We start from the raw sequence: 288,358 nt of genomic DNA on the forward strand, positions 1-288,358 counted from the left end.
AATGCACACATATACTCAGATATCTATGGATTGAAAACATTGCAAGAAATGCCATAAAACAATTTGTAAAACTGCAATACAGAACAACGTGGTTATTGCGCTGACTTTATAATCAAAGTTTAAGTAAGTCTGTATCACATTTGTACTTTTTTTTTCTTTTTGTAAATACCTTTTGTCATTTGCACTGGCTACTGGCAAATTATATAACACGATCAGTATCAATCCCATTTGGGTTAACAACAGAGCTGTATTGTGTTTAGCTTAGCTTAGCATAAAGATTGAAGAATGGGGGGAAACAGCTGCCCTGGCTCTTCATAAAGTTCAAAGAGAAGCCTACATACAGTCTTAAAGGATAGGTTCACAATTTTTCAAGTCTGTCCTAAAACAATAGTCAGGTGCCAAAATGAATATTGACACATGTTGTTCTTACTGTAATCGTTCCTCCTGTTCACACTTGCCATTAAGAGATCACTTCATAATGCACTTTCAATGTAAGTGATGGGGGACTGTGCAAAAAGTATTTCAAAGCTAATTTAAAGCTAATATTGGGCCTCAGACAGATTAGTCACTGTTTTTTTAGTGCCAAATTCCCTCTTTTTGTTACAATCTTTCCGCTGCAGCTGAACAGGAAAACATTGTCCGCTGAGACCCAAAAGGGGATTTTTTTTTACTAAAAATACTGTAACTGTGGAAGATATCCACTTTATCTAACTAACCCAGACTGCTGAAGCCTCATATTATCTTCAGATAAACTTTTAAACACATTTTGGCTAAAAACAAGGATGACAAGACTATGGGAGGCTGCACGCAGTCACTGCACCTGGCTGCCGCTAAAACCACAAATTGACATGTTTACATATCTGTTTATGTATGGGTTATACAAGCAAGATTCAACGTGTTAATAAGTCAGCGTTAGAGTTATTGGTGGTGTTTGAACAGAGCTACCTGTTTCCCTGTGCGCCCAGTCTTTATGCTAAGCTAGGCTAAACATATCCTTACTCTAGCTTCGTAATAAACACATAGACATGAGATTGATATCATTTTTCTCATCTCACCTTCCGAACGAGAGTAAATAAGCATATTTCCCAGACTTTTCTTTTCAAAGGACATGAGAAGATTTACATCTTCTTACCAGTGTAAGTGGGGAAGTTGCTGTGTTTCTCCATCAATGTTGAGTGTGGTTTGTTAAGTCGTTTCATCAGCTCTATAGTCCTCGGAGGATGTGCTTCGCTAATAACCCGTGAGTAAAATGGGTCAGCCATAAAACATCAGCTGAAACTGTTGCTAACTCCTCGTGTCAGAGAGCTCGTTTCAAAGTGGAACTCCACCACCCCATTGCAACCTCCTGCAGTAATAAAACATAAGAGAACCTATAATGCACATAGCCAGAAGGCAGCTGGGCCTCAGTCGTCTTTGCGACTTAGTGTTGAGCCCTCGCCAACACTAAGGAGGCCATCCATAATTAACCCTGCACTGTCAAGTTTAGGCAGCAGTCATAACATGTCCTCACATGTCATTCTAACCTTTTTCCCTGCATCGTTTTCCCCACTGTCAACTCATCACCCACATCTATCGTTCCCTGCATAAGGACTGCTGTGAGAGAGGGCGAGAGAAAAGGCTTTGATCTGCTGTGTTTCCTTCACAGTGTCTTTCTCAAAGGCTCTGGGCAGCAAATGAACACAGGGAGAAAATGTGTTTCTCATTTGCTTTTGTTGAGGGTAATTTTGTGATTTATTCCGTGTTAGTAAGGAGTGATTGAGCTATTTGGCTATGGGATAATCATAGCTATCAACATCTGTTGTTCTCAGCAAAGACCAAAATTTATAGTTTTGCTCTCTTCTTCCATTTCTGTATTTGCATTCCCCTTCTTGCCTTTCTAAATCTTAATAAATCTTTGTATGAGTAAAGATTTCATTAATTCCGGAGATGGAGAAATGGGCAATTAAAATGTGTGAATCAAAGCAGAGAAAGGGGAGAGGTATAGGGAGTGCAATTGACTGAGTCAAAGGGTCAGAGAGGGTAAGTCAGATAGAAAGAAGGAACAAGAAAAAGAGCAAGAGACAGTGATTAAAAAGTGAAAGACGGAGATTGATTTGCATGTCTTTGACTAGAAACTGAAATAAGGGCCAATCAAATGTGTGAGCGAAAGTAAAGTGAGAGAAATGTAAGAGCAAGATATTGAGAGTCAAATAAGAGACAGGAGCCGTATGGAAATCGAAAGAGTGAGAGCGAGAGAATGAGATTTACAGACTGATTTGCCTTAAACAGAAAACTGCAATATGGAGAAACAAAGTAGAAGTGAGAGGGGAAAAAAAGAATCACAAGGACGAAATTAAAAAGAGAATTTACGGTGTAAGCCACGCTGACAGCACGGCTCCGGGGATGGCAATGTCAGTCAGTCAGTCAGTTCACCACTTAAACTGAAATATCACAACAATGAGATGGATTTCTATGTAATTTTGTTCATTTATTTATTAATAGCTTCCAGACGATGAATCCTACTGACTTTAGTGATCCCTGATTTTCCATCTAGCGCCACCATGGGGTTCATTTTGTTTTAAGCAAAATGTCTCAACAGCTATTGATGGATTACAATGAAATTTGGTTAATACATTAATATTCCCCTCAAGATGAATTGTAACAACTTTGGTGATCCCTGAGTTTTTACAGTGATTATTAAAATTATAACGGCATGAATTATTATTACTGTGTTACATATATTTACATATATGCAATATCAAGATCAGCTAGGTATGTAGCTTTGGCATAATTCACACACTTAACCAGATATTAATCATAATTTATTGTTGCAATGTAATTTATATATTTAGTGCTGAGGAGCAACAGAAAATTAATCTGCAACTATTTTGTTAATCAAATAATCAGTTGATTCATTTTTCAAGCAACAGTGTCAAATATTTTCTGGTTCCAACTTGTCCAGGTTGAGATTTGCTGTTTTTCTATCTAACAAATATTTGGGGGTTTTGCTGCTACTTGGACAAAACAAGATTCCAACCTGTCACCTTGAGCTCTGGGAAACTGCGACAGGCATTTTAAGCTATTTTCTGTCACCTTATAGATCAAACAATTAATTGATTAATCAAGAAAATAATCTGCAGATTAATCAGTAATGAAAATAATCAATAGTTGCAGCCCTGCATACAGATTAGATGGCTATATTTGGGCTAAATGTGGACAGACATCCATCTCAGACAAAGTTTCACCAGATTCAATCTTTATTCATTCAGGTCTCATTGAGATTGACATCTCATTTTCAAGAGAGATCTGATAACAGAGACCTGTATAAGAGACCTGTATAACTGTGTCATACACAGCACACAATCAGCAAACAGAAACCACCAGCCAAACAGTCACAGTCAACAAAGAATTAATAAAAACAGCTACAAGAGTCATAAAAAAAACATCAGATAATAAAGCTTTAAAATCTCCAGAGGGCATGAAATGCTCTAGTTTAAGGGCAGTTTGCTTTTCATTCCATTTAATTTGCCAAGATTAGTAGTTACAAGATTTAAATGAGAGAAGAGATGTGAGGTAGTTTGGAAGCTTCAACAGTAGAGCTTTATAGATGAATATCATGAGATGATTATTTCTTCTCGTCTGTAAGGAAGTCCATCCAACCTTGTGATACAGAGAACAACGATGAGTACAAAATGTGTCATTAGTGATTAAGCGTAATGCACTATGATAAGAATAACTTTACAATTTGAAAAAGATTGGTCTTCTTCTTCAAGTATAAGAGTTTTCAACTTCTCTTTTCGGGCTAAATAACTTCACAACTGACCTGATTTAGCCCAAATAACAACGTCATGGTGGGATGGGTGGGTTGACCTTTAATCTACCGCCATCATCAGGTCAAACTTTCGGTTTGTCCAACACTTTGACGTTTATGACCTGCAAAACTAACGACGTTCCCATCAGCCTCAGCAACTGTTAGCATGCTAACATGGTAAACTAAGATGCTGAATATGACAAACAGTGTACCTGCTAAACCTCTGCGTGTTAGCATACTGATGTGAGCAATTAGCTCAGAGCACAGCCTCAGAGTCGACTCACAGTCGCAGGTACAAGAACAAAACTGGTAGTGTCCGACTATCTCATTGTCCTCATGCCAATAAATCTTTCTGCAATGCCAAATACCCAGCAGCCCACAGAACAGACATGGCGAGGACAGAGGTTGGTACAGTGAAAACTGGGTTAGAGTTCAAAGGGCCGAAGAGAGCAAGCACTGCTCTGATCTTTGGCAGGGGGAGTTAAAACATTAACATTCACCATGCACAGACGCGCTTTACCCCTGCATCTTCTCAAAGACAGGGACGAGGTTATACAGTATGCAGAGAGGAGATGTGCTGTGTGAATATACTGTATGTAAATATGTATGTGTGTATGTGCGTCTAAAGTGAGAGCTGTTTATATGCGACAACATGTATATATGGAGTAAATGATGGTAGGATAGAAAACATACCATATATAGTGTATATGGTCTCATTTACACGCTCACTAGCTCTATCAGTGGGATTACTTGAGTCCATTTATCATTCCATATGAGTACGGCTTGCATGGGTAATTGTAAATTAAGTGGATTACTGTGCAGTATAGTCCCTGAGGGAACCAGAGAATCTCTGAATGGATGCAAAATCCTATCATACTGTAGCCAGCAGGTCCCACAGCAGCATCAGCACTTTCTGAAGCAATGATATCAGCATGAGCTCCTTTGAATGATACTGATTTAATATCAGCACAGTAGATTTAATGATACTGACACTCATTATATTTCAGCTCCCAAGTGGGGCCGATGTTTCGAGTGATTGGCACATTCTGCAGCAAGTGTGCTTAAGAAGGTGTTTCATGGGATGTACAGACCCTTTCATGAAGAGGAATACAGTCATTCTGTTCAGAGAAAAGACAAATGTTTTGTGTTTAATCATAAAGTTGGAAAGCAAGTGAGTATAAAGTGTATGTAAAGTTGTTCTTTCAGGGCTTTACGTAAGACAAAACTACAACATGCATTCTTTTTCTCCTGGCTTCAGTGGCCTTATACCATCCAAATCCCCCAAATCAAAATCCACCTCGAATGAATTGCGGTGGAATACAAATGAGGAAGCAGTGGCAGGGATTTCAGTTTTAATGAGGACAAAAACCTATCACCACATCTAACCTGCAACGCTTCATTTGCTGCTGCCTGCCAGCCGGCACTTCCCAGAAGAATTCTGGGGTTAAAATTGTAGAGTTTCAGCGCAGTTCGCTTAGGGCCCTGGCAACAAACGATGGCCTCCCTCCCACACCCCCGAACATTTAAACCCAGCTCAGTTTGCCCAAAGCAATCTCAGCTCGGGAGTCGAAAGGTCACTTTAAATAAATAAAGAATGGGGAGATCACTAAGCATCCCACACACGGAGTGAGCAGCACTTTGAAATGATAGCCAAGGCTACACCATTTAGCATTCAGTAGCCTGAAGCTATCCATTAGGCTGGCAGTCTGAGAACAGAAAGTCCAAGTCCAGATTGACTCCCACTCACTTGCCACGGCTACATCAGTCATGTTGCTCTTTTAGCAGAACTTCTAGCCTGTTTGTCATTGCACTGTTTGCTATTGTCACCCATTAGAAGAGACGACATCGTGGAATTAATTTTTTGCCTCAGGTTGAGAGACCTGGACAGTGTTTTGACCAGCATTTCATTATAATATGTTTATATTTTCTATCTCTCTCAACTTTTACCCTCTCAAAGTTTGCAGGGATAAAAACTGGGGAATAACAACACACAGGTGACAAGACAAAAGATTGGACATGAATACTTGAAAACCTTTGTGTTATTTTCTGAATCTTCCGAATAAAAGCGGTGTTGTTGCGATGGAAGAGCACACTCCCTTTGAGACCATGTAGGCAAGGTTACACACTGCATCAGTGGAACTCTATTCTCAGGTTTTAGGAGGGACTTCACAAGCCTTTAAAGAGTAAACTCAATTGGATTTGCGACTTGTTATTCACACCCCATCCACACATACACACACAGTAAGATACAGTATAGTCTCAAGTGCATACACAAGCCAGGTGTATGGAACCAAACACACGCCACATCCGTGCGATACAGTATTTTTGGCCACGAGTGCCTGTGCACACCTCTGTGCACACATACACACATGCCCTTTGTCAGCTTTGTTGTTCCAGGAGCCCAGCTTGTTACATCATCCAGGGGGGAGTTTATCAGCAACTGATCAGCAGCAGCCAGAAGACTCTCAAAGGCTGTTTTGTCTTCCTCTTGCTTGAAACTCCATGAACCCACAGATTACCTTCCAGCCGTGCGGATTTGTTTACCGCGGCCTGAATTTGCAAGTCTTTATCATGGTTGCCCGCCGTCACTGAGAGGAAGTGCTTTACACACAGTTTATCAGTGCCAGGAGAACCACAGGTAATCCAGGTCTCTGCTTAACCATCTTTTTATTTGTTGTTTATTCACTCAGGGCATGTAACTACTAAAATTATTCTGTTATCAGATACTACTGATTGTAAAATAATGAAAATAAGTCAGGCTCAACATATACAGTGTAGAAGCTGCACAAAGCTCCCTCATCCATTTGCCAAATATACAAAATCGACTATCTCACAATGTTTCAATTGAGGCAAAAGAAGCCTTACAGCAGTATCTCGTGGACCTTTTTGTACTTTCTGGAACCTCTGAATGACTCAATCTGCAGAAACCATTTTCATCAATAATAACTCACAGACAAAACAAGGCCTCTTCTACATTGAAAACCAGGGCACAAAATGTGAAAGAAAGGGAACATCCTTGCCACTTTTGAGTTCATATGAAGGGCAGAAACAAATCTAAACAAAAAGCAAGTGACACAAAATAACTTAAGGAATGGTGTATTATACTGTATATACTACAAACTGTACTGTGTGTAAATATGACATAATACTAATTTAGGTGATGTTGGTACAGTAGTTCTTTTGCGATTCAATTTTAATTTGACACGGTGATGCCAGGAGATATTTGTTCAAAAACTTTGAAATTCAAAACTGTAGGTACTACAAATCACGTAGCATGAATTTAATGACTTGTTCATTACATACTGATGTGTACCATCCCAACCAGTCTGTAATAGCTTCATATCAAAAGAAACCAATGATTTAACACCTGTGAGCATTTTCTATTTCCCTTTATGTTAAATTTGTCACTACCTCTATTTTCTTTCATCCACTAGTGGGCCAAGATTTCCTGCCTGTTGCAATACTAACACCAGGGTTTCATTTGGGCAAAAAGGGAGAATCTACCGCATAATGATGCTGGTGTCTATTTCAAAGCCACTGTTTGATTTTAACCGATTGAATGTATTTTATGAGGTTTCACCGCCGGCCGTGCTTACTCATCCTCTCATATCTCAGACTTGCTGCAGTCCCTCAAAAGGAGAGAGACCAAAGTGTGATTGAAGAGGGTAATTTTTCTGGGCTGGAAATATTAGAAGTGTACACAAGGAAGGAAGAAGGAGCGGATTGAGGCGAAGCTCACTGGAATGACTCCCAGTGCTCACCACTGTCATCCAGAAACCCCACAACTCAAAAATATTCCAAAACAGTTGGGATTTAGGGATAAACTGGGGGGTATATGGTGCCTTTTGTGGTGCAGTGGTTAACATTGCAGCCTCTGTTCAAGCTACTGTGTCCCTCTTTCTCACCTGTGACTAAAAGAAATGCATAATGACAACCCACGATACATTAAAAAGACACAACATGTCTATTCAGATTTACACCATCTTCTCTGGTTTACACAATCTTGGTGTCATTTAGCAACCAGACATTATTCCCATTAGAGTTGCAAGCAATTAAGAGAAAAGCCCCCCAGGCGTCAACAAAAGCTAAATTATCAAAAGAACGTAAAGAGGCACTTGTGGTAAGTTTACGAGTTGTGTGGCTTTTCTATCAGAGTGCAGAGTAAAGATTCATGTAAGAAGCAACTCTCTGAGCAAATATAAAGCTACTCAAATAGTCCAACATGAGGCACAAAACAGCCCATAGACAGGTAAGTCAGTGTTCACATATTCCTTTAGCCAGTCAACAAAACTTTCCTGTACGGACTGCTTAACATTGAATTAAACAGGACGACCACTAAGACAGGAGCAGCCCTCTGGAACAGCACCCGGGCCTCTTCATCACCGGCATATTTCCGACGATGAGTGCTGGCCAACCGCAGGATCCTGGCCTGTCTCCCAGCCAGCCCTGCTAATTAGTCCCCCTCTTCTGAGCTAATTGGCCGATAAAAAATGAGGATGGCCTCTTCACCCAGCCCGAGTGTTGTGCCACCAAATGGCAGTGAGGAGGATTATGCTGGCTTATGAGGCATGGTGACACTCAGCGAGAGCCACTCCTCTGCTATTAATTTCCTTGTCAAGCAGGTCGCCTCTGCTGTGTCACTTTGGGGTTTTTTTTAGTGGATATGAGAAAACTTAAGTCCAGGGTTGACTTCCGACAAATGTATTCTTATTAAAACACCTTCATATCTTAACTATTTTAACGTGTTTGTTTCTGGTACAAATTAACAACGAGCTCATTCTCTTGAACAGATGCTGAGTTGTGCAGGTGATATCAGTGTTACAACATGTTTCAGGCAAATTGCTCAGGGCTTATCTTTCTTTAGTGGCTTTTGATTTTCTTTGCACCGTCTGGGCTGTGGGTTACTGATGCTGTGTTTCCATGACACCTGTCTGACAACAGACCGTGACTCAAATCAGCAGGGCCAACTTAGACGGGGCATCCGGGTGTCTGGTGGTTGATGCCATGGCAATGTAAGGTCCTTCAGTTTGAGTCCAGCCAGGGCATGCTGTACTCGCCTGTCTCACCATGTTTCCTGTCTGCTAATGGAAATTAGTAGATGGAAATTAGCTAATAGCTAAATTTGGCATAAATCATCTCTTCTCATTTTGAGATTAATGTTTTTTTGTGCATAGTCCTGGTTTAATAAAGACTAATAATTATCATTATTTAAAAAAATAAACTCTGTAAAACACCAGAGAGCACAAAACAACCTTCAGCACTTTCTCAGACTGTCAAAGAAAGATGATAAAAAATGATCTAAATTCATTTTTAAAATAAATAATACTTTATGGTATTGTTCTACCTGCGAGCTAAACATGAAAAGAAATTAACTTAAACTCTTATCAGAATTAATTAATTTAAAATTATTTATTAATTAATGTATAATATGTGCACTACCTGATGTGCACATCCACAGTATGTGCTGAATATGAAAAATTGTTAACATATCCTGTGCCTTTTTTATACTTTTCGGGGGCATTTTTTTCAATATTTATGGCCACAAGATGTAAATTGGACACATTTAGGTTAGATTAGTGTCATGTTAGTGTTAGGTTAAAGAACAGTAGATGTAAATATCCTACTCATAAGCAAATAGTCAAATCATGTCAGTTTATAGAGCACATAAAGACAACAAATATTGACCAAAGTACTTTAAATTAAACTGACAATTAAGTCCAGGCTTATTTCCAAGTAGATTTTTTTCTGATGAATCCTACATACTGTAGATGATACTTTTGCAATTTTAACTTTTTTGATTATTTTTTATTTTCTTTTGCTTCCTTTGTTGTCTGTATCTTGACAATGTTGGTTTTGTTTGTATGGTCTACCTTTCCAGAGTTATTTCACTCATTTTCTGATCTCTTAGGTTTGACTTGTTTTTCTGTTTTCTTGTTTTATTGATTAGTGTGATTTTTAAATCACTGCATGTTTTGTTGCTGCTGTTGTTGTGTTGGACCCCGGGAGAACTAGTGACCCCTTTGTGAAAGCTGATGTGGATCTAAATAATGAATAAAAGTGTAACACACACACACACATTAAAATCAACCATATGGATGCATTAATAATGCCCATAAATGATGAGGCAGAGTATGAAATAGGAAACCAGAATGAGGGCAAACACGTGACTCTGTCTGAATAGCATCAGAATGAAACGTCTCGGTGTCAGTCTCTCTTTCTCGGAGGCTGCTTTGCTCTCTGGCTCAACTCCAGACAACTTCCACAGGTTTTACAATTAGATAATTTGCACATGCGGAGGACTCCGGTTATGAATGGGTGCATTCCCCGAAGTCCCGCCTCTTCCGCTCACACAGACGGACCAATCAGAGGCGCCGGTGCGCTTGGATGGGACGTCACGTCAGCTGCCGTCGTGTCGGGATTGGAATGTTACCGACTAACAATCGGAACAACTGAGCACTCGGTAATTGGACACTAGGATCAAGGAATCCCGTCTTTTTGAACATTTTCTCAGCTACTCACCCGGTGTGAGGTCAGCGTTTGCTGCTGCTCGTGTCGACCGGATAACTTCGCCTGCTGCGCGGCTCCCCGCCGATGAGGTTTTTATTTTATATCAGCGCGTCTGAGGCTGTGTGGGGAGGTTGTAATAAATAAGAAGAGAAATGCAGGGATTCGTCAGGTTACAGTTGTACCGCTGAGCTGCCCCTGCGCTACGACGCTTTCCCCGGTTTTTTCTTGCTTCTCCTCACCCGAGACTATGGAGTGATAAAAAAGAGGGGAATAGGACGAAATCACCCCGAGGCGTTTGGATCTGAGCGCGGCGGCCACACCGACGGGCTTTTTTACACTCCCGGTGAATGTGTTATACCGAGTTTAACATCTAAACCGGGGTATACCTTTTCCGTCTGGGAGAGCCTCGGGGACCCCTGCCGCTATTCATCCGGAGGGAGAGAGTTCCCAGACGGCTGTCGGACAGTTTTCCATTTGAATAGCCCCGCACAGCCAGTCTGAATGAGGGTGAGAAGAAGCGCAGGGGAAGAGAGTCGCGTATGATTGTGTCCGAGACTGAGTCCGGGCACCACTCATCTTTCTAGGTGCACCCAAGCCTTCGCTGTAGGCGCTGTGCGATATGCTGAAACTCTACAGAAGAGGGAGAGAGGGACAATACTTTTAAAATCGCCCACATGCACTGGATCAATTGCTGGATTTGGGAACCGAATACGCAGAAGGGGGGTTGGGGATCCTTGGAGGCTGCCGGAGGATGGAGCGGTGTAGCCGGGGTTGGTGAGAGCCTAACTTCGGGCCACTTTACATTTCTTATTCCTAAACAACTCGCCCCTGTTCCCAGGACACATGCAGGCCAAAAAACGCTACCTGATCCTGCTCTCCGCCGGTGCATGTCTAGTGCTTCTCTTCTACCTCGGAGGGGTTCAACTTCCAGCGGCGAGCAGGAGCCGGCATGACCGCAGCCGGAATGGGTACCGGCCCGACCAGCCCTGGCCTCACTTCTCGGACCCTTTACAACCTTTCCTGCCCTGGGATCACACGGACACCGAGGAGTACAACCTGCACACATCTCCGATGCAGAAGAGGGACGTCAACACGAGTGTTTACAAAGGCAAACGGTGCCGCATGGATTCATGCTTTGATTTCTCTCTGTGTAAAAAGAACGGATTCAAAGTTTATGTTTACCCGCAGCAGAAGGGGGAGAAGATCTCAGAGAGTTACCAGAATATTTTATCGACCATAGAGGGGTCTAGGTTTTACACCTCAGACCCTGGACAGGCGTGTCTGTTCGTCCTGAGTTTGGACACGCTGGACCGGGACCAGCTGTCCCCGCAATACGTCCACAACCTGAAGACCAAGGTTCAGAACCTGCCCCTGTGGAACGACGGCAGGAACCATCTCATATTTAACTTGTACTCGGGGACGTGGCCGGACTATACGGAAGACTTGGGCTTTGACATCGGTCAGGCCATGTTGGCCAAAGCCAGCATCAGCACCGATAACTTCAGGCCCAACTTCGACGTGTCCATCCCCCTCTTCTCCAAGGAGCACCCGAGGACCGGCGGAGAGAGGGGGTACCTCAAGTACAACTCCATCCCGCCTTTCAGAAAATACATGCTGGTGTTCAAGGGGAAGCGCTACCTGACAGGTATCGGCTCGGACACCAGGAATGCCTTATATCACGTCCACAACGCCGAGGATGTGGTGTTGCTCACCACCTGCAAGCATGGCAAAGACTGGCAGAAGCACAAGGACGCACGCTGTGACAAGGACAACGCGGAGTATGACAAGTAAGTTGGAAGCTACTGAGGAAGTTGGTTAATTGAAGAGTTGAAACGTTGCTTGTTTAATGCTGTTTGCTGTAATCTCAGGCTTTTTTAACGCACAAAATCCGTGCGCAACGAGCTTTCATCCACATCCAAAACAGCTCCAGGCGCAGCCGTCAGGGATCTCACGCTGTGGCGCACAGTGTGTGTGTGTATGTGTGTGTGTGTGTTTGTGGAGTCATCCATATTGACTTAAATAGTATAATTCCTAACTGAAAATGGGTATTTTTCAGTAATGCAGAACAACAGAAGTCCACTTCTTTTTCTAATTGTTGCCAGCTGAATAGAGTTGATCACATTTTAAAGCTTGGAATTAAAATCTAGACTTATAAATCACACAAATAGATGTCAAAATTCTGCAAATTTAAGAGAGTAAATTAATAATTGTGGGCTTTATGATTATCAATTTCTTCTGGTCATAATCTACCAACTCTTTTCTTTACCACTACATGACTGGGTTATCCCCCCCCACTCCACCTCCTTGCTCTCTTTCAAGCATGTAGTAAAATATCTCCAGCCAGTCTATTAGCTCCCTGGACACCCCCCCCCCCCCCCTCCTCCTCTTCCCTTCCTCTCTTCCTATGAAGGAATTCACCCCCCCCCCCCCAACACCTTCCAACCTAAAATAATGGGAGCTGTGCAGCCTTTACCAGGATATGCACGGACACGTTTGATTTGCACCCTGTACTTTGTGCAAATTAAGTGAAAGTTGTCAGTGGGAGCTCTTGCTCTTAAATTAGTATCAGTGTTACTGTGACCTTGTCCTGGCAAAATGCTGCCTCTCACTTAAAGGTGTGGTGTGTAACAGCCTTGTTTAATTATGAAGCTATTTAGAGCAAGTAAATCTGTCATAATGGGTTAATTATCACCTTGATTTCATTATCACTTTGATTTCTGAGAGTTAGTGCCATCGTCTCCACTTAGTACCAGGGACAGTTGATTACCTCTAATTCTGGAGGTCTCACTTTTGTCAAGGTGGTAATTAATGATTCCCCTTGGGATCAGCAGCTGTACTTGAATGCTCGGTATGTTTTAACATACATAGCCGGATTACACGAGGGGCTCCACTGTCAAGTTTGCTTGCCTGAGTGACATCGGTTTGATCTGCATTTAACAGCCTGTGGATCCTTCGCTTTTCTAAAGCCTGGATAAACTCAGGCATGTGATAACAGCACTTGTCGACATTGTACCTTGTGGATATGTGCGTACCTGTACACACACACACACACGTTGCATCAAGGTTACGGGAAAGGACAGATGGGGGACATATAGAAAGTTAGCCTACGCATATTTCCATTCAATCAATCAGAGAGACAGAGAAAGCAGTAGGAGCTGTCGGTAAAGATAAGAGAGTTTTTGAACCAAACCAGTGTTGGGCTGAGTAACAGGAAGCGATTGTCTTTGAACTTGAAATGAACTTTAAAAACTCCTCACAGACAAACTGGTAATGCAAAAAAAAAAAAAAAAAAAAAGGAGCTCTAACAAAACTTCACAAGCATGCACTTGTCTGTCCATTTGTCATCCTCCGCCCCCCCCCCCTCTCTCTCTCTCTCTAAGACACACGCATTCTCTCTCCCTCTCCGTCTCCCCCGGATGCCTTGGGCTCGGTGTCACCTGGAGAGATATGTCATCCATTATCTGACATTCCAGTCGTCTCTGGACAGCCCACCTCTGCTCCGTTCTGCTCACGGCTGTGCTTCCCAAAGGTTCAGGCCTCGTTTTCCCAACGGTGCCCCTCCGTCTCTGGAACATCTCGGTTACCATAATCAGCTGATTGACAGGGCTGATTGCAGTGGCTTAGGGAACCCTGAGCTTTCACTGCCCACTCTTTCCACGGTGGTGTGTTTCACGGTTGATTTATTTTGATCAATACTGCTGCCTGTTAGTCATTTCATTTCCAGCGTCCTTACTGCATTTGATTTCTGTCCCCACTAAAACTCGATGAATCCAATTTTGCTTTTATAGTGTTTACCACGCGGTTTGCTTTGAGCCGTCATACTGCACATCTCAGTGATTTTCACAGCTTTTGTGAGTTCTTGTGAGTTGATTTTTGCTGGTTATAACCAGTGTTCTGATTGGTAGCCTACTTTGGCCTTTTGGCAACATGGTGCAACCAATAAATTTTAACGCATTTCCTCCCTGTTATGATTAAGCAACCTGTTTGAATTTAATCAAACTGATGCCTTTCATTTTAATCTAATTTAAACCCCCTTTTAGTGCTAGCCCACGCTTTGCAAAAACCCTGACGTAGCCCTCTCAGGTAAATGGATCTATATGCAGCGGGGCAGCCTTTGCTGGCACTCCATTTCCTCAGGCTGAGGGCGGACAGGCGATGCCTTGTGGGGACGCTGTGGTGCAGACTCAGGAATGCACACACGTGTCAGAGCAGCTGTTAGCGGTTGAGGAGGGAGTGCTGCCAAGGCAGGCCGACTGGCTGCGCTCTATATGTATATACCTGGATGCTCTTTGAATGTAGCTTGACATATATTGTGCTTTGAACACAGAGGAGTTGAGGTGAAACACATACCGTAGTCCTCATTCAATATTCATCCACCTGCCGAGCACAAACACCCACCCACACACACACACACACACAGAAGATATCTGCGCTGCGTCTAGGCTCATCTTTGCCTCCTGACCTTTGACCCTGTTGCTTTCCAAAGGAATGCCACTCTCCGAAGGAATGCAGTAGGAGGACAGACTGGAAGCCGGTGTAGGTATCCGAACCGGCTCCCGCACACACACACACACACACCGTGCACGGACGCCACGCTCTGCACATTTATTCAATTGATTTTCTTAGCTGCAATAGCTTTCAATTGGAGTCACTCTGGTCCACTTCCATGGCCAAGCGCTGATGAAAGGGCCCATTCACTGTTACATTATCCACTGAGTTTTAAGGGCTGCTGACAATGATCCGGGGAGAGGACAGTGAAAGGCTATTACGGGCTCGCCAATTGAAAAATGTCACTTTGGCAGTAATGCTATGCCTTGTGGTGACTAAACCACCTTTATTGGCACACTTCTGACTGGAAATTTGATCTTTTCTGTTTCTTTTGAATTCATGTTGCGGGAACTCAAGTTCTCGTTCCTTTGAAATGGGAAGTTGCTTTTTTGCAGCTTACTCACTCTCTTTTCCTGTTATGAATCATGTCAGACATGAAAATGTCATTATGTGTCACCTAAAGAGGGCAAAACAGTCATTCTTATGTATATACATTCTTTTCTGTCTGCTTACTTCATATGTGTTGCCAAACATTACACCCAGTAAGTACTGTAAACGTTACCTACTCCACAGGTAAGCCTGCAAAAATCAAAAGTACAGTCTAATCTAACATCACAAGTCAATTGCTTGGAGCACATCATTATTACTGTTGAGTGTTCCATTAAAGTCTGACTGCACATATTCCTTTTATTTGCTCTTTGTTAAGCCTTTCTCTGGCTAACAGCAGCGTCATCATCCCCTCATTTAATACTTAACCAGCTTTGTTGGCTCGTATTGACTTTGTACTTTAGCTACTCCACTGGCAGCTGCCGCTCAAGGTCACCCGGGGGACTTGAAAACAGAGCGAGAGAGGGAGAGTAATGAAGAGAAGTAGTGATAGAGAGGTTTTAGAGAATGAGAAAGTCAAGAAGAGATACAGAAAATGTTGTAAAACAATGTGGAAGAAGAAGAAGAAGAAGAAGAGGAGCAAGTGTGTGTGAGATTGAGTGATAATAGCGCATGAGCATGTCTGAGTGTGGCGCGTGAGTTGGGATGGAAGAAATGGAGAGTCCAGAAAATTGCGCATGCCGGTGGATTTTTCCCATTAGGAGCCAATGACAGTAACATCAACCAAGCGCTGCGGCGTTTTCATTTTCACAACTGTGTCATCAGCAGAAATTTTCCCACTTGAGAAAATCCTCTCAAAAGCGTGCGAGGAGCTTCTCTTTTTGCATTTTCCTCTCTTTCCTCTGTTTACTTTCCTTCCGCCTCCCTCCCTCCCCCCCTCGCTATCAGAACGACATGGAAACACTGATATGATTTGGCTCGTGATGGCTCCCTGCCACATTTCCATTTCCCTCATTTCTTTTTATGACGTTGTGATGGTTGACATTTTGTTGACACAGTGCCACAGAAAGAGTGGCAGTTGCCGATCCGGGCCAAGTGAAGAAAACCAACAACGCTTCCTCTCCACCTTTATCGCAGTAAAAGAAGTGTGATGAGTGGGAATACCAGCATTCACCTGAATGTCAGCACAGCAGCTTCTTCGCCTGATAGTGGACTCCTGTTGGAGTGCCGAGCAAGTAGCAAACACAGTCAGGTTGCTAGCTCTCTGTTTGGCAGGAGAGGGTGTCACACTCCCTGGGTTGCCATTGTTTGTTTTTCTGTAGTCAGATTAATAAATCATGAATATTTCATTATTGCCTGCTCTCTCTTAGATAAAGTACCAGCTCGTGATGGAGAATGTTAATGATGTGGAGGATAATTAGTTTGAATGCAGCGCAGCTTAATTAGGACGCTTTGATATTTTGGTGTGTGCGTGTGTGTAAAAGACAGATTTTAAGCCTATAACTACACAAAACCTCTGTTTGTTATTTCATCTTATCAGACCGTCTATCCATCTTTCACATCTCTGCCAACTTCCTCCGTCTCTGTCTTTTTTTTTTTTTTTTTTTTGTCATATTAACTCGTTCGTTGAGCGCTTGAGTTGTTTCAGCCTCATTTGGTATTATCTGTGTCACCGTTACATGAGAGAAGTCAACATGGCTGCGTCAGAGTATTTCTGTTGCGGCTCCTGTCTGGCAGCGCACGTCTGTGTCTCTTTCATAGTTGGCATTTTCTCAACAGTTGTCGCCTCTGGTGATAAACTTTAGTTGCAAGTGCTTTACTGTGCGGCGTTCTTGAAAGTCAGTCCAAATGCCAAAGATATTTAATTTACAGTGATACAAAACAGAGAAAAGCAGCAAGTCTTCACATTCACGAAGCTAGAACCAGCAAGTGTTTGACAGTTTTTGCTTGTTAAATCAGTCATGACCAAAATTGTTGTTGATTTGTTGTTTATTGAATAACTGAATCATTGATTCCTTACTTTCACCCGTTGGGTTTTAATCATTTAAGGTGTATTTTTTTCATGACACTGTTTCCTGTGTTGTGCTGTAAACTCAAGGTGACATCTTGAAATGTCTTGTTTTGTCTGACCAACACTCCAAAACCCGAAAATACTCACATTTGTGAAGATGAAACCAGTGAATTTTTGGTATAAAATTTCTCAAAACAATTCATCGATACACAAAACTATTCAATTAATTTTCTTTCAAACAACTAATCAATGAATCCTCTAATGATTACAGCTCTAGTAATCTCAGATTGGTTCAAACGTATTCCAAGTTCCTGTTGCTACTTGTTTTCGCCGTTTTGGCCCATGTGTGTGGCTGCTCATCCATCCATGTCAGTGTGTGTCTGCGTGTGTGCGCATCCCTGTGTTTTGCATCTTTGTCTTCGTACATGGGCGTGTGAACGTGTGTGTGTGTGTGTGTGTGTGTGTGCGCGCGCACGCCAGTGTACGCAGGATGACTAGGGTCATGACCCCGCTGTCTGTCCCCTTGCTGAGTGACGAAGGCAAAGCCCCGCTCACTGACCCACATTCATTGAGGGATTACCGGGGAGTGGGGTGGGGGGGGGAGGATTTGGGCAAGAGAGGGAAAGAATTGGGGGGTTGGACATGAACTCACACACACATCAGATCAGACAGTGAAGCCCACTAGCCTTTTTTCCATTGGAAAGAGCAAACCATGCCGCGTTTATTTGAGTTTCCATTACCGGTTTAAATGCGCAGAGTCACGCCTGAGATGGACCGGTGACGTCAGATGGACTTTGTCATCACTCAGGGATGAGCCCGCTAACTTCTGATTTAGCCCTCCGCTAACTTGAATGGAATAAAGTCAATCATGATGTGCCTTTTGTAGACTTTCCAAATGTTATCGGACCTATTGGATCAAATTCTGTCATTTCGCGGGGGTTGTTCCACTCAAAAAAATGTATCCACTGTTTTACAGCCGCTCCATTGACCACTAGTCCCACCTTGGTGCACTTCCTGGGGGCTTGAATAAACAGCGTTAAAGAGGACGCTGCTTTTAAACGCCATCAACTCAAGACAAGCGCATCATCAGTTAAAGACATACCTTCAATCAGGTATCCTCTTGTAATGGAAATGCAGGTCCCTGTCGCGCTGGGCTGACGCGTCAAGTCAAACCGAGTCAAGCCAAGCCAGCACATGTGTATAGAAAACCCCCACATGTGAATCATCTTCACGCTGCATCTCCACCCAGGCCAGCTGCCGGCTAGTTGGAGAGAGATTGATCAGCTGGGAGGGTTCCCCCCAAAATAAAAATCGATGGAGTATTAGCACAGCAGTGGGCCAGCCCCTGGAATCATTTCCTTTTATTAAACGCTGCACACTTCCACTCTAGAGGAAAAAAAAATTGGTCCGAAGGCTCGTGTCGCTCGTGGTAATTGAAAGGGTGAGGAATAACAAGGCTTCAAAACGAAAACGTCTCCCCTTCCTAGGACTGTCAGGAAACGCATAAGAGTAATGAATTAATAAGTAGACGAAGGCACAGTAGTAAAAGTTGTAAAACCCCCCCCCCCCCCTTCTCCATTTCTCTACCTCTTTCTTTCTGTCACTCTTGAAGCTCTCTCATCCTTAACTAGTGCTGATACAGTGATGTAGAAAGTTTGCAGGCAGACAGGTAAGTGAGGAGCTGCGCAGTTTTTGGAAGGCTCTGACAGTGCGGAACAGAGAGAGGATGAGACCGATAGAAAGAAGGTGATTGGGTCCTTGTGAATTCAATTAAACCAGACAGGTATGCGACTGGCTGAGAGGTAAAGCGATGATCAGGACAGACACGTGATTGGCTTCCCATTAAAGTCTCTGCTGAGGAGGGATGAAAGGAAGATATGGATTCTGTCTGCAGGTTTTCGAGAGCACAATGAGTTCTGGGTTCTGACATCTGCCTTTTTTTTTTTGTTTGTTTTTGCAGCGAGACGTAGCATTTAAAAAAAAAAAAAAAAAAAAAAAAAATCTCATGTCTCGGCTTTCTCTGTGTGGCACAGGGCATGCTGAGACGGGGCAACAATGCTCAGAGCACACATTCCCTTTATCATCATTCCCACATTCCCACATTCAGCTGCTGCAGAGATTTGCCATCGGCCCCTTTGTTTTTTTTTTTTGTTGCTTTTTTGATTTATCAGTCTGAGAACCAACACGTTTTTGTCTGTTTTCTCACTGTATTTAAAACCAACAATTCCTCACATTATAAATATGAGGTCACTCATTTAGCCATGGTGAAAAAATTTGAGGGAAAATATCTATGGCTCATACAGACAAACCCACAAAGAATTACTACTCCTAGCTCTACAGAGTAGGGATTTCTGGCACAACTTCACCTACTTGCATGGAGAAGGGAAGAAGTCTGAAGGGGTCAAGACTCCAATAACACTTGTAGTATAAAGAACAAATCTATTATGAGAGGAGTGCCTTTCGGCTTATGGCCCTAATCAGGGTCAGTACATAACACACTACATATTTGCATTTGTTCTTTGCACAAGTTATTTATACTACAAGTGTTTTTTTTCATGCCCTCTCAGCAGTTTCCAGCCAAAAAACTCTGATCAACCAACTGTACGCTACCTGTTGAGCACATAGTGGAACATTTAGCAGCTAAAGAGTCAGATATTCCCTTCAGGAGTTGGTGGAGAGCAAAACAGAGCTAAAAGGAGCGTGAATATTGGACTTGCATTTATCAGATGGATACAGACATGCAGCCGAATGAATACTAATGTTGCTCCACATCTGCCTGATGTGTAAAAAGGAACTAACACATTTGTCATATCAACTTTCTTGGGTGATGATACTGTATGTGAATGAATGTTGTGTTTACAGCTTGTTCCAGTGCCCTAAAGTGGGCAAAAAAATATCACATAGTGCAAGTTCAAAGTAGTGTCAACTGCATCAATACAGGTCGTATTGATGGTCTACACAGTATTAGTTTGCTCCAAGCACGTGGTGAACCAAATCCAATAGAGAGATGCAGTTACATGTTGTTGAGGTCACATAGAAGTTTCAACTTCTAAGTAAACTTTGGTGGTTTACAATAGAAAAACAAATGACCATGAATGAATTGAAACTATCATTCAGCCCCATGCGAGGAACTATTTCCTGATGTCACAACGCATTTGTGCTCCCGCTCATCCCTCCCATTTGCTCATGTGAGTCTAGTAGATACATGTTTCACTGTTGTGAGTGAATTAGTCTGTAGTTTTATGCCTGTTATCTTTTCCTCGCTAAACTGTGGGGCTGACTGCGTGAGAGGTCAGGGTGTGTGTGTGTGTGTGTGTGTAGACAGGGAGGGGAGGTGGGGGGGAGGCGGTTGCCTCTGGCCCCAGTGCTCCCAGGGATTTGTCCCTCTTCCTGAATGACTCTGTGGTCCCCGGGCTATGGAGCACCTGACCAGAGTTATCTCATCAAAGAGGGGCACTGGGCATAAACTTTGGCCTATATCTGCTGTTCCTCCTGTGGACGCACACAGAGTAAACACACACAGACACACACACAGAACTCATTGTAAAAGCATGAATAATTCCTTGAAAATAGGAAACCAAATAGAAATAGATTAGAGCCAAGTCCATATGTATTGTAAGCAGTCGTTACTGATCTCGCCTCCTGTGAGCTCCGCGTCTCCCTCGGGGCGTTGCAGCAGCTCCATTGGGGATAAGGGGGGGTGTGGGGGGGGTAGCTAGTTTTTATTGCCCTGCAGAATGGCAGCTTTTATGGCCCCGAGAGGCCGTTCAGCAAACACCTACCGACGGCACATCAATGGGACGGCAGATCGTTGACGTCAGCTTGCACGCTGACCTCCCTCCTTCACTTCTCACCACCACGAGAGCGAAAACAAACACTTAACCCCTCTGCTGGTATTCACATTCAAATAGTAATTGGCAAAAGGGGGAAATCTGAGTAAGGGCAAAGAGGAGGAGGAGGAGGTGATGGGGGGGGGGAGTTGAAGAGAGCAATAGCTTAAAAAAGCATTATGTCACTGAAGAATGTGTGCGCGGCTCAATGTGTAAGGGGCCAAGGCTTCGAGGAGAGAAAGAGGGTTTTGTTGGAACAGATCTGGCTGCCTGGCAGGCTGATGGAAGGGCTCTTTTCCCCGTCTGGTTCATCATGCTTTATGGCTTGGTTTGACTTCCACTCTTGGGGTGTAAAAGTTGAGGCTGCCCCCAGGCACTCCAAAGGGGTCCCATTGTGCTAAAGTTTGCTCTCTTTCCAGAGGAAACACTTGTGTCTTGTTGACATCGCAGCCTCCCCATATGGTCCCCTTTGACTCCCTCATGTTTCACCCCTCTCCATCCCCTCTCTCTTACTCTTGCGGCCTCTCGCTCTCCTGCGTCCCTTCCTTTTGCTTCTGAAGCCAGCAGCGACAACCGGCAACAATGGCGGCACACAGCGCCAGCCACCAACAACCAAGCTCTGGTTTGGCAGATTCCTTGACACTTCACGGATCAGCTGCAAAGCCAAAACTATCGGGGGAGGAGGAGGAGGAGGAGGTGGAGACGAAGGAAGAAGGCATCTGGTCTCACCAGAGAGAGTCTCAGTATGGCCGGAGCGTGGGTGTATGATTGACCGGAGAGAGGACGGAGAGGAAGAATCATTTTGGTTTATTGCTGTTTTTTCCCAGTTTCCTTGGCAGTTTGTTCAGTGGTGCTGTTGCGTGGTGTTTATTCATGAGCTTGACGGGGCCTCCTTTTCAGATAAAGTAGGAGTGCAAGCTTGTTTTTTAGGAGGCAATGTAGGACAAAGTGCAGCTGCTGGTGGTAATACTGGATATTTTAAATAAATGCCCACTCGCCTCTTCTTCAATCTTCTTCACTCTTATGTAGTCATTCCTTCTGTCTTCCACTCCCACAGCCTGAAAACCCCCCCCCCACACACACACACAACTGTTTAATTTTGCATACATGTGAAAAGTCTCAAAAGCTTGCCAGCGGGTTTTTTTTTTATGACCCTGGCCTGCTATATCAAAAAGCGTCTGTATGAACTCATTACATCATGATGGAAACATTTTACAGTAGGGACATTTCTTGGTGTTTTAGTCATTTCCACAGGGATTTGATGATTCAGTGGCATCTCACACTGGTTAGTCCATATTCTTGTTAGCTGATATTCTGCTGCTTTTATTCCCACTTGTTTCTGTCTGTGGCACTGTCGCAGAACCATCGGATGCTTTTTCTTTCTTGGTGGCTTAATTTTTACCCAGCAGCATCCTGACTGGTGGTGTCTACCACCCAACCGCATCCCTGCCATCAAAGCAAACCAAGAGAACAAGGGAGAGAAAGAGCTCGAGTGGGGGAAGGAGGGAATGATCTCACTAAGGATCTGAGGCTGTTAGGTAAAGGGAAAGGAGGAAAGTAGAAAGACGGGTGGGGGAGAAAAAGAGGAAGGGAAGATGTGTTGCAGAAAGAGCAGCAGCGCATCTTGCTTTGTTTAGCAGCCCGACAGGGTGTGTTTTCTTTGTGGGGGGTGAATTGAAGTGTTTATCTCCCCAGAAAATTGTGACACGACAGCACTTTGTTTTCAAAGCGTCTGCATCTTGTTTGCCTTTGCAGCTCACTCGCTAGACGACGCAGGCTCGTTTTCTGAAGTGCGACAGGTGAGAGGAGCGAGGAGGAGGTTTAGATGCTTCAGCATAAGCAATGTGTGGATCCTGTGGTGAGGCACGTCGATGGAGATATATTGAGGATGTGTGCTATCGTGTCCCCAGCTAACCTCATGACAGAGATGTTGAGCCGGTAGCAGTTGCACAAATGTTTGGTAAATGGACTTCAGAGAAATCTTGGCTCTAAGTGGCAAATCTGTATTGATACTATACAGTCATACTCATCATTTAAGTCATTTTCTATGCAACTTTTCTCTGTTTCATATCATTGTACACTGAATATCTTTGGGGTTTGGACCTTTGACCTCCAGGAAAAATGTGATGGACATGTTTCAAAGCTTCTCTGGCAATTTATGGACCAAACAATTAATCATAGTTGTTAATTGCAGCCCTACACAGGTGCAGTTGGCACATGCACACCTTCCAGATATGGAGAGATGGCAAAATTCACATGCTGCAAACACACAGAGTACAGTTTGAGCTCCGGCCAGCTTTTGCCTGCACTAAGGCACAGTCTTTCACTGGCTTCCCACCTACAAAAACACCACTAATTGCATTTTTCAAAGCACTCGCTACTTGGATTTGACCCCAGGTGTCCACAGAGATGAACGAGTGTTCTTCCTCTGCACCACCTGGATGCCCAAACTTCCATATGTCAGCCCAGGGTATAGTAATGTGATAAAATGTGCGAAACTGACTTTCAATTTTGATGAGAAACCAGGGTTGATAATTCATTTTCAGGCTTGGACTGTGCCTTAAATGAGTGCCTGTGGCATAAATGATTTGAGATCAACTTAGAGTCCAAAAGGCCTGTTTTCCTCATTATGAGTCTGCATGTTTGTGGGAGTGTATGCATTTCAAGGACTCTTAATTCCTCCCCTCAGACATGTGTGACATCTGTAGTAGACATCCAAAGATTTTGGTGCACATTTAATCACTGGCAGCAATCCCTGTGTGACAAGTGTTTTCAATATCTTTGCCTCTATATTGAGGTGATAGGTCAAATTCTCCTGAGGTTCTTCAGACACAGATGCGCGTCCGTGTGTGTAAAAGGAAGCGCTTGTATTTGCTAGTGGAGTTTCTGGAGTATCTGGTGACTTGGGAGTATTTGCTCACAGCTACATAGCTTACTATCTATAAACACACACTTATATTCTACTGGGATTGCTGGTTTTTCAGGAGCGTAAGGAAAGCATAATAATGTCTGGAAAGATATACATGCTATTTCATGTGTGTTTGTCAGACTTCACCTTTCTGTTTTAGTTTTGGAGTGTGTGTATTTGATGTGGACAGTGGAAGATTGCTCTTCTGTCTGAGTATCTGCAAAGTGTTTGCACTGTAGCCGGTGAGGGGACAGACAGAGATCCAGACAAGTATGTGTTACGTTTACACTGCAGTCTGAGCTGTGTGTGTATGTGTGTGTGCGTGTGTGTTAAATTGCGCGTCTGCGTATGCATACTGTATGTGCATGGCGGTGCGTGTGTTCCCTTTAGCAAAGTAGTGCTGATTCAGTAGTGTGTCCTTCCATTCCAACTTTTTCCCTACTTTTCTTCAGTGAATCTTCTTTTTAAGCCTTCAGGCTACCTTCCCGCCGAGCCTCATCTTCCCTGTCCACACACAGAAACATGCACACACATCCACACACCCCCCTCCCTCCAGCATACTCAGCAGCATCTTGTTTGGCCGAAACCCGGCGCTAGCTCTAACTGTGGCCACTCATGTGGAACCCCCAGAAGCTACATAACATGAATAATGTATCAGCAAGAGGAATTTTTATTCATGTATTTTTTTTTTTGCTTTCCATATTAAGTATGTTAAGAATGTCCACACACACCCGTGCAGTCAGTACAGTACTGCACGGTTTCCTCATCCTCCTCGTAGGGGTAGCATAAAAGGCAGCTGGTGGATTTCACCTAATTTTTATTAAGCACCATGAAGGCATCTGACTTCCTGTACTCCTCTCTTTGACGTGGAGTAAATTTCATTCGAATTTCATCCGGGATCAGAGAGTGACCTTAAAGGCCTGTTTTTGGGGCGAACGTTGAGTGAATTTACTGAGTTCACACAGTCTGAGAAGCAGAGGAGATTCATTATTCAATAAATTGCATTTAATGTGGAGTATGAAGTGAGACCAAACGAGCCTCAAAGCCGGCGGCATCACTGGATGCTGATAAGCTTTTTAGAGGATGACACAGGGGAGGTTTTTGGGAAAGGGAACAGACGGACTGCATCTCCAAAAAATAGATGCGTTGCTTTGCATTTCCCAGCTGCCGTATCTACTGGGACGGCTCAGGCGAGGAGATCTGAGAGCTCTGTCATTACTAAGTTTGCTGTAGCTTCATCATTTCTTTCAGATCTGCCGTGCATTTTCCATTTAAAATCTCCCTAAATAAATTAGAAAATCTCCAGCTACAGAAATATCTTCAGAATCTCCTTTTCCTATTATATCTAATCTGATCTGTAATGCCTACATGTTCTAAATTTCTCCATGGTTGTATCAAAGTCTCTTTTCCCCTTGTTGATATTAATGATACATACATGTCCCCTCCAGCAGCTATTGTTTCATAGTGTTTCTTTTACACGTTTTTCAGGCATCTATAATGTAACCGTAATTATGAACAGGCGCTGGCAGAGACATTAAGCATCCCGTCGGACTTGTCTAGAACATGTGACATGCATATTCCCTTTTTATAGGATTACTTGTGTTGTGTACAGATACCTTACAAACAGCTCTGAGCTGCTGTGAGCAGCTGTGATCAGAGTCCATGCTCTGGGCACGCTGCCCTCAGTACATCCATAGACCCTCAGTATATCCATAAAAAGGCTGAAGAAGGGAAAAGGCCACAATCATCTGTATTACATGTTGGAAGTTTGAGGCTTGCCCACACTATAAAAAGCCTCTGCACTGCGCTTTCTCATTTATTCGCTTCAGTCATGTGTGAAGTCATTTTTTTTTACTTCTTGTGACCCACAGACTAAAACATGGCTCCTCCATAATGTTTCTTTTTACTCCAAATGTTTTTTTGGAGATAAAGATTTCACTTCTGTCCTCACTGTTTCCTTATTTTCTCTCTTTAATTGTGCTTTTTCAAAGATGTAATAAAGTCTTTGTTCAGTTTTTCAATTTTGCATTTTGTATTGACAAAAATAGCATGTTACATTAGCTACATTACGTTAGCTTGTTAGCATTGACAACACTCTAATATGACTTCACAGTGAAATGCATTGATTTGACTTGAGTTAATATTAACAGTAACTAAACATTGCAGCAATTAAATGGAGCAATGATACCCTATTATGACACCGAGTGACAGGGTGACTGCTGGCAAATAGTGATTAATAAGGTAATACGACACACATGCTATAATTCTGTGTAGCTGAAAATGCAGATGTGGCTAGCTGCTTTGACTGAATATAGCAGAAAAACTGGGTCAAATGTTGCTTGTTCATTGATGAAATACGGCCAAATCACTGTGGACAGTATTTCCTCGTCCATGTGTCCTTTCATTATTGGTTCACAGAGAGCTAGTAGAGCCAAGTTAGCATTAGCTTCTCACTCAAAGCTAATCAGAGTGCAAGGGTGGGATTAGCATCTGCTATAGTCTTGTTATCCGCTAATCTCTTCAAAGCTGTCCACATTACTTCAGTCTTCTTCGGAGGTGGCGCATAATACACTTTCTCACTTCACTCAAGAAACTATGGCTGAGTTATGTTTCTCTGAATATTTTATAGGCTGCACATAAAGATGATTTGACCTTTTTTTTGGACATGTTGTGTATATGTGTTTCTAATTATGCTTGTGGTATTAAATTGGTAAAGCTCCTCTTCACTGAGGTTCTTTGTTTTACAGCTTCTTTCAGCTTTCTTTTTTTTTTGCGAGGAGTCTAAACAAAGTAAAATTTGGATGATTTGAACAGTATTGAAAGCAGATATTTACAAGATTTCAGTCATTTGGCACAAATTATAAGTTTGGAAACATATTTTCACATTCAAAAATATTGTACTCATTTGCTGGTGAGTGAGTCGGGTACACTCCTCAGGGCAATATCCAATATAACCATGAAAAAATCATTTTTCACAGGTTTTGTATTTTTTATTCTTTATTCAACCTCATAAATTTACTGTGCTTTCACTTTTGCTTCGTCGTGCTCTTTGTCACATCCCGATCACACCGTCTTTAGGTCAGACTCATTGCAGTAACTGTGCCGTTTAGTTAATGATTGTCAGATAACATTACCCAACATAACCTTATCAAGGCCATATGTGTCAGGTTGTCACTGCTTATCAGTGTGTTACTACATGGATGGGTGCACATGTGCATACAACACAAAATAAACACGGGCACAGAGACTGGAAACCTTGGCTGCAAAGGAATAAGCCTGTCCGTTGAAGCCAAGCACAGCTGGACATTGTTTTTACTGATCGAATACAGGCAGCCACCCACGCCAGTTTGGAGGTGTGTTGTCTTTATAGCTTCTCATTGGATGATTCCCCTCTCCTCCTTAATCCTCTCTTCTCTTCTCCTCTATCTCAGTCATAGTGACATTTCTCATTACACATGCTCTTATTTACTGCCATGATGATGTGAAGGTCTTTAGTGACAAAATGCAGCGGGGATCTATGAGCCTGCATGCCAAATCGCTTGTCTCCTCGCAGTGTTCGGTGTGTTTGTGTCTGTGTGTTCGCTCACTGAACCATGTGAATGTGAATGAGCCTCTTAACTGTATGTGAGACCTTCTGTCTGTTTAGAGTAAAGAGCAAATCATATTTAGTCCCCTGTTGTTATGAAGCGCCTCCCATGTCATCGGAAAAGCATTCCCCATTTCTGAGAAAGTAGAGTCAAGGCAAGAATAGCATAGAGTCAGGGTAAATCCTGTCTTCAATAACTAAATAACCTGTCCTTGCAACTTAAAAAAAGCCACAATATCCCATCTAAAAATAGAGCCCAACTTCAGAAACCCATATCTTTCAATTTTTTTTGTGAGCAGGCTGCAAGCTATGTGACACTGGCAGTTATACAGTCTTTTCCAGCCACAGCAATATGGGTGCGGTACAAGTTGAATGAATGGGTTTGCAGGGATGGGAATGGAAAGTGCGAAGTGGTCGCGGTCCTTGCAAACAATAGGTGTTGTGGCTGCTGGCCGGAAGATGAACTTGTTTTAAATCATAGGGTAATAATAGAGTGACAAGGTAAAATGTCAAAGGAGAGGTAGCTGTGGCTCCACTCTTCTAAACCAACTGCTTACTGTTTGTTGCACTTTCTCACAGAAAATCCTTGGGTCAGTGCAGGAAAACTGAAGCGTTAACCAGATCAATTTCTGGTCATTGCAAGACCCCAGCCTGCAGCTTAAGCTCTACACATATAGATTAACCATAGAAGTATAGCAGATCTTGTATAAATAGGCATTAAAAAGAGTTGATGCCATTCAGTTCATTAAAAGTATGTTAAGATTCTTCTTTTGCAACCAAAAATAAATGACTAATATGTTAATTTTCTTAATCGATTTGTTTTTTGGTTCATAAAATGTCCATCAGCGTTTCCCAAAGCCCAAGACAACGTCCTCAAATGTCTTATTTTGTCCCGACCAACAGTCCACAACCCAATGATATTCAGTTTACTGTCATAGAAGACTAAAGAAACCAGTAAATATTCACATCTGAGAAGCTTGAATCAAAGAATTTGGATGTTTTATTAATTAATGGATTATCAAAGCTGTTGGCAATTAATTTAATATCATTGCAGCTCTACTTGCAAGAAGAAACTGACCTGGAGAGACAGCGAGTATACTGGTGTTTGCTTGCAGCACCCTAGTCACAATCATTCAGATAAAACACACAACTTTGTTTTCATTTGGGGTAAACCACCAGACTAACTCCCCCCATTCTCTACCTATCAACCTCATCCCACCTTTAACTGGAGCTTGACTTGTTGGACGGAGTTGGTCAAGATGCAATTATGTAACGGAAAAGGAAAGCACATCAGGGCTTGAGATAGCTGAATAGCTCTGATGGTCTTGCCGCGGCCTGATGGAAGAACATTTGTGGCAGTAATTTAGCACTTGGGTGCTTCCACTGCAGGGGTTATTGTATCCGTCACGCTCGGCTGCGACCACACCGACCCCCGCTTGTGTTTTCAGGCCGACCGGCTCCCCGTAAACTCACTAGCTCCCAACAATAGACCGCAAAATGAGACGCACCAGACAGAGTTGGTAGGCAAACAGAGAGAGAGAGAGAGAGAAGGGGAGATTGTGGAAAGGAGAGATTAACAGGGTGAGAAAGTGAACGGAGGCAAGAGAGAGAGTGATAAATTGAGGCAAGAGGGTCGGACTCGATGCACAGAAAAACTACATTTCACGAAGCAATGACCTGGATACAGCCAAACCTCTCTCTGCGGCTGCGACCCAAACATAAACAGGACACAACTTAAGAGTAGAATCGATATATATATATTGAAGCTCAGAGAGAATGAAAGTTGAGAGGGACAGCTAAGGAAACGTTTTGGACGGAGAGAAAAAAGTTGGAGTCGGAGAGAATGGGTGTGCTGGGATGGCAGATTGTGTCAGGCCGGAGCAAGGCGGACCACAGGAGGCCTGTGAGCACAACATAAACAGAGAGCATGTGTGTTACTGAACCCTGCCTGACCGCAGAGACTCGGTCTGCTCCTGACCAAAACAGAGGAACAAGCAGGCTCTGTGTGTGTGTGTGTGTGTGTGTGTGTGTATAAATATGTATGTATACGTACACGCGTGTGACAGTGTTTGTTTAAAACCACAACATAGCACAGGCAAACAGCTGTTGTAGCCAGTGCGGTCAGCTCTAACCTCCAGACTTCATTTAACATCATATTTTCAGTCTCTGGGGTGTTTTTGACTTGAACCAGGCACCTCTACTCTGCCCATATTAATTAAGGATTTCTCTGAAGAGTACTGTTGATGTAAAGGATGTGATATATGAGCTATGTTTGCGAGGTGATGAAGAACTGCGGTGCTGTCTTCAGCGAGGATGGGGCTTCACAAACGGGGGCAAAAATCTATGTGGGTGATCAAGGAGGCTATAAGGAACACGAGCGCCAAGATCAAGTGCTGTTGGCTGTAATTGTTGGCGTAATAACCCATCTGCATCATCTTAAAATGTCACCCTTGCGTCATGGCCTCGAGAGGTGACATATGTCTGTCATTTAACATTTTCCAAAGGCGGTTTTGTTAAGACGAGAAGCTCAGCTGTGTAAGCTTATATTTTGTGTCTGCTTTTCCACAAGCAGCTCAAGAACTCCAGCGATTAGACTGATACTGGCTTAAAAAGCTCGGTTTGTATGTATGTATTTTTTTTGCACGTGCAGAGGTGGAAAAAGAGATCGAAAATGTCAAAGAGACAAGATGCCCGTCTCTATAGCGACGATCTTCAGAGTGGTTTGTGTGGTTGCTTTACCTATATCTTGAGTGCAACCACATTGAGGGAATTAGCAAATATCATTGAGTTTCAGTTTTGTTTATCTCACTCGCTATATCTCTGTCGCCCACTTTTTGTCCTTATCTCGCTTGTTTCCTGACTAGTCAGGAAGTCTGTCACATAACCGTCAGTTAAATATCAATAACGTTAACCATCATTACAGAATTAAGTTCTTGCAGTCTGAATGAACACTACATAGATTTTCAGACGAATCTGCCTCAGTTGTCGATAGATCTCAGGGCCAGGAACTTTTTGTGGTACAGGAACCAAATTTGGAACTAGGTACCTGTGGTCAAAACGATTCCTGAGCTCCTGCAGTCAACAAGTGCTGGTTGGGAATAGACGTTTCCCAGTTGAAAAGGGGGGTTGTGGATGTGATCTGCCTGAAATTACCAAGGAGATTGCTGTATGATCAGACAACCCAAGGAGTAGAAGACGAGAGTGTGAATCACCACAAGAATAGAACAACCCCATATAAGTCATCGCATCAGCAAAAATATGGTGAAAATGTTGACAACTATAGCAAAAGCGTAGCCCAACTGACGATCCTGATTATTTTTTTACTAGATGATAATGGAAATTTGAACAGAATGCATTAAACCCCATTATAACGCAACTTAGAAACATACAAAACATACAATAATATGCAAGCCAGCTGTAGTTGTACCAGAGAGAGTCAACAGTCTGATATCAGAGAATATAAAGAAACCTATAAGTGGAAAATACAGAGTTTTTCTTCAGGCACAAGATGTTCATGTGCAAATTAATTGCGTCGTCTAATTGCGGTGAGGATAAATGAGTCCTTGATAATTGAAAGCAAATGTTTTAGTTATGCCAAGCTGCCAGTCTTTTACTATTAATCATGATGGAAAACAAAGTCACACTATTTTTTTTTTTAACTGCCCTAATCTGCGGGCTGGAGCCACTTTTCAGGCTGTTATCCCCCCCATCAACACAAGCTTCCTGGGAGGGAGGCGGATGGCATGATTGAACCAAACAGTGCCAAGGAAAAATTAGTTCGGCGTCTCGAGGGGAAAGCCGAGGTGTGGACTTTGGCCTGATTGTTTAGCATTTCAAAGGATGTCCGCTGAGAAAGGAAATGAAGGGTGTGGAGGGATGGAGGGACCGGAGAGCAAGAGTGGAACAGGCTGGTAGAGACAGGGCACGCTACATCAAGAGCCTGACCCCTGTTCCCAAGTTAGAGCTTTCTCATATTGATTAGTTATGCCATGTCACCACCATTGTTCCCCCACATGTCCGGGAATCTCTCTCCTCCCATCTCTGGTACAGTGCTTCCTGCGAAAGCCTGCAGAGACGACAGACAAGTCTTAGCCCTTCACATCCCCTCTGTCTCTCATTGAGAAAAGCCTTTTAGCTCGCAGTTGCCAAGAAAGAAATGACTTAGAGGGTGGGGGGTGAAAGAAAGGAGTTGAAAAATGAGAAATGTGTGGTGCCATTTCACCCCCCCCCCCCCCCCCCACCCCCTCCCCTCCACCCCTGTTCTTCTCCCGCCCTCACTTACACACACAATCCTTTTTGCCTTAGTAACCACCCGGCTTTTCCCACTACCAACCCTTTTCGCTGCGCCGTCACTCACTGTGCCGGAAAATCCGACTTTCTCTTCAGTCAGGGATCAAAGCTCAAAGCTCAGCCCAGCCGACGTATGATAAGTCACATTCTTGGGCTTTTGGCTGATCCGCGGGGACCTGCCTCGCAACCCGGCAGCAGAAAAATGCTGCGGTCGCTGCTGTTGCATCCCTTCTGTCCGGGAGAAAACCCCGTCCCTGCGTATTCTCTTATTCCCCAGCCCCCATGTGAGGTATCTGTGTAAATCATGAGTCATGCACACACACCGGCACACCTTGGTGGTTTCAAGTGAATGCAGAGCCTGGTTTGTGTGTGTGTGTGTGTGTGTGTGTGAGTCTATTGAGGGATTACCTCCCATAGGATCACACTTGGGGAGGGTACGGATGAACTGAACTTACCTTGACCTTTTTGGCAAGAGAGGAAGGGGAACTTGGTGGCCTGTAGAAAGAGCAATATAGAAAAAAAAAAAAAAAAGGAAGCGGAATATCTCGGTCAGGAGTGATCTAATGGGAGAAATGATGAATACTGAGCGTTTGTTATGATCCATGAGGGAGGGGATGACTCCTCTTTTCTTGTTCCATAGCCTCTGTTCAGTCCAAAGTAGAGGACATTTATCAGAGGGAGGACAGCTGGAGTTGGGTTTCCAAGGTTAAAAACAAGAAACGGGAACAAAGAATGAGAGGGGAAAAAAAAAAAAAGAATTCATGTTGGAAGTGAGGAAGCCAACAAATTCTCACATCTGCTTTTTTTTTTTTTTTTTTTTTTCTCAAAATTACTGCCTCAATAACGAATCTCTATGAAGGGTTTTGCTGCTTCAAGAAGTGCTCTTTTAGAGGCTTTTGTGTTTTTGAATGATTGACCGGTGAACTTTCTTTTTTTTTTTTTCTCCTTAAATTGCCAAAAATTTTTATCCTGCAATTCTCTAAAAATGCACCTCTTGTGTGCTGCCCTTTTTTATTCCCTGATGACTCACCGTGTTTCCATCAAACTGTCAAGCGAGTTTCAAGCAAACTTTTAAATGTCACAAAAAAAAAAAAAAAAAAAGGCAAAAAAAAAAAATGAAAATCAGACGTGCTCCCATCGGCTTAGTTGAAAAGAATAAATTGTCTTCTTGAATACAGAACGCTCTTCCTCTACATCCCTCCTCTTGCTGTTTCTCGTTTTCTGCTGACAAAAAGTGTGAAAACTTTCCTGCCGTTTCCATTCAGGCTTTCAAACCGGCTGCATCACAAAGCGGGAATAATTGGATGGCTAAAAAGTTTTGGATGATTAGAGAGGGATGGGAGAAGTGGGAGAATGATTACTAAAAGAGAGAGAGAGAGAGAGAGAGAGAGAGCCTGGTTAAACCGCTCGGTATGAAACAGAAAAAAAATAAAGCTCACAGGGTTTCATTTTCAAACGCATATCTGCTTGTGTCTGCGGCCTTTATCCATTTAAAGCTCCATTTCAAAAATCAATTTGTTAAATGGTTATCAGGTTCAGTTATTGATCGGACTGCGAGCAGCTGTGGGCTCACTATAATGCAGTCAGTGGCTTCCTGACATCGAGTGTGGGAGATGAGGAATGGTTATGTTTTTTTTTTTTAGTTCTTTTTAATGCGGGCGTGTGTTTTGTGTGCACGTGTAGGCAGGCCATGCATGTTTATGCCGCCTTGGTGACAGACTATCCTTTTTGCTGAGTATCATTTTTTTTTTTTTTTTTTTTTTGAATAAAACGGTTTAAGTTTCCTAGATCCTTAAGCCGCAGGGAAATATCTCCTTTTCTCTCTCTCTCTCTCTCTCTCTCTCTCTCTCTCTCTTTCCGTTTTTAATCTTATTTTTCTCTTCCACGGCATGACATCCAGAAATAGACCTGGACAAAACAGTCTACTCGCTAACTGCATGACTCAGAAACAGAGAGGGAAGGGGAAGCAAGACGGAAAAGAGAGACGGGAGAGTAGGAAGGATGGAGGGAGAGATAGAGAGAGAGAGAGAGAGAGATAGAGATGGGGAGAGGCAGCATGAGAACATGAGGAAAAGGGCAAGCAAAAACCGAGCGAATCTGACCCATCACGATGCACTCAATATCCTCAACAACCGCCTGTTAAGCCCATCAGCCTCAGACCTTTACCGCACTAAAAAAGAAAAATCACAATATTCTCTACTCTCCATCAAGGTAGAGTTTATTATCCAATTACGGGCATATTGCTGGAAAGAGAGCAGCTAAACATCTTTACCATTCAATTGAGAAGCAGCTGAGCCAATATTTTCTCATTAAACTCTTCACCAGCAGCAGCAGCAGCAAGTCATCCCATGGTCGGGCTGTGTGTGGTCCTCTGCCAGGTTTTGTCATTAATATAGCGACACTGATTCACCCTTGGATATAGAGTTTGGTCTAACTCGTGAATGCGTCCTGCTCTCAGCTGGTTGTTAACATGTGTTTTACTGATCCACAATCTAGTTGTCCTTTGTATACAACCTTGGATTCATGTGGTGTCAGATTTATTGGTATGCTTCAAACAAAGTGCCTGTTGGATGTCCACCTCATGCAGGAAGTGTTGGCAGGGTTTGAACTTCTCTCTCAGGCTCTCTTTTTTACATTTAATTACCCCAAATATTTCTATATGTGTGTACAACCAAGTGCAACACCAGGAAAGACTGTCAGAAAATGTGCGTTATCCTCCTCCTTAAACCATATTTGAGTTTGGAACCGCTTTTGCCTTCCGCCGCGGTTGGATGACACGTCCGAACTAGTCTGGTTGAGCATACTTGCGCTTTACGTGCAAGTGGTGCAGTGAGCACCATTGGTTGTGGTTAGTTTCATTAGTCATATGGAGGGATATAAAAAGGAAAGCTGTACTGGTATTGCATTTCATTTGGCAGAGAAGGTAATTGGTGCACCGCTCCATGTTCACTGTCAAAAGTACCATAAAAGTCCACCGTAGTTTAACTCTGAATTGATGACTCTGTCAAATTGAACGGTATAATGGTTTAAGCTGGTTTCCTACTGAGAAGTGCGACATGAGCAACATTACGTGTCAAGTGTGAGAAATCTGGATTTTATATGCAGCACAAATTTGCTGAGTAGTGACGTTAGCGTGCCTGTCGACACGGAGGAAAGAGAGCGGGAAGTGAATCGTGGCCGTATGTGAACTACAGCTACAAACTGAAAACACAAAGACATTCAACTACTATAGAGCACTGGAGGTTTCAGTTCCTGTGATATTTGTACTCTTGTGAAATAACTGACTGATTGCTTGCTAAAGCCAGTTGAAAGCTGTGGCCAAGTGATTGTCTGTATTCCAAATTTCCAATCATAAACACATTTTGAAATACATTCATGATTGGGTAAACAATAAACTAATATTACTTTTACTTAAAAGATATTAATGAGCAAGTATAATGTGGCAGCGCATTCATAAAAGGCTGCAAGCTGTAGCACAACACACTTAAATATGGCAAACCTGCACACCTTGAACACAGCCTTAGGAAATGCTCAGGGTACTTAGCCACTAAATAAATCAACCAAGCATTATGTTTCCCACTTCCACTAAGCTACTTTTTAAACAGGAAAAAGATAAGTGACTTAAATTAGCAGAAAATTGACAAGGGAATTTCCACTAGTGACGGATTTAGGCCCATCGTGGACCCTTAATTTGTCCTGTCTCCTAACCCTCGTTCAAATGTGTGCTTGTGTGTGTGTGTACGTCATTGTGTGCCTGCATATGTTCATCACCCTGTGTGCGCATGTGCATACCAGCTTGAAGAACACGCGCATGATCGCTTGCTTGCTTGCCTGTGTGTATTTGTGTGTGTGTGTGTGTGTGTGAATGCCAGGGCATCGAGGCCATATGGTACGCGCAGCAGACAATCCATTCCAGCAGCTCCTCAGAAACAACATAAAGCGAAACAGGTCCGCGGATGCTTCACTGCTGGAGGAAAGGCAGAGAGGGAGAGAGAGAGAGAGAGAGAGAGAGAGAGGTGAGAAAATATACAGAGGTGAGGTGGTAATGATAGGTAGTTAGGAAGATAGTGGCGCCTTGTGGGGCCCCCGCTATTCGTTGACACACATGGTTGGGTGTTGATTAGTGCAGAAATCATGCTGCGGTCGGTGTGGTTTATGTTGCATACACACACACGTGGATATTATGTTTTCAAGTTCTGTATTATAATTGGGGAGAGCAGGGCACTTACACTGCTGCAGTTAGTGGTACAATTCCTGCTAATTTGGCATAACCAGACCTCGGGCTCTTTAAGCTCGCCGGGGGTTGGGAGAAAGGTTAGTGTTCTTCTCAAATAAATACAACCTTCTGATCCATCCTCCGACCCACTGAGACCCGTGTTTGTATTCAGAAGTGTGATAACAGTCGGCCGTGTTGCTGCTTTTAATATTTGTAGTTAAATTTCTTCACACCTCCGAGGACTTCAGAAGACTATGCAAGATTTATTTCCCACTAGTTCCACTGATACTGTGAATTCATTCCACCTCAGGTGCTTTAAGACAACTTTGATAGAAATTTCCAAGAAACAGCCGCTAAAACTTCATTTGGCCCACATAATGTTAAAAAAAAACAATGAAACTCTTTATATCTCCATCCTTAGTCACAAGTGCTAGATGAGGGGAAATGAAGCAAATCAGGAAAAAATTGGAGCAATTGGCACGTTGCAGTTGTTTGTTAGTAAGTCGCCTAGTTACACAACAAACAAAACAGGAAAACCTTCTCTGGGGGGGATTTGTAATGAGCCACTGACTTCCTCTATGGCCTTGTTAACTGATATCTGCCTGTATGAAATATGATATATGCATTTTAAACTCTGCCTGGCAGGAAAAAGTTCATTTAAAGTGAATGTGAATGAGGAAGGTAATCACCACAGTCCATGCTGACTCCTGATTCACTCATTCACTACATGCTAGAAACTCAAAATATTACTCTATAGCGAGCAGTAAATTGAGATCTCTGACACATAGTAATCATCATCATTTTGCACCATAACTGACAGGTGTAGAGTCGCACAACTGTAATTTTCTCACCTGTAAAATGCGGCTCTTTGCGCTACGGGAGTGTTGGCAGAAAGTATTGTACATGGCTTGAACATTTTTTTTTTTTTTTTGTTCCATTGTGGGGAATTTTTTGGACACTCAAATAAAATGGAGGGCAGAAAATATGGTAAACAGGGCTCCAGCATAGCCTCAACCAGCCCACTTTGACTTTTGTATATGTAGTAGGATTTAGGAGAGGAGATTGTTTGTGTGTGAGGATAACAGAGAAACCAGAGGAAGCTGCAGAGAAGCATTCACCTTTAATGTTATGAGAGACTGAATTTCAACTGCTGCTGCTGCTGCTGCTCTTAGCTATTCCTCCCAGACCAGAACAGCATGAGGCTCGATGCCTTATATGTTTGTCTGTGTGTGTGTGTAAGTGTGTGTGTGTGCTGTATGTTTCTCAGTGTGCGGTTGTATGTGTGTTGTGTGTGTGTGTGTGTGTGAAAGAGAAGGACCCAACCACACTTCTACAAAGCAGGGAGGGGGAAGCTCTTTGCCTTGCAACCCAATGCCAACCCCTACACACACACACACACACGCACGCACGCACACACGCATACAGAGACTAATCCTCCAGAGGAAAAGTGGCCAGCGAGGCGCAGTCGGGGGAAACATGCGGTCAGTATCCTGGAAGGACAAATCTTGCTCTCTGCTTTCTCCATCTCCTTCTCTGTTCTGTATGTCTCTAGCTCTCTCTCTCTCTCTCTCTCTCTCTCTTTCTCAGAAACAAGGTGAAGGCATATTCATGCTTCCCATGGAGGTCATTCGTCAGAAGAAAAAAACGCCACAGTTCACTCAATCCAGCTGCTCACTTACTTTTTTTTTTTTTTTTTGCCCTCCATATACGCGTGAGGAAGGAGTATGAAAGATAAACAACCTGGGCAATCACTTATTTGTCCAGTCAACGGGAATCAGCCACAGTACAAGAATAGAATCGGCCTCCTCTCTCCGCATGGCTGAATAGACCGTCTTCTTGCATAGACGTGAATGGAAGGTGTGAGACTGACAATCACTGCAAAACAATAGGTGATGTTTTTGCCAGGAGGAAGAAGACAAAAAGCTCAGTGCATGAGAGCAGCCCAAACAGAAATGAAAACAGGTGCTAGCTGCTCTTGTGGCTCTAGCAAAACTGCTTTAAATTACTTCAATCTGGAGTCTTTGCGATATATGTTCTCGGAGAGATTGAAAATGTCAGGTTTCAGATTGATTGTGTGGGTGAGAAAGTGAAGCAGAGGATGCAACGCATAAAAAGGAAAGCAATGTTTTCTGTTATCTTGTGAAGACCTTTTGTTTCATTTAAGTTTGAGTGATTTTTTTTTTTTTTTAATGATTTTACTTCACTCGAATGATGAAAGAATGGAAAAATTCCTCCACCGCTAAGCCATTGACCTGCTTTCAAAAACATTAGTGGCCATGCAAGATTCATTTTTTTTTCAACCTTGGCTCCAAAATAATATGTTTATATACTAATTAGCTTGGCCAAATACACAATTGCTGCCTGGAATATGTTCAGGGAGTGTCACGTCCTCGTACTGGGTGGAGGTCGGCGTGCAAGGATGAGTGTACAAAGCGCTCTAAACATCAGAGAGACCAGAGTTTGTTTCCAACATCCTGCAAATTATTAGGTTTAAACTAATAAAACAGCTCTTAAAGGTTAGGGAGGGATCGTGGTTTTGGTTGAAAATTTCAAAAGCCATTAGATTTCAATATTTAAGAGCACAATCTTTCCTTTGCTTTAGCTGTTATATATATATATAAAGCTTGTTATATTGCTAATAAAAAAAGGTAGTCCATGCGGCGTTACGTTTCCTACAAAATGTACAAAACATCTGCTAATACGAATTAAATGTATTTTTTTTAGGAGATAGAGATGCAGTCTGACACCTTGAACATAAATAAAGACAAGTAATCAAGATTCTGTCAATGGCTTCGTGACAGCAGCTGGCAATAATAATCCAACGTGCTACTTCTCTGCTGCAGCCACAGCAACTGATTTTTATTATGTGTTCATGTCACCTGTCTTCCAGCTACAAGGAGACCACTAAAAGAGATTTTTTTTTTTTTACACTTTTACTGTAAAATAGGCCACCACAGTTTAGGAATAACTTGACGCCTTATTAAAACCTTGTGTAACTCAGAAAAAGGTGCTAACGCTGCCACAGACGGGGACGAGATTCCCACTGGGGCCACCCGTGCTAAAAAAAAAAAAAAAGTATTGTACTGTCAAGCACTTCCAGATCTAGATTACTTTATTGTCCATTAAATTTACATAAAATGGAAATTCTTCTTTGGCACTTGCATATGAGACAATGCACACACAATACACAACCATGAAATGCGGATAAAAGCACCCTAAATGTGGTATATGGGACTTAAAACAGGAAGAGGTGTTGAAGAAAAGTGGATACAGCAGAGGGTTGGATATAAATTAGACAAAGAAAGAAAGAGGGAGAGATTTCCTCCGAAGCTAGTGTGTTGATTACATTTATTTTAGTATTCTAATATGTGATAATGATGTGTTTTTCCTTGTCTTCCTCTTTGTGTACACTCTCAGGAGTGTGTGTGTGTACAGCGGCAAAGCTTTGCATGTAAACCAGTCCCTGCGTCACATTTGTTCTCATGCCTGCTGACAGCCACCAGCTCTCTAACAGTCCAACAAGGGATTGACTCTGAAATACCCCTTTGATCTCCCCATGTTCCCCCTCTGAACTCTCTCCCTCTGTGTCTCCCTCCATCCTTTTCTTTCCTTGAATCCGTGGAGCCTTGCCCTTTCAACACATCGATATTTAAAGCCATGGTCCTTTGCTGGCTGTCGCTGTCTGTTTTTTTTTTTTTTTTATAAGTGTGCGTGACATGTACATGAGTTATTGTTTGTGCACATGTGTGCGCATGTGTACCTGACAGGTGCTGTTGGCAACTCTGAACGTGTTGCCATGCTCGGGTGTCTAACGCGGAGGCTGACAGCTCAGTGACACTAGAGGCACCTTTTGTGTGAGTGTGTCTGAATTTCACAAGATTTTTTTTATTAACTTAAACTCAGTTTGACACCTTCTTGTGTGTTTTTTTTTGCTTTTTTTTTCTCTTGTTCTGTGCTTCCATGACCACCAGTCTGCCTTCCAAGACAATCATAAAGTGGTCTTAAAGTGAAATGTTGCTTTTTTTATTTCACCTGCCAAGTCTCTGAAGCACCGTTTTTAAAGCCCTAGTCTCCAGTCAGAGTAGTGTACATTATCAGAATTGACACCATGCAGACTCAACCATGAATCTATCAACCTTATCACCAGACAGAGCATTGGCATTAAATGTTTTACAGCCAATACCAATGTTACAACTTTGGCAACTACAGTACGGTAAGGTTAGGGAAAAGTCCTTCTAGAGAGTTTCATGAAGTCAAACCCGGTACTATTTATGTTCAACATTTTTTTCTATATACAGAAGTATTTTACATTATTAGTCTGCTATTTCTGTGCTGGATTCATATTGCCTTCACAGGAACAAGCGTTTCACAGGAAATGATTCAGCATGTAATCAGGCTCTAGTGTTTTGTCATTTTATCTCTTTGATATCAGCCTCACTGTTGACTGATCACTGGACCGCAGCTGCATTAAGTTACCGCTAATGCAAACCCAACATTTCCTCCTGCTGCAGGTCAACTGGAGAAACAAAGGGCGGCTTTTTTTTTTTGTGAAACAGTCAGAGGAAACACGGCTATTAGTCACAGAGATTAGTGCTGATAGTGATTGTTCATCAAATATGTGTCTACAAAAACAAGACAGTGGTCATTTTTTATTTTTTTTTATTTATTTTTGACTGCTGATCAGTTTTAAATGTTGCAGGGAGTGATGGAACGAGACGATACAGCCTCAGTGAGCTGTTAGATGAAGAGTTGCAGGCGACAGACTGTGCACCTCCAACCCGGCAGTAAGATAACCAGCTCCTGTCACTTTGCACTGCTGTTGTGTAGAGAACTACTTGTGCTCTGTGCAGCATTGATTTAGATGGTGATTGCTCATGGAACGATGGAAAACGGCCAGTTATTAATTTCTTTACACAACACAAGTTTATTTGGCTGCGCTGTAAACACATACACCGGTTTCTCCTTCCTTTGTTGTATTTTAAAAACCACACTCGGTGTTGCCACGGTAACCATGAATGTCAGCAAATAAACCAGGACATCTTTATGGTATTGTTAGGGAAGGATTGTGGTCGTAGATAAAAAAGTAAACGTTAATTTCATAAACATAAAGGGCAACCAACCCCGCTTCCTGCACTGACACTTGCATTGGGTGTAAATCGGTGAGATGTGGAAGCAGGACACCGGTCTGATGGACCAGATTTGACATTTAAACACCTCATCTCGAATGAAACATTGGAACAACCCACAAAAACATTTAAGCTCTGATTATACTGGCAAATTAAATCAAGCGCACCTTAAGCAGTTCACCCCATTTCCGAGCACATCTTTTATTTCCTGCTTGCTCTTCGTCTGTGTGGCTGTGGTCTGACCTTGTTTGAAAGCCTGTGACTCACTGTGGGCCATTGTCAGTCTAATCCCAGCCAGCTTTATTTGTGGGAGCATGTGTATGGCCTCCGTCTAGGCTTAACGTGACTTAATGCTGCTGAGAGCCAAGCCACTTCTCTGCCTTTGATCCGCGGTGGGAGCCACTGCACGGTTAAGACACTCAAAAAGACCACACCGTCATCTTCGGGAAGTCGCACACTCCTCCCTCATAGTCGTCTCTCTTTCCGACAACGCTCGCATGCTTTAATTCACCGGTTAGCGAAAACCCTTGCGCTTTCTTTTTTGATTTTGGTTTATTTGTTTCCGCTTTCCTTTTTTCTTTTTTTTCTCTCTCTCTCTCCGCACAGTGACGTATCCGCACAAAAACTTTCACATGCTGCTAATGTCATGTCTCAATGTCTGAGTGCGCCCGACCGTCTCAGCTAATGCTATGTGGTCGGCCGGTTTTCATGACATAAGCAGACAGTGACAGAGAGATCTATAATTTTCTCCCTCTCACACTCTTTTTTGAGACTTCCTCTCTGTTTCCATTCCGTCGACAGAAACGGGAGCCAGGGGCAATGAGGGAATACCCTGTGTTTATCCCCTGCTTTCTCAAAGATGGTGCTGCTGTATATATATATACCAGCGTGCGTATATATGTGCACTTATGTGTATGTTTCTCTTGAGAGCTGAATCCACAGCTTTTTCTTCTTCTTCTTCTTCTTTTCCAATCAGCCAAACCACAGCCTTTTTCTCGATACAGGAGATATTCTTCATGACGGATCTGCGCGGCTGAAAGCTGCTGCTCAATTCCCCTTTCCACTCCAGACACATGCAACCATACATTCGCTCAGACTGTTGCCTATATTTACTGAGTCTAACATTACAGCCAGGGCCCTTTGCTCTGTGTGTCTCTGATGGAAAATGCCAGAACTAGAGTTAGCAAAGGAGGCACCGTCATCATCTCAAATTACCCCTCAACTCTCTCTCTCTCTCTCTCTATACTCGGCACCCTAACACGCTTTCTCTATTTTCATCTGCATTCCTCTTTAATTTCATCTCCCCATCTCTCATCTTGCCTTTCACTCCGTCTCTCTCCACTGCTGTCCCTCCTGCTTGTGTATATATATATATATATATACCAATCTTTTCACTGGTATTAATATCTAAATATATATTTGTCTTACCTCATTGCTTTCTCTGTTTTCCCTCCCCCTCTCTCATACTCCCACTCACATATACATGTTGTATCTCTCGCTGTTTACCACAAACTGTCTGTATCTGCTTTCCTCTGATTCTTGACACTTCATGTCACACATGTTCTATTTCTCCATTTCCTAGCACACCTTCCTCTTCTCTTTTCCCGCACTCACCCATATTCCTCTCTTTATTCGTCCCCCTTTGCATATATATCTCCTCAGACTTGGCCCGCCTCGCCATAAAGACCCTTTTCAGTCTGATTGCTTCGGCCGTGCTCCAGAGTTTGTTATTTTTTCCCCCCCTCTCTTGGTCATGCTGCCCAGCTTAACCCTCCACACCAATTAGTCATCCAGTGTTTTACCCCTCCACGTTTATTTTTAAAATGCTTCCAAGTTCCCTTTACATTGGCCTACTCTTGGCCGTTCCCCGCTCCATGCCAAGCGGCTGAGGTTAGCGCAGGCCAGATGATGTAATGATGCAGATTTTTTTTTTTTTTTTCCAGCGTTCCTACCTCACGAGTCAGTCACATGGATACGGGTTATGGATAGATGTGGAAGAAAATACACACATACACACAGAGGCCCGCCGACACGCTTCCAAGTTTCACATTAACGCGGGCTGATGGGGTAATGATGTTATGTATAGCTACCAGATGAAGGCTGTAAATGTCTTCTGGATGAGTAACACACATTAAGTCACATATACATACAGTATGAGGCTTGTTTTACGATGCTTTTAGCCACTGAGAGTTAGTCAGGGTGCCGGTCGTCTGAGTGCGTGTGTGTTTGTGTGTTTATGCCCTCACTGGAACAGGCAGCTCAGTGTGTGTTGACATGTGCAGTCAGCCTTCAGCTTTTGTGTGTTTACCCTCGACCACAGAGCGTGACTCTGTCCATACGCTGCCGTGCACGTGTTTGCGGCCAGAGTTGGATGCGGGAGGACAATAAGTTTGAGAGTTTGTGAGCTTGTGTATGTGTGTGTGTGTGTGTGTGTGTGTGTGTGTGTGTGTGTGTGTGTGTGTGTGTGTGTGTGTGTGTGTGTGTGTGTAGGTGACTGTTGGTGTTCTGGGAGAGGAGGTCATTAGATCAGAGGGAGAGCAGGTGGTCGCCGCCTACTTTAGCCTCGTTCCACCCCCTCCTCTGACTTTCTACATACAGCCTAGGCTGCCTCTGTCGCAGCAGGGGCAGGGGTCAAAGGTCGGGCCAGGAAACATTCCAGCATTCCTCTGCAGTCTAAATTGGAGCCAAGATGGCCTCTCCCTGGAGATCAATGAGCCGCAATGTTATTTAAATACAAGGTGACCACATGGGAGGAGGGGTTGGTCACAACAGCGGCAATGCAGACAGAAAAAAAAAAAAAAAAAAACCCTCAAGTCTTTTTCATCCCTCCCCAGATGAGCGTCCTCATCATGAAGTCTTTCTCTGCTCGGCTTTCAGTTTGACAAGTTGTTAAATGATTCACATCCTCACAAAATACTGAGATTTTAAAAGGTCCCCCTGTCCCAGAATATTTTAAATATCCTTCTGTCCCAACTGGGTTTTAAAGGGAGTTGATGAAATATTCACTGTGATCCACTTGTCTCCCTATACAGTCCCAATCAGGGACAACGACTAACCGCTAATTTCTTTCCCCGTGTATATTTTGTCATGACTAACAGCGGAGTTGACCTTTGACCCAGCTGCACTGTCTGATTTTCGGCTCTTTAACTGGGTTTGTTAAAAATGACTCGAGACCTTCATGCTATCAAAAATTGAGGATGACAGATTTTTATGTGAGAAACTGGATACAGTTAACATAAACACCATTGTGGTACCTCTAGTGGTTCAAGTGAAAAATCCATCAGGTCAAGAGTGAGCACTGAAGATATAAGGAAAGCAAGGAATAGAAGGAAGGAAAAGATGCAAAAGCATGCTGGGACAGTCAGCAAATGGGATTTCAGGGAGCTCATAAGCTTGTAATTCATACTGTAAGTGATAGCTCCAGCGCTGCTCTCAGTTACAAGGTATTATGTAGTAAGTGCGTGCCAACTTCCACGTTGCTCATTTGTGGTCCTTGTTGTGGTTTATTTGTGTAACACCTCCCGTGACTTTTGTTTTCATGTGCGGAACCTTCTATAGTTTTTGTTCTGTTTTCTGTTCTCTTATTTCTTTGACCACAGTGACCATCGCTGCTCATAGTAACTACCCAGTTCTCCTTTCAAATTGCAGCTGCTGCTGAAACTTTAATGCACATCACTTGATGTGCACCAGGGGATTTTTATTACAGGAAATATTTAATGGGCATGCAATTTAGAACAAGTAAAAGCTTTCACAAACTAGGTATGGGTTGATCTAACTATTATGATTAGAGCTGGGACTAATTATTTTCATTATCTATTAATCTGTCTTATTCTCTCGGTTTAGCTAATTGATCAGTTAGCTAAATTGTGAAAAATGTCGATCAGTTTCCCAAAGACCAAGGTGATGTTTTCAAATGTCAAAAGAGTTTGCTGTCATAGATAAATGGTCAATTAATCAACCAGCCAATCATTGTAACTGTGATTGTGATGCATCAGTTGGGAAAGAAAGAAAAACTAGAGTCTAGAAAAACTGACATTTTTTAAATAAATATGGATCATTCCTTTTAAATTGCGATATCATTCCTCATAGACCATCTCCTGATTGTGCCTGTGTCATGTAGCCTGTGTTGCTACTCCACAGGACGGGCTATTTGAGGTCCCATACCTAAAAAAAGGAGAACATTTGAAAGATTTAGCTCCTGTTTCAGCTTAATCTTGTTCTTGTGCACGTGGTTACATAAACTCTTGAGCACTGCGGGAGAAAGGGGGGGGGGAGTAAGCCCAGGACCAAGGTGTGTGTGTGTGTGTGTGTGTGTGTGTGTGTATTTGTATTTGTGTGAGTCCATAGTGCGCGTGTGTTTGTGCGTAGAAGGCAGAGCAGGAGAACTGAATGATTTATAAAGATTGATGGCTCGCTGCGCCTGGCTAAAGCAGCAGTGCGTCAGTGCCGGAGAATGTCACTCGGTCCAGGAAGACCAGAGCTCTACTGCGTTTTCGTATAATTCTCATTTTGCTGATACAAGATCAACAAACAAACGTTTAGCATGATGAAACGTATACATGAGTGTGATGTTCATTTTCCGAAATTCATATCAGCGCTTGTAGAGAAGTGCAGTAACATGAAAGTTATCTCAGTGTAGATTTCATTTTTCTTGCTGACTTCAAAACCAGAAATAGTGTTTCCTGTATCAGATTGTTTAACTGATAAGCTTTTACGAGAAAGTATCTCTTGACTGGAAGCTATTAGTCGTTGTTTTATTAGTCATCAGTAGGGCTGTATGGGACCTCAATATGTAGGCCTATGCGATACCATCCAACATGCCTCTGTACCTCAGGGTATTTAAAATGCTCTGTTTCCTTATTTCTCATCAGATATTTACTGATTTATATGACAATTTAGCTAATTTTAGACTGCTGATGAAGATCATTTGACATGATTGAAAGCTCCAGAAGAGCTACTGAATAGATCTTAATGCAAACAGTTTTGTCAGCTGCAGTTTTTAAGGTCCAGAATGAACTCGGAGCCTCAAATGTTTAACTTAATTTTAACAGTTTGGCTCAATCAACATAAAATTAATCTGCAACTGTTTTGATAATTCATAGTTTAGGTCATGTCTCAAGTAAAAAAGCTTCTCAAATGTAAAGATTTGGTTGCTTTTTTGTTTTTTTTATGCGAGTAAACTGAATATCTCTTGGTTTTGGACTGTTGGTTGGACTAAACAAGACATCTGAAGATGTCACCATGAGCTTTAAAATAATTGGTCAATTAATCAATAATGAAAAGAATTGTTAATGGCAGTCCTGGATTCTGGTATTGATTCTTAGTCACTGAACTCTGATACTGAAGCATTTCAAACCAGCCTCACACACAAACTGAGATCCTCTCTGAAACATTCGATAAGTACGGAGGGAGAAGTTAAACCCAACCAACCAAGACAGACCATATGTTTATCCTGCAGTCCTGCCCTGTGCATTCACTCGTTCAACAATTTTTTCTTTTGGATGAGTTGAACTGTGAATTAAGACAACATGACACAGCAGTCACCAACAATTAATCCTAAAATTTCACAAGTTTTTCCATTTTTAACAGAGAAGTGTACTGTACAATCAAAAAAAACCAAACATCAACAGCTTGTTTAGTTCATATGATTGCGCCTCCAAAGAGAATCCTTTTTTGTTGTAGTTGTGATCATTAATATTAATCATCACAATTACTCATCATAATTGAAAAGAGCTGCACTGTTGCATCAGATATGAGGAGGATGATTATTTTTGACCTACAGCTGGAAACTTGATATTTCACTCGTAGTGATACATTAATATTCTACAGTTTGTAAAAGTGTAAACTTGTCATGATTAGACACAATTAATTTCGCAGCCTTAGGCAAGCGCTGAGACTGATGCTGTTGGATGAGAGGGTAAAAAAAAAAAAAAAAAAAAATGGATGAGAAGTGGCGAGTTTCTAGCCAGACAGTGGGAAGAAAAGCTAGTGATGTATGCCTTGGTTCCTGTCCATTTGATTTTGTTGCTGCTGGCAGGCGTTTGCTTGTGTGTCTTTTTTTTTATTATTTTTTTTTTTTTTTTTGCGGGTCTGTGTATCTTTTGGCAACGTGAAGTTTCGCCTAATTCTGAATCCGATGGCGCTCATGTGGTCTGCGAGGTCGAGAGAGCCGATGGCTCGGCGAGGCGTTTCACGTCAGAGGGAGTTAATGTACAGGCGTACGAGAGGAATGAATTAAGTTCGACGGACAGCATCTTGCAAAACCAGGCGTGTAGAACGTCTAATTTCATCGTGGGAGGGAAGAGAGAGGGGAGGGATGTTAAAGGAGAGAGAAGTAGGGAGTCAAGAGTGAAGGTCATCACGCGGGCAGACGCTCCCAAACAATTGAGCCTTTTTCTGAATCTCACGTCCTCCAATCTCTCCAGCTCGGTCTTTCTCTCAACACACATGCGGCACAACACATACACGAGCGCTGGCACCTTGGGGAAATGAAGATGGATGATGACCACCTTGTTAAGCAAGGCTGCGAGAAGCTTAGGGAGATAATATGGGCGCACACATCCAACAACGACAACATTTACAGCCAGTTACTTAGTTTATACACGTCGTGTGAGGCGCAGACCCATTTCACAAACCTCTCCTTTTCTCACTTATCATGTAAAATAGATGCGTTTAGTTGCGTATCGCTGTTTTCGTGGTTGCATTAAACCATCTGACTCATTACAGCCGCAAGTTTTAAGTGCTGTGGCGTCCTGTAGGGAAAGACAACACTGATATAAAGCTTATTAGACAGCAGCAGAGTGGCTGCCAGAGTACAGTGCTGTAAACAGGAAGAGCTCATGTGCTCTTCTGGTTAACGTTGGGCTTTTCCATAAGCCCCCGTAAGTGCACACACACATGCTAACACACAGAGAAAGCATGCACATAAGGATTAGAGCCTGTCAGGTATTAGATTGTTTGAGGCTGATATCAATATTTCAGTTAAAAAATCAAATAATGACACATTGGCTGATATAAAGGTGTAACATTTTTGATAAAGATCCTCTCAATATAAGTTCATTTTTAGCTGTAAACATCACTGGAAATAAGATTAGTGCCATTAACAACGATAAACAACAAAGCACCAATCCGAGAGGTGATACTGAGCTTATTAGGCGGACCAGGCATTTCTTGAATAGATTTCCGTTACCGGTTACATTCATTAAGTCACTGCTGACTTTTTAGCTCCACAACAATCTCTTACCTCATGTCACCTTGCATCAAAATGATCCCAATAAAGTCTGATGTACTGATTTTAAATTATGGCACCGGTATGGGATCAGGGATACCCTGAGTTGGAGAAAACGTTGGTGGAACGGTGCGCCCCCCCAAAGGAAATTTCAAATATCTAAATTATAATAAGCTACACCGTACATTAATTAAACACAAAAATTAAGTAGAGTTCGGTGTGGGCAAATCCATCAATGCGATCATAAAAGCTAATATCAGCCAATAATATCGGCTCGGCCAGTGTATCGGTTGGGGCTCTAATTAGCACGCCCAAAACACAAACTTGCATCATATGCTGCACGTACACTCACAAATACACACACGCACACACACACACACAAGGGAGGCAAGGCAGTTATTAATCACGTCAGGGGCTTGTTGTACTGACGGAGCTCCGCAGAGAGAAATGCTTCATTAATATCAGCCATCAAGCCCCTTAGGCAGCAGGATTACACACAAACATACACACATGCATATACACACTCAAGCAACCTACACTGTACAGACAATACAGCACATACAGTATGTGTAGGCTCAAAGACGTTATACATTGGAAAGGGAACACACACACACACACACATGCAGCACACCGCTGCATCTTTACCTCATATGCACATCGATCTTGACCTGGCAAGCATACTCCCACTCGTTCATGCATAAAAAATGTCTGCATCGATAATCATCACACACACACACACACACACACGCAGAGAGGTGTGAGGTGCTGAGTGACTTATTTATTTATTCACCCGCTGCCTCTATCCAGGTCAGGTCATCTCCAACAGCTTAACGCACACACAGCTCTCCTCTGAAAACGTCAGCCAACCTCTCCCTCTCTGGGTGTCTGACAGTTAAACAGCAAACACACACACACACACACACACACACACACATACACACAATCAGGTGTGCGGCAGGGTTACTCTTGGATGCTTTGATTTCCTCTGATTCTTGTCTCATTGGGGTGGAAGTGCTCGTCTCTCCCATGACGTCGACTGTTGATGTTTTTATATCTTCTCTCCCCATTGAACTCGCTACCCCCGCAGGATGCCAGCAGCACTCACACACACACACACAGACACACACATATACACACACATATACAGACATAAAAGGAAGCAAAAAGGAAGTGTCTGATTGGATAAACCCACAGGAAGTGCCCAGCTTAGTTTCCTGTTTGCATGGACTATTGTTCTCTGAAGTGGTGGAGAGACACAGTGACGACACACACACTCACACACACACACACACACACACACACACACCAGACCTGGCGAGATAAAGATCAGTCTCTCTCTGCCAAGCTCCTTCTCGCAAGTAAATACATGTAAAGTACACAATAATTGTCAGACTTTGATACTGCGTTCAAAAGACCTTGGCCCAATTTGCAATTTTAAGCAGACTTAGATGCCGGCTCTGTTTCCTTCCAGCCAGTGGCAGCGTTCTTTTCTAATGGTAATTGGCCATCTGAGCGTTTCTTTGTTGCGTGGACAGAATTTCTCGTAGAAAAAAAAAGTTTCTGTGCAGTTCGTCAGGGTCTTCTCAGGGCGATCCTTGAAGCGCACATACAGTCCATACCTTAAGTAATTTAGACAGTTTCACATTCTTAATTCCCCAGGCTCTTTGCTTCGGCACATTCAATTTGAAATTAAATTAATGGATACTAAATGAAAAGTGCCAAGTCTCAGCTTTAATTTGAGTAGGTTTACATCAATATAGAAAGAACCGTGTGGGAGATATAACCCTTTTTAACACACATTGCCCAAATTCATTGGACAGCTACCCGTCAAATCAAAAGAAATCATCATGTTTAATATTTTGTGGAAAATCCTTTGCAAAGCATGTCAATGACATCAGCAGATGCTTTGTATCTTCCCCCTGGTGACGCCTGGTGATGTTTTCCTGTGCGTAGCTGCTTTTTTTAGAATGTACCCAACTGTTGATTTTGGCTCAAGTTACAGCCGAGAGTTGGCACTTTGATATAGTATCCATTACTTTAATTCAAAATGAATGTGCTGAAGGACAGAGCCTTAAAGAAGAGAAAATGTTAAACTGTCCGAATACTTAACTGTCTGGACTGTAGCTGCAGGCACACAAGTAAGGGATAATGTACAGCGAGAGGGTCATTATTGTGAAATCAACCCCGTCAGGGTGATGCAGGACCCTGACGCGAAGCTGGCAGACGTGTGCGACCTCTCCATCAAAGAAAAGTGGTATAATATTGAACTCTGCCATAATGTTTTTTAGCTGAACATGCAGGCTTCCAGATCGACATGTCTATTTATTAATCATGATATCAGTCTTGTCTTACACCTCTAGAGCAGGAAGAAGCTGACTTGTGGTGTGTTATAACTTCCCCACAAGTGCTACAGTATCTCACAGTGGAGGAAGCTGCGGTTTTTAAAGACCACGTGACACACCTTCAATGATCTATAGCTCTGCAGCTGCTCCTGTGCAGAAGAAAGGCAGTTTAAAGGGCAGAGGTCAAGTGACTGGAAGCTGGATGTGTGGTACAACATCTCTGGAACCAATTAAGCGCTGTGGTACTAGAAGAAAAGCAGCTTTAACTTCACCCTAGCCTAACCGTTTAGACGTAATGGGAGGTAAATCTGCCCCCAAAATCTTTAGGGCTAACAGGGAGGTGAAGTGGAAGACTAGTTAATTGGCGGCCTCGTTATCCACGCCGGCGCAGATCTCCGCAGATGTCACAGTGCAAGTCTTTTGTACGAGCGAACAACAAAATAAACAGTGCTCAAAACACAAGGCTGTGATTCATTAAGAAACCATTAAGGTTGTAAAGCTTCAAAAGAAATTAGAGCATTATAGTGTTCAAACGGGGGGCCTGAGAGAGTAACTTGGACCTCCCGCATTAAAAGCCCCCGAATGTTGATCCGCAGCCCGCAGCAGTCTATTATCGTTTGCTGTCCGACAACTGATTTGGTTTTCTAGTGCTTCACTGGCTCACGGAGGCCTTAAAGCCAAAATGCAAGGGAAGCAATAATGGACGTACGTTATTTGACATTTCTTTGATGAGCTTCAAGCGAGAAATTGTTGGCGTCAGCAGCACTCTGAGTCTGACTGCTATACATATAACTGTTTGATGTCTTTTTATGTGAATGACATCAAATATGTTTCATGGTTAGTTTGTGAAGGCCTGTTTGTAGACTAAGTAAGTTATGTTCTTACATATGCAAGCTGTATTATTATTGGCTTTTAGAAGATTAGGTGTTTTTTCTTACCTACAAACAACAAATGCTGGGTGTTGAGGCTCTACTTTTTTTGCTTCTTACTGAAATGAGTCATCATATGGAGTATCAAAAACGATCAGGTATGGAAGATATCTGCCTGCATTTGATTAAAATTAGAATCTTTTTAACATGTTATTTTTGGCAAAGTTGTTGCGTAATGTTTGCATGACTACATTTAACACTCGAGAACTACTTCTTTTGTGAAAATGAATAACAGGGTTTTGAAGAGAGGCTTTTTTTTTTTAAAGGGGTACTCCAAGGATTTTTACACAGTAAAGTTCAGTTTTACTCATCAAGAGGAATGCAGCTGTGTTCTGTGAAAACAGAGTAATGTCTTTTGTGACTCAAGAGGAGCTTTCTATGTTTGAAAAAGTATTCCCGATGATGCCATCAAGGTTATTTCTGCTTTGATTTGAGACTTGAGTATTTTAACAGAAAGTCTGTATTACAAACCGAGGGTGTTGGGTTTGAATGAAGTAGGTATTTTTGAGGCAGGGGATGTCTTGGCACATATTTTTGACCCTCTTTTTTTAAAAAAATGTCTCTTATGAGTCCTTCAACTTTATATAGGTACCACAATCAAGTTATTGAATCAGCAGTAACATTAAAACATTTCAAATGCCAACCTCTGTTTGAAAGAGGTAAATGCAATCTTGTGTGTTAAGCCACTGAAAAGATAAAACACTCTTATAAAAAAAAGGTGCATTTGTTTCGTCAGTGTGCCTTGAGCCAGAGTGACATCTGCTACTCACATATTGTGACCTGCTGGGTGAGAGGGCGCAGAGATGCTTCGCTACATAAAGAGATGCAATGTCTGTCAAAGGGTAATTTGGTAGGTGAACTGAATCGGTACTTTCCGGGTTCCAGCTCATTAACATTCTGTGGTTCCGATCATTTCATGCTGTTTTGCAGTCATAGAGGAACATAATCCAGTTAATGTGAGTCTAATCTAATTATGTCGTATCTCAGTGACAAAAGGGAAATATTAGTCTGATCTGGTTGATAATTCTGTATGTTTTAGTGCGGTAATTAATTGAGAATACGAAAAAAAATTCTCTCAGCATCTGTTCTCATTAACGGATGCCCTACAGCAGGTCCAGTAGTCTTTGTGTTTGTTCTTCTTCTTTGGCTGTATGGATGCATTTCTCTGGTCTGAGTTGGAAAACTAACTGGTTCGTTGAGGATGATTTCCTCTCTATCTTTTCTCTCTCTCTCTCTCTCTCACACGCTCTGTCTGTAGCCCACGCAGACTTTCCTCTGCAGTTTGACACCTGAGTGTGTGTGTGTGTGTGTGTGTGTGTGTGTGTGTGTGTGTGTGTGTGTGTGTGTGCAGGTTTCATGTGTTACATTATCTAAAGAAAGTGGTGGGTGGAAGGAAGCAGTGCAGCACATCAGTTCTTGAACAGGCGCACATGAAGATAGACACACATACACACACACACACACGCAGGCGGGCACACGCACACACTCATTTCATGCCGAGAAGAAGACAAAATGTCAGGGCTGGTTCTGGGAGACAACTGCTGGTGCTGCTGTCGGCATGGAGACCGCTGTGGTGTAGGATTGCAGCCGAAGACCGCCGCGCTTAAATTCACTTAAAATGTCAAAACACCTGAGGGGGGTGAAGGCTGTGCCTGGACCTGACAACTATCAACCTTTCTCTGCCTCACACACTCTGACAAAAAGTGGTTGGAAACCTCAGTGATAACTGTGTAACCTTTTCAGTTAAGCACTTTGCCCTTTATTTGTTTTCAAATCATATTCTTTTCTGTTTTGCTTTACACCAACATGAGTTTAGGCGGTACATATTCCCCCCTTGGGCCACTTTTAGGTGGTTTGCTGGTGAATAGTGTGACTAGTGTACCTCTTTACCTCCATCCAGCACTGCACTTACCACCAAAGAACCTAATAAACACGACGCGTGCATATTTCAAAAGAGCAAGACTATTAAGGGTCCCATTAAAGCTCCTTTAGGCTTTGTTCCATCTAATATATGCCCCGCATGTTAATTGACAGAACCTAGCTTGATATTTAGTGGCTATGAATTTCCCACAATGCGCCTTTACACTCGATGGCGTGGCATTTAACAAAGCCTTATAGGAGGGAGAGTGCCGCTCGTCGGTCAACGCTCGGCGCGGCCGTTCCCGACACCGCAAAGATTTATGGGAGGCGTGATCCAGGAGAGTGCGACGCCCTGTGTAATTTAGACACAGTGGAAATAATGCGTGATTTGTTTCAAGATTTTGCTGTTGTCGGGAGACGCCTGCAGGTGCGGGATTGTGAGATAGCGGCCTTCCTTTTATACAAAGATTTTGGATCAACTGAGCTGAAAATTCATCTTAAAGATCCAAAATATTGGCCACCATTAGAGCTGCTACTATTATATTCATTATAGCAGAGATGAAATAATCAGTTAATTATTTGATAGAAAACGTATCGGCAAATGGGTTGATTTTTTTTGACACTTAATGGACACAAAAATGAATCAATTATTTGAGAAAACAAAGCGCAGATTAATCAATAATGAAAATATTTGTTAGTTCCAGCCCTGACACCGTAGAATGATAACTGATTAAAGAGTTACTTAATGCCAGACTGAACAGCCAGCAGTTTCTCACCGCCCTCGCTGGTTGAAAGTGTTGCTGGTTGAAAGTGTTGCACCTCTGACCACACCCACTAGTGATGTCACAGTGTACCGACATGTGCTGCGGTACACTTCTACATCACAATATTTTCAGCTTTCAGAAAAGAGTGAGAGTTCAAGAGATGATCAACGATTTTCAGTTGTAAAGCACATTTAAGAAGCTGGAACCACCAAATATTGTCCATTTTTTGCTTGATGAAATAGTTAAAAGATTATCTGATCATGAGAACTGTCAATCAGCTAATTAATCGATCACCTAACCAGCCCTCACTTTCTTCTTTTGAAGTGCTGTTTGCTTGCTCACCTCACCACAGTACACACACACACACACATCCGCCATGTATCAGACACCAAAATCTTACATCTTCTCGTCCTGTTTACTTCATGTCATCTGATGGATTTACTGTAAGCCGCATGAGGTCACGTTAGCCTCCTCGGCAAGCTGACTCTCTATTCTGTCTTCCTGTTTTAACCGCAGGAAATTTTCCCCGTCGCCGCAGGCTCTCTGAACGGCTGACTGAATGTCTCACTGAGCGGCTGCCTGGCTGACTTAAAAGGGACTTTCAGACCTTAGGCTTCTGTTAAGTGTCCTCAACTTACAGTAATTGGTAGGCTTAGGACTCTTCAAAAAAAGAAAAAGTTGTCCTTGCCAACACCGTCTCCCAAAAAGTCATTTAGGAATATTTACAGTAAGAAATTATTGGTGTCTGGAAAGACTGCTGAGAGTTTGGGACAGTATCTGTGTCAGAGAAAGAGAAAGAAAGATAGAGAGGGAACCCTAACATGTCCCTGAAGAGGTTTCAGTGTTAAAGATGCTTTATAAAATCTATAAAACATTACCATAATTATCATCATAATTGCTGTAAACAAAGGAGACTCACACTGCGAAGAACGGCTGCGTCAGTGAGTTTCTGCTCTGCGTTTTTACGTCGTTACCGGATCCAGTTTCACAGGAAATCTTATAGCACAAAACAGCATTTTTTTTTTTCTGCTGTTCTAGATTTAGGTAATACTGAAGTTATACACTGTTTGAATACTGCTGCTGCACCCTGACTCCTCATCTGTTTACCTTGTTGGAATGCATGTCATCAAAAGCTGTAATAATCTTTTATCACATAATGAGCATGTGCTTATTTAGTCTGATCGCTCTAAAACAACAGTTTACATTAGCTTGGTTTCAAATCAGATTGTTTCCCCATCTGTATGCTGTTATTCACATACTTTGAAGTGTGTTTAAATGAACTTTTATGAGGAATCTCGTTAGTCATGTGCAGCATGTTTGGACTGAAAGGCAAAGGTGCTACTATAAGCATTAGGGCTGTCGTATTTTCATTTAATCCAATGTGAACGAAGAAGAACAAACGTGTAATTCATTGGGATTTAACACGCCTTGCGTAATAGTAAAAATTGTAACTAACTGATTCCAAAATACTTCTCTACTGTTGATTTATGATTATCTGTTCAGCATGGCTCACCACTTTCCTTCATTTTGTGTCAACAGACGATAATAAATGCCTGGTTTACTGACATCAGCAGGGCTTTGAGTAAAAAGCACAACCTGTTGCTCTTATATACTGAATCTTGAATTTGGTCAGATTATTAAAGGTTGAATTATTAATTCTTTCCCATTTTCAAAAAGTAGTTTAATTTTCAAATAAGAAGTAAGCACCAATATGCAACCATTGCACTACTTCTTGTGTCCTTAAGAGTCTTTTCCATCCACATGCTTTAAAAAAGAAACCAGATGTAGTGTGTGGCCAATAATCAGGCTTCTCTAGAAGAAATCTATCTGTGTTGACAAGGTTTTTCTTAATCTCTTAATCTGTTAAAGGAAAACCAGGCATCCCACTTACACGTTTCTGAAATCAGGTTACTGCTGAAAGCAGAGAATAATGAGATTGCTATAGTGCATTTAACCACACTTAGTGATGCTCTGGGCGTCTTCTTTTTTTTTTTCCAACAGGAAGGAGCCGGCTTTATGCGAAATGTCAATTTAATTCTAAAAAAGTACAAAACTTAGCACATTTTATTTCCTTCTGGTCAACATCTGAGGAGTTTTAGCTTATCTGTTCAGCTCATGCTCTGCTTTCCATCCAGCCTACTCTCTATCCACCCTCGTATTTGACCCACGCCTCCGGGGTTTTTTTTTGAAGTACGTTCCCCACGAGGGGAAGCGAGAGAAGGAGTAACATGCACCTTGGAAGGCTGCAGACAAGAGTGGGAGGAAATAAAATGATACAAAGGTATAGTGAGGGGTCACGGCTGTCGTGTGGAGCGGTTGCAAGAGGGCCCACCTGCTGTGTTTCACTGTTTCTAATTGGGGTTTTCACCACTTCCTGGCTTCCCACAGGGGGTGTTCTGTCTGTTTGGTACAAGCGGTAAGGGAGCAGAAAATAGGAGGCTGGAGGTCATGAAGAGAAGAGGGGTTAAAAGTGGAGAAGTCCAGTAGGAGATTAGAGGAGAAAATAAGAGGGGAAAATGGCTGCAGGGGGAAATAGAGGGTAAGAGTGAAGGAAAGAGGAGGAGAGAATATCAAAACGAAAAGGACAGCATGGAGAGAATCAGAAGCGAAGAGCTGAATGTGATCTTTTATCTGTCAAGAAGGGGGAATCTGGGAACGGAAGAGGAGTGCTGTGGAGTAAAAATGGAGGAGAGCGTTTTATCCAGAAGAGTGCATGGTGGATTTGTTAAGGCATACTCCCGGCATCAACCTTTTAGAGCCGAACAAGAGAGAGCAGCTTAACTCGCCGTAGGAGAGGTTACAAGTGCTGAACTCACACACTAATCAAGCTTTCTCCTTGTGTTTTCTCCCTCCCTCCCCCCTTCTCCCTGCCTCCTCGTCATCCGCGCTGATCCTCGCCATCTAGGTAAGAAAACTTTTTCCTCTTCTTCTTGTGATGTGTCGGAGGTTGGGTGGGGCGTGAGAACTGGCACACTGGCAGAGCAAACATGCCCGGCATTTCAATGCCCAAATACACACACACACAAACACACACACACACACACATACATGTGTAAATAAAAGGCAGGGTTCCTGTCAAAGGGCCACCGTTATGCCTTTCACGGCCTTCTTTCAGATGACTGAATAAAGAGACACTTTGGTAAGTCTTTTACTGTGTGCCAAAAAGAGAGATTATCTGCTCAGACGTAGAAGAAGAAAAGAACAGAGAAAGGAAAGGAAACTGGATCGAAGGGTAACTTTGTGTCTGTTGTAGTTGTGCTCTCAACTCCTTAAAGAAAATCACTGTCTTTGCTTCTTTTTTTTTCCTCTCCTCCTTTTCACACACGGCTCATATTTAAGTCGCATCTTCGATATAACCTGTTGAAATCCTCTCGACTCTCTCCTGCGAGTCTGTCTTGTCATTCCTCAACCTGTACGGTAGCTGAGAGTCAACCGTCTGTGCCGGCAGCAGGTTCACCGGGTCATTTTTAGTGCTGCGGGCGAATTAATAACATAACATTAAAGCTTTCCCCTTTGTTTTGGGGTCTTTGTTGTGAGCTGTAAATTGATTGCTTCTGAAAACATGTCAGGCTGCGGCGACGCTCCGGAGATTCACGGGGAAATCCCAAACCTGAGTACATGCCGGAGAAAAAAAAAAAGCCTTGTGTGTGTGTTTGTATCTGTGCCAGGTAGCTACACATCATCGGTGTCTGTAGACGTGTGTATTTGTATGCACGTACCGTGTTCTGCCTGCAAATGAACAACCTTCATAGCTCACAGAGGAAATGACAGGCTCTTCAATTAACATACATATTTGCTTACATGCCCACACAATGGTAATAATATATACTGTATCATTGCACATTACGCTCATGCATGGTTAACTTGCTCCCACTTGTTTGGGCGCAGCAGCCCAGACAGACATTTGCATATAAACTGAATGCAAAGGGCAATAGTTTTCTTGCCTGGAGTTATTATATTTGAGACGTGTCGCCATAAGTGGTCTAAAGATCAAAACATTCCCTTCATCCACCCTGTCCTTCATTCTAAATACTACCTGCACTCTTTTCTCTCTGCTCCTTCTCTTCTCTCTCTTGTGTGTGGGGTCTGTTGGTTGTTTATAGCAGCTGGTGGGAGGGTGTTTGGTCTGCTCCCTTCGGACTGTTTGCAGACAAACAAAAGCTTTGAAGGCCGCCTCACTCTCTCCCACGCCGGTTGCTGGAAACGATGTGGTCACGGCGTCGGCTGTTTTGACTAGAGCAGGGCGTCTTGACCCTGCTGTACTGTACAAGTATGTTTTAGCTGTTGGTAAGGGCTCATTTTCAATGTTATTACCATCTTGGTAGACATTCAGCAACCTCCACGGATAGTTTTTCGCTGGGAGACTCTGGACATGCAGCTGCAACTTCTAAGACGAGGGGTCACGTGACCGAAGGAGACGGCCTTGTAGAAGAGTTTAAAAAGTGAAGAGGCACACAACAGAAAAAATATTGAAACAGCAAAGGGAGAAACTCTGTAAAGTTTGCTAATTGATTAACTATGATACAAACACTGCAAAAAATTTTAGATTATGAGGGCATGAGAAGCAAACTAAAGCCGACACCCCTCCAAAATATGACATCATATCCATTATGAAGATGGGTGCAAACATAAATTCTAGTTAGATTTTGAAAACCAAATTTAAAAGTTACCCTTTTTTATGAGTGGGTCCCTGTCTTCGCCCCATTTCCGACGGTTAGTATTCAAATTTCAATTAGCATTAAAACCATGTTTGCTTACTGTGCTTTGAAAAACTCATAGTAAATACTGTCAAGCATCAACCAAGGTTAGCAACAGTCTCCCAGACGCGAGGGCAGCATGTAACGTGGGTTTGTTACGCTTCAATGAAAACATGGCGGAAGGCAGTGACGCATCCGTGGACAGATGTCGTTCTATCCGTGCTTTTTCCGGAGGTCCGCGAATACAGACAAGTTCCACATGTGCGTACTATTAAAACAGGGTTGCAGTGTGATAACTTTCCAGAGTTGTAAAATCTAGTCTGTGAGTATTACAAACTGCTGTGCTGTTTGCTGTTTTTCTGATCAGCCTTTAAATGCAATTATCTGTAACTCCAACTGGACTCGCTGGATCGTATTTCATCGTCTCACTGGCGCTTTAAACAACACGCCCACACCAACACAGCCCCATATTATTGTTTTACACCGGGCTGTTTTCAGTCTGAATGCAGCTGAGGAGTTCCTGTATGTTGCTGAACAACAAGAAAAAGTTGAAAAAAGAAAAACATAATGAGAACAGTGCATACGTAGAGGAGAGGAGACAGGTGTTCCTGTTTGCTGCAGTGCAAAGTGCATCTTTAATGTCAATGCACATTTGATATGTTACACACGGTATTGGCTATGTTATTATTTTAAAGTTTATGCAAACAAAAAGTGCATAGTGCTGCTAATTTTATTTGTGGCTTTCAACATAAAACTTGGTGAAATGATGTCAGTGTGTGTATCAGTACTGTCTGAACATTTTGAGCACATTCTAACAATACCACACTAATACTGATAATTTTGATCACTATAATCGTGATATGAAATTTTCATACTATTTCTGCTGGCGTATGCGCATGCGGTCGATGAAATACGTTGCTCTGCACTCTTTCACTGACCGACAAGAAGAAGAAGGAAGAAGCTGGTTATAAAAAATCCTTTTTAAAAATCAGCTTTGCAAACGTGAAATGCATTCATCATGCTTGATGGCCCTCAAGGATACACACAATGCATTTTGGTTTGTAACGCTGAACTTTGTTAACAAGAAAACACCATAGAGCACCTTTTTAAGAATGCTCTTAATATAAAATTCCCCGTTACAATTCTATTATCACAGCGGGCAAAGGTCAACACTATTAAAATAAATAGATACCAAACTCTCTTTTTCCCCCCGCTGATGTGTCCATTTCGGTAGATTTTTGTCTGAACTAGTGAAATATTTTTTGCTCAAAACTCATAAAACAACATTGTTAAAGACAGTGTGGGCTGTTAGATAACATTGTAATATCAGCTCGCACTGCATGGGCTACATTTATAAAAGCCCTAGCACTTTTATCTAAAGCACTTTACAGTATCGCCTCTCATTCACACACTCACACACTGATAACAGAGCGCTACTATTGCAAGGTGCCGGCCTAACCAGCAGGGAGCAAGGTCACTTAGACAACCCTGAAGTTAGCGGACGACCCACGGGACAGCTGTCAGTCAAGTTGAAGGGGTGGGTCCGGTCCTGTGGGCTGTCATCCTTCCACCTGACTCACACAAGCAAGACCGCAGCTCCCGAAACAATATTTTGGCTTCACTTTTGCATAGCGGCAAGAAGTGGAGAGGCGTCGTCCATCTTTGTATACAGTCTATGGCAGGTCACAGCGGTCCGTCGAGTCTCCCTTTCTTCACCTGATCCCCCACCCCCTCCTCCCCCCCGCCACTTCTTTCCTTCCTTCCTTTCCTTCTCGCTCTTTCACTGCGGTGAATAATGAACTTTTCTCCCATTCTTTATCTCCCTCTCACACTCTTTCTCCCACTTCCCTTCATCTCCCCCTCCACCCCCTTTTTTTGCCTCAGTCCCTCCTTCCCTGTTCAATAAACTCCGACTTCATTTGCCAGTGTTGCAGCAGGCTGTTTGGCAGACCTGCGGGCCTGTCGCACAGCGCTGATGGTTGAATGCAGCGCAACGAGCACACTGGCTGCATTGTGCTTTTGATGAGGCCCTACATCTTAGTCACTCGAGAGCCTGTGTGTATGTGTGTGTGTGTGTGTGTGTGTATGCCTAGCTGATTGCGAGGCTATGCCTGTGTGCCCACATCGCTTTAGACTTTAGTGTACACGCAGATGCAACACACCATATTGTATGCACTCCAGCACCTTGGCAGTTGCATTTTCCTCCCAGCGGCCGACACAAGTGGGGGGGGGGGAGGGTGGAGATATTTATTAGTGCCCTTCATGATAACGTGTTGAATGATAAACAGGAAGGGTCAGGGTCTGATCGATACCCTGGCACCACGCAGAAACGCATCTGTTACCGGCTGAGGCGGATCTCTCTCCATCTCCGTCTTCCCCCCCTCCCCCCCCCCCCTTCGCTCTCCGTCTCTTTCACTGTAAAGCCTTAAATCTTTGGCCACTCTCCACCCGTTCTGCCTGCCAAAAGTCTCTGCGGAATAACTCTTCTTGCCCCGTTTAATGGTTTAACTACTTTAAAGAAAAGGGCAAGGCTTTTTATTGTCTCTCACTCTTCAATCATATTAAGTGCCGGGCAGGAACGACAGCTTCATTTTTTGATGCGCACTAAAACAAGCTTCATATCTCAAGTACTCAAGTGCCCACTCATCATCTTGCATCCTCTCATAGAGTAGACGCTCAATTCACGGGCCAGTTTTGCATGCGATTTCACGCACATATATACGAGCACGCCTTCTCTCGCACGCACGGCCGTGTCGTACATTGTCTGGTTTCACTTTGTATTTCTTTCTTTTTCTCTCTCACACACACACCCTTCTTCCCACCTGATTGCTTTCCCATTTTTCTTCCAGAGAGATTTATGGTTAGGGGAATGTTGGAGACAGGCTATTACCATGTCCTGTTTGAACTCATCAGTCAGACAAAGTGGTTGAGGTGGTAGCGGCGACATTCACAGGCCTTTACTGCAACACACTCTCCTCCTACACGCCTCCCCTGCTCTCGCCCATGTTAACCCTGCTCCAGTAGCTGCTCGGTCTCCCACACTGCCTTGTTTTTCATCAGCATTAGGCAGCCGCGTCGTTCTCCCCATTTGACTGGAGGCTGGTTGTGAAGCACTGCCTGGCCCCCGGAGGGAATCAGATGTTTACTCCACAAATCAGAGTCACTTTAGCCACACCGCAAGTGTGCTGTGTAACAGGAATTTGCTTGGTGACCTTGATAGAGAGACATTTTGCTTAGTTGCGAAGACGTCGCACAAGATTTAAAGCGGGAATTTAGCGTCTTTAGTTAACTTTTTCAGCTTGTCAGTGTTCGAACCATTACTTTCTTTCTATTTGTGCTTCCCTAGTAACTTCAGAATGGAGTTTTCGACTGAAATACCTTCATGTACAATTAGTGCATGTTTTATTTTTGGTCTATGTAGAGCAGGCAAACACAATAGCAGGACACCTGCATAATTTAATGAAGCCTAAATTCTATCCTTTGCGAGGGTTAGATTGCTTAATTTATGTTGAGGCTCTCATCTGTTTTTAGAAACATAAATGAGTTAGGTTTGTCTTCCCTCCGTGACATTTCCGTCCTTCATTTTCCTCATCATCCTTACACCTTTTCACACGCAGCTTTACGTAAAACACCTTTTTTTCACAGTTTTGCCCCTCATCCTCCTGTTCTGTAACTCTATAAATAAGCAAATGATGCTTAATTTGTTGCTGCCTCTGGAGTGCAACTCACAGAGATGTAATGTAAACCTACAACGCCACTTCCTGAAGCAGTAACAGTGAACGAAATAAGCTAGAGTTCATAGCCCTGCTTTTTATGGCTTGTTATTGTATGGGAAGGAAGGCGGTCCCCCTTTTGCCCCTAAGTGTGTCTGAACTTCCTCAGTGGACTCTATCGCTGTGGGATAAGGGCTGTCAGGTCCTTTCAGTAGTGTGTTGATCTCTCTTCCTTCCACTGTACCACACACACACTCTCTTACTATGTACTGTCAAGCCACACTGTCTCGTTCCTATAAATTTAATTAGAAGTGACTGGGCTTTGATTTGAGATGTATAGAGAGGAGACAGCAGTCAGCAGCGCTCGCTGCATTGTGTTCAGTAGCTGGGGGATATCTCACTAGTGACGGCTCAGCCAACACGGGTAATGAAGCCCACACAGCTCACTGGATCATCCTGACATTGTTAGAGCCCATATATTTCTTTTTGGCCCGTGCAGTTCACAATAGGTTTCTGGTTTTCTGCCCGTCTTGTCATAAGAATGTTAATATTGTTTTATAAGCTTCCACGGTCGGCCCATGCTGGCAGGCTTCAGTCTTGGCCAGCGGTCGGTTATCAGTGCAGGTCCGCCTGAGCCGAAGCCGCAGCATCCGTTTCACCTCGGCACGGCTGCCACCAAGCCTGAATTCCACACTTATCTACAGGCAGCAGAATGGGTCTCAAGGGACAGGAGAGAGTGAGGAATTTATTCCCCGACGCTCATAAGCCGACCCCCCCCTTCTCCCGTCCCACACACAGATGTGTTCAAGGAGTACAGCATTAGCCGGTGGAGTAGCCATGTATGTTCTTGAGTACATATCAAAGCCTTCCAGAGAGGCTCTTTTGCTGCCTCGTCCTCTTTCTCGCTCCCTCGTCTTCTCTCTTCCTCTGACACTCCTCAGCTCTCAGTGCGTTGGAGCAAGGCTGTTGATAGGGGTGTGTGCCCACTGATAAGTAAACACTCTCGAGGGGCTTATGGAGAAAACGCCGCTGAATATTCCCCCCATTGTGCTGCGGAGCTAACTCCAGCATAACCGGCTGTCAGCTGGTCGACGTAAACAGATAACCGAACCAATCCAGAAGCCACATTGACTGTTAAGCAAGCGTGGCGAGCGGATATTAGGGTGTCCTGTTTAGCAACCGTGGCACAGCTGAAGGCTTGTTTTGCTTCAGTCAACACAAGTGCCATTTGTCATCCCTCAGGAGGGCTCATCTAAGAATCAGGGCTGTCTGATAAGTCACATTGAGTGAGATAGTGGAAGAAGGGTGGTGAGCGATGCCAGATTGGCTTTCCACTGCTGCTCCAAAAAGCTAGATAAAAATACCATGCAGGGATAGAGTGCCTGTTCACAGCAGTGTTACAGGTGTCATTCATTGGTGTTTTCTCTCAGAATAGCTTTCCAACACAGTGTCATACCTCTAATCCAGTGTTGCTTTGTGTGATAAATGACCAAGCTTCTGATCAGGGACCTTTTTCTAACCTTTAAATGCCTGTTAGATCTCCAAACTGGTTTCACCTATGCACAACAATAAGGAACACATCCGTTTTACATTTAACACATATATTATATTTTGGATTTTAGACTTGCTTTTTAGGGTGTTTTTCACATCTAACCTGTTTGTTGAATGTATGCATTCAAAAGCTAAACAACAATCAAACTGACACAATTTGATCATCAAGGGACCAGTCATGAATATGCTAAGATAATTTGGTAACCATGCTAATAAGTATGTGCATCAGTGTGTGTTTTGTTGAAGAAAAGGGGTTAAAACAGGGATGTGTTGTGCTTGTGTGCTTATGTGAAATGTAGCAGCCACACAACGATGCACCACCATATTATTACCTACAAGATCTCTTGATTTCATTGTTTCTAGCTGTTTTATTATTTATTTGATAATTGAGGTCCTGTTACAGTGTTGACCTATAATGCTAATAGCAGGGATAAATCAGTTATCTACCAGTCTACATGGCTTAATCATAGGGTGCTTTCAAACCTAGTTTGTTTGCTCTGGTCCGAATCAGTGGATGTAAAATCAACATGCATCGTTACTGTTGGTCAGATGTGTCTGGAGCAGGAGCAAGACATAAACACATGGTGAAACTCTTGAAGAAACTCCTTTTTGCCAAAAACAACGATCTTGGTCGGACCTCAGTTCATTCTCTGGCTAGTTGCTCATCCGCATCCCCCCAAAAGCACACCACGCTACGGGAGCATTTAGCTTAAACTTGCACAATATGCCTTGTTTTTGGTCAGATTAAGGTTGGATCATGTTCCCATCACAAACGAACCATTCAAGAATTTGTCTGGGACTGGACCAACACCACATCCTCAAAGGAGCTTGATAGGGGTGTTTTAAATGAACCAGATTCTGATTCAACTGGACTAAAAATACAGGTCTAAAAACGCCTTTTGGTGTGAACATGAAATGGACCAGAACTAAAAGGCAACAATTAATTTCTTTTTTTTTTATTTGGCCCATACAGTGAACCGAACTACAGGTGTGAAAGGCGACCATGGCGGCAGGATACAATCTGCAAGTGTTCATTCTAGCTAGCTCTCTTTTTCCATTGATAAACAGGTCACAAATCCTGAGGTGTGTTTTGTTTTGTTTTTTTCCTGAATACCAATTGCATAGCTGCAGCTTTTAATCACATCACGGCTCCCACTGTGAGCTCCATCACCCTTCTGGAGGAAAGGGAATGCATTGAGATACGTGGCACAAATGTCTATAGGACGCATTGAACAAATGTCGAATAGGTCCCCACAGGACCCCCTATCGAGCTTGTGTCTCGCTGCCTGAAACTTGGTGTGTGTGTGTGTGTGTTAATACGCCTCCCCTCCCCAAACACCCCCCCCTGTTTATTTCCTCTCTCTCTGTCTGTCTCGTTGACCGCCATGCCCCGCTCTTCCCTCCACAAAAGCGCTCATTCGTCCGTCTCACCCGTTTCCCAGCGGAGGTCCGTGGGCTGAGGAATCCCCTTCAGATTGGGCCCTTATCTGGAGCTGTGCCAGCGGTAGGAGAGGCCTGATTTAAAAAGGACCCTCTGTAGACCCGCTGTCAAGCACAGAGAGAGGCAGACCTGATGGATATCTGAGCTTCTCAGAGAGGCTGGCACAGAGAGGCCCAGACCAGGCAACAAAAAACCTGCCGGCATCTATCGCATTCTCCCACTCTTGTTCATTCATTTCCGCTCTCGCTCTGTCTGATTCCATCTCTCAGTCATCTGTTTCCTGTGTTGTCTTCCTCGCGGTGTGTCAGGACCCTGAATTAACCTGCATATTTATTTTGAATACACAAGCAGATCACTTTTATACACTCCCTTTTTACTTGTATAGATTGACAGATTTTTTTTTTTAAGGTTTACAAGGTTGAGTTAGATAAGAAGACTGAATAAAAGCACTTTTTTGATCATGAGGGTTTTTCATTTTGAATTGTGGTCAGCAATGTTACTCGCAGAATTTCATTCAATGAGTTGAAGGTTATATGAACTCAAGTGTCTTGGGTTTTTTTCTTTTCATACAGCAGATAGGGAATATTTTCCACTGGGGATGCTTTAGTATGCTGTAGCTGTGGTTAAAACATGAGCAATATAGCAATCTCCTTGATGAGTACAATATTCTTATTCTGCTCTGGTTTTGCTTTGACCCAGATTCACTGTTTCCTTGTTTAAAATCATGAAAGACACCTCTAGAAAACAACAACATTCTCTTCTATTTTGTTTTTTGCCGTTTCAAGCGCTGGAAAAATGACAGGAGTCCCGTCTATTTTGAGGGTGCATCGAGTGAGTGTCGGCTGAGTGATGAGCCAATTAAGCTTAGCTGCAGAGGTAGTCTGATTACTGGAGCTTACCGCAAGGATACGGCCTAATTCGGCTGTAATGAGCATAGCTGAGGAGGCTGGCATTACTCACTTTAAAACCCTCCTTCAAAGATGAGCTCATTCTGTGTGCTGTTTTAGGAGGACCTGGGGTTTTCAGATATCCGCCAAGTCCATACAAAGTCATTGTTCATCCCCAAAAGTCGGTGTTATTGTCATAACACGGTGAATCATGAATCAGGCGGCACCCACTGCGTCATGTTGAAAGTACGTCTGGAAAATCTGACTGGGAGCTTTGTTAAAAGCAGAGATGGCGCACGCAGGGAATCAGACATGTGCACGTAAGAATGGGTGTTGTCTGCGCACATGCATAAACATGCATTGTTTCACGCTGAGCTTTGTCTGATACGTTAAACAAATGATAAGAAATGAGCTAATTGTTGGGAGCTGTTGGTGAATTAGGTGGCTATAAACCTTTTACATAAAGGGACGCACTGATAAATGAGCTCCATGGTCATATTCTTAATACTGTCTTGCCTAAATTTAGCAAAAAATATAGCGACTGGTAAAATCCAGAGAGCAGAATAGCTGTATAATCATTTAATAATCCTTCAGGGACTTTCTTAATAGAAAATTTATGTTGATTTTATGGAGTTACTGGTAGTTTTTAACCCCTGAAGTATCACGGATATTGCGTCTTCTCATTACATTTAAGCTGTATATAAATTGATTAGTGAGTTAATGTCTGAGTGGAATAACCATGTAATGGAATTACCATGTAATCTACTTTATAAACTGGAATATGCTATAATTACGTCCCTTGATGCTTTGTTACTTCCTGTGAACTATATTTTAACTGCTCCAGCTGTCTGTTATAGAATAATAGATGTACTATATTAAAAAATAATAAAAAAGACTACATTGTGCTATTGCTGCATTTTTTTAAATTCTGTTTGTTATTCATTATATTCAGCATGGACTCCAGGCTGTCTGTAAAAAAAATCTTCTCATTTCACATTTTTTATGCCATGGTGGTTTGTAATAAACTTGAGGCTGAACTACCCCAAATCAGCATTGGCCAATATCCTCTACAGCTCCTCAGGTATCTATATACAACAGCACACAACAGCGTACAAATATTGAAACACAGATTAATTTCCTCTGCCATTCTGTGTACTCACACTCCACCCTATGGTGCCAGAAAGATGATAACCTCCCTGCTTGTCAGTGGAGAATCTGCCATACTATAAAAGACAGCCGACAGATGGTGCTTTTGACAAGGTTAGCGCTCCACCAGCATCCCATGACTGATATCAACTGATGCGTTGCCTTGCCCGAGGAGCTTGGGAGGTGGAATACCTTCTTTTGACTTATTAAAGGTGAATCAGCGCAGCTCAATCACAGGTTAAAAGTTTGATCTTCAGCAGAGGAGAGGCCCACTAGCGAGTCTTAAACATTAATCACAGTCTGTCTACAAGGCCTTTACAGGAGAGATAGGGGAGAGGACGCCTAAGCCTCTCGAAGCAGGGGAGGCGAGCGAGGCCTTGTGAGCACCTTCGGGTGTTTTCATGCACCCTAATTAGTCCTATATTTGCCTGAAATGTTCCCTGGCTTTCTCTTCAGCCTAGTCCCTGTGGTGTTAGTCTCATTCTCCTTCTCCATATTTACCATATATTTTCCCCTCTCTTTTAAGTATCACAGTGTGCCCAAGGGAGTTAGATTTCCAGCACAAATAGTCATAAAGAAGACTGATGAGATCTCAGCTTCCACAGCAAGCAAAAAGACATTAACACCAGGCAATGCCATCAGCAAATAGCTAATGTTAGTGTACCTACAGCTAAACAAGGCTTTAATGTCAGTTATCAGCTTCTAAGCTAATATTACCCCTAGCACCAAGGAAAGGGTGATATTACATCAAAGATGGATGATTTAGAAAATTAAGCATTCAGTAGTAGCGACTGGCCAAGAGAAACTGAGTGTTAATTCTGCTTTAATGAATAAACTCTAGATGTTTTTAATGTGGAACTGTCAAAGTTGAACATAACTTACAGCTGACGGATAAAACCACCCTCTCTTCACTCACTCTTCTTCTTTCTTCTTGCTGACAGTTAGATGAGAAGATTGACACCACTCTCGTGTCTGTACGCTAAATATGGAGCTACAGCCAGGAGATGTTAGCCTAGGAAATAGGGGAAAATAGAAAGTAGCCTGGCTCTGTCCAAAGGTAACAAAATTCACCTACCAGCAACTCAAAAGCTCACTAATAATAACACTTTGTATCTTATTTGTTTAATCTGTTTCAAAAGTGAAGCATCATTTTGTCATTACTGCCATTTTTGCGCTAAGTTAAGCTAACGGCTGCTGGCGTTAGCGTCGTATTTGCCATGAGCTTGGTAGCAACTTTCTTCTCAAACTGTCGAAGAAAACCAATAAATGTATTTCCCAAAATTTCAAATTTAAACTTTAACAACAAATTATTAGGGTTATTTTTTGTGATGATGTACTTTGTGGTGTTCTTGTGTTTTTCTGTTTCGCTAACGCTAACACATCAACTACGATAAGTAAAAAGAGAATGAGACCTCAGTGTGGGTTACATCAAAATTAGGATAGAGAGTTTCTATCCTCTTAGCATTTAAAGCTAACATGTGTTGAGCTCACCAGAGTGTACCTTTTGCTGATGTCAGACTGCTTACAAAAACAAAACTAGCAGCCATTAACCGTACATTGGGCTGCCATTAACGCTACATTAATTTGGTTCTTCATTGCAAGCCATTGTTAGCTTCTGGGTGCACACGAGAGTGGAGAAGCATATTTCTCCCTGCGGCATCTAAATATAAATCTGTGTGACCTTTTTATTTCCCCAGATGTTCCACTGCAAAGTAGATTGCATCAGCTTTCAAAAGGAGCACCACAGCTTTATTTTCTCTCATCTTGTCTAGTAAATTGCTCTTTTCTCATTTCAACACCAAGTGAGGGTGATTTGTTTCACTACACTGGTTTTCTGGCAAAGGCAAAAAAACATGGATTTTCTGTTTTCTTTGTTTTTTGGGTTTTTTTTTTCCGTTTTGTTTTGTTTCTTTCTGATTTGAAGATGCTAGAGGAGGAACAATTTTGTTTTTGTTCTAGATTTCCTGTTTTTGTCTTGATTACCCTTAGGAGAAAATCTGCTGTTCCACCAAGAACCTCCACTAATTATCATGTAGTATGCTGTTTATTGGTGGATTTCTTTCCATTACAAGGTCTGGGTGTCTTTCTATCTTGCTCCATGTGTTGGTAATGCTTTATTTGACAAGTCTGTAATTTACTAATAATCTCTTGAGGACATTTCCTGGAAAGAACTATGTTATTTGGTGCTAATTATAGGGAAAAGAGGATTTTCCTTGAATGAACCGCTCAGTTTAAAACCACTTAAATATTAATCCATTTTTCACTTAGTCGTTTCAAACTTATTGTACGCTTACCTGTAGACTGCTGTACACTCGTTACACAAGCACTTAATTGAACTAAATTAATTTGGAGTACAGCCATATTTTTCCCTATAATTAGTACCAAATTACATGTTTAACTTCTTGAAATGTAATTAGAAATTATTAAAAAATTACAACCCAGAAAAATAAAGCCATGTTTTTCCCCAAAACTCTCTCATCCACACGAAATCACGAAAGACCGCCATATGTTGTTTCTCTGAGCTGTTTTTAAGCATTTTATTATTTTTTTTTTCCTTTTTATGGCAGATGTTTCACTCCTTCTTAGTGGAGATTTCTGTTCCCTGTTTTACCACATACTCCCACCTGTTTGGAGACTGCACGCTCATTACCATTAAAGGCTATAACCTGCTGTATTGTGCTCTCCTGTACCTACAAGGACCTCTGTAGTCTGCAGCGCTGTACTGTACAGCGCTGTTGTTCATTAGCGGGCAGCCGGGCACCCCAGGGCTGCATGTCTTTGAATATTCACTGAAAGCATATTGCATGGGCCTCTCCAGATAACTGCTCACTTTCACTGTCAAAAACATGAAAGACCACCATGCGTTTGTGTATATATTGACACCCTCGACCCTCGCTGTGTAAAATATGTTGCCGTATCTTGTGCGGCAGAAACTTGACAGAGGCAGCACGTTTCAGCGTGAGTGGTTCTGTGTAATATAAGGAATAAAGAAAGAAAGGCCTTAAGCTTGGAGAAAAGATAGTGCTTCTCACACAAGCTGATACACTCGGTTCTGTGTGTGTGTGTGTGTGTGTGTGTGTAGGTTTGTTTTCAGTGTTACAAGACCTTGGCCGAGACCAGTGTAATTATCAAGCCTGAGGAAAGTGTGTGATGTGCGCCCATGTGAAATATGACATCATCTACTACTGTACCATCTCAACTTGTAGAGCAAACAGCCCCTCACACACACACATACACATACACACACACACACACACGCTGCACGAGCTGGTTGGTCCAGGGGGCTCGTCTCTTAAGCTGCCAGTAGGAGGGGGCGTGTAGATCCTGTGAGCGCTAATTAAATGTGTTTAACCTAAGGTCATTCACAGAGCCGAGTGAAAGAAACAGACGAGACTCGGAGAGAAGTACAGACTCATAAGAGCATAGAGAGAATCATGGGAGAGAGACTGAGTGAGAAGGGAAGATACAAAACAAGCCAAAGAAGCAGATTGAGAGTGAAGGAGGGGGAGAAAAAGGCTTAACCACGTTGTAAATGTTTTATTGGGCTCCTTTGAACTACTCCAACTGAACGCACGTGTCTGTGTGTGTGTGTGCATGTGTGTGTGTGTGTGTATGTACACAGTATGTGAGTGCAAATCTCAGGAGAGACCCATGCCTTTCCCACAGATGACCCAGTTAACATTGACGATGGGGAGGCGAGCCAGAGAAATCAAGCACGATAGATGACCAGACAATTACTTCCTTAGATTGTGCTGCTGGGTTCTTTTTTTTTTTTTTTTTTTTTTAATACTGTCAGAGGATCAACAATTTTCATCCATTTTCATTCATTTTTCTTCCAAATAGCCAAAGGTAATTTTTTTCAGGATATTACAAAGTCAGAATCAATCAATATTCTCCCTATTACTAATCCACTACTAATCATTCCTGTCTATAGTGTTTTTATTCAGTCGCATTCGGGACTTGGAAATTAGGTTCTGTGACAAAATTAAGTGCAGCTGAAAGATTAGACGATAAACAGGATTCAGATGCCAAAAAATGCACTGGTTCCAGTTTCTGAAATGTGAATATTGGCGTAGACTTATATGATAATAAACAGGAATCTTTCCTGGTTTTGGAAGATTAGTCGGGACGAAAACAAGCAATTTGGAAATTGTGTTGTTGTAGAAAACAGTCGTTAGTTGCAGACCCAAAATAAATCCATTAGATTAGGACATTAGCCTCTTAAAAGTAAGTTTATATTATTTTTGTAAGTTTGAATGTGTATATGTGTGAATATGTCATCACATCACTCTAGACTTTATATGAAGCTGTAATCCTGTAAAGATTTCAGCCCTGGTTAATTGGTTGGCTCTTGTTGTAACAGCAAGTTAACAGCAATTTGTTTACGGCTTTAATAAACATTAAACGTTGCAGCTAATCAGTAATCTGCTGGTTATTTTCTTGACTAATCGATTAATCGTTTGGTCTATAAAATGCCTGAAAACTGTGAGAAATGTCACAGTTAATGTGTTCTTATCAAAATGTTTCTGTTGGTTCTACTAATCAGTCCATTGACTAATCATTGCAGCTTTAGTCTTCTACATTACACACTAGCTTTTGTCTTCCACGTCATGTCCAGTATGTGCATGTGTTGTTTCCTGTGTATCTCTCGGGATGTACGTACGTAAACAACCTGAAAGGAGTAACCAGGAAATGCACTCTGTAGAGAGGCAATGAAAAAAACGGTGTCCATAACTAGTGAGGGATAGTCGAGCATTGTGTTTTTTAGAGAGAAAGTGATGAGTAGAGAGGCGGGAGATGTTGTGATAACGGATTAAATCAGCAGGTGCCTCCGGGTTTATGTGTTTAGTTGTAATTGTGCTGCGCTGTTGTCGGCGTAAACCAAGCACCGTGTCCTAGCTAGTAGTTTTAAACCATGATGCTATTGTTATGATTAGCACTACCATTAGCATTTATAGCTCTAGTAATTGGACTCACAGTCGGAGGTAAATCCATTACTGTGGGATTAAATGGTGTCCCAGCTTTTAAATTTTTTTTTTTTCCTCGTATGTGTGTATTGGACAGGGACATGTGTGTATGTGTGTGTGTGTAATAGAGTGTGTATTCATGCAATTATTTTCTGAATGAGTATACAATGTTTTAAACTAAGACAAGCAATCCCATATGTTCCATATGTGTCTGTGCATATTAACAGAAATTGTTGCCTGAGCTGAGTGAGTATAACATGTATCAAACTGTGTGTGTGTTTGTTTGTGTGTGTGTGTGTGTACGCTTCTGACTCGTTTGCCAGACGGCGGTCCATTTGTCGCGGATGGTTAATGCAGCAGCAGTGGTGGGATTGTTATGACTTTCAGGAAGTAGAAAGTGTGCCATCGCCAGAGCGGGTAACTAACAACACAAAGCTGCTGCCCCGGCGTCCCATTGGAGAGAATTACATGCTCGGAGTGGAGATGACATTCTCTCACTGAGTCAGATCAAAGCGGCGAGATTATTCTCCTCCACTCCCTTTGCCGAGGGGAAAAGACGACCATTGTTGAATTTAAGTGAAGGGATGCCTCTGAATGTGTGTGTGTGTGTGTGAATAATAAAAAAAAAAAAAAGTGTCCTTGTTTGCCACGCTGCTCTTTGCTTATCTGCTAAACACGAGAGTCGAGAAAGTCACGCTGTAATTGCCGCTAATATTTCCTCCTCCTTTCTCCTCTCCCCTCCTTTCTGCACCTTGTTATTTTGTACCTATTTGTTCTCCCCCCCCCAGCCAGCCCACCCGCCCGCCTCACCTTACCCTTTAACGTTTCTGTCTTTTGAAATGAAGAGAGAGGAATGCTCGGTAACTAAAGTCATGGTTCTGTGGCAACAATATTCCTCTGTTACAGGTACAAGGGGAGAGGGGCTGGCTCTCTGCTCCGCTGCACTGCAGAAATGCCTGAGACCTTCTCAGTGGAAAAGAGTATCAGGGGGAAAAAAGAAAGAGACCAAGGCCCCCCCCCTTTTACACCTCACATTAACAGATTGTATCCAGATAAGATTAATTCGGTATTCCATTTATGCCTGGTGTTAAAAATGACTCCACACTCGCGAGACACTTGTGAATGCCACGTGTAAACTGAGATAGGAGTGAGAATGGTGGTTTTTCCTTTTTCTTTCTGAGATCTTTGCGGGTTTTTTGAACACAGCACCACCCTATTCATTGCTGTCAAGAAGTTTTTTATCTTTTTTTTTTTTTTTTTTGTTACTGTTCACCTCTCTTGTCCTCAACGGATGCCTGAGAGACTGTCAGACAGATGTAAAGGCAGCCACGGAGGAAAATACTTCCACTGAAATAGACAGATACAGAGGAGACGGAGCGATGTAGAAAAATGCAGATAGAAAGATCATTCGGAGAAGTCAGAGACCTGAGAGATGAGGGAGGAATGCAGTGTTTTTCCCTAGGTTGACTGCTTTGGTGTATGTGTGTGTGTGTGTGTAAGAGGGGGGGGGGGTGTTCAGCAGCCGCCAGACATTTCTCCGTTAGCAGCAGCTGAGATTTTCACTAAAATGAGAAAAGCTGGTCCATCTTAAGCGAGCCTAGTCAGGTTAGACTAACCCATTGTCGCTAACTTTGGGGCTAACCCCCTTCACTTTAATCAGCAGGTGGCAAGCAAGACTTGGTTCAGGTGTTGAGGAGCATATTCACTGACAAATAGCCTAAACTGTACACACACCACTTTGCTACATTCACAGCTAACTTCATACTCTCTGCACACGCACTCTCTTTCTCTCTTGACTGCACACTCGCTACTTTCCACCTTAATGGAAGACTAATATTCGCTATTTGGGCCTGAATTTCAGAGGGCGGGCTGCTGCTCCTCCGAGGCGATGGTAGGGGAAACACTGGAATGTGAAGGAATGTCCCACAGCTCCGACGTACTCTGGCATGTATCGTTAGGTGTTGAGCCAGTGATCCTCACCAAGAACTGTTTTCTTCATGTTCATTCTTGCTTTATTCGTATTAGAAAAGAGAGCTTTGATAATAATGCTGCTTTTGTTTTAAGGACATGAACTTTCTGTCTATATTGTTTTACAAGAGCAAGAACAGGTTACGCACCGCATAACCTGTCGCACCAGCATTTATTTTGGACATGAGAATCAGTCACAGTCAGTGGATTTATTTATAAGTCTGAGCTTTCACAAAGATCTAAACTTCCGTGAACTTTGACATACAAATTTGACAGTTACAAACTCACTATTCCTGGTCTTTGAGGAAACAAAGAGATGCTGCTAGATGCTGTTTGCTTCGGTTCGAGGTAGCGGGGCGTGTCTCCAGAGCATGGAAGATGAAAGATCCTGGCTCCAAACAGGAAAGATGGTGCTGACCATAAGCAGCAACTCTGGGCCTCAAACCGGCTCCAGTTCAAACCAATAGGTGACATCACACCTTGCTAGACCCATCTTATAAATACTATGGTTGCAACCATCACCACAAAAGAGATGTGGCATGTTGCAGGTTTCCTTTTAACCAACCACTTATATTAACTGTTATCTTTCTGTCTGAGAGCAGAAGTAGGTCACAAAGCTTATAACACTTCCTATTTCATGAGCATACGTGAGTGAATTTTGTGTCACCACTTCCTTACGTGTTCAGGCACTTAGACTGATAAAAAAAAACAGGTTAAGTTGTACAAAGAGCCGTGGTTTTGTCATTGCACCTGCTTATTTAAAACTCAATTGCAATTCATGTCTCCTAACAGTTAATTTCCTGTTGTCATTTTTTTTGCATAGACTCCCTGGAAATTCTGTGAGGCTGCATTAAAAATGTAGCTGAAATTTGTAGACACCCCCGGCACAGTCAGTCCATAGAAATCCCCTTGTAGTGCTGGTGCAGACAACAGACATGTCACGGCTTTGACGGCGCATACAGATATGAGATAGTAAAAGGATAACAGCCACTGCATGTCCTTCATTCTCTTTAGAGGTCTGAATAAAGCCTGTCTGGGTGATGCTTTAAGTCTAAAAATGACCTGTTCACTTCTTCTTTTTTTTTTTTTTTTTTTTTTGTATGTGTGTTGTTCCAAGTGACCCTCAACAAGTATATATCCGTACTGAACATGTGTGACTATCAGGGTTTATCAGTTACAGGAAATCACCCCTCTGATACATCCGTGCATGTTGCTAGGATACTATTCGGTGGTTGTATTGAATCTAACCCCTCCAACTCACACTTGAGCACTGCAAGCACAACAGTAACTCAATCTCACACTTATATCTCGGTATGCTATATACATATTAATAAAGGAGAAGGTGCACACACACACACACATATACACACACTACACAAGTAGCTACTTTGCTGCCTCACATACATTTATCTGTTACATTCACACAGTTCAAACAGTTCACTTAATACAAGCGCTCAGAGTCAAACTACTCACCACAAAGGTCACCTCTAACATTCATATCTGAGAGCTCATCTCCTCTCCTCTCCTCTCCTTTTTTTCCTTTCTTCTCCACCTTCATTTCTTTCTGTTTCTTTAAAGCCCGCTCACAAACGCAGCTCCTGCTTTTAATCTTTGCAGACTTGTAATGATTTTAGGTTCAGTTGCCTCACAAATGGTATTCGGTAGTGTTTAATTGAGGCTTACAAGTGAGTGGATGAGAGCGTTTTCAGAGAGGATTTTAAGTAGCACCTTGAACAATTCTGTCTTTTTTTTTTTTGGTTTTTGTTTTAAATGTTTTCCACAAAAGCCATTGGCTTTTGGCCTAGTTCCATCTCTTGTTCTATTCCCTAGTATGCTCCTATAATGTAGGCTGCAAATATTATTCTTCTTGCAGATATTATTCTTTTGCCGAATCTGTCAGGCAGAAGGGATTTACTGTTGGGTTTCAGCATAGATGAGGCTTTTTTTTTTTTCTTCTTTTTTTTTTTTTTTGTTCTTGGTAATGGTGTACAACAGCTCCAATAGTTTTTCTTGGTGCCTCGGAGAGATGAGCCCATTTCTCTCCCGTTGCACGAGGCTTATTAGTTTTCACTGTCAGCCCCTTTTCTATGCCACTAGTTTCTCTCTGTTGGAGCAGGGCCTCTGCTCTCAACCCCAGCTCATGATTGTCTGTGCAAAACTATAAAGTGATTTCTCAGGCTTATCAAATTATGTGCTGTCCTGAAATAAGCATTATCTCCAGCAGTGGGTCTTTATTCGAGTTACTCTGAAATCTTGGCCAGCGGGCTGATTCTCTTCCAGGGAAGTCAAGTTGTTTATGAGCTTATAGCCGTGATTAATTTTTTTTAAACATAAGGGCTTTATTCAGGATGTCAAGTGGCTGTCGGTGATGGGTCTGGATCGGGCCAGTTGGAAAAGAGCCCTCAGTGTACGTGCTTCTCGTCCCATGTCTCTCTGGGATGACCTCTAGGCCAAAACATGCTGTGGTCCACGTCGCCTGCTGGTCTCTGTGGCTTTGGCTGCTGCGGAGGACATCTCCTTTTCCTGTGTCTTTTCCTCCCTACTCTCTCTCATCTTGTGTCTGCTCGTTTTTTTTTTCCCTCTGCAGCTTCATTTGGCCATGTCATCTTGTCTCAGCTTGTAAATTTAGCTTTTCCGGTTGAATCTCCTCTCTTCTGCTCTCCTCTCCTCTCCACTCCTCTCCTCTCCTCTCGTCTCCTCTCCTCTCCCACGTTGTTCAAGCCACAGTTCCCACAAGCCCCGGGGCCACAGCTGTAGCTCGTCCGTGTCTCCCCCTGACCTCCCCATGTAGCACTGGAGAACAGCTGTTCCCTGTACACACACACACACTCACACACACACACACACACACACACACACACGCACTAACCAGCCAAGTGCAGCGCTCGGGGGGAGGCCTGCAGAAGGGGCAGTAGGTTTGCACTTTGGGTTCATCATCACAGTTACCAAACACACAAACACACACACAGACATATGTGGTCTGACATGAACATGAAATCTCACCACTTTGCAGTCAGAGAGTAAGCTGTCTTGCATGTACGTCGTTACATGTAGCTCATGAAGTGTATGCACACACAGTTGCGCTGCCTTTTTGTATGCACTTAAAGGAACAACAACACACATCACCCAGACAGACACACACACACACACACACACACAGCAAGACTCCCCCCAGTCAACCCAAATCTAAGCCCCCAAGCCCCTCAATGAAAGGCTTAGTCCTTTCTTTTGTTCCTCTGGGTGGGGACCGGCGTGACCTTCGACCCACGCGCCGTGACCCCACCCAGCTTTGGAGCCTAAGTTCAGTCATATGAGACCAGGTTCGCCCATCAGAGGTGTGTCATATGACTAAGATGCAGCGGTTGTAGCCAAAGGGGTCATCCGCTGTGGTGACATAATGGAGATACAAAGGAATGTAGACAGACAACACAGAAACATCACTCGCACACAGAGGATCATGTGTTGTTATCAGTAATTCTGTATTGAAGCTGCTAATAATCTATAAGTTTTGTGTTGCATATTTGTAATTAATTTCATATTTTTTATATTTAGATTTTTTGAAATTATTTTATCCTTTAGTGATGGGTAAACAAGAGAGAAAAAAGAAAATTAATAGGGATTAATTAAAGCAGGGTATCAAATCTCAACACTGATCAAAACATGTTGTAGTGTAGCGTTGAAATTAATTGATTTACATACATCCCGGGGCTTTATGAATTTAGCTTACTTCATAAACGTATAGAGACAAGAGGTGAAAAGGAGTCTGGAAGGAAATAACAGAAAGAACCAAAGTCTCTGGTGAGTTCTGGGTTCAGTTAAAAGCTTAACTGAACTGAACACAAACACACAGGCAAACTCCACAGACACGCTAGCTAGCTTACAGCTACAGCTAGCTTGTATTTTGACTATTTGGGGCAAATAAACACAAACAGTTCAGCGGTCAAACTTGCATTAATGACCCAAGGCAAAAATTTGCTTTGCGTTCTGTCTGAACACACCATGAGTCTCCAGATATCAAATATTTCCTCAGTCAAATCATAATTTTGCTAATTTTAGACTATATTATTCAGCTAATGTTCTTTTTTTTTTCTTTTTTGATCGCTTTGTGTTGAGTTTGGCTTATTTTGAGGCTTTGGTTTTGCTGTTGATATAGAAACTCAGGTTTGCACCTGTATTGAAACAAGAGAAAGAGCCTACAGTCATGTTTACCATATTAAATTAGCCTGTTAGCATGCTAACATGAAAAAAGATGTAAAAAGTCAGAATGTCTTTACAAAATTTCATGACAATCCCAATAATCACTGTCACCGTTTCCCACTATATTAAACCATATTAATCACCATAATAAACTGCTCGACACAGCAGCCATACCTTCACTGACCCTGCACACGCTTCAAAAATGACAGGTCAAAGGTCAGCACTGACAACAGCTACATGGCAGCTCACGTACAGATAAGCAGACAAATATGGAAACACACAGAGATACACACAGATACGTAGCGTAGCCTTTGCTCATATGCAGGCTCGGGAGCGTTGGCTGAATTTGAATGTAGACCTCCAGATGACATCTATCCATGATTAATGAGAGAGTCCGGGTTAAGTTTTGGCTCCTTAATGAATCCAGTTTGAGAAGTTGAAGAGCCTATCAATATTTGACATGTCTCTTGAATATGTTTGCATAATTGATGCGGGAATCTAAATTGAATCATAATTGCATCATTGTGGACGTTTCGTCCTCTCTTTCTCTCATTATTTTTCTTGTCCTTTGTGTCCCACGCCCCATGATATTTCTCTCAGGTCCAAATATGCCCCCTTCACTATCATTTTCTCACACACATGCGTTACACTCAGACGGGTGCCGACAGACAATCAATGTGATCTCGGGGTATGACTGACACATAGTACTGATGAACCCACTGGGTAGCGTATCGCTTTGCTTGCCTCTCTGCTTGTGATTGACAGCTGTACCTCCTTTCTCTCTCTCTCTCTCTCACTCACACACACACTCTCACACACACACACACACACACACACACACACCCTGGGAGCCCTGACTGTCTCCAACATCATGCTGCTCTCCAGTGTCGTGCGGTGCTGACATACTCTGCGTTTGATGCTGATGTCAAACTCACTCTCAAATGATTGTGTGTGTGTGTGTGTGTGTGTGTGCTAGAGAGAGGGCGAGAGCGGATCCATTTCGAATACACAAGGATGAAACACAGTAACTATACAGTACATTTTAGTATAAAAAAAGGCAAATGAAACTGTACAGTTTAGGTTTTTTTATTATACTGGTCATCATACACACATACATACTGGTGAGTGCTTCTTATTTCAACAAAGTACACTGGTTTTCCTCACCAGGCTGTAGCTCCCACTGAGGACAGAGATCACAACTCTCCTGTGAATTTAGCATTTTTGTAATATATGTGGAGTTTACATGCTACTTTTTTAAAAATATACACATGATGGGTATTTTATAGACTGATTCCAGCATTTTTAGACTGTGAATATTTACATCCTGCCAGTGTGATGAAGGCTTTCAGATTTTCAATTTGGGATATATTATTTAAAGGGAATAAAACTTGCATCTTGTCTGAATTAAAAATCCAAATAATTAAAAAAGTCATAGGGTGGAGGTGCATTTGGGGGAACTTGGACTCACTATTTCTAAAATCCCGGCAATGCAGCTCATTGTTAGTTGAGGTCACGTACCTCTGTTAGCTTCAAAACTGCTAGTAATTATCAAGATAATAATGTATGCTGAGATAGTGTTGGCCAGGACATCACACTGAAATTGTGATTAATTCCATCTGACTCTCCAAACTAGGAATCTTGTAAGTGGCAACCAAAACAGAAACAGATGCGAATTATAGGCTGAAGTCAGAGAAAAACTTCACAACTCCAGTAATGTGATGTTTTGTTTTGTTTTTTTAAAGAAAGTGGAGGTTTACATCATCTCTATGGAGGTCGCTAAAGTCTCTTGACCCCAGAAGGCTCTGAAGCCTTTTTTTCAAAAAACGTCGGTCGAAATCCAACAATGAAAAGAAGGCTGTTTCTCCAAATTCCTGCAAAGCCGGCGTTTCAAAGGGGGCAATTTTGACTGATGACAGTACATCTCTCCATCTGACACTATGGCCCAGCCGTCCATTTGCTGTGATAGTTATGGCACCGCATGCTCTGGGTGGGCTCTTCACTGATTGGTGAGGGACCCAGGTGGCTCCGGGATCAGGTTTATTTTTTGATTTAGAAAGAGTCTTCAGAGGGAATACATTAGAATGTATTTGCAGAAAAGGAATTAGACATGATTAAGTTCCTACTAACCAATTGGTGGAGAGCTGAGCCAGTCTTTGCCAGCAGATGGGACCCCGATAATGGTCGGCAGGGCTTTGTAAATGCGGTGAGGTTAGTGCGTGTGCATTATATGCATATTAACGTGGATGCGAGAGCGAGTGTGTTTCGATGTACGTGTGTTTCCGGCGATGTTGCTGTGCCGAAGTGTGTTTTCGAGTATGAGAGAGTGTGCGATATTTAGACTCTTCAAGATTTTGGAGAATGATTCGTCATGAAAGAGCCTGCAGCGACCGTAATGTGGATGGAACGAATTGATGCATTCCTCCCCCAATCGAGTGTGTCTATATCTGTGTGTGTGTGTGTGTGTGTGTGAGTCAGATGAAAGAACATCTCAGTTAGGGGTAATGCCGGCCTCCTCTGGGCTCCTCGTTTCAGTGGCTCTGATGACAAAATGTGTCAATGTTTAAAAAGAGGCCGTCACAGAGCATGTGCTGACATGTCTAAATCTGAGACTGTCTCACACATATGGATGTACACACACACACACACACACACACACACACACGAACACACAAACTAACATGCACAGCGAGACGTCCCGAGGGCCATCTGGAAGTGCCGAGCAAGGCACAGCTGGTCTCCAGTGAACATCCACGGTGTCTGGACCCCTCATCTGCAAGATCACACACAGCCAGGCGCCAATCACCGACTGAAGTGTGTTTTGCATGTGTACACGCATGATTGTTGGTGTAGAGGCGCGGTTATCTAGCTGCCCATGAAAATAAATCCTCCAAATATTCCTTGATACGTGTTCGGGATAGGTGCAGTTTGTAATCGGCCTCGCCTCCATCCTCTGGAGAGGTGTGTGTGTGTGCGTGTGTGTGTATATGTGTGTGTGTGCAGTTGGGGACTCTGACTACGGCGCAGACACTAAATGTAACTGAAAAATTGCCTCCATCTGTTGGCAGTGGAAAAAATCCGAGAGGACAAATTGAAAAGATTGCAAGGATAAAGCCGTCATAGTGAATTAGTATCGCGGCAGGAAGACTTCTTGTTACCGGGGTATTTGTAAAATATTCAGGCTTACACGTGTGAGGGAGGGTGGGGGGGGGGGTATCAGGGACTATAGCTGGAGGGAAAGAACAGGCTGCTGACTTGAACGGATTCAGAAGTTTGTGCAAGCGTATGAGTCTGCATGTATATCAGCCCTATCTATATGAGTATGGGTGGGTTTTTTTTTTTTTTTTGTTGTTTTTTTTTATTTAGGCTTATATGGCTCACTCCCACCACCTGCAGCTATACTTACTGCCCAGCTCTCATTTGAATAGTAATAAGGATCCAGCGCAGCTATGCAAACTACCGTGACATCTTAGAAATTCCTGAAACCTGCTCACTTTTGAATTCATGCCGCAACACGGAGTTACCGGGACTTTCCGGGCAAAATCTGACAAGTATAGTTCATTTATTGGCAGTGAGAAGAGACTTAATATATGTTAGGTGTGAAGGCTGCAGGTCATCGGTGTAGAGAAGGCCGATATCTACTTGTACAAACATTTTATCAATGTAACAGGGCTTTTGATTCCTAGTTTTGGAACTGAAAGGGGGAATTTTATGTTTATGAAATTGTTCCAGTGGCTGTTATTTCACTGCGGTTGCTCTGTATTCACACAGGATGAGGGTGGAAGTGAAAGAGAGAGAGAGAGAGAGAGGGGGAGAAAAAAGGAATAACAGAGATAGTACCATGGACCTATCAGTCAGCGTTTCCCCTCAAGAAATTGTTCTTGACGGGGCAGAAAGACCTGTCATATTAAACCCTTGTTCAGATCGTATACCCAGATATATCCGTGTTCCGTGGAAATCCAGTGGAGATGGACTTAAAAGTTCACACCTGGTATCAGAACGCCTCACGTATGCGTCTTGAGTGAGCGAGCTCGCCTGTCATTTCTGCTTATCCGACTTGTTATGCAAATAACCGTGTACACCAAATCTGTTTCTGTAGTCCAGAGCACGCGGCGATAGTGGAAACATCTGTCATCATTTCGTCTAGCAGCACTCCGGAGCAACTTTCTTACTGTTGGCACTCAAAGACGGCGGTCGATTGTTGTTGTTGCTAATTGTTTCAGCACTTTGAACGATGAAATGGATGAAACGGCTGAAGTGTGCGTGAACACACACTTCAGCTTGTGATGACGATGCAGACCGACATCAAGGTGTGATCCCGCTGCATCCTCGGGTTGTCTTGGTTGCACCTGTGACAACAGGTGCGGCACACATCTGGCTAATAATGTTATGGGATATGTTACAATCTGGATGCGTGTCTCTTATTTAGATGATTATTTTAGAATACTTTCAGGTTGATGATGACTTGGCTTGTTTTTAGGTTAATATGATGAATATTAATATGATTCTTATTGGTGATTGGTGATTTAGTGATATATATTTTGTGTTATTTTGTGTTTTATCTGTACACTCAGTGTTATTATGGCCTGTCTTGGCCAGCCTGGACACTCTTGTAATCTAACTTATCTGAGGCCAGTCAAATTGAGTTTAAGAATAAGCTAGATAACCCATTTACTAGTTTAGTTCATAGTGTAAGCCAGAAATTAAGCCTAGAGGTATTTCATTTATTTATTTAATGTTCATTTGTACAGCATTTATTATTGCCTAAGCTAGTTTGCAATATCTGTCCCTACATGGACTTTTAAAATACATAAATCTCAACAACAATATACATATGGCGTTTCAAAAAAAAACTCAATACATCAATTGATCCATTAAAGCACAAAACTCAACAAGAAAATACATCCAAAGTAGCACAAGACACAATGGTGCAATAAAAGTCATCATAAAGCCACAAGCACCAGATCACTTGTGATTGCATGACTACATGATTGCTCTTTAAAAACTGTTTCAGTTTGATTTTAAAATGATCCCAGTCATGAGTTTTGTGAGTAAGGAGTTCCACATGTTGATCCCCACCGAACAGAAAAAGCCCTAGGTAAGTCTAAAATTATCTGTAAAGCCTGACATTTCTCTGTCGAAGCAAATATATAATTTGAGTGAAAAAAAAAAAAAGCGCTTCACAACCCACACATCCACTGGAATCACTGTCATCTGTGATAGTTCAGGCAATGACAGTAACATGAAAATATACCATTTCTGGACATTTTCATCCGCTACATTTTACAGCTTCATGAGTCTCGGCATTTATCATATAGTCGGCCTCGGTGGGCTCGTAACCGCTGTGCTGTGCTTTTTCTGGTGCAACGTATTCTTACTACCAGTCAAACCAGCCACCGTGACATCATTTCTTCACATGCACTCGGCTGTGTTTTATATGATGAACTTACCCACAGAGCTATATGAGACTGACAGTCTTTTAGGGCTGGGTAGGGGAAGCGGGTTTGTAATGTGGGCGTAATCTGATTGTCCTCACGTGTGGACAGACCTCAGGGTCGTCATGGGTTTGACCACAGAATGCCTATTTGTTTGGCCGGGCGGACCTCTGGGTCATTCCATGCTAGAATGCTAATTGGAACTAGCATAAGCTGGCTAATGAGCGCTAATTAGGCTAATGAATTAGTTGCAGAGCGTACAGCAGGCGTTACGGCAGAGAGGGAGGGAAGGAGATGGGACCAACTGGACGGGCACACATCTGGATACACTCATACAAATTCTGACACACACACACACACACACAGACATACACTTCCATATAGCTGTTGGGGGGAAATAGGTGGAAAAGTCAAGGGGGCAAACAAACATATTCCAGTCACACACTTCTCCTCTCAAGCTCATATTTGTCACTACGCATGTGCACACACATTATCGTCCTCAAACACACACACACGCGCGCGCGCATACACGTGGATGCAGTCCCCCCCCCTCTTTCACCAAACACACTCTATCTCAGTTAGTCAGGAGCCAAAGATTCCCCCTTTTTATCCACAAGCCCACTTAGCCCGCACATCTGTCGTAGTCTCGTGGGAACACACACAACAATATGCTTCAACTTAGACACTTGTGTTTATGGCGAGTACGAGGCTCCTATTCAATTACTGCTGGAATCTGTTCGGGAGTTATTTACTAGACAAATGAGCACATCTGTGGCGCGACATCCACAATGACAAATAACTTTTAGAGTCTTTGATGCACAAACACTTAATATCGAGCTTCCTTTCCGCTGCTAATATGCAGAAGGACACAGCAAAAACAAAATTGGTTTCTTTCATCGTTAATTAATAATTTGATGAGTCAAAGTCCTTATTAGATTGTTGGTTTTTTTTTAGCACACACAAACCCCACTACAATAGAATACAAAAAACACTTCCCTGGATTTCGTTCCAGCCATCACCAGACCTCCAGACACCCATTCTTTCATCCACACTCACAGACTCGCACTCACACTCTGAAAGACAAAGAAATTAGCAAGAGAGAGAGTCGGGAGGCAGACAGGAGAGTGGTCCGGGAGGCTAATGTAACAACAGTCTCAATAAGCGGTAAATTGGATCGCTGTCTCTCCGCTCCCTGGAAGACACTCAAGCTGGTTGTGGTTTTTGTGTTTTCATCACCCTGAAGCTTCATGTCCAAGGGACGGGCGGTCACTAGACGTCTGCTGGGTATCCATGGAGTACCAGAAAGACCAGGAAGCAGCCCTTCTGAGCTCACCCCTTCGAGAATCTGGGCTGCTTTAACATTTACTCGAATACTGACCTGAAGTACTCTCTCACTCTCTCACTTTTATGCTACTTTTTACACATTTCTCGTACTATTTACTCCAGGACACACGACTTTTACTTGTAATTGACTGTTTTTGCTAAACCACCAGCGATTGTCCAGTCATATCTTAGCAACTGTAATGAGGCACAGCAGGCCTGTCAATCTTTGCATTTGAAGCGGTGTTAACGGCGCTCTAATGAGAACAATAATCTGTATTTCTGTTAGGAGGATGATGTCATTTTTCTCTATCGCCTTTCCAACACCAAACCTCAAGAGCAAAATTGTAAGGATTGGAATAAACATTGTGTTTATCTTGTCTAATGTAAGCTGCAAATGTTAGCATGCACGGCTAACCTGTTTATTTTACAATAGAAACCTAGCATTACTTCCCAAGGCAAGGAGCATATTTTTTTTAACCTGACTACATTATTATGTAGAGTCACAGGTTAGAAAACGCCCAGTTCAAGACCAACACATCGACTGTGTGGAGCCAAGCTTGTCCTGCTCTTTATTTGTTTTTTTGAAAGTTTACACCAGCATCCCCAGCCGAACCTGTTACCCAAGTTGTAATTATGTTTCCCAGACTCGCTGTTTAGTCTATCCTCAAAACCTTTTCACTTGTTGTAAGTTAAACATGTTGTTTGAAAATTCAAACAGTAAAGCAAAAGTTTTTACCTGTCCAAGTATAGTCTTCTGTAGCATCCTATCAGGGTTATGTTGGAACAAAATTTAAGTTTTAAGGTTTAGTCATCCTGCAATACAAGAACAATACTGTTCATTTATTTATTCGAGTCTTCCACATGTATCATCGACTGTTGATGACGTTGACTTTTGCCTGGTAGGTTACTTGTAGTTGTAGCCTCAGTCCTTTTGTATGTATTTAGCCATCATGTTCATATTTAAGACCCTTTGCCATTGTTAAAAAGTGAACTAAAAACAGTTAATTAGCCTAGTTAGCTACTGTAGCTACAGTTGATAAAATCTGTTAGCGTCATTTCAGCCAACAAAACTGAGAGTTGTCAGCTTCAAATGAGAAGCCTGTGTTTGTGTTCCTTTTTGTGATATCAAAGACCGATTATTTCTGGAAAACTACAAATTCCTATTGGTAATTCACTGTACTGTAATACAAAGGAGCTGAGTAGTCTTCCTGATGCAATCAGGCTGGTTGATGGTGGCGTGAGCAGGCTCGGTGTCTCATTGGTCAAAAGTTCTTCCAACTACCAACAAGATTAGCCGGATGGTGTGTTTATTAAAACATACTGTTTCCATCCCTCTACTCTATCACCCCCTTTACCCCCTGTCTGTGTGGATGGAGAGCAGATCCCATGTAATTAAGTTGCGGCAAATGAAGGCACTTAATGACAGGTTGCCATGGCAATAATGTAGGACGTTGCCATCGGGGCTGGCAGAGAAGTGTTTCTTAACTGCTTCACAGTTGTTGGACATGCTGACATGTGCACTCAAACACACTCTCACGCTCTCGTGTGAATACAAAGCAACCTTGTTTTCTGTCTGCTTCATATTTTCACCGCTTGTTCATATTTTCTGTTTTTTACTCCGAACGTGACACGAGTGAGTCTTTCCAGCAGGGTACCACTTCACCTTTGTCGAGCGCTCGCTCTGTTGTCCTTTTTTTTAACTCTGTTTTCATTCACACTCACATACACACACATCATACGTGGAGCAGAAATGCTCTCTCTCTCTCACGGGGATGGTTTTCCGCTCACAGATACTGCTCCTATCACGTGCACACGCCTGGATTTTATGTGCGGGGGGTGGGGTTTTGAGACTAATTAATCGCCATACGTTCATATACACAATGGAAGAGTGACACACAAGTGCAAGAAAAATCTAAATACACACGATCACAGCCTGCTGGCTCAGAGCTCAGCGGTGGTTTTTCCTCCACCAGCTCAAGGTCACAAGGACAAAACGAAGAGAGAGAGAGCTGTTAGACCGAACAGGAAAAAAAGAGGTAGAGAGGATGAAAAAGACAGCGAAAGCAAGATGAGGCCTCTGACCCGTGCTTTAAGTTCAAACCAGCGGGAGGTTTGAGGAAAGGAAGAGGAGGGAGGAAAGGAATAGGGAAGGAAGGGACTCGCGCAACCTCATCACCTCATTCAAATCTCTGAACCACTAACACTCCCTCCATAAAAAGAAAATGATCTCTGCTGGGGACAATCCCAGTCATCATAAGGTTGAGGTGCACAGCAGGTGCATCAGGTGGGAGGGATGCAACTGGCAGCAGTCACCTCGTAGCATGAATTTGCATCCTGTAAACCAGCAATTTGCTCGTGAGACGTGGTTGAAACTTCCTTAGGGGGGAAAAAAAATGAGTTGAAAAGTGGAAAAAGTTCTTCCCGTGACAGCGCGAGTCAAATAGAAACACACAGAGAACATTTGCATCGTATTAAACGTGACGGAGACAGAAGATTTGACACACATGCATGAAAGTGCAGTGGTGAGATAAAACATGTTACAGGGCTGTTGCGTGTTAAATCCCCACATTGATATTCACTGCCATCAGATCTGGTCTGTTTTGTGGGCTGTAACTCTCTCACACACACACACACACACACACACACACACACACACATGCAAAAACACCGTCCAGGCAGACAGCTGGTGTGGAAATATGGGCTAAGATAGCTTCTTCGTCTCCATCGACAGGTGACAGAACGTCAATTCGAGGGCGTGCAGCTGTCGCCTGTTCACGCAACTTTGTCTGTGTGCGTGTGTGTGTTTGTGTGTGTGTGTGTGTGTGTGTGTGTGTGTGTATGCACGTGTGTATGTGCTGCACAGAATGTTATGCATGTAGGTGTGAAATGAGGGTGGGATTTTATCACAGGCTGTCATGTCCCCACACTTCATTAGAGCTCAGCTAAAGAAGAGACAAGTTAGCATCTCACAGGCAACATCAGCAATCATCATCAAGTGTGTGTGTGTCTGTGTGTGTGAGTGTGTGTGTTTGCGTATGTGTGTGTGTGTGTAAACGGTTTGCTTAGCTTCCAGCTTTTGCCCTGTCAGCTCAGTCCAGATTCACATGCACACGCCCTCGCAGAAGGCAGCATCAGCAATCAGTGTCACACTTCTGTAGGAGCTACAGTACATCCACAGTATCGTCGATAGAGCAGAGTGTCTGTGCATGTAGAGCGTGTGTGTGTGTGTGTGCATGTAGAGAGTATGTGTGTGTGTCCTTCAACCTTCACCTTGTATAGACAATGGCTAAATGAGAAATGATTTTCTGCCTCACCACTCTCTTAACCCCCAACCTAAACAACCTTTAGGGCTAATTATTTATTTTTTCCCACAGGAATAAAAAAATAACTGTTGGTGTTTATATTGATTGGTTAAAAACTGATAAAAAAACCTCTTTAGATATTAATAATAAAGACAGCTGTATGAAAACAGATCTTATGAAATCACATTGGCAGCACAAACGCTCGCTTCCCCCCTGCCCCCACTTTCTTATAAACCCTTGCGCATCATTAGCAGCTCATTTATTTGTGCTTTCTCCCCATTTTTCTTCCTCTTCCTTCACAGTGAAGCATATTTTCTGAGCTGTCGATGTCTCAAGATGATCTAGTTTACTGGTAATTGCTGTGATCAGTGTCCTCCTACAGCAGCAGGAAAAATAACAACTTTTGTGTTCATGGGGACAGAATATTTGGGTGAAAATAAGCCCTAAACAGACCCGCTCCTTGTAAAAAAAAAAATGAGGCTGTTTATCGGTGGAAATTGATTAAAAGAGAAAATGATGAGCCTTAATAATGCTGCTTCTCCCTCAGACCTGAATTTGCATGTTAGCTTTTAGGTGATTTTTTATTACCTCTGTGTGTGTGTGTGTGTGTGTGCATGTATGAGAGGCAGCCAGGGGGTAAAGAAGACATCTCTGTGTCCGTGTTTGGGGAAAAAGCAAGAAAGAGAGAAGAAATAAAGACGGAGGAGGACATGAGAGCCAAACAAAACTGTGATTGAGGGTGAAATCTGGCATGCAGTGACATAATAGAGGTTGACACTATGAAGGAGAATGTAAATGACCATCTCAAACATCTTCATATCTCTTTTACAACACTACACACACATACACGCCACCATTGCTGCACCCATACACAACTGCCAGACCACAAGGCTGCAACTAAAGATTCTCTTTCATCATAGATTAATCTGTCAATCCTCAATTAATTGATTAGTTGTTTGACCTAGAAAATGGTGAAAAATGTCGATCACTGATTCCCAAACGTCTTGTTTTTGTTCGGACCAACAGTCCACAACACAGAGATATTCAGTTTACTGTCATAGAGGACTAAAAATGCCAGAAAAGAAGCTGGAACCATTTTTTCTTTTAAAAAATGACTCAAATCGATAATCAAAATAGTTGATAGGAATAGCTCTACTGTCAAAACACATAGTAAAGCACCATGCATGCAAATTTGAACACAGAGGGATGCACAGATTCACACTTTCTTTCTATTTCTGTCTTTTGCTGTCTCACACACACACACAAACACCCACACACACACACACACACACACACACACATGCACTCACATTCATAGACACTGAGCCAGCTGTGTGGTGGAAGCAGGTGTCACTCTCAGCTCATTACCCCTGGCAGAGTTGATCACCCTGTTTGGAGAGCAATAAGACACACCTCGCTGGAGAGATAGAGGGATGAGGGGGCATGAGGAGGGAGAGCGTGTTGGCCTCCTGCTTTAAGAGATAGAGGGATTGAGAAAGGTGGTGAGAAGAGGAGGCGGAGAGTGCAAGGGAGCATGTGGTGTGTGAGATAGGAGAGTGGGGGGGGGAGGCAGGGGGGGATAGGAGAGTTGTGGGGATGGAGAAAAAGAGAGAGGAAAGTGGGAGTTGAACGAAGGAGGGAGAGATAAACAGGTGGAGAGGCTGAGAAGGGATAAAGTGGAGAAAAAAGATAGTATTGGAAGGGGGTAGTACATAATTAAATGGGAATTACAAGTCATTACAAATTGGACCTTTTAGCCATCCTTAATTTAATTGCTAGTATCTGGAAAAGCAACAAGTTCTTTAAGAAGTAGTCCTACAGCGCATATGGGTTTTAAACATACCGTCACATTAGCCAAACATAAGGAAAATAATTACCCCAAAGTGTCAAACAACATATCAGAGCTTACAGACCAACTTCCTGTTTCAACTTTGACCTACCATACTTGCCATAGTTGTGCGGGAACACAGCGATTCTCTAGATTAAGGGATAATAACGCGGATAAACTGTTGGCGTCTAAAACCCGAGTTGTAATAAACCATAATTTTGCCCCAAAAATGTACGACAGATGCTGTGAAGTTTTCACAGTAACCAGAGCTGAAACCACTGGAATGGGCGTTTCTCTTGACATTTCCCAGGAGGAATTTCTTCTCCCTCTTCTGTTTGGGTTTATGTCATAAAACGTGCGGTAAATGTGTTTGTGATGATAACTGTGTGTAGACGTAGCGCACAAGCCGTGTTTAACATCAATATTTGTTGAACTTTGCAATATTCAGTCATTCATCTAAAATCGTCAGTTGTAAAATAGAAAACCGTGGTGCATGTAGAGAGTGTTTTCCTCCGATTACAGAGGCTTTTTTTTTTTTTTTTTTTTTTCTCAGCGTTTTGTTGTAAATATCATGTCCTTGTTTACGTCCCTGAACTCATCGCGCATGCATCTGTGTTGTGTCTCTGTAGGTATGACTACAAGGAGATGCTCCACAACTCCACCTTCTGTTTGGTGCCCCGCGGCAGACGACTGGGCTCCTTTCGCTTCCTCGAGGCGCTGCAGGTAAACAGGCAACAAACACACACACACACACACATACACACACACACACTCCTTTATGAGAAAGCAGTGCATGTGCTGTAAATTCATGCCCATCAGCGATATTACTGGGAAGAAAAAAAAGAAGCACTACCTACACTCAACCTCCCACTTTGTAGCACCATTGAAGCCATTTCATTAAGCATTAAAGGATCACTAAATCATTGCTACTTTCATTTTGAGTTTCATAGTGTAATTAATACAAACAAACAAGACCTTTACTGAAAGGATTAGCTGCCTCCTCCTGCCTCTTAAATACGTTTTATGTTGCAACACTGGAGGACAGTTTTGAAGATTAACTGTTAAATTGTTGCTGCCTTTGTGGAAATATTTGACAGTGAAATGATTGGACTGGTGATGGAAGAATAGAAATCTATTAGAAAAGTCCTGGTTTTATCTGTAGTTTAACAATAATTTTGATCAGGCATTGGATAAAAAAAAAAAAAACTGTCATTGCCTTGATAATAGCTTACACAAAATAAAATGGTCACTGTTGAACCCTTGTGATTACAGTCATGATCCTGGTCTCTTCTGAAAGGTAACACTTTGGATTTTTCCATTAAATTATACGAATAAAGGCCTGTTCAAACCTTTGAAAATGGCAAAACATCATGGCAAAATCGATGAATTTCAATGGAATAGCTGCAATCAGCGGAGTTGCTCACGGGGGCGAAATAAATCACTGCAAATTACTTGTTTCAAATGCAACTTTGGTGACGATTTAGAGGGAACAGAGAGTCTCGGATGGCTAATACAGCTTATTAGCTACTGTAGCTATAAATTGAACCACAAAAGAGAAATAGTTTGCAATCATCTTTTGAATAAACTGTGAACTTGTGACTAGCTTGGAGAGGTTTTTTTGTCTCTCTTCAGTAACTCTTTATTGAATGAAGTGATCTACAATCCTAAGAACAATAGAAAGAAGTTTAACTAGCTATTGCGAGTGACTAGCGTTAGCATATTCTTGGCCGGCCAGCGTGTTAGCCCTGCAAGTTGCTACATCACCAAGCTATTTTGTGAAGACGGGCGGATGAATTTTACTGTAACACTTTCTGCTGTGACTAAGCCTTTAGCTAAAGTGATAATGATCCAAATTTACAGGAACAAAAATGATAAAAATCTCATCTTTGCTGGTTTGTTTTGTCTGCATTCCAGTGACACAATAAGCAACTGTTATCACAATGATATCGGGATCTTAACATGGTTTACACAGATCCATGAGACTATGTATAGTTGAGGTCGAGTGAGGATTTAACCCGATTAGGAGTCAACAGCACTACATGTACTGCGCTGTAGTACCTCGCCATATGACCATAATATCCACCTATTCCACCTCTCTAGAATGATTTCCTAATATTGGATCTACTCCTGCCTGTTGAAATCGGCACACTTTAGCTCTCTTCATTTCCCCGCTCATCCATTTCTGTAACTGCACTGCACTCTCCTGCATTACTACTGCACTGTCCTTTACCTCTCCTTACCGTACACCGCCACAGAGTGCACCCTCATAAGTGTGCTTATCTCACTATCAGCTGCCACGCACACATCACAGCGCACTTTACTCAGGAGGGAAATACGCCTTCTCTCCTCTCTCCTATCCTTCCCTATACTCCCATCTTTTCTCTCCTCTTCCTTCTCCATTTGTCTGACTCACTCCATCCATCAACTCACACCGTTCCAGAGGAAGACGCAGGGAGAGTATTTACAGGCTTTGGTCTTAGTGCATGAGAAAGCAATTCCTAATAGAGGTCAACTCTGTGTGTGTGTGTGTGTGTGTGTGTGTATATCTGTATGCATGGGATCGTGTGCTTTATTGTGTGTTTGTTGAAGAAACCACAGCAGAGCCCGAGGGCCAGTTCTGGTTGAGCTGACACCTTTATGACCTGGGAGTGACAAGGCCGTCATTACATCAAACTCCCACCACGAACACACACACGCACGCATATGTACACACAAGCACACACACACCAGCTGTTGCCTCTATTTCTCTACCTCTCATCCCTCCATCCCTCTGCCACTCCTTTGCCAAAGGTCACATTCAGCTTCATTACCTTCCCCTCCTTTCATCTTTTTTTATATCTATTTATTCACTTTGTTCTGCCTTTTGATCTTTTTTAATTCCCTCCCTCTCCTCTTTTTATCATTCCTCCCGCTCGCCTCCTCAGAGTAATTAACTCTCCTGCACCTGAAGTTACCGTTTTAATATTGATGTGTCAATAGGTGCAGCTTTAAAACAACAACAATAAAAAAAAAACACAAATGGCCATTCGGCGGCGAGCGCGTTCACTCGAGATCGAATCAACACAATCTGAGCAGACACAGTGTTGTTTTCTTTGATTATTCAGGCTTATAAATGCCATAAATATTTTTTAGAAATCAAATAAAAACAAAGAGAATCGGGAACAGATCTATTAAGCATGTAATTAAGAAATTCTTTTTGTGCGTGTTTGAGTTCTTGTGGTTCGCAAATGTTGCAGCACAATGAATAAATGTTTTTTTTTGGGGTTTAGATAAATCCAAGCTGCCTGTTTGCATGTCTGGAGCTTAGTCACAACTTTAAACTATTATTGTCAGTACAAAATGTTTGTGATCTAATTTCCCAAGAATGGATGCTAATTTCTACCATATCCATGTATTTATATTAGGCCTGCAACTAATGATTATTTTCTTTGTTGATTAATCTGCCAAATATTTTTTTGATTAATCAATTTACCGTTTTGGTCTATTAAATGTCAGAAAATTGTGAAATGTGAATACTTTCCCACAGGCCGAGTTGGTGTCCGACCAGCAGCCCAAAACCCAAAGACATTCAGTCTACCATCAAAAAGAAAATCATAAAAACCTGACATTTGAGAAATTAGAACCAGAAAATGTTTTTGCTTTTAAAAAATTACTAAAACGATAATTTGATCATCAAAATGCTTGCCTTTCTGTCGAATGACTAATAATCAACAAATCATTACAGCTCTAATTTTTTACCAGTCATCATTGTGCTGCATTCCTTTCTATGTGACTATACGCTGCCGGCCTGCTTATCTCGATTGTACTGCATGTTTATTTTTGTGTATCTGAGCACTAACCTGTGCAAAGCTCATATTGTATCACAAACAACATATATGCATACAGTGTTTAGGTTATATCCAAGCTCATAATTGTGTACTGTTAAGTATGCATACTACAGCTGCACTTTAAAAAAAAAAAAACATTAAAGCTGCACTAGTCAATATTTTTATATTAACAAAGGGTCACATGACTATGTGTAATGTGAAGGGAGTCTCTCGTAGTGATGACTCCACAGATAATTTTTAACCTGACGTCATAGTTCCCCTCAGCTCTATGGAGCGTTTTAGCATCTTTCAGCTCATTGTTTTGGTTTTACAGCCTGCAACTTTAATGTTTGCTTGAATCTCACCTCACTCTCATTAAGCAGGCAGCTGTTTTCTTTTAAAAAGTTTTGATAAGCCCCCTGTACGCTACCTGCTGACACCAAACAACAGACAATGTTAAGATAATTATAATAGTTAGCAACTAAAGAGCCAGATATTTCCCTCAGGAAGAAGTGGAGCCCAAAACAGAATTAACAGGAGAGAATGTAATGACCGTTAAAGTTTGACCTGTTTCTGCTGGTTGTATAAATAAGCAGCTGTTAAGACATTTGGTAGGTGAAAGTATGTCAATGTTGTGTTTACAGCTCGTTCCGCTGCCCATAAATGGCCTAAAAAATCTACTAAGAGAGCTCTTAGCACATTATGTAACTTTGCCATTTCCTTTAATAGTCTTTAGTTTCTGTCATTTAAAAATGTGTTAGGACACAATCTAGCATACAGTTCAATAAGTTCAGTGTTTCTCGTGTACTTTAGATAGATTTAAATCTGCGCAATTACCATTTTTAGCCTCCTATTGTGTCCTAGTCCCTGCTTTTCCCTCTCGGTTTTTAAAGTTCAGCTGTTTGATGAGCTTTCTGCTCTGAAACAGCATCTTGTCTGTAGCTGATTAAGTTGGCATCTATAAAGCCATGAGTTATAAAAAGAAGCTGCTATTATGGACTTTGTGCTGCATATATATATAGTTTTGACTACCCTACTTGGCTGCTACAAGCCTCACCACTGATTTTATTTTTCTATTGTGCGGTATGTCCAAATCACGCCAAAGAAGCTCGACAATAAAAAAAAAAAGAATCCAATTTCTGCTAAATGAGAGATTTAGGTATGAACACACAGGGTCACGGACAGACGCAGACGGATCAATTATAATAGTGAATTTATATGAAAAGAGACGCTTTAATAATCGGGATCAATATGTAGTATAGCGGTCATGATTTAGCCGGAGCAATGATTGTGTTTGTAAAGGATCATGTCCAAGCTTCCCTCTCTGTCTCTGTCTGTGTGTGTGTGTGTGTGTGTCTCTGTGTGTGTGTGTGCGTCTCTCTCAGGCTGCATGTGTGCCGGTGATGCTGAGTAACGGCTGGGAGCTGCCTTTCTCCGAGATCATCGACTGGAACACAGCTGCAGTCATCGGCGACGAGAGGCTCCTGCTGCAGGTAACGGCCCATAGACGCACTCGCACAAAACCACATGATCTGTATATGACCTGAAAACCACAGTATACCAGATAAGAGAAACAGCAGCGATCCCACGCCCCGAAATGAAAACCCATATCTCTTTAAAAAAATATTCAAAATCCTGTTTTGTTTTCCGTCGGAGTCGCTTTCATCTGAGCAAAATTCCAGGCTGCATACCAAGTCCTTGAGTGCATGAAAATGTCACTCAAAGTCTCATATAGTTATATCAGAGGGCAAGTAAATAGAACGAGCAAAATGTATTTTGGCTGGAATTGCTCGAACTTCATGGGAGGAAAAGTAATTATATGCCCATTAAATCTTAATTTGAATGAAGTGTATAATAATATTGTTTGACATTGAGTTTTATAACGTAGGAGGAGCTCCATCTCAGCTCACTCTGTGTAGCAGCATCAAGCCATCCCAGATCTATCTGTGGATCTGTGTGACTGGCTGAGGTGCATCCAACATGATGGACAACATACAGTATAGTATGTGTGTGTATATATGTGGAATAACTGTAGTTAGGAAATATACTTTTGAAAAATACTGCACTTCTTCAATAAAAATGGAAATACACTATTTACTAAAGAGTTGATTTAAAAAAAAAAGTGTTTTTTTGCCTTCACCTTCACAAATAAACTCACACAAGCACTAAAGTGCAGAACTCTTTGAAGGAAAGTATAAAAGCATCCAACAAATGGCTGCTACAGCATTTTTAGCCTCTCTTCCTTCACGCTCTTTGATGACTGTTAGTTTCTGTTGCCTTTATTTTCTGTAAATCCCTTCTGTTGTTTGCTTCATTCCCTTTGACGTTCTTTTGTCTACTGTAAATGCTACACAGCAATATTTTTTTTTTTTTACTCTCGGATCCCACGTTTCCAAACGGTCAGCACTCATAAACCTGAAAGAATTGATTTGCAGTTTTGACTTTCCCTCAAGGATTTGAGACTTGATTTAAGCTTAGCTTTGGCAAGATTCGAACCCCTACTTGTGTTTATTGACTCAACTTGACTTGGACTTGCCATAAAAGACTTAAAAATATCTCTACTGTCGGGGCTACCCCCACAAACCTGCAATATCTTTTTCAGCTTACAGTCTACAAGGCTGCTGCACCTTCATGTGCTTTTAGTGTATCTTTGGGACCAGTTTTCTTCCTGTCATCACATTTTATGTCTCAGTTCAGTATTTAAAAAAAGCAGCTTTAGGACTGAGCGCTGATTGACTCGCTCTTTGTTGTTTGCAGATTCCAACCACGGTTCACTCCATCCACCAGGATAAGATCCTGTCCCTCAGACAGCAGACTCAGTTCCTGTGGGAGGCGTACTTCTCCTCCGTGGAAAAGATAGTGCTGACCACACTGGAGGTGAGGATTCAAGACACAAACACCTGCCCCTTCGGCTTCTCTGGCTTTCCTCCGCCTCTCTCCTACTCGTCCATCATCAATCTCTCTCTCAGAGGTCTGCCTCGTCACAGCAGACGCTCTACGATCTTCCGCTTTATTCTCAGGTCTCTCTTCTCTTCGGTGCAAGGCTGTAAGCAAAGCAGTCTTTTACAGAGAGCAGAAAAATTTAATTTCACCACATTTTCACAGAGAGCAGCTCTAGCCTCCACTAAGTTCCTCTCTGACACTGGAATCTCTACTCAGACTATGTCAATACAAATTCTATAATAGTGGAGTCAATGGAAAAAGTAGTAGTTGAACTGGTAGTAAAGCTAGTGGAGTTACAGTAGTAGTAGTCTTGTTAGTTGAATTGGTTGTAGCAGCAGAGACAATACTAGTGGTAGCAGGTTTAGAAACATGGAAGCTGCAATGAACACAGCACTCAGCTGTTACAGCTTTCATGGAGCAATTTGTTTAGAGAGAGTAGAGATTTAATCCCACCAGGTAGTTATTTTGGTGGGGATTCAAGCCAGTGACCTTTTCAGGAGTATTCCACCCAAAATAATTAATTAGGAAAACCTTGTTGTTTGTGAATAACTGTCTAACTGTCTGTTAAACTGTTTGAAACTGCCTGTAAGTGTGGCCATTAGGAACATCTATAAACACTCGCCGTCAGATGTTTTTCTGATGACACATCGAGTTAATTTCAAGCGTCCTCCAGCCTTTAAGCTAAACACTTTGTGAGCTAGGCTGAAGGTATTCTGACCGACGGAAGATCAAGAGGCCGACATGCATAAACTCGACTGGGTCGTACACGATGATTAAGATGGAGGCAATGTGTTAAGCCATATTCTGGCAAAAATATTAGTGTTTTCTAAGGAAAGGTTGATCCTTTTTTCCCACCATGAAAAACAGGTCACCGTTGGGATCCGTTCAATCCAAACTGACTACAGCTGCTGTTTTGGTGAAGGACAAAAAAATAAAAAATAAAACCTTTTCACAGCAGCTTTTCAAGCCTACAAGAGCTGTGTTCTTCATACTCAAAAGCCTTTTGGGTGGAGTATCACTCTGAGTTCAGAAGCCTTCCTCTTTCCACTGACCTCATATTGTCATGCGTAACCACTTTGTTAACAATAACCCAGTTTAGGGAATATGTGCCTGGAAAAAACAATTTATCCACCCAATCCCCGTCCCTCATTATTCAGTTTAAACAAGTTGTTTATAGATGCAGGGATAACACCTGGGCTTACTGCTAGCTTTATGCTGTGGTTACAAATGTCTCCTCCTTCCTGCCTCTTCTCTCATCGAAGTATCCTATCACGCATTTAATTTCCTCTCTTACTGCGTAGCTAAAGCCTCGGAGCAAGATTCCCTTCAATGCAACAATTGTATTTACTGTATAACCTCCCGAATCTTACATCTGAATTTGACTTTTACGCACTCACACACACACACACACACACACACACACACACACACAAGCACTTAAACACACTCTCAATACACAGCGCACGTAATCTTTCCCGGCTTCAGTATCTAGAGTCTGCCTGATTTTAGCTAGTGCTACATCTGTGGTCTGTTTGTTATCTAGTCTGTCTCACTGTGAGCTATTACACACACACACACACACACACACACACACACACACACACACACACACACACACACACACACACACACACACACACACACACACACACACACACACACACACACACACGCACGCGCGCAGAGTCAGAGACACATCTCCATATGTCAAGGTATGTCAGCCCAGATACACATGGCACCACCCAGGCATAACCTTGCTGACACGCTGTCACCCTGCACTAAAGAGCAAGGTGACACGGCAAAAGCCTGTGATTCAGTGTGTGTTTGTGTGTGTGTGTGTGTGTGTGTGTGCATTCACATGGAATCCAACGAGGGCTAAACGCTTAATCCTGACTGACTGTCCTGTAAAAAGAGCGACAGAAGAGAGGTGAGTGGAGGAAGAGAGGGTGAAGAGGAGAAGGGGGTGACATGTAAATGGCGTTGCCGTGGCAGCCCCCTGAGATAACGAGCGACATGGTTTATTCATCCTGTCGAGCATGCCCACCCCCGCCTCCCCCCGCACACCCCACTCCTCACTACAGATCTTGTGATGAAACACACACACACTCTCAAAACACACACTCACTCCCGATATCTTGACAGATTGAATCTCCTCGTACACATTCACAAACACATTTGCCGCTTCTTTATTGACTTCGCACATCCACTTTAAACTCTGTGCGCGCGCGCGCGTGCGTGTGTGTGTGTGTGTGTGTGTGTGTAGAAATGGCAAGCTGGCAGGAAACATGAGTTCATCCCATCATACGGTGTTTCCTGTCAGGAAGCGGACACGTTTCGACCAATCACAAGGTCAATATAGCCGGAACTGTGCTGCTGGTACACCTATTAAACTCACCTATTAAAGCCAAACTCACAGTGCGCTCCGGGAGAGCCAGGATTTATCTATCATGCTCTAATTGGTTGATTGTGGCTGTTCGGAGGTGAGATTGAGTCGTCCATCATGTCCCGACTGAGGGCTGCCGACGGAGGAGGAGCTGCAGCCAAGCGAGCAAAATTGCCCCTCATAAGGTGTAAGGGCCCCGGGTTTTTAAGGTGGCAGGCAGTGTTTTTATAGAGAAGTTAACGGATTCCGAGTTAATCTGTTCAGCTGAGGCAAATGGTTATCGACTGCCCTCGGGGACAAGGCTTGGGAGAGTTTAAAAAAAAAAAAAACTCAGTGGCTTTTTTTTCTTTCTCTTTCTTCACCCCCCCCGCCTCCCTATGATGAATTTTTATGTTGCTTTGTCAATATTATTACAGCGAGGCACCTCCAGCTATATTAACTTCTTACAATTCGAACAGCTATCAGCTGCTCACTCATCTCCCACTGCTGCAAATCACTTGACCACCTGACTCTCTTTACCTCCTTCTTTAAATAAATATATGTATACAGTATATATACAATGTATATATATATATATATATCCCCGTCTTTTGAGTCACCAAGCCAACAGCCGTCACCTCCCGATTCAATAGCGGCCATAAAACACGGCCACAAACCTGTGTCTGTTTTTACTGAGGCAATTTAGCATGGCTCAAGGGCACAGCAGCAATATCTCTTTTCTCTGCCTGCCCGTTCAGCAGAGGCCGACGGCGAGCTGCAGCTGGGGAAAATAGTGGCCATTCTCATGTCTGACTGTTTGACTGACTGCTCTATTTGGGCACAGAAAGGATCGGGGTAGGCCTGACTGACTGCTGCTTAGATACAGCAGATGACTTTGTCTGTGTTTTGCTCTTTTTTTTGTGTGTGTGTGACTGACCGACACAGATGCCTTTTGACTCGCTGATCTGTTTAAGGCGTCTGAGCGGTATTAAAAAAAAAAAAAAAAGAGCTGCGGAGGAAATATTACACAGTAACATAGATTTCTTTCAGGTTTTGCTTTGTGCCGCGGCGTTTCACTCTTGACACGATCAATAGCTGCTATTGAGGTGATACAAAGCAGATATTTGGGAAGCGTAGCCGGCTTCTAAACTTTCATCTCACGCCCGCAGACTCACTTCTCAAACAGTTTTGCACCTTCTCTAAGTCGCTGACTTAGGTTTTGAATACTCCTCTGAATATAACTCTGGATTCTGAAATGGGGTTATTGTAAGCGAGAGCATTAGCTGTGTTGATATTCATTCACATTTATGACTATCTGCTTCTTGGCGTTTTTGTGTGAAATCTCATTTTGGTAGTGTGAAATGTTTTATAGGTGTGATTACGAGGATCATTGATCAAATCCTTAATATTTCACCCATAATAATCTGAAAGGCAAAAGTTTGCTCCTTTATGGGCGCAAATATTTCAGATTTTTATGATTCCTCTGAGATCTGAAGGGAATATTATTAATTGTCCTAAAAAGGGAAAGTCTTACAAATCAGCTGGGATGGCAGGTCGGCCTGTGCATTACAGAGACTGTGCTGTAATTAAAAGCGCACAGGTTTGATCCTGCCAACATCGTGTGTCTGTCAAAGTAACTCAGATCTCGGTGCATTCATTTCGACGTCCCCGTTGAACAGCTTCAAAGTTCAAAAGATCAAACTTTTTTCAGTATCAGTATAATCTGTAACTTCTTGATGTTAAATTGTCGGAAAAATAAATATTGTAGATGTTCTGTCGACTGTTTTATACGCACTTCTTTATAATTCAGCATGAAATATTTGGTATTTTTAGGAACTTTTGCATAATGCAATAAAGCTTTTAATTGAATGAATTTTAAATTAAGCCGTGTGCCTAATAATTGTCCACACATCATGAATTTATGATAACGATTGTGCCAAAATATGCATTTTGGTCAAAAAGGTTAATAATAGAGGATTGAGGAGATTGAAGAAGAGTGTACAATATTCAACACCCCGATATCTGTAAAATCTCTGTTCAGATAAGGAAAAAAACTCCACAAAAACTATTTCACAGGGGGAAAAAAAGGAAGAAAAGCAACAGAGGAGGATGGACTGACATGTAATAAAAGCCACATGTAGCCTAGAGAGTAGACAAAAGGATTGGTGAGTAAAACTATGAAAAAAGAAAGAACAGTTAGATTTATTAAAAGACATGAGAGTTTGATTGACTTGACTTTCATTTCTCCTATAATTAATATTCTTCTTAGCAAAGACAACCATTCTCAGTCAACAAAAACAACAACATTTAATTGAAAAAATGGTTTAAACTCAACATATAAATGTGACATGCACTTGACACTTTATGTAGATTCAAGAAAAACAATCAACAAGATCTTATTTGTAGTTTATTTGTAGTTTTAATGTTTGTTTCTTGCTGTTTCTGTGTGCAGATCATCCAGGACCGCGTGCTGGAACACGGCTCCAGGAGCAGCCTGATGTGGAACAGTCACCCCGGAGGACTCTTCGCCCTGCCGCAGTACTCCGGCTACCTGGGAGACTTCCCCTTCTACTACGCCACGCTGGGTCAGTAACACACACGCAAACATAACGCTTCTACACACCTGTGCAGCTATGAACTGATCCTCATCCTCATCATCCATCACCCCAACCTCCAAATGTTTGTCCTAATTTTTGTACAAGAGAAGACTTTATCGTAGATTTCTATCTGGCTGCGGCTGAGAATTTAAACCTTGTCCGAACCGCAGAAATATGGCCTTCACCCCCTGATCTACTGCCCTCCTCCAATGGCTGTGTCTAGCAGCAAGTGGAGTGGAGGAATGAGCCTTTGACGGATGTTTGTATTAGTCCTGCTGACACACCAGCCCGTCCATCATTGCTTTTGAGTCAGCATTGCTACTGCTGCCGCCGCTGCAGCGAGGCCAATTCCTCCCGCTACGGTTCAGCAGCGCCGAGTTTTCCCATGCCACATATCTGTGACCCGGGAGCCTCTCCATCCCTCACTTCTTCACTCCATCATCATCCAGCGCTTGCGAACATCCACACACACACACACACATTCGTACAAGCACAGACGACGATAGTACAAACACATGCACAAATTCATTTGATGGAGCACCCGAGGTGGAGAGCTGCTATTAAAATGGATGGGCACGGTGACAAGCATGGATTACAACGGCGGCAAGTTTATTTGTTTGTCAAAGAGGAAGCAATTAAACACAGATGGGTTCTTAGGAGACAAGGTGGCTTGTCGCTGATGGGTAATGAAACAAATGCCACATAACCGCAACATCCCTGGTTCGATTCCAGCCGGTGACCTTTGTTGCACGTCGTAACCGTCTCTCTCTCCCCTTGTTTCCTATCTGCCGCTTCACAATCCTCTAATCCAATAAAGGCAAAAAAAAAAAAAAAGCCAAAAAAATTAATCTTTTACTGAGTATAATCAGAGAAGAGAGAGTTTGTTTCCAAGTGACACTTCCTCTTGTTCTCTAAGAGCCAATAACGAGACACACACACACTCACACTCTCATCATGCAAATTAACACTCAACATACACACACGACCCAGAGTAGAATTTGTTTTTGTTGCTTTAGTGAAACATTTGATTTAGAGCCTGAACAACACTGGCTTTTTGAGGCTGATAACAATACGTATACTTCAAAATAATAAAACCTTTTTTTACATAAACAAAGATGTACAAGAGTAAAGATGTTTTTCAGTCGAACAATATAATTTTATCACCAACGATAGCGGTACGTTTTAAATAACTAATGCCGTTGTAATATTAATCAATTTAAATTATAATTACAAAACTAAAACTGTGTTTAAACTTGAATTGAGAAAAATTGAAGCCAACACTAATGAGACATTTATTACTGCAAATTACTGCTCTGCAATGTCTGCCAACGTGCCTATCCTGATATACAATACATGGCCAAAAGTATGAGGACACCAGAACATTATCACCATATGTGATTTGTTGAGTCTTATTTTGCTTTTCTGCTATTCTTGAAAGTCTTTCTATGAGATTTTGGTCCTGATGTTGGGTGATGAGACCAGTTTCGCAGTTAGCATCCCAAATTTATCCCAGAGGTTGTTGAGGTCAGAGTCTTCAAAAACTCCGTGCCGAACTCAGAAAACCATTTCTTTTTGAACCTGGTTTTGTGCACGGGAGCATTGTCATGTTGAAACAGGAAAAGACCTTCCCCGAAGCTTCAAGCACACTATTTGAGGCAAACTTTATAAAACCGAGATTGGGGTCTCAAGATAAATCTGAGGGGTCGTGAGATGAATAATAGGATTGGAAAAATAAAAGACAAAGTTCTGTGTTTTTCATTTGGCCTTTATTCGTAACTGTTTTAGTGGTGCTCACTAGAGCTGCAACCATTAGTCAATTATGTTTGATGTTTTTCTTGGTCTTACATGACAGAAAATTGAATATTTTGGGGTTTTTTGGACTGTTTATCGAACAAAACAAGACATTTAAAGGTGCAGTGTGCAGAATTTAATGGCATCTAGCAGGCAGACTTGGCAGAAATGGAATATAATATTCATTAGTATGTTTTAATTAGTGTATAATCACTTGAAAATAAGAATCGTTGTGTTTTCGTCACCTTAGAATGAGCCCTTTATATCTACAGAGCGAGCGGGTCCGGTCCACGGATGCACTGCCATGTTTCTACCGTAGCCCAGAATGGACAAACCAAACACTGGCACTAGGGAGGGACTTTCACATTTTTGCAAAGTTTCACAGCCACCATAGTTTTTCCTACATGCTTGGAAGGGAGGGGTATTCAGTTGGTTGCGATCCGCTAGATGCCACAAAATCTTACACACTGGTCGTTTGGTAATCACTGGTCTAAAATATGTCGAAGCAGCATTAATCAGAGCTAAGGTGCTTTGCCCAAACCATAAAAAAACTGCCTCATTCCAAAGCACACAAAACAGGGGTATAGTGTATCTTTGAGTAACCAGTGTCTGTGTGTGTTGCTGTAATCATTTAGCTGGTGAGATGTGTAATGTGCTGATACAGGATGTGATAAAAAGCCACTGAGAATCGTGTGCTAAAGGCAGAAAACAGCATGCACATCGAAAATTCAAAATATGCCGCACGACAGTAACTCCGCTCCAGGTTTTGTTCAATGTTTCATGAAAGTCTGTTTATGAGCTTGTTAGAAATTTACATCCCAGGTGTTTAAAAAAACTCTGCAGACTCTTTACTTTCTCATTACAAATCACAAGGATAGTTTACCAAGTTTTAAGAGTATGCGTAGAGTCATCAAAAAAAGTTGCTCAGTGGCGGAAAGGAGACTCGTGTAATGCCATCTCCTCTGCGCTATGCTTTGTTGGTTTGAGTTAGATTAGATTTAAATTAGGAAAAGTTGAACATCCTCTATGATCCGTCTTGCTCAATATCTTATTTCCTGCTCATTTTCAGCCTTGATTACTCTATTTCAACATCAAGTCATACTGAATTTAAAGTCACATCAGCGGTTAGTCGTCTGTTCACTGGGCTCCTGATACAGCTGAAGAGTTTCCAAAATGAAATATTCAGTGATCAAGAGATTTGGCATTTTCAAAACACATTAGCGTTGTTGAATATTTTAAGACTGGCTCGAGAACGCACATCCCTGACAGTTAGATCATCTATATTTTTTAACTGCTGACAGTCTCATTTCAAGTAACATCTTTCACTGAAAATAGATATGAAGTGTTTGGAAATGAGAGACTTCAGTTCTCATCAGGCTTTATTCTCTTTAAAGAGGCTGAAATTACACTGATGGTTGACAGTCGGCTTGCCGTGTTCCAGCCGGTGTTGTTGTCTGGATTTGTCGAACTGCATTAACAATGTTTTGTTTTGTTTGTGTTTCAGGTATCAAACCGTATCCCAAGTTCACAGCCGTCATCCACGCCGTCTCCCCTCTGGTGTCCCAGTCGCAGCCCATACTCAAGCTCCTGGTGGCTGTGGCCAAGTCCCAGTACTGTGCACAGGTAAAGGATTTGCTGGTGTGTGTGTGTGTGTGTGTTTGTGTCTCTGCACTGCAGCATCCCCAGAGATCCTCCACTGATCTCCACCTTGTGACTCCCCCAAATTGTACTGCATTATGTGGCTGCTTTGTGATGGCATTTTCCAAACCAGAGCAACAACAGTGCTCATCTCCCATCCCTGCATGTGTGTGTGTATGTGTGTGTGTGTGTGTGTTAACTCTGGAGGATTGAATTAGAGCGGCAGTTTGTAGCGGTGCTACATCTGTCTCCATGGCAGCGAAACCCCCTTCAGCACAGCTGGAGACGGCATCTATTGATTCCCCTGCTTACTCCTTACCAGCTCAGGAAATGAAATGGAATTTGCTCCCCGATGGCTGGTTTTATATGTGTGTGTTTGTGTGTGGGTGTGTATGTGTGTGTCTTTGTTTATTTGTTTGGCCAGCAGAGTGTATGAGTAAGCGAGATTGTATTTTGTGTAGGAGGGATGTGTTTTTCTCTGCGAGCGTTGTGCATAAATGTGCAATTCCGTGATTGTGTGTTGGTACAGGAGGGTGAGTTACAAGAATGAGTGTTATTGTTCGGGCAGAAGAATATAGAGTAATGATGTGTGTGTTTATGTAGGCGGGATGCTTGCACATGTGTACTTTGTGTTTATGCTTAAGCGTTTGCAAGTGTACATGTCTGTGTGAACATGTTACTATCAAACATATCCCATATCAGTTACCAAAAGCAAAACATATTTATATAAGTAAATATATTTGACTTATATAAATATGAATAACATGTTGAGTATAAACAACAGAAGAACCCACCCACCACATATTAAATGTTGTGTAAAGCCAAGCAGCCGTACAAGAACCGCCCGGAAAATAAAAATGCAATATGAACCTGGCAAAATGATCATTTTAAAGCTGCACACGTGTGTATCTTTAATGTAAGAATGCATCAAATACATAATGTGAATGTGTGAGATCGCTAATGTTGACTACTTCACCGAGAATTACCATACAACTTTTCAGTCCCCCTCAGCTCTACAAAGTGTTTTAGAGTCTTTCGGCTAATTGTTTTGGTTTTATGACCCGCAAACTCCACTTTCATCAACCTCGTGTCCCGGCACAGCTGGAAAAAGCTCTGATAACCCAGCTGTACACTACCCGCCCAGCACCAGATAGCAGATAAAGTGAACGTTTAGCCGGTGAATATAGCAGGACATTTAGCAGCTAAAGAGATATTTTATATTATATTAAGTTGATGGAAGCTAAAGCAGAGTGTAAAGGAGGGTGAATGTTGGACTCCAAATGAATGCTAATATTCTGTGTCTGTTTTAATGGTAAATACAGCAACATTTCAGCCATAACAACTTTACATGGTGACAATATGTCATTGTTGTATTTTCAGCATGTTCTGCTGCCTCCCAAGCGGCCAAAAATTGAGTTAATGCAACTTTAGATATAAAACTATCAAAGAATAAGTCAATTGGAGACACTAACTGCTTTGGACACATTTTCAGTTAGTAGCAAAAAAGTATTACGGTTGGATACCTAGCTCTACTTTTGTGTGCTAAACTGCTTTTCACAGTTAGGGTTGCAACTATCAATCATTTTCATTATTGATTAGTTATATTCTTGATTCATTGATTGTTGTTTTGTCTATAAAATGTCAGTTACTGTTTCCGAAATGTCCAAAACAGTCCACAACCCGAAGATACTCAGTTTACTGTCATAGAGGTCGAAAGAAACCAGAAAATATTCACGTTTAAGAGGCTGGAACCAGATGATTTGGTCATTTTTTCTTTAAAAAATTACTCAAAATAGTTCATTTTCTGTCGACTAACTAATCGATTTATCGACCAATCGTCGCAGCTCTAGTTGCAATATCGTCACACTTTCAGCCAAGTGTTTTCAGAAACGTTCTCTCATATTAAAAGGCAGAATGAGTAAACTCTGTCTTATTCTTTTTTTTTTATGGGAGAGGCTTTTGTGTTTGCCTTCTTAAGGCTGTGTGGAGAGCCAGGTACACAACCGGGGTGTTTTCTTGCACTCTCAGCACACAGAAACGAGGAGAGAGAGAAAGGGGGTTGCTGCTAGGCTACGAAAGGATGAGGAAAGGGATATAAATAAATGAATGGCAGGGAGAGAATGAAAGAACACAGAGGGTGGAGGAGGCTAAATTTGACGCAGAAAAGCTTTTGAGAAAGTTCCGGCGATTTCTGACACAGCGGGCCTCCTGCTGAGCGCGCGCGTGCTCGTGTGTGTGTGTGTGTGTGTGCGCGCACGCGAATTTTAAGAGAATCGTTTCCTCCACTCGCGCCGCTGATACACCGACAGTTTCTTCAGCGTTCTCCTCCAGTCATAGGCAAACACATACCACCATCAGCACCCTGAGAGGGCTGGTGAGCTGACAGAGACACCATCTGTCTTTCTAATCAAACAGGAATAGAACCCTGTGAGAGTGGATTAACGTGTTTCTCAACCGTGAATATGTGTGCAAGGAGGCACAGTGAGATTCAGGATGTGTACCTGTTGTCATCTCAGAATGACAAACACATTCTTGCCCGGATTCAGCCTCATGAATATTGCTTGTTTTGTTTTTTTTAATCTGTGTGCGCTTATCGTTAGGAGATAATTTTGCGTTTCATCAAACAGCTGTATGTCATGTTTTACTTAGACATCACTCCACTGACACACACACACACACACACGCTGCTTCAGTTACATCGGGAACACCTCGACAAACACAGACACCCAAATGGCTCCCAGCTCATAATTAGGCAGGTCCAGTCAGGGTGCAGAGTCCCTGAGGAAAACTGCTGCATGTGACGTAGTTAATGTCAGAAATAATGTGAAACTTTATTGATCCCTGCAGGGAAATTCTTCTGGTCGGCTTCCATCAGGGTACGTCTGAGCGCGGTGTCAGCCACAGCTCTGCACGGTGGAACCGGATTCATTTACTGACTCGTTCAAGGACGTTTCAGCAGCAACTGTACACTACAGACTGGATGCTGATGATGTTTCCTCCATCACTTTACTTACTATTTGTCAAATGGTAAATGGGCTGCATTTATATAGCGCCTTTCTAGTCTTCCGACCATTCAAAGGGCTTCACGCTACACGCCGGCATTCACACACATACACACAGCCTTCAGGAGTAAGGAGCTGGTGATTGAACCACCAGTCTCTCCATTGGTGGACGACCTGCTCTACCTCCTGAGCCACAGCCGCCACTCAATTGGGAGAATTGGGTATTAATGCCAATTTAATATTGATATTTAATGAAAAACATAATTTTTCGAGGACAAAAATATGTTAATATTGTTTCTTGTTTGCCTTTATGTCTAAATATCCTTTATTTCATGAGAGAAATGATTATACCCTAAATGATATTAATATCCTATACAATAAACTACATTAATATACTATATATTATTCTGTGTTGTAGTATGAAAATAACATTATGTCGAATATCCCACAATGCAGTATACAATGGAAATGGAGGCAAAGCTCAGAAAACAGCAAACTCATATCCGTAGAAATACATTTTCACACGCTATTTGTACTGATTTTCTACATTAGTACATAATGTGCACTTTACAGCATTATTGAATGGAGACATACTGGTGTATTATGTAGAACCGCAAATGTGATTTTAAAATATGTAAAATTTTTAAGCGGGAGATCCTACACCTGTAAAGCTTTCCATTCTCATACATAAGCAGTTTATAATGATAAGTGTGGCAGATTCCCACTGTAATTTTTTTTCAAACAATGAGTCTTTGGTTTCAGACAGAAGTAGACTATAGCAGCTTCTCGTTTCTAGCCAACGACGGTCAATATTTATAACCGTCTCTGCCAGATTATATCGCCTGTGGCTGACAAACTAAACAAGCTAATTGAATCGGTTGTCTCTGTCTGACTTTTTCATGTTTCCAGCTGACTCGCTTTAAAAGGAGAATCTTGTATGCGCTTGATTAAACGCATGACATCATGTTAAAGGGCTGAGGTTCAATTGCACGTCCCAGACAAAAAAGTCAGGATTCCTATCATGTAGAAGACATGGAAATAAAGAGACGGGATTGTTGTTGTTTTGCAGCGTAGGGCTAGTTAGTCCTAGTATTATAATAGTGGTGTCATAGGGAAAAATGTTCAAGACTTAGTTTGGCTACTTAGCTTACATTGTTCATATTTTCAGACAGTTAGTTTAACGTTAGAAGATGAAAGGCCTTCATGATGAGGACTAAGTGATGTGTGTGAATGTGTGTGTGAATGGGTGAATGAGCAGCAGAAAAATTGTGAAGTGTTTTGCATAAAAGTGCCATATGCAGTCATTTACCAAGTAAAGGTCTCACTGCAGCCTTACACACGCTGCTTCAACATGTAGAGAAATCTGAAGCTGGACAGACCTGCAGACAGACACCTTGTCGCTGTTCTGAGCAGGTTTCGGAAACGGTCAATTTATGACATCAAATTTAAAATGCATGAGAAGAACGGGCTGACATATGAGACTGTAACTCTGTGTGTGTGTGTGTGTGTTTATGTGTAAATGTGTGTTAAGTCAGACAGGAAACATGTCATGTGTGTGTTTCTCATCAAACATTAATGATCTCTGCTGTTATAGCGCAGCGGACGGGGAATTGCGTGGCGACATCCCCGTGTCGGCTGACCCGCGGGTCGCAGAACAGCCGTCTTAAGTTGTAGAAAACATGATTTGACTGGCTGGAAAACACGAGTCCTTCATGTAAAACATCATCACATTGGAGGTGAAGCGTGAGACGGTACGGGCAGGAGAATGTGTTCAGCGACACGTCTCGGTGAAAGTCCTGTCTGACAATGTGATGTGATTGGTTCAGGATTGAATTGTACAAACCACTCTGGACCCATAATTGGAAATATTTTATCACTTCAGTTGCCCTTCTCGCTCTTTAACATTCAATCAGACCATAATAAGGTGACATTTGCTGGCCGCAGGGCACGTAAATGTCACACGTTCAGCAGACTGATTCAGCAACAAGTTGGATTTTGTCAGGAGGAGAAAATGATTTGAATCAAATTGGATACAATTCAGTTACGGTGCAAGTAATAGGACTTTTCTTTTTTTCTTCTTCTTCTTCCTCTTTCTTTCTTTCAGATTATTGTTCTCTGGAACTGTGACAAGCCTCTCCCCGCCAAACACCGCTGGCCTGCCACCTCAGTGCCCGTCATCGTCATCGAGGGAGAAAATAAGGTGAGCCTGAACACACACACACACACACAGACGCTTCCTCTCCGTTACCTCAAAGGTAATCAATATCATTTCCAATTACGTGTCTCATCTTTTGTATATTCTCACACTGTAAAGCTACTGTATCTTTGCACATTTTATTCAGTCAGAGAGTTTCTGGGAGCTAATGAGTTTCGATTTGTGCTGCACTGATTCCATTAAAGGGCTGTTTGTGTGGTTTTAATTAAAGCTCAGTAACGGGAATAATATACACTGGGATGAAAAAAAAATGTTGCTGAAAGGCTAATGCATATTGTTAAGAGAGATAAGAACCTAATAATGGGTAAGTGCATGTGCCTTTATTTATGTTTAATGTATTTTTCTTTGCTTTAATCATAAGTAAATATCTAATTAAATCAGGAAAGTGACAACATCTCTAAAGAAATAAGTTATATTTGAGTTTTAATGTACAGTATAAGTAGACACAATAAATTCATGCATTGATTTGCTTCAGGTTGGGTTTTTCCTTTATGTGTTTAATAACTCATGACCTCGCATCCATGCAGAAGTTCTATATGTGAATTTATGTTTTTATCAATTCTGTAAAGGTTAAACATTTGCAAAATCTTCTCACAAAATATCTTCATGCACAGAGCAAAAACAATAAAAAAAGATTTAAATGTGTCTCTGAGCATTCAAAGAACTGTAATATGCATAAAAACAGTGTTTTACCAGTGGGTGTCAATTTTCTCTGCATGTCAGTTGAGGGATATCTTGTTTTTTTCCCTCTTTGTTCTCATGACTGACACTGTCATAATTGAAACATCCATTTTTTTTTTTTTTTTGTAAGTTAACCCTCCAGCCAGACAGAACCCAAAGCTCATGACAACCTTATTATGGAGGCTTTTACACTGAAGCTTCAGCCCTGTGGAAGGGGATTGCCGTGTTTATCTTGACTTCCCCGTGACCTCCTTTTGTCATGTCAAAGGTCAGACATAGACACACACACACACACACGGTGGGATTTGCTCCCTAAACGCTGATCTGAGCTCGGTTTTTTGCGATTTCCACGCTCCACGCTCGGGCTTTTGTTTTAGAGCGAAAGGGGAAATCCGTTCCTCATCCGTACGCCGAGACATCATCTACTGTTGTCCTCTCCCTTTTCTGCTCGCGAGGACTTCACTTCACCTGCCAATCACAGGAAGTGGTTTTCACATCAGTGTCAGTCACCCGGCGGTAGGCTGGGTTTATGGTTTACCTCTCCCCGTGGCTCTGAGTGGTTTCTCCCAAGCTGTCAATCACAGCGGGACGACTGTGTGTGTGTGTGTGTGTGTGTGTGTCCGTGAAAAGTCAGCAGAAAAGGCTTAGTGTACTGGCATTGTGTGTGTGTGTGTGTGTGTGTGTGTGTGTGTGCCAGGCAGCCTGTGGTTTGTTGTGGTTGTGGCGGGTTCTGTGTTTACCGTGGCGAGCCAAGCTGTGTTCCTCCACCCCACAGAGGGAGAAAGAGAGAGAGAACGCTTTTCATCTCTTTTGCCTTTTTTCCTGCTCCTTTCATGCTTATCCTCCCCCCCCCCCCTCCTCTCTCTCTTTCATCCTCTTTCTCACTCACAGATCCTCTTTTTTCCCCCCCCATATTTATCATTTCTTTCTGTCATCTTCTTTCTTCTTTTCTCTATCGCTGCATCATTCTCTCCTTTATGCCCTGCTTTTCTTTTCTTTTTTTTTTTTTGCAGTCTGTTGTCAGGGCCTTGCCAGGTTTTTAGAAATACTGAGTGTAAGTCCCCCACCCCCAACCCCACCCCAATGTACCGCCTACAAACTATTAATTTTTTTATATTTTGGGCTTTTCATTCACAGTACAATTATACTTCCTGTAAATTTTATGTCCCGGCATGAAGATTTAAACGCTGATTCAAATAGTTTTTTATTAATTCACCTAAAATCAGTCCAATTTAAATCAATTCTAAGTCTAATTATACTGGAATCTGCCTGTAAAATATGAGCCATGTGTATGTTTTTTAACTGTAGCATGTCAACTCCCACCAAGTTTCATAAAATGTGTCCTGTTGCAACAGGAAACATAACTTTCGGGCGCGCGGTGACATAAAATCGCTTTAAAAAGATCCACTGCCTACAAAAACGCACATTCGTGTCCGGCTGTGGGTTCGCTGTGTGCTACTGGAGAATTAGTAGCAAAGAAGAAGATGAAGATGTTGTGTTCCTACAAGTTTCCTGACTGCAGGAACAAAATGACATGACTGCATATTGTGCAGTTTTTAGCGACTGCCGCTACATCTTTATAGTGAACAATGGAGAATAAGTATAAAAATGCCAGAATGTTCCTTTTAATAAAGCTTCATACCTCATTCAGCATTGTTGTATAGCATGTTAAAGTCTAAGTCGGGTGTTATTCTGTATTTTTCTTATTGTCAACAAATCCTATGACTGAATATTTTCCTCTATCGAGTGCTGCTGCCTGTGTAGCCAAAGCCTGACACAGCTTATTCCTCTGCGTCATAAACCTCCATTGTTGCCCAAAAACTATTAAAAACACATCGGTTAGTCACACTGTTGCAACGGGTGACATCTTATTTTAGATATTTTATTTCGTGGCAGTCCCACATGCACCGCTTTGTTTCCGTGAGTACCCGCTGGAGCGCCGACGCGTATGTATCCGCAGCTGAAAATAGTCCCCAATAAATGCACTGTTTACTCCTGTCTGTGTGCTGTTTGCTAAAAAAACTACAGTGCCCAGCTGTTTTAGAAAATAGCTGTGTTTATTTGTGTTTTTTTAAAGATTTACATCTTCAGTAGGAACAAATGTGGCTTTTCACCACAGTAAAAATCAGACTAATATATAATTGGTTTTGGTCTTTTCAAGAAAAATACAACACCAATCTTATCCTTTAACTACATTCCCTTTTTTCCCCTCCCTCTGTCTTTCCCCCTCTGTCGTCCGCTCGGCACGGTGGCCAAAAAGCTGGTTTATGACTGTTGGTTTAAGCCGTGTGAGAAGCCCAGCAGTGCTTAATATGGTTAACACACACTGGTGGTCCTCCTCTCTCCCTCTCTGCCTCTCTCCTCTGCTGCTGCTGCTGCTGCTGCTGTCCGTTGGGAAGGAGGTGAAATGCTGGAGGCAGATTCCTGCTGTAAGAGCTCACATTCCTGGAGAGCTCCAGGAAGCCCCAGGCTAATATGTCGCACGTCTAACATTACAAACCATCTGGGGTTTGGAAACACCGCGGTCTCTTATCCTTTCTCTTTTCTCTTTGTCTCTTTCTTTTTCCATCTCTTTACATTTTTCGCCGTCGCTCTTGTCATAACTCTTTGTCTCGCTGTCACTTTCTCCGCTTCCTGTTTCTCTCTCTGCCTCTTCTTCGCTGGTATTCTCTCTCTGTCACGTTCTGGTTGGAAAACAAGTGGAAAACACGGAGCGTAGAGAGACAGGGTTGTTTTGTTTCTCTTTTTTCTGCCCGTAGGAGATTACAGCAGTAATGATGACACAAGGAGGCCTCGCTAAAAATGAGAGGGAGGCTTCTTCTCTTTCCTCTCCTCTCTCTCATCCCCCCCTCCTTCTCCTCATCTCATTCTCTCTCCGTCTGAAAACACAACTGTCACTCACACACCTCTGCACTCTCACCCTGTTAGAATATGAGCAGCAGGCGAAGCTTTCAGCCGCTGTTGTTGCCTCTGGAGTGTTTTTGAAGAAAGGAAAAGTAGACGGCACTTGACCGCGGTGTCACCGATGTCAGCCTCAATAGCGCTGTCAGTTCTCTGTATGATGCAATACAATACAGAAGTCCTCTTAAACTTAACATCTTTAACTCTATAAACTGATATTCTGTGTCAGAGAGCTTGCTGCTTCAATTTTCTGACCCCTCTCTGCTGTCGGCGTGTGAGGTAGGAGCGAAAAAGAGGGAGATGAACGCAATGTTGAGTTCAAAAATGACCTTTTTTGCTGCAGAGACAGTGTACTGACTATTTGTAAGCCCCTAAATTGTATGAAAATGTCTTAAAATTGTCTGTTTTCCCCAATAACTCCCAATTTTTCTTTGTTGCCTGTGTGCATTCAGCCTTTTATTCTTCATTTACATTATTAAAAGTAAAAAGTACAGGAAAAATTCCATCTTTAATGTCGATCAGGACTCTTAAAAGCAAAGATGCACCAAGTAATGAAAATGTTTCCACCATGAATTGGAAGAGATTTGTGCTGAAATGATTATTTGATCAACAGAAAATTAAAATTGAAAAATGCTGATGTTTTTCTATGAATCCCTTCAGGCAAAAAAATGTCAAAACACTTTTCAAATGTAAAGATTTTCTCTCGTTTTTATCGTTATGAGCTTCGAACTATGTTGTCGTCTGATACAATATTAAACAACGGCATCTTTTTTTTTTACCAGAGCTGCAGTCTGCAACAACCAATCAAAAGGAGATTCAAATCACAGACACAGCAGACGATTACAGCATCAATACGTTAAAGGATGTTTTCTCAGTCATCGGTGTTTGTGATTGATGTGATTTGAATCCCCTTGATTAGTTGCTGCAGACTGTGGCTCCGGTATTATGTGGTTTCATATTGTGAACTCGATGACTCACAAAAGGAATTCAACACTTTATTTAAAGATCCGATCCAGACATGTTGTAAGACATATCAAAAATACTCAGCTATGAGTAATAATTAGTGTCTAACGTGGTTTTTGACATCTACAAATCTGCAAATATATTTTTTTTCATTTCAAAAGTTTAAACTGCTGGACACAAGATGTCTCCTGCTTTCACTGAAAAGTCTGTTCTCAGTGTTTGTGCACCTGCAGGCTTCACATTTTCCAAATCCTGCTCACAAGTTCACCCCTTTAAACTCAGATTTAAGGTGAGCACAGAGAAACTTTTCCCCCTTCAGCAGATAAATCTGAAAAACAGCCTTCTAGTGTCACATATATCATTCTGCAACTCAAACAGTCAGATGAAAGAAAAACAAGAAGAAAAACACATTTTTTTGACTAGTTTGGGGCTTTAACGTGATTGTAAATTGAAAATCTTTGAGTTTTGGACTGTCGGTCAGATAAAAAAAGCGATATGAAGACGTCAACTTGGTCTCTGTGAAATTATGACGGACATTCTTCTCTATTTTCTGACATTTTGTAGACTAAATAATGAAAACAATAGCTGCAGCACCGGAATTGATAACAGTCTTCGCGCAGCTTGACAGTAAAGGCATGTATTCTCGCATTTCTCCTGGTGTTTTGTTGCTGCCCTCGGCCGTAGAAGTGATGAAGACCTATTGAGAGTGAGGTCACTTAGCTGGAGCACAGCAGGCAAACAGAGCCAGGTGTTTATAGAGAAAAGAGGTCAACCGACTCTCCTTAAATGTAAATGTAATAGCTATTCAGTGCAGGTGGTGTTTTAAAAGAACAAGTGTTCTTACAGAGACCTGACCTTCAGACCTCAACTGAATAACTGAATATCAGCAACGCTCTCCAGGCTGTTAGTGTCAGTGTGTGCGTGTATAATACTGTGTTGAAGTGTCCACATCCATTAAAGCTTTCTTGTTTGTGTGGGAGGTTGTTTGAGTTGGAGCACACATCCATTTGACAATACACACACACACACAATCTCTCTCAACAAGAAGCTGCTGTGTTCTCATCCGAGCCGCCTTTCATCAGAGCAATAGACCAAAGACTTCCCGGCTAAATATCCTCAAGATGTTGATCTTTCCATCCACCCACCAGGCCCACCATCACTCTCTCCGCTTCCAGTAAATATTCAAGGACCGTCATGTATTACACAGCTTGGTTTCATCCGCTGTTAAATATATTCATTTTTCAACATTGGAAAGGGAGGAAAAGTAAATTTTCACCAAATGTGGAACACATAACTTGTATTTGTCTGGCTGTATTTATGTGTTTATCGGTTTTAAAAGAGAAAGATGACCCCGCAACCATAATGGAAACTTTTATCGGCACTCTATCACCGCTGAAAACGACGGGGAGCAGCAATGCAGTAAAGCATAGGATATTGGCTTTTCTCTCTGTTGATATCATGGCTTGTTGTCTCCCACGAATCCCATGAGTTTGTAAGGGATCATTAAAAATTCATACAGTAGATATTGGAAGCGAAAAGAATATTCTGAAATTTATCTCAAGGCAAAACTGTAGATTTCCTAGTGGAGCTACTGTCCAGACCTCGCTTATAGTCGTGAGCTTTGGGGAGTGACCGAAAAGTCTAAAAATTGTAGATACAAGTGTCTGAAATTCACAGAGTGTCTGAGCTCAGATTGGGTGAGAAGCACAGACATCCGGAAGGAGTTCAGAGGAGTAAGATTAGGATGCTTTGTGGATGCTTCCTCTGGAGGTTTTTCGGGCATGTCCAACTAATAGAAGGGCAGACCCAGAACACTCTGGAGGGATTAAAATATGCCATCTTGCCTGGGAACATCTTGTGATCTCCCAGGCAAAGCTAGAAAATGTAGCCAAGGAAAAAGACTTCAGGGCCAGCTTGCTTAGTCTGCTTCAACCAAACCCTGGACCTGGATAAGTGGTGGAAAATGGATGGATTGATTTAAAAGGGAGGTATCATGCACATTTCCAGGTCTATATTTATAATCTGGGGCTCTACTGGAATATCTTTGCATGATTTACAGTTCAAAAAATGTGTCTTATACTGGCTCTTTATGCAGCTGCTCGGTTCAGCCTCTGTCTGAAACAAGCTGTTTTAGCTTCTGTCTCTTTAAGGCCCAACAGTAGGATTTCACTTCTTTTTCTCATCCTTTACTCAAAAAATGGAGACTTCTCAAATACATCCATACATGTTTTAGCCTGAATCCAATCTGAAATATGCAAGTGGACAATGCAAACAACCTTAGCAACAAAGGCTACAGAACAGACGGCTATTTGTGGGTGTGCATGTACAATATGACATCATCAGGAACAGGAAGTAGAGGTTGAAGCCCTGGTTTTTGACTGGCAAGAAGCATCTCTACACACATTCACCTAAAGTTTTGGATCTTTTACCATTTATTAATATAGATATCTGACATCATAACGGTATAAAACTAACAGAAAATCACAAAAAGCATGATATGTCCCCTTTAACAATGATATCCCTTTTACTGAAATTTAGTTTCCTGTATGCTTTTTTAAAACACAAATGATTTTAATGTCATAAATGCAACCGTTCCCAGATCTCATATTTGGAATAAAACTCTCAAAACAACCAGGTATTATTTAGGATGTCATGGGAGCTATTAGTGTTTCCATGGAAACAATCGTATCAGAAGTTCAATGGAAGCTGTCATGTGTTTGAATAAACACCTCCACACTGTGAGTCTGCAAAAAAAAACATGCACAAGATTCCAGTCCTCCAACCATGAGGGGTTTAAATCTGGTTTTTTTTTTTGTTTTTTTTTTCAGATTTTTTTTCCCTTCAGCCAATTTCATCCGTTTTCCATCCAACCAAATAATCATGCATGCAGGGAAAGTCCAACTGTTGTAATTGTAATGATATGGTTTTAACCCTCAATGCTCCGTGTCCCCCCCGCAGGTGATGAGCAGCCGCTTCTTGCCCTACGAGACCATCATGACCGACGCTGTCCTCAGCCTGGATGAAGACACAGTGTTGTCCACCACAGAGGTATGTTGTAATAAAATATAATATAATGAAAAATATATATATATATATATATATTTTTATCTCCTTTCTGTCTCTTTCTCTTGATATGCTGGTACTCGTGAGACAAAACAAAGTTGCAAACTCTCTCTCCGTGTCCCAAATGCAACTCTCTGATTGGGTTTCTCTCTATTTTTTTTTTTTTATCTCTTTCTGTTTGTCCCTCGTGTTTCCAAGTTATCGCTCTGCAGCTTGATTTTTAAATTGCTTAAACTACTCTCTCCTAGCGACTTACTTTTTTCCCTCTTTCTCATCTGTCTCTGTCTTTCTTTCTCACACCCCCTCCCTCCCTCCCTCCCACCACCCCCATCTTCTAACTCATGTGTTTGGCATTTGTACTCATGCTGTACCTCTAAAATTCCCTACTCAAGAACAGTGCTGTTCTGGGCATTTTTGTTCCACATGCTGTCGGGACTGTTCTTGTTTTTTCCCGGGGACATGTTTTGGCGCAGCACCATGGGAAGCCAGATGCTGCTTTGAACAGTGCAGAATTAAATCTCATAAAGGCTGTTTGTGCCGAGGATCAAGATGGCAAAGGCAGAGCTGGCACTGAAAGGAAAATCCGGCCGGTGTTTCTCCCATAAAGACAGTTGGATCATGAACACACAGTTCCCAAAGTCGTAGAACCTGGGGAACATCAGTGCCAGTGCAAGAAATTAAAAAAGAAATTCAACCAGAAATACCATCACAGATCTCTGAGTAGTTCGCCCTTCAAAGCATATAAAACCAGCTCAAGTGCGCAGCTTGAAAATGTGACATTTTTGGCCTCGAACTCTCAAGAAACAACATTTTGTCTTTCTTCTTCTTCTTCAGCCCTCTTCACCCTGAACTGAAGAGGGGGTGAAAAGGAGAGATATTCATCATAATAAAACACAAACTGGCATCCAGTTCTTTTGAATTATGTTGGTTTATAATGGTCGAACTTTTCAAGCAATGCCTCCTTTAAATATGACTCACGCCGACATCCTGATTCAACTGGAAAGTATGTTGAATTATAAAGGCAAGACGCCATCGAAATGCTATTTCCTTGTGACTTTAATTATCCTTCAGCTACCTTTTTTCTTGCATTGCAAGCAAAAGCAACTCAGAGCTCTTCTTTTCCTCTGGGGCCTCGTATTCACAAATTCAGGCAGGAACAGAAGATAAAAACTGACGTGCATTGTGTTTTATGGTGGATTTTTGACTTTTTATTCATTAGTATAAGCACTCTTTTGGTGTAGTGTTGTGTGGTAATACGCGGTGTGATGCAGAGCGGGCTGTTTGCGGAGCCGCCGAGGCCTTTTTGATGTTTTCGTCTAATTATTTGATTGAACGCTTTGATCGCCGCCACAGAAGTTGGCTACAGGCAGCTGCTTAAGAAACTGCTTTGTGTTTGATGAGGTTTTGCTTCTGTGGTATTTTCACTGAAGTGTTGTTTGAGCTTGCAGTTCCTTTGTTAGTTCTCCTTGTTGTCTTTTCTTTATTGCAGAAAATATGTTGTAAATAGATGTACTTAACTAAAATGAGAAAAATACATTTAACTACTCAACATTTTTCATGATTCTCTGTCTGCGTGTTCTCATTTTTCCAAATTGTGCACGTCTCAGCTAATAAACATTATAAACTGTGGATCTTTCTTTCTTTCTTTCTGTGCAGGTGGACTTCGCCTTCACCGTGTGGCAGAGTTTTCCCGAGCGAATCGTAGGTTACCCTGCACGCAGCCACTTCTGGGACAGCAACAAGGAGCGTTGGGGCTACACATCCAAATGGACCAACGATTATTCGATGGTGCTGACCGGAGCAGCCATCTACCACAGGTACATGCTTACCATTATACACTTCATCTAGTCTTTTTTTATTTTATGATGTCTAAAACTTGCTTCCAGTACAGCTGTTTACCTCCAAGTGAAGCCGTTCTCGCTGTTTTGCTCTGCTCTGCTCTTTTTCTTTCATGCTCCTTACTTCTGTTCTGTTCCCCCCCTTCTGCTACACGGGGATCACAGCGTTGCTCTGCTCCGCTCTCCAGTGTTCAGTCGTCTTTCTTTTGATACAACACTTTGATGCGGTGATCTGTAGATTATGAAAGTAGGTGTGATGTTCAGTGCAGCACAGCCTCGGGAAAAGCAGTGTTTTTGACACTGGGTATGTTTTATCCAAAAAATGTCGATTTGTCTGCTACACAGCGTTTCATAGTTATTGCATTTAGTCATACGGCAGCGCTGTCAGCTTTAATATGGCTTCACTCAGCTGTGATGGGAGCAGTCCATTAAGCTTAAGTCAGCCAATCACCGCAGCCAGACGCTTAATCACTTTCAATAAGTCAGTCGTTCAATCCATCCACGAACTTGAAACTATCAGTCAGTCGCACCATGAAACAGAATCCAGAGTTACGTAACCTGGAACGTAAAGGAGTCTTTGAAATGAGTTGTCCACACAGGCCTTTGTAACACTCATCTTCACATATTCTCAGGCAGTCTTCTATAAGTCTGTGCTGATACTGAAGTGCAATGCAAAGTGCAATGTTGGTAACAAAATACCCTTTAATGTGTGTACTGGAAGAGTCAGTGGTGGAAGAAGTACTCCGAGTACAGTAAAGTAAACGTAGCAATACCACAATGTAAAAATACTCCATTACAAGTGAAAGTCCTGTATTTAAAATCCTACTTAATTAAAAGTACAGAAGTATTATCAGCTAAATTTACTAAAGTATGAAAAGTACAAATACTAAGCCACTGTGACTGATTAAAGTACATTGTTAATACTGACGCATCAGTGTGTAAGCAGCATGTTACTGTTGTAGCTGCTGGAGGTGGAGCTAGTTTAAACTACGTCACCCCTCCTCCCCAAGGATGGGAACCACCAAAGGGTCACATGATACATCCGAGGGGTCGTGAGATGATTAATGGGAGAAAAAAGAAAGAGAAAAAGTTCTGCCACATAAATTTGGATTCATTTTTCAGAATTTTTCTCAAATGTTTGCTTCTTCTATGAAATATTGAAGAGTTTTCAGTTATTTAACTGCTGGTTTAATCTTTAAGAATGTAGTGAATTCATGAGCTCGTCATATGTCAATTCATGTGCAATTTTAATCTTAAAAGTAATTATTAAGTATAGCTGTAAAATACATGTAGTGAAGTAAAAAGTACAATAATTGCCTCTGAATTGTAGTGGAGTAGAAGTATTAGCATAAATAGCATAAAATGGAAATACTCAAGTAAAGTACAAATACCTCAAAATTGTACTTTCCACCACTGGGAACAGTGTAAAGTAAATAAATGAAGAGGGAACCCTTAAATTGAATAAGATCAAATTAGACTTCATCATAGAAGCAGGTTTTAATTAGAGGCTTTACAACGAATGGGAGATCAACAAACCTTTTATTGTTTAGTATACATAGTTTCACATTATGACCTGTTTCTAGAGACACGTCAGTATAAACCTCTCAATGCTGGTTGAAGAAGAGCTTAAACATGTCGCAATCCAGAGTAGCTGCTGATCTAAGTCTTTTCTGTGTTCTTCAAGCCAGTTAGTGCCTGCATTCACGCACATATTGAGCACATTAAACTCTATCACTTCAGTAAGAGTATTTTCACTGACCCGCATGGGAAGACTTTTTCCACTGTTTTTTTCCACTTTTGGATTCCTGGATCAACAATCCTCACCTGCAAATCCTTCAGTCTGCTTTATTTCCTCTTTCAGTGCTTTAACCTTTTGGTTTTTAGCTCTACTTTTGTGTTAAGTTTTAATAAACGAGGTATTTTTTGACCTTCTGGGCCACATATACACAAAAAAATGTATTTAAAATCTTGGATCTGTCAGCATTTCTGAACCCTTCTTGTATCCCTATGCAAAGACATTTACATGTATTTTTTGCAGCATGTTTTAGCCCTCTGAGATAAATTATTTAAAAGGGCTAAAACATGCTGTGGCTCAGGAAATAGAGCATTAATCATCCGTTAATCACAGAGTTAGTGGTTCAATCCCCAGCTCCTCTAGTCCACATGTTGGAAGTGTCCTTGAGCAGGACACCGAACCATGAAACCATGTGCAGCAGACAATTTGTAAAGCGCTTTTTAGTTAGAAAAGCTCCATTTACCATTTAATCATCTTGCTGGAGGATACACGTCTGCAGATGGGAATAAAAGCTCCCTGTCCTTATTCTGCCTCCTCTCTGTCCTCTCTTCCAGGTATTACCACTACCTGTACACCAACTACTTGCCCACTAGTCTAAAGAGCATGGTGGACCAGCTGGCCAACTGCGAGGACATCCTGATGAACTTCCTGGTCTCCGCTGTCACCAAGCTGCCGCCCATCAAGGTCACACAGAAGAAACAGTACAAGGAGACCATGATGGGACAGGTAATAAAGCAACAGTCATGGGATATTTAAAGATTTGACTCTCAGAATAAGTATTGAGATGCTTCTCATGACTGGATCTGTATCATTTTTTTTTTTTGTATTTATTATGGCATCTTTGATCTAGATGGCTCATTAGTGTTTGATTCTTTTTATAAGAGATGTTATTCCAAACCAGGACAGCTGCCAGTTGAAAGAATTGATTTTTTTTTCTTCTTACATTAAAGGAGAACTCATTACAGCATATGATTGAACTAGTAACACTTTTACAATCTTGGAATTTAAGAAAGCCATATTATATAATCCACTTTGATTCTGTCCTGCTTTTATGTAAGACGGCAATGTTTTCTTTCCACTGTGTGTGTCTGTGTGAGTGTGTGTGTGTGTGTGTGTGTGTGTGTGTGTGTGTGTCATGGCCTTTCAGCTGGATCGAACTCTTCCTGCTTTATGAACAGCATGAATTATTCCAATTGTTTGGTGTGAGCTGCGGGTAAACAGGCCAAGTCACTTACAATGGGGAGACAAAAGCTGAGAGCAGAGGAGTCGTGTCAGTTTAAAGGATTACGTCATACTTTCTAGTCCAAGTAGAGAATATAATCCAGCTGGTGATTTATTGAGAAATGTCAGCTTTCATTCAGTAATGGTTTTATCTGAAGTTGGACGATGTGATTGAATGACAGACGATTGTTATTGTTAGTCCTCTTCTCTTTCCCACCACTGATCTGAAGCCAGGGCTCTAAATTCTCTTCTGTGTTCCCCGCCAGTCTTCGAGGGCTTCCCGCTGGGCTGATCCGGACCACTTCGCCCAGCGCCAGACCTGCATGAACAAGTTCGCCAGCTGGTTTGGCGCCATGCCGCTGGTCTACTCCCAGATGAGACTGGACCCCGTCCTATTCAAGGACCAGGTCTCCATCCTCCGCAAGAAATACAGGGACATCGAGAGGCTCTGACAGGACCGGCGCCCCCTCGGGGGAGACCCCACGCAGGGGGAAGCACGAGAGAGAGACTCTGTGGAGAGTAGAAGGAGTAGTCGGACTACAGCAGGATGGACAGGGAGCGATGCAGCTCTGTCTTCCACTCAGCACATTGCCAATGACCACAGCGCCGCCGCCGCCGCCACCACCGCCGCCGCTGCTGCTGCTGCCAGGACTTGACGCAGGAACGGTTGAACAGGAGACAAGCAGATGGCGTTTTGGATTTGAAAAACACAAACACAGACAGACAAAGAGAAGTACACAAACTGACAGACATGCCAAACAGTACTGTATGTTCGCCAAATGTGCAAACACACAGCACACACTACTGACGACGAGAACTCTTGGATAGAATATTTTTTTGTACAACATGAACAAGGACGACATTGACTTTCCTGCTCTCTCGGCACACGCGCAGGACGGTAGAAGAAGAGGGAAGGTGTCCGTGATCGCAAACCTGGCAACCCCACCCACCATAGATCCTACCGGCCGCCCCCTAGCAACCCACATGTTACCCCTCCGCTTTAAAATCCCGGGGAAACCCTGTTCTTTCGCTGATTTGATTTCTGTACAAATCAGCCGTCTGGTATCACTGTTGATCCTCTCTGAGGGCTGAAACAAGAGCGTCATCAGTTTTTAAATACATTTGGTTTCAAGGAAATAAAAGTAAACAGCATCGTCCAAACCTGTCATTACAGTGTCCTGACAAGGTTTTTATAGCAAAGCAGCCATTATTTCCTGATATATTCAGCTATCGACACACATCCTTGAGCCTGAAGTCTGAAAACATCATCTGTCCTCTTCTTGGTTCATTCCTCGATGTGCTGATATGGTTTTTATAATAGTCTATCTGCTTCCCTGTTATCACTAAGATAAGATAGAAAAACATCTCGTTTCATATCCCATTTCCCTCTCATACTCGCCACAACTGTACTTTTCTCCTTTTTTTTTTTTTTTTTTTTTTTCTCCGCTTACTTTCATCATCTTTTATTTGCCACTGCAAACTCTCTGTATTTTCACTCTTCCATATGTGTGTGTGTGTGTACAGCGGAGTACATTTTCCCTCCGTCGGAATGAGCGAAATGAACATTTCTGGATGAAATGGAGCAGAACGTTGCATTCTAACCCAAACTCGTTTGTCCCATTTATTCCTCCTGCACGGCCTCGGAGCACTATCCTTACAGAGGAGAATCAAATTTCAGACCGTTGCAGGTTTTTAGTGACCGGCGTCATTTCACAGGAGTGCTTGTAGAGAGATTTTTTAACGCTGAGCGCATCAGTGCCATCCTGACATCAGGGTCTGCCTTTAAAATTGTTTATTGCACATCACGTTGCCTGCATCGGTTTGAGATGCCTAGATGCTCTCGTTTTGAAATATTCTAGTCATCAGTCCAATATGGCTCTCCAGCCTCCATGATTTTTTTTTTTTTTTTTTTTTTTTTTTTTTTCCCTGTGACATATCAAGAGGACCTTGGAGCCATTAAATAGACAAAAGGTTTTCTCCTCCATTTGTCAGCCAGAGATAGGTTTGGGCTTCAATTAGGTAAACCTATTTCATTTGGAGTGCTGTTTTATTCCCGGGAGACAAGCTGTTGATGAAACACTCTAACATTATGGACCATTGTGTTGTGAAAGCGGTGACCCACAAACATGACCCGCTAGCTAATGCTAGCCTTGGGAGAGAAACACACACACACACACACACACAAACACACCCACACACATCCTCTCCTGCTACTTAAACCAGCTGCATCTTGCTCACATCGCTCACATCACACAGCCTGACATTTTTTGCACCTTAAATCACCTTATTGGTATCAGACAAAAAAAACGACAAAATGTTATAATAACCTATTTCTGCAGAGCTGTCATTACGTCTGCACGCAGCATGTGGCCGAGAGAACAGACAGTCCACTCACACGTTTAGTTTGCAGACACTTGAATGAAAGCAGCGCACTTTTAGTGGCCTTTCTGTCAGGCAGACATTAAGCATAATGTCTCAGCCAAAGCTGCTCTGTGTGTGTGTGTGTGTGTGTTAATGTGTTAATCAGTAGCTGTCATCCACATCGTCAATATCAGTGTCACACATTCAATCAACTGTTTTACTTTTTAATTGATTTGTTTCCATTTTGTTCTGCAAAGAGTTGATGTGAAATGTATTGTAAAAGCCTTTACAGTGTCAAAAAAGGTGATGCTCGTCCTCTGAAGTGTCAAATCCGAATGCTACTACAGCAAAACTATCATAAAAACCCTGCCGGCCTCATGTTTTGTTTTTTTTTTCTTTTTTTGGTCCCTCACTTCATTGTTTTGAATATCATGTTTGTATTTACATCCTGGTAATGTGCTCAAGTTTGGAATGTGATTTGTTTGCCAGGAGAGATTTATGGTTTGTTTTTAATGTGGAGTCACAACAACAACAACAAAAATGTTCATCTACAGAACAGCATGTGATTCTAGGGGGGGGAGTGGAGGGGGGGGGGGATACTCCTCACTTTGCCTGCATCTGGTCCCTATTCATCTACAGAGAACCATATTGTTTGAATCCATATCAAGCCTTTTATGTCTGATTGTTTAAATTGCTGTGGTTGATCATCTCCAGAGAGCAGCGTCCCCCCGGCTTTGCAGATACTCGCCTCCTCCCATTTGAAATCCCCCCCCCCCCGCGACTCTCAGCACTGTACGACGACATATTTATATTTTTTTTAAAGAGAAAGGACTGTGTACGATTTTGAGTTGACGTGGCGAGAACACGAGGACCGATCCCTGCATCGCTGAGGGGAGTTAATGATATTTATTCAGTTTATTTTCTACACGCTGTGCACATTAATCCGCGCAGATGCCGATATACGACTCATATTATGTTTCACTCATGCATTGGTTTTTTTTTCCAGGGAACAACATCTATCACGCTCTCGCCTCTTTCTCATACAGAACTCTTCCCCCAAGAGAGATCTAACAGTTTCAGAGTCGTAGTAGAGTTTTAACTCTTTTGGAAAAGATTGCATACATCAGTGATCTAAAATTGGATTGGGCCGCACCATCTTGACTTCTCGGCGGGAGTCAAATTGCTAAGTCCCAATAAAGACTTCGCCAACTGAAACATGGAAAATAATAAGCAGCTGGGTCCGCTGTACCAGATGGAAACATTTTCAGATCCTGTTGTAAAAAATCTTTCCCCTCCCATGCATACAATAACGACTCTGAGGCTGCAACACAATTTTGTTTTTGTTTTTTTGTTTTTTAAACTGCCTCTTTCGCAGCTCGGTGTCAAGTCAGATAACTTTGCAACAAGAACTGTTCCATCTTTCAGCGGGCGTTTGCTATAAATCACCGAGTCCGGAGCGCAGTCAGAATGTGATGGATGGTGTCGCGGGTCACCAGGAAAAAAAAAAAAACCTCTGCATCCGCTCAAACGCCTCTGTCATGTCTGTCATTTGATCAGAGGGGATATTATGCAAAGCTATCATTGAGTGTTTCAACACAGATGGAAGATGGTTTACCCAAAACGTGCCAGGCAGTTGGTTGTTTATAGTGGGGGCGGCTCGTGTGCGCTGGAAACTAGTCTGTTCTTGATTTGTGCCTTTTATCAACATTTGAGTTCTCAACATGCCGAGCACTGTCTGTCCCACGACTTGTTATTTCCAGTAGACAGGCAGCAATAGCAGACGTGCGCGGGGCCCCGAAACAGCCCCGCCGTCATACACTGGATGAGTCACAGCTTCCATTCTTCTTCTTATTATTATTATGACAACCCCCCGGTTTTTTTTTTTTTCATCTTTGTGTTTGGACACTGTTGCTAAGGCAACGACGCATGACCACTTCCTGTTTTTTGGGATTATTTATCAGTGATTGGCTGTATCACGTAATCAGCAGTGATATCTGTTGATCTGTTAAGGACTCCGGTCAAAGCCCAGCTGTCCTGATGCCTTCTCCTCCCTCCTACCTTGTAATTAACAGAAGACTTTTATAGAGGTCACAAATGAAATAGATAAATGCCAATTTTGTAAGAATGATTTATAAAAAAAAATAAATAAACTCATATTTGATGATAAAAAGCAAATCTCTATGTGGTCTTTGTTAACAGGTTGTGTTTACTGTGTTGTACAAGGGAGAGATATACAACCTGAGATGAAAACTGTTCTCAGACTCGTCTCCAAGGTACTCAAACAATTAGGGCCGGGTATCAAATCAATCATTTTTTTGATATCAACTGAAATATGTCTATATCAGCAAACAAAAATTGTCATCAAATGTCTGGTCAGATCAATAATCTTGTTTAATTGTGCTTTGTTCAGAGCCCAACCGATCAATATCTGAGGGTTAAAAATGATCTAACGATATATTAATAGATATTGTTGATCTATTAAAGAATTGTTACCTTGAAAGGTGCTGCGGGGACTATGTCAGAAAGCCCATTACATTCATTAACTGAGCTATTTAAAAGTGAAAACCTTGTAGAAGTTCCCATATGAGTATCCATATCTAATTTAACTAAATAAATTAAATAAACCGATACATCTGTGATAAACTAATATTGGCTGATATCATCTGTGGCTCAGGTTCCTGATCTGAATCAACATCTGTCTAATTTTAGACTATTTTAAGCAAAGTTCTTGTATGGCTGCTTATGTTTAGACTACACTCAACATTTGGGAACTTCCAACACAGGCTTCTTTTGGGGTTGTGAAGACAAACATTTCTCAGAGAAAAGCATTTTTTTTAAAGTACGGTTTTGCTATCGATACCAAAACTCAAAACATTTTAAACGATTACTAAACCATGACCAACATCCTGTTTTTGGCTACAAAAGATCAAATGTGTTAAATGTGACGAGCACAGACGCAGAGTCAGTGCTGACTCAAGGGGTTTTTTTTTTTCCTTGGGTAGCAAGCATTTGTCTCAGACATCTTAACCAAAACATCAGGTTTTGGTATCAGATCATCAGAGTCAAGAACCAGGTTTTTTTCTAGACTTACTATTTTAACAGAGAGCAACTTCCGAGTCTCACTACACTATAGCGTCAGTATCACTCTCTCCACCTAATGTATGTACAGTATAAGTATAAAAAAACACCCATTTCCCCTGAACAATATCACTGTAGATACATGAGAAGAGAATATATCTGATACTAGGACTGATGGTTTGTGTCGGTGCGTCTTTCCTTTTGTGTGCACACAGTAAACATCAGTGTACATTTGTATTCGCTTTATCGTGTGTGCACGGACAAGTATTCAACCTCTCACCTCTGTCTCGGCTGAATGAGAACACACTCCATTTGTACAGTAATAATAGTCCTTCAATGCTACGTTGCCCTCAGAGATATAATAACCACCCCTGTATTAGACCACTGAGGAGGGGTTTATTAGTCACTACTCAGAGCATTGATTTTTTTTTTTTACTCTACTGAAAGCCTCTTCGCTGCTCCAATGCTGCTTGTGTCCTTCCACATCTCCCTGAGGACAATAGCTTCATAACACATCTTAGATATGATCCTGGCTTTGCTCTGAATTATTAAACGCACCCATATCAGACACTGATATTCTCATGCATATCTGTGACCTGACAGTGATGCCATATAAGTGTGTGTGTGTGTGTGTGTGTGTGTGTTTGTGTGTGCGCACATGTACTCAGATTTTAGCTCATTTTTCATGTTTGTGTTGAATGAGGTCCTTTGTGGATTATTCTCTCTCTCTCTCTAACTCCCTCTTTCTTTTCTCGTCTATAAATTAGGAGTTTTTTTTTGAAGTGCAGGCAAAAAAAAACAAAATACCAACATTTATTAAGCATCCAGAGGAGGAAATTGGTCCTAAATGGCCAAAAAAATCACTCATGTTTGGTTGTACTTTTAGGCCTTGGAGTCCTATCTCTGCTAATATTTATGAGAGCTCCAGAGGTTTTAGGAGATCCTTGGAGATGGTGTTCAGACAGATGTTCATTGATGAGTTTGAGTACATATTTTAAGATGCTATTTTGGCAAAAAAAAAAAAAACAATTTTTTGAAAGACTTTGCACTGATGATTAATTTAAAAAAGCGTTCTCTCTCCTCAACCAAGGTCCTCGCGATTTTACAGCAACAGGAAAAATGCTTTGTGACAATTTTGGGTCATTAATTTCTGCAGTAATAACCCAAAGTTTGATTGCTTCTACAGCTCCTCAGATAATGTGCAGATTCATTTATTTCCAAACCACTCAGCACCAAGTCATCAAAAAACCATCTGCATTCAAGCAAACTGTAGGTTTATTCATTTAAATATTGATTAATTCATTTAAAATTAACGATGGTTGTGTTATAGCTGAGAAATAGTTGTAAAATGTTACGGTGTATTTCCCAACACTGTGTGACCTAATAATTTTCCCACCTGCGAGGGCACATCCGTTAACGAGAGGTGTAGTTGAAAGTTGAATTGGACGGTAGAAGAGAAGATAAATTTCATGCCCGCAGCCCTGTTTGCAGCATCATCACTGATCTACTATTTTAAAAACTGTATATATATTTATTGTTTAAGCTACATGAGTGACTTTCCAGTGTTTACTACTATGCAGACTTTACTGGGCCACTGCCTAGGGCCCCAAACTACTATACATTTATTATGATGTTTAAATATGAAACCTAGAAAATGACGTTACTATTCTATCTCATTATACCCTTAAATTACTTACAAAAAGCCCCCAAAGAACTTTAAAAAAAAAAAATTATCAATGTGTGACACCGACGCAGAAACTCCGCGAGGTAACGTGTGATTCAACACAACATCAAACGGTGAAACAGAGTTATCACGGAGCACGTTTGAAAAGAAAAAAATGAGGAAAAGTGAAGAAATCATTGTAAAGCTCACAAAGGCAATCTGCTTTTCAATTGTTCAGTTACTTACACGTTCCTGTCGCATCGACTCGTTTGTTAGATGACGTAAGCACCGACGCTCTTCCCCTCATGAAGACAGACAAAGAGAATGATGATAATACAAGAAAAAACTGCATTCGATGAAGAGAGAGTGTCAACTAGTAGCCTATGAAAGAGGAAAACTGCTTTCAGGACAGAGGAAAACAATGTGTAGTAACATGCTGCTCCCAGAGATAAAGAAGTATTCAGATTTTGAAAGAAACAATACTGCAGTATAGAAATACTTCATTACAAGTCAAAGTCCTGCATTTAAAGTTGTATTTGTGTTATATTATTTTATATGTTACATGTATTATTATAACTTTAAAAGCAACATTTGAGTGTTAATTTTAACTATCTGATTTATTGCTGGGTAGTTTAATCTATAATGATGCATCATATTTTATTAGTTCATATATTTTGTATCAATAATTTTAACCTGCAAGTGTAGTGACATATGAATATTAAGTAGCATAAAATGTTAATATTCAAGTAGCCTGATATACATGTAGCCTAATCATCAACCTCCTTAATACCATATGGTGAAAAGTAACCAAGTATTATCCTTACAGTTATGAGGTACATGTGCTTTAATATTTCCGTTTTATGCGACTGTATACTTCTACTAGGATGATTCATTTCCTTCTATTTCAGAGGGAAACTTGTCATTCTGCTACATTTATCTGATGGCTCGTTACTGGTTACCTTACGGATTCAGACTTTACACACAAAATATATGATCAACAAATAAAATATGATGCATTATTATAGATTACACTATCCATCAGTTTATAAAGCAGTTAATATCAGCTCCACCTTGAACAGACGTTAGGTTAATGTAAGTACATTGTGCTAATAATACTTTTGCATTTTTACCTAAGTAAATTTTTGAATGCAGGACTTTTACTTTTAACAGATTATGTTTAGTGTGGTATTAATAATTCAAAGTTTTGAATAGGCTGCTTCTTCTACCACCAACAATTACGACATTCTCAATTAGACAAAGGGTCATGACTGACTTTACTCCGGGGCGGGTTTAGTGATTTGGGGGCAAATACAGATTTACGCTATAAATTACTTTTGGCATCAAATTTTTGTGTAATTAACCCAGACAACTCAGTTGCTCTGTCAGTATTCATCTTTACACATTCATTTTTTTTCTGCATTTTGAATTTAACGTGTTAAACTTCAACAGCGGATGTCATAATTTTTACTTTGCGGCTCAAGAGTGTCGTAAAACAGCAAAATCACACTCTCCCTTCGGAGTCGTCCTCTTTGTTTAAAGTCAGTGTAGGAAGCTTCACGACTAACTCTCCTGTTCTATTCTGAGGTAGGAGTGTTATTAGGTTAACTTTCAACTCAATTCCTTGGAGCGATTCTGAGATGCTTCATAAATACGGGCCAGATACACAACAGATAGATGAAAAAAAATACAGCACAAAGTGGCATTGACTTTTTAAAAATCACAGCAAGATTTATACTGTAGTTCAGCAGAATCTTTAACAAGGCATCGTAATGAAATGTCAAGTCCAATCAGAGCAAAGCATTGATGAATTTACATGAAATAACCGATACAAATAAAAAGCAGAAGCAATACAATAGAAATAAGACTCAGGTTTTTTTGCCACAGTGTATGTCTTTCTTATTAAAGTTCAGAGGGACCATAAATGTCGGACTTGAGACAATTCTAATACTATGAAATAGTAACAGATGAACAGAATATGAGGATTAAATAGAATATATTGATGTGCCTCTACAGGCATAAACCCTAAATTGAGCTAGTACCTACAAATAGATAAAACAATATATCAACTCTTCAGATGAATTCAAAGTCATAACGCTGATTGAAATGTAGAATATCGAGGTAGACAGACTATTTTCTGCCATCGCCCGCAATGATGTCACCAGCAACCTCCCATCCCAGTCTTCAGTGGGCTTGCTCCTCACCTCTCTGCGGTTGTCGAGCCCTTTCATCTTCATTTTGTCTCCTTTCCTTTTCCTTCTATTGGTTCACTACTTCTTCTTCAGGAAATGGGTTGATATTGCCAAAACGCCCCCCATTTCATCTGTAAAGTGCAGCCTCATCCAGTCTGTGGTACCCTGTCACACGTTCCAGTTAACGACCATATCTTCCTGTCCGTTATTTGTAGTGAATGTGCGTGCATATGTGTGTGTGTGTGTGTATGTGTGTGTTATATATATATATATATATATATATATGAGTGAATATGGTTCAGCTCCTGACGGCCAGCATAGAGTTGATCTCCCAGATGAGGTTGCGGAGTTGGTCCATGATCTGCTTCAGCTGCTGGTTCTTCTGCTTCAGTTTCTGCAGGAAAAATTACAACAACAAGAAAAAAAAAAACTTAACATATATTCAGATCCAAAAGAAACAACAACTATGAACATTTTTTTATCTGCTGACACAATTAAACTACAGGGATTTTTTTTTTTTTTAAATTTATGTTGCACATAATACTGGTATTGAAAAGCAGCTGCTGTACTGTACTGAACGCATTTTTCCCACCAGCGTCATGCTGTCATCACAGCATAAAATTCACACTTCCCACCACACATTCTTGTAAAATATAATTTACTTAACCATATTACAACAGATTCCAGATGTACTCTCTGTCCTAATGACTTTGCTGTTTTGCTGCTGGCATGAGAAAATGAACGAGGAGGTTTTGCACAGCAGGATTTCCTGTGAGAAAGATGCCTCAGATTCCCTTCTTCAATCTTAGTCCAAGTCACACTGAAAACAATATAAACCAAGAATAATAACTGTTGTATTTAAGCAATGAATTCAAACTTTTTTGAATGTGTCAAGGTTTTCATGCTTTGGCAGTGTTTAAAAAAAAAAACACTTCAAGGATAAGTCAAAGGGCTGCAACTATTATTTTCACTATCATTTATTCATTTCGTTTATATATTATTGTCTATAAAATGTCAGAAAATGGTGAAACTTTTTTCTAAGCCCAAGAGACAACATCAAATGTCTTGTTTTCCACTAAATAAATCAGAAAATATTCACATTTAAGATGCTAGAACAAGAGAATTTCAGTATTTTATTCTTGACTCAAAATAATTGATCCATTCAGCCTTCATCAATCAAATATATATAGTTTTCTTAATGTCAAAATTCCATAAAAATACCAAAAGCAACAATGAGAGTTTCCTACTAACAAGTATTAGCCTATGCAGCTTATTCCTCCGTGCCACAAATCTCCATTATTGTCCAAAAATGTATTATTTAAAACATATTAAAAAGTCACACTGTTGCTCTACTGCACTGGGTAACACTTTTTTGTTAATTATGTACACGGGAACTGTAGTTTATTTCAAAATCAGCCCCACATACACTGTCCCCATGCTGTAAATACTCACTAAATACATCAAAATGTATATAAATTTGCAGTTGATTTACTCTTGAGTAACATTTGCGACAAACTATGATGCCAAGCTGATGAAAATATATATTCATGACCTATTTTTAAAGCAGGGATGAATGGAGCTGACAGAGTAGGGAAGGCAGAAAGTATTGAAAGACAGACTAACACATGTTGGTTCTGGTCTTTTCATGGGATTTGTTGACAATACGAAACATATAGAATAACACCGGCCTTATCCTTCAACTGTATGTTGAGGGTTTGAATGGGACAAGGATTAATAAAACTTTGAAAGCCACATTTCACTTCAGGTATTTTCTTCTACTCACATACAATAGCCAAAGTTTTCCCCCCCTCACCTGCCTGCTAACCCCTCCCCAAACACTGCGTACTTCAGTTGACTTCATCAATCGTAGCCTCCGCTAATCACTAAACTAACACATCTGGCCGGTTTCAGGGGTGCGCAGGTACATCACAGAGGAGCAAACAACCCAATCTCCCTGTCAGTCACTCGGAGGCTTTGAGCGCTGATTGCCTCTGAATGCGCTACCCAGATCTCTAAGTCAACAGCTGCCGTGGACTGAAGTACCTCATTGCCCGAGCTTTATACATAAACAAATAATGTCTCCTGAGCTGCTACTGCTAGTGCTGCTGCTGCTGGAGAGACAGAATAAATACAATTAAAAAAAAAAAAAATTAAAAATCTGTGCTGCCTTTGAACAGTAAAACATCTACATTTGGAGGTTCGGGCAAATTTAGCAACAGCAGTACATCACAGCTACTTGCTCAGCTTCTTTTCTTCTGATAGATAGCCAGAAAGAGAGAGAGAGAGAGAGAAAAGAGCTCCTTCACTCAGGAGCTACTGTATCTGCAGTGCAGTGAAATCTATTAAGATTAAATCCATCTCACTCTCTCGGTAACACTCCTTTAGCCATGACTAATTACCAGCCATTTTTGCAGTGCAGATAACACCTTGAGCAATCGATTTCACACAGCTCTCTTAATATCAACTGTTTAGCTGATTGTCCTTGAAGATATTCCAGAGTGGAACATTTGGAAGCCTTCCAGTCTCTCTCACTCTCTCTCTCTCTGGGGGGCTCTCACTGCTTCTCATGCTCTCTCGAATCCTTTCTTTCTCCTGTATCTTCCTTCCCCTTCTTTCTATCTCTCTCTTTTCGACTTTCACTTTGAATCAGAGAGTATGTGTGTGTGTGTGTGTGTGTGTGGATATGTCTGTGTGTGTCTATCACATGGGATATGCCTCATTACGCTGACGAGCGAGTCTTGAAATAACTTGGTCATTTACTCAGTATTAATGAGATGATACCCTAAGCCTTTGTAATTTCAGTCAAACACTTTTTAAACACAGAATGTGACATTTGACCGTTTTTAACAGTGACGATTTTTTTTTTTTTTTTTATAAGTACATGAAGCTTTTAAAAAGAACTGCACCCACAGATATGTTTCTCATCTCAGTTTTCCAGCGTAAACGCATAGATTTGGCTTCAAAGACAAAATTTGTTACTTTTGAATCCAGATTCTTCTGCAAAAAAAAAAAAATCTAGTCTCTGCTTTCTGTGAAACCAGACATGAAATTTCACATTTTTCACAGTGGAAATAAGACTTTGGAGGCAGCGAAGCCTTCACGGCACCTTCATTATAAAAGGCAGACTGGCATATCTTGATATATGAATAACAAGACTGCTATTATCACCGAAATTATTCCACAACCTCAGGGAGATATAATTCCATTCATAACCTCATAATTAGCGTAACTCTAATCCTTCACACCTATAATACGATGTTTGTAAAAAAAAAAGGATATACTACAGAGAATAAAGCTGAGGAAAGGAGCTCTGAACTGTTTTTTTTGTCAGAATTGCAAGGCTCTCACGCACACATACACGCACAAAAACATGTCTTCAGGAATCCTGCGGATGCACTACCTCATTTCTTGGGCTGCCACTCAACGGCCGGGGCCCACAATAATGTTTTGATGCCTTCTCAATCCGCAGTAGGCCTCTTCTGACACGCTCTGACACTGCATCAGCCTCGGCAGGGTGGCCAGTCAACAACTCATGAAAGTAAACAAGGAAGCGCTGTCTGAGATCCTGTCTCCAAAGGCCTCCTGCAGACTGGCAGACTGCCTACCTGCTTCACATAACCTGGAAATGCTGGCAGATGTCGGCGGATTGGCGAAGGAGAGAGTGGAAAAGCACAGTGACCCGAGGTGGAATGAAAACGGAGAATGGCATGCACACAGGAGACGAAGGGTGAGCGAAAATGTGAGCGTGTACGTGAGTGTCTGAGAGTGTTTCTGGACGAGTATTTATTTGTGTGTGTGAACTTGTAAACGTGTTTGCGTGAGGGTGAGCATGAGGGTGTGGCTGCATGAAAAAAAATTACATTTTGCTTATTCATTTTCTCACCAAGAGTTCAATGAGAAGGTCAGAACCACTCTCATGTGTGTATACGGTATGAAGCTTAGCACAAAGACCGGACACAGGGGGGAAACAGCTAGCCTTCTTTGTCCAAATGTAACAAAACATTTGCCAAACAAAACATCTACGACTCACTAATTAAAGGACCAATGTGTAGGATTTAGTGTCATCTAGCTGTGAGGTTGCAGATTGTAACCAAATTAATACCCCTCCCCCTGCCCTTCCCCTTTAAAGCGTGTAGGAGAACCTACTGTGGCCATGAAACTTGTGAAAAATGTGAAAGGCTCTCTCTAGAGCCAGTGTTTGGTTTGTCTGTTCTGGGCTACTGTAGAAACATGGAGGTGCAATATATTGGGCTCTGTCGAAGAGGACCCGCTTCATATGTAGATATATATAAGATATATAATTAAAACATACTTATGAATATTATTTTCCATTTTTGCCAAAGCATCCCCCTAAATCTTACACATGTCTAAAAAGACATGTAAAAATGACGCGTTGTGGTTTACAGGGGTTTATGTGTGGTATTTTTTGGTCAGGTGTAGTGACTGCTTGGGATCTGGTCATCACCGTGAGGTTGCCAGGAATCCTGGGAAGACTCCAGGAAGTCAATGCTCCCGAACAAGAAATATTCCTGCATGTAACCACCACATGAAAACACAAATTGTCATTTTGACACCTTGGTTTTCTTTTCAAATGACATACAAAGTGTTAATTAGTGAGCTTCAGAGGTGGTGGTAAATAGATTTTGGACAGAGCCAGACTAGCTTTTTCTCCTGTTTTGAGTCTTTATGCTAAGCTAAGCTAACTGGCTGCTAGCTGTAGAGTTTAATATTTTAGTTTAAGACATAATAGTGGTATCCATCCTTTAATCTAACTCTCAGGAAGAAAGTAGAGAGTCGTATTTCCAAACATGTCAAACTATTCCTTTAATATGTGTGTTCAGGTGTGTGCAATCTGCTAGCTGAAAAGAAAGGTCATATAAAGCAACAACAACGAGAAGCTCTTATGGCACATCTGGGCAGAGGACAGGCCAGGGTGAGATCTGCTTTTCAATCTCACAGAGACAGTTTAGCTGCAATCAAACCAGGCAACGTGTAAAAGTAAAAGTCACGTGGACTCATAAGTAGTTTGTTTATTGGACAGAGTTTTGGCGACCTGTCATCTCGACAGATTAAACATTTTTGGCAACGGGGAGTCGAAAACAAATCCGATTCCAGTGCCTGTAACTTAAGCTAAAGCATGATGGACATGTCTGCTGTAATTTACCTCTTCTTCATATCCAGTGAATAAATGATTGATGAATATGAACACAGTGGAACACTGGAGTCACACTGCAGTTTGACCTAAATTCATCTTGTTGTATAACAGGTTTTTCGAAGCTTGTGAAACTGTGGCTTATCAGGTGTCATCATGTCTCGTTTTATTTCATTTTTAATTCTTTAACTAAATTTCTCTGTAAATCACTTTGGTGAACACAAGTTGTTTTTAATTGTGTCCCATAAATAAACAGTCTTGTACTTCTACATTAAGGTAGATTACCATTTTTCACTTTTCAGTAAGTAGCAGCAACAGTAAGTATAAAACCCTCAATTCTTCCTTTGTCCTCTGTTCTTCCTTAAAGGAAAAAGATCCAATATATCTTCAGAGTTGCAGGCCGAGGAGATATAGACCTGTTATGGAATGACTCATTAGTATCTGCAGCTTTCTTCTGATCTGATCCCTTAATGACCATCAACTTTCACTATCAGTTTTGGATCCTAGCGATAAAACCACAGATTACACAAAGATGGGTAATGCAGATCTGAGAAATGATTAGATGTACAAGTATAGGACAGTGTCTCCATCATTAGCCAAAGAACAATTGCAAAAAGGGACGACGAGTTCTTTAGTACCAGGACGGATGACAGTTTGTTTAAATGACATGGATGAAGGAGAGGGTTGTTACTCCATCTCTTCTCTCCTTCTCTGCCGCTCCCTGTCTGACGCTTTCAGATTCCCTTCATCATGCTCCTTTTCTCTGCTACTCGTCCAAAATCAGATCAAAGAAGCTGTCCTCAGTAGAAGGGTGAAAGACAGATGTTAAAGAGGAGAAGAAGAAGAAAAAAAAAAAAAAAAAAAGCTGAATTTTTCATTGAAAATCACTTTATTAAAATTCTGCTCCACTGAAACTTTGCCCACAAGAGAAGCTTTAACTACTGTATCTCCGTGTGTAATGTCAAGACGAATCCCGACTCAGGCCACCAAAAGACATCCCCTGATCTAAAATCCATTAGTCACAAATATATTCATACACACATCTTTGGCCCCTTTGGATATCACTTTCAATTAAAAGCGAGTAGATTTCTGCAACTTCAATACATCACTGTTCATTTGCTCACTGGATGCAACAAACCAGTACGACATCGTAATCTGTAAACACTTGGGATTTGTCAAAATGTAGGCCATCAAAAAACAGGGTGTCTCCAGGCTTATCAAGCTTGGTAATTGGCATCTCTATATTAATTAATTCTGTTGCATTATCTCCACATTAAAGCCGATTGGGGAGTTTTTTTGATCCATTAGACATTATAGAAAAATCAAGCTAATCTTGTAATTATATTATTATATGAATAAGATGAGGTATTCATCTGCTTTTTAGCCATTTAGCCCGTTTCATCTACGATTAAAAACATGACCACCACGCTCTCTGAGCACATTAAGAACCCAAGCGTTGTTTTTTGATGAGCGGCTTTGAGATAATGGGCTGGGAAAAAATGACTTAGATTAAAATATACACGCACACACTTGTAGACGCACAAGCAGAGAAGGGGGGGGGGAGGAGGAATATAGCAAGTGGAGCAAAAACGTGCCTTCACTCAGGATTCCTCTGCTAATCCGTCCTGTCGCTGGCGACTCAAATCGCAGCTTTGACACCGACGGATCTGGCTGGGAATTACAAGTATAAGTGTCTGTGAGTGAAGAGAAGGGATTAGGGAGATGGAGGAGGAGAGGAGACGAGAGTAAGAGGAAGAGGAGAGGGACGGGAAGAGGAGAGGAGTTTATTTTTTTCAGCATCAAGAAAGTGCTCAGACGTAATTTTTTGCTGCCCATAACCACCTCGCACCTGCACTTTTAGCAGACCAGTTTCACAAAAGATCGTACTGTACGGCATGAAAAACTGCCAGGCTGGAAGAAAATTAAGGATTTTATTCTACAGCAGTCTGAAAAACATCAGCCGCTTCTATATGTAGTCGCACTAATTAGATCAGTTCTCCCACACAGCACCAGGATCAGCCGGTCATGGTGACTGGAGACGTGTTGGTATTTGTGTTTTATTATGTGAATATGCTATCATAGTTAGCAGAGTGCGACCATTCAAAACATTATTTCCGCAATTAAAAGTTCTTTTATTTCATGCTGATAAAGCAGCTTCCAGACCAACTAAGCAAAAAATGTAAATAATGTCAATAACCTAATAACCTGCATAAGAGCTCTTGAAATATTTCACCATAGAAACATCAAGGTACTGCTACAACACAAAGTAAGCTAACCGAGCTAGTTTTACTGTAAGCTGGTTAACACTTAAGTAACTTTGCACCATAGAACCTCCTCAAAAATGTGGCTGTGTGTCCCCAAAAATTTATAGCAGGCAGTGTGAACCAATCAGGACCGTCAGGATTTATTACACCCAGCAATAGCAACCTGAAGACATAATACTAGAAATGGAACAAACAAACAAAAATGGGCAGGCTGCATAAGGTCAATATCAACACTGACAAGAGATGAGGCAGGTTGAAACCTCCCATCAACATCCACACACTCAAAAGTACATTTATATTTCAGTGAACAAAAACAGTTTTTTTTTTTTGTCTCTTCAGTTGTTAGAGAGGTTGATGCGAAACCAGCTCTGTCTTCAGACAGTGTGACAGTGTGTCTTGGCAGAAATGCAAGTCAAATTTAATGAAATGTTAAGGTTTATATTAAGTGTGACAAGAACTTGGAGAGGAGCCTCAGCTATGTGGAAAAGGTGCTCTTCCAGAAACCAGTGATCCCCTAAATTATGCAAAAATGAAAAATGTCTTCAAGGAAATGCAACTCCCTATTAGGCAGAAGAATTAGGACACAGCATTTTTAGTAAAGAGCGTGTCTACAGTAAAAGCTGAAAGAATCCACATGCAATAAACTAACCTGTGAAACTACTATATACCTGTTCATACAGGACCCTGACTGGTCTTCTAGCCTGTTTCTTTCAAAAAAAAATCCACTTACCAGGTCCTCTAAAGCACACTGATTAACACATTATATCTAGTTTGTTTAATATGTACACAAACCCAAGTCTGAAAACATTCCTTTTTTGTTTCCTTTGGATAGAGCCAGGCTAGAAGTTTCCCCGTTTCCCATCCTTATGCTAAGCTAAACTAAACCATCTCCAGGCTGTAGTAATTTGAAGCCTTGGACTGGGAAATTGTGACGGACATTTTACATTGTTTTTTACGAAACAATTAAGCAAAAACATGTTTGAAAGATTAATCTGTAATGAAAATACTTGTAAGTTGCAGCCCTATTCATGTCACAATGTATTTTGTATAACCAAGATTTGTTGACACTAATTAACACTATTTTACAATGTCAGGTAATATCTAATGCTGTTAATTCAGTTAGGTTTTTTTATTGATTAGTACATTTCATTTTAAATGTCAGTGTTTCAAGTCAATTATGAACGCTCCCAGGTTACACTGCAACATGACGTGAGTGCGTGTGTACTAAAAGTGCTCCACCGAAGTGGGATGTCACTTGAAGGAAAACACATTGCCCACTCAGAGAAAACTTGTAAAAAGCCAAAGTGAGTTGGGGGGTAAGTAAGCTGCTTACTGCTCTGTGCCCTACCTGGGGAACCCTGTGACACTAAGTGGGCCCTGGTTTTACCATCTGACAGTATACCCACAGGGAGCCGGGCCAAGCGGCTTTAATTTGCCTGACGTCAGTTAAAAAAAAAAAAAAAAAAGCCTTAATTGACTTTATAAACTTTATGGCTTTTTCTCAATGGGAAGGTTTAAGTGCCGGTGTGTTCTGTGTTTGGCATGGGCATTCCCAGGGGAATGAAGCCCTTTAAAGGGATTTTGAAAGCAGATAAAAGCCTTCTCTTCCAGGGGTGGCAGAAATACAATAGCTATGTTGTCATCCTTGCATACACCTACCAACGAGGTTCTTTCAATACGTCCTCAGCATTGAGGTGGAAAGCCTGCAGTGTCAGCCGACTGTTGCAGAACGGTTGCAATCGATTTAGCCTTTTAGAAGTATCTGGGGCTAGGCGCCCCCTCACTCCCTCCTAAGCACTTGAGTCTCTGCCAGGTAGCCCCATCGATTGGGCTTTCCTTTGTGATTTGGTTCCCAGTGATAATAAATGAGGGGCAAGAAGGTTGGAGTGCTGTTGCTTTAAAACCAATGATGGGCAGCCAACCAAGTGACTTCAGCAAAACTGCACATCAGAGCAAAATCCAGAGATACAGCTATGTTTACTGGGTACGGGCTAAGTGACATGTTAAAGAAAATGTCTATTTCACAGCAGAAATCCTATTATATTAATCATACTAATTTATCTGTTTGGCAGGGCTAAGCACATTGTACACAATATTGTGCCTGAGTACATATCTAAGTTCATACTTAGTTCAGGGGAGCAAAAGTGTTAATTCGTATACAGCAGCAGATAAGCTACAGCAGCTTGGGAAATGATAAGCAGAATTAAATTTAAATCACAATTTTCTGGGTTTCATAATAAAAGCACTAACAGGCAGTCACCAAGCTCTGAGTTACAGGCAAGCTGGTAGCTCTCATAGCTCCGGGTCTGAAAAATGAAACCAATGCCAGCATGGGGCAACTCCACTGGCTCCAAAAATAAGTCTATGAAAAAATGACCCTACTTCTCACTTGATTTATTACCTCAGTAAACACTTTACTGATGAGTTTATGGTCTTAGCACATTTTGTTTTCATGGTTTTAAGCCTTTTTTCCATTGGCATAAATTAGCATTATCACATGCACCATGCTAGCAGCTAGCACCAGGATCAGCTCCACCATCTCATCCAAATCTGGTCACTTCTGGCTCCAAAAATCAAAGATGGTGACGGTCGAATCGCCAAACTCAAAGCTTCAAAATGGCAGTCTACAAACCAATGGGTGATGTCCATATTTTTTTGTTATAGTCTATGGTTACAGGTAGAGGCCGATAAATAGATGGCGTTTAATATTTGACAGTAAAAAAATATATAAATTGATGACTATATCTGCCAATATTCTGTTTTTACATTAACAGTTGTGACATTTGAATCCACCAAATGAATAAATGTGCTTGAAATGATCTTGAAGGTTTTGTTATTAAAAGGTTATGATACATCTACAGAGGCAGGACATATACGGTTAAACAATAAACTTACAGTAAATTCTTAACAGTAAATCTCACTGGAAATTAAAGCATTATGTTAGTATAAACAAAATACAACAAATGCATTTAAAGCTTGAATTAAGAAAGTTAAGGAAATAGTTGTGTGGTGTAAAAAAAATTACTTTTTAATCGAGTACTGAGTGGGAGATCTCTCCCCAGATATCGGGAGAAATTGATCACTTTCACTGCAAACAGCAAGAATCCTCTCATATCTGAATTGTTCTAAATAAAAAGAGAGAAAAAGAAAAATCAAAATGTCTATAAAACAGCCTATAAAACGATGTACAACAATTTCTTTTTGTTTATCTGCCAACATATACAACCATAAAGATGCAACTGTTTTAAGTCCATATTGGCCGATAATATCGTCTCTAGTTATAGGTTCAACTCAACATCAGTCAGAGTTAAACAGTGTCAAACGGCTGAGGCTTCCTACTCATTCACTTTAATGAGAGGTCTTCCCTTTTTGACATCCCTGCTGCTAACCAGCTAGTTTATGAGTCAAGAGGGAAGTAAAGTTCAGTTTCAAAGTAGCTGCAGCAGATAACATGCGGATGTTATTAAGTATGCACATAGGCGTGTGTGTATATATATTTTGTTTATCAGTGTGTTAGTGTGAACAGTAGGTATGACTGCGCATGTATCTGAACATGCATAACAGTGTGTATTTGTGAGTACACACACACACACATGCACGTGACTGTTGAGAGCTTGAAGCCAGCGTTTGCAGGGTGATATCCCACCGTCTCAATCTCAGAGCAGACAGGACGTCTTCCTTTCATCTCTCTCAGATGTCTGTCAGGAGCTTATATCATATTCTGAGGCCACACTCTAAGTAAACATGATACTTCAAGGGTTTTTTAATGGGCAGTGGAAGGTTCCTCAAAGGTTGAAAAAAAAACTTTGATTTAAATGTAGCGTTTTTCAGGTGCCAACAACAGGTCTTCAGACGTCAAAAGCATCTTAGTGATGTGTTAAAAAGGTGCAATCACTCACACACGCACTTCAAATCAGCTCACCTACGGCACCTCTTCAATGAAGTAATATTGGTTCTAATTACCTCTATCGTTTTAAGAGTGAAGACACTGGTTGGAGGGTGATAAGAAAAAGAGACAGGCAGGCAGATTTCCGCAAAGATAAAAGAGAAGTGACTCCAACTGAAAACCTCCAATCCTGTCGCAGGAGATGTTGTTTATCTAGTGCAATAAAGACTCGCTGTTGAAAAGAGAACAAGCATGTTACTTGTGTTTCACCCTAGTCAAAACTGTAATAGACCCTTCATATAGACATAAAGCAGTGCTGGCAGAAATGTTTGCACCTGAGCAAGCAGCTTTCTCTTCGCTAAATAAAAAAAAAGTAGAATGAAAAATGATGACAGAGTTTGAAAGAAAAAAAAAAAAAAACATAGAGGGCTTTCAGGTGATGTGACATGCCCTTTGGCAGTCACGGCGCAGATCCTCAATCAGTTCTTGACAACAAACTCTGACTACAGCTAAATCTGGAAACAAATGCACCTTATCAGACCATTCACATCCCTTACACTGCACACCAGAAAGCCTGTTGTTGTCGTTTCATGTCTACTACCTTTTTTTTTATCGTCGCCGAATTGAATGCTGAATCCTAAATGCATATGAGCATCTAAACTCTACTACTACTCTACCAAGTCTATCCTTATCCAAAAAAAAAAGTCAACTTCAAACAAATTTGAACAAAATAGAGCCTAACCCTAAAATGCGTTGTAGAATTATTATTTCGTTAATTAGCGATGCCTCCGCTGCCTCGTTTGAGTGACAAGCTAACGTTACCTACAGTATATCCACAAGTTTTCCATCTATAGTGTGAAATCCAAAATGCTCACTCAAATCACTTCTCAAATGGTTTGGTGTTATGATTATTGGTTCACCGTGGCTTGCTATTTTTCTCAATTTTTTGGTTAATGAAGCTAACCAAAAGGTTAATGAAGATAACCCTCAGAGTACAAGACAGCCGGTTGTGTTTATTGAGGATTTTGACTTCCAACATATCATTACAGATTAAACATTTACTTTTTTTTTCCATGTGACTACTAATGGTGACTATAGAGGAATGTTTTGATGAGCTGGTCTCAAAATCTCAGTAACTGTCACAATGTCAAACAAAGCAAAATCTCTGCATTGTGACACTAGTTCAGTGATAAAATTCAAAGCCGGTGTCTTCATGTCTTTGATTTCCGTGCTCTTGACAGCACTCAACACACAACTCATAAGACAGTTTGTTTGGTGTGGAGTTGTTAGGCTGACAACAATGTGACACTGTGACAGAACTGGGTGACTGGAGAATTAAATTGAGAAAGCAACAGACAAAAGGGACAAAAAAAACATGTATATAATGGTGAGAGTTTGTGCTCAGTGGACAAAGGGGAAGTCAGATGCGAAGTTAGCATGAGCCACAACATGCTTGTTCATTCAAAAATGTTGAATTTCAATAAAACAGTGTTTACTTATACTGAAACTCCACAGGATACCTTTAATTGAAAACAATTCCTTGGTGGAGCGTCGCTGCGGATCCATATGGTGGCGAGCATGTATCTTTGCCTAACACCGCACCAGTGGAGGTGGAACATCCGTGGATACGACTTGGAGGGAAGCCAAAAAAAACCCCTAACCTGCTCCACAGAGACTTATACTCCAGATTGTGCTAGAAAGTGAGGAGGAAGAGGGTGTTTGTTTCAGGCACCTCACTCCACAATCCCACCAGTTCAACCATCTACTGCATCACATCTACTAGCAATACCTCATTACGAAGCCCTGTGTTTCAGCCATTATGTTCCACGACCAGTAATATCCTTTGTGAAAAATCTAGAAAAACCGAGAAAGACATCATACATGTGACTCATGCCAGTCTACTACGACGCCAGACTCTTTTGATCTACTCCAGCATGTACTTGAACATTGATCAAAAACATCCAGGGCATACTAAAGAATCTACTTTAAAAGTCAGAGCTATCCAAGATGTTAGTATATGCAATCATATACTATGATGTTGCATTTTCTTTGATGCAAATGTACAGTTTTAAGTCCGGTAATACCTCGAAAATGCTCAAATTGTGGCTTACTTTTTCTTACCGATGTGAACTTATAACCAGGCAGAACTGCTTTGTTGTTTATGCTCCAAATGGATGCCTGATGACCTGAGAAGTGCCCTAAGCCGAGGTTCCTTTAAAAGTAAATTAAAAACATCTTTCTTTACTGGAGCCTTTGGTCTTTTATGTGAACTTATTGCTGTTTGATGTATACGCAAGCCTACATTGTATATTTCTATTCCTCTTTAAAGCAGAATGATGTTTTTGGTATAAAAGCATCAGAAAAAAAAACACAACTTGCCTTGATATGACTTTTAGTTGTGTTGCACAAGTGATCTACCGACACCATAACTGGCAAATGGCATTCACAGTACAATACAACACAACACAAAAAAAAAAAGGGTTTCCAACTTACATCACGTCTCTCTTTCCTGTAAATAATAGCTGTAGGCACCACAACAGTTAGACAATAGTTTAAAAAAAAAACTCTCACCTCTAATTGCTTACATAGCCCTTACAGTGTAGCACAAAGCAGAAATAATTGGGGTTGCACTTCACACTAAATGCAACAAAATGCTAGGAAAACACCTATTCTCCAAAAAAAAAACAAAAAAAACCAGCTCTGATTCTTCCTCTGCAAGAGCTTTGCAGCTACACTGCCCCTCTGACCCCAGCAAAACAATTAAAAAGCCCTTGGCATACAGAGAGGCTCTAATGGGCCACATATGAGGCTGCTAATAAGACAGAGGTACGGGCACCTGCTGTGCACAGCCTACTAATTCTGGAGCCTGAACATAGTGGTGGAGGATGGGAAGGGAGAAATAGAGGGAAAGAGGGATAGAAGAGAGGGAGAGAGGTATAGAGAGGAAGTGGAGCACAGCAGGGGTTGGCGACTGTGGGAGTGAGACGAGATATAAACGGAGAGAACAGAAACAAAAAAGAATGAGGGAGAAAGGGAATCAGAGGAAGGCAGTAACGCAAAGCGGGAGATGGGAAGAGAGAGAGAGAGAGGGAGAGAGCATCTGCCAACCAAGCTGCATCCCTCTCTCCCGGTCTTATTACAGTTAGGAGGTTGCGTTTGTTTATCATCAGGCCTCGGCAGACTCCCCGCCTGCTCTTCAGATAAAACTAACCTCCAGTGCCACTGGAATTCATTATATACGCTGAGCCGGCAGCTAGCTCGCACAGGTCTGGAGAGGAGAGAAGAGCGAAGCCAGACAGTGGATGGCTTTTCTATTTGAAATTACAAACATCCCCCCTGCTTTTAATTTTTCCCTTTCTCATTTGAATAAAGAGGACAGATGCGGTAATTAACGGGGTATTAGAAAAGCAAGGCGGTGTACAGTGAGGGAGGGAATTGAGGAGGGTGAGGGGGCATAGGGAGAGAGAAGCAGCAGAGTGGGAGAGATAGTAACTAAAAGAGGGGAGAGAAAGAGAAGAGCTGTGGAGAATTAATAACGGGCCAGATCTCTCCAAGGCCTCCTTAATGGGCTGTGACAGGAATTTATTCACACTTAGGCTGGTATTAAATCAAACGCGAGGCGAGTGGCAGTGGCAGGCTGCAGCAGAAGGGTGGGGCAAGGGGGGGGTGGGGGCAGGTGCGGCAGAGAAAACGACTAGGGTCTGCCGTGTCGCACGGGGTCCAGCATTACAACGCCGCTTCATGAGAGAGGGTCATGTCCATGGCCCTCGGGATAGATAGAAGGATGGAGAGATGGAGCAGGCAAAGAGATGTATGAAGAGAACAAAACGATGAGTGATGCGCCAATGACAAGACAGCCTGTCCCATGCCCCAGATGGAATGATTATCAAGTAGTCCGGAGAGCCGCTATGAATCATCCTTCCTCCATTCTGCAAAATGCACCGTCACTCAGCCAGACAGCAAGCCAGTCAGTCAATCTGTCAACCAATCAGTCAGTCAGGCAGGCAGAAAGGAGGCAGGTTTCCACCGACTTGGACGGCGCTCGCTACAGACAGCTGGTGAAAATGGAAGCCGCTCCAAACACCGAGCGCTGTCCAAATTAGCGTTCAGAGAAATATTCTGCTGGTGAATATATTTGTCATATTCTTTGTTTTCCTTCATTAATTGGCGTGTGACCAGTAATGTAGGATATTCATTAAGGATGTAATTTGTGGTCACTTGGGTGCCACAGAATTCGGTCTTTTTTTATTGGAGCAGAAACAGCGTGGATGACTGGGGACCCTGAATTGATATGCACAATCACATTCTACGGCATCAGAGGTCTGCGGCACAGAGATTGAACAATCGCAACCCATTAGGCACCAATGAATTATGGCTAATGCATCTTAAACATTTATGCAAACACTGTTGACTTTCACACATGCTTAAATAAAGTTTACTTCTTCATATAGCCACTCACATTTGCATAAACTGCAACTCAGTACATACAACATGCATGAAAGTGAGCATTAAATGCATTAAATCGCACTCAACAACGCCGTAAAGGCACACAATCACATTTACATTCAGGCACGTGTTAACTAGAGGAACGTACACAAAGACAAACACTTACAAGCGCACTTAAATTTAAAGACATATTGTCACACACACAGCGCTCTTCCTAGTAAAGACACTTGTGGAGAGTGATGAGTGTGATGCCTCCTCCCCCTCCAACACTGGGCAGATTGCATCACCATCCGTCAGCCAGACTCCGACAAACAGCAATTACCCCAATCGACAGATAACGAGAGCAAGGCTATCACTCACAGCCAGGACGCCCCATAAAGCAGCCAGACATTACCATGGAGGAGTCATTTATCTGCCTCTCCTCTAGCCATCCCCCCCCTTCCACCACCACTCCACCTCTCTCTGATCTTTACTTCTACTACCTGTTCAACGGTATCAGCTTGGGGGGTGGGCTTCAGGCTTCAGCAGGATAAGGGCAAGGATGTGGCCAAGCGGAAACTACCACAGCTTGAGGCTGAAGCCAATGCAGAAGAAGTAACTTCCAGTGCAATGCCACAGACGGCCACTAGATGCTGTGTCCACGAAAATCCCTGACATCCATTCATAAAGTGTCAAATTCTCTAGAGAAAGGCGTTTTCACACCTATAGTTTGTTTGCTTTGGTCCAAATCAGCGGATAAGTTGCTACTTTGTTTCCTTTTCCCTTTGGTTCGGTTTGGTTTCACAAAGAAAAGTTTCAAGCATATCAAAATGCAAAAACAAAAGCCACGTGGGAGCTGTTACTCCGTTCGTTGGTCAGAAATCTTGTGGGGTTGGCGGAGAGAGAAAGGAGAGTTTGTTTTTCAGAAATGGCACATAGGCTACAACATTTATAAAAGGCCTGATTTTCCTTCACGCCTTTGTAAAACAGAAAATAAAACTAATGTATGTGCTGTAGCACTCAGTAATACAAAAGTGTACTTGTCCCACACCGCAGGGTGGATTAGAAGAATTGTCTTGATATATTTTCTATTTGCAATAAAGTGGACTACTGTTATTACTGAAATAAACATCATCTCTCTCTCTCTCTCTCTCTCTCTGTCCTTGCTGCTCTCCATGCCTCCATGGTGCTGAAGGACGCGCAGTAGTGGAAACTTTTCAACTGTTTTCTTATTTTTATTAATCTCTCATCTAGAGAACAATGTGTTGCTTCACGTTATGCGAAAAAGACATGCTGCTTTCAGTCAGCTGAAGAGGAGAAGAGAGCATAACGCAAACGCAGCTGGCTACGGCAGCTGGTTTAATCCAAAAAATGCGCAATGCTTCCTGCAGTTGGATCAGATCTAGGTCGGATCAAGTTCATTTCACAAACAAACTGTATCATAGTTCGTTTGTAACCAGACCAAGACCTCCTCTTCGACAAGGTCTCGGTCCGGTTGTTTTGGTCCGCACCCGAGTGTGACTGCTGATCAATTTACAATGAAAATATTCTTTGGTTGCATTTCTGATGGGAGGAAAGAGAGGACTATGAGTCTACAATGACTATCAGCAATCAATAATGTGTTAACACAGAAAGTTAAGGTCTGACTAGCTAATTTCACTAGTTCTAATTGGTGTCTTGGTGGTGTTTTCTAAGGTTTTTGTTTCATTAACATTTAAAGAGACACTTGTTTTTCATCATGTTTGCTTTAATTGACATGTCTCTCAGGATAATACACAGTCATGGCAGTTGCCACTTTCTCCACCAACCCTCAGCTGCCTCTAAATTTGTATCCAGTAACCAAAAAACAAGGGTGGCGAACATTAAAACCCAATGTCAGGCGTCACAGGTTCTATGTCAATATTTCCTACAGTCTAGAGCGGAAGCAGAGCTTGGGAAAGGGCTACAGGCAGGGATTAGGTAGGGATTGGACGATGTGGACATTTAGGGCTGGGCCAACACTCCTGCTTTCCATTATTCTCCTCTTGTGAGCACCGAACACACATTTCAATGGCTCTCTTCAGATCATTCTCCTCTGTCGAATGGTAACTAGGGTGGTGTCTGTTCCAAGGTTATTTCACTCAGAACAGAGCGTACAAAAATCCCCATCCATGGATTTAGAATCCTATTACCCTGCATCCTATCATTCTGCCTATCACTCCTTCCCATGAAGATGCATTATATCATTGTTCATTATTTACAGCAGTGAGTGAATTTAAATTTTGATAGAAGTCATCCTTTCAAAAAATCTACTTTGGGCTTTTCTAAGGGGAAATATGAGGCTAGCAATCCTAGACCAGTGTGACATATCAGCTGGAGAGTTTGCAGCATGCTTGGACCTATCTTTTCACTTATGCATCAATCTTCTCTCTCTCTTTCTGTCTCTCAGCATCTTGTTACAGAAGGCATCCTATTTCCCCCGCTGCAGCTGAATTTCATCAGTCTTCTGTTATTCCTTTTGAAGACCCTATCTGAATGGGAACGGCTTAACTCTGACAATCCACAGCTGTCTACACATCTATCAATCCATTCTTTCATCAATCTTTAACCTGTCTTTTCTTTCCCTGTACATCAAGCGGCCCTGAGATTCTCTGCTACTGCTGTACATCGTGTCATGTCAAAAACATCGTATAAATGTTGTTTTTTTGGCTTGCATTTTGCTACTTGTTTGTGTTGGCGTTTTTTTTTTTTTTTCTCCCCCTCAGTGTTCCTTCGTCCTTTACCCTCCACTTCACACATCTCCCCTCTCTGACAACACAACTATCTGTCTGGTCATCCATCCATCTTCCAACACCTTTCCCACCTGAACAGTCCACTTCTCTCTCTCTCTCTCTCCCTTTACTCAACAGAAAGCTTTCTTTCCACCTTTTTCTTTTTTCCCCCCTCTACTGCAGATCTTCCTTTCATCATTAACATCTCTCTGCCATTTAGCTCTCTTCCTACCCTTTTCTCCCTCTTTTTTTTTTTATCTCCTTCCCTCTTTCCTGCCATCTCACCCTCCTCCCAATCATTCCTCTCTCATCCAGAACTATCCTATCTGGCTGGAGTGACTGCAGCAGATGTAGCCAGGCCACAAACATCTGCTTCCCCTGTCCCGCAGCATCTCTACTCTGCTGATCAGACTAACCGCTTTAACTCCCCAAAGCTTGCTGTCCTTACTGCTGCCTTAATGTGCAGCTGGCCAGCCTGGGCGAAATTACAGCTAAATATGTTGCAAGCACATGAGGCATACACTCAATTTCACTTGAGGGCCAGATTGCAAATCTGTGTTTCTAATAAGTTCAAGTTTTAGCCTCTGGCTAGGACAGGGCAATATAAACCATATAAGTACTGATCGCAATAGAATATTTCCTTAATAAGAAAACTAGAAATATACTGTCAGATAGTTAGGCATGAGAGGCACGTTTCCCGAGTGTGCAAGAGTGACAGCTCAGCAGTCACAACAACCTTAAATATAGATAAACAAAGTAACAAGACATTGGTGCAGTTGGATTACTTTGGCTACCTAAGTTCCCATTTGGCCACTAAGTGAATGAGACAGTCTCAAATAGGGTTAAGCAACATAAAGTCTGGCACATAGTGTTGTTAACTCAGCCAACAATCTGTGCCAACAAAGACAGGAAATACCACAAACTGAGTTCAGTTTAGTCTCAAACACCAGCAATTAGACCCATCCCCTCAAACAAGCAGCACAGCTCTCAGAAAAACACCTCGCCAAAAAAAACGTAACATGACTATGTTGCCATGTCTTTTCCCCCATTAATAGAGACATCACACAGGCTGTTACTGTTTTAGCCTCGGCTCTTTGGATAGCAGTGTCAGTCGGTCCACCGCTTTGATCCAGACTGAAATGTCTCAACAACTATTAGATGAATTGCCATGAAAATTTGTTCAGGCATTCACGGTCCCCAGAGGATAATGAATCTTAATGACTTTGATGATCTCCAGACTTTCCAAATACCTGAAAAACTAATGACATTCTCATCAGCCTCAGCTGTACTTTGTGTTTATTCCTAATTAGCAAATGTTAGCATGCTAACACGCTAATCTAACATGGTCAACATTATACCTGCTAAACATAAGCATGCTAGCAATGCCATTGTTCGCATATTACCATGGTGACACATGTACAGACCGCCTAGCATGGCTGAAGACTAGACTCCTAGTTTTGCTTAACAGCAAAAGACATGGTGCCAATGGACACCATCAAAAATGAGATTTAAACTGAATGTAACTGACCCAAGAAATAAGCTCATTGGCAGTAAATACCTCACACTGCGGGATATTTACGGATTCACACGCAAGATCTATTTTATTTTTGTATAATTTATTAATTTAAGTAGATTCTCTGTTTGTAGTTCAAACAATTACTGATCATTTGTAGGGAATTTTAAGCTTTAAGTAACAGTGATTTAATTTATATCATGATATACTGTATATTGATATTGACTGATGTCATACTTTCTTGCCATCTCTCCTTGCCCAACCTCTGGGTTGCACAGCATTTAAATGTATACTTAAAATGTTTCACCCAAACAACAATGAAATTAAGATGCTTGATCCACCTGGTAATGGAAAGGATGTGTCCACCTGTGTGGCTGTTCAATGGTTTAAGTAAAAATAACTAAAAAATAACTAAATTAAGAAAAAATTGATGTAAATAGAGAGAAGCAGACAAGGTAGAGATAGATATTTATGTGCTCAAATAATTGAGATGTAGCTGCAAATCAATATCAAGACATCCTTTGTATTTCATACATTCAGTGTATATTTTATTTTAATAAAAGGAGGATATGCCCTATCTACTGTATATATTATATAATATGCAATTACATAATATGGTCTTGCTGTGTGTTTAAGGATTGCAGGATGCGAGGAGAGCTTGCCCTGAGCAAATTTCAGTAGCATGTCTTCTCAATCTCTATAGACTTGGATCATTTGACAGAACTCTATTTGCATGCTAATGCTTTGCATAGGGGGAAGGTCACAAACAAGGTTATTTATCACATCCATACACAGGTCTCTAATAGGACAAAATTACACTCACTTTCAAGTCCAGTATTTTATGCACTGTCACTGGAGCTCACAAAGATAAGTGCAGTTAAGATGAAAAGAGGCAATACTTTTATGCTTTGGTTTTGGGGGTTTTTTTTGGGAGTATGTTGAGGACAAATTTCTGTATTTCAGTCCAGTATTGCGTTCAAGGTATGGCAATAAGCTTTCTGTTATTTATCTACCACAGTATCAGCAGGGTTTTACCGTGCTCTTTGTGGGCATGTTGGCTTTATGTGAAAAGGAGATGCTGTTTGTTTTGGACGAGGCTGAGTGCAGTTGAATGCAGGGTTCACTGCAATGTTTCACTGTAGTGTTAACATTTAAAAGCAGCCAGGGGAGCTGTGCTGAGCTCTTAAAAATAACCAATTCTCATCTCTGCTGTTGCTGACACTCCTGACCTTGGACCATTATCATTGCAGCACACTCAGACGGCTTGGCATGCACAATCTGTCCAAAGCCAGCACAATGCACATACATAGAGAGGAAACGGAGAAGGGCTTTAGCCAGCATGCACATGTGTGAAAGCAAGTGTAAACACAATCCTGTCTCTCTGAAGAAAGAACAAAAGCTGTCTCACTCATCATACACACACACACACGTATATACAAACAAAACAAATCCATGACAGACAAGGTAAACTAAAAGGCCTCCTAAATAATGCATGATGTGTTTTACCTGAACCTTTGCCATGCTCCACTGTCCGTAACTACTGCACTCGGGTGAGATATGGGAACTGCTGGGAGGTATTGTCTGTGACTGCTGGCTGTTTACTTCACCTGCATCTTTGCAGGATATACGTTTCATCGACCCGAGGCCGATTTTTGCACACTGTGCTTTAATGTCATCTTGATGGGCCTGTTTCCCAGGAAGAGATTAAACATAATCCTGGACTCAAAATAATCTATGATGGCAAATGCCAGAACATCAAGGGGCAGGGTTTGCCAGTGTAAAGAGAGCCTGTATCATGTCCCATCTGTCAGTTCAGCCATGCTATGCAGCACTGTGACAAAACACCCATATTCCTGTATTTTATGCAAGAATAAATTGCATTTTTTCTGATGTAAATCAACATGTCATTTATCACGGATTTGTCTTAAAGGGGACATATTAAGCACACTTCTAGGTCTATATTCATAATCCAGGGCTCTACTGGTATATGTTCACATGACTTGCAGTTCAAAAAACTCCTTATTTATCTTATACTGGTCCTTCATGCAGCCCCTCAGTTCAGTCTCTGTTTGAAACAGGCTGTTTTAGCTCCTGTGTTTTTAAGGCGCCCCTCTGAACACACTCTGTTCTGATTGGCCAGCCTTACGGCAGCTCAGGAGGCTATGCAAACAAACAGTAATAGTAGGATTTCACTTCTTTTCTCTTATTCTTTACTTGAAATGAAAACCTTTCAAATACATCAGTACATGTTCGAGCCTGAATCCGATCCGAAATATGCGAGAGGACAATGTGAACAACTCATGGAACAACCTTCGCAACAACCTCAGCAACAAAGACTACGGAACGGACGGCCGTTTGTGGGCATGTGCGAATACTCTGATGTCATCACGAGGAGGAAGTAGAGGTTGCAAACAGAGTGTTCAAGGCAGGCTGAAGCCCTGGCTTTTGACTTGCAGGAAGCATTTTTACATACATTCACCTCAAGTTTTGGATCTTTGACTGTTTAACATAGACAGACGACATCATAACAGTATAAGAATAACAGGAAATCACAAAAAGCATGATATGTCCTGGGGTTATCGCCGACTTGCAGAAGAAATTTGAACACCAAATATTACACTAAAAAGCTTCTTGCAGTGAGGATAGGTTTCCTTGAAAGCTTATTACACAATAACATTGTTATTAATATCCTAATGTTCAATCGCTCAATAAATGTTGTGGAGACTCTGTGCTCAAAAATACCTTGTTTGCATATGACTAGACTAAAACTCATGATTAAATCTTTCTGCAACAAACTTTCAGACTTGACTGACAACATGGTGTGTCAGTCTAAAGAAAAGCTCTCTGCTCTGCACTTCAGAGTGTCATAAAACAACCTCTCTATCAGAGCTGGGCAAAAGCATCTGATAGTGAATAGATTTGAAAAAGCTCTTAGGTGTGTTTGATGTCTGACACTTGAAACAACTCCAAAAGTGAACACCACACTCACAAGAAAGAAAAATCCAAGTCATCTCTTCTTTCTTTATTCAGCTACTATCTTGCTCAAGTCAGCTCTTTGTACCCAATGGTCAGCTCGTCTTTCTTTCATATTTGAAATATTTTTATATACAATACAGGTAGCTCCTTATCTCATTTACATTGCTATGTATCTTTTGATGCACATTGGCCATTCATTCTCACTCTTTTACGATCTGTGTTCAGTGGTGGAAACCAGACATGTTAGTATCATAGTCGTGACACATTTAACTACCGAGAGCTCACAACCACGTGAGAGCTTCGGGCCAAGCTTTCATTTTCACCCCAAAAGTTCAGTACAATACCCTATCACTGCTGGCATCATACCAATCTGGATGTCGGGCCTCACACTTCATTTTACGACACCATACTTCAAACTCATATGTTGTCCCGTATGACAAGGGAAATCCACTATTTTCTGGTATAGTATCATGGCCTCAAATTTGGAAGTGCAGACCAAACATTTCATATTCTGCTGTGAACCGCACCAGTACAAGCTGTTGGTCACGGTACTATGAAGCCAACAGAACTACATTATCAACAAAGAGCAGAGATGCAATCCAGAGGATACCAAACCATACACCGTCCTCTCCTCGGTTCCACCAGAGATTCTGTCCTCGAAAAACCAGAACAGAATCATTAACAAGGCAGAACCCAATGCTGACTACAAGGAAGTCTGAATTTTTATCAAGATTACAGACACAACTTTCCCTTATATTTCATTTATATTAGGACAAGATGGCTTGTAGCAACAGCCTCAGCACTCCATAGTTCAACTGTTGTCTGAGCAACAAGCTCTTAAGCCTGAACCTCATCTTACAGCTTTGATTATTTCAGATGAGAACATGTTACAGAGAACAGTTAAATCTCTTGGTGTAAATATCACAATTTTCAATGAAGAGTTAAATAATTATACATGATAACATACACAACAGGATAAAATAGGTACACTTAAGAACCAACAGTAAAAAAAAGAACAAAATGAAAAGTTCCTGACTATTAAAAGACAAATGAAACCAGGAAATACGTCATTTAACTATGATATTATGATGGGGATTTATCATTTGAACACAAAGATTTATGAATTGTACTTGCATCACAAGTAAACACTATATACACGTATACTTAGATGGAAACACTCAATTAATTTTAAATCATAATAAGTTTGTGAATTAAAGCTAAAGAATTATACCATTCATTGCATTCAATTGTGACTGTGCAATTAAATCTGGTTAAAGGTGCTATATGTAAGATTTGTGAAGCACTTTACATGTATTAATCACTTTCTATTGTCAATGAATGAAGGGATTGTAACGTAACTTCTGAAATGAGACCCACTGAGGACTGATTTCTATGTGAAGGACTCAGGCCAGTTTTTCTGCGAAAGGATGTTTAAGCACACTCCCAAGTGGTTTTCCTCTCTCCGGCACCAACAAAGTGCAACACTAGCTAACATAAGCTTAGCAATGGAGTTCGCTAACGTCAACAAATGACTGCCACCCACCACAACACAGTCAGCTAAGCTAACATTAATGCAAAGCATGTGAAATATATTGTGATATTGTGGTTTTAGCTGACTAATGTTAGCGCTGCTGCTCGCTCACACTGACGGCATGCGAGCATGCTCATGAGCAACGGGATGCTGACTGCAGCTAACTTAACGGCCACTGGTGTCATTAATGAGAGGGAATTTCTGATTCTTACATATTGCACCTTTAATCATGCACACATCATCACTCACAGTCTAACAGCATTGTATGGAAGCCCATGAGGGACTTTATTTAAATGATAATGTAGACTTGAAAATGAAAATGTAATTTCACCATAGTATTATAATTTTCCACATATGTATGTAATATTTGATTAAAAATTAAAATGAAAATGCAATAATCCAATTTGCATTTTCATTTTCACATACTCATATGGGTGTTCTATGACTACATTAAAATGAAAATGGAAAAGCTGTTTCACATTTCATTTTCAAAGACTTTGCCAGCTATATAAAGGACGATATTCAAATGTTAATTCAAATTTGAAAATTAAAATGCAATATAAAAAAATCATTTTCCATTTATGCAAGCAATATTTAAGTCACATTTAAAAAGACAATGCAATTTTCTAACAATATGAAAATTAAGATAAAATGGCATTTGAACATTTCATTTTTAAAGACTTGACCTGCTGTACAGGGGACAATATTTAAATACAATAAGCAAAACAGTGCCCTGGTCCATTGCATTTACATTTACATGTCACTACGCTCTTTTGGGGTCACATTGAAAATGAAACTGCAATCTGTCAGTTCGACCACCGGACCGGAACGTTACAACCACAGCCTGACTTCAGCTGCTGAGTTTCTCTGTGATCCTAACACTAACACTTACAAACAACTAGTTTTATAATATAATGTCAGAGTAGAGGTGTGGCACCACTATTACAACTTATGAGGCTGAATATAATGCTGTGTAACAGCATCAGCCGAGAGAGAGAGAGAGGCGCCATTGCTGGGGAGGCTGCTGCAGCATGACAGGTGCCCGCCCGGTGAGGATTATCAGGGAGAATGGAGACAGACTGAAAACTCTGCGCTGCTACAAACTTCACAATGTTTTGGTAAACCTGACTTGTTTTCTGACAGAATATTATATCGGACTATGCCAACTCTGAATACAGATCAGCATATCAGCAACTATGTTACCTGTAACTTGCAGTTGCATCCAGCTTTGAGCGCAATCCGGTCCAGCTCATTGTCGTCCAAAATAGGTAAAAGAAATACCGATACGATACACAGACAGGTGACAAATTAAACGAAAAACTGGTACAGGTCTGGAAGTTTAACCCCTACAGTGAGGGGCCCTGGTGGCTCTTTTATGCTGTGGGGGGCATTTTTTTGCTGGCATGGTTTGGGTCCACTCGTCCCCTTAGAGGGGAGGGTCACCTTTATCTTATGACGAAACATTTCTATCCTGATGGGAGTGGTCTCTTCCAGGATGACAATGCCCCAATTCACAGGGCATGAGGGGTCACTGAATGGTTTGATGAGTATGAAATGATGTGAATCATATGCTATGGCCTTCACAGTCACCAGATCTCAACCCACCTGAACACCTATGGGAGATTTAGGACTGACGTGTTAGACGGCGCTCTCCAACACTATCATCAAAACACTGAATGAAGGAATAGCTTTTTGCAGAATGGGGCATTCAGGCCTGTACCGGTTTTTCCTTTAATTTGTCACCCATCTGTATCTTGATGAGGAAAAACATTTTGTAAATAAGCCTCAGTAAAGATAAATAACGTTGCTCACTTTGTCTCTGCTGATTGGCTGTTCACAAGTAGCTCACTGGAAGCTCATTGGACGAGACACGCACAATGCATTCTGGTTGTTGTAGGATTCCCCTTTAAGAGCGGTATGGGGAATCTACAGACATTTTCTCAGTTTTCTCTAGTCATAGGGCACCAATTTCAAAAATAATTGCACATTTCTACTTCATAGGTGACCTAGTTTTAAGAAATCATCACATTCACAGCAGGGATCTTTTCCTTTAAAGCTGCAGGTTAATGATGGTGTGTAAAATGACTAATCTATAATGAATTTCATGCCTAATTATCATTTTTTATCCCTAAAATTATATTAGATCCAGTGTTTCCCCTAAGATTAGGCTACAGGCTCAGGTAGATGTGATTTTTTTTTTTGTCTGAAATAGAATTATGTTAAGCTGTGATAAAGTTTCATAATATCAATTCATGACCCTTTATCAAACCCATGCAGTTATTTTTTAAAGTAGCCCAACCTTCTTATTTCTTTACCACTGGCTGGGAATCAAACCTCTAACCCTGACAGTGTTGCTGTATTGAGCTGTAGAATAGAGCTATAGAGCTGTAGAACACAATACCTTGTTGACCTCCAGGATTTCTCTCCTCTCCTCAGAGGCAGGGCGGCTCTGGCTGGCTGAGCGATCCTCGTGTTTGGAGCTGTCATCCTCCACAAAGGGTATCAGTTGCTAGAAGGGACAGCGAACAAAAATTGGGCTATATTATTTACTGTAAGCCAGACAACAGTAAGAGGATCACTTTCAAAATGCTGACTTACTCAAGTGAATTGGACTGCCTTAAGTTCATCACTTACAGCGCACGAAAGAATCTACACTATGACAGCATCATATTGTTTTACTGCGGTGGCTATACTGGAATAAAACTCACTTGCTGATGCACTTTCCTCTTGTGCCTCTCTCCTTTTATTCGCTCCATGGTCCAAAGACAGTAAAAGCACTGCATATTCACATTTTTTTCCTATATGCCTGCTGAATACAGGTGTAGGTCAGAATAATGTGCGTATGTGCGACCTATGAGTGCTATCCTATGCCCAAGATATTCCTGTGCTGTCTCATAATCTTGTTCCCATGAAGTGGTGAAAATGGGGATTCTGTGTAAGCTCTTGAACACAGGCAGAGTCTCACTCTTCTCTCTTGAACGTAGAGAGAGAGAGACAGGACAGAGAGAGTGAGAGGGGGAAAAGCGAGTGGGAGATTAATTCATTTTTAAACGCTCTGTGTGCTTGACCTTGTCTGCTTGACACTATAGTGAGGCTGATGTGAAAGAGCCTTCAGGCAAGGCGGCGTTCCTGAGAGCCGACAGGGTCACTGCCTGCTGCTTTACATCATACTGCCCCCTAGTGGTCACCTCAGGTGCAGGAGCAGGAGGCTTGCTGCAGTCACACATCAAGTAATGTGTGGATGTCTTGAGAACACACTGTTCTTGGCACAACAAACAGCCAGGATATAAAGAGTCTTATACTGAGAATGTGTGATTGATGGTATGCTTGATGATCTTTGCAAAAATACTTAATGGAACTGGATTTTGTCAAAAAAAAAAAAAAAAACAAGCATGCCAGTGCTGCACACACAGTGTAAATGTAGTCAAATGTCTATGCAGTTATACAGCAGTTCTACAAAATACACAACTTTAAATTAGTTATGTTAACGTCAGGTTAGAGGGAAACTTTGATTTTCAAACAGCATTGTATCATTACAATGTGGGTAGGATATGCAAATGAACAATGTTTAACTTCCTTCCATGTGGCCTGCACCCAGAGCTCCCCGCTCATTTGCTGCCAAAAGTCCACCGGGTGATGCAAAACGCGCCATCCGGTGGAGATCTGCCTCAGACTACAAACTACATTTCCTCATTTTCTGTAGTCGTGCCTTCAAGGTCAAATGTGGGTCTCCCAAAATACTCCTGTCTACCATGCTACACTGGCGACAGGGAAAAGCAGATGCTAAAATATACTACTAAAATACTTTAAAATATCATTATATATTTGGAAGAAAACTAGTTCCATGATACAAGGTTGAATATCGCGCTGTGGATTCAGACACAGCAGACTGTGGAGGAGAAAACAACCACCGCAGCGATGTTACAGCCAAAGCCTGACACACAAACTTCACCTGCTGAGTGTTCTCCATGATAACAATAACACAAACAAACAACTAGCTTTACAAAATAATGTCGGAGCAGAGATGTGGCATCACTATTACAACTTATGAGGCTGAATATAATGCTGTGGAATCAAACAACAGTGTGGAGGGAGTAAGCTACCACCACTGGAGCTACATTGCAGCGACATGTTCAACAAACTTTGTGGTGCTTTGGTAAGCCTGACTTTGTTTTGTGACAGAATATTATATCAAACTTTAACCCTGAATACAGAGCAGTGAACAGCAACTGTGTTAAGTTACCCGTAAGTTAACTTATGTGGCTGCATCCAGCTTGAGTACAATCCAGGGTCTGGCTCCTCGTCGTCAAAAATAGGTAAAAGAAACAGTGTTTGGTTGGATTGTTTTCCAAGACGAGCTCAATTGGAGACATTAGACTCAGAGGTGTTTTGACTGTCCATCAGCAGCTAGGCCTCGTGTGCAGCCGTGCAGCTCTCGGTAAGTTTGAAATGATCGACATAACTGACTCCAGGGTGCCGTTTGTTTTATGATCATTGCACAATCGTACGACATATCCAGACTCGACAAGGAAAAACATTTTATAAATGAAAACAAGCCTCGGTAAAGAGATAGAACGCTGCTCAGTCTTTGCTAAATGGCTGCTCTGCTGGCCGTAAACACACCATGAGTAGAGTCAGTTTGATTGTGCTGGAAGCTCGCAATGCATTCTGGTTGTTGTAGGATTCCTCCTTTAAGAGCAGTACGGGGAGTCTACAGCCTTTTTCTCAGTTTTCTCTAGTCACAGGGCACCAATTTCAAAAATAATTGCACATTTCTACTACATAGGTAACCTAGTTTTAAGAAATCATCATATTCACAGTGGTGAATTGTCCCTTTAAGTTTATAGTATCACACTCTCAAAAATCTACATACCTATCCTGGACCAAAATTTTCAGGCATATGATGTTTAATGTGTTTCATTACAGCTGTGACGATAATCTGCAGTAATTCGTTACGCTGGAAACAAGAAGTTCCTGTGGCAAGAAAAAACTAACATCTCCGAGGTTTCCTTTCCAAAACAAAAACTATCATACCAGACAAGATCACAAACACAGATTAGGTAGGAGACACTCTGAACAACTAAGAAGCCAACGATAACTGCCATACGGTGGGAAAACAAACCTTGCTCCAATAACGACTTGGCACGATGCTAATCTAAATCGTGCAAAGTTCTTAAGATTATTCTGCTTGACTACACTGTTTGACCTGAGGTTGTGCAGCTGCAGCAGAGGCCCTGCGGACACTAGACAATGGTTTCAGTAAGCTGCTTCGTCTGGAAGCAATGACTGACTAAAGACACACAAAAAAAGTAGGCAGACAGAAATGTAGACAAACAGATGAAGACTGCAAGGAGATAGGCAAAGAAGTCAGATAGCCAGAGAGACATGGAACAGGGGTGAAGAGGGCATGGACATGGGTGGGAAAAGAAGAAGACAGAAAGAGGTGAAAACATAAAACAAAAACTGAAAAAAAAGAGATAAGAGAATGTGAGAAACAAAAATATAGAGACAAAAGATTCCCAGAGGGAAAAATGGAGAGTGACAGAAAGATGTAAAATTTTTTGTACTCCTGTCAGTTTCCAGGCCGAGCTCCACGCCAAACTGTAAGCTCTGACTCTTGGAGGGAGAAAAGACAGCAAGGACATGTGCAGGATATTATAATCAGACAAACTATGAGCTTGTCTCTGGCTCGAGAAAACTTTAAGTAGGAAAAGAGGAACGTTTTTTCATTAGATAATTTCAGACCCGTAGCCAATGACATATCAAATTTTAAAGGTACTGGGCTGACTTTGGCAGCTTGTGGGGGGAAAATGAAATGTGCTGAGTAGGGTGGGAAAGATGGATGGTGAGTGTATTATGTGTGTGTGTGTGTGTGTGTGTGCGTGTGCAAGCATATACAGTGTGTGTACCCATGCAGCATGTGTGTGTGTGTGTGACTGTGCCTGTGTGAGTCATAACCCCTGCCTCTTCCACAGAAAGATGGATGCGGTTTCCTGCCTGACAGAGAAGAATGGGCTAATGAAGTTCTCCAGGTTGCCTCGCTGAGACAAAAAAAAAAGGAAAAGGTAAGGTAAAAGACAAAACTGAAAAAAATAACAAAATGAAAAGGAAAATTTATGGAGTGAACATGTAAGGGGCAGGGGGGAAATGAAATGGCATGGCTGTTCATTGCAGGAAATGACAGAGGGGGAGGAAGACTTGGACAACAGAAGAAAAGTAGAAGAAAGAGAGAGATAGAGAGGGAAACGAAGCCGACCTGAACAAACCGACTGAAAGAAGAGAGGGAGAGAAATGGAGAGAGAGCTAATTTTGAGCAGCTAAAAGAGAGAGAGAGAGAGAGAGAGTGAGCAGAGAAAAAGGTAGAAAGGGAGGGATAGGAGAGAGAAAATGGAAGAAATACATGAAGAAAGTGTGCAAGTGTTTGAGAAAAAGAGAGAGAGAGAAAAAAAACAACTGGACTGCAACGACAGCTGGAAAGAAAAAAGAGGAAAGCGCTGACGTGTGCATTTGGTCCAGCTGTTCATTAAACGGGTCTGTTGCTAATTAGGCTGTGATGAGGTCACACCGCCCGAGTCATTGATTCCACTTCCTGTTTCGGGCAGCCAATAGTGAGAGGCTGTCAGGCAGGCACCTGAATTCTCCAGGATGATAAATGGCATGCGTGCTGGGGCCAAGATCAACAACCCTCAGTCCCAGACAAACACAGTGAGCTGTGCTATTGGCTGGTCAGCACTGGACTGGGTCTCAGCCTCAAGGGGAAATGAATAAACATTTACATAAAGGTGCAAAGAAGAGGGAGAAAAATAGCTAGACGGCGTACTGACTCAGAGGGAAAACGTCAGAGTGTGGCCCCTCGTGGACTTGAATTTAGGGGTGGAACTGAAGATGATATAGACGGATATATCATTTGAAATGCTTCTGAGCAACTGTATTATTCAATGTGGAAAATGTACACGGTGGCAGCCATCACAAATTTGTTCCAATTTAAGACTGGTCTCCTCCCACATCCTCCTTTATCCTCAGTAGGAGTCTGGTGAGAGAGATTAGCTCCAAGCCAATCTGTAGAAATTGGGAAGGGACTGCCGCAGTCATAAATCCAATCAAACAGTGGTGGATAGCCTAGCTATAGCCCTGCATGGAGCCTCGACACAGCGCATGTCCAGAGAGTCAGTGTGTGTGTGTGTGTGTGTGTATGTGTGTTGGTAAAATGCCTTTGTGCTAACATGCCACAGTGCACCACATGCATCTCCACGTGTGTATGTTGTACAGTAGATGTTTTGTGTGTGTGTGTGTGTGGGATACAATTGTGCACACGCATGTCTATTTGCTGTGCGTCTGGGCATGCATGCAGGGATGGAGTGCGGTAGAGCTGAAGTGCTGTGTTGTTCCTGAAGGTGGATGGTGACCGTAACCAGCGGTAAAGAGACTCTGGAGACTCACCTGAAGCAACCAATGAATCTGCTGCGAGCGGAGAAAAGACAGACCTAGAGGGAGTAGGTGAGATAAGAGTCCCCCAGGGTAAATATATGTGCTTGTGTGTACGGCTGTGTGTGTGTGTGTGTGTGTGTGTGTGTGTGTGTGTGTGTGTGAGCAAGGGGAGGGGAACAGGGGGGTGTGGCAGTAACAAATGCCTACTTCCTTTATATTATATTTAAGAGTTTCCTAATTTAGCAGGCATTTTGTGCGAAAAGCTGGGCAATGTGTGGCAGTGGCTGAGAGCACTAAAAAAAAAACAAAAAAAAAACATGACAAGCAAATACAGAATGTTTTGACGTTTGCATCTGAAGGGATCAATCAATCATTTTAAATTAAAATGTGGCTCAACAGTCCGATAGTTACAGCCAAATCATGTGGGATCTGATTGTACAGTGAGTTGGATGGAGAAATATGGCAGATATATAATATAATAACAGAACAGAAAACCTGTCCTATCTGTTGAAAATGTAGTAAACATGCAAAACATTTAGGAAAATATGACATTAAATACAAGTGTGAATAAAGAAAATGTAAAAAATAATTATACCCGTAGTAAGTGATCAGAAGAAATATTTAATCATTATTTCTTTTTAGGTAATAATCACTTTTACATTTGTACTATATTTTAAAGTTATTATATTATGTTTTGCTACAATCTCAATCAATAAAGGATTGTGTTGAACTTGCATGATCTTCAGCACCATCCAACTTAAACTTGATAAATGTTATAACATACTTTTACATGCCAAAATGTACAGAAGTTCCACAAGTAATGCATCCGAGTCACAGACAACATGATAAAGTTTTGTGTTCAAACTGGAGATCCCATTGACCTTAATTGTATGGATCCCAGGAGGTATTGCTGGTTTCCTCAGACTGGCAGACCCTGGGTGAGGGTTATATAAATATAGTGCTGCACGTCCAAATATTTATGCAACCCTACACACCGGCATAGTCTTGACGCAAATGCTTTATCGCATTCACTTCAAGAATCAGCACATTCCAGCCATTGTACCCTGACTAGTACTTCTTTTGTCTGTCTGTTTTGTTTCATAGGTTATTTTCTTCTGGTTAAAGAAAATTATGGGACTTCTCCAGTCTGATACTTGCTGCGGGCATCAATTGACATGTGTCACATGACCTGTGATGCACTAGAGGACCAAAACATTGCTAATATCCGCAAAACAGGTGTGTGACAGAGTGCAGTTTTTGACAGAGAGTTTTTTTGGTTCCTTCTCAGTTAAAAGCTTTTGATCCTAGGCACCTTTGACTTTGATCTTGTAGTATTCAAACTGCAAAGTTACCAAGCAACTGATAACATTCCTGTTACAGTTGCCCTCCAATCAGATCAAAAAGAGAACATTTTTACTGGACACTCGTCAGGGTTACCAAGACTCACCTCTGGTAATATGGGGTCCAGCCCAGCGCAGTTTTCGTTGCATTTGTCGTAGACGAGGCGCAGCTTGCGGAAGAGCACAGAAAGCATACGTAGGTGTTCCTGGAGTTTTCCCAGCCTGTCCTGGTGGGTGTTTGGATGGTAAGTGACTCCATTAGGCAGCTGAGAAGCACCACAGAGGAAACGCTGTGTTAAGCAAAGTACAGGCCTGCAATTTTGCTAGTGCTAATAAAAAGCAACAGCCATTGATCCCCACTGACTGCCAAAAGCACTACAAAGCCTCTGTTGTTCTCTAGCTGGTAATAGTCCATTAGAAGCCTTCTACTAATGCACAATAGATGCACTTTCATTTACACCGATAATAAAGTGATACTCTCTTTTCTGCTTAAGAATGGGAGCAACTGGGCTGTATGGAAAAATGTTTATGAAACCCGTTTATGAAGTGTTTCCCTGATGCAGCAGCACACTGCCGCTGCAGAATGGTCATTAATATCAATGGGCTACTAATCATTAATATCAATAGGCTACTAATGATTTCCACTCGCACACTGCGCAAGCACGATAACACCCTACGTCATTGTGGAATTGTTTTGAGTCACTGATATCAAATGCCAGATTCCTTTCTCTCCTCATTCTTCAAAAGGACATAGGGCAGTGTGTAATGTGTGTGCGTAGCGAGTGTGTGGTTGAACGAGCGGCAGAAAAGTGACGGTGAATGCGAGCACAGCGGAGGAAAAGGTTAGGAGTGAGCTGTCAATCTGGCAGTAAATGTACAGCACGGGTTACAGTGTGTCAGTTAATAAATTTCTCAAGACCAAGAAAAGTCATGACGTCGCCACCCCATAGCAGTCAACCTAGGAGGGAAACACTGTTAAGATAGTGTTACAGTATGTTAACTGGTCATTATGATATTATAAAAATCACAATTTAAACTGTCAAACACAATCTCAGCAGCATCAAAAGTTTTACTGCTCCAGCTACTGCGCTTTGAAAGTTTTCTCTCACTCTCGTACTGAGGCCGCAGTGGCTTTTAACTACAATGGGTGTTAAAGAGTAACAAGAGATTTTTTATTTTTTATTGAGAGGATCGACAAGCCTCTGGGGCAGCACTGTCTGATTATTAACATCCTGCATTACATGAAACAAGCCTGCCTTCAGGGCAAGCAAAGGGAAAAGAGAGAGACAGAAACAAAGAAATAGGGGGGGAAGACAGACAGACAGACTGATAGAGAGTGGGAGGGAGGCGAGGAAGAGACGCTAGATGAAGAATTTTTATGAGTATAAAGACAGCCTGTGATTTAAAAAAACAAGTCACAACAGTGCTGTTTGTGCATTCTGTGGCTGAGGCGGACTTGTTTGGCCTGTCCCCGGCTGTGATTTTAACAATGTGCAGAAGGATTGTCTCAGAGGAGCAGGCAGACATCCATGATAAACTCATGCTGACCGTGTCTTCGGGACACAGTCGGAGCTGAACTACATGGGAACTGCAGAGCAAACTGATGATGACTAATGTATAAAAGATGTAAAGAATAATATCCTGAATACAGTGCTTGAGGAATGAACTTGCATAACTTTTTAAAGTCTCCCTCCACTCAAAAAATTGTTTTGCTTATCGTTACTTCACTTGGATGTTTGAGCTTCACTGTGCAGAATGAAAACATAGATTCTGGATTTTTTCAATGTGGGAGAAGGAGTAATGTCATTTGAAGAATTTTAACGAGGTAATTAAACTTTTTTGTAGAAAAACCACATTAAGAGATCAATTGTTATTTTATGTCTTAAAACACGTCTCGAGGGGATCTCGACAGCTGTCTGCCATCATTTGACTGCAGTAAACTTGTGCCCCTACATAAAAATAAGGGACATATTTGAGATATCTGTCTGACTCATAGGGACAGCTAATATTTCAGACAACATACTGTGTGTAATGTGGTCTCTAAAAAAAATGAACCAGTGGGAAAAAGTTAGTCTGTAGCCCTTTACCTATACTGTTAGACTTCTCACTATAAACATTTGTCATACTGTATTACTGTTAAGAAATATTATTCTACATAATAACTTTCTGTTATTGCTAGAATTATACCATTCTCATGTAAAACCCTTTGATTCCAACAAGCCGCCCCTACTGTGAGAGATTGAATGTTGCACCTGAACTCTGACTCATTTCATGTCTGAGATTGTTATCGTGATTTCTGAAAGCAGCTTATACCTTGAGCGACATACTGAACAATACTTCCATCATTTTCTTACCAGCTCAAGCCATTTTCAAATTTGTAGTGAGAAAATTGGATCCATCCATTCACAAGCTTGGCTTCTTTGCACTGGTTGCCATTTTCTTGTTCGTAACATGTCTTGTGTCCTATAACAATAGTCAGGTGCCCAAACGAACATGACACATGTTTTTCTTACTGTAATCATTCCTCCTGCTCATACTGGCCATTAAAGGACCAGTGTGTAAGATTTAGTGGCATCTAATGGAATAGATTTGGCAGAAATGGAATATAATATTCATAAGTATGTTTTCACCTGAAAATAAGAATTGCTGTGTTTTTGTTACCTTGGAATGAGCCCTTTTTATCTATATAGAGACGGGTCCCCTTTCATCTAGGCTGCCATGTTGCACCACCATGTTTCTACAGTAGCCCAGAACAGACAAACCAAACACTGTCTCTAGAGAGGTCCTTTCACGTTTTTCACAAATTTCGCAGCCACCACAGGCTCTCCTACATGCTTGGAAGGGGAAGGTGAGGTATATTCATTCGGTTGCAATCTGCAACCTCACTGCTAAATGCCATTAAATTTTACACACTGGTCCTTTAAGAGGTATCTTCATAATGCACTTTCAGTGTAAGTGATGGAGAACAAAATCCACAGTCTTCCTCTCGTGCAAAAACGTATTTAAAAGTTTATTTGAAGATTATGAGGCTTCAGTCATCCAAATTAGTCAAATCAATTCAATATCTTTTAAAGTTCCTGTCTTTTTAGTGCCAAATTCCCTCTTTTTGTTACAATCCTCCCACTGCAGCTGAACAGGAAAAACACTGTCTGGCGAGACACAAAGAGGGAATTGTTTACTAAAAAGACTGTGACTGTGGAAGATATCCATTTTATTTGACTAACTCAGACAGCTGAAGCCTCATATTATCTTCAGATTAACTTCAAAATAAATTTTTGTCCAACGAGAGAACTGTGGATTTTGTCCCCCCTCACTTACACTGAAAGAGCATTTGAAGGGGATCTTCTAGAGGTCAGTATGAACAAGAGGAACAGCGAGCAAAACCTGTTTCAATGTTCATTTGGGCAACTAACCATTGTTATGAGACAGACTTGAAAAATTGTGAACCTACCCTTTAATATTCAGTCTGTCTGCTTTGTGACAGTGCATCAAAACATATTTTCAAAGAACTGACTGACTGACTGACAGCTGTATTGTTACTTGCACAATAGTGCTCTGCCATGTTATCATTAGACCTATTATTACTATTTTAGCATATTCTTCTACTCTTTTTTCCTTTCATGTCTAATTGTTGGTTTTTTATGAATACATTCTGCTGCTTTATATTTTATACAGATGTGGTTGATAATAAATATTGCTGTTTTTACTCCTTTGGGTTGGGTTGGGTTGGGACTATGGGACACATAGAAAAAAATATTAAAGACAGAAGAAGGGGGGGAAACAGAAAAGTGAAGGAGGAGTGTAACCTTTCTTCATCAACTAGACTTCTTATGCCAGATTGACAGGCATGTTGGCAGAGAGACAGACCTGCATGTTCCTGAGGAGCTGGAAGATCTCCATGGTCCTGAGCACAATGTCTTGGACCGTCTCCTGGCCGATGCGGCACAACGAGGCCGTGTTGACATCACGTGCTGCCTGTGCCTGTTGCTGTTGCTGCTGAGGCGGCTGCTGCCCGCCAAAGGGCGACACTAGAGGAGGGGTTGTCATGGAGACAGCAGATGAAGATGATGGAGGAGGTTCGGGTCCAGGTGAAGTTACCTGTTAGGCTATTCCACACCAGCACACCCTTACATGCCTTGATGAAGTGTTTGACAGAAGCAGAAGATAAGAAGGGGAAAAGTGAGACAAGTTAATGTAAAACTTGTTCTGATACTAAACAAAACGGTAGTCACAATATTTTATAAAGATACTGGCATAACATCTAGCATGTTTTATCAGCACAATAAAATGTACTTGACACACAGAAAATGTGGTGGAGCTCTCTAAAAACTTCACAGCTGACATAAATCAGCTAAAACGAAACGCTGTCTGGCTAAGAAAGATTTAACACTGATAAGTCACTGTGCTAACGTTGTAGCCTTCCATATAAGTTGTAATCAGAAGAGGTTCAGAAACTATTTTACGTGCCTTTACATCAGTTAAAGTATGTTAGATGCTATCCTAAACCTAAAATGCCATACCCAAATGCATTCAGTCAAGTAACGGGTTTTTTGACCTAACGATAAGGTAAAATGTAGAAGTGGAGTGGTTGTCACCTAAGCTAAGTGGACAGTCACAGCACACGACACTTCAGCTCTCTCTCGGTTTATTTTTATGTGTCGTTGAACTATTTTTCCACGACGGGACACTTTACATCACAGTGAGTGTTCATATTTATTTAATAACATATTTGACAACGTGTAATGTTACCTGTGTGGCGATAATTTATCTGTTTTGTTGACATGTCAAGTCCCCTGCTCTGCTCCAAGGATGTCAGTTGCCGCAACTATCGCGAGAATAGTTCTTGATACGGTGACTCGTGGCGGTAATTAATGAAGTAGATTCGCAACTTGAAAGTGGGTTTTTTGTTAATTTGTGTAATTTTTTACGGGAGAATAATATTAAAATTCACACAACTGAAAGATCATATCATTTTATACAAACTGTATTCGATATCTATCTTTTGAATCACGTCCTTTCTTCCAAATACTTCTACATACATGACACCATTACGGTAAAACAAAGCGCACTACAAATTTGTCCAGGCTTCCAGAGTAACAGCGCCATAGTCTGGTCTATTCTTACATGACAGCCAACAAACACACATCTGACTTCATCAGCCCCCAAGCCAATTTACACCACATGATTGCTCCTCATGGGTCATTATAACTTTTTGGTAAGCATTATTCAAATTCATCCCATAACTGGGTATGCTGTGTGTACTCAGTATTAAATGAAATCCTTCAGTGCATCCATCCATCCATTACTTATACTATACAGCTGTGCTTGGATCATTTTGTGAGGCGTCAGAATTCAAATTAATTTGAAATACAAGACGTGTTTTAAATAGACAGTGGGCTATACAAGGCTGCTTCTTCAGCATGTGCTCTGCCATGCAAAATTACTGCTCTGACTTACAGAGACTGGAAATAAGAGCTTTATTGAAAAAAGGAAAGGCTTTGCCTTCAGGCTTGAGTGGGGCTGAAAAAGTAGATTAGGATGCCTATTACTTAATTTACATTATTCATTCAAATTTGGGGTTACAGGCTGGATTTCAATTTCCTTTTATCTGGAACACATTTTGTGTAATAATAACCTAAAGTCATTTCCTTTCTCGTATTCTCTTTCTCTAAAAAAAAAAAAACACACACCCTATCTACAACACGCAACACTGATATGAAAAACACTGTCTCAGGTTCACTTGATTGCCCACAACTTCTTAATTGCAGAAGGAGTGCAGGTTACCTTGCCAGGATGAATGAGCGTTACTCTTACAATCCCCATCTGCCATACCACCAGACCATCTGAGCTGTGCACATTTAGAAATTAGTTTCTCCATAATCATGCAGCCTTCCTGTCTTGCTGGTGTGTTTAATTGGGATGAGGGAGATGTGATGCTGAGTGGGTGGGTGGAGGCAGGTAGTGCGAAGCTGAATTCTACATTTGACATTTGTAAGAATGAATCTTAAAAATAACTACATTCATTCGCACATCACAGTCACGGAAAAGGTTGGAAAATGCAAATGAGGTGTGTCGGTGCATGCTGATTGTGTGTGTGTGTGTGTGTGTGTGTGTGTGTGTATGTTTATCATGTGGGCAGGGCTGAAAAGACAGCTGTCTACAGGCCCATAGCGACTTGAGAGCCCATCTATCATCACTGATTAAAGCGTATAGAGAAGCAGTCAGAATGCATTGATCACATCAAGGCAAGTTGATGGAAAATGCATTGATTTAAAGAGGCTTTTTCATGTCAGTGTAATTGAACCACATTGAGACAAAACATTCTTGTAAATATCAAAGACTGTCATTCAATCACAAGGCAATGTCATCAGAAATATCAAGAGTTTCTTATCATTTTCACCCAACCGTGTGTGGTCACCACAGTCACAGACTTTACTGGAGAACAGGAGGAAGAAGATTCAAATGAAATATTGAACAAATAGGCAGTGCTGTATCTCATTACCTCTGTGTGTCTCGTGCAGCATACTGTAATTGATGTGCTGTTGCATGTAACTGAGGCCTCCAGCATAAAAAACATCACATTACCTTGAGACTGACAGCAGGTTCATAACACTGCATCATCTCATCAATGCTGCAAAAGGCTTGAACCTTGAACATGAAAGGGCGAGAGAGCAAAAGTGAAAGAGAAACAAAGAAGGATGGATGGGTAGTGAATAAAAAAGGCACAGAGGTAAAATAGGTGAGAGTCAGACAGAGAGCAAAAAGTACAGAAACAAAAACCTGAAAGAGTAACAGACAGAACACCTCTTGTGAGGAAACACAAACCGTGTAATAATTATTAGCTGAGGGGGGTATCAGGCCTAAAAACGGATTATCTAGCTACCTAGTGCATTACTCATGCTTTAATTAAATACGCACTGATCTGGTCCCTCCAGGGCTAAGTTCAGATGGAGAGAGAGGGAAGTACAATGGTCTGCTCTGAAGGCAGCAGCAGGCAAAGTCCATTCAGCTGCTGACAGCAAGTTTCACTTCCAAAAGTCTCTAAACACAAGAATGAGATTAGAATAGCTGGAGGTTTGGGATACAGGGATTGTGGGTGTGCATGTGTACTGTAAAAGTGTATGTGAGCAGGCGTGAAAGAAGTACATCAATCAAAAGCCTATTTTATTTAATATCTCAGTATTAATATTTGTAGAACAATATGTCATAGTCCTATATGCAGTTGTAAGGTACTGTACATACATATCTGTATATTACATTGAAATTACATTTTTTCATGCCTTTTGAGGATTTTAAGACATTAAACTTGAGCATTTTGAACACCACTTGTGATTGTTTTGTTTAATGTAAAACTAATATCTATTTTGTGTGTAAATGTTGTGTTGTGCATTTCAGTGTGTTTATTCATGCTTATAGTGTATATTTTTACTTTGCGCACAGGCCTCTTTTGAAAACGAGATGATCTAAATTAGATTACCTATTCAAATGTTAGTATTATTACTATTTAAAAAAAGAAATACCTCTACATAACTGTTCATATAGAGAGATTTATTGCATAGTGATTCTTTGTGCTCATCTATGCAACTCAAATAAAGCATGTTGTCATACCATACATAAATACCAGACATAAATATGTACTATACTCTGGTAATATATATTATGACCTGTCATTGTATGTATTCAGTATGTATGACCCTCATTTTAGTTTAGTTCTGTGTCTTGTTAAGATTTTAGTTTATAATTATCATGATTTGTTATTTATGGTTTTATTTTTTCTTGTGTTTTGTGATTTATGTGACTTGTCTGCTGTAACAATTCAATGTAAGTTAATTAATAAGTTACTTTATAAGTTATCTATCTATCTATCTAGATATCTATATGTGTCATAGGAGCAGGTTACCTGTCCAATAAATCACTTTTTATGCAGTCATAAAACTAAGTTATATAGACTTTCTACTTGTAGCATCACTGTTTAAACCCTAAAAATCTGTGGTTAGCAGGCTGATCACAACCTCATGGTATGCAGCCAAAAACAAGTGGAGAGAAGTTAGTTTCCATATATATCAAATATGCCAGTCTAAATTTTGGCGAAATGTGAATAAAATTATGCACAAAACACCTTTAATATTCCCATTTGATGGAATTGTGCAGCCATAAAAACAGGAACAATGTTGTTCTGTCTTGATTGAATATTTCATTGAAGAGCAACAGTAATACAGAATATATATCATACTGTCAGACAGTGTGGAACAAGAAGATTTTTACAACATTAAATCCACTTAAAGGGACAACTATGTAGTTGAACTGGAAGTGAAATCTATAAATTAAAGACTCCATAAGGAAAAATTGAGACCGTGAAAGATGGCACATGGAAACTTATGTGTCAGTTGTTATTGATGGTGTCCTTGACCATGCTACTGAAGCTCAGGACACCCATGACTCTCACCACAGGAAACCGTAGCATAGAAGATGGTCAAACAGACACTAGTAGTAAACATTTAAGTGTCAATAACATGTCAGGGGCCCCTGGTACCTCAAACATGGTAACCCAGGTCCATTAAAAATCACACAAAGGAGTGGCTGGCTCAAGGTCAAAGAGGTGGGCGACTGTGTACACTTGTTGCCCAGCAACAGAGGAGCATGTTGGTAGTAATGGGTTAACTGGATGCAGTGTTTTGTCACTAAGGATTTTATGACACTGTAAGTCAGACTTTGAAAGCAATACTCTTAGAAGAAAGTATTTGAAAAGAAATATTTTATTGAATAATTCATTTCAGCTTTACCTGTATAAGTGTACAAAGGCAATGAAAAGGCACAGTGATCATGTATTAAAATACAGTACTTCTCAGGTTGCTGGTGTCAAGAGTCCATGCATACAACTATTCATCGGTCAACATTTACATGTACAAGACTCATGTGTGCCAATGGCTGTCTGCATCCTATGTCTTAGGTTGATATAGCTCAAACAAAAATAGGTCTCAGTAAACACATACACACAACACGGTAGTTAAAGGATAGGTTCACAATTTTTCCAAGTGTCTTAAACCAACAGTCAGGTGCCCATTTGAACACTAGAAAGAGGTTTTCCTTGGTAATCATTCCTCCTGTTCATACTGGCTAAATGTGCTTTCAATGTAAGTGATGGGGGCCAAAATCCACAGTGCATCCACACAGTCATTTTATGCAAAAATGCATTTAAATATTTATCTGAAGTGTACATGAGGCTTCAGTAATCTGAGTTAGTCATATCCAGTGGATATCTGCCACATTTATAGTCTTTTTAGCATCAAATTCCCTCTGTATGTTTCCTCAGTGTTTCCCTGTTGAGCCGTGGTTGAAGTATAGTAACAAAAAGGACTTTGGCACTAAAAAGATTAATGTTGAAAGATATCTACTTGATTTGACTTCATATTAGCTTCAGATGACTACTATGTCAAGACAGACATGAAGACTTATGAACCAGTCCTTAAATGTGTGTTTGGGATAGAGAATAAAATATTAAATCAGTGCGCACTTAAAACGCTTGATCAAGTAAAAATGTATAGATCGGGAAAAGACAAATATTTATTTTATACAGTGCATAGTGATTTCTGTTTCAACATGAACACACTTAAAAGCAAAAGAAAACTCGTGAATATAATGTTAAAACTTCATACAGGAGGATGAGGAAAGGTAACGTTTCCTATAAAATCATTTCCATCATTAGCCAGCTTGGCTTTCTTTTAGGCACATGCTCGTTATTTTAATATGAACACTTCTTTGGGAAAGTCAGCACAAAAGGCACTTAAGGCACAGTCATATGTCTCACAGTCTTGCGACTCACAGTAAAACAAAAAAGACCTCAAGGTCCAATTCACAGTGCAGAACAATGAAATACTGATATCACTGCAGGTTAGGATTTTGATGATTCAGGTGGGTTCCTACATCTTGGGAGCCTCACACAGGGTACATCCAGGCCTCAGGTCGGCCTGTCTCTCCATTTGAATCGTAACGGTGTGGAAGTTGTAGGAGGAGAAACAAGCCTGTGTCATTTCTCTTAAAACTGTCTGAGCATCCACTGACTCGTCTGCAGAAGAGAGGGGAAGACAATGTAAATTAGCAATCACCAATGTGAAAAAGTACTGAGTAACACTAGCAGCCCCATGAGGCTGTAATGACTAGAGTGAAAAGAAAACTGTTTTTCTTTGAGTCTTTCCAATTGTAACAGGAAAAAAAATGCCTGAGGGTAACGCCAGAGGAAAGTTACCTAAGTCAAAATGGTATATTATCTGTAACGTGACCATTTTATAGGACATCAGGCTAAGCATTCATCAGTCTTTGAGCTGACATTGCTAAAACACCCTTGCTAACGTTAGCGTTAGCTGGCTATTGTAACAGCGTTACAGTGAGATGGCATTCATTGAGTGTAAACAAACTAACAGACACACACCCCTGAAATGATTCATGCTGTGAATATGGAAGTAAACCATTACCTATTTATTTACAGACTCAGCAGACACATACAGCTTTTTTTGTTTGAAAAATATCTTCTTATTTAGATAACATTAGCTAGATGCTCCACTTTCTTTACCAGTTACCGTTAGCACTTAATGTTTTCTTTCTGCCATTTGGTGCAGGGCAGATTGCTTACAAGGAAAACAAATCGAGTAATTATTATTTAAAAAATTATTATAAACTGAGGGACTTTTAATAGAAAGAAATGGTGATGATTGGAGCTTTCAGTCAGTTGCTTTTTATGTTAGCATTTTATTGGGGACAAAAAGAATCTTGGAAATTCAGTCAAAGAAATAAATGTTTTGTAAATGTGGAATTGTGTGTTGCCTTCGCGATATTGCAGCAAAATATTCCCTGCAGCCCAAAAAGCATTTTCCCCATAGACTACCATTATGAAAGAGACATCTCTAAAACTGTTGACAGGCCAACTCGACCTGCAAATAAGGTAAATTATATTATGAATTTTTAATCCACTGTGTGTGTTATAAAACTTTCTAGCTAGAAACTTTTTTGGCTCATGCGCCAGGCGGGAAACTTTCATTTGACAGAATAGGCACCATCTTTGAGTCCGGTATCTAGTTCTTATAATACATCCATGACTAAAACACAGAATGTAAAATATGGTCTCCAGACAGAGAACACAAGAGAATATATTTTGCATTTTTGTTTGGTGGTTTCCTCTCACCTATGGCTACATGTGCAGACATTACAGCCTGGTTGACGGTGAGGGCCCAGATGTGAAGGTTGTGGACCGCTGTCACCCCCTTCACCTTTAACAGACCATCCCGGACTTCACTAAAGTTCACCCCTGCTGGAGTGCCTGAGACATAGACGGAAAAGGGAAAGAGGAGGATGGTAAGTAGACAGTAAGAAAATGGTCAAAAAGAGCAAGACTGTGCTGCAAAACTGTGCACAAACATTGCATGTTGACAGCGTTTCTTAAGGTCCGGGAAAAACAACCTCACCTTCCATCAGGACAAGCAGGATATCTCTCATGATTGTGAAGGTGGTGCACAAGACTAATATGGAGAATAGGAAGGTGCAGATGGGGTCAGCAATCTTATATTCTGGCTGAAAGAAACATAATACAGAAAATTAAGTTTAAATATTATCTGACATGCTTCTCATCTTTGTAACAAAATTATTTGGTTGCTTTTGCACAAGATTAGCATTTCTCAAAAAGCATAAAATCCTGATGACAAACAATCTGAAACCCTTTCTTCTGTGAAACTGTTAAGAAAAGCAAAAGTTTGGTGGATGGAGCGCAATATTGAAGGACACAGGACAGTGACATTGTATTTAGTATTTCTTATAGTGAAGCTCATAATATTTGCTGTAATGACTGCCTAGGGAGAGGATCAGCAGCACACTGAAATCATTGAGTATTCTGCAGACAGACACTGTGAGCACCAAAACAGCATGTGGACAGAAAATACAACACCATCTTTCCTGCTGAGAACAGCAACAGCCTTTGTTCAACATTCCTCAAGGGTGAGCATGTTTTTAGCACTGAGAATACAGAAGATTGAAGGTTAGAAGCTAAAAATGATTCAGGAATCAATAAAAAGAGAGCTACGCTGCAGTAGTCTCACACTAACAAAGGCTAGGTTTTAAATAGCCTTAAAAATACAATTAATATTAATAATACATTATTTTTGGCTGTTATTGTTACAGATTACTCCTTTTTTTATTATTGGATCATCAATACGTAGAATGCAATATATGTAATTTCTATTAATGTGATATATAAAAAAGGCCTGTGATTATCCAGAAATGTATTACATAATCTGGGTTTATTACACATTCTATATTTAAGCAAAATGTTTAATTCCTGGGTCACTTATCGTTTTATTGGGAAGGAAATTACTATATAAAATTAGCCAAGATGTGGGAAACTATTTTGATTATCTTGCTCAGTTTGCCCAATTCACACTCTGTTGCAAGTACTAAGTAAATGATTCCTGAACATTCATTATTAGTAATAATAATAAAAAAAAATATTGATAATTTATTGCTCCTTTCATCCTGTGTGCACACATAGAGACTCCTAACCTTGAAGAAGATAATAATGGCGCTGACGAGTACGCTGACGCTCTGGAGAAGATCTCCCACCACGTGTACGAAGGCTGCTCGCACGCTGGCATTGGCCTGCTGAGCTCTACGCCCTGACAGGAAGAAAAAAAACAAAAAAAAAACAGGACAGTAATTAAGTAAGCCTACATGCTTAAAGCTAATTATACTTGGATTATGATTCATTATGTACTCCATTATAATGACATTATAATGCCCCCTCCCACAGTGCCTATTCAGTCATATTTCAGAATAGTGTGCATGCAGGATTAAACACTTAATATTTCATGGTTTAATAGCCAACGATGAGCACATTTGAGATGAGAGTGACCATTACAACCAGAGTGACCACTGAAACTGACTAAAGTTTTACCAGCTCTTCGGAAACCAGCATCTGAACCTTCAAACCCTGGCAACATACCTTGCTCGGCTCCTTTTTGCTCCACATCATTATTCGAATGGGTGTGGTTTGAATTATTCGAATGGGTGTGGTTTGATTCTTGTCCTTTCTTGTGACTGTGACCATGACCATGTGAAGTGAGTCCCCCATGACTGTGACCATGGCCGGATTGGTGAAGGGTGAGGGCCATACTGTTGAAAGAGGGTTAACTCAAGTAAGTATGAGTTAGGAGGCGTTTTGGCAACATATTATTACACATTGCCAAATGTCTTCAAGAGTTAATGAAATTAGATTTGTCTCTGTTACTGCTTGAATTAAATCATAAATATTTAGCACACTGTACAGCGATCAAAGCTGTATAAACGAGAACCGGGTGTGTATTTTACTCACATAATATTGGCCAGCACAGCACAACCAGAGGTAACGAGCATGAGCATGCCATCAATGGTGTAGTCGTCGTTGATGAGGCGCTCTACAGCCAGGTAAACCAACACTCCCGTTACCAGCCAGATGGTTAAAACTGACAGCAGCGCACCCAGGATCTCTGCATGGATGAAGAGATGAAGACAGTGGGGAGAGAAATGAATCAGGATGAAATACAACAAGAACTCTGGTGACACACTGATTGAAATTTGCAAGTTGGCAGATCTAAATAATAGAAAAAAGCAACAGAAAATGCCTTGAATTGTTATGTATCACGATTTAAGAAGACAGCACACACCATGTTCCAGTTTAGGGGTGAACCAATTATTAGTTCAGCCCTGATCAATAAACTAAACAAACATTTCACAGTGAAGTCTTATCTTAGAATTTTCAGTACAGAAAATAATTAAGCACTAACTAATTGAGCACTGAAGGTCTTCTCTTGTTTGACATTAAACAAACTATCCACAGTGGAGGAGACTCAAAAACTTCAGCTTCCACGTGAATCATCATCCACTACACATGACCGTCTGTGGTTTTATTAAAAGTGAAAAGCTAAATTTGTTTTAACAGTTTTAACATGTCTGACCTTTCCCTTCAGTTAGCATAGCCAGACTTACTTGCTGGGAGGCTGCTGAGCCCAAATTAACCCTCACACTTTTTTTGCATTGCAAACATATACTGGAATATTACCTCGTCCTAGATTTACTGTGTAGTAAGTTGATTGAACATATTAATTTAGGGATATGCAACATAAAAGCACACTCTTTAAAAAAAAGTCCAATAAATAATGCTGAGCCTCACTGGATGTCAGCAAACAACTATTTGCTATGTAAAGATATAGTGGAGTAATGGCGTCCTGAGCAGAGAATGAAGTCACACTCCCTGTGTGTGGTGTTATTCAAGCTTCTCTGTTCTTTGTTTTGGTGGCCACACCACCACGCGTGCATGCGAGTCCCTCTTTGTCCTCCACGTCCGTTTCCAAGGTGGTGGCTGCGTCAAAAACTTTCTCAAATTACAGCTAAACAGTACCCTAAAATATGTTCCTGAAAACATTTGAGGCAAGAAGAAATAGGCAATGCACTAAAGGAATCTTGATCCATATTTGATCAGCATGCTTAGTTTGACAGTTTGATTTGAGTTTCATGAGTTGTCGGCTTTCTTTTTTTTTTTCAACTTTATTGAGTAAACGACGCACACATTTGTTTTGGTCTGAGATGTTGGTGCTATAGTGTGACATCTAGTGGCTGAATGTCATGTATTGCGACTTTAAGAAAGGGCCTGAAGATCGGATAATGTTTGAGTTTGATTTTGAAGTATGTTATTTTGAATTATGAAATATTTCTTAATTCAAGAAAACTGGTCATAAGGAGCCTTAAGCATAATATGGTTGATATGGATGATATTATTACCCGATACTCACCTGTATAGGTACTAATTGTGTGACGTGATTCTGCTGTGTTCCTCCTGCTCTGCCAGTCTATAAGTAGGTCATTGATTTGTTGGCTGTCAGGTTAGATCACGGAAAGCAACAGTTTTCTGACTGCGCACATAAGTTGTAAGCATTTAAGAGTCCTGTTTTCAATCTTATTGTTTTATTTGAAAAGTCAACTGTAAAAGTTTATATCTCGGTGCGTGCTTTACAAGTGTCGGTTACTCCCCCTAACTGCTGGTGGTTAAAATTAGTTTGGTTGATTGGCCACTACAGATAAACTAGCACAGATCAGCTGATACACAGGAAGTGTGGAGATTTTAGGGGCCCCTGAAGTTCCCTTAATAGTGTCTTTAAAGTTACTCTCTAGCAAGCAAGAAACACTGTCTAGTAGGCTAATTAACTATCATAACCAACCTACAAGTAGCTTTCAATTTAGTGAGAAAGTGGACAGTAAGGAGATAGATCTTAGTGTTTTGTAAGAGATGAAAAATATCAAGCAAAGGAACATAAATGTAAACTAATAAAATCACAACAAAATTTTAAAAAAAGCCTATATTGCAAATATATTGCTCATCAGAAATTCAAATTCTAGATTATTAGTACTGAACACAAAATCCTGTATCAGTCTATCTAGGGCTGCAACCAATGATTATTGTCATTATTGATTAATCTGCCAATTATTTTTTCAATTAATGGATTTGTTTCATCTATAAAATATTGAAAAGGGCCTGCCTCAAGGTGACCTCTTCAAATTACTTGTTTATTCCAAAAAACAATCCAAAACCCAAAGATATTAAATTTACAATCATATAAAACAGAGAAAAGTAGCAATTCCTCACATCCGAGAAGGTCTGAACCAAGAAATGTTTGATATTTTTGCATAAAAATAACTTTTAAAACAATGAATCGATTATCAAAATAGTTGATTATTAATTTTCTGTCAATTAATTAACTATTCATCTCAGCTATCTATAGCTGACAAGTAATACCAAAAACTACAGGATAAAGGATTTCATGTTGGTGGATTAAGCATCACAGAAAATGTTTCTAATGCTGCTTTGAACTCTGACAGCAGCTCCTAACAGATAAACGTTGTTACATTATACCTGCACGATGCCAGCCGAAGCTGAGCCTGCGTGTGGCAGGTCTAGAAGAGAGCCAGAGGGATAACAGGCTGATGATGAAGCTAGTGAAGTCCACCAGCAAGTGGGCGGCGTCCGTCATCACTGCCAGGCTCCCTGCAAAATACCCACCTGCAGAAAGAAAGAGACAGTTACTGAAATGCTAGATTTACACTTGTGTGGAAAAAAATAAATATTACGAGTAACAAAAAAAAGAGAAACGGTGAAAAGAAGTTAATGAACCACAAGAAGTTCTCAAAAGAATGGATGATGGTGCAAAGGCAAGGGAAAGAAAAGGAACAAAGAAACAAGAACATGGAAGAGAAGAGAACTGGAGGAAGTGAAAATAGACAATGACGGAAGGAAGACAAAAAAGTCAGAAGTAGGAGAAAAGGTGACAAAAAGAAGAAGTGACTAATCAATATCTTAACAACTAATCATCAGCCATTACAGACTGATTTACACTAGTGTACTGATCTCGTAGTGGATGATACACTGGCTCCGAAAGTGTGAAAAAGAAAGAAGACATAGAGCAAGGAATCGGGGCGTAAAGATTCAAGAAAGCGTGAAAAACATAATGACTCACCGAGGATTTCGCCGACCATGAAAATCAGGCAGACGACAGAGACCACATACAACCTTTTCCTGGCAACTTTCTTCTCTCTCTCGCGATCCTCCTGTGCGTGGCTGTTGTCATGGCAATGTTTGATGCCACTGGTGCCGTCTCTCTGTAATACCTCTTGGCTGTGCGTGCTGGAGGAATATAAAAAATCAGAGCAAATGCATTCAAGTGGCAGGTACTGTAAAAGCACATAGAGGACCAATGTATTATTTATTATTATTTTTGTCATCTACGACTGATTTTTTAACACTTCTTTAGGGCTGCAAGAAAATATTTTCATTACTGATTAATGTGTAAATCAATTTTTCACTTTATCGATTAACTGTTTCGCCTTTTAACAAGTTCCCAGTGTCCAAGGTGTTGTCTTCAAATCACTTATTTTGTGTGAAAAAGTCTAAAATCCAAAGATATTCAATATACAGTGATATAAAACAGAGAAAAGGAGCAAACTGTCACATTAATGAAGGTGGAACTAGCAAAGTTTAGGCATTTTTACATATAATGACTTGAAAAATTCATCAGAAGTTGTAGTTACTTTACATGTCAATGTGACACCATGTTTTACCCAATAGTCTATAGTCTTTTCATACAATAGCTCTCTCAGTTGTGTTTACAGTGTCCATTATTCATCATTGTTCCTAGAATTTAAGTCAAATTAATTTCTACATTCAGCTTATCTCAGGGGAGGCGTTCTCTTACCTTAAAGGGACTAACCAGATGACCTCAGAGAATGGATAAAATACAATCTAGTTTTATTTAGGTTTTACAATAATATCAGAATTACAAGTTATAAAAAGTAAAATACAAAGAATAATTGTAAAATTTATTTTTTAAAAAAGGGAAAAAAATATACCCTCTGTAGGGTTTAAAAGAGTCAAGGCCCCGAGACCTATTTGGTTTCTACTTTTAGATTATTCGTCTTCCAGCTTCTTTCATCTCGAAATCCATATATGTTTAACAACCAGAACATCATCAATCTATTGGATATTTCCTTGTTTGTGTTGTACATCACAATTCATAGAACTCTAACACAATAATACATATTTACATTTGTAGGTCTTAATGTTAAAAAAGGTCAAAGATGTGGACTCAAAGGTTCCGAGGTGTCAGTCAGGTGCAGAAACCACAGCTCACTCCGCAGGCCACACCCGCTTCTTGCTGTTCATACAAGTCGTAGACGTGTTAAATTTGTGTAAGAGTCCAGCTGCAGCTTCATGTATTTGTTAATTGTCCATTTTTAATTCAATTATTATAGAAAATTATTTGAGAGGTAGGTGTGGGTGGGGTGTGTCTCGGGCATAACAGAGTTAAGAATTGAATTTAAATCCATCTATTGTATAAAAAAAATGAAGGGGAAACACTAGAAATGTGTCTATTTAGTTGTTGAGTGACAAGATCAAGCTGTATGATAAACGTCATGTTCACCCACATGAGTCATTCAGTTTTCAGCACCTCTGCTGGCCGTTACTTTTAATCCTAGAAAAGCAGGCTACTTTACAAAATTACGACACAATCTTCTATCTTGCACACATCCCCCTTCTGCGCTGAAAAATGTGCCAGTGATGACCGGATAAGCACTGAAAACCCAAGCGCAAAAAGCGGTCAACACAGCTGACTGGGCTGCACGTTTGCGCACTGCTAATCCCAGTACACCCACAGACCAGTCCCGTGTGGAAAACCAGTAGAAACAAAAGAACGTGAGCAAAGACACTGCCCACAGCACAAACACCATCAACTAAGGAAAGTTTTCTTTCCACAATAGATTAACAAAAAAAAAAAAAAATCATTTTCACACTATATGTGATGAATGTGACACTTAGGCACACTGATTAGCTAACAAATATACATGTATAGGAATTATCTTCTAACACAAGATAAACAAAGGATTACAAATTCTTCTGTTCCATTTTTATATTAAAAATTTGGCGCAAATGTAAGAAATAAAAAATGAAAATTCACCTTCCCACATTGTTGTACGTGTTCTTCACCTCTGTCACCAGGGGAACCCTCTCTGGATCCTTGTTCCTGAACATAACTGAATATCACAGCTAAAGAAAATCCTTAAACTCAAAAAAACAAAACAAAACAAAACACTAAAATAAGTCTAATTTAACTTAACAGTTGATTTACTAGTGCTATTTATCCAAGCGTAATTTCTACAACTTGTTAAGTCTCCTCTATTGTCTCCTCCTTGGAAATAGTCTCAGCAGCTACTGGACATCCTCCCAAACCAACCGGGGTGCAAACAACTAAATATTTGATGCAGCCTTGTGACTACAGCTGTTTGCACCGTGTGCAAATGAGCGGCCGCCTGCAACGCCTCAGAGCTCAGTGATGAGAGAGGAGGTGACAGACGATCAGCAGAGATCCAAAACAGAGATAAAAAATGAAGACATTAGTGCCAAAATATCACTGGATAAAGTGTTGGTGAAGAAAACCTGTAAAGCTCGACAGCTGGGATTAAGATGCTGTTTAAGAGGGAATTTAAGACCCTATTGTAGTCCTGTAATATAAACATTCACCAAGTTTTGAGTAATTAGTTGATTGAGTGCACACTGCGCATCAAAATCTGCGTGCGCTCCTCTTCAGTCAGCCAAGAGCAGCCCCCTTTGGACCCGCCCACCTCATTTAACCAGCCGGCACTCCGTGATTATACAATCAAACTACAGAGTGCCGTGCGCTCTTTTCCTGTGTCAACTTATCTGGCACTATCACATGGCCATTAATTAATGAATTGTGCAAGAATTACTTAATCCTGGCTGGTGTGAAAGTTACTAATTCTTCAATTTTGTGTTTTCTATGCTTTTCGAAAAGTAGAGCATCTATATGTCTATAAATCTACCTACTATTAAGTAATTCTTATTTTGAAGGCTGTTTAATTTTCATTAATTGATATAAGTAGTTTTGCATTTCATATTTTCATTTTAAAATGTCTGTAAAAAATGGCGACACGAGGGTCTACATGCCAGGAAACACGCTGAGCAGGCTGTTTTTTTTAAAGTTTGACAGTCTGAGTTTCAGCTATAGGGAACTGTGTAGTAAGATCATCTCTGCAGCTCTGGATGAGAAGCAGTTGTTTTAATATTTCGTTACTGAAATCTACCACAAGGTGGAGACGATGGGCCATCTACAATACGTGTCATACAGCAAGTCATGAACAAAGAATAAGTGCTATGAAGTTCTAAGAAGATGCCACAATGTTGATGAATTTCTACATTAATTATTATTCATTTATATGGTTAAGAAAGGCCAGTGAAAGTGTGTTTTCCAATTGGGTGCTCAAACTCAAAAATACAAATCAGTTCAAAAGTCATCACCATTATCATCATCATGTCTGATGCATTCCAGCCTTCCTCAGAGCAGCCTATAGCCGAAACACATCAGACATGATATAAGGTGCCACTTTTTCCCACTTTTGAACTCATGAATGTATTTGTCAGACTGTTTGGGTGCTCACCTGTTCAGAGATTTTGGATCTATCTACAGGTGTTTGGTTTAATCCGGTTTGAACTTATGTAAACCCAAACCCATCAAACCATCTCAAACCATCTCCATCTCTTCATCTCTACTGTGTAGTTCAACTTGACAAACACGTCTCTTTTCTATGCACAGCAGTAACGAACAGTGGATGTAAACTCAAACTTTGAAAGCTTTCACAAAGACATACTGTTAAATCTTTCCATTTTCTATCATTTTGGTTTAATTTGATTGAAGCAGACACCTGCATATACTTGTTATTCTTCACGTGGATGGAGATGAGTTCCTTTTCTGTTCCAAAACATTAAGCTCAAAATAGACTGAGGGAAAAAAGAAAGAAAATGCCAATTGCAGAAAAATAGTTGTCACTAATCCACTCATTCAAAAAGTTACGTGTGACGTTGCTGCTCATACCGCTTCCATCAGTGCTTTCAGTTCCATTGAAAGCAATGTTAAGAAGATGAGACAGACGTACAATGGGACATAAAGGCAGTTTGTCTTATTCCTTTTGAGAGTAGTGACGTTTGTTTTCTTGAAGAGGTCTAAAAGTGGAGCCTGATTGACTCTAAAAATAGCTTTCAATGTGTCGGGGCTATTTTCAGTCGACAGCGTCTGTGGACTCTAGAAAGTGGGCCTGTATGTGTTTGGTTTGCCAAGGCGTTGTGTGTGTGTGTGTGTGAATAGATGATGCAGTGGGTTGCCAGGGGCTGCAGAGTGAGGGGAAAATGGAACGAGAAGGGTTAGTTACACATGGCTGTTCACACTGTTCTTAAAAACCCTGACCCTGCAACGGGCCACTCACCAGAGTCCATGAGAGCTCTACTTACACTGCCGGGCTGTTTGTGCATGTTTGTACATCCACAAGTGTGCACATTTGCATGCACTCAGTCCTGACTGTTTTTGTAAAAACAAGCAAGGACTACTGCAAACCTTAGGCTCTCTCTTAAGATACGCAACTGTTGTTGCCCTGGCAACCTCCCGCCTCCTCCCCTCCTCTCTCCATCCTAATGATCACTGAGTGTGTGTGTGTGTGTCTGTCTGATAAAAGGCCCCAAAAGCAGTAAACAACTCCAGGTCAGGCATCTGGACAATGCAGTGACATCAGATGTGCTCTGTCACATTCACACACTCCAGTGACGCCAGTTCACTTTGCCAAAGAGTTAGGGGGGTAATGTTTGAGAGACAGGAAAGCAAGAAAGAGGGAGAGCGGAGGAGGGAGATGGGAGTGTGTATGAAAGAGAGAAAGAGACAGCGAGTTCCTCATAAGTCCTCAGAACTGCCAAGGGAATCATAACAGAGGAGAGAGGGAGATCAGACGAGGCTGTATCTGCACTACAGCCGAGAACGCGTCACACAGCAGAGCGTCTAGACGAAACCCAAAGGGGGGGAGGAATTGAAGATATCACCGACCTAACATGATGGAAGTGGTCCTAACCAGACTGCGGGACTTCTCCTGCAAGAGCACCACCTTTGACGACTGTAAAGCAGCAGGACAGAGCGTGCACAGGGACCCTCGGACCCGGGCCGACTGCCTGAGGGAAGGGTGCACAGCTGCAGGAGAAGGCAGCAAACTGGACATTGAGGGTGCACTGGCTTGGCTGCGTAGGGAACTGGTAAGACTAGAGCTCTGAGGAGGTTTCACTCTTTCCTTAATTTTAAAGTCACTCTGTCTGATATGTTGTGAACTCCAGAGTTGAGAATAGACTTGAACAAACTTTCAGTGATGAATAAAATCTTTTAACCAAGACAGGTTTATATGGTGAGCTAACATCATAAACAGATCATTTAAATTGTTTACAAAGAAACATGATGTAGATGTGTAATAGGACTGCTTGAGTTGCCAGTAATGCCATATTGGAGATAAATTAATATTAAAAATAATGCTACATAGCAAAAGAAAAACAAGATACTTCCATTAGAAAGTCCCTCTGTGTGGTCCTGACATTTTTAAGCATTTTATTGGCCATTATGCAGAAAGTCGAGTCATTTGTCACCCCAACAAAAAGACCTCCCGGGTCATTATGATTGTTTGTGCTGGAGGCCCAAGTTATTGCCTTTTTTGTCCCTAAGATGTAGGTCATGTTGTTACAATGTCAGCCCTTTTAAAACCATCCTCTCCAGTTAAAAAGGCCCAGTGTGTGTGTGTGAGTGTGTGTGTGTGTGTGTTTATGTGTCCAAATATGTTAGGTGTGTGTCTGTTTGCACCTCTGTGAGCAATTGTGTAAGGCTCATTGTCACGGCCTAATATATCACTTGGCATTTAGTGCATTCACTCAGACGGCTCGTCATGGTAACCGAGTGACCTGAACACACAGAGAAGGAGAAACCACGTGTCTGAGCCAAGTCAGACAAAACAGCCATAAAAGACGGCGGCCCCCTGGCCGGTTTAATAACATCCCTCTGTGGAGCAACAGTGAATAACCACATCTAAACTCCACTCATCTTAAAGGCCCTTAAAAACATAGATTCTCAATCAGCTACTGTTAGCGATGGGGTGCTATACATGAACATGCACATTTCTGCCAAAGTTCAAAAGATTTTGGTTAGTTTTAGATGAGAGATTTCTGTATTTGTGTTTTTGTCTGTGCTCTTCTCACTGACTGGTTTGAAGTGATCAGTTGGAAAAAAGGGTGATGTCACACACTTCTGCGCACCAATCAGTTTTAGAGATATTTCAATCAACATCTGATATCAGTTGTGGGGGGGTAAGTTAGGGGGTTGCTTACGATTCCAGGCCATTGTCAGTAAAGTCTGATCAAACCACACTCACACAGTCCTGATGAGGCAGATTAGTTTGTTTAGTTTCAGAGTGTTAAACTCTTGATAGATAACACCAAATAATGTTTTTCCCCCTCCGAACATCAAGTTTTGCACAGCAAAAGCAATGATTATTTAAAGCGGCTATAATCAATATTTTTAATAACAACAAGGTATCAAATGACATTGTGTAAGAGGCGTTGCTCGTCATGATGAACATATTATCACCCGAGTCTGTAGTTCCTCTTGGTTTTATAAAGCTTTATATTGAGTTTCAGCTCATTGTTTAGCTGTGCAGCTGCAACTTTACTGTTCTGGTTCACTCTCACTGCTCTCATAGCCTCGTTCTCAGCTGCAGCAGTTAGCTGTTTTTGGAGAAAAAGCTCTAAAAACCCACTGTACACAGCTAAAGAGCCAGATATATAGATAGGAGTTGATAGAGAGCAAAAAGAGAGCTAAAAGAGAGTGAATATTCATCAGATGGACAGAAACACCACTCCAAATGAATGATAATGTTGCTCTGTAAAGAAGCAACTGTTTGCTGACAAGTTTGCCATATAAACTTAAAAGGTGATGATCTGTCAGTTGTGTTGACAGCTTGTTTCTGCTGCCCCAAACTGGCAAAATCACAAATTATTTAATGCAGGTTTAATGTTAAGTACTGTTAGCTGATAGAGAAGTTAAGTTTTCAGGCCTTGAACAATTTCAACAAATTAGAAACATGTCACCAAGGAGTTATCCTCTAAGTCCTTAGATCCCCTCCAGACATGTTTTAGGACATATAAATATACAAATAAATTGTGATAAATTGTGTCAATTACCTTGTTAAAAATGCTTAAAATTGCATCTGTTTCTTCTCCCTCACTGAAAAATCCAGAATCTACGAATATGCAAATACGCTCCATTTCAAAAGTTTAACTGCTCGATACAACGCGTCTCCGTCTCTCCATTCTCAGTGTATGTGCACTGGAGGCTTTCACATCAAACATTGTGTAAGGTGTATACTGGACTACGATTGGCTGCAAACTAGTTGTGATTTCACAAATCATGATCGTACGTACACGCCTTAAACTGAGATTTAAGGTGAGCACAGAGAAACTTTCCTACTTCAGCAGATGAACATTAAAAACAGCTTTTTAGTGTCAAACTATGTACATGCATCATTCTACACAGTGAAGCTCAAACGTCCAACTCAAGGAACAAAAAGAGAAACATATTTTTGACTGGACTGGAAGGGGACTTTAATAGAATAGACACAGATAGTCACAACAACAACGTGGTACAGTATACAGTAGCTAAGCTCACAACTAATCAAGTCTCGTGGTGCCCTGTTCATATATTCCTATAGAGAAAGTTTAACATGAAATCTATAAGTGCAAGAAAGTTGGTTTTCCTTTTGATTTAGACTATTTGGTCAGCATACTTCTCACTGGAACAACAAAGAAAAGGGCGCAGGCAGAAGCAGAAACACCTACATACACTCAGTGTCCAGCACTTTATTTGAAAAGAGCTGGGGTTTGGCATGAAGCGGTGCAGCCCAGAATGCCCACATCTCCGACTCCCTCAAAGGAAAATTCATGTCTCTTCTCTCATTCCTCCGAGCGTTGACAAAGGCAGTAAAACCCAGCACCTTTCAGCCGGAGCCCAGTGGCAGCCTGGTGTTGCAATTAACAGAGAAAAGAAATGCAGATCGGTCCAGCAGGTTTTTTGTTCGAGACATTCCTTACTCCTTAGGACAAACTTGGACTCTGAAGTCGGGGAAATTCTGAATATCTTATTTTACAATGCCAGCAATTAGACGGCCTCTCATAAAAAAGGAAGAAAGAGGACGGCAGAAGGATGCATTTGCATTTGAAAGAAGGTAGGGCTCAAATGAAATGGTTGTGCTTTCACACTGAGTATGAACCCGCACAGCTTGATTAAGAAGGAGCCTTTTTGGAAAAAGTGGCAAGAAACTCTGCAAAGTTCAGTTTCTGTTTCTGCATTAATGTTTTTTTCCTTGCATTATATATATTTCATCTCTCTCCATCAGTGAAGGTCTAGAATGTGTACGAATGAAAATGAAAAGGTGATGTTTCCTGTGTGTGTGTAGATGGAGATGCGTTCCCAGGATCAAGCTCTGATCCGGCAGCTTATGGAGCTTCACTCTGGCATCCAGGAGCTCAAGCAGGAGTGGTCTGAGGAGGAGCAAGAGGATGTAACAGAGGAAGAGGAGGAGGGCAGCTACTGGGACTCTGAGAGCGAACAGGGAAGCAGCAGCGTCTACTTCAGCTCAGGGGAGGTGGGCTTTTCCATCTCCCTCCTGAAGACGCCTCCACCTCCTCTTTACTCAGGAGCTTCAGTCAGGAGGGCGTTCAGCAGGAGGAGCTCTGTGCCTTGAAAATGACAAATTCAACTTTCCCCATCTCTCCTCAACTTCCTCGTACCCTCTAAGACAGTAAAAATATACAACTAAGGTGGGGCCAAGATAAGAAAACTTTCCCTACATAAGTTTCCTCTGTAACTTTTTCAGGGAGAGGCAGGAAAAGAGGATGAGTGGAGTTAAGGAAAGAATCAGCAGTGGTGTCATGTAGACTATGTATGTAAATGTAAATAGTAATATTCATTTACATCCTCACACAAAATACATCATGTCACTCTAATAATTTTGACAGACTACTATGAATTTCAAGGGATTGTTTGACATTTTAGGAAGCTTTCTTGACAAGAGTTAGCTACAGCCAGCTAGCTTAGCTTAGCCATAAAGACTGGAAACAGAGGGGAACAACTAGCCTTGCTCTGTCTGAAGGTTAAATAACTCGTACTTTTTACACTTTGGTATTTACATGGATTTAACAAACGAGAAATAATATGCGCTGCAAGCAATCACACAATTTCTAGCATATTCTAGCGATTTTATATCAATTTTTAGAAATCTAAATTTATAATGGCAGTCTACGGGAGGAATGAATGAACTGAGCTGGAAATCTTTGTCACAATGAAACTCTTTGAAACTGCTCAGACATCCCTTATCCTTCAGAACCCCTTCAAATGTTAAAATGTTGACAAAACTTTGAATTTTCAGAGTTGCACTCTGTGTTGTGATACCTTTTGTACTTTTGGAGAAATTTAAGTCCAAAGTGTGGGCTTTTACAACTGTTTTCAGATCTCACCTGAAAAGTGTGTCATGTGATTAAGCACGGTACAGAGCAGAAAACATGTCTCCCTCTCACAGTTTTAATTCCCCAAGCACATATCATACCTTAAAATGTTGCCACAAGCCTCCTCTCTCTCAAAATGTAAATATATTTCCCGTAGGAGTTATAGTTTTTGAGATCTAAATCTTAATTGATAGGGAGAGTGCTGTCACCCTCTCATTGACTGCAATACAATCTGCAGGCTCTTCACTCTCCTGTTTATTAAACTGGTGATGGTCAGCTTTCCCTGTTAAATTGCAAGGTTCTGGGTTTGATACCAGCTCTGCACTCCTCATAACTCTGCTCTTATAGACAAAGTTGATTAATATGTTTATTATCTACCATCATGCTGTGTGACTCCAGCTCCCCTTATTATTATTATAAGAATGTCAGAGCTGCAACCCTTATTTTCATGCAATTAAAAGTCTAAATCTGAAAATCTGAAAATCTGATTATTGCTTACTGTTTGCTGTGTCACATATTAGACATATGAGTCATCTTAAAGAGGTGAACCAATTGCATCCATTGTAACAGAAAAATCCATTATGCAGCAGCAAGTTACAGATATTTCCAAGCTACATTTCAAGCTTACAAGGTCTTTGATACAAACGGGAATATTCCTTTAAATTATTGTAATAAAAAAAGAACTTAATTAATAAGACTGACAGAAGCAGATCCATATTTGTACCATTATAGCACATGTGTGCTGCTCGGTTCACTCTTTCAACAGGTCATTTTCAGTAGGAACTGTTTCAGTGGTTTACTATCATCAAGACAGTATTTTTGGGATAAAGGTGAACATGTGAATGAGTTTCTTAGGATAGTTTAAATGTAATGCAGACATTAAGCTGAACAACAGTACAAATGCATCAGCCAACCTGGGGAGTCTACTCACAACAATTTCATGGTCAACTTCAACAGAAATGCTCTCAGGGCTGAAGTGGACCGCGTCAGTAGTGTTTGTGAGTGACCACAGTGAGCAGAGCAACAGGATTATCAGCCATATCTGACATTTCTAACATTGATGGTTCATGTTTTATCTCCTTTCAGCTAATAATAATAATAATAACAATAATAATAATAATAATCAGCTTTGAGCTTCAGTTCCAACAAAATCAAACATCAACATGGATTTACTTTAAAAACTCCAGAAAAGTGTTGACGCTGCTCGCTGTGAAACTCCAATATTATTTCCAGACTATTCCAAACCTCAGTCATTTCATTGGCTGTGCTGGTGAGTATTTTTAGTGGACTCTAAAAAGATGAAATGTTTGTATGGAGTCTGGTGAGAGTTCTTAAAGGATTAATGACGCTACAGCTGAATAAAACCAGAATCAAAAGAGGATTTTCTCTGTAAATTGGTGAAAACATAGTTACAGGCTGCAGGCTGAGGGACGACTGGATGGACAGATAGAAATTTGAGAAACTCTGGGTGTAATCTAATTACTTATGATACCTTTTTGTACTTTTGGAGCAATTTAAGTCCAACGTCAGGGCTCTTACAGCAGTTTTCAGATCTCATCACTGTGTGATATCTTCAGGTACATGGGAGAGCAGAGATATTTTTAGACCAGAAAAAAAATTTAAGCATGCACAAGCCTCCTTTCTCTCAAAATGTAAATATATCTCCCATAAGAGCAATACTTGTTGAGATCTTAATCAATAGGGAGCACACTGTCCTGCTCTCGTTGACTGCAATACAAACTGCAGGTGGTCCCTGCTGATTCTTAAACATACAGATTCTGTCTTCTGATATTATATATCCTCATTCTCAGCTAATCCTGCTGCTGCTATTGATGTACAAATCTCTGGGCTTTAGTTTTAGACAAATCAAATGTCTCCTCAACAAAATGTAAACTTTTTCCTAATATGTCAGGTCTAGTCTGCTTGCTCAATGGTTTAAGCACTGTTGTCATGGTCAGGTTCACTATGAGATTACAAGGTTGTGGGTTTGATCCCCGCTCCTGCCAAGACTGCTGTTTTTAAGGAAATGCAGAAACAGAGACACACAGCTGGTCTCAATCAGCTGACTGAAATGATCTCTCTCCCTTTTAACAGTAAGTCCATTCAATCCATCACAATTCAATTCAATCTCTCTCTCTCTCTCTCTCTCACACACACACACACACAAACACACACAACAATATATAGAAAGACACACTACATACTGGCATGCACAAACACACACACACATATAAACCCTCCTCCTCATCAACTTGTCTCCTCTCTGCAAATAAAGTTGTTTAGAGACAGTGTTAGCTTGTTTGAATATACTTCCCAGCATGTATTGTAGTGGTGTGAAAATTGTCCAGAAAGCCATTTGTCTGGACAATTTACATGATGGAGGCTACTGTGTGTCTTTTTAAACCTGTGTGTCAGAGGAATCCGATGGTTTTCCCTTTGATCAACATTAAAACAATTCAAGCCATAACATGAACGTTACTCACCTGCTGCAAACTGTTGCACATGCATCTTTCACACAACCTCACCCATAGGTGACACCACAATACTAAAAGAAACTGCTGCTGCTGTTGCAACATCTTGTTTTTTTGAATGGCTGTCTATGGGAGTGTGCATAGAATCATCAAAATCTCAAATACTATACATGCTAAAGTAATCATACTTTATACACTAGCTCATGAAGCCGATTCCGCTGATATAGATCGCACCCATTTGTGCTGATAAAATTTTTCTGCTATTTTGGATATTTTGGTAAATACATTTTTTGCTTCTTTTGGTACATATTTCATCCAATTGTCACCAAATTTGGTACATACCATATTTACATGAGTCTGAACAAAATGTATGAGTTTGTTTTTTTATATCGCTCACCGTTTCCCTGTAATTGGTTACCAAATGTTTGAAGGCATGGCCTGATACACTTAACAGGCCGTAACTGTTGAATGCAAAATTTGATTGGGACCAGTAACACTTTTCACGTAAACATCATTTTAAAAGACAACATTACAGACAGAAACTAATTTATATTATGATCAACAACTCATGTTTGTTCTATCAATATCAGGTGCTATTTTGTACAAATTTCCTTAACTTCCTGCTTTAAATCATATTAAATGATTTACAGTTAAATATAATTTATTTTAAGATGATATCAACCAATCACTTTCAAACACCCTCTCACAGACTTCAGGGTCAACCAGACCTCTCTCTATTGTTCTCACCCTGACTCTTGGCATATTCTGTTGGTGCAATATGACATACACACATTTTAATAAATGCTGTAACACACACAGCGTGACCACATTAGCGGTGGGGCGAAAGAAACACCTGTTAGAGTCATCCCGATAGTTAAACCTGACTTGCTTCTATACTGAAAAACTCTGACATGGCAAACTTCAGGATCTCTTAAAGTACTAACTAATCTGTCATATAATCTTGACACATGAAACAATGAAAATTTGTCTCTCAAAAAAAAAATTACTGCTTGAGTGAATTTACTTACTGTGATCAAAAACAGGTAAAACAATCAGGCATCAGACTTGTATGGGCTCCGAGAAAATCGCTGTGTTACTTTCATCCCGTGTTACTTTTGACCAGGTTCTCTCCTACTTACAGCCACATATCACAAGTGTGTAACATTTGATGCAATTCTACCCACAGGAGACGCTACAGTAATAATATAACATAACATTTATACAATTCTGTTGTCTTTAATAAGATGAAACTTTGTACATGAGTTCTCCATTAGCATGTGCACAACATATTGAAGTATGGTACAAATAGCCCCACCTTGTGGCCATTAATAAAACAGCACCTTATCTCTTGAATGCATGATTTAATTTCCACCAATTTTGGGTAGTATCTTCAGATGTAAATCACCAACACTTGTTGGTTGTGAAGTGTGATGGTCATTTAACTCTAGGTGGCTCTACAGTACAAATCAAACTTTAAATGACTATACTGGTAAAGTTCTATCAGTGCAGAATTTTGCGAGGATATGCATTTGAAATACTGGAATACTTTGCGAGCTTTGGAAGCATTTGGGGTCTCTGTGAGCTTTAAAGGTTTATAAAGATGAAACCTCTTGCTGGGACTTTCAGAGGCACACAGGCTGCTAGCTGTGGCTTCATATTTAATGGACAAATATGAGAGAGGTGTATATCATCTCCTCTAACTCCTGACTAGCAAACAAGCATATTTCCCAACATGTCAAACCACTCCTCTGAGTTAGTATGTAAATGATGTGACAGAGGATAGTATAAGTCCTGCATAATACTGTACATTGACCTAAAGGCAAGAATTGTTGTCTTTGTGTAATATTGTGTGTGTCAGAAAAACAGAGAGTGGCTCTTAAGAATTGTCTGAGTTGATTTTTAAACACTGTAGCTGTTGAGTTCTCAGTTCCTTTATGTAAAACTGTAAAATTTGTGAACCTATGACTTCCTCACAGCATTGTGTGCATGCCAAAAGCTCACTGACCTTAAATGACTGTAACTGCATACAAAATGGATTCAATGCAGCAGCAAGACAGCCTGGAGTTCATTTTATTTGTATTGTGCAGTGATAAAACATTCTGGTGACAACATTGTTCCTGATCTGTGCCGATAATGAGATCTTGTAATCTTAAAGATCTCTCTGAGAAAGGATTATTAGGATACCTATGTTAGTACAGTGAACCAACATGTAAATTCATGTCTAAAAGGATTACGTGGTTAGATTACTGATGTGTTTTTGTGAACTCATTAAGCTAAAATTGTTTTGGAGTGTGACACAGATGTATTTATTAACCATCCCCAAATGTATTGTACTGTATACAAGCAGAAATGAAAGCATTGGTGTTGTGCACTTTATTTCTGTCAAATCCAAATACATGTCAGCATTAAACTGTGCCAGAGCTGATTTTCTAATTTATTCTTACATTCATTATGTCTTGTTTTCTGACATAAAAAGGAAACAAAACATGTACAAGCAGGTTTCTTTAGCACATCTCTGCATAAGTGCAAAATAAGAGAAAGAATTGCCAGCATCACACAAAACAAAGCACATTGTGTCTTTCTTTTTCCCCTACCCTGATTACATGCAACTGGTGTCTATCTTTACCATGACACATTTTATTACAATGAAACATTCATAAGCAAAAACATCCAATCATGTGATTTGTTCAATCAGATTATTTAATCCCTCAAATTTTTTGTTGCATTAGTGGCAATAACTTGTTCACCATGGGTTCCAGTAAGAGCATTTTTCCACTTGTTCTTCCTCTAGTTGCCCTTAAATCTTCCCCAGAGAAGGGGTTCTCTACTGGGGCTGATTACTGCTGATCATCCCCCTCTACCTCCACACCTCCATAACTCTCCCTCCTCAGTCTTTGGATCTCTGTGTTGAGCCCCAGTAGAGTCTGAGCCAGCTGGAGGTCCTGTGACCGCATCTCCAGCTGCATGACAACAATGAAAGAGCTGGATCAGCATGATTCATACACTGAGTTTCAAAGACACAAGACTTAATTAAACAGGCAAAATAACGGTACTTTCCCATTTATTTTCTGTACATTCATGCAGTGACATCACCTATAATTTTTTCCTGGTTGTTTCTGGAACAACTGTTTCAGACTACAGAGTAAAATCACAGAGAATATACAAAAATGTTAAATCTATTTGTCAATAAGTCTCTGAACTTACCAATTCAGACCTCAGCCAGGTTATTGCTCCGTCTATCTGTGCCCTCCGCAGCTCTTCGTTAGCTTGATAACTCCTGCTGATGCTGACCGGTCTGACAGTGGTGCCAGACTCTTGAGGATCTTCTCTGGATTCTCCTGTCGCCCTGAAGGCGTGAATCAGTTTGTTCTTAATGTTCTCCAGAACCATGGTGGACAAAGTATCCTCACTGTGACTGTCTCGGTCCATGCTGGGAGGTGCGGCTCTGAGGGTGTGAATGTGTGGGCAGGTATGAGTGGGCGCCCCCTCACGTGTTGCCTCCCAGCACTTTCTGTGACAGGCTTGGTTTAAACTCTCTCATCAAACTTTTAGCGATCTCCTCTGCTTCTTTTTCTTCTCTTCACTCCACTAGATCTGTTGTTTCCCCCTTCAGATCCTCTCTGTACAGCTCTTCCTTCTTTCCCTATGTGAACAGGATCCCGCTGCACAAGTTTGTGTGCCTCTGTTCAGCAGCTGCAATCAACCCTTTGCCTGCCTGGTGTGGAACTGGCTTGTTTTGTCATTGTTACTATGGAGAAACACCCCTTCGCCTGCGTGCCCCCTCTCCTCCTCCCTTCGGTAACCCTAATAAGAATGGTGGAAGATCTCGGACAAAGACTATTGTTGCCTCCAAAAAGAACTGAAAAGACCCCCCCAACCACCGCCACCACACCCTCCCCCTTTTTCTACCCCTTTTCTCTCTTTCTTTTTCTCATTCAATCCCGCCTCCATACAATTCTAGTGTGAGAAATGTGTTGTGAGTGAGCTCTCATTTGGACAAAGTGCCCCATGTGTAAACCTGTGTGTGTGTATTTGCTTGCATGTACAGCGGGCGCACACAAAATCCATCAAACCCCCAGTGGACTTTTTTCAGGGCTTCTCCCTAAATAAGACCTGCTTGTCAGCTTAGGAGACAGACAGGTTGGGCAAGGAAGGAGACACAGCCTCAGTGTTAGCCGATTCAGAGGCACAAAGGCCATCCTACGGTGAAATATAACCAGGCCCTTTGTGCCCAAGTTGAGTCCATTCCCTGTGGGGTTTGTGGGATGGTTTTTGGCGGCTGTGAGCAGTTTTTTTTTTACCCTGACTGCTGTATAGAGATGAGACAGGGATCTAGTGTATTCTCCTGCCCGATTTATGGGCCTGGCTGTGAGAAGTGAGAGGCTGCATTCGGAGAGGACATCACACTCAGTCAATGCTTTCAAGTGCACAGCCATTTCCCAAGGTAATTCTTTACTTTGAGGAAGTGTTTTGTTCTATTTCAGTGCTATATTATATGAAACAATGCCTGAACACAGAACAGACCAGAGGGGAACAGAGCGAGACCTTGTGATGTCCAAAACCCTATTAAAAAACTCTCAGCCGAGTTCCCCCTCCACACATTGACCATTAAATAAATGGCCTTGATTTGCAATTCCGTCATACAGTAATCTGTAAAGACGGATGGATGAGTGTGTTGGCCGGAGAGAGACAGAGTAGGGCATTTGTCAGAGCTCATAAGATGTGAGCTATGACTCCATTTGTGCAAAGGTCTGTGGAGCGTGAGAAGAGGTTGGAGGGATTGGGTCATCAGTCCTGAAGGTCAAAGAAGAAGGGCAACACATGACAACAATGACAGAGACAAACAAGCGGCCAAAGACACTGACTGAGCCTCAGGTGGTGGGATAGAGGGATAGAGTGGTCCTTTATGTGACTAAAACATGCAGCAATGGAGGTATGAATGAATGTGCATGTTTGTAACTGAGCAGGAAGCCTTAATATATATTGTCAATGATATTATCACCACTGGGTTACAAGTCTCAAGTCTTGGCTAGAAAATCCCAAGTCAACACCAACAAGTCTCAAATCATGTCCAAGTCCTAAACTTTCTCCTCTTCACCAAGTTTAACAGTATTTCAAGTTTTTAAAAAGAGCAACAGTTAGTATAGTACATTAACAAGAGCATCTTCCCCAAGAAAAACGACAGAATCAGTCAATTCAGCAAATGTTTATGTTCAAGTGACAAAGCCCTTTAGAAGTTGTAGAAATTACTCTTGTCTGTTGGGAGCAAAGAAGGAAGTCAGGTGAAATTATTTCACAAAGTCAACACAGAGAGCAGGTTGGGGTGGATGAACAGGTGAACAAAATGTTGGACGTAAACACAGGAGACCTCTGTTCATTTCCTGTTTCCTGTATTGACAGTCAACGTTGGTTTCTTTTAACCATGACCACGATCATTCCTTAACCTTAACCACATGGTTTTTATTGTAACCAGGACGTCAAAGGTCCCTTAACCTTAAGGAAGTAGTCATTTTAACCTGTTTTCCTAACCAAGTAACAACCTTAATTACACTGTTAACACATTATAAAATAGATTTACTTTTCAACTCTGATTTGGACCGCAATCATTGGAAATTATGTTGTCTTGCCGATGGGGGTGTCAGATCAGAAAATGCTTCTATGTGTCATTCTAAAGGGCAATAACAAACTACTTGTTTTGTTGTTTAATATGGAGGACTTGGGCAGGAATAATGAATGTTTTTTACTGGGTGATTGGGTCCCAGTATACCTGCTTGCAGGTCTAGTTCAATGTGTATTTATTACATTAAAATATAATTTATAACATTTAAAAGCAAAATTATCCAATGTTCCTTCCTGTGTTGTTCCTTAGACATAATTAGGCCTACAATAATTTTTGAATGTGAATGTTCTGCATGTTGCCGTCCATTTTATGTTGATCACAGCAGAGTCTTCACATCTTAATGTGATAATCAGAGGTTTGTCATCTGTTGTTTGTCTTTCCCTCCTGATTGGATAATGTCGAGTGATTCAAAATATATTGGTTGTCAGGAAAATGAAGAGTTGATTAATGACACACTTGATAACACAAGTGTGTCATTAGGCTGGGGAAGATATAAATTCATTGCAAGTCAAAGGGCTAAAGTTCAAGTGAAGTCACAAGTCAATGGTGTTACAGTCAAAGTTTTGATTTTGTCAGATTGAAACTAATCAGATTCATAACTTGAGTCTGCCTTGAGTCCAGGTCATGTGACTACAGTCCAGACTTCTGTCTTTAACTTAATTTTATGCAATTAATAATGGTAAATTAACAATCCAGTCACTATAAGCATTTCTAAAAATGAATTACAGTGATACTTTTCCAATTAGAATCAACACTTGACCCTATTTTTTATGTAAAAGACCATTTACTCATCTTTTTGGCCATGCTTAGTGTTGGGACAAAATAATGTTAATGGCTCATCCATCATCAGACATTCAGCCTGAGGCTAAAATTGCTGTCTCTTTGTACACAAAACATATCTGTCTCCTGTTTCAGGAAGAGGTTACATTTTAAGACTGACTGAAGAAAATAAAGTTGTGCAAATGAGCTAAAAAGCCTCAGCTCTACTGTGAAGTGAAATTAAATTATGTAGTTACACAAATAGAAAATAATGCAAAACAGTGACTCAAACTCTTTTAGTATGGTAATTAGGGAACTTTAATTGTCTTGAAAACAAATTATGCAAATTTTTTCAATTCGACTTGAACTTTTTCTGTTAAAGAATTGAAAGAGTTAAGAGTGAAGTCTCTACTTTATATTAAGTCTTCTATGTTAAGTCTAATGACTTTTTATCCACCACAGTCAGATGATTGTTCTCTCTAATAAACAGCCTCAACATCACCTTTTTACAGCTGACATTTCATATGACATTCATCCAAATTCAGTTGTGATGGGATCATGTCTATTGACTGAATGATGGGTTACATTTCAGCCAACTTTGCTGCCTCCTGGTGGTACTTCCAGGCACTCGAAAAATGTCAAAAATTGTCTTACAAGTTGGTTCCCTATGGAGAGATATATGTAGGCTATACAAATGTAATTGTTAGCAGTTTGTATTTCTTTTTTCAAATCAGTTAATTCACTTTTAACTGGACTGTTGAACAATAAAGAGGCAGAAAGACAGACAGAAAAAACTTAAGAGGAAGCCATGAAGAAAAGCCCGTGCAGCATCATTAAAACAAACAGTGTCTGTCAGAGGAAAATAATAGGACACACAGGAAAGGCAATTTGTGTCTTTTAGAGTGGAGTCACTGTTAAGGGAATTTGTAACACCCTTGTGTGTCTGGCATTAAATCCACTGTAGAGAGCATAGAGTCAGCTTCAGACTGGAACTAAAACATAATGAAATCTATCTATAAGATTTTTTAAGGTTCAACTTCAAGGTTTAGAACTTCTGATTATTTTTTTGTGAGTGTAGAGAAGGTTAGAGTTCCTCTGCAGCCTAAAGGGACTGATTTCATAGCACTCAGTCCTTTGTCAGCTGAGCTGGTTCTGTGTCACATGGGAAAACTAATGAACCTTCAAACTCAACTGTTCTTCATGTGCAGGAGAAGAGTTGTTGAGGCAAAGCTAAGTAACAAAGTGCTTTACAATGCAGAAGACATAAAAATTACAATTAAATATACACCCAGGGCCAAACAAGATAGACATAGTAAAGGGGGTTATGACTCAGATTAAAAATAGACTGATGATAGAGCAAAACAAAAAATAAAGTTGTTAAAGATGGTGCACATCAAGACAGAAGAAAACCTTCATATGAAGGAGAATTTTAAGATATTTAGTAATTTAACAAACCTGGTATGTTGAGGCAGGAAGTCAGGGAAATGACAGGATTTTCTTGTTGGTGATTCTTGTGCTTGAGGATCCAGGGCTGTGACTCTTAATATATTAAACAGACTATATATCTAAAATGTTACAAGGTGCCTGACTTTTGATGCTATGTGATAAAGCTTATAGTTAAGGCCGGCTCAGATTTGCCTTGGACTAGATCCTAGTTATGCTGCTATAAGCCTAAACTGCTGGTGGACTTCCCATGATGCACTGAGCTCCTCTCTCCTCCTCTCCTTCTCCATGTGTATGTATTCATGTACCATTATTGCATGTTACTAACTTGGCATCTTCCCCGTAGTTTTGTGCTTTCTCATCTTGCAGGAGACCTTCGGCGGTGGACCACCTGCTGTCTCCATGATCCAGCTTGACACCCACCGCTGCTGCTATAATTATTAGCCATTTTTTTCCCACTGCTCTTGCTATTATTATGTCATGTTTCTATTCTTATTGTTGTTGCTCAAGGTTTCTTCCCGTTAAAGGAGAGTTTTTCCTTGCCACTGTCACCAAGTGCACCTCTTCCTGTATGCAGTCCATATTTATGCAGTTTCAAAGTCATATATATCACAGCCAGATCCAACTGCAAGACAGGTGGTGATAATCCTGTTATGTATATGTTGGTTTTGTTAGGAATAGGACATTAAATCAGGTAAATGTTTTAACTTTGAATTGCTTTAACTTTGGTTGTCGGTACCATCAATGGTCAAGTATCTTTTGTCATGTCAGTTGAAACAAGTCCAAGACAAGACTCAAGTCCGTCAAGGTACAAGCAATTTGTAAGTCTTTCAGGTCTTTGAAAAATGACTTAGCATTAGAGTAATTTTCTTTTAAAACTGTTCATATTACTGCATAAGTATAAGACTCAATCACTCAATGTTTTATCTATATTTTATTGTTCTGGGATTTAACCGGGTCAAAGTGGTAATGTTCAAGTCTCAAGTCAAGTTGAGTCTTTAGGAAGTCTAATCTCAGCAGGCAAGTCCAAGTAAAGTACTCATGTTTGTAAATTAAGTCTGACTTAAGTACAAGTCTCAAGCATACAGCTCTGAACAGGGGCGGCCTGTTGCATAAGCCACATAGGTTGTCACTTAGGGTGCCAAATGAGTAGGACATGGGCTTTTTTTTTTCTTCTGACACGTGTGCTTATATAGTTTTTGGAAATAAGCACTTGTTCGCCTCTCTTCTTAACATTTCCCCCCTCTTTTCCCTCATTGACTCACGTGGGTTTCATCTAGTTTGTTTTTCAAAGCCTCAAAGTCAGTTTTCACCCAACAGCCACCAAACTCTTTTTTTTTTTTGTCTGGATGACTGGGATGACTTTGTCTGGGCTGGAGGTACCACTGCTGCACTTGTGTGTGTGTGTGCGTGTGTGAATTCATATTTGAAGCTCTAGGACTGCAGGTAGCTACTATACTGTTGCACTTTTTGGCACTTTTTTCCAATCCAAAATCTTGGCAAGGGCACCAACATAGTCAGGGCAAGCCCTGGTTTCTGAAAGCTGATTATGTAAATACCTTGGCTGTATGCTTTCTGGCAACAAAGATCTCTTTAACTGGTGGGAACTGTGTGCCTTCCTCTCAGAAATGAACCCAGCTGTTCTGGGTCTAAAAAGAAAAGTATCTCACCAATCTGATCAATCTCTGTGAACTGAACTTAATGTTGCAAGAGCAATACACAGATAGATGTGAGTGCACAGGTGCTCAGCCCAGCATCCCCCCAACCCCCAGCCCCCACCACCCGCCTCGCATCAGCACCACTCTCTGCATCCTGCTGAGGTTTTTCAAACCGTCCCAATCCCTGGGACGGTGTAGGGAGAAGGGGAACGACGCCATCTTGTTTGTTTTAGTCGGAGGAGGGGGTGGAAAAAACAGCCACCAGCACCGGCAGCAACACGGCCGGCAAAACGGAGAAAGCACAAAACGGCTAACCGGTGAGTCATTTATGTCATGTATGTTAGATATGAACATAAGATATAATTATTGCATAAATAATCGGCGCGGTGCTCAGGTTTTGAATGACAGTTGCTAAAGCTAGCTTGTCTGCATCATCACCTGTTGGGATACAGAGGAGAGCGTCAACGGTCAATGCGGAGAATGTAACTGCAACGTTTACGTGAATATAACGGTCGTCTAATTTGAGTGACATTAACGGCTTTTTCAAAACGTTGGTCCGTATTACCTGCGTATAACGTTTCTGACTATTAATGTATTGCAGTGGTTTCTATCTGCAGTACAGTGGAGTGATGCAGACATAGGCTTCAGTTTTTATTTAACCTATACATGACCGACATATCCCGGTGACGCCCCCCTTCACATGCATGTCGCATATTTCCAAGCAAACCATAAGTTGTGCAGGTAAAGGACGGGTTTTTCCAAGCCTGTCTTAAAACAACAGCCAAGTGTCCATATGAAAACTGAAAAAGGTTTTCCTCGCTGTAATCATTCCTCCTGTTTATATTGGCTGTTTAAAGATCCCCTTCAAAATGTGCTTTCAATATAAGTGATGGAGGCCAAATTCCACAGTGTGTCCACACAGTCATTTTGTGCAAAAAAAAAAAAAAAAAAGCATTTAAAAGTTTATCTGAAGCTTATATGAGGCTTCAGCAGTCTGAGTTAGTCACATCAAGTGGATATCTGCCATATTTACAGTCTTTTGAGCATCAAATTCCCTCTTTGTGTTTCCTTGGACAGTGTTTCTCTGTTGAGCTGCAGTGGAGGTATAGTGACAAAAAAAGGGACTCTGGCACTAAAAAGACTGTAACTTGAAAGATATCTGCTTGATTTGACTATTTTGGACGGCTGAAGCTTCATATTAGCTTCAGATAAACTTTTAAATACATTTTTTGCACAAATGGAGTGGATTTTGGCCCCCATCACTTACATTGAAAGTGTATTATGAAGGGATCTTCTAATGGCCAGTATGAACAAGAGGAATAATTATAGCAAAAAAAAAAAACACAGTTGACTGTTGTTTTAACACAGACATGAAAAAATGTGAACCTGTCCTTTAATGTAGTTAAAGGAAAAACAAAATGTGAAATATAAAAATATAAAACACAAAGACTAAGGCTATACAATATAAACGGTAGTAAAAAGGTGTAAATAGTGTGCCAAGGAGCATGGGAGTGTAGCCCTTACCTAAAACTTTGTTTACTAAATTCACAAAAAAAAAAAAAGTCAAAAGGAGCTCCAACTTACCTGCTGTCTCTGAAGCTTTCAATGAGGTATTGTGGCTTTCTTCAGTAGATGGAGTCACTCAGTTGTCATGGAGATAGTTTAGTTGTTATCACATGACCCAAGTATGTTGTAAAAAATTGTAAGTAGGTTATGTGGATAGCCTTCGTGAGTTTCACCAATGTACTGTATGTTAACTTATATTTTATTTATGTTGAATTAAATTTACTGTAGTGACAGATGATAGATAAAACAATCTCAGCTCAAGGTCCACTTACTAATTGTTGTTATTGTTGATGTTATTTAATAAATAAACTGTCAATCAGCCAACATGGATGAGAGTGTTCAGAGTAACAGAAGTGTGAACACCTCGAGCTCCATATCAACCGTGCAACTCCATCTACTGATGAAGATAATGTGATACATATGAAAGCTCTGAAACAAGCAAGTAAATGGACCTTAAGTAGTGATTGTTTTGATTAAGGAAAATCTCAATAAATTCAGCTTGCACCCTGCTATGAACTGCTGTTTTGAGACCTGTTTAGCTGCTAGACCATCATGTCTGCATCTACGAAGAGCCCACTAACAAAAACTCAGACCACATCACAATAAATGTGTCCTTTCAGCTGACTCATGCTTTATTTACCCATTCAAAGTTTACCTGTTCAATTGAATATGTGTGTTTGTGCTGTTTCCTCTCTCTAGGCCAGACACCCTCCCCTTCCCCCCCTTCCCTTGTGGTGAGAAGGCGCTGAGACGATGTTTTATGCCCACTTTGTCCTCAGCAAACGTGGGCCGCTGGCCAAAATCTGGCTGGCGGCCCACTGGGACAAGAAGCTGACCAAGGCACATGTGTTTGAGTGCAATCTGGAGAGCAGCGTGGAGAGCATCATCTCACCCAAGGTACTTTCTCTTGGTCTTTGCTTTCACAGTTTCCCTCCAGTCACTTTGAAAAGAGATTATTGTGTTCATGCTTTGAACTGTCCTACATCGGAGTGCATGTGTCGATCTACAAGCTGTCTCTCTTTAATTTCAAGTTTGTGTCTTGCAGATTTATTCTACAGTATCATAATTATTTCTGGATGTGTCTTTTGGCGTTATATCACAGGTGAAAATGGCTTTAAGAACATCAGGGCATCTGCTGCTGGGGGTGGTGAGGATCTACCACAGGAAGGCCAAGTACCTGCTGGCGGACTGCAACGAGGCCTTCATCAAGATCAAGATGGCGTTTAGACCAGGTTGGGAGAATCAAGACCATTCGAGACCGGGGTTCCCAAAAAATCCCTCTTATTCTTGAGGAACATAATATTAAGCTTTGTTAAGAAACACTATAGCTTTATTATGTGCTCTGTCAAGTCTTAAAATAATTGCGATTCTAGTTTTTTTCATGTTTTTTCCACAATGGATCCATGAAAAGGCTTCACATACCCGACTTATGAATGTCCTCCAAGTGTTCTCAGCCTGATATTTACCTGTCACTTGACATAAGTCACATGTTATAACTCTTTTCCTACACTGTGGTGTTTCAGGTGTGGTGGATCTTCCAGAGGAGAACAGAGAAGCAGCCTACAACGCGATCACTCTACCTGAGGAGTTCCACGATTTTGACCAGCCGCTACCAGACCTCGAGTGAGTTCTGTGTCAGTGTACTTCTCCCTGAGAGAGCATTAGGTAGAAATATACTTGAAACTAAATTTCACACTTTGCATGCTACAGCAATCACAACAAACGCAACTTTCTTTATTTTTATCGGCCTTTTTCATGCCTTTATTAGATCACAGAGAGTAGAAAGATCAGTAGAAAGCATTTTATTCCTGTCCAAAAACACCTATTTCAATTTTTCTTTCTGGATTATTTCTGCCGGTAATGTTCATTAATTATAAGTATTGTACAAGAATCCTCATGATGCTCTCGTCCTTGTTTTCCACCTGCTCATATAACCCATTTCTACATTCTGGGAAATGTAGGTCATCACTAACAAATGCAAGTGAAGAGACAAGCGAATTGACAAGCAGTTTGTCACAACATAACTGTATACCTACTACTTCATAAATATTACATTTGAAGGGAAGCACTGTAAAAACAAAGTATGCATTGAACTGACAGTGCGGTACGTTTTGTACAGTGACATTGACGTGGCTCAGCAGTTCAACTTAAACCAGAGCAGAGTGGAGGAGATCACCATGAGAGAGGAGGTGGGGAACCTCAACCTGCTGCAGGACAATGACTTTGGTAGGCATCTTCATCTCTTTTTTCTTTAAAAAGGAAATGCATGTTACATCTCCTGGGAGCATCCTTGCAAAACCACAGTTTTATCCTATCATAACTTATGATAAATACCACCAATATACCATACTGGCAGTATAAAGACACACATTTCTGTCGTGCAGCTGACTTTGGGATGGATGACCGGGAGATGATGAGGGAGGAGAGCGCGTTTGAAGTGGATATCATGGGAGCGTCAGCCTCCAACCTGCTGCTTGAGGCTGAGGGTGTAACTAACCAGATGGCTGACAAGTCCAACCATCTGGAGTACGACGACCAGTACAAGGATGACTTCGGAGACAACCCTATGGAGAGCAATGAGGGAGGCATGCTGGGTAAGATCTTACACCAACTGGTGTAATAATTATAGCAACTTTAGGAATAAACTGTAGCTTTTCCTAATTTTTTTTATCAGATTTTATGTTTCTGACATCATTAAGTGATTTTGTATATCCTCTGACTAGTGGCTCAAACAGTAGAAAGTCCTTATATGTATATGTGTTTAGTGGACAAGCTGTTGAGTAACGAGGATGGAGGCGGCATCTTTGATGACCCTCCTGCCATAGCAGAGAGTGTGATGATGCCTCAGGACCACGGGGACGATGATGACGACTTTGATGCTCTTTCAGGTTAGTTTCACAGCACCAGACTGTAAACAAACACAACATTATTTCATGTTGTGTTGCCTACATATCATGACATGCATGTCAAGGATAGTGTGATTTGTGTGTCGTCAGCGGGAGCCCCAGATAGTCCAGACTCAGGCCCAACAGAGCCCTTACCCGCCATGGCTGACCAGGCAGAACAGACCACTCTAGTTCACAACGAGGAAGAAACCTTCGCCCTGGAGCCCATTGACATCACAGGTAATGCCACTGGTTTGTGTTTTCAGGTTTTACTCTTCTTCAGATTTTAAGTGTAAAATTACATTCTTTTTTTAAAAAATTTGGTCTGTGCAGTGAAGGAGACAAAGGCAAAGCGTAAGAGGAAGCTGATTGTGGACAGCGTGAAGGAATTGGACAGTAAAACCATCCGCGCACAGCTGTCTGACTACTCGGACATCGTCACCACCCTGGACCTGGCTCCACCCACCAAGAAACTGATGATGTGGAAGGAGACCGGAGGAGTGGAGAAGCTTTTCTCCCTCCCTGCTCAGCCTCTCTGGAACGCCAGGCTGCTTAAGGTAATGTAGCCATAGAGATGTAAAGTTATTCAGAGATAATTGTACACAGTAGTATTGTGAAAACACCTCTGACATAACAAAATATTATACCTCTCTGTTTGTCCTCTCACTCTGCCTCTTTGCTGTCTCTCCTTTTGTCTTTCTAGATGTTTACAAGGTGTCTGACACCGCTGGTACCAGACGAGCTGAGGAAGAGGAGGAAAGGTGGAGAGGCCGACAGTCTGGATGAGTTCCTCAAAGATCTGGAGAACCCAGAGGTGCCCAGAGAAGAAACCGCAGGCCACCAACAAAGAGACATCATGGGTAAGACGTGTTTGACCATGAACTTATATGTGGAAAAGCATGACAAAAATCGTAATTAGTCATTTGTTTTACATTCCTTGGTGTGGTTTGGAGGGTTGGAAAATTAGGGGTTTTTGAAATTAATTAAGACACTTTTTTTTGTTTGCACAAAGTATTTTTATACGTAGCCTCAACTCACCTTGACTAATTGATTGTTCATCCAGCAGGAAATCAGCTAATGAATAAGGAAGCTGCACAGCACACATGTAGTTTCACTGATAATGAACTGAAACGTTTAGTGTTCCTGTGCACAAAAAAACAGGTATTTTGCCTTTCTATGTTAGTTTTTATAATATGTGTGTCTGTTTCCAATCCAGACCAGACAATCATGGAAGAGGCCAGTGTTCTGCAGACTTCAGCTGTGGAGGGCAGCAGGACGACGCTCGATGAGTCCGTCATGCCCCCTCCATCTTCACAACGTGGCCTGAAACGCAAGGCCCAGGACACAGAGCCAGCCCTGCCCGTGAGTACAAGTGGACCCCCATAGGTTCTCGTTGCTCTGCCTCTCTCTGGCCTCTCCATTAGCTACCCCAACCATCGTCTTCTGCTCTTTCATCTAGATGGGAGCCCTGGACCAACAGCAGCAGCAGCAGCAACAGCAGCAGCAGCAGCAGCAGCAGGGGTCCAGAGCCTCTGGTGTGTCCCAGCAGCTCGAGGCGTCCAGTGTGGATTTGCCCCCAGAGGAGACCACCACCACGGCTAACATCAGCCAGCTGATAGAGTTGGACCTGCTGGGCGACAAGGACAAGAAGAAGAGCGATGATGATTCTGATGAGGAGGTAAGATGGAGTGAGCAATAGTGTGTGCAGCACTGGTGTGATTTTATTAGTGTTACTGATGTTTTTTGTGCCATTTTAAATGTATTTACTCATGGTAAGTCAACTGAGCATGGACACAGATTATCCAGGACAATTTTTCATATAAATATATATATAAGTATTCTTCATCAGTGTTTGTGATTGTGTGTTTTGTGTCAGGAGGAGGAGGGGCAGGGAGGAGACCAGGATCAGGAGGAAAGAAGGTGGAACAAAAGAACCCAGCAGATGCTTCATGGCCTCCAGGTGTGTATATGCTCATATTAGACAAAGCGGAAGAATAGCATGACATCTTGTTGCTACAAGACAACAATTTGTGTGTACGCCCACATCCTGAAGCATTTTTATATCAAGTTAAAACCAGAAACAAACTGCAAAACCTTAGATTCTGTACTTTTATGGTATTGAGTGAATTGCGCCTGTATCACCGTGTACAAAAAGTTGGCTGTGCGTGCTTATGTTCAGTCAGGTTTTCACTGATTTTAATCAGATTTTTGTTAATTTTATTACCTTTTTATTTAGGAAAATGTATAGTTGTTTGTTTTAAGACAGCAATAAATATGAATGCATTTCAGAAGTTTCATTTGTTAAAGAAAAGGTTTTTGTAGGAAAATATATGTAATAAACTGAAATAATACTGATTTGATATTTGAACTGAAACTCTGGTATCATATATAATCATATATAATAAAGTTAGAACAAGAACAAACAGTTAAAGAAAACAAGCAAATTTAAAAGAGATAATAAAAACACTGAGAAAAATAATTTAATATTAAATAAAATCACACATTTCAGGTTTACATGAGTAAACACTGAGTATTGAGAAATTAAAGAGGCTATATGTAAAAAATTTAGTTTAAAACATTGAACTAAACTAAATGAACTAAAATTATCAGCACAATGTGAAGAAATAACAGTTTTCACATTATGTCAAAGATGTCTATGTATGGTGTTGCAGAAATATCTACTGTTAGCATGCTAACCAGCTAGCATCCAGTCTGCCCTCAGTCCGACACGAGAGGATGAAGAAGTGGGGCAGCGTTACTTCTTTTAGGTTAGATTTATTCAAGCAAATATGAGCTCAACGTTAGCGCTGAATTGATATTGTTTTCATACTTAGTTGAAGTTACTTAGTTAGCAAGCTAACAGAGCACTAATAATGCACTATTGATTCGGCGCTAACGTAGCGTGACGTAACGGATACCCCAACTTTCTGGTAATATGCTGCCCCCAATTGGTTTGGAGTGTGGACTATGAATTCGACAGGTTGCTAATTCTTACATATAGCACCTTTAAGCCATATAAAGAACTATAAGAGTATCTTATTAAAAAAAGCTGAGAGGAACAATACATGAAATGAATACAGTGGTTAATATTTATGAATAGTAAACAAGTGAATGACATTGTAAGACGCCCCCTCACTCTCTCTCTCTCTCTCTCCTCGCCACAGAGGGTGATGGCCAAAACAGGTGCTCAGTCAGTCAGCCTGTTGGACCTGTGCAGGAACAACAACAGGAAGCAGGCGGCTGCGAAGTTCTACAGCTTCCTGGTCCTGAAGAAGCAGCAGGCGGTGGAGCTTGTTCAGGAGGAGCCTTACAGCGACATCATAGCGACACCCGGACCTCGCTTCCACATCATCTAGGAAAACACAACTCCTACAGTCTAAAAAGTCTCTGCATTCGGTCAACAACACACTGGCTTCTTTTAATTTAACAACAAAGTTTTATTTATTTGATTTTGTTGACTTTGTTTTTTTTTTTGTACAAAGTGGAGTTTTATTTTTGTGTCCTGTTGAAATTCTTTCATGTGCAATTTATGTCTTAATATTTAAACGTCAAGCAGTGGTGGGAGGAATTAGCTCTGAATAACATGGTTTGTTATTAGGAGATTTCTTCCTTGAAAAATCTGGCATGACAAGCTCCAAACAATGGACTGCTATACTTTTCATGTTATTAATTTATTTAATATTACTATTTATTTATATTATTAACACACATAAAAGATAAGTTAGTATAAAGTTAAAGTGAGCATTTTATATTTAAAAAAAAAAAAAGGTTGGAAAGGTCTGTTGGATTTTTCTGACAAGCACTACGTTGTGTTGTACAGGCATGACACCAAAGTTAACAGGAGTCTACTTTTAAGATAATGTTTACAGTGGGAGACAGTTCTTGTGTTTACACGGCGATAACTCAATCAACCATGTTACTTGGAGACTCACCTGTCCCACCACTGCGGGAGAAAGTTCTCATGTACACTGACAAAATGAGCATGCAACTGTATCCTGTTTCTGCAAATGCTCTGCCTGTTTATCCCTTTGTGCAAGAGTCCAAAAAACTACAGAGGAAAAAAAAAAAAAAGAGCTTCACAGTTCGATCAACCTGTAGATGATGTAAACATCAGTGGTCTGCCATACTTGCATGCTCAGTCCTGAAATATTTTAGAGTGGAATTCCTCCAGGAAATACCATTTTTATTGCCGTCTTGCAACTAGAATTCCTTCTTAAAACGGCTTGAAGTATGTGAGACACACTGATTATCCTGTATCCCTTTTATAGATGGATAATCATTTAGGAACAATGGGGTAATGTATTGTCTTGATAATTAAGACTATTTAGCTGTTGTGCCCTTACAGTGTCACTTTCGACGTGAACTCTGACGACGTCAATCGAGTAGATACTTACAGTGCGTTCAGAAAGTATTCAGACCCCTTCAGTTTTTGCACATTTTATGTTGCTGCCTTTTTCACCCTCAACAATCTACACTCAATACCTCATAGTAACAAAGCGAAACAGGATTTTAGAACTTAAAAAAGGAAAAACTGAAATATCACATTGACATAAGTATTCAGATCCTTTACTCAGTACTTAGTTAAAGCACCTTTGGCAGCGATTACAGCCTTGAGTCTTCTTGGGTATGATGAGACGAGCTTTGCACACCTGGATTTGGGGGATTTTCTGCCATTCGTCTCTGCAGATCCTCTCAAGCTCTGCCAGGTTGGATGGGGACTGTTGGAGGACAGCCATTTTCTGGTCTCTCTCCAGGGATGTTCAACTGGGTTCAAGTCAGGGTTCTGGCTGGGCCGCTCAAGGACATTCACAGAGTTGTCCCTAAGCCAGTCGTCTGCGTCGTCTTGGCTGTGTGCTCAGGGTCATTGTCCTGTTGGAAGGTGAACCTTCGGCCCAGTCTGAGGTCCTGAGCGCTCTGGATGAAGTTTTCATCAAAGATATCTCAGTATTTTGCTCCATTCAGCTTTCCCTCAACCCTGACCAGTCTCCCAGTCCCTGCCACTGAAAAACATCCCTACAGCATGATGGTATTGGGCAGCTGACGAGCGCTGCCTGGTTTCCTCCAGACATGACGCTTAGCATTGAGGCCAAACCGTTGAATCTTGGTTTCATCAGACCAGAGAATCTTGTTTCTCACAGTCTGAGAGTCCTTTAGGTTCTTTTTTTGCAAACTCAAAGCTGGCTTTCCTGTGTCTTTCATTGAAGAGAGGCTTCCGACTGACCACTCTCCCATGAAGCCCAGATAGGTGGAGTGTTGCAGTGATGGTTATCGTTCTGGAAGTTTCTCCCATCTCCACACAGGATCTCTGGAGCTCAGCCAGCGTGACCGTCGGGTTCTTGGTCACCTTTCTTCCCAAGGCCCTTCTCCCCCATTGCTCAATTTGACCGGGCGGCCAGCTCTAGGAAGAGTCCGGGTTGTTCCAAACTTCTTCCATTTAAGAATCACTGAGGCCACTGTGCTCTTGGGAACCTTAAATGCAGCGGAAATTTTTTTTGTAGCCTTCCCCAGATCTGTGCCTCGACATAATCCCGTCTCTGAGCTCTGCAGACAGTTTCTTCGACCTCATGGCTTGGTTTTTGCTCTGATATGCATTGTCAGCTGTGAGACCTTATACAGACAGATGTGTGCCTTTTCAAATCACATCCAATGAATTGAATTTACCACAGGTTGACTCCAATCAAGCTCTAGAAACATCTCAAAGATGATCGAGAGAAATGGAAGGCACCTGAGATAAATTTCAAGTGTCATAGCAAAGGGTCTGAATACTTATATTTCAGTTTCTCCTTTTTTATAAATTTGCACAACGTTTTCGCTTCGTCATTATGAGTTATTGAGTGTAGACTGAATACTTTCTGAATGAACTTTATGTAAAACAGCCTCTGTTCTGTATTCATTGATTGTAGTAAAATACAGTATAACAGTTACAGAGGATGATAAGCATTCATGTTTTTTTAATTTAAATACAAAAATGGGTTTTTAATCTAAAGAATGACTTGAAAACATGATCAAGTGAAGTCTGAATGAACATATTTGATATGTGTGTTGACATTTGGACTCTAAACTCATCATACAAAAAACTACAGGCTGAATTTAACTGAAGTCATGCAGCACTTAAAACGAGCAGACCACCGAGTCAATATGACCACACTTCTTCCTTCTGCAAAGACAGCTGAATGCATCATTTTTGATATGTTTCAATATAAACTGCATATCATTATAACGTCTGAGTGCATCTTATATTTTAAACTCTGTGCCTGTAATACTGCTTTTTTTTTATTTTGTATAAAAGCCAAGACAAACCTTGTGGATAAAAAAACAAAACTAAATAAACAAATATTACTACTGTATGTATCAGAAGTGTTTGGATCCCATGCCTGTTAGTCGTGAGTCTGAAACTGTTGCAAGATTTTTAAAAATAAAATAAAAACCTTGACCAGTATTTTAAACTGGTGTTCTGTGTAATAAACACTTGATTTATTTTATGAAGCGATAACAACACAACGAGTATTATATTAACCATGAACAACTTCAAGTTATATTTGCTTGTTGTTGCAATGTTGACACATAATGAAGAAAAGTCTCTTGCTTGCTGCCTCACTATGGATTCGTGAGCGGAGGAGGAGCGGAAATGTTATCTCCTCCCTCCGTCTTGCGTTTTTTGTGCCGGCTCCTTTTCCTCTTCTCCCCCTGCTCAGTTTTTTTCAGCGGCGGGGTCGGCACCCCTTTCTTTTTCTTCTTGAGGCAGCTCAGAGGGTTAGGGTTGCTCTGTTTCCTCTTCCTCTTCTTCCCCCGTCTCTCTCCGTCCTTCTGGCTGATGCCCTGCTCCTCTTTCAGGCTACGGATGCTCTGCTGCTGGGCCGGACTCACCAGCTCTCCCAGCTGGACGGCCTGGACGTGGTCGAGGGACGACTGGCTGGGCTTGTCCAGCACGATGGTGTTGAGGATGATGTAGAGCAGAGGAACCCCGGGGATCTTCTTCAGGCCTGTAGTCACCGCGTGGTCCTGGACAACACAAACACACACTTATTAGACTGATGTAAAGGGACGCTAAATGTAAACATGTCGATTACACCAGATAATTAACTGGCTTCCACTTTTCCCAGTTTTCATGTTTTTGTGGAAGGTTTTATCCCCTTTAAATTAGCCGTTAACCATCTTTTTGGTTAGTGAGCCATTAAAATGAACCAGTGCCAGCTTGCACCTCATCACAGCTTAATTATGTTCATGAGTAGTGAGCATTTTAACCAAAGAGTGATTCTCTTCTCTAAAACTTCTCAGATTGTTTCATCTAAATAACTGCAAGGCCCGAAGAGGTAAAACTATTCAGCATTTCACCCAAAAAAAACCAGCAAAGATCAGTGAAACATTAGAAAACAAGAATATAAACATTATTTTTCTTCTTTCCTGTCCCATCAACCATTTCACAAGCGCAAAGATTTGTCTCGCGACCCCTTGCAGGGTCCTGATCCCTAGGTTGGGAATCACTGCTTTACACTCACAAGCTGTGTTCACAAGCTTGCTCTCTTTGCACCTAAATGTACACAGACTCCCTTTCTCCATGTTGTTTTTATACAGTCAGACAGTTTTTGGATGAATCTTAACAGTGTAAGCAGCTCTTACATTTTGCCTCCCCACAGTGTTCCTCCAAATACCTTAAATGTAATATTTAAAAACCTATTAACTGGGAAGCTCTCTGATACATATGAGACTATAAATGAATTATTAAATATAACTAATTCAGTCTTAATAGAGCAGCGCTGCGATAACTCCTACTCTCATGAAGGTTATAATGTTCAGTATCTGTTGAAACTGTTTTAGAAACCTGCTTACAACAGCTCTCAACATACAACGCACAAACTACAGCCTCCAAAACGACCATAAAGTTGAATCAACACCTCTAGGACAGTTTCAACAAATAAACAAACTATTATAACCTTCATGAAATGTAATATCTAATAAATAATAATCACCTAATAAACTGGCATGGGTGTATGTTAAAACATAGACAGTGCTGGCACGTAGTCTGCTTCCATTTCCACTTAGTTTGAGTTATTTCCAGCAGAAACATTAATTCATTTACACCTTTCCTTTGCATATAAAATGTAAATGACTCCCCCTGTGTGGTGTGTTTGTATTTACCTGTGTGGCGACAAAGTAGTGGTGTGGGTTTGTCTCCTCCAACATGGACAGCAGACACTTTGAGGCAGGAACAGGGTCCTTGAAATGTTGACATCTCCTCACCTGGAACCTCTGCAGGATGAGTTTGGCCCCATACAGCTGTTTCAGAGTGTCCAGTTCTTTCAGTGCGCAGCTGAGGCAAAACACAGCAATGGTGGAAGAGGTGCTCAGATCATTTACTTAAGTATTAGCAGCAAAATGTACTTTAAAGTATTGCAGTAAACGTAGTGGTTTGGTCCCTCTGACTGATATATTATTGTGTATGGCATCATTAGATTATCAATATTGAAGCATCAGTGTGGAAGCAGCAAGTTACTGTTGTAGCTACTGGAGGTGGAGCTAGTTTCTACTTTATATACAGTTAGCTAGTTTAGTCCAGTGGTTCCCAACCTAGGGGTTGGGGCCCCTCCAAAGGGTCGCCAGATAAATCTGAGGGGTCATGAGATGATTAATTGGAGAGGGAAGAAGAAAAAACAAAGTTCTGATGCACAAATCTGTTTTCAGTTTTTGGACTTTTTCTCTAATCTTTGTTTTTTGGTGAAATATTGGATCATTTGAACATTTATTGAAATGAAACCATGTGAGAAGTTTAGAGGGAAAAATCACTATTTGGTGGAGCTGTTAACAACTCAGACATCTGAAATGTGACCCCGACTACACACTGCTTTATGTAAGATGTCAAAAGCCAAAAATGTTGTAAACCACTGGTTTCATCTTTAACAATGTGTTTTATTTTAAAAGCTTGATATATTATCCATTGTGTCAAATCTTCATCTGAAAAGTAACTAAAGCTGTCAGATAAATGTAGTGGGGTAGAAAGTACAATATTTCCCTCTGAAATGTAGTGGAGTGGAAGTATAAAGTAGCATAGTAAAGTACAAGAACCTTAAGAATGTACTTAACTACAGTACTTGAGTAAATGTACTTAGTTACTTTCCACCAATGAAGCACAGACAGACACGGGTACATATATAAAGTAGGATAGTCCCATTACAGCTCCAGGTAGATACTCACCTGGTGGTGCACAGCTGAACCTCCCCCATCAGGTACTTCGGCAGTTGCTCTTTGATCTGAATCTTGTTCTTCAAAGCCGCTTGACAAAAAGTCCCGTCGATGAGAATCTGAAACGGTTCCCTAAAGCTAAAGTTGTATTTGTAGAAGCTTATGTTTTTCTTGGCTTGTTTCTGTCGCTTGATCTTCATGGTGGCTGGTAGTTGGAGGTAAAGTCAAAGTTTTTAATCCTCCTCAGATTATAAACAACCGTTATAGCGACGCCCGTTAAAAGTCCGTTTACGGTGATTCTTCCGGTCAATTCAGTCGACCAGTTTCATGTCTGACTGTCATTAATTGAGCTCAAATTATCAGATAACGTTACTAAAGCATGGACATTTCTTATGTTCACAACATGCTTGTAGTGCAACCTCACAGGACTCCGTGCGAAAACAAAGTATACGACGAAGGTTCCGGTTGCGCGGACACTTGTTTGAGTTTGTGTGACACTGCGTCTTATTCGACAAAAACATTACAACTTTACTGCCAGTTATTGTTTCTAAACAGTAAATGTTCTTTGGATTATTTTATGTTTGTGTGTGTGTGTGTGTGTGTTTTTTTAACTTGGTGTAGAGAGTTTGCTTGTAGCTAATGTAGAGATATGTGTAATATTATGGAAGCCCATTTCTGCCAGGAAAAAAAACCAAAATAAAATAACAGACAAAAGGTTATGATAAAGATTTGAAAAGATACTTATGGTAAGTCAAAATAATGAGATTCCAATCAAAAGTTTTGAATTACTAGGTCAAAAATGAGACAGATGAATTGACTGATATAACTTATGTCTGATATATTAGTATTGGCGTAGACCAATCAGCAATTAGGTTCAACCATGGGCCAGTTTTTTCAGTATTTTTCTTTGGAGGGCCACAGTGGACATACAAGGCAATATGTTTTATTTATTTTATTTTTCCCATTAGCAAGTGACAGCTAACAGCTTATTTTAATGCTCATTCAGCTAAATAGGACTCATATGTTAACATATGTTCTGTGTTGCACTCTGAGACTAATGACGTACTTGTACTTGTGTTTTTTGAAGACCAAATCTGTTATGCAATAGGCTAAAGTTGTCAAATTAAAACAGTGTTAGAATTCACACACTAAAGGGGGCCAAATATTTGTACTGGAGGGCCAGATTTGGCCCATGGGCCGCTATTTGCCTACCACTGGCATAGGCTATACAGTGGTCAATAACTAACAAGATATTGCAGTGCAGAATTGCCAAAGATTGAGATAACTTTGTCTCTGAGGGTATTACCAGATCCTGATCACAGGACGATAAGGAGGACACTACTTCCACTCAGTACATACCTTGAGGTGACAATTTTTTAAAAACCGTGATGTTTGACCGTCACTGTGCAGAATAATGTATGTGCACAGTTTGACACTAGAAGACTGTTTTCACATTCATTTGCTGGAGGGGAAAAGTTTTGTTGCACTCACCATAAATCTGAATTTAATGCATGACATCACAAGTTAGGCAGTCAATTGTGGGCAAAAATGCAACTTATGTGGGAAGTTGAATCTTTCAGTGCACATTTACTGAAAATTGAAGTAGTGTCTGGCAGTTAAACGTTTGAAATTAAAAGTAAGTCCATATTGATAGATTCTGGATTTGGACGAAGAGGGAGTCAATGTGATTTTAAGAATTTATAAGTAGATTATTAAACTTTTCTTTGCTAAAAAACTATATCAGACAAATCGTCATTCAAAGCAGAGTATGTCTAAAATTTTATGTAAGTCTGCAGGGTATGCTAATAGAAAAATGTTTTTTATATGTTTATGTAAAAAGAAAAGAAAAGAAAAAAACAATATTGGCTGATATATTGTTATCAGTTTTTTCTTCTATCAACACTCAAAATATCAATGTTGGTAATTGTATTGTACAATAGGCTACATTCATATAGCTTTAAAAAGCAGGTAAACATTTATTTAACATTTTAAAGTCCTCACTTATGTCAACATATTATTATTTTGACTTAACATACCATTTTTCAAATGTATTGTTAATCGTAACATTTTAATTTTTGTTTGTTACTTTTGTCTTCCATATTTTGTTCATAAATGGATTTTAAACTATTTTATTATTATTTTTTATTACTACTACTACTACTACTTTCTATATTCATTATTACAAATAAAATTAATTATTTGTTATTATTAATATTAATTTTTAGGGGGCGGGGTTAATTATCACCCCGCCCCTCGTCTCTTGTTGTTCCCGGAAGCGGAAGTCTCCATTCAGGTAGAGCGACAAGCAGCAGCCTCGGCTTGGTGACACTTGTCGTCGCGTGACTCACGGTTAACGTTAGCACGGGTCGGGCCCGGTGTGGGTTGGGTTGGTGCGTTACCTTCCGACTTGTACAGTGAATATTATGGCGGCCACGGATCCCCGGTCCTCGAGTGACGGCGGGCCGGCCAGCAGAGGAGGATTCCCGGCAGGGGAGAGCAGCAACGACCGCGACGGGCCGGGCGGCAGCAGCAGCGGCGGCGGCGGCAGTAGCGGCGGCGGCAGCGGGGAGGGCGAACGGGAGCGGGACCGAGCCACCTTCGAGTGCAACATTTGTTTGGACACTGCCAGAGACGCTGTCATCAGTATGTGCGGCCACTTGTTCTGGTACGAGACGTAGTTTTTGCTATTAGGAGGTGGTTGTTTTTGTTTATCTTCAGCCCACCGGACCGGACTAGTTTTGCCGTTTGTGCGGCCTCTGTTAACCGTTGGGTTGAGTTATTTCACGGCGGAATCACGCCCAGCGACGCCCCGTTTATTAAGAGGTTGCCTCCGCGTCATGTAGGCGATGACAGCGGCCAAGATGGCTTGCTAGACATTACTAAAAAGGGGGGGGGTGTTGGTTTGCTGTCAGTGCTGCAGTGAAATGTGGTTGAACTTCAACCCTCAATATAAAACGTGTGTTTACCGTCTGAAGTGCAAACGTGATCCTGATGGCTTTTATAAAGGCTGATGATCACTATTATGCACACGTGATCTGCTCTCTGATCTTGTGAGGAGTTGAGTGGCTCAGGTTGATCATAATCATATGGTTTGATCCCGGTCAGAGGTCACAATTGGCAGCCAGTACCTCATGCATCATACACACACCCACCCTGCTCAGTGTTTCTGAACCTCTGTGGCACATTAACTTTGCTGTTTTAGTTACAAGTGTCTGGTGATCATTTGCAGCTTTGAGATCATTACTGTCACTCACTGCAGCAGCATTGTCCAAGCTGTCAGGTTTACAGTAGAGCTGAAAATTTATGAGTCTGTAGGTAGAAAATGAAATGAAGTCATTTTTTAGGGCAAAAATCATCAAATATTCTCCAGATCCAGCGTCTCAAATGTGAGGATTTTCTGCTTTGTGCTGCTGTTAAGTGAATATCTTTTCGTTTTTCCACAGATACTTGTACAAAACAATCTGAAGAAGTCACCTTGGCCTCTTGTAAACTTGTGAAGGGCATTTTCTGACATTTGTTAAGCCCTGATTTGTTCAGCTATTGTCTCATATCTTGTTTTTAATCAAAAAAAACTTGCGTAAGGCTCAACCTTCAGACGGCTTTGTGAGGAAAATGTACACACACACGCACAGTGTCGTGTGTTTCATTCATGAGTTCTCAGTGTTGACTAATGGCCGCTCTTTGCTTGCAGGTTGAGGCTAATGTGGGATTAGGGCCAAGAGTGTAGGATTGGGGTCAAACCTAAGGGCATTATAACCAGTAGTAAAAGTCAGAACTGTTTACCTGCTGTAGAAACACCACTTTGTTGTTCTGGTCGATGAGGTGATGCCACATGTGTTGTGGCAACAGAACCGGAGGTGGAGTTTGAGGAAGTAAACAGTGATCTGTTTGTGATTACAGAGTTTATCTCCACTCCAGTTGAAAGTATACACGCAGCAGAGAAACCTTTTGATGCAAACATACCAAAGAAGCCAACAGAGCGTCTTTAGTTGCCTATCAAGTACAAGATATCACATAAAGGATAAAGCTGGCGATTTTCTGTTTTTACAGTTGTCAACAAATCTCATGTGCAGAGCCAAACCAACAACATCCTACTTACAAGTGTTGTGTGTCTGATAAATCATATTACTGTGTGTCGTAGAGCTACGTTGTTGTGCAAAAACGATTTAAAAAAAAAAAAAAAAGTCTAAGTCACTCCGCTGCGCTAGGTGACATGTTCTTAAAATTGTGGTTTAACTTCTTCAATATATACAAACATAATGAAATACAAGATCACTTATTACAGTAAATCAATTATAAATGAGGAACAGTACAAACAGACAAAACAAATCTGGGTATCAATAAATACCTCATAAATGGGGTAACACATTTTCCTTTAAAAAAAAATAAAAAATAAAAAATTGTAGGAATATTTACTTTACAGTTTTGTCTGACTTCCAGCAGTGGAGAACAATCTTTAAAGCCTGCCAGTACAAGTCTAAGGTTCTGTTTGGATACACGTGCTGGTTGGAGAGACTGGTTTCCTAATAAGAACAGCTGGGGAGATTCTGGCAACGAGTACTTTCTAATTAGTTGTTTCCAAGAAGGAGAAGCAAAAGAACATTCTCACATTAAAATGAAGAAAAGTACCAGTTTCATTTTTACACTTCTAGCATTAATTGTCATCCATGAGTCCTGTGTTTTTTTTAAGTTTAGCTGGTGTATAATAATACCTGTGGAGGATTTTGTCATTTGCACACTGCTTCTCTAACTGACCACCTGATATCAGCCAGTACTGAAGTCCTTTGAGAAATTTATAATGTCCAAAGTACAAGAAGCTGTGATACACACACAATACTTAAGCAAAATGCTTGTAAAAATACAGAAAATCACCAGTCATAGGAACCTCAAATTACCAGCACAGGAATCAAATCCAGCCCGCGAGACATGTCATTACACCCAGCCTGCAAATTAATTACTTATTTTGTCTTTTATTTAAAATAATAATTAGATTTTCTGGCAAGGCTGCAAAAACTGAAGCATAAAAACCGTCTCTTTATTTCACCAATTTAAGCTATGACTAGCGGCAACGTTTCAGACGCCTTAATGTCTCTTTAAATCTAAAATAAAGGTTGACCTGGAGGACAGGACAGGTTCAAGACATTTATTTTAACAGTTTAATGTGACTGTTTTCCGTCTCATCTGCATGGAGAAAGTTGCCTCTTTTTTTTAAAGGAACACAAGCTGCATTTCTCTGCTAGGTGTTAAAAAATATTAACAGTACAGTTTAGTACTCTTGTGGCCCCCGTAGGGGAGAACATCTTGCCCAGGGGCCCCCGGGTAAATTTGACTTTGACGCCTGTCACTGTGTGAAGTCTGGAACAATCCCACTTTTAATAAGAAATAGTGCAGAAATCTTAGTGTTGACTGTTTTACACTTGAAGCAGATTTGTTTTTTTTTTTGGTTAAGGCTTCTTACAGTAACAGGTGCAGCTGCTATGCAACCATGAACTGAAGATCCAGTGTTATGGGCTGATGTAACTTGGTTGCCATGTTACCCCCCTCACCCCCCTCTCTTTCAGTTTCTGTGTAATGTGATGAAACCGTGATGATGAAACTATCAGCAAGGAACAAAGATGCTGATGTCAGTTCACCGGCTGCACCTTTATAATCAGGAGTTAATAGTCTTATTTCTATTAGAAGAAAAAAAAAATGTAGTTAATGTCAGATTGTGTCAGTGTGAGTTCAGCTTCTCACGCTGCGACTGTCCAGCTGTACATAAAACAACCGGACATTTGACTTTGACACAGTTTATGGCTTTGTTTATTGCCAGCTATTCTGGCATTTCTCCCATTAGTTCAGCTGCAGGAAAAAAAAAAAACAACAAAAAACGCTGCTGTTGCCAAAATCGCTCACGATTTTAAAACCGGGTTAGTTCAACAGAATTGTTTTGTTGAAGTGCACAGTTGTCACTTTTCTAGCATCAGAAACTCTCGCTGTTTTTATCTTATAACATGTGTTTTTAGTTTTTAAAAGTTAAAGCAGCTGAAGTAAACTGAGAAAGCAGCCCTACATAACCTGAGCTTACAGTGCAGACCGGTCCAGAGAGATGATTCATGTCAAAGAGACATTTATGTCACTTTAATACTTTGAGGTTAATGAGCAAGTGACATCTTTACGATCCCCGAGCGAGACTCAGCTCGAGTAGACTCGTCTGTGTCATCGTGAGAGATGTGAGCCGCTCAGGCAAAGTGTTTGCATATGTAAAGTCTACAAGATATTTAAATAAGTTAACCTTGAAGCCCGACACACAAAGTGCTTTAAATATCAGATAGATAACTCAGCGTTTTAACGTCTTGGCCGCAGTTAACCAGACAAACGTCGACATTTAAACATGGAAGTTGATTTGTGATCTTGGGATTAATATGTATGACACTTTTTGGAGCTTTCAACATGGATTTACTGATTTATCTGGCATTTATTTTCCCAATTTAACAACTGACTGTTTATTCTATAAAATGTCAGAAAAATGTCAAATTGCAAACACTCCAAAACCTCCAAAAAGAAAATCAGCAAATTCTCACAAAGCTGGAACTAAAACCTTTCTTCGTTTAGCCTTATTTGCTTTTTTTTGTTTCATCTCTACCTTTAACCACATCTCAGACTCTTCATCAGTGAAGACACAGAGACCCAGAACTGAGAAAGAAAGGGTTATGATTTCGCCTCCGCTAGTTATCACATGACTGATGTTTCACATTCGGGTCACGTGATGACACCTGAGCCGGCTCCATTCACTGATGAAGACTGTGACATGCGGTTGAAAGCTCAGAGAAAGCCAGTAAATGGATCTGAGTTGAGATTATTTTGTCACATATACTTCTAACCTGCGTATAGTTTTCCAGGAATAAGCTTATATGTCGTACAGCAGAAGTTCACAACCCTTTTACTGTCTGACAGAAACTCTCAGGTGTGTCAGAGGAGCTCAGGAACATTTCTTCAACATCATCCATCATGTTCCAAATGTGCTCTTTCTCATTTTTCAACTAGATATTTAAAAGCGGATCTTGTTAGAACTCATTTTTCATTCATGATACAGTGATCCTGGGATTGTCTATGTTTAGGCTTTGTGTCTTTTTTCGTCCAGTAGGTTTGGTCAAGTTTGCATTTATGCTTCTTCCACCTGTAGTGGCAGAAACTGCACATTTCAACCATTTATTTTAGCCATCTATTTTGACTCCTCGGCTTACTTGCCAGCTACTTCTCATGCACGCTCAACCTCATTATGTGGCGTTACGACTTATTCAAGCTGGCGGCAGGCGTGTCCTTGTTTTCTCAGCTTATTGTAGCCGGTAGATTATTAATTATTGTGACAATGAATACACTAAAGATCAACCTCACACCGATTTGTAATCCTCTTCCTCTGCGTGATGATTTGTTTAGAGGAAGTGAACAGAGAAAAAAACACTTGTGCTTTAACCACACAAAGAGAAGTAGACAAGATTTCTGACATAACTTCACCCACTTAAAAAGTGCACGAAGAAAGAAAATAGTCTTAAACTCACAATAAGTTTGTCTTTTTTAGTGATGATGGAGTTCTGACACTTTAAAACCACCTGAAAACAGTCAAGTGGACATTAAGTTACATACCTTACTCTTCTTTTGCTGCTGTCTATTTCTGTAAACACATGATTAAGATCAGAAAGGACTAACTGGACAATAATCTTATCCCAGTTCTAATTTAACGTTATGAAAGAGAGACTGCATCCGTTCACTGGCTCAGGTGGGAGTGTGTGATACTCTCAGGAGGCACACACACTCCACAATCAGGCTTCACTGAGCCACTTATTGGAAATTAAGCGTTTATTTTCAGGTCACAAGAGCTCGGCTATACGTGTGGCCACACGTTAAATCGCAGCTGAATGGGTTGTTATGTTAACGTAGGCCTTATGCTTTGTTCAGCTGTTTGCATCCAAAGGAATGCCATTCTCAGCAGCAATCTGATAGCCGGTATTACACTAATACTGCCACACAGCGAGCCGTGCTGCGAGCCCTGAAATGTGTGTGTGTGTGTGTGTGTGTGTGTGTGTGTGTGTGTGTGTGTACAGTAAAAGCCTGCAGATTGACACACGGTCATGTTTTGCTTCGTGGTTTGTTCGGTTCAGCTAGTTATTTTGTTCACGTTCATGACGAGTCGTTTGTTTTCGACCCACCTGAGGCGTTGAGGTTTTGAATGTTTTGTGGTTGTGAAGTGCTGAAGGTTTTTTAAAAACAAGTCCTGCCTGTTCGTCCGCATGATCTCTGGTACTCTGTAGTTAATGTTTACCTCAGGAGGAATTTTCAACAGAGGCATATAGAAAGATTCAGAACGTGGTAAAGACACTTAATAGGAAAATGCAGCATGGCATTTCTCAGTTTCTCAAAAAACAATGACAGAAAGATTCTTATCTGAGGTTATGAAAGTGCTCTGCTTGTTCTCAGGAAATACTGAACTGAGAGTTATGTTTTTATCGAGTGGCAGAAGTGAAGTCTACCTGCTCTAACTGAAGTCAGAAAATGAATTGAGATTTATTTTACATTTAATTTATAAGACACTACAGGCTACGGTGGTAAAATTCAAAAAGATTTTCAAAGCAGACATCAATCTGAATATCAAACATTTATATAGTATAAAAGCATCATTTATGGTGAAAATGATCCATTAATAATTAGCAAACATCAACTATATTTTATAGTTTATTCACTATTTTTAAAAACACATAGTTCCAGTAGTCAGAGCTGATGAATGAACTCTTTGCCCACAGAACATTTAAAATGATAAACCAACTGAAAAGCAGTAATCAATCAATTCTGCTGATTGTCACTTTGTTCAAAAGCTGTCTGTAACTTATATATGCTGTATTTATAATGATATTGTGAAAATATATCATATCATAAAGCCAGTGTTGGAATTAAAGCTGAAACAATAAATTAAAAAAAAAAATCAATTGGTTGATCGACAAAAATTAATTGTGATAATTGATTAATCATTTGTTTTTTTCTGTTATTTATCATTGCAAACTGAATATCTCCAGACAAAACGAGACATTTCAAGATGTCACTTTTCTCTGAGTAATTGTAACAGACATTTTAAACTATTTTCTCACATTTTATAGATGAAATGAGAACCATAATCGATTCATTATGAAATCAGTCGGTAGATTAATGGAAATAATTGTTAATTGCAGCTCCAGTTTTAGACTGTTGTTCAGACAAAGCAAGCACATCATCCTTCTGCTGGGAAACTGTGATGGACATTTCTATTTATCTTCTGACATTAATAGACCAAAAGGAAACCAAGTCATTTCCAGATTAATTGATAATGAAAATAATTGTTGGTTGCAGCCCTTGTAGCAGATGCTGAAGGCAGCTCTGGTCAGTTAGTTAAAGATTTATCCAGAGAATTACAGGTTATAGAAATATAGAAATATTCTCTTGGAAAAAGCTTCAGTGTTTTTGTCGCCAACTGACGAGGCGTCTCCCCAACCCTGCATCCTGCACTCCCACAATGCAGCAGCGTTGACAACAGATGGAGACAATTAATACTAACGACGGGGAGCACGGACGAGTTTAATTAGCCACCTCGTTAGGAACAGGTTTCTCTCGCCAGGTGGATATTCACTGACACCAAAGGATATCTGACCATTAGTTTCACCAAAACCAGAAGTCTTAATGTTTTATTATATCCACTGAGATCCAGGTGATATTTATTCATATAATAAATTGACTCCAGGAATGTTGGCGCTGTTATTGAAGCAAGAAGTTGACATTTTAAGAGAGAGGAGCTTTTGTGAGAATGCAAATTAATCTTTTTTTTCCCCTCTCTCTCTCTACAGCTGGCCCTGTCTTCATCAAGTAAGTATTTCCTCTACCTTTCCATCTTTTGTTCTGTAACCTTTGTTAAAGGCTCTGCACACACACACACACACACACACACACACACACACACACACACACACACACACACACAGGTGTTTTCAATATTCTGATTGATTAGGTTGAAACTGGATGAAGCTCTGTTGGGAATTATTAAACCTCGTGTACCAATAAAGGTTCAGTCAAGTGCTGAAAGAATTAGATGGTTGACAGAAAATTGGTCGACAACAAAACTGATTAGCTGATTGTTTATTTAAAAATGAAAATAATTGAAATGTGACAAATATTCACAGGGTATCAGCTCTGCTGCTTTTTGTAGGTTGAGTAAATTTGGAGTTTTTGGTCTGTTGAACAAGAAAAATAAGAGATTTCAAGGCATCAAATTTGGTTGTTTGCATTTTTCTACTTTCTGACTTTTTATGTAGATGATTGATTAACTATGAATGAAAATAAAGTCCATATGTTCATGCGACTGATGAATTCAAGCTCTGACCGGCTCTGGCAGTTTCCGTTGGTTAAAGTTTACCTTTATGGAACTCTGACCTGCAAATTTGCACAGTCGGACAATAGAAACAGTGTTGAAGAATAATGTGTGTTGTGTTTGGTGTTGTTTATGGCAGAGTCATCAGTCATCAGAGCAGTATCTCATCACAGTATTTTATTATACTGTGATGAGACACTATAATTATAATAATATTTTACAACACTATCAGACTGTGAAAAAGCTGCACGTCACATCAGGTTTTGGTGCATAATGCACATGTTGTGGTCTGTCTGAACTTTAAAGTGGACAAAACTTGATGTGAACGTACAGTGCCAGTCAAAAGTTTGGATGTAAGTATGTAAAAATGCTTCCTGAAAGTCAAAAGCTGAGGTTTCAACCTGATCTGAACCCTCCGTTTGCAATGTTACCTCTACTTCCACATTGAACTGACGTCAGATTGTTCGCACATGCTCACAAGCCCTCCGTTCTGTAGCCTTTGTTGGTTGTTCGACGGGTTGTTCACGTTGTCCACTCACATATTTAAGATCAGATTCAGGCTCAAACATGTACGGATGTATTTGAGAGGTTTATATTTTGAGTAAAGAATGAGAAAACTAAGTGAAATCCTACTACTACTGTTTGTTTATGATTCACTGGGAGCTAACCAATCAGAATAGAGTGGGCTCAGCGGGAGGCGGGCCTTAAAGAGACAGGAACTAAAACTGCCTGTTTCAGACAGAGGCTGAACTGAGGGGCTGCATAAAGAGCCAGTATAAGATGAATAAAGAAATTTTCAAACTGTAAATCATGCAAAGACATTCCAGTAGAGCCCCAGGATATAATAAACAGTAGTCTGAACAGCACAGTCAGAGAGATGTCAATCAAGCAGCATCTGTTACACACCCACCCGCGGTCCTAATGAGGCAGAATAAACAAAAACACTAGTGGGAGCAGACTATTACTGAGTAGTGTCTTTAACAAAGCCTCTGGCACACAGCAGGTTAACCTACATGTACATGTAATGTAACCTCACTACACCTGTCAGTTGACTTAGTGCAGCTTAAACATGCTTATGCACTTAATGCTGCTCACCTCCTTATATAGAGCTGTACATCGCTCTCAGTGTAGCAGCATAAGCACTTTACAGATCCAGGGCTGCAACTAATGATTCGTTTCATTATCGCCAATTATTTTCTTGATTAATTGTCTACAAAATGTCAGAAAATAGAGAAAAATGCCCATTTTCTTAAAGCTCAGATGTCTTCAAATATGCTGTTTTGTCCGATCGACAGTCCAAAGTCTAAAGATATTCAGTTTAGAGCTGCAACAATTATAAACAATTGATTATTTTCTGGTTTCTTTAGTCCACTATGACAGTAAACTGAACATCTTTGGGTTGTGGACTGTTGGTCGGGACAAAACGAGACATTTGAGGACGTCGTCTTGGGCTTTGGGGAAACAGTGATCGACATGTTACAGTAAAGCTTGTTCTCCTCAGGAGTACAGTAGTAGAACAGTGTTCATCTGACCTGTATTATAAATATTTTGACACATGTTTCTCCCTCTGCTGCTGCGCTCAGTGGTTGGAGACGCGGCCCAGCAGGCAGCAGTGTCCTGTGTGTAAAGCAGGCATCAGCAGAGAGAAAGTCATCCCACTGTATGGCAGAGGGAGCTCCAGCCAAGAGGACCCCAGGTACGCTGTGTGTTTGCATCTGTGTGTGTGTGTGTGTGTGTGTGTGTGTGTGTGTATTTTGCATGATAGTTGGTGGTTAGTATTCGCGGTTGCCTTATGAGCGACTGTTTCTGTTGCCGTTCAGGTTGAAAACTCCACCTCGGCCTCAGGGACAGAGAACAGAGCCAGAGAGTCGAGGCGGGGTGAGTCGGTTTATATACACACACACATTTCTCTTCGCTCATGAGTCCCGATATTTTCTTATCTAATTTAAGACTTCATCTCTGGATTCTGCACAGATGTTCCAGGGTTTCGGCGACACCGGCTTTCACATGTCGTTTGGAATCGGTGCTTTCCCCTTCGGCTTCTTCACCACAGTCTTCAACACCAACGACCCCTTTCACAGAGCAGGTAAATGCACAAAAAAAGACACAAACCTTTCCAAAGACAGGTGGTGACATTCATAGGGAGGATTCATACCATGCATGAGAATGTTTTCTATATATGTTAAACATAATGCTTTATATATGTGTAAATGGTGTAAAAATCATTTGGTGTATATATAGATGGGTGACAAATTAAAGGAGAAACCTGAATAAATGAGTGAAGAAACATAATGAATGCAGATGCTTCTATACAGGTGAGGCAGTTAACATCCAATCATGCTCTGTAGCATGTATAAAAAATGCTGAACAGGCCCAGTTAATGATTTTGCATCAAGATGGCAAGAGGAAAAGATCTTTTGAAAGAGGTGTCATTGTTGGGGCACGGATGGCAGGAGCTTCAGTCACAAAGACTGCTCAACTGGATAGTGTTTCAATTGGAGCAGTGACTGAAGTGGCATCTGCACTTAGATCTGTGGGAAAGATGTTGGAAATTGTGGTTGACAGCGCACATTCAATAACCGTGATGCTCGTGCATTAGTGCGACATGTAAGGAAAAACAGAGGAGCAACTCTTCCTCAGGTGACTGAGAATGTCAGTGCAGGATGTAATCAGACCGGCAGCAAGAACAGTCTGTCGACAATTATGCGGAGAGGGATGTTATAGTAGGGTTGCAGTGCATAAACCCCTCATTACAAAGATGAATGCACATTTGAGAGTTCAGTGGTGCAGAAAGCACAGACACTGGTCTACAGAGATGTGGAAACAAGTGATACGGTCAGATGAATCATCCTTCACTATATTCTCAACAAGTGTGCATGTGTGGCGTCCACTAAGAGAACAGTATAGGTCTGAATGCTTGACCCCTACAGTGAGGGGATCCGGTGGCTCTGTTATGCTTTGGGGGACATTTTGCTTGCATGGTTTAGAGGGAAAGGTCACTGCAAATCAATACAAAGTTGTTCTGAGTGATCATCTTTATCCTGTGATGAAACATTTCTATCCTGATGGGAGTGGTCTCTTCCAGGATGACGATGGCCCAATTCACAGGGCATGAGAGGTCAATGAATGGTTTGATGAGTATGAAATGATGTGAGTCATATGCTATGACCTTCACAGTCACAAGATCTCAACCCAGTTGAACACTTACATGTTAGACAGCACTCTACACCACTATCATCAAAGATATAGAGTTCAGAGACTTGTAGAATCAATGTCAAGGTGCTTTGTACACCTTACTAAGACACTTTATGTTGGTTTTTCCTTAAATTTGTCAACCATCTGTATGTTTTTATATTTTCTTATGGACCTGAATAAACTAATGAAATTACATGACATGAAAACACTACTTAACTCAAGATGGTGATCATGTACAGAAAAGGTATAGATACCAAAATATTCCAAAAAAAAGGAGCGTTTACATGAAATATTATCATTCTGATTATCAGTTGGGTAAAAAAATCTCCATTTAATCTCATCTGTTGCCTTAAAGCAACATAATTAGAGTGAGGATGCAGACACACTTTCCCCCGAGACACTGCAGTAATGACCTTTTACCACCCGTTCTCCCTCCCTCCTTCTCAGACCAGTATGCAGGTGATCACCAAGGCAACGGTAACCTCAACAACGGCAATAACAACTGGCAAGACTCCCTCTTCCTGTTCGTGGCTATCTTCTTCTTCTTCTGGCTGCTGAGCGTGTGACGGAGAGGACGACAGCACGGGAGATAAACGGATGGATAGACGAGAGGGGATCGATGACCGAGAGGGAGGAGCGCAAATTTAAAAAAAAACAAACAAACAAAAAAAACCAACAAAAAAACACCTCACACACACACTTAACTTGAGCCACAGACACACACTCATGTTACATTTCCAGGCAGGTACTAACTTGGGAGAGCGGAGCTGTTGCGTTTGATCCCAAAACGAGAAATACAGGAATTCAGCAGATTTACTTTAGGATAGTTCGCCCCCACCCTCCTGCTTCCTTGTTTTTGTTTATGCAAGAAACACTCACTGAAAAGAAGTGTTGTGCAACCCCCACCCACCCCAAAAAAAAAAGTCATGTTAGCCCTCCCTCTCTACATACACCTGTAGATATATATGCACACACAAAATAAAAGGTGGACACTACATTTTAAAAAAGGGGCTTTTTTTTTAGGGGATCAGACGAGACAGTATTATGTGTTCAGGGTGAGCTATATATTTTTCAGCGTCTCAGTGTTGAGCGCTGCACTCTGAGAAGAGGATAATTCAGGGCAGTGACTAATTCTGTTTTGGTTTTTCACATCCTCCCTGAAGAAGTCACTGGTTTACTCCTTATATAGAGAGGTGGAGGCATGTTGTGGAAAGTAAGAGGGAGGGAAATGAGGTCATTTTTCTCCTCTAAAAAAGGCCAAAGAGTAGCAGATCAGTCATGTACGCCGTCACACGTTTGAGGGAGGCGGGGGTGGGGAGGGGGTCCTGTTTACAGTTTCCTGGTGAAATGAACAAATACTCCTTGATACGCGTCTTAAAAAAAAACAGAAGGACAGATAGAAATAGCACAGATGGATGCATTTAATATACATTTGTCTTAACAAAAAAAAACTGCCATTGCACTGTGAAGTCATTTGACCTGTCCTATAATGATCCAGACTGGAGTGTGTGCTTGTGTTGAGTCACTTGTTTGCTTCTCCCCCCCACCGCCCCACCGCCCCACCGCCTCCCTCCTCCACAGTCGTCTGTGAAACAAAAGCTGAACCTCACAGGAGATAACGCGGGCGGGATGCACCGTTAAAGGGCCAGTTTTGGGAGATTTTTTTTTTTTTTTTTGTATCAAACACGAGCAACTTGAGAGAGTAATTTGACGTACAGTTTGTTAATTACAGAGCAAATTGTCAAGAGAGAAAAGCTCTGGCTTTTGGTAAAAGCAGCCAGACGAGATACGACACAGTACAAGGAGAGGTGACGCGGCGCGACGAGTCAGGAGAATCCTCCCAGTTAGTCATGGAGGTCAAAAGGTCAGCACACTAAAAATCTACAGTTCAGTGAACTGTGCTACAGTGTGATATAAAATATAAAATCACACACACACACTCTTTCTGTCACAGTTGATTTTTTTTTTTTCTGACTGTATATGTCTGTGTGTCAGAGTGAGTGTGTATACAGTATATATTTGTATATATGAATATTGTAAATGCTGTTTTTACGTGTTTCTGAATGGATGACCAGCCATAGAGAGCGAGAGAGAGGACGAGGCGGTGTGAGTAGGCCTCGAGATGCTTTTGTAAAGCGAGCAATGATCTGGGTCCTGGTTTTCATAAATTGTGCTGAACTCCTTTTTTTTTGTTTTACTTTAAAAAAAAAAAAAAAAAGAAAAAAAAAGGCTTGCAGCCCAAGTTCATAACTCTTCTGCCAATGTCTCCCATAAAGTTAAATAAATGTCAAGAGAGCATAAAAAAAAAAAAGTTTGTTCTTCCCTGCTAATGTGATTTGATATGAGAATATGTACGATTCAGCTCATGTAACACACACACACGTGCATGTTAAAAGATCTCACATCTGTTTTATGGAGTTGAACTAAAACTAAACGCACCATCTTAATATGTAATAACTGTGTTGTCTTTGAGATTCTCAACTGGAAAACTAAATCTAGTGAATCGGGTATTTAGCACTTTAACATTCACACCAGGCTCAGAGATAACTCAAAGTCCTCTGTGGGTTGGACAGGATGGCTGCTGGGGCTCATCATTTACTGCATACGTGTGTCTGTTCAAGCTACACTTTGTATTATGAGGCTTATGTGACACTAAAACAGGTGATGGAAGTCACTATTACGAGTCTTCTGACAGACTAAAACCTGGAGACATTGTGCAAAAACCAAATGGTCTAGGAGATTAAAACTTGATTAAAGCATTGACTTGTTTTGTGTTGTCATTGGTTACATCTTTGATACACACCACATTGATAACAACACCAAAGATAAACCAGAAGGTTAAGGAATTCCTCAGATAGATAATTATTAATTGGAAACCTTTAATCTGATTAACGACCTCAAATGCCTTCACAAGTTTACATACAATCATTAACAGCAGGGTGGGTTTTTTTTCTAATTGCTTTATATGCATCTCAGAGTGACTTCTGTGATGTAATAGTTTCTACACATAGACCAGGACATGTGATGAGATCACATGATGCTACGCCTGACTTCAGAGTCGCTGAAGGCTTTGAGGACACTAAAGGAATCAGTCAATCAGGCTTTTCTGTATATTGATGTTATCATGGAAGGTTTTGTATATTTGCCTGAAAGTGAATGTTTAGAATCAATCAGCTATGGAGTACTGCAAATAGTTTTTTTTGCAACAGTGCAGTAAATAGATTATTATAATGCGTGATTGGGTTGTAATTGTTAAAAACACTCAGTAGGATAGCCAGGGAAAGTTATGGTGTCTCAGACATAAATCTGCAACAATTTGTCAATTAATTGGTAAGTTGCCAACAATTAAATTAATTTAAAAATGATCTGATTCCAGCTTCTCAAATGTGAATATTTTCTGTTTTCTTTAGTCCTCTATGACAGTAAACTGAATATCTTTGGGTTGTGGACTGTTGGTCGGGACATAAAAAGACATCTGAGGACGTCATCTTGGGTTTTGGAAAACAGTGATTGACATTTTTCACCGTTTTCTGACATTTTATAGACCAAACAACTAATCGATTAATCAAGAAAACTGACAGATTGACTGATAATGAAAATAATCGTTAATTGCAGCCCTACTCATAAGAGTCAAGTTCTAAAAAAGATATTTGATCTTTAGCTCAGACGTGCAGTGCAAAGTTTAGAAAATTATCATATGAATCAAACTGACTGTTTACATGTACAGGAGGAACAACCCTGAAAACACTGAACAAGCTCTTAATTATCAAATTAAGTTAATGTCAAACAGACATAATGTATCTGTAGTTGACCAGAGAAGACCGGCACACACTAGAATATGTACAGTCATATTTACAACTTTATTATATTATTTTTCATATAATCAACATCATTATGTTGATTTAAAAAGTATTTATAAAACAACCATGTTACAAATAACATCTAAAATATGTTCTATTTCAGGACAGTTTTTGTTCCATTGGAAGAAATCACATCTTAGGAGTCCTGTATGGAAGACTTTCAGCAAATAAAAAAAAAATCTAACTAATCTACTAATCTTACTGGCATTGACAGCAATTTAACTGGATTAACTGGTGCATGATTAATCAGTCTAAAATGTGGAAATATTGCGCAGCAATAACATCACCTTTATAAAGAAAAACGGATAGTGTTGATGAAAGAAAGAATATTTTAGAGCTTTCAGCGATTGTGAACCAAATCAAAAAATATTTTTAAAATGTAAAATGATGTAATGCAGGATTACATTGTAACATAAAACCTCACATGACTTACATTTACATGCTCACTCTTTTCATATATACAGTCATTAATACTATATATGCACAAACATAATAAAAAAATAATTAAAAAGTGCAAAATCAGTTTTGGTAAACTTATGTGGGAGAAGATGGGAGTTTTAAAAGGTTAAAAGACGCAAATAGTTAAAGATATCCTGAAAATCTGTGACACAAGTGTTCGGTTTCATGAACTCAGTAGGAAAGATCTTCAGTCTTTTGCTTTACCCCTTTTTGGTGGCTTGTTGGATTTGTTGAGGATCTTCATGAGGTTTTTGGACATATAGTACGGCTTCTGCTCAGATCCGTCATTACGCTCCAAGTCCTCCACTGTGAGTGTGAGAGACAAATTGTGAAAATTTAAGTGATCAAACAGAAGACTTGTGTTAGTTTCTGAGTGTTATTATTGTTTGTATTTATTGTATTACTTGACTCAAATGTTGTCCTAGTTATTAGCAATTATTAGCTTATAATTGACATTGTAAAATGTTAAATTAAAAATCATTTGAGATTTTGAAAACGTTCCAAAATATTTCCCTGTAAAAACAACCCTGCTCCCACTTCCCATTGGCAGTATCCATGCTAACAATTTGATTGATCATAGTGATCAATTATGTTTGAAAATAGGTGATTTTTGCTCCTATGAGGACAGATCATCAGTCTACAGTGATTGTTTTACTGTCAATGAAATATTATTTTACTCAGTATTCCTGTGTAAATAATACATGTTAAATGTGAATGTGGAAGCTTTCAGAAAAACTTAATCTACTTACGGAAGCAGAGGAAGAGTGTATCGACACACATGTTGTAGACGCTGAAGAATCCATGAGCTATGAGGTAGCTGCCAAACACCACAGTCTACAACAACACAGATATGGAAAAAAAAACAACATAGGATTTAGAATTAACTTCAATTAGTCAATAGTTGATCTGAATGACTACTTTAAAAAACAGAGAAAGGCAACTTGTACAGTAACCCACAATAATTGGCATCCAGTAGTAGTTGAGGGTTTCGGAGCGGAAGCTGCTGCCTGGTAGAGGTATTCGACCAGAGAAGAAAAAGAAGGACAACACACCTGGGAAAAGATTGAGAAGCTAATATCAAAACTGAGAGACTTTACATTTTCTCTGACTGCAGAGGGAATGTTACAGAGCTTTATGTTATATTTAACCTAATCAAAGAAAAGATTACTGAGCTCTTTCTGCTATACATAATGCTACTTCAACATTAGTTGGCATCTTGAGTGACAGCTGCTGTTGGAGAGGGAAGAGTTCTCATTACCTTCTGAAGAATATAGAAATCTGAAAATGTAGGTGATTAAATATTGACTACTATATTAGCTAATAAGCAACACAGATATTCATAAGTCTGTTTTACTGGCGAGTTTCAGTATCTCAGTACTGTACAATTCCCAATTGGATAATAGAATTCTGGCTCTAACACTTTTCACCGTATAATCCATACACACACTCACATTTAAAATTGTATTAATCAATTTTTTTGGATACTGGGGGGCAGTGAAACAAGTTGTAAACACTTTGTCTGTGAAAATAAATAAAAACAGTAAAGTTGTGGTCTGTAAAACTAAAACAATGAGCTGAAAGACACAAAAAAGTAGTAGTTGAGTGATAATTCGCCACTATGAGCGACTCCTTTCACATCACATTTTGATCCTTTGTTGTTGAAAAAAAAATCATTGAGCAGCTTTCAGGATGCTGAATAATGGAACAACATACTGTCCATTTGCATTTTTGGTCCAAATATACTAGTATCTGCCTTCAAAAGCTTCTACAGATTCAGTCCTGAAGTCTTAAACGTTGCTTTGACACGTTTTTCGGAGTCTTGCATTTGCCTAATGTACTGGTGCCATCCTTACCCACTCCTCCGACCACCAGGAGCTTCCCAAAAAACAGCAGCAGGTCTGTCACTTTATCAAGCACCACCACCCTGAAGGAACAGATAGTGTGGGTCAGAGAAACAACGCTATTCACAGAGGCTGCTCCGTTCCAGCCTCTAAAATACACGTAAATGTACTCGTGTCATACAGGCTGGTCATTACAGAGACAACAGGTAGACCGGCGGTGATGAAGACGCCGTCTGTAGCAGAGGAAACATGACTTCAGCACAAACCTGACAACGTTTCTCATGAGCAGCATGAAAGCATTTTTGGCTGAGACGCAGAAGTTTTTCCCATAAACGGCGATCTGTCAAGGAAACAAAATCATTTGGTTTTAGAAAAATGCAACATTTAACATGAAACAAATGATATCTAATATATTATATGACTAACATACATATATTATATTATATGACTAACATAACATATATCTAATATATTATATGACTAACATACACAGGGTAAAGATTGTGACATTTTATAAATTGCATAATAAGTGCAGTACTATTTTTGTTACATTGGGTCAGTTTTTATTGGGGTCAAAAAAGCATTTTTTCCTCCTTTTAATAGTACTTTAAGACAAGTATTACGCTCTAAATATTAAACATAATTACTACTACAGTAATAACAATTAAGATAAGAGGGGCCTAACAGTATATAGTGCTTACCATAATGTAAGCGTTCCTGTTGAGGAACTTAATGAACTTCTCCAGACACCAGAAGCAGCACTTCATGCAGCACAATATGAAACGTGCGACTGGATTCTGTGCCGCTGGGATCGAGAAGACAAAACACGTATTAGTAGCCTTACTAACTAACACAGTCTCATTTCTAAAGACACATTCCCACATACAGGAAGCTCACACATTGTTTGTATTCCTTTATCCTCTTAAAAAGCTGGAAAAACTGAGGGTAAAGTAGATGAAAGTAAAGTAGAGAGAAAGATGGATTCAATCTGTATTATGACATTCATATATAACATATTTTAGAGTAAAGGCTTCATTCAATGAATCACACTTTGATCCATTCCCAAAATTAAGACATCAGATATCTTATTTACACTGCAGCATAAGTTACACACATGAATCAATCACATGAAAAATATACAGTATTATTGTGGGTGAGACGCATTCAGAAGGTGAAGTGAGGGATTTCAGCCTTACCTCTGGTTTTGTGGTCAATGTACTCCAGGATGATCCTCACTAACTGCACCAGAGTCAGGATCAGAGCACCGAATGCCAAAGAGCCCACATGGTACCTAAAAAAATATTAATGTTTCCCTGGTTATATGAGTATCTAATGATGAATACTGTCCACATTTTGCTACAGAATAGCATAGATTTAATGCTAACAGATTATGGTATCAAATTACAGGATTATGAGATCAATTGTGAGGATATGGCTCTGTGCACAGCTGATCATTTTTATTTAATCAACATTTTACAAAAAACAAATTTCTAGTTAAAAGTCCTTAGCAAATACAGTTTGTATTGTTTAGCAGCTGAAGTCTGTTATGTGAAGGTCTAAAGCGCCCTCTAGAAGCCAGAGTGGAAACTGCAGTCAGCCAGCAAATCCCTGTACTGGAAGGATCAAACTGTTTATCCAAACTACTCTTGACTTTAAGGTTAAAAAATGTGTTCTCTTTCTACACAACCTTCTGTAGGACAAACTGTTTGCATGTCACAAGAAGTATTAGACAACAGAAGTCCAGAAACGGCATCATTGCTGATTGCAGGTATTCAATGTTTTGGACACTTTGACAGAGAAAGACACATTTATTGTTGCAGAATTTAACCTACTTGACAGCAGCTCATTAACCTACCTGAGTGAGCGTATAAAGCCGCCGCACACGGGGAACATGGGGATATCACTTGGTTTGTTGAAGGCCCAGTAGTAAGAGGCAAAGGCCCCCGCCAGCGTGCACTGCCCCAAGGCGATGACAAAATTGACACACCAGAGAAAGGCCACGACATTGTAGATCTGCAGGTTGAAGATGTTCCTCTGGAGGAGACCTTCGTCGTTGTATTTGATGAAGATGCAGCTAGCTGAGGGGCAGCCCGGGTAATCTGATGAGGTGAAGTTCTGAGAGGAGGAGATGGACAGCGGGTGAGACGATTTGAAGAGCGTGTCAGCCACTGTCAGGTGATTGGACATGTCACACCTTGCTTTTAATTCAGTTTTATAGTGGAAGAATCTGACTGACTGACAAATTCCTTCAACTGTGTAATTTAACCAAAAGGAATAATAGGAGCAGATTTAGTATAGGTCGTTATTATCACCCACACTACAGTATAATTACATTGAGCCAACTTACCTGAGGGTCACAGTTCACGGTGCCATTGATTCCCTTACACTCGCTCGCAGTGGAGTTGAGAGCCACTACTCTGTAGATTGGGCCTCCTGAAGTGGCCAAATATCTACATATATCAGTTAAAGAGAAGCACTGATACTCTGGATAGTCAAACTTAACAAGAGTCTGTACAATGTATTAGTAACATCCTGACAAACATAAACACACACACACACACACACACACAAACATAAAATTAAAAAGGATACAAAGCAGTGGCGCCCCAGTAAGCAACACACACCAGTAGGAGAGCAAAGGTGACCAGAGGGTACAGCAGAGAGGACATCATGTGACTGACTGCCCTGTGAAAGACGGACACACACATCATGAGGTCATCCTATGGAGGTACGATACAAACAAACTTGAAGGCACAGTGATTAGTCTACAAGTCAGTTTCCAAAAAAATGCTCATTCCCATAAAATCATTTTCACAATTATTATTAATTCATCTTATATAATAAAGATCCTAATAACAAGCAGTGGTTAACGTTAGGTTAAATACTTTTTTTTTTAGTATTATTGAAGTTATTTTAAAGGACTAACTTGCTGGACTCCTGGATGAGGGCGATGGCTATGAGGATCCTGGTCCGCAGGAAGATGATGGTTAGGAGAATGATTGCCTCCACCACAGAAATGATGATCACTGAGGTGGAAAATAACAAGAAAAGTGTCACAAGAAGGAAGAATAAACAAGTGCTAACTAAGTAGGACTTATATGGACTCAAATAGAGAAAGATGCAGTTGCAGGGAGCGATAACCCCTGAATCAGGGTCATCTGTTATCTGCAGCGTTTTACAATGTCATCAATCAAGTGGTGTTGTAAAAACGACATGTATTCGTGTGTATACCCACAATGGTTTTATTGCATCTATTTTTGGATATGAATGTTTAAACACATGGAAGTGATTCAGGAACTATTATCAGTGGTTTTCTCCTATTTATAGCTCTCATTTCCTCTGTAGTGGTATTTGCCTCAGTAAAAGCTGCCTGGTTGAAAATATTTTTCATTTTCATTGTACTGACCTTTGTATTTTGACTCTGACCTAACTTGGTTTTAATGTGCACATAAAGATCCCTCCAAAATACAAATATGCCATCAGGCAAACTAAAAGGTTTAAACTTATCCCCACACTGTGAGAAATACTTGAGGATGGTAAAACAGCACATGGTTATGTAAAAAAGGTGCTTTAATATTTCATATAGAAAAGCATTTTATTCAGACTCACAGAAGGCCAACCAGGTCTCTTGGGTTTGCAGGTAAATATTGAAGTTGGTGGTGAAACCTATGTCAGCAATGGTAGCAGAGGCTTTCTTGTAGTTATCATACTCCCAGTAGCAGTGCCATATCCCTGCAAGGCAAATGAGAAAATGATTCATAGACACGCTGACACATCAACAGACATACAAATTAATTGCCCAAACAGACTGTATTTGTGTTCAGAACAAAGATGTAAAACTATAACTTATAAGCTTCGTATCCATACATTAATGAGCCGAATTGAACAAGACCAGCAATATTTTCCATTAAAGAATGGACCTAAATTCACTCTGTCTATATTCAATCAGACAGATAACCCATCTTCCACAGTTTAAGAGAATTAATTTGTGGTGGTCGACCCCTGTGGGTGGGGTCGTGTGCTTATAGGAAGCACCACCATATGATGACTTAACTTCTAATAAAGAAAGTTGTTTAAGTGGTCTATATGACTACACCTGCAGACTCTCTGTACTGCATGTTTAACTATATAAAATCATTTCTGTTCAGTGTTTACCATAAGCCCCGGCGCCCAGGACTCCTATGATGAGCACCCACACCATGACTGGAGCAGTGAATCTCAGCAGCAACAGGAACAGCATGCTGACCACCATAGCTATAAACAGACCACTGAGAGGGGGGACGGACAAGTTGTGAAGAAAACAAAAAATGAGTGGATAAAACAAAAATGGACTAAACATAAAGGCAGAGATCAAAGTTGAGGGATGAGGAGATGTATAAAAGATCAAGGTGTAAGCATGAATTACTAAATTGTAATGGGTTAATCATTTTAATTGTAAGCCATTTAAAAAAAGATTAAAATACTGTAAAATAATTGAGCATAATAACTGCATACTGCATAACTACTCCATGTTTAACAGTTCAACTCTGTATTGCACATTAAAATCTGACTTCAAACATCAGAGGTGGGACTGTATGTTCAAAATGTCTTTAGTATCTCCTATCTCCAATTTGTATGTCAGCCAGTAGGTGGCAGTGTGTGGTGTAGTTCTGCCAGTCAGCTCACAGGAGGATCCACGGCCATGACGACGCAAAATCCTCAAAGATTCGGACACCAATCTCCCTGGCATTGAAGCCATTCAAAACGTCCCTAATGGAGACAAAAGCAAGGACAAGCTGAGTCAGCGACAGTGAAAAGCAAAGGATCAGGTAGAAGAGATATGGTAAACAAAAGGAGAAACTAACAAATACCTTTTATAAAACTAACAAAGAAACAAAAATAGACACTAACTGCGTACAAATTTGAAGCATTTATGTAAAGCCTGTTACATTACTAAAAGTGATGTAGTGGTAAAGAAAAACATGAGTCAAATATAGTTTCCAATCAGTGATCCTCCTTAAAATATCAACTACCTTCACTCATGCTTTGTTCCTTATAAAAAAGGCCCAATCCTCTTAGTTTAAAGCCATTTGCTTTAATGTACATTATGAAATGTGATTTTAAAACGTAAAATACCATAAACTTTATTCTAAAATGATAAGTAAACTGCAATTTAGGTGAATTTTCTCTCCACTACATCTCTGATGAGACATAAATAAAGCAAGGCAGACTAAATAGACAGATCACCCTAAACACTCAGAAAAAGAGAGAGAGAGAGAAAGGGAGTTTTTTTCCACAGACTACTACATATTAATGCTGCAAGTCCCAAGAGAGCGTTTCACATGATATCTAAGGCCGCTGTGTATAACTAACAAGCAACTAAAGCTGCTACACTACAAATCAACACAAAAACTCACAAACCACCGACCCTGTGCTGGTGATGAGGAGGAGAAAAACAAGAGGGTTATTAAAGTGTGTGCAGTTATCTGTGATTTAGGTGCATGTGCGATTACACGCCAGTGCAAAAGTCATTTTTATTGGTAATGGACATAAAAGGCTCCAGGAATCCGCTGTATCTTACCCAGTGCCATTTTTGATGAGGTTGACTGTGTCGTTAACGGAGGAGGGCAAGCCTGGAATATCGGAAAACTCTGGAGGGATGTTCTTCAGTAATGAGATATCGGGCAAACATCTCCCCAGCACTACCATTAAGGGAAAATAAAGGAATCAAATTAGCTTGAAATTGATTAAAGTATAATTTGTTAGTCTCTTTGCATACTTGGCATCACCCACTGAACAATTATGGAATTAAACAAAACGTCCATATGAACTTTGAATTTGTATTTGTTGATTAGTTGCAGTTAAATCCACACTGAAATAAATGAACAGCAGCAGAAAACTGAAAACAAACCTGTAATCCGGTGCTAACATATCATGTAATCTATCAGACCAAAATGAAAAAGCAGTACAGTCTAGTACACATGAGAAATTCAACTCACCCGATATTGTTGGCATTTGGAAGAAAGGACACAGCTCCTTGTCCACAATTTCTTTAACAGTCTGAAAAAAAGTTTAATTTGCTGGCTAAAATACAGACCAATTTCATAAACAAAATTTTTCACTTAACTGAAATCAAAACAAATTAAACTTACAAACTTAGTAGTTGCCAGGTTGATGGATGGCACACAGAAGCTTTGATTGAAAACGTCTGCTGGCTTTACACCTGGGATATATGACAATGGCGAAACAGCCCGGAAATCAGTTGGGCATTTTTCCACGCACACCTATGGGTAGTGAAAAAAAAAGTTCATTTCTGAGACACTGGAAGAGTCCGGTAAATAGTCAAGTATCAGTACAAACTACAAAACCAAGGAGCCATCTCTACCTGTGTGGTTGGACACTGAAAACCATTAAGAGCAGAGGCCATTATATTGACAGACGTTGCACATTTGATCATGTCAAAGTAGAACAAAGTGGGTCGGCCTCTGAGAGAAAAAGGACAGGAAGAAAGAGTTACTGATTTTGCATTAATCAAATATGTAGATAATATATATATATAATACCTGTTTAAAAAAAAAAAAAGGATGAAAAGGGTAGAGAGATGTTAAATTACTCATTTGGTCCGATGCCACAGAACCATCCAGTTGAGTTTCTTGCATAAAGAACATGTCTGGGATCTCCATAGAGCCAAGCTGATAAAAAAACAAACATTAAAACAGAGATAAGAAGAACAGAATAAAAGCTAATGACGTAAAAGCTAATGACAAGTTAGTCAAGCTGGATTGTGTCCATTTAGTCACTTAAGTTTGACATTGACAGATAGTTTTAGCGTATGAGGAAACGTTTTCACTTGTGTTAACACAAAAAACTGTACAATCATAGTGTTTGCCAGTTTATTGTTTGTCCAGGGGTATATACATATATATATTTATATTCCACACATTAGCATTCACAAGGTTTATTTATATAGACAGTATATATATATTTATATTTCACACGTTCGTTCTGACTGTTACATTTATAACAATAATCTAAAAAATGTGTAAAACAGTTTCTGACACTAGTGTTTTCTGGATGAAGTGGGAAATTTTCCAGCTATGTTGCCACTGCATATTTTTAACATAATCTGTCAACAAGTTAACCACAAGTTGTAACAGGCATATGTTCAGATTGGCTCACAAATTTCCATTTTTGATGACACTTGTCAAAATAAGGCATGTAATCAGGTATGATAAAAACAAATTGGCGGTGGCCGGCTGAAATGGTCTCAGTTCAACCACAAGAGGGCACAACAGTCTGACAGGATGCTTTGATGACATCTCTCTTGTTCCCATGGGGTTCGGTTTGAATGCACTTATTGTAAGTCACTGTGGACAAAAACATCTGCTAAATGATTGCAGTGTAATGTAAAATGTAATGTATTGAATTACTAACTGACTGTTTCTTGATTTTAGCCACACACACACACACACACACACACACACACACACACACACACAAAAGCTAAAGAGTGAATTCTTTGACTATTACCACTGTTTCTCATATAGAAGACTAATGGTTAATAGTTCTCTATAGTTTATAGAGAATAAACACTAGACACTAACACATCAGCAAAGACCAATAGATTTCTCCACTTCACCACTACAAATCGACCTTCGCCAACCACTGCTTTTGAACTGCATTCAGTGAAGAAAATAGCTGATTATTTGGGACACATTCAACCGTTGACACACATACGGTGACTGTGTTACTTATCAGACCTCTCTATTGACTCTAGATAAGAGAGACGGCCCTGTGTGTTGGAATGAGTTTGATGATCGGCAATAAAGAGCAGCTGACCGGATGTTCCCATAGAAATCAGCTGCTCATAGTTTAAAACAATAATGGAACCTCAATTCACTTAAAGACACGACTAAGTAAACTTTAAATGATAATAAACAATAATAAACAAGAATTTAAAAAAAAAAAAAGTGTAAATCTTGAGGTTGGTGGTGAAACATCAAAAACTGAAACATCATAGCTTTAGCCAAACTATGAAATGTGCATCTTGGGAGTCGTAGTTAACTTCTACCCTGAGAGCTTTTTGGCTGGACCGGCCACAGACCAGTCCTATGACTGAGTGAGTGAGTGAAGTTACACCATTGCTCTTTCAAAATGAATCAGCATGAGATGATGGAAGCAGAGGACAGCAGTGCAACAGAGTGACTGTGTTTCCTGCACCGAGCTCTGACGCTCTCAGCTCAGGTGTTGGATTTTATAACTGAACTAATACCAGGACTCAAGGTTTTATCACAAACGTTGAACAACAGCATTAAAACACGAGTCTTGCAAGTAAAATGTACGACTCATGTAGCTGTTTAGTTTGTGGCGGCTGCTTTGAAGGTGCGCTTGATTTGACTGTAACTGCGGTAACCAGGTGGAGATAAGCCTCGTGAATTTTCCAGCCATATACTAGGTTTGGACTCAGTCTTGTTATCAAAGAACCAGATATTTTTTAATGCAGCTGTTCATCTTTTGCACTTATGATTAAACTGTGAGAGTTTTGTGCCAATCCAGGCTGTTAAAGTGCTCAAACTGTGAGTCACGTAATGTCGTCTACAGGAAAAATTAATGGGATTTTTAATGGGACTTCTGGCAACAAGGGTGCCTGAAATAGCTCCTGACTGGCAAGTGGCTGCATTTAAAATCCACACCTTCAGTTTGTAATGCAGGCTTTACTTAAACATTTGTAGTCTCCTGATGACATGGAGGAGTGCCCCTTTGAGAGAAGCAGCAGAGAGAGAGTGGAGTAAAAAACTGTGGCAGAGAAAACATACAGAAGTACTGAAAGTAGTGGAACAAACAGAATGGACAAGAGGAAATGTGGAAAACAAAAAGAGTGAAGACATCATTTGAGTATGTGGCAGATTCAAAAGACTGTGTAGGTGGTGTCAGGTTACTCTCACCTATAATCCCAACTACTATGTAGCCGAGGATGACGGCCATAAACAGGATACAGCAGATGATATCAGTGCAACCTCTGATGAAGAAAAGAGAGACAGAGACAGGTGTAAGTGAGCAGGCCTGCGCTTTGCATTGAACTTTGCCTTGGTAGGGTGACAAATGTGATTCCATCAGTCAACAGAAACTCAACAAACACGTATCTGCTATGCAAATGTAAAAACTCTTACACCACAGTAGAAACCCTACAGCTAGAGTGAGGATTGGGGATTAAAGGAGACTAGTTGGTGGGGAAAGATTGTATAGACAAGCAGGAAATGAGACAGATTCACCTTTTATTTATGGGTCCGTTAAAGGTCGGGTCATACTGAGCAGGTTGTCCTGGGGAGAAAAAAAAAACAACAGTAAAACAGCAAATCAGTTAATTGGTTTGTCCTAAACACCTTTATTGACTGTGTCTGTGGTACTGTGTCATAATGTTATCAGCGACTTCCTTGTTTGTGGTTTTTGAGACAGTCTATCAAGGACACACTAGTTTATCATTCAGTTTTATAATAGCACTAATGGCGCAATTCCACCTCAAGAAAATGCACTGCTGATTAAATCTGTGTTTCTTGTGTGTGTGTTTGTATAGTGTATGTGTACTTGCAGAAATATTTCTAAGCAATAAGATGTTTTCTTGTGTTCCTTTTGAGTTAATGAATTACTGTTCAAGTGAATGAGGAAAACGTGAAGACAAGAGAGGGAATATTATATTTTTATGGGTCAGTTGCTCATAAGTGTTTTACAATGTAATTACTATGATAAACGTGCCAGTGTTACAGGAAAGAAATGTCTCAGGTATGTTTCCTGGAACAGGAAGAATGAGTACCTGTAACAACAAACTGAAACCCAGCAGGTATCATTTATCCATATAAACTGAAGTTTAGAGTCTAGAGTTCATGTTAGTCACTCAATGTGAAATTACAGTAAAGGCAGTAAAGAGAAAATGATCTGAGTTGGGGCACAGCACTAAAACTCACAGCTCAGGATTATTTGAATGAAATTTGAATTAACAATTAAGCGTCTGGAGGAGGGGGAGTTGAGGACATTCATCAATATAATGGAAAAATGTACACGGTGAAAACTTGTCTGTGAGCCTCAATTAGTCTCCATTGCATTTTCCTGTCTGGCAGGCAAAACTAAACAGACTGCTTATAATCTCAACCTCACCTAAAGACTTAAAAACAGGTTTTCAGAAGATACAGTCATCCTTTGGCATGTGGCAGATTGAACTATACCACAAATAACAATAACAACACTCCAACACTCATTTACCAGAGAACTAATAGTGGTGAAGGTCACGAGGAAGAGTCTCAACAGCCTACTGGTTCTTCAGTACGACCTGATAAAAAGCATGTGGGTTCTCTTTTGTTGCTTTGTTAGATTTTCATCTGACGCCTGCAAACATTAAACACGCTGCGTGAATCTGACTGCTCCGTAGGGACGGACAGTTTGACAGGCAGCTCACCAATGATAATCATTTCTCATAGCAGCTGGAGCCAAATTGTCTACACTGACTATAATATGAATACAGATGACTGGAGGCTGTGTCGGTACTGCCACCAGACTGTCATGTCAGGTTGCCTGAGTAGGATGCAAATCTTTAAGCAGGATGCAATAAGTTGGTAACTATTTATACGGCTCTGAATGGGACAGCAAACATAACACTGTTTTTCCCAAACACAGACCAAGAAAAGATTAAAACTGCTTCACTGGAGCTGCCTGTGTCCTAAAAAGTTACTAGAAGCAATAGAGATAAAACCTAATCTAAAGTACTACTTCAGAATTTCACAAACAGACCACACGGTTGTATCCATACTGTTTTTGTGCACGTCATTTGCTTCCTAAACCCTCATTTGTGTAATACCATGAAAAATGACTGAGGAAGCAATATGAAACAAAGGAACCTGTTCATCGGCCTCTTGCAACGCCGCAAGTATCAGATTTCAGCTGTGCTAGGATACAGCTTGGGTTTGGAATAAATGACAACCTGGAAAGTGGCTCGCTGTGACTCACACAGTGACTTTTCAGTTTTTATGCCCTTGTAAAAAGGTGGAGGAAAGCTTTAAATGTGCAAAACTTTGAACCCCAGACATACAAGCTGCACCTCATTTTTATAGCTTGGAGTTGCAAAGTAGAAAGGTGACATGTATTTTTAGTTTTCTTTGCCCAAGTTTAGCAAAACACTCAATCAAAACCACGATTAAGACATTTGTGAGAACAACTTGACTGAGAGGATGGCATAAGTAATTTAAATTAAGAGTGTACAGACTGTGTGGTTTATTGTACAAACCTCACCCTTCTTTATGTTTTACAGCAAAAAGAGATGAAAACATGGTTAATTGGTAACCTGCAGTATTCAGAGGACTGACCCAGAAGAAAAGAAAGAAATAAGTAATCTTTGCAAAATATGAGGGGAAGGGACGTATCCATTCAAAGGTGATGGATTTGAATGTTGACTCTGATGTGTGACTCCTGACTAGCTTCATAATTTAACATGTTAATAGCCATGGCAGCAGCTCTATAAAACAAAGGATTTCTTATCACTACGAATATTCAAAGGGGACATAAAAAGAGTCATTGAACCTATTCAAATAAACAATAAAATAAACAGTGGTCTGTTTGTTATCAAGTTTTTGATTCTAAAATAAGATTTCAGCACGTAAAAGAAAAAAGTACATCTACTTGACAACAAACACCTGGTATGACAGAATATTATAATTATATGTTTAATCCTTACTAATCCAACCAAATATGAACATTTTATGGATGGAGTGAACAATATTTACATATTGTGCAATTAACTTTAAATCTCTTTTAAAAAATGGATATACTGCATTTTAGAATGAAACGCTTCGGTTGTTTTCTAGCTTTATACATTAGCTTTATTAACTATCTTGTGTGTTATAGTCAGATGCTCCAGTCTTTCCCCCTGATTGCCTCAAGCAACTTTAACACATTTTCTGGTCAATGATTTGCAGCAACTTCTGCAAAGTGACTTATTTCTAAACATTGTTTCTAAACGGTCTTAACCCCCTGAAACCAAAACACCGATTTTTTCTTCTTTTTAAAACTTTTTTTTTTCCTTTGTTTTTTTTTGGAGGATTTTGTGAAAATGTTGCAAAATTGCAACACTTATAAATATCACAACTTTAATTTTAACAAAGTTCATAGATTATTAGGCACTGATGATTAAATATCAAAATATGTAACTAAAACAAATTTTATTGACATGAAACTGTTTGATACAGCACAATAAAAAGCTAATCAATTTGACTAGTTAAAACTGTAAATGTAATCCATGTTATAATGCATTTCTGCATGATAAAAAACTAAGAAAATGACTTGTTATTGGAACTTTTTTTGACATTGCAAAATTGGAGTTTTATTACATCACTGCTCCACAATTTCTTCATATTTACATATTGAACTTTGCTTGAACATCATAATGATCTTGGATGTCTAAGGACTTTGGGTTTCCTTATGTGTGAAACTCAAGGGAGCAGTTTCTTTATCTGTAAAGCACAAACGAACAGCAGCGGCCTCTTTTTTCAACTTTCATTGGCAAGTACACCACACCATCCCTGCGAACATCAGGAGGGGGAGCATTGTGGGCCATCTTTTTTCACACTGGGGCTTTGTGCTCTTGACTCATCCATGGATGGTCTGCCTCTCTTCAGGGTATTGATTTGAATGAGAGAGGTTGCCAGTTGTGCCTGAAAGCACCTCCTGATCATGACGTCCCTCACAGGGATCTGCAGGGTTCGCTCTACAGTCATGCTTGAACTGCAGCCGAGCATTGACCACTCCAAGGATGATGGTGTGCCAAAAAAAATGTACAAATACCAGTGTGTGGACCTATTGTGGAACTTGGCTGTAAAGGAATCAAGCAAATCGATCCCACCCATGAATCGGTTATACATCTTCACAATGGATGGTCTTCTCACTTCAATGGAGGATGTGGTGGATTTGTCCCACTGGGCAACCTTGTTAACTAGGTATGGACCATCAAAAGTGGAGAGAAGAGTAACTGACGAGTTGTCATAACACCTCACTTCATCCACTCTGAAGTCAAAAGTCTGAAGTCCCTCTGCCTTGTTTTCTCAGCTCCTTCACTATGTGCCCTGTGCATGTGCATGTGCCAAACCTGAGGTTTGGCACATGCACAGGGTGTAAAGCTTAAAGAGTCTGATGAGTAAAGTCAAAGAAATGTCCTGCAGGAAGTGCTGATGCAAGCTTCATAAGCTTAAACTTGGTATATTTACCCTGCACACTTCCTTGAGACACGTCAAAGTCGCAGACGACGCCTGAGATTCCTGTTCTTGCCCAAACCTTGAAGCCCCATGTACAGGGGTTCCCACGTATGTATTGTCTGATTCTACTGAACTTCTGAGTTATGCTCCTCTGGTTCTATTTGTAGACATTTCTCTCTGAATGCATCCAACCATGGCCTAATCTTCCAAAGTTTGTCCTTGTTCTGTTCACCTGAAGCAGTGAGGTTGTTGACAAAGTGGATGGATGAAAGCAAGTTCTGGCAACGGTTATGAGGCATTACGTAAGCTACAGGGCCACAGCGCACGTCGGCTTCACAGTAAACCCTGACACGAGGCATTTGTACTGTACCCATTTGCAAGTACATGCCTATCATTTGCTCTAGCTCTTTAACAGATATGTCAGCAACTGTCCCATGTTTCTGGAGACTGTACTCATTGCTCTTGACCGTCACATTCTGAAGCATCTCTGAGGACAAAAACCTCTGAAAGTACTGCAACAGGGGTTTACAACATTGAAACAAATCCTTCCAAATCATGTGTATTATACTTTTTAATTATTTGAGTTTTCTATCACTAAATCATCTTTAGAATAAAGAGAAAAAAAACTACAGGTCAAACACTCACTTGGAAAACTGTTGAAATTGGTCCAACAGAGAGAGCTGGGGGGTCAGTGGGAGATCGCCATGTTGTTTGAACTTGGACTGTGGTATTTCTTACATTATTAATATTTTCTCACCAAAAATGTTGATGTGATACAGTTCAGAATCTGAGGTGTTGGGATATGTAGCGTGTGTCTACATTCATTCAGTAACAGTTTCAAATGGATGTTGCAATTTCACGACTGTGGGCCTCAGAAAAACGAAAAAACATTGCGTTTAAAACGTGCAACCGCTTCAACCAAGAAAAAACTCAGACACATTTTACAACAACATTTCCTAACTTGATTGGGTAACAACGAGCAGTCTGAAACCTCTAGCTAACATTCAAATGGATTTCCACTTCCTCATGAAGGCTGAAACAACAGCATAGAACTAGCAGGAAGCAGATTACCGGTGAGAAAACATGGTGATGAGTTTAAAAACAACATTTACATAAAAAAAAGTTTCTTGGGAACAGAGGTGAGGTTGTCACAGTAAAGCCATGATTAGTACAACTGTCAGCCGACACTTGCGATACCTTCTTTTGTCGTCGTCCTATTCTCTGTTGTTTATCATAGGTTATTTGAGTTGACATGAAATCCGACGGCATTTGCCTCCGGGGAGGATTTGTTTACTGTAGCCTTGCTAAACCTCCCAGACTGTCAATAGACTTGTGACTCCATCAATACATCAAATGCCACAAAGAGCAAACAAGGATGCACGAAGCGGAGATCTGATGTTTACACGACAGGCGGCTACAATGAAATTGTCACAGACAGGTCTGTAATGTGTCCGTGCATAAACAGTGACAATTCTCTCGGAGGGAATAGGCTCTGTTACACCAATCCAACTTTCTCTGCTCTATAATTTGTTGGCAAAAGACAAAACGTGATTAGTTAAACATGATACTGCCGTTCTCCTTCACCGTGGAAAACTTGGTGGTCAGCATCCGCGAAATAAAGAGCAGTCTGCCTAAATCACAAACCATTAAAAGATTCTGCAGGAGCAATACTAGAGCTGAAATAATTAGTCGACTATAGGCAGCTATTTTAATGATCAATTACTTGTTTGAGTTATTGTTTTCAGGGGAAAATGCCAACCATCTCTAGATCTAGCTTTTAATTGTCAGAATTTGCTGCTTTTCTCTTTTTTTATGACTGTGATTTGCATTTTGCACACAAAATTTGAAGATGATACCTTGTGATGGACATTTTCTGAAGTCTTATAGATCCAACAATGAATTGATTAATCAAGAAAGATAATTGAAGTGTCATCAGTCTTGGCAACATATAACTTCTTCATCTTTTGTCACAGCCATTGTCATGTGGTGGTGTCATTTTAAATATGATCCATCATGATACACATTTATCATTTTGTTGTCTAATTTAACACCACAAGGCATTTGATAAATCAGAGTTTTCCAATCTCTTTGGCTTGAGACCTCATTAAAATGAAGCAATGTGTACTTTTGAACCCTCAACACAGTCAGCAGCTCAACCAAAAATGATTTTTCCATCTTTGTCTTATCTTTTGTTTTTGTTTTTTTTTAAAAAGGAGGCCTGGGTAGTTAAAAGCTTAACTTATCACTTATCTCACAAGAAAAAAGCAAATATCCAAGAAGTCAAACAAAATAAACAAATGTTAAGTAACAGCTTTGCCCTCCCTTCAAATTTAACTTAAAAAGCAACTTGCAGGTTGAATTTTTTTTACTGAATTTACAGTTTATGTATCATAAAAGATATCCTGTGAAATATTAATGTGTGATTTTATTAGTTTAACGAGACATAAAGGCAGAAATTAAGACTGAAAAGTTAGCATTTTGAGCACCTTAAAAAAAGCTTTTTTTCCCTCAACAAAGCGTCATATTACGTCACAGTAGGGAGTACACTGTGAGGTGCTGAGTACTAATGGCCTGCGTGGTCATCATTTAGTGACTTTGTATTTATTTCTGTCTTTCTTTCTTTCTTTTTTTGCCAGTTTTTCCTAGCAGGAAAAGCAGCAGCTAGCTTTCATGCCTGGCTGAGTTTTGTGCAGATGAAGACTCTTCATTGCTGCCTTTGTAATGGAAGAACACGGTTGCGTGTAGGCTCATTTTAGACAGAAGGGTTGTGTTATTTGCGATATGATGAAGTTTGGGACTGTGTTAAGCTGATAGCTGGTGCAGTTCCTCCGGTACACAAAGCTGCCTCATCAGCTCGACCTTCAGCAGCAGCTCAGCGCCGACCAAAGAGACTCAGCTCCACGAAGACATGAACTGTTCTGGTAAGTTCAGGAATCCATTAACTCGACACGCCTGCATTTCCCCACTGCGCACATTCACCTCTGGAGGGAGAAGCACCGAACAAAGGAGTAGCAGAAACCAGGTAGAGGATGATGTGTATGATCTGAGGTCTAATCATCAGTGGTGCTGGTTCCTGCCTTATTTGTACTGGTTTCAATGTGCTTAAGCCAGAAAATAATGTTTTGTAAAGACAACACACCAAAGTTGATCACATATTTGTAAATAAATCTTATAAAATATTTGTTTATGCAGGGTCTACGGGAGCCTTTAAACTGGAGAGTGACGCTATCAGAAAAGCACTGGTGATGGATGTTCGGTTGTTGTCTTCACAGCATCAGAGTTTCTCACTGGAGGCGTTTCACTCCCTCGTCCTCCATTGTGTACCAAAGCGCGCTGACTTCTCCTTCCTTGAGATGTACAGCACGTGACTATTGTGTGATCTTTTCAGAATTAGTGCCACTAAAACTAATCCAGTCTAACAAAGCAGCCCCGCTCTCATTGATATACATGGAGTGGACAAAATACCTCTCAGTATAAAGCGTTAATATTTAACAGCATCACAAACTGCAGCGTTTAAAATGACCATAAAGCTGAATCTAAATCAGTTTCAATAAAAACTGAACATTGGAACCTTCATGAACATAGGATTTATTGCTTTGGCTAGGTATCAATATATACTAATAAACTGGCAACTGACTGTACTGATATATTCCTTTTTGACAATGTCCAAAATGCACCTTTTAGTGACAGTGTGACACTACACATCATGTCAAAAATGAGGATTTACTATATATATTTGCCCCATCAAGGAGAAGCCATCGTACAGTTAGCAATTTCAGTCATTTAGTATAATTTATTATTTGATATATTATATTTTTTTTTATCTCCCCCAGCATATGCATCAGCCCTGATGGAGTCTCTGAGGGAGGACTACTCCAGGTCACCAAAGACTCTATGAGACAGCAGCGCTACCTTGTCCTACACTGGTCTGGGGTCCCTTTCCAGATCTTGCAAGTAGATCACCAAACCTGATGCAGTCTGCCTGTAACCTCCACAGCTTTGACACGGGACTTAAGAGTGAAACCCAGCATGGATGTTGTGGTTCTCAGTTTGCAGTTTGACATTATTACAAGTCAGATTAATTGATATTTATACATCCTATAAATATATTTATCAAGAGGTTACATTTTAGTTTCAGACTGAATCAATTGTTTTGTTGTTTATTTATATTTGAAACCTGGTACGAGATTTATATGAAATTTGGTGAAAAATTTAGATCATGAATGACTGAGTGATGGGATATTTTTGAACATTTTCACTATTTATTTATGGTTCTTGTTAAAACACTTATTGATCATTTTGATGGTGATGGTAACCTCCAAATTAGTGCTTTGAATTTTGGTGGTGTGATTGAACCTTGGTTTACATTTGTATTACATATATAGGTGCTTTATTTTAGTCAATGCAGTTGGAGAATATTAGAATGTATTAATAGTTTTTATTTATATGTTTGTTAGTATTAGCTGCTGACGTCTGCAGGCCTTAATGCAGCATCTATTTGTTACACATGAAGCTGCTCCTAACTGCATAAAATGTTAATTACATCCAAACATTATACTTATTATTGTGATAACTTTTATTAATTGTCACCTAAATGAGGCCATTGAAACACTTTGTAACATCTGTCGTTCTATTAAAAACTTAAATTAGAAATGTATCTCTATCTGCCTCTCGCCCCGTCTCTCTCTTTCTCCGTAAACATAGTGAGGAGTTAAATCAGACACTGTGACATATAACTGACCTAAAAAGCTGCTCTTTAAACCTGATATGTGATAGCAAACGTTACAGCATTGTGAGGTGAAACAACACTGTGTTACGTGCCGCTAGCAGCATATCTGCCTGGTTGTCTGCTGGTTCTCACAATGTAAGTTACGGTATAACTGAATTTCTAGTTAATGATCATTATTTCTTTTAATCCTCGTTTGTCTCTGATCCTTTGGACACGTAACAGCATCAAAATTATGTGTTTGTAGTCCATCATATGTGAATGAATAAACATTTACAACCTCTTTACTGTCAAAACTAGCCTTGAGATCCATTCCTTTCTTGTTGTTCAACTTGACAGTGCTCCCTTCTGTTACGTCACTTCCAGTTTAGTTTTTTTTTTTAGACGCGGAAATAAAATTCTCTAACAACAACAACAACAACAACAACAACTTCAGAAGTCGATGTAGTGTATACACAGGCACATATTTATGAAAATGCAGTTCCTACATCATTTTCCTACACATTGATTCACTGGGGGCTCCAACCTTCAATTTGCTCTTTAAGGGGATCCTGACCAAGCACTGACTTTAAGTACTGTGCTTGTATAACTTTTTTTTTTTACATGCTGGGCTGATTTTAAACATTTCTTTCCTCTTTAGGTCAAGTATCTGGGACGCTTTGGTTCATCTGTAATTAAACTGACACTACTTAAGTTGTTTCTAAACAATTAAAGAAATTACAATAAAATAAAACAAACAAATTTTTTTTAAAAATTAAAATGTGTATGGATGGCATGGATTGATTATTTATTCATAAACAAATACTTTTTTTTAAAGATTTAGATAGAAAAATGAGATGGCCGTTGATTTATATAAATAGGCCCACCATTATCTATCAATTTAATATAAGTTTGACCTAAAGATAAGCTTATATCAATTATCAACGTTAACAGATTAAAACCACTTGTCAAAAGAATATTCATGAAAGTTATTTATTAGAAATCAAATGTATAAACTTTTCTAGTAAGCCCAAACTTAGGAAGAATAAAAGTTAACGTTCTTATTTGCTCAAAGTAAAAGATATACTGAGATATATATTGAGATTTCAACAACAGACAGTCAACTCTTAGAGGTAACGGACGATGTCCACTCACCATACTCGGAGTCCTCGTTTGTCTCTTCCCGTTTTCTACCCATTTTCCGCCTCAACTTCCACCTTTTCTTCCTCAACTTCTTACTAACTTCCTTAACTCCTCTCTTTACTTAAAATAAACTTAAAAACTTTCCAAACAAAAAGCTAAAAATTGCCTTTAAAACGGGTACTGTCGCGTCCAGGCGATCATGGCAACCAAGTGAGGAAATCTTTTTTTCTTCCTGGCAGTTGTAACTAGGTAGTGACGTCATAGGCGCACCTGCCGCTGAGGGATGCGCACCTGCGCGTGCAGCCGAAGATTGTTTACTCAACAGAGGACTCACTCTTGACCTGTGAAATGAGAAGGTGATTTTCTTAGGATTGTCTCATCTTGTACTTTTAACAGGTTGAATTGGGGCCAATCACACAACTCTGAGGGATGCGCACCTTCACGTGCAGCCGAAGATTGTTTACTCGACAGAGGACTCACTCTTGACTTGTGAAATGAGAAGGTGATTTTCTTAGGATGTCTCATCTTGTACTTTTAACAGGTCGAATTGGGGCCTATCACACAAATTATATGTTTTCAGTGTTGAAAAGTCACTAAGTACTCAAGTACTGTACTTAAGTACTATTTTAAGTTAGAGTATTTTCATTTGATGCTACTTCATCCTTCCACTCCACTCCATTTTCAGAGGGAAATATTGTACTTTCTACTCCACTACATTTATTTGACAGGTTTAGTTACTTTCCAGATGAAGATTTGACACAATGGATAATATAACAAGCTTTTAAAATACAACACATTGTTGACGTCACATTTCAGATGGCTGAGTTCCACCACATAGTGATTTTTCTGTCTAAACTTCTCACATGGTTTCATTTCAATAACTGTTCAAATGATCCAATAATTCAACAAAAATCAAAGATTAGAGAAAAAGTCCAAAAATTGAAAACAGATTTGTGTATCAGAACTTTGTTTTTTTCAGACAAAATAATCTGTATATGTTTTATAGTTAATTGCAAATACACATGCAAGACTTGACTATAAAATGGCACAAAATATTATCTCTTATCTTCTAATAAGAAACATGAATGGTGACTATGTTAATATTTTACTTTAATGCTTGAAGAAAACATCCCCTCCCTGACAATAAAAAAAAGCACCTTACTTCCTTCATAATCCTTATTAAATACATCACCTCCGCTACTACTTCCAATATACAATTGTATTTGAAATGTTCATTACATTTTACATTTGTTAACTTTGCATTTCCTTGTATTTTATTTCCACTTCAACTTTTGTTTTCTGTTTCGTTGTCTTTGTCTCTTCGCTTTTATAATCGCCTCTTATTTGTTTTTGTTCGCGTTTCCTTATAGGCCTGTTGTTGAATATGTAAATCTGTATTTATTGTTGTATGTACTTCCTTGTCTCACCTTGTCACGACCAACCAGGAAGACAAAACCTACAAAAACATTGGCAGAGTGAGATATCTTCATTTCCTTTTGTTCTCTGCCGGTGCTCAGTGCAGCTCAGCATCTCTCCTCTTGCTTTGCACTGTGGCCTGCAGATACATGCCCCCTGCTGATCATACTGTAATAGCAGCAGGCAACACTTCTAAATCCACCACAAGTCATATCTCTTACAAAAGGTGACAATCTGAAAATTGTGCACATACGAACATACACACACACACACAAAACAACCAGGTCTCTTGAAAAACAAGATCTGCTTATCCCATCACATTATAGATTTAGAAAAACACACCTGGGCAAGAGCCCAACGAGAGTCATCAACTCATGAGCTAATTTATTACACTAAACATGACAAAACAATATGTATAAAAATAAAGAAAATAAAGTGAACATAAACAAAAACAATGCTATTCCTCAGGTCCTTATTGAGTCCAGTATGAGCTAGAGGTTGGCCCATTACTGTACTGTTCTGTGTCGAAAATGCATTGCGTTTCTTGGCACAAAAGAAAAACACAGGTGTATGATGGCACACTGCTAATGCACAACCTTCATATGTCAAGGCAAAGTACATAGTGATATACAGTAAACATACTGTATGCATACAAACAAGATCTCTTGTTTTCTTCAAACATATGTAATACCCACACAGTTTATAAAACATGTTAAGGCCCATATCCTCTACCATAGGGGAAATGATACATGTTGAAGTGGCAAATTGACTGACAGTTTTGAAGGAAAAATGACATTTCAAGTAGAAAAAAAACCAAACAAACAAACAAACAAAAAAAAAACAACAGCACCATACACCAAAAAACAGAATGTTGAGATTAAAACCAAAAGTTGTATTTTCCATTGCCAATGTCAGCATGTAAAACTGATGAGGTGAAGTTAATCCAAAAGGCCCTGTGGGTTAGTGTTTTTAAGAGTTCCCTAGCATGGTCATCCCACAGTCAGCTCCCGCCTCTGGACAGGCCTCTAGTCGAGCCAGTCTGCTCTGTTCCAAAGCGATGGCCTCTGCCGAGTGTTTGCATTTCTCTGATCCACACTGACAAGTGAAATACTTGCTCTTAATGTCCCAAAAGCGGTCTCCATAGTCGAACCTAATGAATGAGAGAAGAGGCAAGTCAAGCCGAGATCTTTTGTGCGGCTCTAAATCAAAAAAGGTACAGCTAGATATGTTGCAAATAAATAAAAACCTTACATGCTAAATAAGAAGAATAAAACGAAAATATATGATGCAAGAAAGGCTGGAAAAATCCCAGAAAGAAACGCAGCTGAAAACATCTCAACTTCTCACCCTAGCTCTTGTCCGCTGAGGATGTCCCTGGAGCTGAAGAAGGCAATGCGGGGAAATCTCAGGTCCTGGTGCAGCATGAACACCCGCACTGGGATGAGGTTGGGGTCACAAAGGTGGTTGATGAAGCGGCTGATGTTGCCGTAGTACCGGGCATCGATACAATACACCTCCCCGTCCTTCATAGAGAACACAAAGCGTGCATTATGTTAGAAACCTGTCACTGGTTCAGTGTCTGATATTTCAAATTAAACAGTTCCATATGTAGCATTTTTTTAACATATTGATTAAGATACCTTGGTATAGTTAGAATGATAGTCAGGAATTACCACTGCACATTCCCAAGAAGGTGTTACCTGAATGTTTGCTACAAGCTAAAAATTGTGAGGATGGTGTGTAGCTCAGCAGTTGTGGGTTTATTTTGTGTACCGACTGTATGGTGTCAGGTCTGGCTAGTCATTTACTACATTAGTTATTTATTATCAGTTAACAGGAAATGCCAAACCCTCCTCCTCCAACATTTTCCACCACAGTAATCTCTTAGAAAACAACAGGTTTACCTTATTGTCCAGGTCAAAGAGGTAGGAGTCGTCTTCTCTAACATCTGCTTCTGCATCAGAGATCAGCTCCCCCACATATCTGTGTGGGGGAAAAAAAGGGATAAAACTTGATATTTAACCTCTGACCTTTCATATAATACTGTGTGCCCAGCAGAAAAGCCCTTCTTACTCGCAGATGAAGCTTCCCTGGGGAATGTCCTGCAGGGCTCGAACCCCCCAGCCCATCTTCTCTGTCCTGTAGAGCTGAAGACGAACTCTAAAAGGAAAGGAGAACAAAATGTGGGGGTTCAGATAGTAGCCAGCAAGTGAGCAAATATAAAAGTAAGCAGTGAGTTACTTGATTTATGCGAGACATTGAATAGATATTGAGCTGAAAAATTGGGCTTTGATAGATTGTTTGCTATTTGTAACACATGGCTCCCTCTCTGCTATGTGGTTAATCATCTGTGATTGACTCCAGTTTGATAATCATTAACATCTTGACGATGTTGCCTTCAGCAAGATGTTGATGTTTATTTTAACTGGAGGCTGTAATAATTTGTTAAAATTTGCTGTTAAGTTAAATGAGTTATACTTAATTATTACTTGATGCCTGCCTGTACCACCCTGTTCTTGCATGTTCGGTAACAGGAACATGCCATGTTGCATTCAAATATGAGTGGGGGTTCAATTTTGTTGAACTCTTGAAGCAACCGCTGGTCCTGGTGACAGAAAAATGACAAAAACAAAATGCATTAGATTCAGATGATGGGGAACAATACAGGATACACGTGAAGTTTGTCAATTTTCTGTTTAATGATTGTCTCGCTACTAAATATTCCACTCGACAGTCTGAAGCTAAAGAAGAGTCCTGGCAAGTAGTGAAATAATGCCAAAAATAGTTCCTTCTCTGGATAAAATCTTACTTTAATGATGTGGTTTATAAAAACAACATTTCTGTTTACCTTGTCATACCAGCAGCGGATGCTGAGTTGTCCACAGAGACAGTTACTAGACGAGCAGTCGTCAGTGCAGCTACAGTGCTGAAGAGAACAACAACAACAACAACAACAACAAAAAATACACGAATGAGATGTATTTTTTTAGGCAGATCGAACAGCTGTGCGCTTGTCTGTGTGTTTGCATAACGTCAAGAGAAAACTACGAAAAGCAGGAGCCTGAGTTACATTTTACCTGCAAGTGTGTAATGTTGCGGTCTATGTTCATTGCTGAAGTTTCACAGTTTTCTGAAACATATTTGTAGTCTGAGGGACAGCCCTCATCATCCACTGCATTCACACAGGGGATGGGTACGTTCTCATAGCCCTGCGCAACGTCACTAGAACAGGAAACAAGCAGTAAAAAAAAAAAAACAGGAAGTTAATTATCAGAAAAAAAAAAAAAAGCAGGAACAAGTTTATGATTTGAACACAACGCTCCGTTCAGTTGTCACAACACCTACCTGCAGATGATTCTTTCCGTCCGAAGCATGCGATTGGTTATTCCCCTTCGCAGCTTCCTGTTGATCTGCAGTGCCACCCATACTGGCGTGTCGGCTCGAGCGAGGGTGAGGGGCGTGTCTCCTTCCCTGTTCATGATGTCGATATCTGCACCTCTGGAGAGGAACAACCTGCAGAGAAGTGACAGAAAACAACATCACATCCACACAATTCCACCTTTTATTCACCTTTATGTATATGGAAACAGAATAAGACAGTCTTTAATTTCCCCAACAGCCAAATCTCATGCTTTCCCTAACTGATGCCTGAGATTCCTGCATTAAATGAAGCTAGAGTTGGTGATCGACTCACGTAACGCATTCCAAGTAGCCTTCTCTGGCGGCGATGTGGAGCGGCGTGTCTCCGTGCATGTTAACTGAGGCGAGGGAGCAGCCGGCGTTCAACACCAGCTCTGCTATATCCACGTTTCCTGCATACGCTGCCCAGTGGAGGCACACATTCAGCTCCTGGAGTCAAAATAAAAGAGGTCTTTAAAGTAATAACCTGAAACATTTTCATGAATGCTAAAATTTTGCCATTTTAAATCAGTGTTACTGCTTGTCAAAACACAATTGGGATTCAACCCATTTTCAGTTTATGTATCTTTTAACATTTTGTATGGGAAGTCCTGTGGCACAAAGGAAGTGATGCATTTTTATTTAACAGCATAAATGAAATCAAACCAAAAAGATAAAACGATTAATAGACAAAGGATTTAATTCAATTCAGTCAGATTATCAGGAACAAACAAAAAACAAGAAGAAAAAAACGTTGATAATAACACTTTCTACTAACCCTGTTGTGAGTGTGCAAGCTTACCTTATCATTAATAGTAACATCAGCTCCTCTGTTCAGCAGCGCTTTAATCACGTCGACATGTTTGTGCTCCGCAGCCCAGATAATCGGCGTCCAGCCACCGCTGTCCTGTGACGAACCACGAAGAAGAAATCAAAATTATTCCTACCGATACAGTTTGATCAGTTTCCACACAATTATTCAAAATTAGTGTCCCGGTTTTCAGCAGAGATTTTTCTTTTTTATTGCTCTCAACTTTAAAAACAAAACCTTAAGTTGAATCCTTATTAGGTTGATGCAAAGTTGAAATCAATGATAATAAAAACGGGCGGTAACGACAGACAAAAAGGTTATTGGATGACCTTAAAACACGCCCATTTTGGCTCTTCCTTTACCTGTGCGTTTACGTCAACCTGCCCCGTCTCCATCAGCATGGTGACGATTTCCAGGCTGCCCAGCTTGGCTGCGTGGTGGAGACCAGTATATCCGTCTTCCTCCTCAACAACAAGGACATAAACAAATAAGAAATCCAGCTCAACCAAACCTCTGAAAGTTCACATTCATGTTTTTATTTTAGGCGCTAACAGACACTCACAACGTGATAGACGCAGGCACCGTTCTGGACCAGGTAACGAGCCACCTCTATGTGATTGTTGATGATCGCTTCCAACAGAGGGGTCCTCAGGTCTTTGTCCTGGGCATCGACTTGAGCACCGGCCTGTCGGTAAACAATCAAATATAATCCTTAATGTAAAAGTACATAATGTTCACATAATTTTTCAAAATTAACATTAAACTCGTATCTACTAAATCACAGGAAAAGAAAACAAGATGATTTCTCACCTGTACCAGCATGTAGCAGACTTCCAGCAGACCTTTCTGAGCTGCAGCATGTAGAGCAGAGCGCCTGTTCTGAGAGTCAGGCTGGTATGTGGGATCTATGCCCTCCACTGACACAGACACAGACACAGACACAGACACAGACACAGACACACACACAGACACACACACAGACACACACACAGACACACACACACACACACACACACACACACACACACACACACACACACACACAGCGTTACTATACAATTCTGTACAAATTTACCACCAGTCTTGGGATTAGAAGCCAAGAGAAGTGAGCAAATGGTCAACACTTTTAATAAGAATATTCAGTGTTCACAACTTTAATGACAGTAGTTGTACATAAAGCTGTCATGAGTTTTTTTATTTTTATACACTCAGTTGTAAATTAAAAATGCACATCAGAGCATTTTTTTCCACTCACTCAGCATGAGCAGGACTCTCTGCACTTCGCCTTGCTTGGCAGCAGGGTAGAGCTGGCGAGGGTGGAACCTCAGTTTCTTCCTCCTGACAAATCAAAACACAACAATTATCCAATTTGGTCTGACATAGTCCGAGATCCTCCTTTCCACTGGAAGCTATGTAATTTCCCTTGGAAGTGCTCAAACAAACAGAAAAAGGAAATAGTTTGTTTGTCTTACTTAAAAGTACATCTCTTCAACGTGCAACTTTGCTGTGGCTGCAGACAACAAGCCGTTTCAACAGCAGCTTTCCGAAGAGGGTGGTCATTTGGATTTGCAAATAAAATTTTAATATATAGTATGTTTATACGGTATGAGTAAACTTCTCATTAATCTAGACGTTGGTTCAATCCTTTTATGATGACTGAAAAGATTAAAATCTTAAAAATCAAACCTCTCAGTGTCTTGTGTGAGAATGGCCTTCTGTAGTGCCGCCCTGCTGGGTCCTGGTGGGAGAGCACTGGGGCTGATGGGTTTCCCGTTTGGCATACAGAGAGAGGGCCCCACGCTGTCCACTCCCTCTTCTGGTGGGGGGACAGTGGCCACGGTTGCAGCTGCAGGAGGCTGCTGCTGCTGCTGCTCCACCGCCAGTTTTACCAAGCCGTGGCTACGCATACGAGCACTGGAGAAGCCAGCGAAGAAGGGCATAGGTCAGGAAAAATGTGGATTTTATACGGTTTAATGGATCTTTAATGGATCAGTTTAATTTAATCTTACCTGACAGGTCTTTCGGGCATCTTCCCGTCCTTCATCCCTCCTGTTGAGGCTGTGAGGGAGGGTGCCATGGGGGCGGATGGCGGCAGAGACGGGGTGGTGGTAGAGGAGGCCGACATGGTGACGACGGTGGTCGCAGAGGCTGTCGCGGAGCTGAAGGAGGGGATGGTGACCTCTTGAGCCTCGGAGGCATCTTCGCCGCAGTGCGGACAGAAAAGCATACCGCCGCCGTTCGCCCTGCTCCGCCCGCCACCCAGCACCGTCACACAACCCCGGTGGAAACGGTGAGCGATGCGCTGGTCTGGGCAGCACTCAAGAAACGTGCCCTAAAAAGAAGAAGCCTTACTTAACTCCTTTTAGATGAAAAATATACAGAACATGTGGGGCCTTGAGGCAACGTACAATTTAAAATACAATATTGAGTATATTTTAATGATGACAGCAGGCAATATAAACACTTACCGCTATGCAGAAGTATCCGCAGCCAGGGCAGCAGTGGTGTTTGACCATGTGTGATCGATGGATGTCGCAAAGCAACATGAGGGGAACCCGACTGGAGGGCCGCATGGTCTCCCCTTTGATAGTCCGATTGGTACAAGCCCTCAGCTGACAGACGCAGCAGGAGAGAAAACAAAGAGTTAGAAAGTTATCTGTGACTTTAATGAATTATCAAAAACTGGCAGAAAACGTACCGATCACACTTGTTTTCTGCTACTAAAGCCATCGTAAACATGATGAGGTATGCCAATATTGCATATCGTGTGCTGATAACACTGATGTATAATTTGATTTTTGGGCTGAGAAGAAGGTTTGTGTTTTTCAAAAGATCAAAGTAAACCTTGATCTTGAATCCTACTTTTGATCAGCGATTCTATTGACGCCACACGGTCATATTTTATTCACAGTACAAAGCAAAATCTCCACCACTTTGAATACCTAATATTTCACCTGATGGGACTTAATTCAAATGATCTTGTGTATGGTGTAGATACATATAGACACATATTTATCACCAGAGACAACATGAACACAAACCTCTCCATTGACGCTCTCAGTGGCCATACACTGTCTGCTGACGTGGTGGCTGGTGCTGTCGACACGAGGAGCCTCCATCCTGCAGCTGCACAGAGGAAGCTCCTCCAGCCGCTCGGTGTCCCCTGCATCACTTCCTTCTGCAGAGGAGGAGGAACATTTGATTGTTTATGAAATTAGTTTTGTCTAAAAGACTGTAGACAATTTAACATTGAGGGAGATAGAAGAAAAAACATTTTTAGAAGTTCAACAACCCTGAATGTGTGTATTATTTATATTAGAGCTGAAATTATCAGCTGACAGAAAATGTATCTGCAACTTGTTTCCATAACTGATTGATCGTTTAAGCAATTTTATATTATATAATTGTTTTAGTCATTTATTAACCAAAAATACCAGACATTTCCTGGTTGCAGCTTCTTAAATGGGATGATTTGCTTTTCTGTCAAAAATCCAAAGAAATTCAGTTAACTGTTGATCAGACAAAACCAAACATCTGAGGACGTCATCATGGGCTTTTTGAAATTATAAAACAGACATTTTTCACAATTTTCTGACATTTTATAGACAAAACAAGCGATTAATTGAGAAAATTATCGGCAGATTAATCAATAATAAAAATAACCTTATTCTAATAATCTTGACAAAAAGTCTTAATTGTTGATTGACATTTTTTGGAACAAACTATTAATCAAATAATGAAGAAAATAATCAGATTACTCAGATTTAAATCAGAGTTATCATCCTAATGTCCTTATAAATCCACAAACAGAGGGATCTGAATGGATTACATTAGGGCCACAAATAACAACGATGTTCATCACTGGTTATTCTGCCAATTATTTTCTCTATTAATCAATTAATTGTTTTGTCAACGTCAGACAAATGAAAGAAAATAAAATCAAATAAATGAAAAAATGTCCATTATAATTTCCAAGAGCCTCACGTGGTGTCTTCAAATTAAAATCCAACCATCAGTCCAAAACTCAAAGATAAACCACAAAATCCTCTGAAACCAGGGGATTCGGGGCATTTTGTAAGAAAATCAATTTTAGTGTTGCAGATTAATTTTCTGTTGTTTCAGTTCTGCAACCACCCAGCCAGCAATTTCCTAGCAGCAGTTATTCCTCTTTTTTCATTGTCCCAAATCCTCTATCTTGAGCTTTGTTTTATGTTACCATGATTAAGGAGAAAAAAAACAGGAATGGACAGTTAACCTTACGATTTTCCAGCAGTTCAGATTATAGTGATTACAGATTACATACTGTATATCTACCATAAACCTACCATGGTGAGGTGAGAGTGTTAAACTGTCAGCAGCAGCAATGTCCAGAGCACCCAGAGGAACCTCTGTGTACTCAGTGGGCCTTCCTGCTGAGGGAGGAACAAATGACAAACTATAAGCACTGACTATTATAAAAGCATGTTGGAAAATAATGCAATTCACTGAGGGACAAACACTTACATACAATGCCTTTAAAAAGTCATGTGTACCTTTTTCTGTCTTAATATTTTACAACAGTCATGGATAATTAAGCTTTTTGATGCTGATTAACCAAAAAAAATACTTGAAAGTCAAAGTGAAAACTGATCTCTGCAAAGTCATCTAAATAAATGACTAATAATAATGACTAAAAAACACAAAATAATTAATTGCATCAACATTCAACCCCTCGAATCAATATTTAGTTGAGATACCTTTGGTGGCAATTACAGCCTTGAATCTAAGCGGACTGGTCTGTACCAGCTTTGCACATCTCGATGCTGCGTTTTGTCGCATTTCTTCTTGGCAAACATGCTCAAGCTCCGTCAGGCTGCACGGAGACCGTGAGCGAGCAACAACTTTCCAGTCCTTCCACAAATTCTCGATTCTCCAACAATGAGGTCCCTCCTGGTTTCTCATAGACATCGTGTCCGTCTCCCTCATGAGTGCTCGTCTTGCACAGACGCCTGGTTTTTTAGGACACCTTGCTCTTGGTACGTTTACAGTAGTGCCATACTCTTTCCATTTCTTGATCACTGTCCTTACTGTACTACGAGAGATATTCAGCGCCTTGGAAATCCTCTTGTATCCTTCTCCTGATTGATACCTTTCAATAATCTTGTCACGGATTTGTTTGGAATGTTTCATGGTGTAGTTTTTGGCAGGAAATTGGCTGAGCAGTGGTTTGACAGTGGCTTTAAGCCTTTAATTACACACAGGTGATCTTCATTAAGCTTATTATGTGACTTGTTAAAACAGTTGGCTGCACCACAGAATGAAGGGGGTGATGTAGTTTACTTTAAATTGCATTTAGTTTAGATCAATTTGTAGTGATTTATGTTCATGTTTACATTAAAAGAGATTTGCGGTGTAGTTTTAGGAAATCAGAGTAGATTAGGTTCAAGTCTCTCACCTCCCACAGTCTCCACCACGTCAGCAGCAATTCTCTCTTTGTCCTGGTCCGACTGCGGCCATGGAAACTCTTCGCTTTTATTCCTACTCTGGACGGCTTTCTGTGTTTCAGACTCCGAACTCTGCAAGAAAGAAATTCTGTCTGAATTTAAAACTGTTACGTGCATAAAAGGGTGGAACAAACGGAGTTCGGTTATTTATTAAGTTGATTCAGTCAACAAATAAAGAGTTTCAAGAGTAATGCACAATTCTATTTCACACGAAAGAAAGAAAGAAAGGCTGCGTAGTTGCAGTTTTGAGGTCATTGGACTTAAATTTAAAGTTAAATTAACTGGCAAATCACTACAGGCTACCAAATGCATTTTTCCCTTTGATAAGACTTTCACAGTGTGCACTGTGTTCAGTATTTTAGCAAAACCTCATCTGGTTTTTAAACATCATGTAGAGAAACTGAGACACCACTCATTAAATGACCATTAAAACTGTGCATATCTTTAGCTATTGCTAGCTAGTAGCAATGAAATCAGAGACTACATCTTACAATATCAGTTTGTGTTATGCAAGTCTGAGTCTGGAAAACATCCATCAGAATTTGATTGAGTGCAACCAAATACATGATGGACAAATGACAAAACTATGCTAAATATTTAGATGATGACATTACTTGACACTCCTGAACTGCGCAGTTCACTATTTTTGGTGTTCTATGTCTAAAGGGAAGCATCATTTTCAAACTGCATGGCCCATTTTTTCCCCTCATATTTATTTATTTTGGTGGACAGGTAAATATTTATATATTTTTCTACTTTGAAAACTGGAAACGCAGACCAACGACAGCCCAGCAAGAGCCCTGCACTCTTCTAGTTTGGCATACTAATCAGATATAGTTTGCATTGGTGTCTGAGTGAAAGAAAGAACTATTAATCATCTATGACACCTGTATTTTCAAGCAAGCACAGGATGATACACAAACTGTAAGCAGGTGTTTGCCAGGCTAGTTGACTAGTTTGAGATCAAGGAGGTGTAGAAAGTGCGTGAAGAGTTTAGGAGAAAGTTAGAAGTTAGGGAACTAGATTAGAAAGTTATTATCAAGTTAATAAAATAGATAGAATCACTCACATGATCTGACATGTTCACTGACCCCTCTATGTCTTTACCACACTGCCTTGCTTCTCCCTCAGCATCTTCAATCTATCAGGCAAACAAAAGGTTTACAAATTTTAAAAGAAGAAATATTCTGTTTTATATAAAAATCCTGCAGCACATAAATATGCTACAAGTGTTAAACCATTTTTTTGGCAACGTGTGATCACTTCTAACAGACAATACCAAGTCAAAGCCTCACACCTTGTCTGAATCTTGCACGGACGGACTGGAAATCTCTATTTTCTCGACTGCTGCTTCTTCCTCCGAGTTGCTGCTCTTTACCGCTGCTGGCTTGGTAACAGGCTCCACTTTTTTATGGAATAACGTTTCTTCCTAAATTTTAAAGGAAATCAGAAATGTGAGTTGACAGTAAGAACAGGCAATGTTCCCAACAAATACCCAAGTAATCTAATTACATGTATTTCTGGGTATAAATCATATTCCAGCCAAGACAATGACATGCATTCTGTTGCGCTGTTCTTCCTCTTACCACAACTTGAGCGTTGTCTGGAACGTTCTCAGATTTCTCAGGCGCGCTGTCCGATAAATGGCCCAGTTTTCTCTTTTTTGCAACTGTAGAGAAATGACACACTTTCACAATGACAAAGCAACTCAAACTATAACACAGTGAGCTCTCGAACTCATTTCTATCCATGACCGTTTGATTATTTCACACAGATAAAGCGCAGTGAGTATAATGCAGCCACTAACCGCTTTCAGTGTCACAGGAAAGTGAGGCTGATGATCCTGAAGGAGTCACGGGTGCAACAGGTGTATCGACGTGGCTCATCTGTGCAACAAAAATAGTCAAAAATGGTTAAAACGATCATAAAAAGGTTGCAACAAAGTAAAGACAGATCCCCGCTGCAGATACAAAAATCAAGACGAAAGCAAATATAGATAAACAGGACGCTCACCTGCATCGGTGGAGGCCTGTTCATGGTCTTGCGGGCCCGGTGGATCTTGGGTGGAGCAGGGGAGACAGAGGGAGAAGAGGAAGCTGTGGCAGAGGAAGAAGAGGAAGAAGAGGAAGAAGACGAGGAGGAGGATGAGGATGAGGAGGGAGGGGCGGGTGGTAGGACGGATTTACTACTACCAGGCCCAGAAACACTCATCTTCGCTCGGCCAGGGGACAACGTTGAAGACGTAGAGGGAGAGGAGGACAACGAAGAGGAGGACATCGATGGAAGGGACTTTGCTGCGTGTCCTGTATGAGGGAGGTATTTTCGATTATTGAAGATTAAAATAAAAACTCTGTTAAAAGGTTATCATTAAATTAGGAAGACAGTCAGTTTCAGGAAGCTACTGCTTTCAGAGTCACTGAGGAAATGGAAAACAAACAGTAATCTCACCTGCAGCAGGTTTATTTGTTGGTGAGGAGGCGGGCGACCATTTCTCCCCCTCCTCTTCCACTCTGGAAACGTCCTTCACAGGCTGCTGAGATGACAACATTGATGGCATACCACCCATTGGCTCTGTCTTTTTGGCTACAGCAGTTGTGGTGAAGGCTGCATTATCTGAGGAATAAAGAAAGAAATTAAGTCCTCCATGAGTTTGTTTTCATGCATAGATTTCAAACATATATCCGCCTCGTGCATCAGCCGCATCAACAAGCTGTAGACATACCTTCGTTTACTTGACTTGGCCCAGCTAACGACTCTGCTGGTGTTGAGTCACTTCCTTCAGGAGGCTCCTGAGAGACAACAAACAATAAATGTTTATCCATCCAATGAAGAAGCAACTGATGTTCAGGGTTGCAGATTATTGAAGATACATGTATGTATTCAGCAGAGTCCACATGATTGCAAGAACACGATCAGAATTTAAAAAAGACAGTTCAAAGCAGAGATGCTTTGGCTGTTGTTGCAGTTGTGTGATAAGTTACGTACTGTACATACAGTAGCTGCTTGGAGAAACTTCAGCACACAAACTTCAGGATCAGAGGACATGCAAAAGTATAATAGGAAACTTAGCACTCAGTTTAAATTCAATCAACTTGGTTATAGTCCTGTTAAGATTTATAAAGGATACCTATCAAAAGATGCCATTTCAGAGGTGAACCATGTTGTGTACTCATGTTAATCACCTAAGCTTATGCTCCCCCTGGTCTGGAAGCATCTTCATGTTAGTGTTACACCAGGTAGGAAATATACTGCATAATAAACTGTTTTCTTATCAAATTCAAATTCAAATTCAAATAAGTTTTATTGGCATGACAGATCAGAAACCTATATTGCCAAAGCAGTACAGAAATTATAAACTTTGATAGATTATTAATAATTATACAATAATATGCAAATATCAACAATCATCTTAAATACAATACAACAAAAGACATTTTTACAGATGTAATCACACAGAAACATGTACTACAGAGCTCGTTTCTCTCAGATTATGACAAGATTTAACATATTTTGCAGCTATTACTGCACATTGACTTTTCTCCCCACATAGATAGGACAGTTTCTGAAGATCAGGGAGGTGGATAAACTCAGGATATATATGATTATTTTTTTCCAAGAAAACCTCTCTAAAATCCTTATATTTGTCACAGTATAATAGGAAGTGAGATTCTGTCTCAACTTCTCTTTTATCACTGTCTTGTCAAGTAGTGATGCGCCATTTTATAAAATATAACAGGATTACAACAGATATATAACTCTTGTTTGTGATCTCTTTTTTTAAATCTCAAACCACAGCTGTTGTGTACTCCCTTCTACAAGGGAGCCATCGGGTTGTACATTACATTTTGCACTCTCTATTGTAATTGACAAACAATAACCGAGAACACAATGCCAGTGAAAACATATTTCCCAGGGGCAACAAGGTTAATTCTAATCTAGTGGCTCCAGATTTTTAGTTTTGGGTGCAATTATAGCCCAGTGCCACACATATCATAATCATTTCTATCATGAGACGTCAATTAAGCGTGAAATCTTATGATAACTGTTATTAATTCGTTTATGCAGCCAAAACATCTGTGCATCTATACATCCAAGTCCCACCTTTTCCTCGCCAAAATAAACCGCTCAACCAATGGCTGGCCTTCTCTGAGCTTACGTCAGATACCGCCATCAGTCAATCAACCCATTCATGCTTTTACAAATGAAAGCAAGACCCTTCCTCCAACAATAGTCCGTAAAATAAAAGGGGATCGCAAGGCGAGACTTCTTACAGTGTAACCCTAACGTCTCTTTTTCATAGTGTAACGTTACAGTGTTGTCTCAATATGTTAGCTTTGAAAACGACATGAGTGAGTAAATAACATGAAAAAGCCTCTTAATGTGATGAAAGTAATACAAGACGATGGTTATAAAACAAACTAAACTATCAAGGAGTCGAGAATATCAGCTAAAAACGGCAACAATATTGGAGCAGTCCTGCAGTTAAGACAAGCTAACCGTTACCGTTGCTAGCAGTTTAGCACATCTTGCAAGCAAACTAGTCCTATAATCGACAAATGAGACTTATTTGTAACGTGGCAGACTGCAGCTATCGTGCTTTTGTTTTTGCTGTTCAAGCTAATGTGTTTAAAAGTGGTTAAACAATCATACATCTCATTACGATGCTATTATGTGTTATGGTTTGTTACCTTTGTCGTTGTCTCAGATGCCGACATGTTTCCCCCAATGAACGTCGACGTAATATGAACGTGCCGCGTCACCGCCCGAGCCCCGCCTACCACCTTGATTTTTATTTATTTTTTTATATTCTTCCACAAAACGATCATATATAGAAAATATCGAAAAATATTCATCTTGCGGTTTGCAGAAGAAAAGTTAAAAAAAAAAGCTAAGGGGAGTTACATACAAAGATTTTAAACATAAGAAAGGTATTCATCGTTTTTGCAGCCTTTGAATTAGCGGACAATCGAATTGAATCAATGCACTCTTTGTAAAAAACAAACAAACAAAACAACAAATAACAAAAAAACCAAGAAGTTCAGCTTTTTACCTGTAAATTCGCCTTTATGAATAGGAAATTAAAAACATTTGTTCTATAGGATACAAGGATTCAAAGATCATTTATTTGCCATGTATAGAAATACAAGGAATTTGCCTTGGTTCAGCTTTCAAAACACGCAAAGACATTTATATTTAGTTTAAAAAAAAAATCTAACAAATAACATAGACGCTGTTACGCTGGGTAGGTTCAATAAAAATCTATAATATAAATACAAATACATACATAGCTGATAATTCTGTTTGGTCATATTCTAGTATTCCAAACAGTACATGTTTCCAAAAATAATAGTATAAAATGTTCATTAATACGGCTGTTGATAATAAAGATACGCGAGTCCATTGATTTTTCAAAACTGATCAGAAGTCAGCGTGCGTGCTCTGATTGGCTGCAGACCGTCTGGAGAAACTTCCCACTTAAACCGATTCGAGGTCAGTTTGGTCGCGGAAGACAAAACGGTTAGCGGTTTATATTTGTTGTCACGAGATGTGCTTCCTCTAAAAGTAAACAGAAATCGAGGTTTTAGCCAGTGGCAGCGGAGAGGAGCAAATGCTGCCTGGGGCCAACTCACCAACGTTTGTCGTGTTGACACAAACCCAGATTTAAAAGAAAAAAAAAACACCCAAACGAAAGGAGAGTAAAAAAGGGAAGGTGAGTGATGGCAAAGTTTTTACCATAACCGGAGAGCTTTTGTTTGTTTCTGCGGCTGGTCACTGCCAGCTGCCAGCAAGCTAACCAGCAGCTAACGCTAGCTAACTACCGTTCAGACAAGTGGGTTAGCTTAGGCCAGGAGCAAAACACAACAATAAACATGTTATTCTCATTTTATTAAAGAGTCCTAATAAAATACATTCAGTGTCACTTTGTATTTGTAGCTCCTAACGAGCCCACATGTTAACTTTCCAACGTCCAACAGTTAAAAGCTGGAGATTTAGTAAAAGTAATCGATAGCGTGATGTGTGATAACATCTGGTGTATTGGATAATATAACCACAACATACTCCATAGTAATTAATAGATTCGTGATACGGCTAAAATTGTATTTTCCTGATGTCAAAGCTACATCACAAGTGATTCAATCTTAATATATTATATTACTATTTTGTCTGAATTTAAAAAAACCAATAAATGGTCCTTGCTGTTTGGCCATTATATCCACGTTAATGAGGATTTTTGTGAGACACCGCATCACTTAACCCATAGCAAGAAGTTAAGATTATATATCTATAGTGGGAAATCAGCATTTATTCATATCTACATTGTCATTCTGGAGGTATTTAATCATATATGATAATGTTAAATTTAATGTAGAGCTGAAATGACCAATCAATCATTGGATAGACAGGAAAATGAGTTGGCAGCTATTTTATTTGATCTTATAACAGTAACACATATCCCACACTTGTTGTATCTTTAGGCCCAACATGATAGATAGATAGATGGATACTTTGTTAATCCCAAAGGGAGATTAAAGTGTTACAGCAGCCACTTGACATAAATCAAAATACTAAAGCAGTGAGGAAGGTCAAAGAAACAAATACATTTAAAGGCTAAAATATATACAGTAACTAAATGAACTAACTCAAATATAACAATAAATTAAAAAAATAGTGTATTGGAGAATGTTGACGTGTGATTTTTGCACTTGGAACTGGATGAGATGTGCAGCCAAGACAACGGCTCACAATCAGATCCTTGCCAACCTGTTGGCTTACTGTATAGATGCAAGAAACTCGGATACATCTTACAAAAATGGACCCTCTAAAACAAAGTTTCATAAAGGAAATAAAACTGCGTCATGCCTCATGTCCCCAGCACCTGACTAGTCTCTAACCAACCAAGCGTAAACACTGCCTGGCTGCATTCCTCGTTCTGCTACAGTGCAATCATGAGTTCATGTCAGGTTACACAGGAGCATAAACTTCCTTAGATGTCTGTGTGTGTTTGAGATCAGGCAGGTATATTGTATCAGATAGTGAACACACAGTCTGAGCAACTTTTATCTATTAGTCTTAAACCATTTTGCCTTTTGAGCTTCTAATTGAAAGACCACCTCATTTACTTATTTGTAATACTTGATTCCTGAAATTCATCCCTACAAGCTCTTAAATGTATTTCCATATCTCTTCAGACAAGATGGAGATGCTGTGTTTCCGTTTACCGGGCCATGGGGACACGACCCTGAAGCACATGAATTCACTGAGGTCCCGCCAGCACTTCTGTGACGTCACCATTGTGGCCAGCAACAACCAGACATTCAGGGGACACAAGGTGGTGCTGGCTGCCTGCTCGCCCTTCCTGAGGGACCAATTCCTCCTCAACCCGTCCCCAAAGCTTCACGTAGGAAGATGACAACACACACAATGTCACACTGTCATCGAACCTCCCTTTTTACTCTCTGACGCCGAGTAAAAAAACTGTTCTTGTCCGTGTTCTTGCTCTACATTTATATCCAGGTGTCGATGCTGTACAGCTCCACGGTGGTGTGTGACCTGCTCCAGTCCTGCTACACTGGTGTGCTGCAATTCAAGCCAGAGGAGATTGTCAACTACCTGACCGCAGCCAGTTACCTTCAGATGGAGCATATCGTAGAGCGCTGCAGAGGAGCTCTAAAGAAATATGTGCAGCTAAAGAACCCCACTCCACCGAAGGTCAGTCTTCCAAAATAATCATTTTTAGACTGCGTTTGGTCAAAATAATTTTATATTTATTCCAGTTTCAGCCTAACATTAGGTATGTGCTTGTCCATGTTTATCTCTTCATTTTGCTTGTACCTCTTTTTCTTTACATGTTGAGTTCAATTTTCATAAGTTTTGAGACGCCTCATCACCTGTTTACCCCGTTTCTTCCTCCAGATAACTACAGAGGAGAGTCAGCCTCAACCGCTGATTGTCGGTGGCAGCATTCACTCTGTTGCATCCGCGTCGCCTCCCAACAGCCGACCTTCCCCTATGCACCCACACAGTCCCGTGGTACGCTCAGTGGAGGAGACCAACGACAATATGTCCGCCCAGGGCAGCAGCCAACACCACGGTGACAGTCCTTTGCTAGATGAGCCGTGTATTAAGGTGTGTTAAAAAGAAACCTGAAACCAGGGTACCTTTTTTTTAATCTACATTGAAATCTACAGTATTGATGTAGTACACTGATCCGTAAAAGATTTTTGGTGGAGTGTCCTTTTTAACCAGTTTTTGTGTGGTCATTGGTGACTTAGATAAACTTTTTTGTTTACTACAATTAGGATTTATTTAAAGTAAAAAAAAAACAATCAAAGGACTGCTGAATGCTGCATGATGTCTAGCCACAAAGGAGGGAGCAAGGGGTCTCTCCTTCATGCTTTTTACTTTTATACAGTCGTAAATGGTCCCAGCAGATGGCAGTTGAGTGTGATGTGTGATCAAAGTCTTACAGAGGACAGGGTAACAGGATGAAAAGGTAAAGAAGATAACAAGAAGATAACAGAGAACACAGGATCGACACAGAACAGAGATAATAAAGCACTTTTAGTCCTGAAATAGATGGATTTGAAGTTTTTAATAAAAAGACAAACCTTCCTAGGGAATTTTGATTAGCTTCTCGTCCTTCCTAGGGAATTTTGATTAGTTTTTTTCACTGTTTCCTGATGTTTCCACTTTGACACTTCACTCAGTCTTCAATTCTGTTCCAGGTTCATGGATCAGACGAGGAGGAAGAGGTCAGACCAGAGGACTATGACGTGTTCAGAGTGTACATCTCCGGAGAAGAGCAGATGAACAGAAACAGGGAGGAGGAGACGGGAGCTCCCTCTGACGGCCCTCAAGATTCTTCCTACCCAAAAACAGAAGGTGTCGTGATCGGAGGAGAGGGCGGTGAATATGACTTGAACCCAACAGAAGGAGATCTTGGTACTGGCAGCCTCTCGAGGGAGGAGCTTTTAGCGGAGGGACTGCGCACTTTCAGACGCAGGCAGCCTGACAATAAAATTTTCTGGGGCAGTGTAAGAGGCAGGGCGAGGGGATTGAGGAGGAGAAGGTGGGTGTCGTCTCAGGAGAAAAGACCTCCAGGCGCGGCTCATCAACAGGATTTGTGGTATCTTGCGACTACAGGAATGGGAGGGGGCTTCGGGCTGGACTACAGCCAAGAAGGGCTTAAGACAGGAAGTTACATGTCAGTCGAATTCCCACGGCTGGACGTAAGCATGGACGACGCTCAGGGAGAAAAGGTCTCACCACTGACTGCCAACGGTTTGAGCCAGTTTGCCCTGGAGGAGTCTAGTTGCGGCGCTGGTGAAGGGAGCTCTGCGTTGACTGTTGGAACGAACGAGGGAGGGGACGAGTCTGTCGCGGTGGTGGGGTCCACTTCAAGCGTAGCCGGGCCCGTCATCTGCGAGGACTGCGGCATGACGTTCCCCTCGGCCCACTCCCTAGCCATCCACTCCCGCTCCACTCACCTACTGTACGCTTGCCCCTACTGCGGCAAGCACTTCCACCACTCCGCCAACCTCAACCGACACATGGCCGTGCACCGGGGTGGCGGTAAAACCCACCAGTGCCCCCTTTGCTACAAGACTTTCACCCAGAAATCCACACTGATAGACCACATGAACCTCCACAGCGGCGAGCGCCCTCACCGCTGCGCGTACTGCCACGCCCGCTTTGCCCACAAGCCCGCCTTACGACGCCACTTGAAGGAGCAGCACGGAAAAACCACGGGGCAGAATTCCCTACACGAGCAGGAGGAGAGGGAGAGGGCAGCGGGAAGAATACGAGAGGAAGAGCAAGAATGTCCAGTTACTGAACAAGTGTCTTAAGCCAAAGCATTAAAGACAATAAGATGTCTTAACATCTGGAAACCCGGCTCTACGGCTCACTGCATGAGCACGGGTTGGTGCAAGAAATGACTAAGAGGCCTTTTTAAAATCTCAGACTGTGAAAATAACAGCCCTTTCACGTGAAATGTTTTTTTTCAAATTTGCATTAAAAGATGCATACTGAGTGACATATGTGAGTAAAAGTGACCGAGACTGCACAACTTCTTACACTGAGACGATAGGCCTTTTTCCACAGCTCACACATTTTGACTTGTCATAGTCGGAAAAGTACAGGTGTTACAATAATGTGAACGATAGCTTTGTTCTATTCCCAGAAAGTCGTGACAGTGAGCCAAACACACTCAATGCCAGGATCCTGAAACTAGAGCAGCTAAATGGAATTCAGCCGTCATTCATTTTCTATTTACACGTGTGTTTTTCCTCTTGTGACATGTCAAAATGTCTTCCGTGGAAAAAAAAGCCTTTTGACTTTTATGTTTCTTAGAATAGTTTTTACTCTGAACTGTAATCTCAAACTTAAAAACATACGTTGTACTTGTTGTGTACGACAACAGGTCAGCGTTCAATGAAAAGATGGAAAAACAGTTGTAAATGAGTGTAAATATAATAATTACAAAGTGTCTTCTCTGTAACATTAATGTAAACATGAATCAAATGTATCATTTCCTGACATGGTTGAATGCAATTTATAGCTCCTTCACACCTGCCGTCCACCCACACAAGTGTTTTCACTTATAGTATATCACTTGTTACGACCTCTTCACAGATCTGTGTGGGTGTGAACACAGACTGCTTGATTGACAGCTGCCTCACTCTCCTGTTGGTTGTGTTTGAACCCGTCAGGACAAGAAGAAAAATACACTGCCAACATTGTTATGAGCACATAGATATCAGATCATAGTTTCTTGATATCACATTATTCCCAGCAAATTGCAACATAAGACAAAGAGGTTTTTATCAGCCAGAATAATGAACAATAACTGTGTGGGTGTACGTGGCCTTAAATACACCACAGAACAAGATTTTGTTAAAAGTTGATAAAACATGAGGATATGACTTGTTCCTCTGTTGCAAAGCATTGTGCAGAAAATAAAATTTGAAAGTGATTTTTTTTTTTTAAATGGGTTATGCTGTATATCACCTGACATCTGTGTGATCTGTGACTGGTCTCAGGTCATTCATTTTTTTCCTAATACTACATACTGTATATAAATACATGTATACTAGGGCTGGGCCATATGGACAAAATCAATGATATTTTTGACCAAATACCACCATATCAATATTGCAATACTATTGTAGAGATACCTTGGTATTATGATATATTTGATACTTGATATTTACACAATGAGATTTTTGATCAATAATCATCAGTAATGTAGACATGATGGCTAAGAGTGTAAAGGTAGATAATAGAACAGCTAGAACAGTCTGCTAAGTTCATAAAATTACATCACTTTACTGTAACGAAACCTTTAAAACCAGGAAAAGACAACATATCACAATGTTACAATATCCAAAATCTAAGATATCTAGTCTCATAGTACGATATCGATATAATATCAATATATTGCTCAGCCCTAATATATACACACATCCCACAAACCTGTCGCTCCATCAAGGCTCTCTTTGTAGTTCAAGGTTCTCCAGGTCCGTCCCAGCCAGTAGAATATAACCAGGATATGATCGTGATAAGCTAACATTTAGGACACTGTATTGTTTCTAGAATTGGGAATTTGACATTTTACAGTTACATATGGCAGTTTTTTTAGGCTGATTTTGATATTTTTAAGGAAAAAAAATAAAGCTAATGACAAAGCCCATATTAAAAAAATGGCACATTTTAATAAATTCAACCTTCATTGGTGTCTAATCAAGCATTTCTTCACCATACTGAGGGAATTTGGATCCATGATTTCAGTATTTCTAAAATCCTGGCAAAAGTCTTGTGTTTGGTGTAGATTAAAGGCTCACAAACATCAATCCTGGTGGAAGAGGGTCACGTCAGGGGGAAATTATATTTTTAGAATATTTACATTTCTTGTGACGCAAGTCTGGGGATATTACAACAGGGATACATATTTACCTGATTAACGAATGCATAATCAGTAAACATTGATCAATAAAAGTCTGTAAACAACTCTACCCACCCGCTCTACCCTATCATTGAGACTTTGTTTATGTATTACTTTTTATCTACTTCTGCAATACTGGATACAGTTCCCATTCTGACATGAAACTTTCACTCAAAGTAACAACGTATGGATACTATTTATTGAGCTCCACAGAACAAGATCTGTAGTTTTATGAGCAAAGCTGCCACACACAGCATGACATACCAGTCGTCATGTGAAATACAGTGATCTAGTATTCAAAAGAAAACAAGAAAGTTTTGTATTATCTTGAAACATGAACACCTTCAGCCAACCTAACAGGTCATTAAAAGAGAAAAAAAAACAAGAAAAGCTATATGCCAAAATACAAAAACAACAGTCCATTTTGTTTTCATCGCAGGAAATCTTCACTATACACAACTTGGTTCCTCTTGTCCCTGTAGGAACCTTTCGTGCTGTTCTGCACAGCTGTGAGAGAGAGAGAGAGAGAGAGAGACGGTGGTGAAGGTTAAACCATGTTGTGCAGACACACAGGGGGGGTATGATCGATGTCTAAACAAACAGTTAAGAGTGCTGCGTTTACCCAGAGAAGCCCAGACAGATTTGCCGGTAGCAGCATCCAGCATAGGCTGCTTCCTGGCGATGCTGACTTTGATGTGAATGTCTCCCACCGTGCTTCCATTCAACTGTGAGACAAAAACAGCACGATGAGTTTAGTTTAGCTCAGGCTACCTGAGCGGGGAATCCCCACAACTCCAGGGTGTCTCTAAATGTCAACATTTCCTGATCTAATCCCACCTTTAACCATATACATGAACATTAAATCAGTATGAAACCTTAGCAGTTATTAGTGTATCAGCAGAGTGATAGACTGTACACCTGCATGAATATGATTGAACGTTACTAGTCAGCTGATAAACTTACAGCTGATGAATGAGTCAGTGATTGTGAAGCATGAATGAAACCACTTAAGCCATTTAAGTGCACTTCTTGACCTAATGCTATGCTTGATTTTTCATTTTTCATACACTACTGGTCTAAAGTTTTATAACACTCTAATTTTTCCAGTTTTTATTGAAATTCAAGCAGTTCAAGTCCAGTGAATAATCTTACATGGTATACAGGTAAAGAGTAAACTGCCAGAGGTAAAAAAAAATTTATTTTTTTTTAAATTTAGGTTACCAAAAGCTGAAAAATAATGTAATTGTTATTTGTGTTTTGTAATTGTGAATAATGTAAAAATGATTTTTAAAAAAATGCTATTTCAGAAATCATGTAATAGGTTTACAATTTACATCTTTTCTGCAGCAATTAAGTAAATTGAGCATCTAAAGTTGATGCAAACAACTCCTGTTCCTGTTGATCACTTACAAACCTCTCTGTCTGTCCAAAGTCAAAATTTTTGATTAAAATTTGTTAAAAAGATTCCATGATTTCTTTTTTTTTTTTAAATCTCCAATTGCTTATTTTTTTCTACGCTTTCATTTCAGACTACATTGAGACATTAAACTACATACATTTCAATAGAAACTGCAAAGATGGAGGATTTCTAAACTTTTGACCCTGCCTGCACAAGTTTGGGCATTTTGTGCCTATTTTTATGCCTCTATTATAGATAACATGAAATAAGGGGAGAAAGAGGAGGTATGCAACAAACGTCCTTGGTCAGAATCTTACCCTTCTTTTAAATATACTTACAATCAGATCTAGCATCTAATTAGATTATGTTGGACAAACTCAGTTCATTAAATACTTTTCTATTTATTTTGCGACTACTTTGCACAACACACACGTTATTTATTTATTCCTACTAATTGTTTCACTGTTTAACTGGTCGGCTGAGGGCCTATTCTACTCTGAATTACATGCATACTGTTATTTCTTTGCCAAGTCCTTTGCTTGTTTGTTGCTGTGTTATGGAAGATGCCATTTACATTATTCCAAATTAAATTTGATCTAGGTTGGTACCAACCTCAGCCACAGCCTGGTCTGCAGACTCCATCTTCTCAAATGTGATGAATGCACAACTAGAAAGAGGACCAGAAACCACAAATCAGAGCTGTATCCCACAATAAAACAGAAACAGGAAAGGATTGTGTAGCATATAATAAAGTAGATAGTGGATTATAGTAGAGATTTACTATACAGCAGTAGGTAAAGATGATCAGTATGTGCACACAGCTTAATATTATTGTTCCATACTTGCGTGGGTTGTCCATGGAGAGGTCGATAATGTTGCCATGCTGAGCGAAAGCAGAGCGCAGGCTGTCCTCAACAAGCCCAGACCCGTAAACATACACCGTATTCCCCTTCCGGACCCCTCTCCGCTCCGGGTAAGAATCTGACCCTGAGAATAAAAACAAAAGGAAATTACATTTCCCTGCATGAACCATGAATCTCTTTCCGGATTTTAAATGATCAGTGAATTTCTCCCTGTATGACTGCTGAAATTTACTGCAAATTGTTAAGTAAGGGACACTAATGAACAGAAGATGGTTACTCACGTCTGAATGGTCCATCTCGTTCTCTCTCCCTGTCCATGTTGCGGTCTCGTTCCCTTTCTCTGCTTCGTTCTCTGTCTCTTTCACGGTCCTGGTCTCTGTCTCTGTCCCTGCATCTTTCTCTCTCCCTGTCCCGGTCTCTCTCTCTGTCTCTCTCCCGCTCTCTGTCCAGCTCTCGGTCACGGTCTCTCTCTCTGTCCCTGTCCATCTCACGGCTGGATGACATGCCGCCTCCATCGTCCTCGTCCCGGTATCGGTCACGTGAACTGACGAAGCTGCAGGGGCACATGGGGAAATGATGTTACACCCAGAGATTCACACAGATTCAGTGGATTAAACAGTGTTTTACTTATTGTTTGTGGATTTGAAACATTACCTCTCATACAGAGATTTCCTGTGGGCTCTCTTTGCAGACTAGAAGAAGCACAAAACAAATTTGATAACGTCAGAGTAAAACAAGACTAGGTCAAAACTTAGTAAATGGCTGGACCGTGTATGAAACGCTGGAGGGCTTTTGATTTAAAACGGATACAGGAAGTGGTGGCATTCAGCCGACCAATGGTGTAACTTCATCACTCAGTCAGTCACAGACTTTCATGTTCATAGGACTGGCCCTGCTTTTGCAGTCCAGCCAATAATAATTTGCATCTTTGGTTGCCAGCACAAGTGCAACACAGAACACTAGATCTATTTTTTTAAATTTCAAACGGTTTAGCTTGCCTTGATATGAAAATGTATATAGAACATAGCATATGTGTCCTTTTTTATACTACTGCTTGGAGTCTGCAAGGTCAAAGATTCCACATAAGAGCTCTGAAAGCAAAACTTAACTTTATGTGTGTCACAGCAAGATGTAAATACAGTCAAACAATATGCAACAATGCAAATGCAACATGAGAAAGAAACCTATTGACCAATCCACAAAGTGGCTCATGCTCTGCAGTATTGAATTTCCATGCTTTATCTCCTGTATACCTCAGGTTGCTCCTCATCTGTAGAGACACTCCTTTGGAATGGTAAGAAAGCAGGAACTGGGCCTTTCTCAGGGTCCTGTGACACATAAAGAGCAAAAAAAATTACATGAGCAACCAAAACAAAGGAAGACCCTGTTTAAGAATCTGCTGAAACAACATAGAACTTCTAATATGTGCTTTCTCCAAGTCTTTTATTCAACTGCCGATTTTTCGTTGATTCCTTGTGTTTTTCAATACATGTATTTGTATGTGCTGTGCAGACGAATACCAAAATATAACATATTAATAAGGCTGCAACTAATGATTATCTTTATTATCAATTAATCTGTTGACATCCAAAAATGTCTTGTTTTGTCTGACCAACAGTCCACAACCCAAAGATGTTCAGTTTACTATAATAAAGGATTAAAGAAACCAGAAAATATTCACATTTAAGGAGCTGAAATCAGAGAATTTTGACTGTGATTCTTAAAAAATGATTTAAAACGATTAATCAATTGTCAAAATAGTTGGCAAATAATTGATTAATCGACTAATCGTTGCCGCTCTATGTTCTATTGGCACACTTCACTCCATTACATGACTATATCTCCCCTTCTTGCCACCACCACAAATAACCTTAAGTTAATGGTTCATACTGTATATTGAATTGCATCCCACCTTGAGTTTGATCTCCAGCATTCGAGAGCGTTTAAAGCCCGAGTTCTTGTTCTCTGATTTGATGGCACTGATGGCGCCCGACTTGATCAGCATCTTTGCTTGCTCTGTCGCTGTTGCAGTGTCAACGACAGGCTGGTCCGACAATGCTGCGATGAGGGGAAAGTGTAAAGTAAATAAGTGTTCAAGATGTTTGATTCTGTCTCTTCTTAGTAACTATTCAGTATATCTCATGTTTAAGCAGTGGCCATTCTGCTTTTGCAGGAATAAAAATGTCACTTCTGAATATGCTCTATTTTAAATTAGGTAAAATTGAGTGAGTACAAATGCACAAATATGCAAGCAAGGCAAATGTATTTTATCTATTGTCCATTTATTTGTAATATTTATGGTCAGAATATTAATGATTTACCTCCATTCTTGTATCACTGTGTTTTAATTAGCTTTTTAAATTCTTCTGAACAACGTGTAGCCACACTGGAAGTGCTGGTGGTGAGTTAAGTGTCTTTTAGTTGGCTGAATAAAGCTTAGAGCTGAAATACATAAATAAGCATTTATTACACTTACTTCGTTTCAGTCCACTCTGGTTTGTCTGGTTGGTTGAACTCTGCTTCTTCAGGGCGAGCAGTGCCTTTTTCTGAGGACACAGTTAAAAAAAAAAGAATAATGGATGGATTGAGGGCAGGTGCTAATTTATATCATTATTAATAAAATAACTAAATGCAAAATCTTTCCTGGCAATAACACTTATTTCAATGTGGTTAATATGATCACACACAATCCATAAATACCTTTTTCTTGAGTTTAGCATATTTCTTTTGCAGGGCCTCTTCTTCCTCCGTCAAAGAACTTGGAAACACCACCATGATAACCGCTACAACACAGACGACGGCATGAACAAGTGGCAACAAATACAGGATTACTAACACTAAATAATCACTAACAAACCTGCAAATAATTCAACTCGTTCACAGTTGCTAGCTTAAGTGAGCTAGCTGATTAGCTAACCAGAAATCAAAACATAGCCCTCTTCCAAGAAAATGAAGCTGACTTAGAAAACACAGAAAGTAAATTTCCAGTCTGCCTGAGTGATAAACATCACCAAAGCTGTATCTTGCAACCACTTCACAAAACATTTAATAGTTATGATCTAATTCATTGTCTTACCAGATTTACCGACCTCAACAAAAACACCGACGCGTGAATGTGACGTAGCAGCGGTTTGTGGCGTTTCGCTTTTTTTGCAACAAAAATGTTAATAAACGCATTTAGCAAAGCACATTAAACCATATGCCGCCTTAATACAAAAATGAATTATATATTTTAGGCTGCTGTATTAAAAACAGGTGCCGTGTTCACAGTTTACACGCACTTTTATCCTTTTTGTTCACTTTAGCTTAGCTTACTAGCCACTTCCGCTTGTCAAATCTAGCAACTTCCGGGGCGACAACTAGTTGGTGGCAACAACTTTTAGCTCCCAGCTGCGAGAAGGGAGACATGGACAGAATAAGTAAGTTGCATGTTTTTTAAATGTCAAGCCAACGCCTTAAAAGCATAATAATTTTTAAAGACGTTGTATCTTGCTAACATGCATCGCTGGTGTAGCTTAATGTCTTATTATGATGATGAAGGTGATGATGATGTGGCTAAAAGGGCGAGCTCGCTGTCAATCAGTGCTCCATTCAGCTGCCTCATGCCCATAGATTTAGTATTAAGCTAATTACTGACCTACCAATGCTCTAATAATGTCTGTTCAGTGTTTCTTGAACACATGAAAATAATTAAAAGGGTTAAATTAATTTAGCATTTGCATCTTCTTGGTTGCACCCTTCATGTATGTGGAGCCTTATTGTGTTGGTTTGGCCCATTCATGCTCTCTCCTCTCTGCAGATGTGCCCCCTCCGGGCCCCATGGACCTTTCACTGTCCCTGCTGGAGATGGGATGCTCTGGCAGATTTGAACTCATCACGCATCCCCTCCCCGGTCAGCCTTTAGCTCCACAGAGTACGGTCAGTATGAAGCAGGAATACAGACTATACATCCAGGGCTGTATGCATGTTTATCTGGTCTGTCTCTGCAGTGTAATCTTAATCCACAGAAGAACTTGCCACAGTTCTTTTCTGGATTTAGGCGTCTCAGTTGCTTCTGTCTCTTCATCTAATCCCAGACTGCCTCCATGATGTTCAGATCAGGGCTCTGTGGGGGCCAAACCATCTACTGCAGGACTCTTTGTTCTTCTTGTAGCTGAAGATAGTTGTTTATGACTCTGCCTGTATGTTTGGGGTCATTGTCATGCTGTAGAATACATTTTGGACCAATCAGACACATTTCTGATGGTATTGCATCATGGATAAGAATCCAAACATCTAAAGTGACTAATACATTGGCACGGCACTGTGTATCTTTAAGAGAAAAACATGAAACATTCTCATGCAAATGCTGCCGACACTTGCAAAAGAAATAGCATTCAATGTTATTAGAACTGCAATTATAAATCAATTAGTCAATCAACAGAAAATTAATTGGCAAATATTTCATTAAACAAATAATCATTTCATGTCATTGTCATTTTTTTTAAGCAAAAATGCCAAAAATTTGCTGGTTTCAGCTTCTTGAATGTGATGATTTAATGCTTTTCTTCATCATTCATGATGGTAAACTAAATATCATTGGGGTTTAGACTGTTTGTTAGACATAACAAGGAATTTTTTTGATTTTTTTTTTAATGAATATAAATTGAAAACTTAGGTTTAAGTGGGATGTATTACCATTTACTTATTTGATTTTGGGTGGTGAGGCTACCCTTTTGTTTACAGTTTGTTCACAGATTGTGCCTATACTGTTAGGTAGTTTAAAACGTCATTGTGATATTCATATTTTTATCGCATCTTTTTCCAGATCGGATTAGAAAAGTGACACTTTTTCACACATTTGTTCAGCAGTGTTGACAAGTTGCACTGTCTAACTCTTAATAGTCACTTTTTGAATTCTTTTATTATATTATTTTTCTGGTATTTTGCTTTTAGCAGATAGTCGGCAGTAGAGATCGAAAAGAAACTTGAGGGAGGGAGAGAGGAGTATTACAGTACATGTGATTCAACCTGGCATGTCACTGTTACATTGTTTGTGTTTTTGACTGCTAACTCATCAAGATTCCTCCAGTTGAATATCTGATCTCATCTTTCTCTCTGCAGCTCCCCCATGGGCTGCCCCCCACCAGCCTGAACCTGGAGACAGAAGTGGAGAAACAGTTTTTAAGGGACCCTGCCTGGCTTCCTATACATGACACAGACTTCGCCTTTCAGAAGTTTCTTAAGTATGTATTCCTATAGACAATCATACCACTGACTGTTTAAATAGTAAACAGTATTTTTTAGAATATTCACCAATATGTTCTTGAGAGGGGGTACAAGTTGCTTATATTTGGTATGAAGCACAATTTAATGTGCATGTATTGTCATTCTACGTGTATAATTGATTTTTGTACCCATTGTATAAAACAATACAAAAAACATATTTTTTTTAATCAAATGCAGATAATTTATGTTGGCAGATACATCATGTGGTTTCTGTATATAAAGGTTTGACCTTAAAAATGACCTTTTTATTGTTTTGTTTTTGTATTTTCAAATGGGTAATCTATTTCAAATGTACCTGCTGAGGGGAATTAAACAAAATGGCTAGTGTATAGAATAAAAATGAAAACAACATAAAGAACAACATGATATGATAATTAGTGAATAACTTTCAAGTTTTACAACTAAAATTTTATCATTTAATCACTAATAATTAAACTCCTCATCTCATGTAATTATGAAAGTGGAGGAAAGACACAAACATTATTAGCTGCAAGACCAAAACAACAGATAATTAAAAATACGATGTCTGGTGTTTAAAACAACAAATTACTTAATTAGCAGCCGCAATCCAGATGAGATAAATTCATCAAGATTTTCAAATTAATTTCAAATCATTCAATTTGTTTCATAAGAATACTTAATAACTACATACTTTATATCTGAATAAGATATAATAGTTGTGTTGTCGTCTCCTCCAGAGTGACTCAGAGAGATGTTAATGTCGACTCTCTGCTTAAGTGCGCTGCGTCTCCACTCCACTCTGAGCTCTCCGTCATCAGAGATCCAACCACAGGGATGCTGCTGGACTTCACAGAGGTAACTCATATCCTACTCTCCAACTGTACTGTTATTACTTTCATTTTTTTTTTACAAAGCATAATGTAATCCAGTTTTAAAAATCATCTCTAACTGAGAAGATGATGCTGAGGTATACCTCCTTTGGGCCAATGCAGTATCTATTTAAACCAGTTAAAGGTTTATTTAGATGTATTTGGGTCTTTTTCTTCTTTAATTCACCTTTAGGTGCTATTGGAGAACACTGGTCTCTCAGCGAAGAACTCGCTGTCATTGCAACGACAACCCGGACCTCCTTCGGAGAGCCTTCGAGGAAGCAACACCAACTACCCCTTCCAGCCAGGTGAGATAGATTCATTCACAAAATTTCCACTTTGAGTTGATAAAGTGAGGAAGTTTCCCTGCATCCTTATTATTTTGCAATGTATTGGTTATAATCTGTGATCTTATTTACCTCCGCCACTTCACAGGAGGTATGGAGGAACTTACTCTAGACCAAATCAAGAAGAAATCTGAGCTGGAGGAGGACATAGACTTTGAGAATGGTGATTTTTTTTTTTTTTTTTAATTTGAATTTGGTTCGC

The 288,358-nt window shown here is 40.6% G+C and overlaps 13 protein-coding genes across 21 annotated transcripts in view; 6 read left to right on the forward strand and 7 right to left on the reverse strand.

Moving 5' to 3' along the window:
• Nucleotides 1-10,187: 10,187 nt before the first annotated feature.
• ext1b (exostosin glycosyltransferase 1b) lies at nucleotides 10,188-127,778 on the forward strand. Its single transcript, XM_067612557.1, has 11 exons — nucleotides 10,188-12,084; nucleotides 91,344-91,437; nucleotides 95,906-96,013; nucleotides 97,278-97,397; nucleotides 102,278-102,410; nucleotides 105,718-105,836; nucleotides 110,958-111,053; nucleotides 118,572-118,661; nucleotides 120,333-120,493; nucleotides 122,864-123,035; nucleotides 123,797-127,778. The coding sequence occupies exons 1-11, from the start codon at nucleotides 11,141-11,143 to the stop codon at nucleotides 123,980-123,982; spliced, it is 2,223 nt and encodes a 740-aa protein (XP_067468658.1). The 5' UTR covers nucleotides 10,188-11,140; the 3' UTR covers nucleotides 123,983-127,778.
• Nucleotides 127,779-132,334: 4,556 nt separating this feature from the next.
• med30 (mediator complex subunit 30) lies at nucleotides 132,335-170,940 on the reverse strand. The gene is made up of 5 exons (XM_067612558.1): nucleotides 170,836-170,940; nucleotides 169,954-170,221; nucleotides 166,194-166,352; nucleotides 159,720-159,827; nucleotides 132,335-133,215 (listed from the first exon to the last, which is right to left on the reverse strand). Exons 2-5 carry the CDS (start codon nucleotides 170,131-170,133, stop codon nucleotides 133,120-133,122), a joined length of 543 nt encoding a protein of 180 aa, XP_067468659.1. The 5' UTR covers nucleotides 170,134-170,221; nucleotides 170,836-170,940; the 3' UTR covers nucleotides 132,335-133,119.
• Nucleotides 170,941-175,632: 4,692 nt separating this feature from the next.
• Nucleotides 175,633-185,164, reverse strand: slc30a8 (solute carrier family 30 member 8). Its single transcript, XM_067612559.1, has 9 exons — nucleotides 184,611-185,164; nucleotides 182,616-182,782; nucleotides 182,015-182,161; nucleotides 179,441-179,594; nucleotides 179,072-179,241; nucleotides 178,633-178,745; nucleotides 177,546-177,651; nucleotides 177,266-177,400; nucleotides 175,633-176,152 (listed from the first exon to the last, which is right to left on the reverse strand). The coding sequence occupies exons 1-9, from the start codon at nucleotides 184,682-184,684 to the stop codon at nucleotides 176,007-176,009; spliced, it is 1,212 nt and encodes a 403-aa protein (XP_067468660.1). The 5' UTR covers nucleotides 184,685-185,164; the 3' UTR covers nucleotides 175,633-176,006.
• A 2,153-nt stretch (nucleotides 185,165-187,317) lies between these two features.
• LOC137198128 (uncharacterized protein C20orf202-like) lies at nucleotides 187,318-192,492 on the forward strand. Its single transcript, XM_067611784.1, has 2 exons — nucleotides 187,318-187,741; nucleotides 190,978-192,492. Exons 1-2 carry the CDS (start codon nucleotides 187,544-187,546, stop codon nucleotides 191,263-191,265), a joined length of 486 nt encoding a protein of 161 aa, XP_067467885.1. The 5' UTR covers nucleotides 187,318-187,543; the 3' UTR covers nucleotides 191,266-192,492.
• A 4,085-nt stretch (nucleotides 192,493-196,577) lies between these two features.
• Nucleotides 196,578-198,336, reverse strand: si:ch211-153f2.3 (alanine and arginine-rich domain-containing protein). The gene is made up of 2 exons (XM_067611786.1): nucleotides 197,701-198,336; nucleotides 196,578-197,456 (listed from the first exon to the last, which is right to left on the reverse strand). The coding sequence occupies exons 1-2, from the start codon at nucleotides 197,923-197,925 to the stop codon at nucleotides 197,334-197,336; spliced, it is 348 nt and encodes a 115-aa protein (XP_067467887.1). The 5' UTR covers nucleotides 197,926-198,336; the 3' UTR covers nucleotides 196,578-197,333.
• Nucleotides 198,337-204,160: 5,824 nt separating this feature from the next.
• On the forward strand, nucleotides 204,161-214,715 carry LOC137198683 (double-strand-break repair protein rad21 homolog A-like). The gene is made up of 14 exons (XM_067612561.1): nucleotides 204,161-204,293; nucleotides 206,242-206,439; nucleotides 206,645-206,774; nucleotides 207,066-207,165; nucleotides 207,662-207,768; nucleotides 207,927-208,136; nucleotides 208,308-208,430; nucleotides 208,539-208,667; nucleotides 208,761-208,984; nucleotides 209,131-209,287; nucleotides 209,644-209,789; nucleotides 209,887-210,105; nucleotides 210,304-210,387; nucleotides 211,592-214,715. The coding sequence occupies exons 2-14, from the start codon at nucleotides 206,296-206,298 to the stop codon at nucleotides 211,781-211,783; spliced, it is 1,965 nt and encodes a 654-aa protein (XP_067468662.1). The 5' UTR covers nucleotides 204,161-204,293; nucleotides 206,242-206,295; the 3' UTR covers nucleotides 211,784-214,715.
• A 151-nt stretch (nucleotides 214,716-214,866) lies between these two features.
• On the reverse strand, nucleotides 214,867-218,176 carry utp23 (UTP23 small subunit processome component). The gene is made up of 3 exons (XM_067612562.1): nucleotides 217,620-218,176; nucleotides 216,567-216,738; nucleotides 214,867-215,429 (listed from the first exon to the last, which is right to left on the reverse strand). The coding sequence occupies exons 1-3, from the start codon at nucleotides 217,805-217,807 to the stop codon at nucleotides 215,025-215,027; spliced, it is 765 nt and encodes a 254-aa protein (XP_067468663.1). The 5' UTR covers nucleotides 217,808-218,176; the 3' UTR covers nucleotides 214,867-215,024.
• A 1,717-nt stretch (nucleotides 218,177-219,893) lies between these two features.
• On the forward strand, nucleotides 219,894-233,933 carry rnf5 (ring finger protein 5). 2 transcript variants are annotated; one of them, XM_067612563.1, is made up of 6 exons: nucleotides 219,894-220,272; nucleotides 227,459-227,477; nucleotides 229,563-229,675; nucleotides 229,800-229,857; nucleotides 229,954-230,065; nucleotides 231,622-233,933. In XM_067612563.1, the coding sequence occupies exons 1-6, from the start codon at nucleotides 220,031-220,033 to the stop codon at nucleotides 231,738-231,740; spliced, it is 663 nt and encodes a 220-aa protein (XP_067468664.1). In that variant the 5' UTR covers nucleotides 219,894-220,030; the 3' UTR covers nucleotides 231,741-233,933. The 2 variants fall into 2 exon arrangements, with proteins under 2 accessions (XP_067468664.1, XP_067468666.1); XM_067612565.1 differs by lacking the exon at nucleotides 229,800-229,857 and having other exon boundaries at nucleotides 229,930-230,065.
• Nucleotides 233,934-235,015: 1,082 nt separating this feature from the next.
• On the reverse strand, nucleotides 235,016-256,690 carry slc44a4 (solute carrier family 44 member 4). The gene is made up of 22 exons (XM_067612560.1): nucleotides 256,409-256,690; nucleotides 246,586-246,634; nucleotides 246,259-246,332; nucleotides 243,927-244,005; nucleotides 243,699-243,798; nucleotides 243,466-243,597; nucleotides 243,313-243,373; nucleotides 242,895-243,015; nucleotides 242,000-242,083; nucleotides 241,490-241,602; nucleotides 240,944-241,066; nucleotides 240,261-240,360; nucleotides 239,927-240,019; nucleotides 239,682-239,784; nucleotides 239,190-239,449; nucleotides 238,531-238,625; nucleotides 238,036-238,139; nucleotides 237,601-237,674; nucleotides 237,347-237,417; nucleotides 236,451-236,545; nucleotides 236,243-236,327; nucleotides 235,016-235,799 (listed from the first exon to the last, which is right to left on the reverse strand). The coding sequence occupies exons 1-22, from the start codon at nucleotides 256,449-256,451 to the stop codon at nucleotides 235,681-235,683; spliced, it is 2,178 nt and encodes a 725-aa protein (XP_067468661.1). The 5' UTR covers nucleotides 256,452-256,690; the 3' UTR covers nucleotides 235,016-235,680.
• Nucleotides 256,691-258,179: 1,489 nt separating this feature from the next.
• Nucleotides 258,180-272,289, reverse strand: ehmt2 (euchromatic histone-lysine N-methyltransferase 2). Of its 8 annotated transcripts, XM_067612570.1 has the most exons (29): nucleotides 272,194-272,237; nucleotides 270,491-270,531; nucleotides 270,228-270,294; nucleotides 269,954-270,118; nucleotides 269,519-269,808; nucleotides 269,313-269,391; nucleotides 269,092-269,174; nucleotides 268,803-268,934; nucleotides 268,575-268,646; nucleotides 267,457-267,577; nucleotides 266,348-266,434; nucleotides 265,064-265,200; nucleotides 264,491-264,634; nucleotides 264,032-264,354; nucleotides 263,709-263,936; nucleotides 263,278-263,360; nucleotides 262,833-262,939; nucleotides 262,585-262,707; nucleotides 262,385-262,486; nucleotides 262,014-262,118; nucleotides 261,507-261,661; nucleotides 261,158-261,325; nucleotides 260,890-261,034; nucleotides 260,661-260,738; nucleotides 260,302-260,417; nucleotides 259,886-259,972; nucleotides 259,717-259,795; nucleotides 259,160-259,335; nucleotides 258,180-258,962 (listed from the first exon to the last, which is right to left on the reverse strand). In XM_067612570.1, exons 4-29 carry the CDS (start codon nucleotides 270,069-270,071, stop codon nucleotides 258,782-258,784), a joined length of 3,519 nt encoding a protein of 1,172 aa, XP_067468671.1. In that variant the 5' UTR covers nucleotides 270,072-270,118; nucleotides 270,228-270,294; nucleotides 270,491-270,531; nucleotides 272,194-272,237; the 3' UTR covers nucleotides 258,180-258,781. The 8 variants fall into 8 exon arrangements, 7 of the variants coding, with proteins under 7 accessions (XP_067468671.1, XP_067468669.1, XP_067468670.1 ...); XM_067612568.1 differs by lacking the exon at nucleotides 270,491-270,531 and having other exon boundaries at nucleotides 266,348-266,431; nucleotides 272,194-272,287; XM_067612569.1 differs by lacking the exon at nucleotides 270,491-270,531 and having other exon boundaries at nucleotides 262,385-262,483; nucleotides 272,194-272,287.
• A 638-nt stretch (nucleotides 272,290-272,927) lies between these two features.
• On the forward strand, nucleotides 272,928-279,519 carry LOC137198688 (zinc finger and BTB domain-containing protein 12-like). The gene is made up of 5 exons (XM_067612575.1): nucleotides 272,928-273,215; nucleotides 274,696-274,904; nucleotides 275,021-275,215; nucleotides 275,420-275,632; nucleotides 276,232-279,519. Exons 2-5 carry the CDS (start codon nucleotides 274,701-274,703, stop codon nucleotides 277,351-277,353), a joined length of 1,734 nt encoding a protein of 577 aa, XP_067468676.1. The 5' UTR covers nucleotides 272,928-273,215; nucleotides 274,696-274,700; the 3' UTR covers nucleotides 277,354-279,519.
• A 107-nt stretch (nucleotides 279,520-279,626) lies between these two features.
• Nucleotides 279,627-284,928, reverse strand: nelfe (negative elongation factor complex member E). The gene is made up of 11 exons (XM_067612576.1): nucleotides 284,788-284,928; nucleotides 284,412-284,494; nucleotides 284,188-284,257; nucleotides 283,624-283,769; nucleotides 282,965-283,039; nucleotides 282,366-282,403; nucleotides 281,993-282,264; nucleotides 281,691-281,835; nucleotides 281,461-281,515; nucleotides 280,072-280,174; nucleotides 279,627-279,956 (listed from the first exon to the last, which is right to left on the reverse strand). Exons 2-11 carry the CDS (start codon nucleotides 284,484-284,486, stop codon nucleotides 279,880-279,882), a joined length of 1,056 nt encoding a protein of 351 aa, XP_067468677.1. The 5' UTR covers nucleotides 284,487-284,494; nucleotides 284,788-284,928; the 3' UTR covers nucleotides 279,627-279,879.
• Nucleotides 284,929-285,029: 101 nt separating this feature from the next.
• The window catches only part of skic2 (SKI2 subunit of superkiller complex), a 17,547-nt gene continuing 14,218 nt past the window's right edge, over nucleotides 285,030-288,358 (forward strand). The window contains exons 1-6 of the mRNA XM_067612566.1: nucleotides 285,030-285,130; nucleotides 285,511-285,629; nucleotides 286,815-286,936; nucleotides 287,678-287,795; nucleotides 288,003-288,117; nucleotides 288,245-288,319. Coding sequence (XP_067468667.1) covers nucleotides 285,118-285,130; nucleotides 285,511-285,629; nucleotides 286,815-286,936; nucleotides 287,678-287,795; nucleotides 288,003-288,117; nucleotides 288,245-288,319 — 562 coding nt within the window. The 5' untranslated portion in view covers nucleotides 285,030-285,117. The remainder of the gene's footprint in view (nucleotides 285,131-285,510; nucleotides 285,630-286,814; nucleotides 286,937-287,677; nucleotides 287,796-288,002; nucleotides 288,118-288,244; nucleotides 288,320-288,358) is intronic.

Source organism: Thunnus thynnus, chromosome 15 (genome assembly GCF_963924715.1).
Source record: "Thunnus thynnus chromosome 15, fThuThy2.1, whole genome shotgun sequence".
NCBI classification, from domain to species: Eukaryota; Metazoa; Chordata; class Actinopteri; order Scombriformes; family Scombridae; genus Thunnus; species Thunnus thynnus.

Excerpts from the sequence above, each read along its gene's own strand:
- slc30a8 (XM_067612559.1), bottom strand. The coding sequence starts at position 184,684 with ATGTTCAGGAACAAGGATCCAGAGAGGGTTCCCCTGGTGACAGAGGTG. Across the intron at positions 182,162-182,615 it reads CATGGTCGGCGAAATCCTCG|GTGGGTATTTTGCAGGGAGC; the intron begins GTGAGTCATTAT and ends TTCTTTCTGCAG. Across the intron at positions 177,652-178,632 it reads CCATTATTATCTTCTTCAAG|CCAGAATATAAGATTGCTGA; the intron begins GTTAGGAGTCTC and ends TGTTTCTTTCAG.
- rnf5 (XM_067612563.1), top strand. The coding sequence starts at position 220,031 with ATGGCGGCCACGGATCCCCGGTCCTCGAGTGACGGCGGGCCGGCCAGC. Across the intron at positions 229,676-229,799 it reads TCCAGCCAAGAGGACCCCAG|GTTGAAAACTCCACCTCGGC; the intron begins GTACGCTGTGTG and ends GTTGCCGTTCAG. Across the intron at positions 229,858-229,953 it reads AGCCAGAGAGTCGAGGCGGG|ATGTTCCAGGGTTTCGGCGA; the intron begins GTGAGTCGGTTT and ends GATTCTGCACAG.
- LOC137198688 (XM_067612575.1), top strand. The coding sequence starts at position 274,701 with ATGGAGATGCTGTGTTTCCGTTTACCGGGCCATGGGGACACGACCCTG. Across the intron at positions 274,905-275,020 it reads ACCCGTCCCCAAAGCTTCAC|GTGTCGATGCTGTACAGCTC; the intron begins GTAGGAAGATGA and ends ATTTATATCCAG. Across the intron at positions 275,216-275,419 it reads AGAACCCCACTCCACCGAAG|ATAACTACAGAGGAGAGTCA; the intron begins GTCAGTCTTCCA and ends TTCTTCCTCCAG.
- LOC137198683 (XM_067612561.1), top strand. The coding sequence starts at position 206,296 with ATGTTTTATGCCCACTTTGTCCTCAGCAAACGTGGGCCGCTGGCCAAA. Across the intron at positions 206,440-206,644 it reads AGAGCATCATCTCACCCAAG|GTGAAAATGGCTTTAAGAAC; the intron begins GTACTTTCTCTT and ends GTTATATCACAG. Across the intron at positions 208,985-209,130 it reads GGAACGCCAGGCTGCTTAAG|ATGTTTACAAGGTGTCTGAC; the intron begins GTAATGTAGCCA and ends TTGTCTTTCTAG.
- nelfe (XM_067612576.1), bottom strand. The coding sequence starts at position 284,486 with ATGGTGGTGTTTCCAAGTTCTTTGACGGAGGAAGAAGAGGCCCTGCAA. Across the intron at positions 283,040-283,623 it reads TGCTGGAGATCAAACTCAAG|GACCCTGAGAAAGGCCCAGT; the intron begins GTGGGATGCAAT and ends TATGTGTCACAG. Across the intron at positions 281,516-281,690 it reads TCCATGGACAACCCACGCAA|TTGTGCATTCATCACATTTG; the intron begins GTATGGAACAAT and ends TCCTCTTTCTAG.
- med30 (XM_067612558.1), bottom strand. The coding sequence starts at position 170,133 with ATGACAACCCCTCCTCTAGTGTCGCCCTTTGGCGGGCAGCAGCCGCCT. Across the intron at positions 166,353-169,953 it reads AGCTCCTCAGGAACATGCAG|CTGCCTAATGGAGTCACTTA; the intron begins GTCTGTCTCTCT and ends GGTGCTTCTCAG. Across the intron at positions 159,828-166,193 it reads TGGACCCCATATTACCAGAG|CAACTGATACCCTTTGTGGA; the intron begins GTGAGTCTTGGT and ends TGTCCCTTCTAG.
- slc44a4 (XM_067612560.1), bottom strand. The coding sequence starts at position 256,451 with ATGGGTAGAAAACGGGAAGAGACAAACGAGGACTCCGAGTATG. Across the intron at positions 241,067-241,489 it reads CCTGGGCGCCGGGGCTTATG|GGATATGGCACTGCTACTGG; the intron begins GTAAACACTGAA and ends TTTGCCTTGCAG. Across the intron at positions 239,785-239,926 it reads TACTGGGGCGCCACTGCTTT|ATATTTGGCCACTTCAGGAG; the intron begins GTATCCTTTTTA and ends TGATATATGTAG.
- LOC137198128 (XM_067611784.1), top strand. The coding sequence starts at position 187,544 with ATGATGGAAGTGGTCCTAACCAGACTGCGGGACTTCTCCTGCAAGAGC. Across the intron at positions 187,742-190,977 it reads CTTGGCTGCGTAGGGAACTG|ATGGAGATGCGTTCCCAGGA; the intron begins GTAAGACTAGAG and ends GTGTGTGTGTAG.
- ehmt2 (XM_067612567.1), bottom strand. The coding sequence starts at position 272,220 with ATGTCGGCATCTGAGACAACGACAAAG. Across the intron at positions 270,119-270,227 it reads GCCAAGTCAAGTAAACGAAG|ATAATGCAGCCTTCACCACA; the intron begins GTATGTCTACAG and ends TTTATTCCTCAG. Across the intron at positions 267,578-268,574 it reads CAGTGAACATGTCAGATCAT|AGTTCGGAGTCTGAAACACA; the intron begins GTGAGTGATTCT and ends TCTTTCTTGCAG.
- si:ch211-153f2.3 (XM_067611786.1), bottom strand. The coding sequence starts at position 197,925 with ATGGACCGAGACAGTCACAGTGAGGATACTTTGTCCACCATGGTTCTG. Across the intron at positions 197,457-197,700 it reads CCTGGCTGAGGTCTGAATTG|CTGGAGATGCGGTCACAGGA; the intron begins GTAAGTTCAGAG and ends GTTGTCATGCAG.
- ext1b (XM_067612557.1), top strand. The coding sequence starts at position 11,141 with ATGCAGGCCAAAAAACGCTACCTGATCCTGCTCTCCGCCGGTGCATGT. Across the intron at positions 111,054-118,571 it reads TCATCGAGGGAGAAAATAAG|GTGATGAGCAGCCGCTTCTT; the intron begins GTGAGCCTGAAC and ends TCCCCCCCGCAG. Across the intron at positions 118,662-120,332 it reads CAGTGTTGTCCACCACAGAG|GTGGACTTCGCCTTCACCGT; the intron begins GTATGTTGTAAT and ends CTTTCTGTGCAG.
- utp23 (XM_067612562.1), bottom strand. The coding sequence starts at position 217,807 with ATGAAGATCAAGCGACAGAAACAAGCCAAGAAAAACATAAGCTTCTAC. Across the intron at positions 216,739-217,619 it reads GTTCAGCTGTGCACCACCAG|CTGCGCACTGAAAGAACTGG; the intron begins GTGAGTATCTAC and ends GTTTTGCCTCAG. Across the intron at positions 215,430-216,566 it reads ACTACTTTGTCGCCACACAG|GACCACGCGGTGACTACAGG; the intron begins GTAAATACAAAC and ends TGTGTTGTCCAG.